The sequence below is a fragment of the Notothenia rossii genome (assembly GCF_949606895.1).
Source record: "Notothenia rossii genome assembly, chromosome: 11".
Classification (NCBI taxonomy): Eukaryota; Metazoa; Chordata; class Actinopteri; order Perciformes; family Nototheniidae; genus Notothenia; species Notothenia rossii.
Genome location: NC_136910.1, coordinates 27,900,193 through 28,136,814, shown reverse-complemented (window position 1 = coordinate 28,136,814; position 236,622 = coordinate 27,900,193). Strand labels below are relative to the sequence as shown.

General features: G+C 41.9%; 8 protein-coding genes and 2 long non-coding RNA genes across 13 annotated transcripts; 8 read left to right on the top strand and 2 right to left on the bottom strand.

The window, feature by feature from the left end:
- Positions 1-6,673: 6,673 nt before the first annotated feature.
- On the top strand, positions 6,674-7,679 carry LOC307025066. Its single transcript, XR_013804053.1, has 3 exons — positions 6,674-6,970; positions 7,072-7,146; positions 7,315-7,679. It is a non-coding gene; the product is annotated as an uncharacterized lncRNA (long non-coding RNA).
- Positions 7,680-8,483: 804 nt separating this feature from the next.
- Positions 8,484-9,519, top strand: LOC307025899. The gene is made up of 3 exons (XR_013804301.1): positions 8,484-8,596; positions 9,185-9,278; positions 9,360-9,519. It is a non-coding gene; the product is annotated as an uncharacterized lncRNA (long non-coding RNA).
- A 33-nt stretch (positions 9,520-9,552) lies between these two features.
- On the top strand, positions 9,553-12,839 carry LOC307025700 (uncharacterized protein). Of its 2 annotated transcripts, none has more exons than XM_079660534.1 (9): positions 9,553-9,595; positions 9,813-9,927; positions 10,329-10,446; positions 10,527-10,618; positions 11,049-11,166; positions 11,264-11,365; positions 11,464-11,637; positions 12,103-12,279; positions 12,507-12,839. In XM_079660534.1, the coding sequence occupies exons 1-9, from the start codon at positions 9,579-9,581 to the stop codon at positions 12,755-12,757; spliced, it is 1,164 nt and encodes a 387-aa protein (XP_079516660.1). In that variant the 5' UTR covers positions 9,553-9,578; the 3' UTR covers positions 12,758-12,839. The 2 variants fall into 2 exon arrangements, with proteins under 2 accessions (XP_079516660.1, XP_079516661.1); XM_079660535.1 differs by having other exon boundaries at positions 12,481-12,619.
- Positions 12,840-21,237: 8,398 nt separating this feature from the next.
- On the bottom strand, positions 21,238-67,784 carry LOC307023845 (uncharacterized protein). Of its 3 annotated transcripts, XM_079657452.1 has the most exons (10): positions 67,658-67,784; positions 66,880-66,991; positions 66,512-66,664; positions 64,745-64,926; positions 25,959-26,153; positions 24,435-24,597; positions 23,145-23,615; positions 22,816-22,883; positions 22,271-22,314; positions 21,238-21,483 (listed from the first exon to the last, which is right to left on the bottom strand). In XM_079657452.1, exons 4-7 carry the CDS (start codon positions 64,790-64,792, stop codon positions 23,551-23,553), a joined length of 471 nt encoding a protein of 156 aa, XP_079513578.1. In that variant the 5' UTR covers positions 64,793-64,926; positions 66,512-66,664; positions 66,880-66,991; positions 67,658-67,784; the 3' UTR covers positions 21,238-21,483; positions 22,271-22,314; positions 22,816-22,883; positions 23,145-23,550. The 3 variants fall into 3 exon arrangements, with proteins under 3 accessions (XP_079513578.1, XP_079513579.1, XP_079513580.1); XM_079657453.1 differs by lacking the exon at positions 67,658-67,784 and having other exon boundaries at positions 66,880-66,996; XM_079657454.1 differs by lacking the exons at positions 66,512-66,664; positions 66,880-66,991; positions 67,658-67,784 and having other exon boundaries at positions 64,745-66,216.
- Positions 54,274-57,003, top strand: LOC307025065 (uncharacterized protein). The gene is made up of 3 exons (XM_079659649.1): positions 54,274-54,626; positions 55,023-55,649; positions 55,762-57,003. Exons 1-3 carry the CDS (start codon positions 54,335-54,337, stop codon positions 55,845-55,847), a joined length of 1,005 nt encoding a protein of 334 aa, XP_079515775.1. The 5' UTR covers positions 54,274-54,334; the 3' UTR covers positions 55,848-57,003.
- Positions 67,785-72,115: 4,331 nt separating the features above from the next.
- On the top strand, positions 72,116-140,309 carry june (JunE proto-oncogene, AP-1 transcription factor subunit). The gene is given in 3 exon segments (XM_079657442.1): positions 72,116-73,625; positions 138,275-138,778; positions 138,780-140,309. Coding segments are annotated over 2 exon segments (993 nt in total). The 5' UTR covers positions 72,116-73,625; positions 138,275-138,383; the 3' UTR covers positions 139,378-140,309.
- Positions 76,300-85,547, top strand: LOC307023839 (E3 SUMO-protein ligase ZBED1-like). Its single transcript, XM_079657441.1, has 2 exons — positions 76,300-84,338; positions 84,532-85,547. Exons 1-2 carry the CDS (start codon positions 83,103-83,105, stop codon positions 85,060-85,062), a joined length of 1,767 nt encoding a protein of 588 aa, XP_079513567.1. The 5' UTR covers positions 76,300-83,102; the 3' UTR covers positions 85,063-85,547.
- Positions 96,290-103,236, top strand: LOC307023401 (E3 SUMO-protein ligase ZBED1-like). The gene is made up of 2 exons (XM_079656631.1): positions 96,290-101,095; positions 101,800-103,236. Exons 1-2 carry the CDS (start codon positions 100,201-100,203, stop codon positions 102,804-102,806), a joined length of 1,902 nt encoding a protein of 633 aa, XP_079512757.1. The 5' UTR covers positions 96,290-100,200; the 3' UTR covers positions 102,807-103,236.
- A 61,359-nt stretch (positions 140,310-201,668) lies between the features above and the next one.
- LOC307023736 (uncharacterized protein) lies at positions 201,669-205,910 on the top strand. Its single transcript, XM_079657235.1, has 6 exons — positions 201,669-202,085; positions 202,177-202,310; positions 203,781-203,928; positions 204,019-204,267; positions 204,368-204,638; positions 205,402-205,910. The coding sequence occupies exons 1-6, from the start codon at positions 201,691-201,693 to the stop codon at positions 205,600-205,602; spliced, it is 1,398 nt and encodes a 465-aa protein (XP_079513361.1). The 5' UTR covers positions 201,669-201,690; the 3' UTR covers positions 205,603-205,910.
- Positions 205,911-207,803: 1,893 nt separating this feature from the next.
- LOC307025285 (uncharacterized protein) lies at positions 207,804-214,028 on the bottom strand (the record flags this gene model as incomplete). Its single annotated transcript, XM_079659923.1, has 8 exons — positions 214,002-214,028; positions 213,719-213,891; positions 213,211-213,405; positions 212,173-212,259; positions 211,831-212,084; positions 211,628-211,753; positions 208,076-208,216; positions 207,804-207,920 (listed from the first exon to the last, which is right to left on the bottom strand). The coding sequence occupies exons 2-8, from the start codon at positions 213,882-213,884 to the stop codon at positions 207,804-207,806; spliced, it is 1,086 nt and encodes a 361-aa protein (XP_079516049.1). The 5' UTR covers positions 213,885-213,891; positions 214,002-214,028.
- Between the last annotated feature and the right edge of the window lie 22,594 nt (positions 214,029-236,622).

The following is a 236,622-nucleotide window of genomic DNA, read 5'->3' as shown; positions in this document are numbered from 1 at the left end:
CTGTCCACTTCGTTAACAAAGTGATGGGGAAAAGGACCAAATCGTGATTAAAGCATTTGCGGGACCCCAGCGAGCTCCAGACTAGTTTCATTGTGTCGGGGGACCCTGGAGAAATATAAAACCCATCATTTAAATACAAAAAACACCATTAAAAGTCACTTTTAGGGGCAAAAAACAGCCTCTGTCCACTTCGTTAACAAACTGATGGGGAAATGGACCAAATCGTGATTAAAGCATTTTGCGGGACCCCAGCGAGCTCCAGACTAGTTTCATTGTGTCGGGGACCCTGGAGAAATATAAAACCCATCATTTAAATGCCAAAAACACCATTAAAAGTCACTTTTAGGGGCAAAAAACAGCCTCTGTCCACTTCGTTAACAAAGTGATGGGGGAAAAGGACAAAATCGTGATTAAAGCATTTCCGGGACCCCAGCGAGCTCCAGACTATGTGCATTGTGTCGGGGACCCTGGATAATGATAAAACACATCATTTAAATGCCAAAAACACCATTAAAAGTCACTTTTAGGGGCAAAAAACAGCCTCTGTCCACTTCGTTAACAAAGTGATGGGGAAAAGGACAAAATCGTGATTAAAGCATTTTGCGGGACCCCAGCGAGCTCCAGACTAGTTTCATTGTGTCGGGGACCCTGGATAATGATAAGACCCATCATTTAAATGCCAAAAACACCATTAAAAGTCACTTTTAGGGGCAAAAAACAGCCTCTGTCCACTTCGTTAACAAAGTGATGGGGAAAAGGACAAAATCGTGATTAAAGCATTTTGCGGGACCCCAGCGAGCTCCAGACTAGTTTCATTGTGTCGGGGACCCTGGAGAAATATAAAACCCATCATTTAAATGCCAAAAACACCATTAAAAGTCACTTTTAGGGGCAAAAAACAGCCTCTGTCCACTTCGTTAACAAAGTGATGGGGAAAAGGACAAAATCGTGATTAAAGCATTTTGCGGGGACCCCAGCGAGCTCCAGACTAGTTTCATTGTGTCGGGGACCTGGATAATGATAAGACCCATCATTTAAATGCCAAAAACACCATTAAAAGTCACTTTTAGGGGCAAAAAACAGCCTCTGTCCACTTTGTTAACAAAGTGATGGGGAAAAGGACCAAATCGTGATTAAAGCATTTTGCGGGACCCCAGCGAGCTCCAGACTATGTGCATTGCGTCGGGGACCCTGGAGAAAGATAAAACACATCATTTAAATACAAAAAACACCATTAAAAGTCACTTTTAGGGGCAAAAAAACAGCCTCTGTCCACTTCGTTAACAAAGTGATGGGGAAAAGGACAAAATCGTGATTAAAGCATTTTGCGGGACCCCAGCGAGCTCCAGACTATGTGCATTGCGTCGGGGACCCTGGAGAAAGATAAAACACATCATTTAAATACAAAAAACACCATTAAAAGTCACTTTTAGGGGCAAAAAACAGCCTCTGTCCACTTCGTTAACAAAGTGATGGGGAAAAGGACAAAATCGTGATTAAAGCATTTTGCGGGACCCCAGCGAGCTCCAGACTATGTGCATTGCGTCGGGGACCCTGGAGAAAGATAAAACACATCATTTAAATACAAAAAACACCATTAAAAGTCACTTTTAGGGGCAAAAAACAGCCTCTGTCCACTTCGTTAACAAACTGATGGGGAAATGGACCAAATCGTGATTAAGCATTTCCGGGACCCCAGCGAGCTCCAGACTATGTGCATTGTGTCGGGGACCCTGGATAATGATAAAACACATCATTTAAATGCCAAAAACACCATTAAAAGTCACTTTTAGGGGCAAAAAACAGCCTCTGTCCACTTCGTTAACAAAGTGATGGGGAAAAGGACAAAATCGTGATTAAAGCATTTTGCGGGACCCCAGCGAGCTCCAGACTAGTTTCATTGTGTCGGGGACCCTGGATAATGATAAGACCCATCATTTAAATGCCAAAAACACCATTAAAAGTCACTTTTAGGGGCAAAAAACAGCCTCTGTCCACTTCGTTAACAAAGTGATGGGGAAAAGGACAAAATCGTGATTAAAGCCTTTTGCGGGACCCCAGCGAGCTCCAGACTATGTGCATTGCGTCGGGGACCCTGGAGAAAGATAAAACACATCATTTAAATACAAAAAACACCATTAAAAGTCACTTTTAGGGGCAAAAAACAGCCTCTGTCCACTTCGTTAACAAACTGATGGGGAAAAGGACAAAATCGTGATTAAAGCATTTTGCGGGACCCCAGCGAGCTCCAGACTAGTTTCATTGTGTCGGGGACCCTGGAGAAATATAAAACCCATCATTTAAATGCCAAAAACACCATTAAAAGTCACTTTTAGGGGCAAAAAACAGCCTCTGTCCACTTCGTTAACAAACTGATAGGCAAATGGACAGAAGGGGGAACACGGCCCAGCCGCTGCTCCGCTGCTCCAGACTATGTGCATTGTGTCGGGGAGCCAGGTCAAACCCCTCCATGCACACCGCCAGAACCAGAACCTCACGACCCTGGTGACCTTAAAGGTGTTTGTCTTTGTTTGTTTTTGTACTCCACATAGACAGGCAGGTGTTCAGCACCGCGGGCCCGCTGCTGCTGCTGCTGCTGCTGGAAGGTGGAACACTTTGAGTCTTTTTATTTTCTCTTTTCTCCCTGCTCCTGCACACACCTTTTGTTCCCCTCCTCTGCCTTACACATCCTCCCACGCTCGAGCACTCCTCACTCGGACTAAACCCCTCCATGCACACCGCCAGAACCAGAACCTCACGACCCTGGTGACCTTAAAGGTGTTTGTCTTTGTTTGTTTTTGTATTCCACATAGACAGGCTGGGGTTCAGCACCACGCACAGAGCCTACCCGCTACCTCCAGGGCGCATCACCACATTTTACAAGCCAGGAAAGGTGCATGGATCCTGGGTAAACATTGATTAAGTGTTTTTAAATGTGTGGAACAGTGTTTTGTCACTTTCAAAACTCTCCTGTCATTGACCGGAGAATTTGGGTCGATTTTGTATTCAATCTGGCCATTAATATTCCAGTGAGACGAAGTACGTACATTGACCGGAGTGATCCCATGTTAATGTTGTCCAAATACCGGAACATTCCCTAACCTATTTAATAGAGTTGTTTGGTGCGCTCTTTCATAAGAAAGAAACAACTATACAGAGTATACGTATGAGGACTGGGACAGCGGAATACAGTCAGTGCAAATCAAAATAATAATATAGTACAGTACAGTTCACAATGTGCAAAAGTCAGTGTGAGCCTCTCCGCTCACACAGGGTTCGAAGAGGGACGGAAAGAGCAGGGTTTAGGTTGAACGCAGGCGTTTATAAGCACCGAAACCAAGTACCGTAATTTTCGGACTCTAAGGCGCACCTGAATATAAGCCGCAGCAGCTGAATTGAATGATGTGTACATATATAAGCCACACTGGACTATAAGCCGCAGGTGTTTTAATGTTTAGATGGCTGTTTGAGGAAGCTCCCATTTATTAACATTTCAACAAACAAGTTGCATATTGGTATAACGTATTCAAGTGTTACCATTTAGTGCAATAGTAGCTACAGAACATGTACTGTGCTGTGTAAACTGTACTGTATCACATAGCGTTTCAGACACACAAACTTTTCAACTTTCAAACTTAAACGGTGCGCTCCCAGCGCACGTACCGGCAGTGATCTACAGCAGTGGTTTTCAACCAGTGGTACGGGGACAAACTGTCTCGCTCTCGTAATGTCTGTCTGTCTTGCTCTCGTTCTGTCTCTCATACCACTCTCGGTTCCACTTTTACTTTTGCGCGCTACCTGTCTCACTCTTTTCCGGCCTCCAGCTTTTCCTGCTGGAGCCCACCGCTTTAAGGTTGAGGGCGCGGACCGTCCATAGAGCCCATAGAGTTAAAGGTGGTGGGCTGTAACCTGTAAAATCCATAGATTTAGGAGGTCCCCTAGTGGCCGTTAGCTGTAAAAATCCATAGATTAGCCGCACCGTTATATAAGCCGCAGCGTCGAAAAAAGGGGAAAAAGGCGCGGCGTATAGTCCGAAAATTACGGTATACACGGGTCTCAAAACGTTGCCCTTTTGGGAACCTTCACAGGTCCTTTGGCGACCTTCCAGGATCCCGCCTACTGCAAGACAGACCAGAACCAGGTTACGACATGCTTTTAGTCAGTCACTGATTACCTGATTCCGATCAGCTGTCTGGCCTCCGGCAGAGCCCCTCCCTTCAATCCAACAGCCGGCGCCCTAACCACACCCCGCTGCCACATACCCCCACCACCTGACTCAGGCTGGTATCCCGCCGGCCGCAAGCTGACTTCCCCCCCCCCCCCCCCCCCCCCCTCCGCCGAGCGAGAGAGGAAACCAGCCACGGACATCCGGTTAACCGGCCTGTGGATCACCTTGAAGTTGAAAGGCTGTAACGCCAGATACCACCGAGTGATCCGAGCCTTGGTATCCTTCATGCGGTGGAGCCACTGGAGCGGGGCATGGTCCGACCAGAGGGTGAAAGGGCGCCCCAGATAGTACCGCAGGGCGCCGACCGCCCACTGTATGGGGAGGAATTCCTTTTCCACCGTACTGTAGTTCACCTCCCTCTGGGCGAACTTACGGCTAATGTACAGTACGGGGCGGTCAACCCCCTCTACTTGCTGGGACAAAACGGCCCCCACCCCACTGTTCGAGGCGTCGGTCTGCAACACAAAAGGGAGAGAGAAGTCAGGAGAATACAGAAGCGGTTTACCACAGAGGGCTTTTTTAACCCTCTCAAACGCCAGCTGACACCACTCCGTCCACTGGACCGGATCTGAAGCACCCTTTCGGGTCAGGTCGGTCAGGGGACTGGTCAGCTCCGGAAAGGACGGGATGAACGGCCTGTAGTAGCCGGCCAGCCCCATGAACCTCCTGACCTCTTTTCTCGTCTTGGGCAACAGGCTGAAATGGCGGTTGTTTTCTCTATCTGTGGCCGCACCTGCCCGCTGCCCAAGTGGTACCCCAGATACCGTACCTCCCTCCGTCCAACCGCACTTCTTCAGGTTGGCCGTGAGCCCCGCCTGCCTCAGGGACTCGAGCGCTGCCCCCACCTGCTGCATATGCTGCTCCCATGTCTCACTGTGAAAGATGACATCATCCAAGTAAGCAGCAGCATATGCAGAGTGGGGACGCAGCACCCGCTCCATGAGCCGCTGGAAGGTGGCTGGAGCTCCGAACAACCCGAAAGGAAGTGTGATAAATTCGTACAAACCATACGTAGTGGAGAAGGCCGTTTTTTTCTTAGACTCTGGAGAAAGGGGAATCTGCCAATAGCCCTTGGTTAAATCCAGCGTTGTGTAAAAGCGAGCAGTGCCTAGCCGATTCAGGAGTTCGTAGACCCGGGGCATTGGATAAGCATCGAATTTGGACACCTCGTTCACCCTGCGATAGTCCCAGCCTGTCCTCCTACAAAAAACGACCAAATAGGTCGATTGTTTAAGCAGTGTTGATCACGATATTACGACCCATAGCCAAGTAGCTTTCACCCTATTCATTTCTAGCAGCAGTTTATTACGACCTTTTGTCACGATCGTAATCCCGTGAACTTTAACCTTGCACATCAATAAAAGTGCGACGAGCCAAGAAGATGAAGAAGAAGAAGAAGAAGAAGAAGAATTGTTAAAGAGCGTCAGAGCTTTACAAGTGGTACATCTGATTTCTGTATTTCATTTGATTTGTTTACGCCTTTAATTAATCCTGTCGTTTTTCTACTAATCATGTTTAACCAGGATATTTCAGTTTTACGTTTTAGGGCTGCCCCGTGGCATAGGCAGTATAGGTGAATGCTTGTTGTTAGCAATAGCATGGCTGTAAAGGTTAGCGCTTAGCTTAGCGCTTAGCTTATATGCGCTAACGGATATGTATTGCAATATAAGAAGGTTCGTCTACAACAAGTTGTAGGGAGAGTTTTGTCCTTCGCACAAAAGGAGCTAAAATCTTGCCTAAAAACAAAACCCTTGGTAGCACGTGACATAACACATAACAATGGCAAAAGTATGTATATTCAGCTAACCAGACCAGGACATGATATGACCGTAAACAATGCGAAAGGAAATGGCATTTTAATAATAATAGTAATAATAGTTGACATTTACATGGCGCTTTTCATAATGCACACACTTTTTTTTTCTTCTAAATGTCACCTTACATGTTGCATTAATGATAGTTAGGGTAAGTTCAACACTTGAATATCATCAGGTCATAGTTGTTTTACTACTTTAAACATTCGCTAATTCAACTTAAGTTTTGTGAAAGCATCACATCTAGTTAAAAAGAGAAATATATTTCCCTGTAATTACTGATTTACCTGGGACTTGATTGATTTTGGTGCCTGTAGTTTTATTTTGGTAAATGCTTATTTATGAAGCAACAATTAAATTACATGGTAGCACAGCTAATCTGAGTTCATCTGTTTGGTTTTTTTCAGGTCATCTATCAATTCAATTATTTGAAGTAGCCTATTATCATAAAAAAATCAACAGTTCTTTTCAGAGCCATATTCCTCTTCCTACTCTCTTTCACCCCTCTCGTTTTCTTGTCTTTTGTTTTGTTTTTCTCCCTCCCTGTATGTCAGTTCATCCTTTGTTTGTTGTTGCCCTTTTTATCCTCACTTAAAAATGGCATCCAAGCAATTGAATGAATGGTTAGAGATAGGGAATGCCCTCGCAGATGAGTTGGCAAATAAGGCAAGTACAACATTATCCAAATATGTATTATAACATTTACTCAAATGATAAAAGACACACACATTACAAAGATGTGTGTGCAACAATTAAGGGAAATATATAATCTCTTTTATATATTTATATATTAAGATACCAAAGAAACCAAAGAAACCGAAGATACAGAAGATACCAAAGAAAATAACGCAAGGATCAAATGTTTCCTGGAGGAAGAGGGACCTGGATGGGAACATTATAGCCCAACATTGGAATAAGAATCGATCTGGTCTGTAAAATATAATCTAGTTCTAGTGTTTCATTAAGTTTTAATGTCGTTGGTCGGTCCTCAATAATGTTTCCCATATCATCGTACTTTGTTTTATGCAGTTAAACCTTCCAGCTCTCAGGACTCCCCAGAGGTCGAGGAGACACATGAGATTCCTCTACAGGTCCCAAGTCTTGGTATGCACAATGAATTCTTAAATTATCCTTCAACTTGAAATATAGGTAATTGTTTGTAGTATGCAATAGCTTTGTTCATGATACATTGTAAAGTGAAAAGCCATGTATGGAATATCTTTTTTTAATTAAACTAAATTCCATGATTTGTTTTATATTTTGTTATTTTAGACATCTTCAGACACTGAGAAACCTGTTGGGTTCTCTCACTGTCCCTGCATCATCAGAAGAAACACCCACTGCATCAACATGGACCCAAAGACAGTTGAAACGTGAACAAAAATTCAGAGCTGCAATGCCAGAGCTCCTTCATTTGAAATTGGCTGCAGAGATTGTCACTACACGTTCCTGTCTCCAATGCAAAACTGCTGATGCTGTGGTCTGGTGCTTGGACTGTGTTCCACCAGGAACTCCCTTTCTTTGTCCGGCATGTGACCCTATTATCCATGGTAAACATGTCTTCCATGACAGGGAAGCCATGTTTGATGGGTTTTACAGACCTATTCCTCCCACATCCTTAGTTGTTGTGGATGAAAGTGGCCAATATGGACTCTGTGAACAAGGTGGGTTCAAATAATGTATTACATATTCCCTTACCATGGTTTCCTAATGTGCACTACATATACACCGGCATCATTTTCACCATGTCGGAAGTTTGCTTTAACTGTTAAATGTCTCAATTTGTATTGTCTGCATGCCCTAACATGTCCTAACATGCATATGAATCTCTGAAATTGTCTCTGCTGCAGTGTGTCTGCTTCCAATTCCTCCACCATCCCAAATCTGCTTCTGTGGTCCAAGCCAAGATTTCAACATCATCCCAGGAAAGCAGACCGTGTTGGTGACTATCAATGGTTTGTTGCCACCAGAAGACGATCAAGCAGAAATACAGGATTACTATTATACTTTTGTCCTACATTGCATAGATAGCTGTCAAATTGCACATTTATATTTTTTCTCAGGTCCATACAACGTTCGTCTGCCTTCTGTGTGCTGTCCAATTTGTTCCGCCAAATGGTCCCCGAGCATAGGTGACTTGCTGGGATACAAATACTGGCCAGCAACCGACAGCTGCAAAATTATTTTTAACTTTGATGTGTTCACATCATTCGAGCAAATGAAATTAGCCAGCCCAGTATTATCCCAGCAAGTATTCATAAAAATGCTTGAACATCGATCGTTTTCCACAGGAAGGGTAAGAATAAAATGTGGTTTTCAAGATTTTTGAATACCAAACTTTTAATTAACCAAATGAATACCATTCTTGTTTCCAGACAGGCAGAATCTGTAGCGATACCTTCCACAGAGTCTTTCGGAAGTTTGCCTTCTGTAATTACAGACAAGAAGATCTGTGCCTGGTGGAGCCCTTTAAATGCCCAGCATGCACACCTGACATGCTGGCTATTGCTGTAGATGGCAATAGAAAGTATTATCGCTTCAAGAAGTCCAGAGGGTCAGTGAAATCATATTCTCATTTTAGTTGTTGTTTTATTGACTAAGCTGAATGTATTTGCTGAAATGTTTAACTTTCCCCAACTCTGCAATTTCTTTTTCCAAAGTTTGTAGACCATCAGAAAACAATAGTTGGTTTGAAATTACACATAATTATATAAATCCAATTCATAAACATTATTGTATATGACGCCTGTAAAGTTAACTCAACTTTAAAATGTTAAATGGTTGAAGTTAGTTGGATATGTTGGAGCTAAGAACCAGTTTTGGATATAATCGCTTCATGAAAAATGTATTAAATTGCCCAGGAACCTTTTTCTATGCCTTCCTCTGCCCTATTCCATGCTCATCCATATAAAGGATGAATTTTATTTTTACCTTTTTACAAGAAGTCAGTAAACTTTTCATTAATGTTAAATAATGGTGACAAAAGACTTTACACAGAATTACAGATCAAATTCACAAAGACCTTTTCCACATTTATGAAAATGTTATGGCAAAAGCAAATTGCCCACATTAAATAGAGGACACAATCAAACTTATGTATGTATGATAATGTTGCTTACAATTTCTTTCTCGAATTTCGCAGGACAGATGAACCGTCTCTATTTGATGGACTGTTCATTGCCCAGGACAGTAAAGTGTCTGCCTTTGTCGACAAAATCAGGAGCCAGATGACGATTGTAAGAATCTATTCAATCCCCTAACCCTTTATTTATTTTTCTTAGCACAGGGTTAAATGTAACAGATTGTGTCTATTTCAGAAAAGTGGTCGTGATGTTTGTGGACCGGCAACATTCACAGCTTGCAGAGAAACCTCACACAAGTCCAGGGCCAAGGTGGATGAGGAAGGCCTGCAAATAGCTGTGTGCAGACATGGCATCTTACTACAAGGCCTAAATCACTACCGTGGTGAAATATATGCCTACCCAATGTTCCTGCAGAAGAAGCTGGCTGAAGTTGCGAATGCAACATTCTTTTGTATGGATGTTGCCTGCAGGTAGTTATAACTATTGCAAAATTGGAAGTGTTTGTGGGAAACGTGTTATCTATTTAATTCTTGCACATCCAGTAGATGTAAAGCAAAAAAAGCATTCATTTGGATAAATGCTGATGTTGGTTACAAGGATTGTACTGGTAATTTTAAGGACCTGGTTTATCTTTTTACTATTATGCCATCATGCAACTGGAAAAGCTAATTAATTTTGTCATTACAGGTACTGGCCTTATTTGGAGAAGATGGCAGCAAAGTTGCCTGAGCTCCAACCACTTACAGAGATGAAACCTTTTCTCTCTGTAATGCACGCCAAGGCCCGCACAGGCAAATGCGAGGTACAGTATGCAAGTTAAACATTTGTGTCACTAGATTCAAATGTTTTAGAAATTGTAGTGCACATAAGAATATCATGTAGTATATTCTATTCAAGCCTGTGGAATAATTGTAAGAGTTACAAATGTTGACAAAATTGTTACAAAACAGACTGTCACAAGGATAGGCTTCCAAAACCCATTATGTTTATTTTAGTAAATATATCCGCACTGTAGAAATAATGAATGAACAGAGCTTCAAATAACTGCAGTTGTGACATTGTAGTTCAAAGCATAATTCCATCTCAGAACATTTTAACTTTCTGAAATTGCTCCTGACACTGATGTTAACTAAAGATGTACAGTACAAGAAATTATAATATTGAACTAAATAGCTAGATCTCATTGTTTATGATTCTGAGCAGGTGAAGTGGGGTGGCAGAAGCCAGGAAGGTGCTGGAAATACTGTCGGCGAGGAAGTGGAACAGGTTAACAGCTTCCTCTCAAGGGCAGCTCTGACAACAAAATACATGACCAAATCAGGTTGGTAGAGGAAAACAAATAGTTTTAAGTAGTGCCACATTGTAAAGCTCATATGAATTTTCATGTTTTTGTGTTTACAGCTAGAGCAGATATGATAACCGTGCTGGCTATGCAATGGAACCACAGGAAGGTGGAGAATCTCCACAAGACACTCTCAAAGAGATTTGTCAAAGTAAGACGTCCATGCTGCATTTCAAAATGTATATTAAGAATATCCGAGTTTCTTGTTGTAGTAATTTAACACCATCCTTCGCTACATGTTGTTGAATTGAATGTATTCTGCAATCATTTCATTATGATGGTGCTGCCATGGCACACTGTTCTGCCAAGAGAGTCTCTGTTCTGTTTGTTTTTAATAAAGCACTATAGGTTGATTCATCTGAATTTCTGGATAATAATAATAATAATAATAATGTTAATCCTGCTTGATCTTGAAAAAAAAGGGACACTAAGGTGATACTTGCCAACCTTGAAGAGAAGGTGTTTAGCATTTCATGTTGTTGTCTGGTCAGTTAATGTGCAAAAAGGAATTCAGTAAAAAAACAACCTTCTCAACCAACTGGAACGCATATTCACTTTTTCCTTTTAAACATTCTAAACAGACTACACAGAGAGCACAAACTGAAGTGGACAATCTTGAGAGTCTCAAGCAAGAGCTGAACATCTCCCTGGAGGACACGGAGCAGTGGGTGTTGGAGGTCAAGCAATGGGCAGCCACTGGTATGTTATATGATCACTGTGGTATAGATTTGGTTCCATATTTCCAAACATTTGGCTTCATGTTTTATGATTACACCTTGTTGTTTCTGTTTTCAAGAGAAACATGGAGCGCAGAGTAGCCAGGAGGAGCTCCAGAGAGAAATAGATGAAATTATTTATTCCCTCCGAAGAAAGAAACACGACCTATATCGACAAAATGGTATTTATTATTACGTTATCGAGAAACAATATTTGTTTCTTGTTGCTGTTGTTTGTATTATTAATATTAGTTTATTTGTATTTTGTTTTACTTTACAGACAGCAACCAAACAAGGCAACGCAAACGGAGAAGACTGACAGAGCTCAAGAAGAAACTCAGAGAGAGGATACTGCAGTACAACACCATTGATGCCTGTTCAGAGAAAATTGACACAGAAGCAGCATGCGGTCTGTCTGAGGATGTCATTCTGCCCTGGGAGGCACAAGGAGATGGTAAGAAACAACTTGTTTTTGTTTGCCCTAGATATTCCATAAATTCAGTTGAAGTACTCGAATACAATCACCAATGTAACACAGAGCTGTCAACATAGGTGTCACAAATCATCATGATCACAACAAATCATTTTGAAATAATGATATTGAAAGGTCTGTATGATGTTGCCCTATCAAGTCTTAATAGTCTAGTCTCACTGGGACAGGCACATCTATGGAAACAGTAAAACCCTTCCTGACCACCCTGAACTGCATACTAATGTTGAATCTCAAGACATACTGAATGTAATTCTGCCAACATAGACAGAATTGAAAAAGTTCAGCAAGCGGCGAGGTTGAATTTTTTTTTACCAGATTTTAAGGTTTTGGTCAATTTAAGTTAAAAAGATTGAATACAAACTGATATTATTTGTTTTATTAGCCTTACCATTGTGGTTGTTATATTTTGTGTTTTTTCCATTATAGTGGTGAACCTGCGCATAAAGAGGCGACTTTTTGACCAGGTTATGCTGGTCAGGCGTATGGAAGAGGAGAAAGTCATCATTGTGAAGGAGATGACCCAGCATTGTCAAAATCTGAGGCAGGCACTGGACAAACTGGACCACCTCCTTCATCAGACAAAAGACGACATCAGGAACCAAAGTATGTTCCACAAATACCGATTTATAACATTTGCCACTGCCCCCCTCCCAGTGTCAAATGTCTATCACTGAATAGCATCTGTAATGATTGCATTTTTTCTGAATCACAAATCTTTTTAGCTAATATACAGCCTCGGAGTTAAACATTAAAATAGCTTATATGGAACCAACATCAATACTAATTAAAAGTTGCCTTACATAGACTGTCATTTTGTCTTTTTATTTTAGTTTCTCCAAGCGATATAACAGAAGAGGGATACAGGGGACTGCACTGCTGTATTTTACACCATCAATATCTTCTGGAGCAGAAACTGAGCAGAGTCACCAGCACCTACAGCTGTATTGGCTCGGACTCGTCTTTTCTCATGATGGAGGAAGACATTGAAGACGGTAATGAGGACGACGAACAGGACGGTGATGAGGACGGTGATGAGGACAACGAACAAGACGGTGATGAGGACGGTGATGAGGACAACTAACAGGACGGTGATGAGGACAACAAACAGGACAACGAACAGGACTTAACAAGTCTATTGTGTTGTATGCATGTCAACGTATTAAAACGAGTATTACGATTGAATGGCTTGTTTATTGCCTTTTTTTTATATGATCCTGCTTTGCATTTACTATGTCTGGTATTCAACTAAATGCCATTAGCAGTTATCAGTCACCTTCAGATCCGAGTTACCTCGAGGGCCGGAGGTTCCCCACCCCTGGTATAAGGTTTTGGTGATCACCCTTATCATCATCATGTCATTTAATCATGATCTGTTTAATTAGCCAATGCTTACATCCAAAGAATGTGTCTAGACTTTACTCCTACAGACACACACTAACAATACAAATTGAGCTAAGTAATACACTCACGAGCCACTTAATTAGGTACACCTTGCTAGGATGGGTTGGACCCCCATCTGCTTTCAGAACTGCATTAAGTCTTCATGGAATAGATTAAACAAGGTACTGGAAGCATTCCTCAGAGATTTTGCTCAATATTGACCTGATCGCATCACGCAGTTGCTGCAGATTTGTCGGCTGCACATCCATGACGCAAATCTCTGGTTCACCACATCCCAATGGTGCACTGTAGGATTTGGATCTGATGACTGTGGACTGTGACATTTGAGTAAAATTCATTGTCATGTTCAAGAAACCAGTTGGAGAATATTTGAGCTTTGTGACACGGTGAGTTATCCTGCTAGAAGTAGCCATCAGAAGATTGGTACACTGTTGTCATAAAGGCATGGACATGGTCAGCACAACCCGGTATCACGGCAAGACGTGAACATGTTACGATTTACCATGATGGGAGACGTGAAGCTGTCACGATTTCGTCCCTTCAAACGTGACAATTACACAGTATTGTTAACGTGGCCCAACCAGTGGAGATATACGGAAATGCCAAGCAAATGCTACCCCGACGGTCGGTTGTTATTATTATCAATATTAATATAATAATGATTTAATTTGTAATAGTCACACTCAATTTCGCCAATTTTCTTGTTGCCCCAGCTGGTCGGCACCTCTTTTAGCAGATACAAAGGCTACATTCATTTATTAAATCGATGTGTGTGGATGTGGAATTAACGGACGTGACGTTGCACGATTGCGTTACCAGGCAACAGCTTCGGTTCATGTTAATTTATAAACTCTTCAACTCGAACCGTAATTATATTTTAAAACATTTTAGAAAGCCTCACGAAATACTTTAATGTACATTTTAATTTAAATGTGAATGAATGTGTGTAAAACAAAATACATCCGTCAAAAACAATACCGGAAACAGACGTAGGCAAGATCCTCGGTTATGGCTAGAAAGGATCCGCCTAGTGTAAATATGACGTCACGTTCTCGTTGTAACTCTCGTTGTAATCGGAGCGGCTCGGAAACACATCTACAGCAGTAACATGATGCAACATACACATTAATGCAGCAGCAATATTAATAGAGAAACATCAGACATAATAGTAAAACACTGCAAGGGAACATTTTATTGCACCAGGAGCTATCTTGGGACTTTTACTGCGACAACGTTGACTTGCCTGTGAATAAAAAATAAACCATAGTGTTGGTGATCTACAGTGTTGTCATTCTTCTTTGAACACCAGCAAGACCGCTTTTCAACAATCACACTCCCTGTCATTGACATAATTAATAGATAGTTTAGCTTCTCACCATCATTTGCTGTGACCAACTGATGTTAACGATCGTAACTGAAAGGCTGCCTGCCAAACGTAAACATTCAGCCACGTGACATTCAGCCGAACTCTCGCGAGAGTTTTACACAAGACGGATCCTTTCTTGCCATAACCAAGATCCTCAGCTCGGTGATTCATGGTTTAGCCGCAATGCACGTTGGGAAATGGTGTTTATGCGATGTGAAATCCGAAAACATTTAAAAAAAATATATATATACTTTATTCCGAGTTTGCTTGCTTTTCTCTTTGGAGCTAATCACATAACGGCATTGTAATACACGGTTCGGCTGCATTACATATTACATATCTGCCGTAGTTATCTATTTATAGAGCCCTGATGAGAAGAGTTCTATACAAACAGGAAGAACTGCCGCCAAAACTGAAAACGTGACGTGGATCACAAATATATCAGCCATTTAACAACATCTTAGATTTATTTTCACACAATATGTCTCCTTGCAATATCAACAGTAATTCGGCTGACTTTTATATTTGATCCAATTGGTAGATAGGCAGTATTTACACCATAACGGTGCACAGCTGATAGACGGGCACCTAGTGGTTAAAGCGCGTTATTGAATTTTATTATTATTATTAACTAACAGAATAAGAGACCTGACAGGTGATGGTCAGACGTTGACCTGGCTGCACAGTCACAGAGGCTGGCTGTATCAACTGTTCACACTTCACACCTGTACAAATACAAAAAAAAGTTATATGACGGATTATCCTGTTAAACGGCAGTATAATAAGTGTTGACTCACTTCCAGCTGCCAGCAGCAGCAGCAGAGAGAACATGATGATGATGACTCTCATTTCATTTAATTTCAAACCTTTATTTATACAGGTGTATCCCATTGAGATCATTGATCTCTTTTTCAAGGGAGACCTGCTCAAGTAGGTTCCACATGAAACATAAAAACATAAACAGAACAACAAAAGGACATCATACAGCATCATTTACATAACTATCCACATAAACAGGTACCAATAGCTTCCGATTGAGTAGCATCCAACCGAGCTTTAAAAACATTTAGTGGCACCAGATTGCTCAGTTTCCATTTAATTTGCAGACTATTCCAAGACAAAGGAGCTGCGCATCTAAAAGCTGTCTTCCCTAAGACAGTCCTAGCAGTTGGCACATTTAATAAAACCACAGCATTCGATCTCAGGCAGTAGCCACTTACAATTTTCCGTGAAATCAGGGAGCAGATATAAGATGGAAGTTTCCCTAACATGGTTTTGTATATAAAAATGTACCAGTGACTGAGCCTCCGTACAGTTAGTGAAAGCAAACCAGCCCTTGCATACAGGGTACAGTGATGGGTTAATGCTTTACAGTTTGTCACAAATCTCAGTGCACTGTGATACGCAGCATCTAACTTGACCAGGCAATTGGCAGGTGCATTCATATAAATCAAATCACCATAGTCCAGCACAGGTCAAAAGGTCACAGTGACTAGCCTTTTCATGGCCTCAAGCAGAGAAACAGGACTTGTTCCTGTAGAAGAAACCTAGCCTAACCCTCAGCTTTTTAAGCAGGTTATTGACATCAATCAATCAATCAATCAATCAATGTTTATTTATATAGCCCAATATCACAAATGTTACATTTGTCTCAGTGGACTTCACAGTTTGTACAGAATATCAGTATGACAATACGACACCCTCTGTCCTTAGACCCTCACATCGTACAAGGAAAAACTTCCAGAAGAAACCCCACAGTTTAAAGGGAAAAATGGGAGAAACCTCAGGGAGAGCAACAGAGGAGGGATCCCTCTCCCAGGACGGACAGACGTGCAATAGATGCCGTGTGTAAATTGAAAAGATAATACATTGGAGTTAAACATGGAGTTTAGAAATGTGAGACAATCATCCAGCCAGATACCAAGGACTCTGAGAAGACGTGAGCTCCTGATCCCCTTTAATCTCCACTGACAGTCTCTTGTGAAGGCCTTCTAACTGTATCACAATGGATATTACTGAGTTTGCATAGAACCAAACGTGTTCACGTGTGAATGTGAACATTAATAGAATATCACCTTGCATCTTCAGAGCAATCTGACTATTATAACATTAGCGTTAAGAAAGCTTAATTAAATATCTGCCACAACATAAGTAACTGGATCAAAGTAACAGTACAGTCCGCGGCATCACATCATGATGTGTCATATATTTCCTTATCTGAGTCAGCTGAGCCGTATCTGGCCGTGCAACACTGACAGTGTCACATACTGTATGCAGAAGTATTATTTTAAGCAACACATTACGAAACACTCGAGTCAAATGTAATTAAAGTCAGATCGTGTCTTAGACGGGGCATATCATAAACCTGTTAATGTACGCATTCAAACACTTTTTCTTGTACCAGCTGTATTCACCTTGCAGGTGCAGCTATGTGGCTTTTATCCTGGATAAAGTGTTTGAGTCATGGATGTTTAAAGTCTTCATATTTGTCTAATTATATAGTTGACTTTTCATTCAGGAAGTATGACGCGCTGCGCTGTCAGTATGCTTCTCCATGTTTGTGATTGGTTGAATGCTCCAAATACTACCCCTTTTATGTGAACGCGCACCTAACTAGATAGGACACGGTTGGCTTGAGCGATCCACTTGATAACCCGTGTCGTAGTGCCGTTTAGCGAGAGGGCGTATGTTTTGGATTAGGCCAACCGGCTAACTCAAACATATCCAGGTTAGGTTGAAACAGTTTCGTGGTATACCCCCCAGGTCTTGTCCTGACTGAGCACAGGCACCTGTAGCCTTGGCTGCTGTGCTCTCAGTGTTTTCTTCCTGTTCCTGCCTATTGGCGTCAGCTGATAGAGGTGTTGGTTTTATCATGTTATGCACAATATTGATTCTTCTCTCAGAACTAGCTAAATATGGGTCTGGGGTAGAGATCTTCAGAATTGGTTTGGCATATTTTGTGTCAATTCGTGGCACACAACATGTCTTGTGAATAAACCATCAGTTTGCCATCAAAGTTCCTGCTCTCCTCGTGTCTCTCTGACTCCTGTTTCCATTGCTTCAGAAGTTTCCATCGCATATGAAAGATTTTTACATGTTTGTAAATTATTTTGGTTTCAGTGTGTGTGTTTCACATGGGTGAACAGTATATTTATATGTTATGGAATGAAATACAATGTCAGATTAGGGGAAAGTTAGGGGAGTGCATTTTAATGTGTCTGGAGGTGGCGTGTTCCAAAAGTGTTTGGGTTTGTCTGCCGTGTGTGGGCTGCGTTCCATTTCAAATTGCCGCCTGTACAATGTATGCACCAGTCTGTGATATGCCGATGTGCAGGCCCGCCCCTCCATACACGCTGATCACACAGACTGCGCCTGCCTCTCGCCCTCATCTTGTGGAGGGAGCCTCATCTGATGCGCAAATGCGGCGCAATTGAGCGCGCCACAGTTTCTGCTGCAAGGCTCCACTAGCTGTAATCGGCTTGGTGTGTCCAGGGTTTACACACCACCCCCCCGTCGACGCTCGCGAGGGCCTCATCACATCACAGCCCTGCAGTGCTTGAATTGGGCCGGTACTCACCGGTACGCAGTACCGGCACTTCTGATTTTTACCCTTGTAGTACCGGCACTTCTTACTGAGTACCGGCACCTTGCCGGTACTCCGGTACTCAGTAAAATGCCGGCACTCAGCCGCCGGCAGCCGGCGGCACGTCATGACGCGTGTCAACAAATTTGCCGGCGACATCTCATGACGCATCTCTGACGCACCGCCGCGATAGACTAGAGCAGAAAATACATCACATAACGACGACGTTAGCATTTCAAAAATGTTAACGTGGCTTAATAGTGCGAAAAGACAGCGGTTGTCGCCGGACAAGGACCCGACTGCAAATACAGAAAATGCTGTGCCTGTGTCTGAAATTGTGCCTTCTCTCGTCGACCCTCCTGCTCCAAGTTCAGTAGCACTAACTCCAACAGAGCCTTCTCACCCGCTAACGTTAGCTGCTGCTGGCGTAACTACCACCAACAACACCGGGCAAAGCGATGCACCTGACTGCTGGACAAGGGACCAGGTGGACTATTTTTGCAAGATCAATGAATGGCTCATTGTTAAAGACAAAAAGCTGGGATGTCGGATATGTAAAGAGGTGAAATATTTGGGAAAACACACTGGACAAGGACTGAAACTCTCGATTGAATGGGGTGAGTGTGCAGTGTCTCATTTTGGTAGTGAGAAGTGCAAACAACAAGCTAGCCTGAGAAAAAAAAATCAAAGAACACAAAGAATCACAAGCCCATGTAAAAGCTGCTGACATACTTCAGTCTGCTTCACGTGAAGCAATTCAAAAGCAAGTGCAGTCTATGCATAGATCAGAATACGAGACCACTATCAGAGTTTTTCGAACGGCATATAAAATTGGAAAGCATAGCCGGCCATTCACGGACATGCCAATTGATTTGAACTTGCAGAAACTGAACGGGCTGAACGTGGGCAGGGTTTTGCACTCTAATAAAACCTGCGGTGAAATCATCGACCACATAGCAGATGAGCTGAAGACAAAAATGGCCAAAGACATTATAGAAAACAAAAGAAAACTCTGTGTTTTGGTCGATGAATCTGCCACTATTAGTGGTAAAACTGTGCTTGTTGTGTGTCTACGCTCAGCATTAGCTGATGCTGAGCCCGAAACGTTTTTTTGGGAGCTGATCGAGTTGGATGGAACAACTGCTGATGACATCACAAAGGCTTTAATGGAGTGTCTTGGAAGACATTTTAGCGAGGACTTTTTAGGTCAGTGTTTAGTTTCTTTTGCATGTGATGGGGCTTCAGTAATGCTAGGGAAGAGAACAGGCGTTGCTACCCAGTTGTGTAGTAAATTCCCAAGCCTGTTTGTGTGGCACTGCTCAAATCATCGACTAGAGCTGGCAGTTGGGGATGTGGTCAAGGAGGTCTCAGGGGTCAATCATTTTCAAATATTTTTTGATAAACTCTACTCTTTGTTTCATGCCTCCCCCAAAAATCAGAGGCAGTTAGCGCAGTGTGCACAAGCAGTCGGACAGCGTCTCCTGGTGATCGGGCGTGTTTTGTCCATCCGCTGGGTAGCTTCAAGTGAAAGGAGCGTCAGAGCAGTCTGGGAAAACTACAGAGTGCTTCATGATCACTTTTCAAATGCTGCAAACGACATGAGCAGGGATTCCAGAGACAGAGCAAAGTACAAGGGCCTTGATGATGTGCTCACATATGCACCGTTTGTCAGCAATCTGGGACTGATGTATGATGCGCTCACAGAGCTCAGCGACCTCTCTCGGCAACTCCAAAAAAGAGAGATGACACTGCCTACAGCAGATAGGCTCCTAACTCAAGAAATACGAGTTTTTTGAATCCAAGGTCTCCATGCCTGGCCCACATATGACTACAGTTCATAGAGCTCTAGCTGAGAAATATTTCAAGGGTGTTGCCCTGCATGAGAATGGCAGGCTTGTACAGATTCATGCAGGTCAGTTTTTCCGCAGTATGGTAGAGAATCTGAGACACAGAATGACTTCCACAACCTCCTCTCATGTCAGCACAAGAGAAAGCCCATTACATGGCCGGGAGGCCCGGGACAATCAGCTAATACATGACATAAAAGTTCTCCATCCTGGTAGTTGGCCTGAAGAGGAGTTAGACATACAGTATGGGGACGCAGAGGTGCTACGTTTGTGCGAACTGCTGAAAGTGGACAGAAGAGAGACTGTTCAGGGCTTTCGTGAATACAAGGAAATCAGGGCATCCCGTACGCCTGCTGCCATGGAGCCTCTACTAAAAGCAGTCCGAACCATCGCTGTCTCCACTAGTGAGTGTGAGCGGGCATTCAGCAGCATGAATGATATCCTTACTGCAAAAAGGAATGCTCTCTCTGTCAGCCGACTGTCCAGTCTGGTTTTTATCAAATGCAATGGACCACCGCTAGGACAGTTCAATCCAGAAAAGTATTTGAGGTCGTGGCTGGCAAAGGGAAGGAGAAGTGCTGATGAAAGAGCCTGTCCAGCTTCAGCCCCTGATACTGCTGTACCCAAGGCCTTCTGGAGCCTTTTTTAACAATGTGAGTATGAAACAATACATAATAATATTGAAATAGTAGATATAATGAACACATACAGTATATAATGTTTCTCTCTCTCTCTGTCTCTCTCTCTCTCTCTCTCTCTCTCTCAGTTCTCCATACAAAGTGCTACGTCTACATCCCATAGACCAACGTCTGGATTCCCCTGTGTCCTCCCTGGCAGCTCCATTGATTCCCTCTCTCCTTTCCTGCTGAAAGATGGTGAGTGTACTCAGGGACGAGGAGTCATTTAACCAGCCGCCAGTAGGAGTCAGGCTTTAGTTTATTTTATATCCATAAAGAAAAAGTTAATCTGCTTACAGTTGTGTTTCATATGGATGTTGAGAGCTATCCATATATCTCTTCATTTTGCTCTCAAAGTGCACCAGATTGATGCATCTAACCTCAATATTTAAAAGAAAATGTTATAAATGTTATAAAATGTTATAAAAATAGCAGTTCTTTTTTTGGCACCCTGAGTCATTTTGTTTAAGTACAGTGAGCCTTTCTAAAATATACAGTAAAGAGACAAACCCACCAGCATTATAGGATATACAATGATTTTGAGCCAAATACTTGTTTTTGGGCTGTATAAATAAATTGACTTGAAACAGTTGCTGATTTAGAGCACTGGCACCTTTTTTATTCCAATTCAAGCACTGCAGCCCTGCCGATGTGATATAATGTATAGGACCTTTTTCCTCATGGGTGTCATTCACAACAGACCAATCATGACAGTTTTAGAGAATGAGTTTGTATGGATACACTTAAAACATATATTTGTATTTGTCTTGGCTTCAGCTCACTGATAACATAAGAACACAAATAGGCACAACACTTACATAGATGTTTTTTTTATATGTATTTTATTACTCCAAAGTAGAAAAAAAGAAAGTCAGCCATATTTAACTGGGAAAGTTTTCCTTTGGCTCCCAGGAATTTCTCCACTTAGCCCCACTGTAAAACAGAAACACATCAAAAAGTAATACTTTTTTTCAACTGTTTGGAATATGCAGTTCTACAGTATGTTGACAATGCTATTTCAAATGAGAAGATACACTAAGTCACTCAAAAATATCATGATGAAAGTGCAGTATAATGTATATATTTATATATAACACGTACATCATATATAATACAAGGTACATTTTTTATTTCAAAGTCAATGTTTCATTTGACCAATTCTTTGAATTTGCTGTCTTATCAATGCCCAAACATACAGCACTAAACTTAGACAACTGCCTGCAAGACTGCACACAGAAATAATACTACTTACTACTACTAACTATACTTATAGTATAATTGTTAAGAACAAATGTAACAAGTCAGTAATTACAAAAGAGATCAAATACCATCCAGCCTCACATATCAATCATTTAACCTTTAGTGATATTGATCAAGGATAAACTCTATTGTATATTTTATTTTAATTTCTATTTCAATGTAAGCTACTTCCCTGCTTATGTGTTACAATCAGACAGCGTTTCTAGGGCGCGATGTCTGAATGACGAAGGGCAGAGAACTTGGATGTCTTACTTTATGGCGCTAACGTCTGATAGAGCCATTGATGACATGGCTCCCCACCCCCATGTGATCAACTAAATTCAATTTACTGCTGAGGAACCCAAAATATTTAAGTTAGTGATCTCAGGGTTGATGAAGTTGGTTGGTAAGACTACTTTGTGGCCCCTGTTCTGCCAGACCCATCAGCTACACTGAAGGAAACTTCAGATTAGATACATACCATCCAGAGCAAGACTGCCACTGCACCAACACCTCGGTATGGCCCTGAGTAAAGAAACACAGATTTTAGGTAAACTTCATTTTTTTTAAATGTCATACATGTAAATACAAAAAGTCCAGTGAAATCAAATGATAATTTGAAATAATAGTAGGTACGATTAACTCAAACATATGAAGGACTGTAACATAGTCAATAGCATTTTCCCCATCAGTTTAATATTTTGGAATACTATTATTACTTAAAAAAATATTTTTACTGCCAAGAATAGGAATTCACCTACAAAGGATTCCAAGAAAAAATGTAATATACAAATAAATGGCTGGACATGATGCATTAATGCGACATGAAGCATTACACAAGTACCTCAACCTTAAATTAATAATAAATTATTGTTACTGTAATTTCAATATTTACATTAGCAGTCATGCTTAAGACTGAAACACTCCTTTTAAACAAAGTATACGAAAATCCAATAAGATAAGACTTGGTTTCACGGAAACATTATTGTCATTGTTTATTTTTTTTAAAATATTTTCTAAACAAACCTCCCTGATTCGTTCCCTCAGTAGTTTTTTGTAGGGGAAAGTGTCTGACCCTTGATGAATGGGACATTCTGTAAGGGATTAAAAGATGGTAATAAGTTGAAGTTCAGCAATAACCTCCTAAACATTGCCTAACATCACATTGTGCTCAATTAAACTGTTCAAAATGGCACTGAGACTTTTGATACTGCAAAGTCTTAAACAAAACAAAAGGTGGTGTATTCTAATTGTACAGATGATTGTTTTCTCTCTCTTTAACTAATTCAATGTGCAAAATCAAACACAGTTTCAGTCTATTTAAATAAGATAATTACTAATTAACCCGCACATACCATTAATTGCCACTTTATTCCTCGTTGGTCTTCTTTTCTGTGAGGAAGACACTGAGGAGAGAGCAGGAGTCAGGCCGGAGGAGAGAGCAGGAGTCAGGCCGGAGGAGAGAGCAGGAGTGAGCCCAGAGGAGAGAGCGGGAGTCAGCCCGGAGGAGAGGGCAGGAGTCAGGCCGGAGGAGAGAGCAGGAGTCAGGCCGGAGGAGAGAGCAGGAGTCAGGCCGGAGGAGAGAGCAGGAGTCAGGCCGGAGGAGAGAGCAGGAGTCAGCCCAGAGGAGAGAGCAGGAGTCAGCCCGGAGGAGAGAGCAGGAGTCAGCCCGGAGGAGAGAGCAGGAGTCAGGCCGGAGGACACAGGAGTGAGGAAGAGAGTGAACTCAGTGTCAGTCTCGGTGGTAAGAGACAAATCTCATCATGGGTCTGCGGCCATTTCTGCCTGTGTGGTTGAAGGGCCCTCAGGTTCAACTGCCAAAGTCACTATTGCGAAGAAAAAAAAGTAGACGCATGGTGAATAAATGACCAAGTATAATCCGCCATATACATTTATAATCTGAGTAATTACAGCTAAAAATGAAACAGCGGAACATCAGTGATTATGTGTTACAATGGCGTTTGTTAGCAACCAGGAAATGACACCAGTAAAGACAAACAGATGAGAATGCTGCGTGGGGTCTGGGTGCCGTGTTGGCGGGACGTTGGGGGGCTCGCTGCTCCGCCCTTTGAGGCTCGAGGAGCAGACATTGTGAGCTGGATTACTAGTGTTGTTTCCTGGTTGCTGCGTGGGGTCTGCGAGACAGCGAGGAACTCAGCCTGAGCGCACACACACACACTCACAGCCAGGCTGTGAGTGTGAGTGCATGTGTGCGTGAGGAGATCCACGGAGCCTCGGCTGAGAAAAGATAAGGCTGAGTGAGTGTGTGTGTGTGAGCCGGTACGTCACTATGCCCGTTACGTCACTATACTCAGGAAGAAAAAAATTGAAAAAGAGCAGCATAGACAGGTATTTTCTGTGTTAGAGTTTTACTCGCTACAGGGTGTATTTTGAGGATTTGTGACTCTGCAGACCGTTTACATGCAGGAAAAGCTTCATAACACACAAGGGGACGGGTAATAACCAGAAAAGCATGACATGGGCCCTTTAACTGACAAAACAAGACATAACGACATATTTTTACTACTTGGTAAACAGTGATTCACATTTTTTTACATTTAAAACCAGATAACTGAGCAACTAATTTACAAAAAATGTTAACAGATAAATTGCTGAAATATAGCATGCAGATTTGTATACTTTACCATTAATAAGGCTTTCGTAAATCCTCTTTATGGTAACAAGTGCATTGTTACCATCTTCTGTCTCGATTTGCCATGGACAGATGCAATCGGCCGCAAAACCATTTGTGCCTCTCTTGGCAAGAAGGAGGATGGGACGCCGATCTAACATTTTCCATTTGTGGAGCTGGAACACAATGGACACAAAAAAACAAGAAATATTATGTACACAACAGCTCTAAACATCATCACACACCTAAAGCCATTATAACTCCATTATTTTGCATAAGTGAAAAATGTACTGATGTGATACGTGTTAACATTGAGGAAGGCACCCCACAATTAACCAGGTGTGATTTTAGACCCCTTTTAGGGGAGCCCCTAAAAAAGAACTGTAAAAAAAAAGAAGTTTATCGAGCTCGGGTTCACTTTGAGTTTTTTTTACATGGGCATAGTTATTTTTATATGGGTTAGGGATCCCAGCGATTATTCAATTTTTCGAATATTCGTTACAGTCTCCATAATCGAAAATTATTTTTAAAATTCGATTTTATTTATATATATTTTTATTATTATTTATGTTTTTCTTTTTCTTCCTCGCTTAGTTTCAATTCGGCGGCGAATAATCGATTAATATTCCCCAGGGCTGTCCGATTTTGATCATGGTCAGTTTCTGGCATCCCTAATATGGGTCCATTTAACTCTCACATTCAGATATCTGAATAAGCTACATTTAGCTTTGAAACATGTCAGCAACCTATAACCTATATCATTTCAGGTTCAACGTTCTGCATTAACAGCACTTCAGATGTAAAGCTGGTGTTACAGGGGAATTTTGAAATGACTGTTCGAACACGGCTCAAAGTCAGAAACTCTGGTAAGCTTAATGAAAGTGCTTTTAAGGGCCTCTTTATTAATACTAACTCTTTCCAGGTCTTGATTGTCTTTCAAGCACTATATTAATATGGGCTGGTTTTGATTCTGTGACATTCTTGGTTTTACCATTTATTCAAAAATGTATATGATATTTCATTTATTTTACTTTTGGAAACCATAGTCACATAATTATGTGTTTTCCATACCATGAAGTTCCAAAATAAAATATAAAACACCAAAATGCAGGTTTTTTTGTAAGATATAATTAGAAAAACATGTACATTGAAGCTCTGATTCTAGGAATTACCACTGGCCTGAACTATGTTACTTCTGGTTAAGAAATAATGTTTTACTAAAACTGGGCGCTTGCAAGTACAAACACTATCTAACATCAGTTCGAAAAAATGTGTTATGCCTTTACAGATTTAAATACGACGGTGACAACAATTTTGCTTAACACATTACATGAAGTGCAGTAATCGTGCACTAGTCTGTACTTCTCACATAAACTTAATTAAGAAATTAGGATTATTTTTAAAAAGTAAATGAGGGCGACTGTTGGAAAGTATAAATCAATTAAGTAATTTAACAATTTGTATAAAAAGATTAAGATCAGGGATTATTTACACACTTTTTTATGATAACTGACATCTGCAAGAGAAAAAAGCTTACCAGTAAATGTGTCGAGTCATACACTTTGTTGACACTGTGGTTTTTATTTTGCGTGGCCTTCCACTCCTGTGCAACCTTTTCTTTTTGCTTGGAGAGTTTATCTTTGTAGGGTTGGATGGCACCACATTGTTTGCATTTTTTACTTGCTACTCCTATGCTTTGCCTGCATGTCTTGCACACTTTTTGAGTAGGCATCTGTAACAGAAACACAGATAATGTCAGGGAATACCAAAAATAAGAATACTATACTACAAATGTTTACAGGATTCATGTATTTTATTATATCGTGAAAAATCTTGTTAAAACAATGAACTCGTGTTTTTTTATCTTTTAGATAGGATGAACAAAAATCACAAGAGTAAGGAAAACAATGTTATACAGAGTCAGTCACATGTTTAAAGTGACTGTTATGGACAACCCTAATCTGTCAATATCTGGTTGATCCAAAAGTTGATGCTCCATCATCACAGAAAATAATACTAAAATCATCATTACCAGGGGTGTATTGCTAATTCTATAAGTTCTGCACGTGTGCACGCGCAGTTGTGGCTCGTTTTGAAGCTTATGTAACTACTGTCAATTAACACTCCAGCCAGAATCAACAAAGAATGGTCATTTATTAAGTCTGCATTATTGAATAAATGTGTAATTCTTACAGTAAATGCTGCACACAGCTGCGTGATAGTTAAGTGATCAGTGAAGGACCTTTATAAACTAACTCCCTCCTGCTGAGGTACAAAGGTTACTAAATAAAAAGTGTGCACATTTATTTAGTATCCTATCCATGTGAATATGTTTTAAGTGGGGGTGGACCTCATGTCCTCTAGGGGGGTCCGGAGGCCCCCGGGAAGTTAAATGCATCAATCTTGTGCACTTTGAGGGCAAAATTAACTAAATCTATGGATACATCTGTCAACACCCATATGAAACTTAACTGTATACATTTCAATAATAAAAAAAAATGATAAGAATAATACTTTTTTTAAATGTATCTTTGTGCATATTTAACTATTTACTGTTTTGTTTTTTTATGCATTTGTTGTATGTCCAATAGTATGAATTGTAATGATTTCATCGATGTTTTAGATTCATTCGATTTTTTTTAGGGTGCTGTGTGACGTTGAACCTGCGACCTGCAACCTATGAACCTGTATTTGTATACTACCAAAGGAGCTATTGAACCTAAGAACTTGAATTTCCGACTCCTATTGTGGAACATTACAATAATATAAAAGTGTGCCTTGGAAATATGTGTTTCCATATATGGTGACCAAACTGTTTCAGACCCACTGAGATAACTTAGACTAAAGTTAACTGTGTAAACATTACATTAGGTACATTAGCCTCTTAGCCTATCCGTTATCATAGCTAGCTAGCACCAGATGCTAACAACCATCCCCGTTTTAGGTGCCGGAGCGGTGTTCCGGCAGTATTACACCCCTGGTCACTCTTCACTTAATAGATAAATAGTATTTAATATAGTTATAAAGAATGTGACGTGCGATAACATTTGGATCAACCGCATGAACCGATGGATCACATAACTTCCATGCTCACGTTAACGTTAGCTGATTCTACTTTTGGCTAATTTAGCTTTGCTATCATTATTCCTAGGTAAACATAGTAATCTTAGTCACTGTACTAGTCGACAAAATAAAACAACATAATACATATCCCAAAATGAATATACTTTTGATATCTGACTGCTCACGTTTATTAGCTTGTCTGGGAAATAAATGGATGTTGTCAGTGATGCAGTGACGAGTCCAAAACCCCGGTGAGTTAGCATTTTACCACTTCCAGTTCCCTCGCCTCAGAACCAATGAGATTTCTCCATAGGATTTGGGAAAATAGCTCGAAATAAGGTCTGTGGTCGACACAAATTTAAGAGACGGATCACGTTTTGTTCTACGACAGACAGCCGTGATTTTTGAACAGTGTGCGTGTCTGAAAAACGATGGTTGTTAACAGAAGTTGTCGAGGACGTTGTACGTCATTACGCCGCCTCCCGTTGATTTAAAATGCGCCCGTGGGTCGTAAAGGTATACAGGCTGACGCACCCGTTGATTGAAAACGCTGCTCTGGGTCGTATTAGTGGGTCGGAAAACAAGGAAAACAATCGACCTATTTGGTCGTATTAGTTGGAGGACTTGTTGGATAGTCCACACAGAACCGGATTGACCCTTCGGACTTACATACCAGCACGACGGGGCAACACCAGTCACTGGTGGACTCTTCTATCACTCCCATCTCTTGCATAGCCTGAAGCTCCGCCTGAACAATTTTCCTCTTGTGCTCAGGCAGCCGATAGGGCCGTGAAATAGCCACGCCCGGGGGCGTTTTTAAATATTTAAATATTAAGAGTATATACAAAATAGGAGGAAAGTAGAAGGTTAATTATATAAATATTATTCTGCCCTCGCAAGAATACTTTTCGGATTGCATGCTTGGCAGATAGCTTAACACGGAAATAAACACCCAGGAGACAGCAGCTCAGTTTTGGATGTTTACTGATTAAATTCCATTTTCATTTCCATTTTCATTTCCATTTTTGTAAAACTGAAATACAAACAAAACCCAAAATCATGAGACGTTGTCACATGAAACACTAAATAAACAAAGAAACAAGACTAAAACAAACATTCCAAACAACAGAGTACCTGTGAGCATAAATGCTACATTATATGTTTGCATATAATCAATTTAAATGTGCCACTAAGTATACACGGGCAATATATGGAATGGTACTTACAGACATAAAGACCCTAGGATTTGAGCAAGGATTTAGTTGACAGGAAACAACCCATGTGCTCCATAGACAGCCAGAAACAGGAAACTACGGTAAGCATTTATGGACACAGTGCAAAACCCAAAACCCTTTGCAGGCCCTCTTAAAGGGTCAGCACACTCCCCGCTTGGTATAATGTACCACTAAGTCCCTTGGAGAAGGAGAACAACTTCAGAGACTGGTCTTGAATACACCCTGGGAGAACCTTCTTTAATCACCCGTACTTCCACTTTACGGACCCTGTTGTCTTGACCAGGAAAGGTATTTACTATAAGTCCAGTAGGCCATTCGTTCCTTTTAACCTGTCCGTCCTTCAGAAGCACAACGTCTCCGATTTGCAAGTTAGGCTTATCTGCTTGCCATTTCCTTCTTGGTTGTAGTGTTGCAAGGTATTCTTGTCGCCAATGTTTCCAGAATGAATCAGCTCGACTTTGGACTTGCTTCCATTGACTCCGGTAAAGATCTTTAAGGCCAAGGTCTCCAGAAGGAGCTGAAAGTGAGTCTATTTTTTGTGTCAAAAGCATGGCAGGAGTGAGTACAGTGGGCATGTCTGGATCTGATGACACTGGAACTATTGGTCTTGCATTCATTATAGCAGTGACTTCTGCCATCAATGTGATGAGGACTTCATGCGAAAGTTTGGGAGAGTGCACCTTGAGCAACATAGCATCCAAAAAGCGACGAGCAACCCCTATCATCCTTTCCCACACTCCTCCCATATGTGAAGAATGTGGCACATTGAAGTCCCATGTACAACTCTGCTTTTTGAGGTAGGACTGGAGCTCAGCGTTTCCTTGTGTTATTCCAAGTTCTTTGCAAGTACCAACGAAGTTTGTCCCACGGTCCGAACGAAAAAGCTTTACTGGGCCCCTGATTGCAGTGAATCTTCTTAGCGCATTGATGAAGCTTGAGGTGGATAGAGACTCAACTACCTCAATGTGTACTGCCCTTGTGACTAGACAAGTAAACATGACAGCCCAGCGCTTGTTTTCTGAGAGAACTCCTCTGGTACGACCGAGCGCAGACGTTCCATGGTCCAAACACGTCTAGTCCAACATGGGTGAATGGAGGAGCTTGGGTAAAACGATCAGCAGGTAAATTGGATTTTTTTTGATTTTCCACACTTCCTCTTAACCTTTGACAGGTGACACACTTGTATATGATGCTTGATACCAGCTTCTTTCCTCCAAGGACCCACAGACCGGCTGACCTGACAGCCCCTTCAGTGATATGTCTTCCCTGGTGTGCTTGTCGTTCGTGGTAATATCTCACCAGTAATGTAGTGATGTGATGATCTTTTGGGATGATAATTGGGTGTTTCTCTTCCCAAGAGATTGCAGCAGCTGACAAACGACCACCAATCCTCACCACATCGTCTGTATCCAAGATGGGATCAAGAATTCTGAGGGGGCTGTTCTTTGAAACCATCTCTCCTTTAACCAGAGCCTGTATTTCTCCTTTGAAGGCTTCGTGCTGAATGCAGCGGTTGATTATTATTTTTGCCTGCATGAGCTCATCTGCTTTTGACTTATCCCCCTTTTTACCTCTGGAACAAGATCTGACTCTCCAGATAAGCTTGGCCACTGCTTGGGTGAGTAGCTCCCAGCTGGAAAAGCGCTCAAATCTGTGTGAACCTAGCTGCGTTTCAGAGGTTGTTGTAGCAAAGGTCGTAATTACCGGGCGCACCTCTGTGTCCAAGTCCGGTTCGACAAGCCCAAAGATCTTTTCCTGAGGACGTGCTCCTTCATGTTTTTTCAGAAAGGAAGGACCTGAAAACCAGTTTGTACCTCCTAAGAACATAGCTGGTACATACCGTGTACCATGATCTGCAGGATTGTGCTCTGTGCTGATGAAGTGCCACTGTTCAGGACTGGTTGACTTTCGTATGCGTGTACCTCTGTTGGCGACGTACACATAGAACCTCTGGTTGCTGTTGTGAATGTAGCCCAACACAACTTTACTGTCTGTGTAGAACTTCAGTGTGTCAATTTTGATATCCAGCTCTTCTACCAACAGCTCAGATAGTTCGAATGCCAGCACAGCTGCACAAAGTTCTAGACAAGGCACAGTATGAGTGTGACGTGGTGCTAGTTTAGATTTTCCCATGCAGAATCCAACGTGAACATGTCCCTTACTATCGATTGCTCTGAGGTAGGCCACTGCAGAGATGGCTGTAGTGGATGCATCTGCAAACACACAAAGTGCTTTGAACTGTGTGGATAGTAAAGAAACAGGTAAGTAAGTCCTGGGAATCTGAAGTAGCTCAAGTGCCATAAGTGAGTCTTTCCAAGACTTCCACTATGTCTCTTTTTCGGCAGGTAATAGTTCATCCCACTCACAGTTTTCTGTACAGAATTCTCTGAGTAGAGCCTTGCCTTGCACTGTTATTGGAGCCACAAAGCCCAAGGGATCAAACAGGCTGTTGACTGTTGAGAGCACTCCACGACGAGTAAAAGGCTTCTCTTCCCTGGACACAAGGAAGGTGAATGTATCAGTTTCAAGGTTCCAGCTGAGGCCTAAACTCCTCTGCAGAGGGAGAGGATCTATTCCTAGTTCAAGGTCCTTCAGATCTTTAGCACGTTCTTCAGGGGGAAAGGCTTCCATCACTTTCCTGTGGTTCGAAGCTACCTTGTGTAGTCTAATGTTTGAATCGGCTAATATTGCTCTTGATTTTTTAAGCACATGAATGGCCTCGTCGTCAGTAGGGAAAGAGGAGAGTCCATCGTCAACATAAAAGTTCCTCATGATGAACCGCTTTGCCTCCTTTCCCTGTTCCTCCTGGTCTTGACAGGCAGCTCTTCTTAAGCCGTATATAGCAACCGCTGGAGAGGGGCCAAACACGTGGGGTGTCATGCGATACTCTTTGACTCTTTTGGCAGGGTCATTGTCCTCAAACCATAGGAAACGTAAGAAGTTGCGGTGCTCCTCACAAACTTTGAAGCAGTAGAACATTTGCTCTATGTCTACAGCAACAGCAACAGGTTCCTTACGGAAGCGAGTGAGGACACCCAAGAGTGTATTGTTGAGATCTGGACCAGTCAACAGAACGTCATTAAGTGAGATGCCGTCTTGCTTGGCACTGGAGTCAAACACCGCTCGAATCTGACCTGGCTTGTGTGGATGATAGACTCCAAAGATTGGTAGATACCAACACTCTTGCTCTTCACTGAGAGGGAGCGCAGGTTCAGCATGACCAGACTCAAACATCTTCCTCATGAAAGTGATAAAATGTTCCTTCATGTCTGGCTTTTTTTTTAAACATGTGGCCTAACGTCAGGAGACGCTGGACAGCTTGTGCTCTGTTGTTGGGGAGTTTACGTCTTTGTTCTCTGAAAGGTAAAGGTGCTACCAAACTATTTGAGTCATCCATGAAGACTTCTCTGTCCATTATTTCCAGGAAGATTATATCTTCTACAGACATGGCAACCTTGTCATCATGTGGTGTCTGCTGGAAAACTCCTTTTCCAAGGTTGTCCGTTTTATCGAACAGATTGTTCATCTCTTTAGCTCTTGGAAAATGGTGGTGAAGAGTTGGACTATCCACTCTCTCTTTGATGTGCAGAGTGTTATTGCAAGGGTCAAAAAGAGACGTACGTCCATTTATCAGCACGTTGGTCCTGTAGACATTGATGCAGTCTAGTTTGTGGGCTTTTCCAAGACACACTTCTCCTATGATCACCCAACCTAGGTCGAGACCTTGAGCATACGGGGCGTTGTGGGGTCCATTGCACAGCTCCCGAACTTTATGTACCTGTGGTATATCTCGGCCAAGCAGTATGAGAATGTCTGCAGTAGAATCTAGTGCAGGGATCTTTTCCTCAACCCGGTTGAGATGTGTGTAGTGTTTTGCGATCTCAGGCGTGGGAATTTCAGACTTGTCATCTGGGAGCATATCACATTCGATTAGAGTGGGAAGTGATATACACGTTTTGCCGTCCAATGACTCCACGATGTAGTTGTTTGCTCGCCACCCTGAGGTTTCAAAGACTCCTGAACATGTCTTCAGGGTGTAGGATGTTGTGCCATCATTAACATTGAAGAGTTCAAAAAAGTCTGTTTTTGCCAAAGACTTATTGCTCTGCTCATCTAGGACAACATACATTTTGACAGCTCTCTCTCTCTGGCCTGCCGGATACGCTCTGACTAGACAAATCTTGGAGCATGACCTTGGCTTTACTTCAGTCCCACAGATGTCAGTGCATTTTGATGTGACAGGAGGAGATTCGCTTTGCTCCCCGCTTTGATATCTTGAGGTTACGGCGGCCCCTGTTGTCCATGGAGTCGGTCCTGGATGTAGTGCAGTAGGGTGGCGGTCACCGTTGCACTCTCTGCACTGAACCTTTTTGTCACAGTCTTTGGCTTGGTGGCTGGTTGATGCACAACACCCAAAGCAAATGTTTGAATCCTTAAGATATGATTATCTCTCATCCAGAGACAGTAAGGGGAATACTTACTTCCGGGCATAGGCGCATTTTGCGGGGAGGCAGGGGCATTGCCCCCCCTGGTGGCTGAAATATGTTATAGCATTACTAAGTCTAAAACTGTTCCAATACAAATATTTCGTATATATAAATATTATAATAGATGTAATAAAATGATTGTTACAATACAAATCTGAATAATATCATGTGTTGTTTGAAATAATTTCATTTTTGAGCAGTCGCATGTTGTGACGTGTGTGTGTGTGACGTGTGAGGTTAAGGACAAAAGTTCCCTCGCTTTTTTTTGTATCCAAGTGATTCAGCTATTGTATTAGCAGTAATAGATATTCTGCGATTTTTAAAAACGTCCAATTTCGTCTTCAGCTTCAACAACAGAAGAGCCACCGACTGAGCCTAACTTTACCAACCAGCAGCCGTCACAATGTCAAGTGGCAGACACGCAAACGAGCAGCTCTGGATTAGCTAACGTTAGCCCCACAGTGGAGAGCTCTGGATTAGCAGGACCAGCTAATATTAACCCGACAGCAGGGAGACCACCGGCACCGGGGCCGTCAGTGGGTCATGATGATCTTTGGGAAAAACACAGCTGTCCCAAGCAGCCTACTTTATCCGATTTCCCCTCAAAAATGTTTGGGAAAACGAAACGATCATTTTCCACGTACTATTACAAGAACTATCCCTGGCTGGAATATTCAGTACGAATTGATGCCGTCTTCTTTTTTTCATGCCGCCACTTCCAGACTGACAGCGGTGTGGAGGATTCCTTTAGAAAGGGCCTGAGTGACTGGAAAAAACTAAGGAGCAAACTGGAGAAACATGCACAATCCCAGGCCCATCTGAACTGCATGGTTAAATGGGATAACTATAAAGTGACTGCATCTTCTGGATCTATTGCAGCGAAACTTTCCCGAAGCCACGAAGATTCTGTTGAGAAGAACAGATCTTATTTGTGCAAAATTGTTGATATTGTGAGGCTGTTGTCCAAACTCGGATTGCCTTTTCGTGGGCATCGGGAGGGAAGCGAGTCAGAGTCGCGTGGGAATTTTCTTGAGGTTTGTGGCTTTTTCTCCAAGTATGATTCTGCTTTTAAAAACATGCAGTCCAACTATTTCAATGCTACTAGCCCGGATTTCCAGAACGAAGTCATTGACATATGCGCTAACTTAGTTTGTGCAGAAATTGTAGAGAAAGTGCAGGATACTGGATTTTTTTCTATAATTGCAGATGAGGCCAGGTGTTGCAAAACGGAACAATTATCAGTGTGTATCAGATATGCAGAGCAGCTTGAAATCAAGGAGCGTTTTTTGTGTGTTATTGATTGCTCAGCATCTCGCAACGCGGCTGGGATTGTGGAAGCAATAAACAAAGGACTTGAGATGTGTGGACTGAAACATATCCCAATTGTTGCCCAGAGTTACGATGGTGCCTCCGTCATGTCTGGTCACGTTTCTGGTGTGCAGCAGCGCATCAAAGAGACCCACCCATATGCAGTGTACGTGCACTGCATGGCCCACAAACTAAATCTGGTGCTTGTGGAGTGTTGTGCTGTCAACCGCAGCGTGAAAACATTCCTGAACGTCATTGACAAACTCTACTCTGTATTTGCAGAGCCGTCAAACCATCATCGATTCATTGAAATGCAGAAATCACTGAATCTGAAACAAACTGAAATAATACAGCCAAGTGAGGCAAGATGGGCGTACAAGTGGCAATCTGTGAATTCCGTTAAAACTCACTACTCTGCAATTACAGGGTGCCTGAGAGAAATGAGTGACGAGGGAGACAAGTGGTCTCTGTGGAGGCCAGTGGCCTTTATGCCCACATGACCAGAATGTCTTTCATTACATGTGTTATTGTATTTGAAGACATACTGCGTGTGATTCATGTTACGCACAAGGCCCTACAGTCCTCCAGCTGCACACTCTCCGAAGCTGCAGCGCTTACCGACAACCTGAAGGCGCACTTCAAATCTCAGAGACAAGCAGATACGTGGAGCAATATGTGGGGATCAGTGAAACAGATCTGCCGGGACAACAACGTGCCAGTACCTGGGGATGCAGATGTTGAGTGTCAGACTCCGGGTCCCCTTGCACCCAAAAGAAAACGGGTTACAAAACCCCCGACCTCCCTCGACCTGGTTACAACTACTTTGGGCCAAAGAGAAACTGATGAAAGTGGCGCACAAATGTCACAGAGTGATACAGCTGATTTTCAGCAGCACCTCTATCTCCCTGTGCTGGACACCCTTATCAACGAACTAGACAGACGATTCACGGGAGAGTCCATAGAGCTGGCACGAGCATGTGGAGCAGTGTTTAAATGTGAGAAAAAAGGAATTGAACCTCTCGTACAAAAATACGCACAGCTGCTCAAAATTCACCCTCTCCTTCTTGGAGCAGAGATGGACCTTGTTAAAGCCTCTGCTGTCGCACCTGTTGCACTTGAGCATCTCCGAAAGACTGTTAAAAAGGAGAGCTATCCAAATCTATACAAGATGCTCCAGTTGGCACTGACTCTGCCTATCGGATCTGCCACCTCTAAGAGAAGTTTTTCTGCAATGAGGAGAATTCGGAACTGGCTGCGGTCAACGATGGGAGGAACAACATTTTCCTCACTTGCGGTTCTTCACATTGAGGAAGACATAACCGCACAGCTGTCACCTGAGGGAATAGTGGACGCATATACGGAACGTAAAAAACGGCGTCTACTTCTGAACTAAGGTAGGACACCAAGGGATATAGTAGTTATCAAATAAGTATAAGATATGCACAGTTTTGATACATTTTTTACAGTTATGTAATGCACTGTTGTTGGGGGGAGAGAGCGCCCCTTCCATATGAGTGTGTGTGTACGGCGGGCATGAGGCGTGCATGAAGGGACGAGTTGTGTTCGTATGTGGAAAAGTCATACTCAGTGCGGTGAGCGCTGGCTTTATTGCTACTGTATCCGTAGCAACCCACGCAATAGTTGGGACTGTGTACTGAGTGACGTCAGTAAAAAAGGTTTTCCCCTCCAAGCGCCAATGTCAAACTCCGCCTATGCTTCCGGGTGTACAATTCTCCGTTATCCAATGGGAATGGACGCTCACATTGCCTTTAATGGCAGCCGAGACAAACAAATGCCGTGCTTCCATGAGCGTCAAATCCCGCCGCAGATGGGAATACATTGCAATCAGTTCAAAGCTATTTGCGTCCATTTATGAAGCTGAAGGAGCCTAGGAGCGTCACAACTGCACGCCCTGGGGACCCTGACCAAGCGTCGCTCCTGGACGTTTATGGAGTGAGAGTGTGTTGGCTCGAATGGGAGCTGCCTGAACGCTGCAACCATGTTGCGCGCACTATCCGTGCTGAGTGTGCTGACTTTTCGTACAATGTCCCACTGTCTGGCGGCCGAGGACAAAAATACATATGCGTTAATCGCGTTAAAATAATTTGTGGCATTATTTTTTTTTTTGCGTCAACGCGTTATTAACGCGTTATGAACGCGTTAACTTTACAGCCCTAATATATATATTTATTTATTTTCCTATTAAACAATGAAGTATACCTACATTATGAAGCAAATCATGTATAAATACAACGCCATATGCATACATAAAATGTAACTGACTGTAATCCCCCTACCCTTCATGTTATGTCCTGTCCTATTTGTGATGTGTGTGAGCCATGTCCTTGTCCGTGTGTTTTTGTCTTTTGAAAATGTTTAATAAAATATAAAAAAAAAAATTGAATAATGTATTCACTCAAATAAATACAAAATATCATAAAAATAAACATTAAGGTGCAGCATTTCGATGAACTGAAATAATCTGTATTTTAACTTTACTGTACTAGAGATGTTAAGATTCACCGATTCGCATCGGTGCACCGGCATAAACGTTCAAGATGCGAGTGCACCGGTTGAAAGAGTGCACATCGGCTACAGTTTGGGTTGAACCGGGTTGAACTCGCGATGCATCGATTGCGTAGCGTCTTTGCATCGGTAAAAAAACGATTCATTCATATAAAATCCCCTCATCTTGTCAACGCTCAGCAGAGACGATCTTTGATCTTTGCTTCGCCACTACGGAGAACGAGAGTCTCAGTTATCAACACACACAGAAGTTGAGGAGAAAGAGAAACACAGCGCACCGAAAAATACCTACAAATCAAACGTTTGGCAACACTTCGGATTGTTCAAGAAAGACGGTGTAATAGTCCTTTATGCTATACAGTTGAGCGCAGGTCATGGAGAGTAATAAGGTATCCGTAGACCTTTGTATGAGGTATATTTATTACTTAACAGGTCTACAGCCATGATACATAGATCCGTCCTAGATGCGGACTTGCATTCACACAGTATCACTCCGCAGCCGCACCCCATCAGTAACGTCCTGATGGTATATGTGCGCGGCACTATTACTACAGACGGTCAACTTGAAAAATCACTCGCAAATTGTCAACGATGCTGAGCCGCTTTAAAGTACACAAGTAGTTCGAGGAACTTAGCGACGCACATAAAGAGGAGACATGGGGTCTGCGGCTGAAAAGAGAAACCTGAAAGTGAGACATCACTCAGTGAGGTGTTCTGTCAGAGAGAGGTGTTTAGTTTACAGCAGCCTGTGACGGCCAATAATAATTTAAATGTCTTCCTTACTGTAAGCAGTTATGATAGAGCTGTTTGTGAAAGGTTATTTGTTTTTCTTTATTGTTCCTATAGAAACCACTGCTTTCTGCTCTCTGGTGAGTTAGCCTCTGAGTGTTAAGCACATCAGGCTGGCAGCTGTATGGGCATTGCTCTATGGTAGCTGTTATTTGCACATTGTTAATCATGAGCAATGGATCCTTACATTGTTTAACTGTGAGGTGTTATAACATTGTACTCTGGAGAGCTTTTAAAGGTAAAAAAATAAACGGCATGATGGGATGTGCAGTACCAAATATGTAAAGCACTTTTTTGTTAATGTATGATTTGCTGCCTATCAGGAATAAAACAAAAATCCTCTGTCGTACCATATTGAAGTATCATTATTTTTGCGTCGTGTGGAATCGCATCGTATCGCCACGTATCGCATAATGTTGAATCAAATCGTATCGAACTGTATCGCAACAGGGGTGAATCGTATCGTATCGTATCGCATCGCCTGGTGTTTCAAAGGTATCGTTAATGTATCGTATCGTGGCAACGTATCGAGATGCGCATCGCATCGGCCTCAGTGATGGAGATGCACATCCCTATACTGTACTAATACTCACAAAACATAATTTTTATTTTGGGTTTTTTATTATTATTAAACTGTGAATATTCACTCAAATAAATACAAAATATAATAAAATAAACAGTTGCAGCATTTCGATGAACTGAAATAATCTGTACTTGAACTGTACTGTACTAGTACTCACCTAAGCAGCCAGCTTGACATTAGGACTTGCTTGCTTGTCATTGTATTTTCATGTTTTGTTTGAAATTGTCTCGCTCGGGACAGAGGTAGCAGATACAGCCAGGTAGCACTTTGCTAACATGGCAACATAAGGATATTTGGCGTTTGTAATAGCTTTGGCTCGGTCTGAACTTTTTGCGAGTGATGGAGGTTTAAATGCTAGTGGGAGTTGGGTTTACACTTCTGTCTTTTTTCTTTTGGTACCGGTGATATTCACGTTTGGGTGATGCCTTTTCAAATGAGTGTGCAAGTTTGATGTATTGCCAGCCGTGTAAACAATTTTAGTTGAACAATGCCGACAAACAGCTTTGGTTCGGTCCATCTGTCTTTGTCCGTCATCCTTTGAAGGATTATTTGAATTATTTGAAGTATTAAAGTAACGGGGTATGACAGGAAAGTAAAATCTGGTATATTCATTTTGGTGTCACCTTATATATGTTCATGTGTGTTAAATTTGAAGGGACAAAGTATCCTTTCCTCCCCCAATATATTGAGGTAAATTCTGTGTGTTTAGAGAGAGATGGGAGCAGGGGACATCCTTATTTGGGAATAAGACCAAGGCTCTGGAATGCTTCCCCTCGTAAAAAAAAGGGGGTGCGTGACACAATCTTGTAGCAGATGTGTATGTGTTTTCATTGAAGTAAATATAAATGCTACATGATTACTGGTCAACTATACCTCTGTTCTTATTCTTTCATGTGTGGGTACTAAATGGCTACAAACATTGTGGAGAAATTAGCTTAAACATCTTTTATTACTCTATATGAAATGGAAGCAGTTTTTATGACAGGGACGAGAGAGGTGGGGGAGGAAGCCGCATTCCGAGGAGTTTCAGCATGTCAATTGTCAGGGGAATCGACTTGTTTTCAATAGAGGTGTGTGGTTGGTTATTTTGTATTAATAATAACAGTATGTGTAAAGGAAGCTGGAAATATACAATGTGAAACCTTTTATTTGAAGTAAAGATGTGAACAATAGCTCAAACAAATGGAGGGGCTATAGGACAAATGAGTGTGTTCTCCATAGGTAAGCCTGTGTGAAGTTTGACTATTTGAAAAGCATCTCTAATACTGCTTAAGAGCATAGGTAACGTGTTCCTCGTTCATATTGAGAGGAAAGTAATTAACATGTATTACGTATATTTAGCCAACTATAACAACTATATCTTAAAACATACTTTTAACTTGTGTGTGGTAACCTGAAGGGGGGGGGGAGATGGACCCAGGGACAAAGGGCCATAAACAGGGTGGGGGGCTGGCTACAAGATGTGAGCGGGGTTTCTTCTGCTGTGTCGCACTGATTGGGTACGACAGGCCATGTCTTGGTCTCTGCCAATAAGATGACCTCGGGGGGAAAGCCCGCTCACACCCCCTCCTGTGTTTTTAGTATGAAACACTGTGTTTTCTCGGGGTTCATTCTCTTTTTCTTCAGGCTGACCAGGAGGGTAGGACAGAGAAGGAGCAGGAAGTACTTCCTTTGTCTTTGTGTTTGTATGTGTATTTTGGGCTGTTACTGTATATCATTAAAGCAAGATTATTGTTTAACTTGTATTCTGGTGTTTCTTAATCCCTTCCTTTTTTACGAATTCACCCAGCTTAGCAAACGACACGCGGAGACGAGGTTGGTTTTCAACATCCTCCAAATCTCCAACAAGTGGTGACCCGACGTGTCTGAGTGGGGTGTTTTCGGGGAAGGGACCACCAGCAGCAAGCGGACGGAATAGTCCAGGGCTAAACATCTCGGCTTCTTCTGACAACTAACAACAGAGCTCTGACAATAACAGGTAAACAGATGCCAGTTTAATTCGAAATCTGTGATTTGACTATATTCCAAATTTTAGGGTTGTCAGACGAAGTTTACAGTGTTTTTATGGTAACAGTACAGATACATATTTTAGATAGGTAGGAAAGTTATATAACATAAAAGTGAATCAACGAGGTATGTAAGACGAAGGTGAAAGGCCCCGTACTTTTTTCAGAAAGGAGACGGCTGAAGACTCGTTGGGGGACGTCCAGTGACCGTTTTCAGACGGCATCCAGGAGACGAATCTGAATAACAATTCTTAGGTTCATAGGAATCGAAGTTGAGTTATAAGTAAAATCCAAAGGAGAGTAACGCAACCTTCAAAAAGCAATTTTGAAGTGACCGGACCTCATTAATCCTTTGTTCTGTGGGGTTGAATCTATAAGGCCAAACGTCACGATAAAGAGTTCTGCGAAGCCTGGGGACTCCTCCATGTCAGCGTCACATCGTTGAAAGACGGTGTTGAAGCGCGCTGAGAGGCTTGCTAAACTTGTTGAAATAAACATCGGACAATAAAGGCTGAATAGACTGTACGGGGAATTTTTCTGTGAATATTTACTGGTCAGATAAAGAGGCAAAGTTTGAGCCTGCTGCTTCCAAAATCATTTCTCCCCTCAGTGAGGTGGAGCTCATTCCTGGTCGGGTGCCGCCATCTGGTGGCAAACAGGGTGTGGCACAGAAAGGACAGACTAGCGGTTCGAGTATTGCTTAATAGTATAGTTTGTTGGCTCCATCTGCTGGACGTATTTTGTAGTATCTCTTGCAATATTGCGTTACACCTGGAAGACGCTTTAATCCAAAGCAACTCACAATAACTGCGTTTCACCAGGAACATACAATCAAAGAAGACAGGATCATTAAACTAATCAGGTTTTATAAGTGCCAAAACATTTCGAGTGCTACTCAACTGGCTTTCAATAAGCCAGTCCGCTGCTCCTATATAACTGCTTTACTGGTACTTTTCTGTTACTGCATTTATCACTCAAGGGGGAGTTCAAATACATGTGTTTATACACTCAAACTATTTACACGTCTAGACAAAGCCAGGGCAGTTAAATAAATACAATTACTACATTAGGAGTGACGACGAGCATTGTCCTGTATATCACAAATTACTAGTGAACACATATTAACCAAGTCAGATAAATACACGCGAAGTCAATATGGAAGGGCAGTTCAAAAAAAGTGATTTAGACGTCCCAATTCCCGGAAGTTTCCAAGAACAATGGGGACAGATTGAGGGATTGATTTTAAGTGGAACAAAACAGGGAGACAAGAAGAAGGCTTGTGCCGACCTTAGGTTCCTCCATGATAAAATGATAAAAGAAGATAGAGTGGGAGGGGATGACACTCTAGGTAATTTAGGCTCAGCTCTGAATCAGTATGAGCGACAGCTGGTAAAGAAACTGGGAAACCTAAACGAGCAGAAGCCCGGATTTTTTGCCCGTCAGAAACTAAAGGAAGAGAAAGAGGCGGTTGATAAATTAAGGAGGATTTGCCACAACGCAGCAATTGTCGGGAAGGGGATGATTGTGGTTCGCCCCCCAGTCAACAATCCCCCAGTCATGGTAGCAGCCCAAACACAGGGGGGGGGAGTTTCAACGCTCTAGTGACGTTGGCACTCTCCTGTTCCCCCAGGACAGTAGGGACGCATGTGTGCTGACACCACCACCCACAGATGACGACATACATCAATATGTTGCAGAACGTATCGCATTTTATAGGGATATGACTCAAAAGGACACCTCGGCCTCAGACAGGAGGAGACGAAATCTCAGCAGTGCTGTAAATAACGGGTGCACTGCAAGAACGGCTAGTTCAGGAGAGGGGTCTCAGACAGGAAATGTAGGGGATCAGGAGGTCTCAATTCAATCCCCCCTGATTTATCCGGATTTATCCAGTGTATCTACACAACCGCCTCCTTACTCTTCCCCTGTCCCGAACGCACCCCCCAGGGATAGTCTACAAATGACACTGACAAAAGTGGGCTCTGGGTCAGCCCAAGAACAAGCAGGTGTAAGGGGGGGTAACTTTAAAATAGTGGGTAATGTTTCGCTAACCCCTTTAAGGAAGATCTCCATTAAAAAGGGCGAGAGCAGCCCCACACCGGAAGAATTGATCGCCATTGTAGAAAAATATGAGGAGAGGGAAAGAGCTTATGGTGGTGCGGACCATCAGGATAGGGAGGGGGTCTATTGTCAGGAAGCGGAAGAATCATTGAGAAGAGAGAAGGAAGAAATAGAACAAGTACATCAGGACAGCATGAATAAAGAGCAGGGGGGCGGTAGCCAACAACAAGCAGGTGGGGAAGGGTACAGTGGAGGTTCTTCCGAGGGCGAGGGCAGTTTGAGGGACCTGCCGTTCCAAGAACGGCAGGCACAAACAGGCCATTACTACACCAGCAAGGGAGGGGCATCGGGGGATGAGAGTGGTGAGCGTTCCTCTGGAGCAAAACAGGGAGATGTCAACGGCAGGGTGTGCAAGGTTAAGTACATAAGTATGACAGGAACAATCTCTGAACTGACTGCTACACAGGTCCTTGCAATTCCCCGTATGACTTTGAGATCCCAACACACCTCAGAGGACAACACACCTCTTCCCTTTATGGTTCCAGTATTACAGGCTCCTTTGGTGGCGCTCCCCAATGGGAATACCGCTTACCACCCTTTCTCACTAGGAGATGTGCATGCAGTGGTTGACAAAATGCCGCTACCTACTGAGGGAGGGAGACATTGGATGAGAAAGTTTGCTGATATGTCAGTAGGACAAACAATCTGCCTTGGAGATTTCAGGAGGATATTAGCACAACAGACTTCCAGCCATGACGTAAAGAGAGTTGAGGAAAGATCAGGAACAGTAACAATGAACGATAACCAGCCTATCTCTTCCAACAACATACACAGCTTGCTGAGCTTGGCAATGAGAGCACATTTCCCACAGACGGGAGGAGGTTACGGCTCACTGTCTTTCACGTTCACACCTGGGGAGGCCGCAGCAACCATGTTGCTCAGGTCACGCCAACAATACATAGTAGCTACTGACTGTAGTCCAGAAAATAGTGACCAACATATGCAGATGTTCCATAAAGCAATATTGGCAGCAGTACCTGCCGAGATTAAAGCTCTTATGGAGGACAACCCAGAAGTTGATCTACTAAACACGCAGACATGGGAGCGTCATCTGGGCCATCATGTAGGAAAATTTAACAAACAACTTACAAAGAATAAAACTGAGGAAGAAGAGTTAAGAGTGCAACTACTCCGTGCTCAGCTAGAAATAGCCCGTAAAACAGTTCAAAATGAGAAGAAAAGTGCCAAACAGCTGATTGTTCATCCTGTGGGGCCGGCAGAGCAGGCACCGGGTCCGCAAAACCCAAAGGAGGGTTTTCCCAACCAAGGTCCATTCTATAACCAGCCCCAATACGGCTACAATAATGGTTTTCAGCAATGGAGGGGCGGGTTCAGAGGCACGGCTAAAGGTTTGGGAAGGGGTGGAACAGCTCCTGGAGTGATCCAATATCAGCAGAACGGGTGCTACATCTGTGGACAGGCCACCCACTGGTACAGGCGATGCCCACAAAGAGGGCGGGGACAGAGGGGGCAGGGACAAGGGAACAGAGCAGACATGCAGTATGTCCAGAAACCCCATGAGGCAGCCCCACAGGCCCAACACCAAGACCAGGGTCACGTTGCACCAAATATGATGGCTGCTCCCTATGGCCAGTTTGTCCAGTACGAACAAGACTGTTACCCACCACAATGAGGTCGCCCAGGGAACCCTGAATGTACGGGCCTGGCGGACCCTTACATGGACATGACTGTAGAACACGCGAAATTACCGTTCCTTGTTGATTCAGGAGCTCGATATTCAACTATCAACTCCCCCGTTTTTAACACATCCAAGTCCAGTAATACGGTCTCAGTCATAGGGTTTTCGGGAGGAATAGAGCAGGTGCCGCTCACTACGCCATTACCCACCAGAATAGCGGGCCAGCTATTTCTTCATCAGTACATTTTGGCACCCCAAAGTCCGGCTAACCTCATGGGGCGGGATGTTCTTATCAAAGCTAACGCCTCGATCCTCTGTTCCCCCGACGGACTAATAATATCATTCCCAAATGGCACTCGCCTCAATTGTTCACTGTCAACCATAAAGTCAGCTTCTCAAATGATGTTGGCCCAATCCACTGCAGCAGAAGCAACTCAGCAGGCCACTATATACTGGGGGTTGCTCGACCGGCCCCAAGACAACACACCAGGACTATTTTCCATTTTTCAACAATGGAAGCCGTGGATTAACCTCCTCAGGCCTTATGGTTCCCCTCCAGATCCTCCCCATCTGACGCTGAATTATGATAGAATGGACGACCAAAGTTATGCATATGCGTATGACGCAGAGGTGGCTATGTCCATTTGGGACGTAGCCACAACCAATTTATTTATGGGTCAAGCGGGGGTGGCTGCATCTGTTGAACTCACTGATGAGCAACTCTATTGGTACCGTATGTCAGCTGAGGCCACACCACACATTTCATTAGCTATCAGGAGGGGCTATGAAGCCAGGGAACTTGGTCCTATGGTAAAGACACTGCTAGAAGTCGAGGATTGGGAACCAACACAAATAGCAGCACTCACATACTCTCCCTCACACAAGGCTTATGCTCTAAAAATCTGCACACAAGAATGCATCTTCATGGAGAGACACGAAGTGGAGAGACATCACGGTAGAGAAAAGACTGACCATTCATTTACTGAAGACATGTTGCGTGACCTCCCACCTGACCTGTGGGCATCTGACTCTCATGACGTAGGTTTCTGCTCAAAGGCTGCACCAATAACATTTGAAGTGAGTAGCACTATGCCTGTATATCAACCACAGTACCCTGTTAAACCACAGGCCAAAGGGGGAATCAGCAAGGCAGTTGAGGGTCTGAAGAGAGCAGGGGTGTTGGAACCCTCACAAAGCGAGTGGAACACTCCAATACTCCCGGTATCAAAACCTAGCGGGGAGTACAGAATGGCTCATGATTTAAGGACCATTAATGCTATTACAACTACAGCTCTGGTACCAGTGCCTAACCCATACACGGCTATTTGTAATATCACACCTGAACATACCTGGTTCACCTGTATTGATCTGGCCAACGCTTTCTTCTGCATACCCCTGGCGGAGAAGATGAGGCCTATTTTTTCATTTACAATGGGAGGGGAGAAACTACAGTACACGAGACTGCCCCAAGGCTTCAGTCTGTCTCCAGGAATATTTAACAAAATACTCAGGGAACAGCTAGATGGCGTTTCATTACCAGAGGGGGTGGTGTTGATCCAGTATGTAGATGACCTTCTCATTGCAGCACCCTCCGCAGCCTCTTGTTTAGAGGCCACCAGGAACCTACTGGTTCGCCTCCATGCAACAGGGTTCAAGGTCTCCAAGAAAAAGCTACAATGCACCCGTAAAGAGGTGACATTTTTGGGCAGAGTTATCTCTCCAGCAGGTACGGGCATGTCAGCAACACATCAGGAGGTTATATTGCATCACCCAAAACCCAGGACAGTCAAAGACATGTTATCTTTTCTGGGTCTCACAGGCTACAGCAGACACTATATCCCAGAGTATAACCCAAGAACAGCTGTACTGAGGACACTGATCAATGAGAAAGGCATGCGCAATCTCACTGTCACACTGGACTGGACACAAGCTGCAGAAGCTGCGTTCATTTCTCTCAAACAATCCATGTCCCAGGTCACCTCTCTCGCCTCTGCATCCTATGCATTGCCATTTTTCCTTGATGTTTCTGAAAATGAGAACACAGTAAATGGTGTTCTATTTCAGAAAAAGGGGGGATGTAGGTCAATACTGATGTACATTAGTGTCACACTGGACAGAGTGGAGAACAGGGAACCTCCATGCACAAGACATGCGGCAGGTACAGCACGTATCTTAAACAAAATTTCACACATTGTGATGAGACACCCTTTGACAGTACTGACAACACATAGCATTGTCTCTTTTGTGAACTCAAGTGCATTCACAATGACTTCCACAAGACAGACCAGGTGAAAACTCTGACGCAACCACACATCACCTACACACATGAAGGAGTTAACAGCGCAGACACCATTGGCAGCGGAGAACCCCATAGGTGTGAGGAAAGAATCATCCAGGATGTGAAGCTAAGAATAGATCTCAGAGACGAGCCTATGCCACATGCAGAAAACCTGTTCACAGACGGCTGTTGTTTTAGACACCCCACCAAAGGGCTCCAAGCGGCCTACGCAGTCGTGAGTCAAAAAGCTGAGGGAGAGTTTGAAGAAAGATCAACAGGAGAAGTAACAGGGAAAGTCTCAGCACAGTTGGCAGAAGTAATGGGAGTCATTGCAGCATTAGAGCTATCAAAGGGAAAAGATGTAAACATCTATACAGATTCAGCATATGTTCATGGTGTCATACATGTGGAGATGCGCCAATGGATGCGAGCAGGATTTGTAACATCCACCAATACTCCCATCAAACACGAGAAACAGATCAAAAGGCTTGCAGAAGCAGTAATGTTACCCAACAAACTAGCTTTACTTAAATGTAAAGGTCACAGCACGGTGGACAACTATTTGGCTTGGGGTAACAATGCAGCAGACAAGGCAGCTAAAGCCAGAGCAGGGTATATACCCCAGTTTCAAATGCTGGTCTTAAAATCTGCTGACTTACTGCCCGCAGTAACAGATGATACTCTTAAAGAAGCTCAAGCAACAGGGTCTCCTCAAGACAAGACAGTATGGTTAGACAGAGGAGCTACCAACAAAGACGGGATATGGTACTCCCCAGATGGGAGACCAGTGATACCCCCAGGATGGATAAGATCAATGCTTAAAGAAGCACACGGCCCAACACATTGCGGCAAAACTCAAATGAACAGACACCTGACTCACTGGTGGCACCCCTACCTACCTGACATGATAGCTAATTACCTAGAGGAATGTGTAATTTGCTTAACCCATAACATCAGAGCCACTGTAAAACCGCACCAGGGAAAGTTTCCTTTACCTAAGATGGCAGGAGAAGAAATCATAATTGACTACACTGACATGATTGACAAAGTAAGAGGGTTCAGATACTTACTAGTTGTAGTCGATGCATACACAGGTTGGCCAGAAGCTATGCCATGCAGGAGAGAAGATGCAGACTCAGTGATCAAGTTCTTAGTCACTCATTACATTCCACTACATGGGTTTCCTAGGAAAGTGAGGTCAGACAATGGCAGCCATTTCAAGAACCACGACCTACGCACAGTAGAACAGTCTTTAGGACTAAGACACAGTTTTGGAGCTGTCTATCACCCCCAATCTCAGGGAAAGGTAGAAAGGATGAACCAGAACATCAAACAGAAACTCAGCAAAGCATGTGAGGAGACAGGCATGAAATGGTTAGAGGCCTTGCCTCTGGCTCTCATGTCAATTAGGAGCTCTATAAACAGAGGGACAGGCTTCTCCCCATTTGAGCTGACACATGGCCATCAGTTTCCTGGCCCAGGAGCCTTGAGTGTAGGAAAGGAAGTAGAGGTCCTGAGTCCGAAACCTTATTTCCAGCAGCTTAAGGGATTGGTGTCAGGATTTTCCACACAGGTTGCTGATGCCAAAGGGGGACCCGAAAAACACGAGGCCAACACAGCGGAGTTCGTCTGGCTGAAGGTCATCCGGCCCAAGTGGCTCAACCCCAGGTTCACCGGCCCCTACAGAGTGACCCAGCGGACATCCCATGCTGTCCGCCTAGAAGGAAAGGGGGACATCTGGTACCACTGGAGCCAGTGTGCAGCGGGGAAATCACCTGGAAGGACCCTCGACGACATCCGGACGGACCTGGCTATCATCAACGCGGACATCCCTACAGCAGACGACTTGGAAGCAGGCATCAGCGGACTGGAGGAGAAGGACCTCGCGGACATCCCTACAGCAGACGACTTGGAAGCAGGCATCAGCGGACTGGAGGAGAAGGACCTCGCGGACATCCCTACAGCAGACGACTTGGAAGCAGGCATCAGCGGACTGGAGGAGAAGGACAACAAGGACATCCCTACAGCAGACGACTTGGAAGCAGGCATCAGCGGACTGGAGGAGAAGGACAACAAGGACATCCCTACAACCGACAGCCCAGAAGTCGCCATCAGCGGGCCGGAGCACGAAGACACAGGACTTCACGGGAAGACAGAGGAACCTGCTCCCCTCTGATCAGGTTGCTATAAGCTACACATAGCACCTCATTTAATAACCCATTTTTTGAGGGAAGTGGTATCTTAACCCACAGTTTAAAGTTCTTTTAATAACCCATTTTTTGAGGGAAGTGGTATCTTAACCCACAGTGTAAAGTTATTTTAATAACCCATTTTTTGAGGGAAGTGGTATCTTAATCCACAGGTTAAAGTCATTTATTAACCTATAAGAAGACTCCATTTATAAACCCAAATTTAGGGAGTTGTTTTCTAAAAAAAAAAAAAAATCTATATTTAAGGGATTTGTCTTTCTTTTTACCTCATGTGATACTGACACAGGGACCAAAACCTCTCAGAGAACAATAGAAAATGTCTGAAGGAGCCCTGAATTTCCTGATAACCTGTTGGTCACTACTAGTGTTAGGAGTAATAATCTACTTGTTCGCCCTGCTGTATGTACATTGTAACCTTTAAAATCATGGTTGAGTGACCCAGTGGTTCACCGCATTTTTTAATAACTTGGGGGTTAGAATAGACGTATACTGACACTAGAAGGGTTGGAGCTCACAGTATAACTATGTATGGTTACTGGAAATGGTTGGCAGGATTAGCCCTGGTTTCTACTGTGATTGTTACCATTATTTTAATCTTATGTGATTCCATTGACCACCCAGACTCCACTCCTCCGCCAAATGAATCCGTAACTAGAGTCAAACGGGGCCATTATGAGACAGTGGTTACCCCAATGTCTCCTAGACAAACCTTCACTCTCCATGCAGGTAGTGATGGAATAATACAACTCGACTTGTGCAAAATTGCCCCCTGCAGAAGCCTCGACCGTACCTATTCCTACCTAGCCAAATATGTCTGCTTAGCCCCTGCGGTATGTAACAAAACCGTCACAGATACGGTTAAAGGTGCTCCTTACATTTACAGAGGCAGTACATACAGGACCAAAGGCGACCCTGCTGTGTCCGTCACATACACATACGGGTGCACCTGCGAGTCCTGGTCCGGTGTCCTAGCAAATTCGGGTCCTGATGACTGGGGATACATGCCACCTTACCGATCGGCGGAAATCGTTAGATCCCTCAAACATAGAATGAAAGTGATTAGGAGAAACCCAAACGTCCCATGCGTTGTCAGGTTTTGTAATCCCGTACGCATAACGCTAAAAAATGTAGTGCTCTCCGACGCTGGACTTTATGTCCTCGCGGTACATGCAGGGGGGGGTTCGCCACAAGGCCTCTTCGAAATTAAAGTTAAACCTAAGGTGGAACGAAACCTTCCTCGGGCAGCATCTAATATTAAATACCTGTCTAAAATTACATGTACGGATAAATGCACGGGGGATTATAGCCAACTTCAACCTCTAGACGTCATCCAAATGGCCACAGGATACACAGATGACAACCTATGGTTAAAATGGGTTGCCCAAACAGCCCAAGAACAAATGGCCGGGGATTGTCTAGCCTGTGCTACGGCCCGCCCGCAATTAGCCACTGACCCTGCGCCCCTGTTTCCCACAGATACCTGGGGGTACAACTGTATGTTACAACTGACTAGGATGGCCAGCCCTCCTAACTGTACCACCCTAGCCAAAGTTTTCCCTCCAATTGATAATGACACTAGGACAGGCCCATTTACGCCTGACAAAGGCGCCGGTGGGTACACATGTTTTTCCATGGTTCAGAAATCCCCACGTTTTGACCTAGGAAATGTCTCTCCGGATTGGTGTAACCTCACCCTGTCTAGCACTAATATAGGACATTGGGCCAGAGCTGGGCTCTACTATTATTGTGGGGGTCACCGCCTGTTCACCCGTATTCCCGAACTATCTGTAGGATTGTGTGCTATGGTGCGCCTCCAGGCACCCCTAATGTTATTAGGCAAAAAACTGGGGCTCACGGACCCTAAAGACACACTTAATACCAACCTAATCACTCGACGTAGGAGACACGCGCTGTCCAAACGCCACGCCCCGGGCTCCTTCGATTTGTCTGTCGACTCTCCCACCTACATCGATTCCATCGGAATCCCACGAGGGGTCCCTAACGACTACAAACTAGCTGATCAAATCGCTGCAGGGTTTGAAAGTTTGCCAATTATCTCTGCCTTCTTCCCTGTGACCCCTATCAAAAATGTAGAAAGGATCAACTATGTACATTACAACATACTCCGATTGGCCAATCTCACTAGGGACGCGGTAGAGGGCCTGGCTGAACAATTGGGTCCAACATCCCTTATGGCTGTGCAAAATAGGATGGCGTTGGATATGCTTCTTGCAGAGAAGGGTGGAGTTTGTGCAATGTTTGGGGAGATGTGCTGCACATTTATTCCCAATAACACGGCTCCAGACGGTTCCGTCACAAGGGCTTTGGAAGGCCTTCGCACCCTATCTAAAACTATGCATGAACAATCAGGGGTACAAAATTTCTTAGAGGAGTGGTTCGCTAACATGTTTGGTCAATGGAAAGGTTTAATAATGTCTCTCTTTGTTTCTGTAGCTACTTTTGTGGCCATTTTAATAACATGTGGTTGTTGTTGTGTGCCGTGCATCCGCTCCTTGTGTGTCAAACTTATCATTTCCACCATTGAAGGAAAAGCTGCTCCTCCCCCACTGTACCAAATGCCCTTGTTGGCATATGCGGAGGGAGAGGACGAGTATGATGATTCGGCAAACAAGGACACAATTTTTTAACATAGTTTGGTCTTTCTTAACTGTCATTGGAGGTTGTTTTCTGTTCCCAAAGGTTTAATGAAGGGGGACAGACACAGTATTAAAGAAGGACAGTAGTTTTGTTTCAAATGTCTTATGTGTGTTGGTCTCGTTAATGCGAGACCAAAAGGGGGAAATTGAAGGATTATTTGAATTATTTGAAGTATTAAAGTAACGGGGTATGACAGGAAAGTAAAATCTGGTATATTCATTTTGGTGTCACCTTATATATGTTCATGTGTGTTAAATTTGAAGGGACAAAGTATCCTTTCCTCCCCCAATATATTGAGGTAAATTCTGTGTGTTTAGAGAGAGATGGGAGCAGGGGACATCCTTATTTGGGAATAAGACCAAGGCTCTGGAATGCTTCCCCTCGTAAAAAAAGGGGGGTGCGTGACACAATCTTGTAGCAGATGTGTATGTGTTTTCATTGAAGTAAATATAAATGCTACATGATTACTGGTCAACTATACCTCTGTTCTTATTCTTTCATGTGTGGGTACTAAATGGCTACAAACATTGTGGAGAAATTAGCTTAAACATCTTTTATTACTCTATATGAAATGGAAGCAGTTTTTATGACAGGGACGAGAGAGGTGGGGGAGGAAGCCGCATTCCGAGGAGTTTCAGCATATCAATTGTCAGGGGAATCGACTTGTTTTCAATAGAGGTGTGTGGTTGGTTATTTTGTATTAATAATAACAGTATGTGTAAAGGAAGCTGGAAATATACAATGTGAAACCTTTTATTTGAAGTAAAGATGTGAACAATAGCTCAAACAAATGGAGGGGCTATAGGACAAATGAGTGTGTTCTCCATAGGTAAGCCTGTGTGAAGTTTGACTATTTGAAAAGCATCTCTAATACTGCTTAAGAGCATAGGTAACGTGTTCCTCGTTATTATTGAGAGGAAAGTAATTAACATGTATTACGTATATTTAGCCAACTATAACAACTATATCTTAAAACATACTTTTAACTTGTGTGTGGTAACCTGAAGGGGGGGGGGGAGATGGACCCAGGGACAAAGGGCCATAAACGGGGTGGGGGGCTGGCTACAAGATGTGAGCGGGGTTTCTTCTGCTGTGTCGCACTGATTGGGTACGACAGGCCATGTCTTGGTCTCTGCCAATAAGATGACCTCGGGGGGAAAGCCCGCTCACACCCCTTCCTGTGTTTTTAGTATGAAACACTGTGTTTTCTCGGGGTTCATTCTCTTTTTCTTCAGGCTGACCAGGAGGGTAGGACAGAGAAGGAGCAGGAAGTACTTCCTTTGTCTTTGTGTTTGTATGTGTATTTTGGGCTGTTACTGTATATCATTAAAGCAAGATTATTGTTTAACTTGTATTCTGGTGTTTCTTAATCCCTTCCTTTTTTACGAATTCACCCAGCTTAGCAAACGACACGCGGAGACGAGGTTGGTTTTCAACATCCTCCAAATCTCCAACACCTTGTACGTAACTGCGAAACCAAAATGTTCCCAAACCGGAGACTTCAATGATGCTGGAAGATTTTCGAGCTCAACTTTATCTGCGTTCGCCATTTCGACAGTTCCTCAAATTACTGACAAACTTTTAACGCATCCCTGTGGCCAGCTCTCATCGTATGCCTCTCGTCCAATGAAATGACTTAGTCGCTCTATGACGCATTGAACCCAATGTGAGCAAATTACTCTGAATGCTGCGACGCAGCACCTGAGATAACTTCCAAAAACGTGTTCATGTTCTCAATTTTTTACGTTTAACGTTATATTCGTTCGAATACGTATGCCGTTACACCCTTACTGTCTACCTTTCTCTTTTTTGAGCACGCCATTTGAAAGTATGACTGTTTCTCTCTTCTTGTCTCGTCTCTGTGTGTGTGTTTGAATCTATAGTGCTCACTGACTGCACCGATTTGATTGGCTGAGTAAAAACATTAAACAATAACTTTAACAATAACAATAACTTTTTTAAACCTTTTTATCTTTATGTTTTAAAACACTTTAAAAAAAATGTTTTTACATTTTCAACATCGTGGATAAGTCCTTATATGCTCCCGGCAACAGACTGCACGTCAACTTTACCTCCTTATTACACTAAGGACTCAGCCCTACTTTAGTGGGAACAATGAGTCTGCGTCTTTGATGCGCACAGGCGGATGATGCTGGGATGCAATGTAGACAGGAATAAACGCAGATCATCCTCTGGCTGCAGCCTTGACCGGTACTTGCTTTTGATCAAAGTCAATGCAGAAAACCTGCACTCACACAGGTAGGTGGAGGTGAAGGGAATGAGAACTTTTACAGCCTTTTTGGCGAGGTGGGGGAACTCTGTCTCCACAGACAGCCAAAAGTGACCCACATTTTCTACCAGACGCTGTCTCCTTTCTCACTTTAGGTAACTTCACAAAAAATCGATCCATGTTGCCGGTAGGGTGACCACCCGTCCCGCGTAGCGCGTGCACGCACAGCGTTTGAACCCCAATTCATGCGTCCCGCAAATTGAGACCATGTCACGCATAATCAATGCTTGCTCAAAAAAGAATTGCTCGCTCTAGCTTCTTGAGCTCTTGGCAGCCAAACTAGCATTACTTGAGACTAGTTCAGCACGCTACAGTTGCCACACCCACCCCCCAGTATAACTGCTGACTAGGTTGTCAAATTTTGCGTCGTCGTCATGACAGCAAACGGCCGCACGCGCGGCGACAGACGCTGTGCAAAAGACTTCCGGCGGAAATGAAGTGCATTTGTGTAGGGTTATGCCGCGCTACCCGTGGTTTTGTCGCGTGAACTTGTCTATAGAAAATGGCGTCTGAAGCACCAGTAAGTAAAAAGAGAAGGTGTGGGTACAGGAAAGAGTGGGAGAGGGAATATGTGTGGCTGAAGGCTGTTGAGGGGGATAGTGAGAGGGTTTTCTGTGACATTTGCAAAACGTCCTTCTCAATCGGACATACGATGTCAAACGACACAGACTGACTGACACACACAAGAAAAATGTCCAACAAAAAGAGACATCGAAATCTATGGATGCTTTCCTCCGACCCAAAAACGACTGTCTAGCTGACAAAGTCACTGCTGCAGAGGTGACGAGTGTGTATCACACTGTCCAACACGCTACATCATATCGAGCAGGAGATTGTGACATAAAGCTAGCCCCAACGATTTATCCGGACTCGGACATTGCCAAGAGGATGGCCTGTGGTCGGACGAAGGCAGAAGCTATTGTCACTGATGTGCTTGCCCCTGCCTCTGTCGAAGATTGTTTCAAAGTCCTCAAAAGACCACTACATGAGCAACGAGAGGCAACAACTAAAGGTACATTTAAAGTTATGTTCATGGATGTAATATTGTGTTAGCTATTTATCTGACGTTAGCTAACTGATGTCTAATCATATTGATATTCTTCTACTATGTTAAAAGTCAACGTTTCCTTCACTTCAATGAAATTAAATAGCATCAGTAGCCAACGCAAACATAAAGGCTAAAGGCTCTTCCGTGCCTTTGTGAAACCAGGCTCTGTGTACCTTATATGATTTCACAAAAAAAAGCAACTATGATTTTTGAAAAGATGTAGGCCTAAATAATTGTATAGATTATATTTATATAAAATCAATAATGATCAAAACAGTAAAGTAGTGTCTTGTATATTTGTAATAATCTGTTTTTAGAGAATCTCTCTCAAGTTCACCCCATCTGTGTGTGTCTCCACAGCCCACACGCCATTCTTCTCAGTGGCTTCAGATGCCTCCAATCATGGGACCACCAAGCTCTTCCCACTGTCAGTGCGTTACTGGACGCCAGACTTGGGAGTACAGACGAAGGTCATTGATTTCTATGATGACAGTGATGAAACATCTTACGCGATCCACAACCAGATAGTCACCAAGCTGGAGGAAAACGGACTGGGACTAGACATGATATCTGCGTATAGTGCTGACAATGCTAGTGTGAATTATGGGAGATACAACTCTGTCTTCCAGAAACTGAAAGAGAACAACAGTTCTATTTTGAAGGCAAACTGTGTGGCCCACATCGTTCACAACAGTGCAAAACACGCAGGAGATCGGCTAAATATCGACATAGAAAATGTTGTCAACAAGACCTTTAGCCACTTCTCCTCATCTGCCAAACGCGTTGAGGAACTTAAGTCAGTTCACACCTTTGTGGAGATAGAGTACCAGTCCCTGCTTAGACATGTGCCCACAAGATGGCTGAGCCTGTGGCCTGCAGTGAAGAGGCTTCATGACTGCTGGGCTCCTATCAAGGCCTATTTTCTCTCATTGGGAGAGGAACAGTGCCCAAAGTCACTATGGCGGCTGTTCAGGGATGACCAGGATGGTGAGGGCAACCCCCTTGAATTACAAGTAATTATTTTGAATTGCATTCAACAGGGATAAGAGAAATTATGATAATGCAAAGAGTGATCATTGACTCATCTTACTTCTTTTAGGTTTACCTGTCCTTCCTCAGCAATGCGCTGAAGATTTTCCACGACACTGTGCTGGTGCTGGAGCGAGAAGATGGGACTGTCTGTGAGCTCTACGATATGATGTTCACCCTAAAAACCAAGCTACAGCAACGACAGAGTGATGGTTTCTTTGGGGCCCAGACGGGTGTACTCTTCCAGGAGTTTCCAGACAGGCAGGCAGCTGTGCTCAGAGAGGATATGTGCAACTTCTACCAGTCCTCTCTCACTTACCTGGAGCAGCGCTATGACTTCTCAGACTCCAACTACCAGAAGAAAGTGGCTAGCCTGGCACTACAGAAGAGCCCATTCAACTTCACCCATCTCTGTGAAGCTGTAGAAGTCCTGCAGCTAAGCAAGCAATTGGACATGGATGCACTATATGATGAGTATTGTGTTGTTCTGCCACACCAACAGGCCATTGTGCAGTCAGAAGCTTCAGTCGTTGAGAAGTGGGCCACCTTACTCAAGCACACACACACACCAAACATGACAGCATTAGCTTCTTTCCTCTTGAGTGTACCAATCACCAATGCTTCAGTGGAGAGGGTCTTTTCACTGATGACAGGATGCTGGACAGACACAAGGAACAGATGTTCGGTAAACCTCATCAAGTCAGAAATCCAGGTGAAGAGCAACTTCACATTCAGTTGCAAGGACTTCTACTCTTATGTAGTGAAAGAGAAGGCTCTCCTCAATGCTGTACGCTCCAACAAGAAATACAAGTTCAAGAAGAAACCTGAAGAAAACTAGTTAATATCCCATTTCTCTAAGATGTAGTTTGATTGATTTTGAACATTGGTGGACTGTTTACAGGGTTGCAAATTTACCATTTTTAGGTTACAGTTGCCTTTTAGGTGAAAATGTCATTGTTCTGCATAGGATTTTATGTTGGCAACTTTTTGCATTGTTGTCACCTTGTGATGTTGATGGGTTCGCACTCCTGTGTCTATACTGAAAAAACATTTGGAACCTTCTCATGAATGTTGCTTGAAGTGAATAAATTGCTTAAGTTAAATAGCATTTGCCAATTCATTGTTCAAAATGTTATGAATCTTTATTTAGAAAGAAATACACATTGGTGGCCTATTGATGGACATACATCAGATATTACACATGTCTAGTGGAATAGGGCACTATTAATGTACTATGTAAGATGGTATGTGCTAGAAATAGGTAAACCACTTCCGCGCCGGGCAGTGTCCCACATTGTCCCTCAGAAACATACCCCTTGTTCCCCCTTGGGCTTCTTAGCAGGTGGTCACCCTAGTTGCCGGTCGCAAAAAGTTAGCTGAAGTTAACTAGTGTAGGGCCGATAAATGGGCGTCGGAGGCGGTGTGTTTAGTATGGAACTTAGGTTTACAGAGGAAATAATCATTTGCTACCTGCTACTGTCAAGCTAGAATGATAACAACAACAAGGTACACTCTCTAACAGGTCTGTGGTGCAACACACACTATATACCACGGTGAATTATGTCTCATAATGTTCCACCACACAAGCTACATTTCACTGTTTCTCGTTAATTGTTTCCCTCCCCTGAAGCTCTCTTGCGTCCCCCTGGGGAGGCGCGCCTCACACTTTGAAAACCGCTGGTTTAGACGATCTCCGTTTAATCACTGACAGACAGGGGCGGACTGGCCATTGGGAATACCGGGAGTTTTCCCAGTGGGCCGGTGCTGTGCGTGGGCCGGGTGGCCCAAAAAAATAAATAATAATAATTGTTTTGCCTAAATCCTACCGGCCTACATTTGTAAGTGTTCCGGCGACTCCCTTTTTTTTTTTTTTTTGCTTACCTAAATCCTACCGGCCCACATTTGTAAGTGTTCCGGCCACTAACTGGAGGGGTGTGGCCGGAACACTTACAGCTCCGTAGCAGCTGTCACTTTGCAGTGAACGATCAGGAGTGAGTGACTGAGAGATCTAGCTGGCAGTTGCTTACAGATGGATAAACAAGCTCCAAAACGTAAAGGCGTTTTTGTATAGTTTGTGTATACAGTATGCAGTATTGTAGCAAGCCCTGGGTTCAGAGGGAGAGGCTTGCATAGGGGAGGGAGGGGGACTGGCTGTACCTGTAGGATAGAAAAGGGGGAAGTGACGTCTGACTCAGAGATCGCGCGGCTGTGGAGAAGAACGCGTTGCCCACATTCTGTTACTGAGTTTAGACTAGTTAGCTAGCAGGTTTATTGTTTTGGGTGCAGTCACTTTTGCCTCCACTTGCTGTTCAAATAAATGTTGAAAGAAAAAGTCAATCTGTTTACAGTTCTGTTTCATATGGGTGTTGAGAGATTTAGTCCCTAATTTTGCTCTCAAAGTGCACCAGATTTACGCATTTAACTTTTGACAAGATTTTAATTCAACTTCAATCTTCCCGGGGGAGCATGCCCACGTACCCCCCTAGAGGAGGTGAGGTCCACCCACCTGCCCACACCCCCTGTTAAATTGTCTCACCCACATTGAGGATGCTTCCTACGCTCATGTTTTATTCCATGCGTCAAGTCAGGCAAATTGGGTCAATTGGGTTATTGCATCAATGATCTGTTAACATTCAAATCAATAAATATATGCTGTAACTATTTTTGCTTTAGGCAACTCAAGGGCTCAGGTAATGTGATTACTATATGAATAATGGTCCAAAATAACATTAAATGCATAGGGATATTTGTTAAGTAACATACTTTCATCGCCGGCCGGCCGATACATACTGCACATTAAGTGGGCCTGTCTGTCAATTAATCCCCGGGCCACTTTTTCCCCCCAGTCCTGCTGACAGATATAACAAATCAGTCTTGTATTCAGTTCCCCTCACAATGACTCTTCTCACGTGGAACCTTTACAGAAAGGGCCATAAAGCGTGAGGGACACAATATGAAGGGGGAAGTCACTATAAAAATAATACTCTGAGCACAGCGAGTACACTTCAGAGGCTCCGCCCACTGATCTCCGACCATGTCAGGTATTGAACATTCAATAAATGACGAACACAGAATTTGTGTGATTATACAAAATGATTTACAAATAAACACCACTGCATATTTACAACTGTTACAGAAGCCCATACTCACAGGTATGCGGGACAAGAAGTCTGTGTTGCTTTTTCCTGGGCGATATTTCAGAATTATGTTGAAATCAGATGTCCAGTTGCGTTCAGGTTAGCTATGCTCAGGACATAAGTGACAGGATTATTATCACTGTAACTGTAAAAGAAGGAGCATAAAACAAATAATCTCTAAATTTGTATTTATATCTCTCACAGGCTCCGCCCTCTACTGGACTCTATGGGTACTACTTTATCATGCAAGCATTCACCTACTGAGATTTCTATAGACGTAGCCGGCCCCGGGGCGGGCCTACCTGAATGCGTGCGCATCTCACCTTGGTATAAAAGGAGGCCCCGCCTCCTGACCATCCTCCTTTACTCTTCAGCGAGCGGAGGTGATAGCCTAGCACTGAGTCCGAGACTTATTTTTTGAGAGAAAGGAAGAAAGAGAAAGAAAGAAAACAAGTATTTTTTGAAATCGTACCCTGGCTTAAATAGCGGGCGCAGATCCCCCAGATGCCCCCGCCTCACCAGGTCAGAGCGATTATTGGGCTGCAAGGCCGAATAAGTAGCTTGGTCCACGGGCCTTGCCCCAGATCTGGTTCCCGTACAATGGTGTGATGACGTCGCATGGCATTTTTCCAAAGAGGACTGTGTTGATCTCCTGGGAGCCCCCTTCTTTACGGAAGGGCTCTATGGATTGATCTCCTTGCTCACGGGATAAGGAGTAATTGCAGCGTGGCTGATTCTTGCCCATCCCCAGCGGAAGGAACACTGTCCTACACTCCCCACCCCCGCTGTAATCCCCAGTATAGGGAGCAAGCAGGTGGGCGTGTGCACGTGAGTAGAATAAACCGTGTGCTGCATAGCCGCGGGAAGTAGGGGTGCTGGGGGTGCTGCAGCACCCCCTGTTGGCGAGTGGTGTACATATGAAAAATTGAGTGACCACCTAAATAAAAATGATTAAACTACATAAATTAGTTTTGAAATAATTAAAATAAAATGAGCTGTATACAGTAGCATATAATAGTCATAGCATATATTTGTATCAGTCGGGCGGCTTGAATTTATTTTCCAAATAAATAAAATCCGAGTCATCTAGGTCGTAGCTTGTGGGATAGTGACGTAATTGACGTGACACACACACTGTAAAGTGACAACTTTCTAGAATGGCGCAAAAAAGGATTTTGGATTTTTTTCTCCAACAAACAACCCAATAAAAAGAGTGAACCACCACTCCTCAGCCCACCACCTCTACAACTAGAGTAATATGACACAGAAGAGACTGACACATTTGACTTTGATGCATGTCCATAGTAACATTTTGGACAATGTGGATGTATCTGCTCTAATGAGGGTCTTCATTAGTGCCACCCCAGAGAGGAAGGCTACATTTAGAGTTTTGTGAAGCCCCAACATAAGGTAAGACGATATTTTCCTTTAATGCTGCTGCCGCTGTGCAGTGTTTTGCCTTGTCAATCAGTTAAAATTGAATTCATAGTTTTATTAATATTGTAAATAATATGTTCTGACTATTTGTAATGTTATATAGGTTTGCAAGACCCATAGTTAGCATGTGGGCATGTGCAGCTGTTGCTAAGTGATGTAGGTCTATAATGGTTTATTAAGCCTAACAGTTAAGGCGAGACACCCCAGGTGAATAGGGTAAAAAAATGTTACTTAAAGATATCAGCTAGAAATTTATCCAGTTAATTACCTACAATAAGGCAATTGTTTCTTGTCTTACAAGTTTTCTGAATATGCAAATGAGCCAATCATTCATTAAATATGCACATATTTTTAACACATTTCAGGAACCGAAATCTGAACTTTGGATAAAGCCAGTTTCAAAATTCTTGTTTCATTTCGTAGTCATATTAGCATCTAAGGCTTTTACAGAAGGGATTTTGGATATTTCTTTTTATCACTCAGAAACTGTCAACAGCCCTAAAATATCGATTTTCACCATGTTTTTAGGTATAAAATCTTATATAATTCAGGCTATGAATGACATATGAACAAACCTTCATAATATTGATATGAATATAACTGGAAAGTTTGGTGTATGTAAGTGCTACTAAAGTGGACATTTCGGACTCAGAGTAGGAGAAAAAACGAATTTTGAGAAAACTACCTTTAAAGATTGCAGTGTGGCGCTAGCGAAACCCTCCTGTTCTTTGAATGACAGCTCGACGCACTCCGTGAAGGACCGGTATTTCGTGTTCGGGGTCATTTGTTTCTTTTTATAATCTTGCTTCGTGCAAGTGACAATTGTTGTTTTATAAATAATAATAATAATAAAATAATAAAGTTCAATAACGTTCTTCAACCACCAGGTGTCCCTTTCTATCTGCTCTGCACCCTTATGGTGTAAATACAGCCTATCTACCAATTGGATCAAATATAAAAGCCAGCCGAGTTAGTGTTGATACTGCAAGGAGATGTATTTGGGCTGACAACCCAGGAGCATAGCGAAGGACCCGGAAGGGATCTCGGGCGGACAAGGCAGAGACCATGGAGGGGGCCTCGGGTGGACGGCCCGGGGGCAAGGCAGAGTCCACGGAGGGGCGAAGGCCACAGCGGGCGAACTCAGGGGGCCAAGCATGAGGGCGAAGGCCGCGGCACTCAGGGGGCCGGGCTCGAGGGCGAAGACCGCGGCTCTCAGGGGGCCGGGCTCGAGGGCGAAGCAGGCGGCGACAGAACAACTCCAGAGGACGGGCAGGAAGGCGCTGACGGGACATCTCTGGAGGCCGGGCAGGACCCGGTGTCAGCCAGAGAGGAACCAGAGCCGGTGGGACAGGCTTCGGCAGGATCCCCCACGGAAGAGGACCAGGAGTTGGCAGGACCCCCGGCGAGACAGGTGACGGCGGGACCTCCAATGGAACAAGACATGGGATTGGCAGGACTCACAGCGGGACCTCCAACGGCATGGGACATAGGGTTGGCAGGACCCCCGGCAGAAGAGTAGTCGGCGGGGCCTCCAACGGCACAGGACACAGGGTTGGCAGGACCCCCGGCAGAAGAGCAGTCGGCGGGACCCCCAACGGGACAGGACATGGAGCTGGCAGGACCCCCAGCGGAACCTCCAACGGCACAGGACATAGGGTTGGCAGGTCTTTTCAGCCTGTTATCAGTGGCGGCGCCAGAGTATTTTTGTTGGGTAGTCTATGGTAGGGCTAACCCATACAGTGGTGGGCCTCGAGTCAGTATTTGTAATGTAATTACATACACGCTATATCGCACCCCTTGACAGTGAAACGCCACGTGTGAGGGTTTTATTAGTCTCCTTTTATCCGCTAAATTACATCGAGACCAACAGGTGTGAGTTAAACAATACAATAGCCTATTCTGCTAATTCCACGTTGTTACAACATGCTACGCAGCGGCAGAAACAAGAAAAGTTGGCATATAGAATTGACACGGAGAGGGAGAGAGAGAGAGAGAGAGAGAGAGGGAGAGTTAGGGAGAAACAGACAGACAGACAGAGAGAGAGGGAGAGAGAGAGAGAGACACACAGACACACACAGGTAAACAGAGAGAGACAGGTACAGCACACAACAGGTGGCCTGTGTCTCTATTGTCATACAAAACACTTTTTCAAATGACCCATTATTACAAAATATATTCAAAACTCACTATTGACGTTCTCAAAACAGCGCGATCCGACGGTTGTTGTGGTTGGAAGCGAAAATGTCAATGACATGCTGGACATCCAGTGCCTTACTCCTCTGCTTATTGATAGCCAGCAGGCCCAGGTTGCTGTTCCGTGCATCACCACTGCTGTTTCTTAGATAATTCTTGATGCGACGGAGACAGGAGAAGCTGCGTTCGCAGCCAGCAGAAGTCACAGGCAGAGTCAGGAAAATGCATATGAGTCTGTGTAAATCCGTAAAGGCATCCTTGTAGGGTCGCATTAAAGCGCCTGTTCGACTTGTTGTACCTCAATGCGAGGGCGTTTAAGAACAAATCTATCCATCCGAAATATACAATTAATCCTAGAAGTTCTGCTGTCTGTCGCGCGAGTTTGGGGACTTTTCACTGTGAACGTGACATATCAGTAATGCATGACGCAGCAGACCCAACGTTTCGTTGCTCTGATTGGCTGTAGGTCTATTGAAATTGCATCCGGAGGCATTTCGATCTGACCACGGCCGTGCTGATATTATAACGCGAGAGAATTTCCACACCTTTAGTGTATAAAACTCCCCCACTACTTAGACTATTCCTTACACCCCTCTAGCATAAGCCCAAATGGTCTCAACCATATTGCGTCAGTAACGTGCACTTCAGGATCAGTTTGTGTGTTGTGGACACGACCGGTAGATTTTCGCAATCCGTGTTCTCAACATGCTTACTTTAGCATCATTTGTCATGGTCGGGCTAAGGTAGGGCTAAGCCATTTTTTGGTATGGCTATAGCCCAGAGTCCTGCACGGGTCTGATTTTCAAAACCCGCTCCCGCCCCGCACCCGCGACGTGCAATACCGAACCCGCCCCGCTACCCGCAGATATTGCCAATTAGTTCCGCAACCCGACCCGACCCGCCGGCACAAGATCCGCAACCCGACCCGAACCCGCATATATATGAGCAGTGAAAACGTGTAATTATTAACACATGCAGTTACATATTTGGCTCAAAAAGCGTGGGATGTTGGTTATTTTCTCCATCTAGGATGACACCAAAAGCCACCCAGACGTTGGATTTCGCTCTTGAGGAAGAGTTATTGAAAATGCTGTATTCTCCGCTAGAGAGCTTCACCTCAGCCATTCAGAATGTGGCGCGCTCAGCAGCAGATAGATGCGCTGCAGAGGTTATGATTATGCTCGGTCCCCCGGGGGAGAGGTCTGAGGATTTAAACATTAAACTAAATTATTATAATTTAAATATATTTATTATGCAACACCCGCAACCCGACCCGCATCATCTTTGTTTTACCCAGAACCGAACCCGGAAAAAAGCGTTTGAAAAAATACCACCCGCAAATCACATTTTTTGCGGGTCACCCGTCGGGTACCCGCGGATACCCGACCCGATGCAGGACTCTGCTATAGCCTACCCCAGCCATACCCTGGCGCCGCCACTGTCTGTTATCATTTTGATAATTAAAAATATATTTTCTTGTTTGTGGTTGTTTTGAGAGGTGTAACATTATTTTAATACCAAAACTATATTGAAATAGAGTCTAGCTTGAACAGCAACTAAGTAGCTGTAACATTACTGGGTTATTTGGTGATAACTACAAAGTAAAGTAACTGCAGACGTCACGTAGCTTAGCTACCATTTCAATGTTGATGAACTTCATATTGTTCATTCATAATCTGATTGTCTTTGTAGCTCACTTTTGAAATAAAAAAAAACATTACAATTACAAAATGATTATATCTGCAGCCCACAAACACACCGCTTTCATAAATAACACACTTGTTCTGCAATAATATGTTTTATGTTTCCTGTAATTTTTGTTAGGAAAGGACATGCCTGAAAGACATCTCCTCTTTCTCTGAGGGTCAAGAGGAATATCCAAGAGGAACATTAAAAGCTGATGTTATGAGATTTTAAGACCAGTACACTAAGAAACTACTTTTATTGTAAAAACAGTCAGCTGATCGAATGCACCTATTTTCACATCTACACTCCATCAGCTGATTATTTGTATTTGCCTCGCTTTATGAGCTTCACATCACTTGTGCCAAACCGCAGAGTTTGCAACATCACAAATAAATGGGGCCAATCTTCAGTCAGATGTGAATGTGTAATCTAACATTTTCAGTAAGAATAATGGACAAAAGGAGTGCAAATACAAATACAATGTATTGAAATGTGAACCCAAAGTTAATCAAATGTTTTAAATAAAACGCACATATGGACAGAAGGTGTAAACCTATTAAATGTATAAGTAAACACATGTAGTCAAATAAAGTGACAGACTAGTCCTGTGCAGTTGGTATCAGCTTTGCCCAGCATGGGCTCCTCCATCAGGCCTGGACCTCCTCACAGAGGAAAGACCCTCAGTCCTCTCCAAACCAACAGACAGGACGTCCATCACACGGAGGTTTCTCCGTGAAATTTCTGCAGCTTTCCGGACACCACGCTGTCTCAATCCGTCCACACTGAATATGAGAGGGGGAAAATGAAAATAATTAATGCTTTAGACCAGGGGTTTTCAAAGTGTGGGTAGGTGAGCCTCCCCTCAGAGAACATAAGAACAGCCGCGCCCCCCTCCCAATTATTATTGCTGTTGTTATTATTATTATTATTATTGTTGTTGTTGCTATAATGCAGGGGTATTCAATTGCATTTCAAAGAGGTCCAGTAAGAGAAAATGTAATTAAATGCTCTGTTTTCGCTTTCTACCTTCCGCCATTTGAAATTACTCCGACTGTTTCTGTCCTCTTGTCTCGTCTCTGTGTGTGTGTGTTTGAATCTATCGTGCTGACTGCACCGATTTGATTGGCTGAGTAGCGTCACCTCCTTAAAACATTAAACAATAACTTTTTTAAACCTTTTTATTTTTATGTTTTAAACATATTGTATAAAACTCCCCCACTACTTGGACTATTCCTTGCACCCCTCTAGAATAAGCTCGAATGGTCTCAACCATATTGCATCAGTAACATGCACTTGTTATTATAACAAGATCGCAAGGACACTGGTAAAACTGGGAAATTGAGTGTTGTTCAGTTTTTGTGTTGTGGAACATGCGTGTCCGTGCATGAAAATATACCACACACCCAATTACAATTTTATGTTCAATTCACTACCCTGGAAGTTAATACAGTTGTTAAAGTTGGAACAGCCTGTGGACAGCCGTTCTTCCTTGCATGTTAGTCGCCGACACCTTCTTACAGAGGACAGGCACATCTAGCTGCAGCACGACCCGTATATTTCCGCACGCCGTGTTCTCAAGTCATATTTTTTTTAACATGTTCAACATGGTGGATAAATCCTTATATGCTCCCGGCAACACACTGAACGTCAACTTTGCCTCCTCATTACACTCACCCCTACTTTAGTGGGAACAATGAGTCTGCGTCTTTGATGCACACAGGAATAAACGCAGATCATACTCTGGCTGCAGCCTTTACCGGCACTTGCTTTTGATCAAAGTCAATGCGGAAAACCTGCACTCACACAGGTAGGTGAAGGGAATGAGCACTTTTACAGACTTTTTGGCGAGGTGGGGGAACTCGGTCTCCACAGACAGCCACAAGTGGGCAAGTGTCACTTTATTCCTCTTTTTCTCTATCTTTTGTGTCTCCCGCTGCGCCTCCCCTGAAGCTCTCTCGCGCCTCCCAGGGGAGGCGCGCCTCACACTTTGAAAACCACTGCTTTAGACAATAAGAAACATAAAGTTGACTGTTGAGTTGCTGAGTCTTTTTAGATTGTCAATACTATTACTGTATAACTAATAGCTCAGGTTAAGAGGCACATTCAAATAAAGATTGGTCTTTAAATACATGTTGTCTTTTCAATTGTTTGTCTAAAGTCAAGGACCTAGAACTGGTACTTAGTTTTAATGATACAGTCTGGTTATTATGCTGTTTGGAGGAGGCCTCACAAGCAGCCCATGCACCATCACCCCCAGCTGATGGTGCATGGGCTGCTGGTGGCTGTGTCGGAGGGAGGGAGGTGTGATAGGCGAGACTTCTTTGCTGGCTGCGCTGATCGAGATGGCTGTGGTGGAGGCCTTTGTACCGAGGTGTATCTTAATCTTGTGGCAGGCACAGATGGAGATCGAGGCTGCTGTAGAGATGCTGGTCCCCTGGTCCTTGGTGGTGATGGCTCTGGTGAAGGCCCTTGAGCCACGGTAGATCTTGACCTGGGTGCAGGCACAGATGGAGGTTCTTGCTGAAAGAAATATAGGACAATAACTACTACTAAGTTCATTAAAATATAAAGTACAAGTGGAATGTTTCTCAAGCACAAACAACAATGCACAACTCAAAATAAAATGGGGAGGTGGGACAGGAGTCTCTCTCTCTTTCTTACAACCTATTTAACTATGTTACACCCACATCACTCTATTACAGTGCACTATTACTGTAATATTTACATTTACCTACCTTCAAATGGATCCTTGTTGTTGTTGCTGTATTCTCCACGTTCTGATGCTCCATCTCCACTGCTGCTAGTGTTACAAGTCCGCTGTGCAGAGCTGGTAATCAGTTAATAAGCCTGTTGAACAGGAGAAAAGAATGAAGCAGAGGGAAAGTTGCTGCCGTTTGTGTGGTTGTCCTAGCCAGAATTTATTAAACACATTAATAAATTCACTTACAAATTATATCCGTTTTCTCTATGTATCTAATCATTCTCTGGTTTGACGCCACATGTATCTCTGCGATGTGTTGTCAAATGAATATGGCTTCCTTCTTGCCAACCAGGTTTATTATCTGTGCAAACAGAATATAATGACAGCAGGAAATGGCTTCACCAGCTTTCTACCTCAATACTTCTCCTCAGTGAGGCCTGAAGCTAACTGAGAATGTAAAAATACATTTAGCCAATCAAAATAACTGTATGTCTGATATATTTCGTTTTCTAATCAAAAATGGACATAAATCCACATGCCATATTATGACTTTCATGAAGAATTAAAGCCTTTTTCATTTACAGTATAATACGGTGCAGTGACGTGCGGTGAGGTTCATGGCTGGTGAGGCACTGACTCTTTCAGAGTCAGATTTACAAATATTATATTTTGACCTTGATCGAAATATTCGGTTATTTTCAAAAGCTTTTTTAGTCTGATGCTTCGATTCATTTTAAACAGACCGTTCAACAAAAGGATATCCAAAATCTAAATATTGTAAGATCCCATTTTCATTACAATTGTGGTCTTACCTTGACTTGAAGATTAAGTCCATGCTCTCCTTCTGGACAACAATCTTTATTAGTTGTTTGTAAAAGTCCTCCTTATCTTCCTCTAGTTTCAAAAGTCTAGTTTGTTGTTTGTGTCTCCCGTCCCTGCGTATAATAACAGTAGCAACAAGAACATGTGGGCTCACGTGCGCCCCCTTCAGTGCGGCAGAGGTTATGGCTGCCTCTCCTGGTGCTTTTTTCCTTGCTGTTGTATGATGAGACCAGTGAGCCTAAATATCATATATACGTGAAATAAGTTATTTAGAGACTATGGATGGCGAGACTAAATGTAATAAAGGGATCTACAAACATTACATTGGTGACCTACAGTGAGATAGCAACACAGGCATGCGCTTAGTGCCCGCTTTCCAGCCAGTTTCTGTGGGGTGACACATTCTGAGGTGAGGCAGAGCTCATCGGTGCCTCACCTTACCCCGCAGTAACTGGCTTGAGCGCGCTCACAAAATAAGTGCCCGTGCTAAATTAGTGCCCGTGCTCCAGCAAGTTACTGTGGGCTTACGAGGGGCAGAGCTCGTCCCTGCCTCACTTCTCATCGCTACCCATAGTTGTAGTGGAGCTCGGCAAATTAGCTGATTTTGACTTTAAAAAGCGATTGGAATCATACATAAATCACACTTACATCATAGATCAGTGGAGACATTTTATTATTATTACTATTTAGTTTTTCTTTAGTTGTTTTTCCGTTACATTGGAGTATGACAGGGGAGGCTCTGCCTGTCGCTGATACAGTGATAACAGATAAAACACACAACCCAACTGTACTTACTTTAACATGGCTGTTGTACAGGCACAATATTAGCATAGCATTAGCGGTTTAGCATTTAAATAATATGAACAATTATGACCTCAAAAATATCCACATTATAAAAATGGTTTCATCATCACAGGTCAACTTCTTTGGTTTTCCCATTCTGGACTTACATCTCTCACAGTAGCCCCTTGGCCACTGCATCTGTGTTACCTGTTATAATTCAATCAATATTTAGAAACATGTCAACATTCATCAAACAGTATCCTATAGACATGGAGCAGGTTCATTCTAAAACTGTCAATCAATGGTCAGATTGAACATCCGAGTTGGGGCGGCAGGTTTCTTTCAGTCCCTAAATGAAAAATGTAGATTGTGAATTTTACAGCCATGTTGATACATTATACACACCCTCCCCCTTTGTACACATGAACTCATGTGTAACATAATCCTGTATGGGAAGAAAACCTTCAGGTAACCATTGATTATAAGAAAATACCAAACATTTTTCACAAATTTACATCCATTATTTTTCCACTGTAAACACTCCAGTGAAAATAAGTGTTTCTCTCCATCTTTCAGTCCTAAAAGAAACAGAATCTTCAGATTTTAGTTTGAGCTTCACATTTTGCAAACCGCCACTGCCTGTTGGAGTAACATATCATCAAGTAGATTAGAAACGGGTTACATGTGCGGTTTTCCAATTTTGTGGAATTTTAGGAAACCTCTCATTTCCCACAGAGCCACAGAATAATGTTTTAGTCCAAAAACATGTGTGACAGGAGGTTTTCTCCCTCCGTACCGCTGCACGGCACTGTGCCATGCACCTCCGCATTTGTCACTGCTGGGCGCGCCGGAAGTATAAATACAGGGGTGTGGCGTAGCTCGTGACTTCATTTCAGAAAGGCAGGTTACAAATCAAAGCCAAGTACCTGTGGAAATTAAAGAAGATGATAGCATTCTCGTGGTAAAGAAAGTCAACTTTATGACATTCATCTGCCATACCATTAATGTTGCAGCACAGATGAAGAAGAAAAGTGACAGAATCAAAACCATCGTGCAGGCAGCGGAGAAATTCCTTAACATTAGAGATATAAAAGCAGACCAGATACATGAATTACTAGCAACAAAAGATGTGGGAGAAACGGACAACCAGGATGAGGGTTAGCACGTTGTTATAGGTAATTCACATACTCCAGTGGAATGCTAGAAGCCTCATAGCTAATGGACAGGAGTTTAAAAAATATGTCTATGAGTTACAAACATTGCCAGATGTAATTTGTGTGCAAGAGTCTTGGTTAAAACCTCATCTAGACTTTATGATTCCAGGGTTCAGCTCTATCAGATATGATAGAGTTAGCAATCAAAATGGTGGAGGGTGTGTTACTTTCATAAAGGATGGGCTGGCCTATAGGGTAGTCCCATCCCCTGACGACAAGGAATGTGTCATAATAGAAATATGCAGCCCAAGGAAAGAAGGGAACATAAAGCTTATCAATTTCTATAACCCGTGTAAAAATCTGGACATTGAAACCTTACAGACAATAGCAGGGACGGCTCATAGAAGGGAAGTATGGTGTGGTGACTTTAATGCTCACAACAGCCTTTGGGGAAGCAGTCAAACAGACAGTAATGGGGATGTCGTAGAAGAAATGCTAGAGGAAAGATCACTGTTTTGCCTTAATGATGGACAAAAAACAAGAATAGACGTGAATAGGGGGACACAATCATGTTTGGACCTCACACTGGTGACGGATAGGTTAGTTAAATCATGTGAATGGTATGTTAAAAGTGATTCTACCATAGGAAGTGATCATTACCCAGTTTTCACAATCATCAATACAAAGGTATGTAGACAGGAAGGGAGTGTATTTACCAGGTGGTGCTTTGGTAAAGCTGACTGGGAAACATTTAGGCTTTACTGTAAGGAGTCAGCGCAATTGTTAACATTAGAAGGAAGTATAGAGGAGTGCTCAAATCAAGTCACAATGCACATTAAAGAAGCAGCAAATAAAACTATACCTAAAAGAACAACAGAGGGTAGGAAGAAAGTGGTTCCGTGGTGGAATGAGGAATGTAGCAGAGCTATTAAAGAACGAAACAAGGCATTTAGGTCTTTAAAGAAAAACTTGTCACAAGACAATATTTCAGATTATCAAAGGAAAAGGGCAGTAGCCCGTAAAACAGTAAAATACACAAAAAAGACGTCATGGAGAGAGTATTGTTCCACCATTGGAAGAGGAGTAAAGTTAGGGGATGTATGGTCGATGTTTAAACGGATGAATGGGAAAAGGAAGTCGGTTAAAATTCCCGCTTTGATTGATGGGGAGAAAGTGGCAGTGTCAAATGAAGAGAAGGCAGAATGTTTAGGTAGGGCATTTGCTGCGGTGCATAGTGGGGAACACCTTGATGACAAACATAGACAGCAAAAAGAGTGTGTATTAAGAGAAAATGAAAATGTGAGGGAAAAGAGACGGGATGATAATTCAGCTCTTGATGTAGACTTCTCAATAGCAGAACTTAAAATAGCTTTGCAAGGTACAGGATACTCAGCACCAGGACAAGACCAGCTATGCTATGCCATGTTCCGGCAGCTACCAGAGGAAACATTCAAATTAGTCCTGAGACTATTTAATCAAATCTGGAGAAACGGAGTCTTACCAATGAGTTGGAAAACGGCAGTTATATTGCCATTTAATAAGCCAGGGAAGGATCCTGCTAATCCCAATAATTACAGACCCATAGCATTAACATCACACTTATGTAAATGGATGGAGAAGATGATAGTGCATAGACTATCACACGTCTTAGAACAGAGAGGGTTAATAAGTCATTTTCAGAGTGGTTTTCGTAAAGGAAGATCCACAATAGATGCTTTGATTAGAGTAAGCAATGAGGTGGAAAAGACAGTGAAAATGAAAGAGGTTATGGCAATAGTATTTTTTGATATTGAAAAGGCTTATGATTCTATGTGGAGGGATGGGTTGCTCATCAAATTGAGTAGAATGGGTGTTGGAGGGAGAATGTATAACTGGATCATGGCTTTTTTATCAGACAGAACATTCAGAGTTAAAGTAGGGGCAGAGGTTTCAAAAGAGTGCAGTATAGAAAATGGTATTCCTCAAGGGAGTTCAATCAGCCCGATATTATTTAATGTTATGATAAATGACATTTTTAGTAATTTGGATGGATGCATAAAATCTGCACTATATGCAGATGACGGGGCCATATGGATACGGGGAAGAAATGTTCCATATGTGTTTGAAAAAATAGGGAAAGCTATAAAGAAAGTGGAGAAGTGGTCATACAACTGGGGTTTCAAGCTGTCAGCAAGCAAATCTTGCTTTATGAAATTTACGAATAAACGCAAGATGGAGACTGAGAAGCTTACATTATATGGAAAGCCGATGAGTGAGGTCAATGAATTTAAATATCTGGGGCTATGGTTAGATAGTAAATATACATGGAAAACTCATATTAAACATTTGGAAACAAAATCCAAAAAAGTGTTGAACCTATTAAGAGCAGTGGCTGGATGTGACTGGGGGGCAGACAAACAGGCATTAATCGACATCTATCGGGCAATTATGAGGACAACACTGGATTATGGGTGTTTAATATATGCAGCAGCAGCACAAACGTCATTACTAAAAATTGATAGGGAGGAAGTGGGGAAGGAAATATCACAAACAAAATACTACAGGAGTGCTGGGAATATTCTAAGTTTCAGGGGCGTGGGTTTGGATGGACAAATAAAGAAAAAATAAGGACATACGGCATGCATGAGTTAGAGTTTTCACCATCAAATCCATTCAGTAGTGTACCCCCATGGCTCTTTCCAATAGTAAATATAGATGTGAGTATTGTAGAAAAGAAAAGAGAGTGGCAAATAAATGAAGTAGGACTCAAAACAAGTTTGTACCTCAGGAATAATTATCACAATTACCTCAAAATATATACAGATGGTTCTAAAAACAAAGAAGAGTGTGTCGGAATTGGTATATATATCCCAGAATTTAAAGTGTCAATATCAAAAAGAGCATCAGACCATCTTTCAGTGTATACAGCAGAAATGCTGGCAGTAGTAATAGGATTACAGTGGGTGGAAGAGGTCAGACCAGACAGGGTGGTGATATGCACAGATTCATTATCCAGTTTACAAAGCATACAGTCAACAACAACTGCCAGAGAAGACATACTCATAGAAATCAATCACAGCCTGTTAAGACTTCACAGAAGCGGCATAGATCTGCATTTCTGCTGGGTGCCTGCGCATGAGGGGGTGAAAGGGAACGAGTGTGCTGATAGATTAGCAAAAAGTGCACTACAAAAGGAAATCACATTACCAGTTCAACTTGGAAAAGGAGAAGGAAAAGCAGTTATTAAGAAGAAAGGGATGGAGATCTGGCAGAAAAGGTGGGAGAAAGACCAGAAAGGCAAAGAATACCATCAAGTGCAAAAGACAATTACAATTAATATTTATAAAGAAAGAAACAGAAGGGAGGAAGTAATGATAGCTAAGCTCAGACTAAATCACACTGCATTAAATGGTACGCTGTATGTCATGGGGAAAAGTGACAGTGACAAGTGTGGGAACTGTGGAGTTAGGGAAAATGTGGAACATATTTTATTACATTGTGTCACCTATAGAGTTGAAAGAGGGAAATTAAGGGATACAGTTTTAGAGGCAAAGAGGGAGTGGAATGTAGCGGGTATTCTGGGAACAGAAGGAGAAGGAGTAAGAGCTATCAGAAAAGCACTGTTCACCTTTTTGAGGGAAACTGGGATAGGGAAAAGAATTTAACAGTAGACCATGGATGATTTGTTTTTTGTTTTGTTTTATTTATTTTATTTTATTTTATTTTATGGTTTTCTTTTTGATATGCTGGTTTATTAGAGGACTGACATGATGATACACACTCGTGTACAGTAGGTGGCGGTATGCAACCAAAAGCTGTTTGCGACCCGCCATTAAAAAAGAGAAGAAGAAGAAGAAGAAGCTCGTGACTTACCTGTCAACCCCTTCGCTGGTGGCTGGAGCAGGGCGTGGCCCGAATGAATTGTTTGTCGTGGCAGCCGTTTCGCAACACTCGCATCTGGACAGCGCATCTGACTGCCGGTGCAGTGGCGGAGAAATTGCTCCGCTGAGGCCTCCCCTGGGCGCAGTGTTGTTATCACCTGGTGAGTTGCCGTTGTCTGCCTCCCTTTATCATCTGACGCTTGGCTCCTGGCTTATTTTATATTATTTATTGCGGCAGCGGGATTTTGCCATGGCCTGTGCGCCTCTCTCCCCTGACTGCTCGGGTGCTATGCTGTGGCTGAATAGATTGTATGTATGGGAACTGTTAGAAATTAAAATCAATGTTTTGATGCTATAATGTAGCTTAAACATACCGTCAGTTTAAACGCTCTTTTATACTGAAAAACCAGAAATTCTTGTGCACAAAGCAGTTAAGCTTTTATTCTGAAAGTCCTTCATCTACGGTTAGCATTTAGCATGTGGCTAATATACGATTTCCTAAAGAGGTGAATTGAGAAGCGAAATGACTTGGAGTGGTGAAAACCGAAGCCTACTGATTTAACACTACAACGATAGATGTCGAGATACTACCATGTTGAATATTAAATGAAAGTACAGTTTATTTGAATACATTATTGTTTACAGACGAGAGTAGCATGTGACAACACCCGGAATGACCGGAAACCAAACGAGCCGAGAAGTATTGTTTAGAGTATTGATTACAGCGTTTAGAATGTGTTAAATGAAAAGTGATGAAAGAGAATATGAGGAGAAACGGCGTGTTAAGCATATATTGAATGTGAAAAGAACCTATCCTCTGTTTAAATGCAATAACGGACATTGGAGACGAGGTGAGCCGGCTGGCGGGGAGGAGCCAGCAGAGGATATATATAGCAGCGCCGGAGGAGAGATCCGCTGTCTTCTTCTTGCTCAGGAGAACCAGAGCACAGCTGTTTTCTGCCGGAACAATATTCTGTCTGTAACACTACCGCGCCTTTTTTAATTAAAGTATCCCATTTGAATCTTTTCAGAGACTCCATTTAGTCTCATTTTAAAGCTTCTCTCCTGGACGCGAGAATAAAGAACATATTTAACAATTGGAGAGCTAGCCAGGATCTCGCAAAACCGGGAGAGACTACAGCAGGCTGCTTGCTGGACCCGCTGGCATCCGTTCAGCACACAGAGAGCTCAAATCAACTAGGTATGGAGAAACCTGTTATATCGAATTCTTCAATAGTTAATGTAGGACAATGTTAGTTCTGTGTGTTTGACGGCGGCCAGCGGATCCTGAAAATAGCTGTGCAATTTAAGTTAAAACAAGCCTAAATTGATAAATATTTGTAGCATACCACGTGGCGTTGCTTTGTTACAGGCAGGGTGAGTTCAATTTCTTTTTTTCTATTTAACCCTGCATGCTATTCGTTTGTCTGTTAGTACATGTCGGCTAGAGGCCAATCACTATATTTGTCTTTTGTGGCGTTTTACGTTTTACGTGAATGGTTTTAGGCCATTAAGCAGTCGGGACTGCTTGAGGCAAAGACACAGCCAAAGTTTGAAGCTAAGGTTATTGGAGTGAGTGTTTTGTGTAACAACAGCGTGAGGCTGTTTTAAAAAAGTCCTATTTCAAGGAAAAGGCCTGAGTAGTTTGAAGCTCTCAGTGGTTACACCATTCTGTTTTTCAAGACATTGCGTTGTGGATTACGGCAGGAAGTGCGACATTCGTGCGTTAGATAGACGATATTCTTCTAATTGTGTTTGCTTAGCGTCCTATTTGTCCCATAAATAGCGTGTTTAAACAGAAGAGATGACCATACTGGCTCTTAAAGTCAAAACATTTACGTACATGGGTAGAGGGCTATGACGTAAGGGTATGAGGCCCATTTATCATTGTAAACTAAATGGAAATGTTATTTTAAACTACAGTGTTGTGTGTAGAATTTACTAGACAAAATATCACCTCACCAATTTCAACTCCAGGTGTTTTCTCAAATCCCTTTGTTCTTCAGGTCAAAGGTTGGAAAACCAGTTGCCATTTTGTCTTGACCTCATGTTCACGGTGAGCCACACGGCAGTCACCATTTCATGAAATGCTAATTGAAGTACTCTGTTTGCTTTAACACAATGAGGCTAGGCATTCCATCTTCTAAAGAACATCATACTTCTTGTTAGTTAGAACTATTGGAAGTACTTCTGCTGGTAAATGTGTATTGGCGGTTTTGTGAATATTCTTCTTTGCAAATGTGTTTTGGCGGTTGTGTGTTGTGTTGTTTAACCATAGTGTAAATTCCTATTTTAAAGATATTTTTGAGGAAACTAAGTTTCTCCTTTGTTAAAAACGAGTCAGTTTTGAAACAGCTATTCCCTAGTGGATTAAGCTGGAATTTAAAATAGCGCACTCTGGTGGTAGTACAGAATTATTACCCAAATAGCGGAAACACCATAACATTGTGAATATTCTTCTTTGCAAATGTGTTTTGGCGGTTATGTGTTGTGTTGTTTAACCATAGTGTAAATTCCTATTTTAAAGATATTTTTGAGGAAACTAAGTTTCTCCTTTGTTAAAAACGAGTCAGTTTTGAAACAGCTATTCCCTAGTGGATTAAGCTGGAATTTAAAATATCGCACTCTGGTGGTAGTACAGAATTATTACCCAAATAGCGGAAACACCATAACATTGTGATTTTGAACCAAATTCATATTTCAAAGTCAAAACCATACACGGTACAACTTTATTTTAACATTTCATATTTTAATTTTGCATATTTTTTATATATTAATTAACTTTATTAGTATTTTACCTTAAACTTAAAAAAAAAAAAAAAAAAAAAATCTATAAAAATAATAAAACTTTGAGCAAAAAAAAAAAAGAAAAAAAAATTAAAGTTCGGACGAACAGCAACGAAGGTGCTAGTCAGAAGATTAGTGCTTCATCTTTGATAAGTTCATAAATAATTAGAGAACATGTCACCAAAACAAACTAAGTTGAGACTAGACGCAGGGCCAGGCTCAACTGCAGATATCAAGGAAAGGGTAAAAATCAGATCCGATGCTTTAACAGTTTCAAGTAAAAGACAGAGGACATGGAACCAAATGGAGAAACTGTTAGAACAGTGGCAAACGAGAGGATTGATTCCAGCAGATGATCAACCTGGACCAACGGAAAAAGCTGTAGTTGAACATGAGAATGCTGAATATCTACAACAGGAAAACGCATGGATCAAAGCCGGACAACCCTCTTGGTATGGACCTGTAAACATTGCTATGAACAGAGCTGAAAAAAGAAAAGCTATGGTTGCAAGTCTGGTATTCCATCTGGAAGATGCCAGCCAAGGATTGACAAACAGCTTACATGTGGAAGAACTCGGCAGAATAATGAAAAAGGAACTCAACAGAGGAATGGAAGAGAGACGAAAGGCAGTTGAAGCCCATAATGACATTGTTGCAGATAGACAACAGAGAGAACAAGAAGAACGAAGAACCGGTGCATATACCTCCATGCCATTGATAGCGGCTGGAAGAGGAGGATTTCGATACAAATCATGGACTCACAGGGACATGGAAGCATTAGTGTCAAAGCTACCTCCACTCACGAAAGGAGGTCAGAAGTGGGCGAATGATCTGAAGAGATACACAGCCCAGGACCACCTGTGCTTGGGAGACATGAGGGCCCTGCTCGGACGGATTGAAAGACGACTTGAAGTGAGAGCAATAGATTCCGAGGCCAATTGCACAAATGACCCAGATGACACTCCATTCAACTACATCAGGTCGAATTATTGGGCTGCTATTCGTCACATCTACCCAACAACACGGAGTTTACATGCCCTCAACAGCCTGAGAAAAGAACCGGGGGAAGACATGTATGCCTTCCTGAAGAGATGTGAAGGAGTGTGGGAGGACTCCACTGGAGAACGAGTATTTGGAAATCCAGCTACATAGAGCCACATATGTCACCACAGGAGGGAGAGGTTGAATGTTATTTAAAAGATAGTGAGTAGAATATTGCATTTACACAGAGCATCCACAGATTAGAAGTAGCAGAGTAGAACATTTAGTAGACTATTTTTGTAAATATGAGAAGGAAAATACATTACGAGTGATGTTGTTCCCCCACACAGAAAACTATTGTGTCCACACAACTAGTGAGGCCAAGAAGACGGGCTTCCACCCAAAATATGCAAGGGGCGGCGATACACCTGACGTGAAGCTGTCCAGACCTGAAAACAGAAACTCGATTCTGCTGTGGTGAAGTCTGGCTACAAAGGGAGGTGTCCGATAGGGTCGCTTGTCTCAAACCAGTGAAGAAGTCAACAAGAACCCAGCTGAACTAGAGAGTGACTGTTAACGGGAGAACAGTGACGGAGCGACGGAGACTGGCCCAACATTTTCCACCCAGTACATAGATGGACCCCGTCAGAAGACCGGGGCTGTGTTTAAAGGGGAACTTCATTTATTGTTAGCCAGAAGTGCAGTTTTTAATCAAACAATTATTTGATTTATGGAGTCAGATTACATTTTTCTCATAAACACAATTTTATAATCGGTCTGAAGTGTCTGTTTTAAGGCATGAGCCGCAGATTAAATAACATAACACTGATTGAGAGCTTGGATGAAGAAGTTGTAGGGTTTTTACAACAGTTTCAAGAATCAGTCTTTATTTATTTATTCTTGAGTAACTTTACTGATTTGTGGTGTTGTGCGTAAGGCAATATCTCATTTGAGTGAGGGGCACCAGCCCTTCATGCAGGTCACTCTCTGAGAGAATAGTTCATATTTTCCCTCCAGTTTGGAGAAATATTATTTTATCATATGTTAGTTCAGCAGTGTCAACCAATCCTCTAATCCTAGAGTTATCGAGACGCATTAGCGACACCAGAGGTATTGTTTTTCGCAGCAACGATGACGCATAATACCATTACAAAAGCCATTATTGAAACAAGTAAACTATTAGAAGTGCTAATTGCTGATTTTTTTTTATAGTGAATATGCATTTATACCATCAGAAAACCATAAATCATACGATATTTTTGTACCCCTTGTGGGTACACGGAGAAGTTATATTTATTTAATGCAACGTTATGAGTTTTACATGTCCTGTACAGAATAGGGTAAACATTGCAATATTAATTGAGCATTTTATGCTCAAAGGAGGGAGTGTCATGATTATACAGATATGTTGATTTCAGAGACGTTGTAGTTAATAAATAATAACATGTAGTCAACAAGAGGTATGCCGAAGCTCGGGCCTTCTCCAAGGAGGGAGTGGTCCAGTTTGAGATATTAGACAAATAGAAGTGGATGAATATGTCAGAACTCTGAGTAATATTATGCAAGTTTTGTCTACACAGCAGGCTAGGAAAACTACAGAGATACCAGACGAGACACCAGAAGAGACTCCTGTTCGACCAGGTGATTGGGTGAGGGTGAAGGTTCACAAAAGACAGTGGGCTCATCCCCGGTGGACGGTAGCATGAAAGGTTGTAACAAACTTCACACGCGCTCCGGTTTAAAGGTAAAGAAAAAGGAGCAAATTGACACCACCTCACACATTGTCACCCTTCACTGGCAACTTCCAGAACATTATTGGGAGTTAGGACTGATTTGGCAGAGCTGGAACAAAACAATAAATAGAAATAAGATAAAGATAGAAACAGCTCAAAAGACAAATTGTCTATAGATTTTTATAGATTGTACATTAATGTGAATACCTATTTTTTGTTTTACATCTGTAAAAAGAGTCCAATTTGTTATGTTATTTTTGTACTCATTATTTAAATTCTGTAACGGACACAACCAGGTTTAAAATAGAGATGATGAGAACAAAGCCAAACCAATTGTGGGGTCCCCTAGGGATAAGAGTCAGAATAGCATTGTTGATTGTGCTCATTACACTTGGCACCTTTCTGGTTGGAAGGGGAGTACAATATTATGTAAGACATGGATCCATTAGTTCACTCATAGAATGCCCACATCACTAACAAGACTCCAGCTGTGTTTCAGAGACTTTCACTTATCCCCAGAGCCAAAAGATCAGCTGAGCAACAAGAGGAGGAGTTAGAAATACTCGGTCCCAAACAAGAGGCGGTTATAATCAAGATGATTCACCCCCTTATATGCAGTTCTTGTATCAAATGATGAGATGGGTTTAAGTGATTGGGATATGTAAGTGATGGGGATTTACAGATTAGGGGAATCTCTAAATACACTGGATCCATGTTTTAGTCTGTACCAGAAACACCCCCTGTTAAGCTATGAACAACCGATCGGTGATCTGAGCACAATTATTGAAAATGATTGTTAGACACAGGCTACTAACCCACAAGTACAGCTTTGTACGTACAAACTCTATGAACAAGATTCCCCAGCAGATAGTGGCGACATTGCAGATATGTCCAGTCACAAAAGTTACTACGGTTCTAAATAACAGTGAGATTTAAAGTGATGGAGAAAATATGGAGACGTTCTTTTATAGTGTGTGAAATATGTGGTGCTTGAAACATCTAGGTATTTAAATTTATAGAAGAAAATGGTTTCCTGAAAGAGTTAATTGGAATAAACATGTTACAGTGGGTGAAGGCAATGTTTAGGGATATGGTAAAATTATTAGTAGACATGAATTGTGTTTAGATGACATTTAACAACTAAGATGGATAGTAAGATTAGGAAAATAGAGTGGAAAAGGTTGGATTTATTTTACCTCAGTGTGTTAGAATTAACTATAGATAATGCGTCCCGAGATCTCTCTCTCTCTCCGCCTGTCAGAACGCTACGACCCCATCGTCCAAGCAGACAAAAGACCTCACCACGGAAGACTCCTCCTCCTCCATCGAACAGACAGAGAACCAGAGCTGAACCAACAACTCCAACGCTGCATCCAGAACTATCTCCACCTGAGGCACCAAGAACCAAAACCAGGTGACATAAAAAGGCACACTCTCATCGGTCCCCCACAGGACATGAAGTTCCAAGCTGAGCCACAAGATTTGGGCACAAGAGCAGAGTGTGGGACATGAGAGCAGAATACGCCCTCCATGCAACAAAGTAGAGACTGTAAAGGAGGAGATGAAATGCAAAGCAGATGGGACACTGAAAAGAGTTACAGCGGAAGGATCCAAGAGCAGATGGACTGAGGAGAAGGTGGACGGAGGAGAGGAAAGAACGGAGGAGTTGGCATGGTCCGGCAGAATGTGAGGGGGTCGTGGCTTGACAACCAGAGGGGGAGAGAAGGAAAACGGGAGTGAGTGAGTTTACACATAAACACACTTATTCACCAACGAGAAATACGTAAAGAAAAAGGTTTATTAGCCATGAATTAATCAATTGGTGAATTTATAAAGAAAAAAGAGGAAACTATTAAATAACCCTAAAAACACACTGAGGGTAGAACATATTATTCAATCTTTTCATCATATGAACAAATTATTCTTTAAGAGTTTTTTTATTCATGTGTGAATTTGGGGAAGATTGAACTTGTTACAGTATAGACCTACAGTTTAAAGGGATGGTTTTAGTAACCACTCTATAAAAGCAGACAAATCTTTATTTGTATGGAAAATGTTAAAGGTAGAGCTAGTACCAAGCCAAAGATGGTATTCCAATCTAGAGTATTGATTTCTCCATTGTAGCATGGTTATTACCTCAGGAGGGAAGATTAAGGTGGAAATAACATTTGTTTTTCGTCCAAGATGTAGAGTTTTAAAATGACACTGGGCAAAGAGCGAAAGCAAAGTTTAATAAAAAAAAAAAACTAATGTAGTTGGGAGTAATACATGCGGGGCCTTGGATCACTCACTGTGATGGTGCATATTTGTTACAACAAACATCGTTTAGGGAGAAGGGGTCGCTCAACCCACCCTGCAGATGTTTTAAATCTTACTTGCAGCTTCAGAGGGAGTGCACGGCACCAGAGTATGAGTTTTAAAAGACAAGCGCCACCAGCTCCTAAAGGTCATCCATTCACCAGATGACCTGACGTTTAGAGATGTTATTTAAAGGAGAAACATATCTGCCATAGGTGTAAATTCCTGAATTAAACTACAAACCATTAATGAAATGACTTCTGTTTTTAAAATCCTTGTTAAAGGAGGGAGTAATTATCACATGCTCGGGCACCCGAGGTTCCACACACTGTTAAAGGGGTTAGCATAGCTATTTAAGTAGACCATAATTGAAAATAAATTGGTATAATGAGTTATTGATATTCCACCGGTTTTCACACCATTTCAGGGACTCTATCACTGCATTAGAACAGACCACCCAAAGGTACTGAGTAGGAACTTTTAAGTGATGAAACTCTACAACTGTTGTAACTGACCAAAATCTTCTCCCAGAAATGACTGTCTAGAATGCCGTACCCCAGAGTAGAACGCACAACGGCCCCTTCTAGAGAACATATTACTTTCATACCTTAAATGGTATGAAAGGAGGGAGGGTAAATTTCTCAGGAGGAGACGGTTACAAATGCTAGCAGAACAAGACGACCCACCCCGTATACAGATGTGGATGACAATGATGAGTTAGTTTAAATGATATGGATGTTCGGAGATGAGATTGATCAATGAATGTCCAGCCGATGTGATTCTTTAAATTATGAAATCATGTGAAGAAGTGAGAAAAATTAAAATGGAGTGAATCCATTTCAATTTACTTCATACTATTCCAAGATAGTATATTTTTAATATTTTTATTATTCCAATTAATTTTACACTATTCTAAGATAGTCCATTTTATTTGACTTTATTATTTTATACTATTCTAATATGGTAGATTTCATGTTGTATAAATCATTGCTATTCTAAAATGGTTTGTTTCTTTTCACTTTGTAAAAACAAGTGCCTTAACACTGAGCGTGGTATGAGAACGGTTTCTGTGAAAGGAGGGAGGAAGAAATGTTCTGATACCAAGCCATTGCTGCTATTTTGAAGAATGATATTGAATGTAAACACTAGAAGTTATGCACAAGGGAAAACTTTTATGTTTGAACACAGACAAGAATTTATTTTGTATTTTTGTAAAGTTAAGCCTATTGAACCATTCCATTTAGATTGTATGTTTGTAATATGAGATATGTACTATGCGAAGTTCAGATGAAGAACTCATTGATTTCAGTATTATACACACCTTTTAGGTGTGTAAGGAGGGACTGTTAGAAATTAAAATCAATGTTTTGATGCTATAATGTAGCTTAAACATACCGTCAGTTTAAACGCTCTTTTATACTGAAAAACCAGAAATTCTTGTGCACAAAGCAGTTAAGCTTTTATTCTGAAAGTCCTTCTTCTACGGTTAGCATTTAGCATGTGGCTAATATACGATTTCCTAAAGAGGTGAATTGAGAAGCGAAATGACTTGGAGTGGTGAAAACCGAAGCCTACTGATTTAACACTACAACGATAGATGTCGAGATACTACCATGTTGAATATTAAATGAAAGTACAGTTTATTTGAATTAGGGATGTTAACGGTTAATCGACTATCGATTAATTGTCGAAAAGAATTTACTCGATTAAATTAAATTAATTGTGACTAATTGAACATTGTAATCTAAGACCGTTTCCCACAGGACGTACTTGAACGTGACCCGAGATTCTCGCGAGACCTGTCACAAACTTGAGGCGGCAAAAAAACTAAAACAAACAATGATGAGGCGGTCAAAACGGAGTGGAGTGTGGGAGCATTTTAGATTAATTAACGATGAAAAAGACGCACAATGCAAACTTTGCGGTGCTACATTTAAATACAACAGCTCTACAAGTTCGTTAAGATACCACCTGAACAACTTGCATGTAACGTTAGCCATTCCGTCGCCTTCACAACCTACAATTGCTGCTGTGCTGGGAAGGCGAGTATGCGACCAAAGAAAAGCAGACGGCATTACTCAGAGAATTTGCGGGATGATTGAAAGAGATATAATGCCAATTAGCACCACCGAGGCCGAGGGATTTCGGGAGCTGATACAATTCATGGAGCCAGGATATAACATCCCTTCGCGAGCGACCGTGACTTCCAACTTGGAAGCACGCTACGAAATTAAGAAGGCTAAGCTAAAAACATGTTTGTCCGCGGCTAATGTGGCTCTGACGACGGATTGTTGGACAGCACTGACTACAGAAAGCTACATCACGATTACTTGCCACTATATTGAAAACGACTGGCAGGTAAAGTCGGCAGTCCTTCTTACGGAGAGCTTATCCGAGAGACATACAGCTGATAATTTAGCTGCCAAACTGAACCAGGCTGTGGAGTCATGGGGACTCACCGGCCGTGTAGTAGCCTGTGTGCACGACAACGCTCGGAACATTGTTTCAGCAAACAACCCCGCACGAGTCAGTTGGAAATCAGTGTGTTGCTTTGCTCATACTTTAAATCTGGCCGTCAATGACGGATTCGCTGCTGCTGGTGTCAACCGAGTAATTGGAGCTGCTGGCAGGCTGGTCAAGCACTTCAATCACAGCACACCAGCAACGAAAGCGCTAGAAGCAAAACAAAGACAAATGCAGCTACCAGCTCATCGGCTCATTCAGTCCTGTAAGACCAGGTGGAACTCTGTACATGCGATGTTTGGCAGACTCGTAGAACAGCGATGGGCCGTGTGTGCTGTGCTAACAGACCGCTCAGAGACCAAGCTTTCAGATGCGAGGACGCTGGAATTGAGAGACGACTTCTGGCAGCTTATGGAGGACATAGCGCCAGCACTAGAGGCTCTCCAATGTGCAACTACTGTAATGTCAGCAGAGACGGAGGTATCCATATCCAACACGTACCCCATCACATTTAGTCTGATTAACACGCATCTGAAGATGGCAAATGGAGACAGCAACAGAGTGGCGGAATTCAAATCTAAAGTGCGCACTTCGTTGGGGGAACGGATGAAGGTAAGCTATGGCCATTAATTAATTAAACTCTTCGATCACATTTGAGCTATATAACAGATTATGGGGTGAATCACTTATCACCAACACATTGTCACAGTGTAAACTGCGTTTTTATGCAGTTGTACCCTTGTCATGTCAAACCTTATTAAATAAAACTCTAATGCTAGCTTTCTCCTTTATTTAATTTTAACAGGTTGAGTCTGAAGACCTCACATCAACAACACCAATGATAGCAACGATGCTGGACCCACGGCATAAGCACCTGGGATTTCTAAGCCCAGCAAGCAGGATCTCAGCTAATACCAAACTGCTTGAACTGGCTATGGAACATGTGGACTCCACATCAACAAATGAAGCCACCACTGGAGATGATGTGCCAGTCCAGGGAGCTACACTTCAGAGACACACTTCTGCTATGACTCTTCTACTGGGTGAAAACTATACCACCAGCAGCAACGATGACATTAAAGAGGAAGTGGACATGTTTCTGAAGGATGCCTCACCACTCCTTGATTCCAGTCCCACAGAATGGTGGAAAGTCAATGAAGGAAGATTTCCGAGGCTGGCAAATGTGGCACGACGATATCTGTGCATACCGGGCACGTCTGTCCCATCAGAACGTGTATTCTCAGCAGCTGGCCTGACTGTAAACAGGCTGCGCACACGACTTACTCCTGACCACGTTAATATGCTTATTTTCTTGAACAAAAATAGAGGGGTCTAGGTCAGGAGCCTATTCAAAACACATTGAGACAGGAATGTTTTTGTTTCAGGAGAGGTAGCCTATATCTTCATTTGAGTGTTCTAAGGGTCGCCCTCTAATGTTACTGTCACCTTCCTCAGGGATGATTTAAGTTGTGTTCAGAATATATTTGAAGTTTCCAGGGCTAGTTATCTTACTGTTACCTTTCTCAGACCAAAGGGGATTATAAATGCTGCTGCTAATGTTTCAAGTTTTACATATGTAGTTAACCAGATTATAATTTGTAGGCTTAATATTGTGTAGGCTAGGCCTACCCATATTGTTTAGATTTCTATTTAAAATTAATTTTATTTTGCTTAATGTTTCACATGCGACAGGTGAGCCAGTGCACAATTATTTTTTTATGTATTTGAATTTTCTGTGCTTAATTTATTTTGTTAAACTACATAAATGCCATTATCTGCACATTATCCTAACTGGTACAATAAAACATCAATTGTGCAATATAGCATGCATTTTTATTCAGTAAATAAGCAATATTTACATTACATTACATTACATTACATTGCATTTAGCTGACGCTTTTATCCAAAGCGACTTACAATAAGTGCATTCGACCAGGAAGATACAACCTTTAAGAAAACAGAATCATATAAGTCCATCAGGTTTCATAGAGCCAAACATTTCAAGTGCTACTCAACTGGCATTTAGAAAGCCAGCCCTTTATTAGTATATAAGTGCTTTGTTAGTAATTCTATCGCTATTTAGCTTTTTATGTTAAAGACACTATCGATACAGTGAGAAATTTACATTCTCAGGAAAAAAGCCGTTTATATCAGTTAATCGTTAATCGATCGATAAGGTCAATCAACTAATGATTAATGAATTAATCGATAATTTGCATCCCTAATTTGAATACATTATTGTTTACAGACGAGAGTAGCATGTGACAACATCAGGAATGACCGGAAACCAAACGAGCCGAGAAGTATTGTTTAGAGTATTGATTACAGCGTTTAGAATGTGTTAAATGAAAAGTGATGAAAGAGAATATGAGGAGAAACGGCGTGTTAAGCATATATTGAATGTGAAAAGAACCTATCCTCTGTTTAAATGCAATAACGGACATTGGAGACGAGGTGAGCCGGCTGGCGGGGAGGAGCCAGCAGAGGATATATATAGCAGCGCCGGAGGAGAGATCCGCTGTCTTCTTCTTTCTCAGGAGAACCAGAGCACAGCTGTTTTCTGCCAGAACAATATTCTGTCTGTAACACTACCGCGCCTTTTTTAATTAAAGTATCCCATTTGAATCTTTTCAGAGACTCCATTTAGTCTCATTTTAAAGCTTCTCTCCTGGACGCGAGAATAAAGAACATATTTAACAGAACCTGTAAGTATGGGAACCTCAATATCAGTTATTGATATCAATGTGTTTAATTGGCCTCAAAATAATATTATATGTACCTGTGCCCTTTTCAGGGGTGCTATTAATTGCTAGGCCCACCTTCGGACAACTGGTCCTGCTGTTTTGGCTCTTTGCAGTGACTCACTACTTGAATAACTTGCCGTTGCTTTGCAAACTCCGTGTCTGGTGACGTGCCAGGGACTCTGGAGCGGTTCGGGCTCTCAGGGAACTCGCCAACCAAGTCTCCCTGATACAACTCACTGTTTATTTTGAGAAACTGTTCTTTTTATTTTTTTATTTTCTTTTGTTAATTTAGTTTATATACTAGTGTTTTTTCCTTATTTTATATTGACCATTGTGCACCGACTTTACTTGGACACCTTCATTCATTTGGTTTTGTTTGTTTGGTTATTTATTTAGTTGTTTATTTGAGTGTAATACTGTGTCGAGGTTTTAACCGTCTTCCTCTTGTCAGACAGGTGCTGTGGGCCTGAGGCGGCAACCCCAGTCCCTGGTGGTGGTGGTCTTCACAAGTCCTATTGTTTGGTTTGCGGTGTCACGGGTGGTTTTGAGTTGGACCCTTCCCCCCTATTTATTTATTGCCGCCTGGTAAGCCCCAGCCCTGTCTTGTACACACTTTTAGTTGATTGTATTATGTGGATCGGGTGTTTTTAGAAGAGTTAATTGCTTGTTATAAAATAAAGTAATTGTGTTAACTAACTGAAACTGTCTCTGGCCCGTTATGTAAAACGAACCTGTGTTCCTTGTGTGGTAAATCTTTTATAATCAATAGTTAGTTCCTAGGGGTGAAACTCCCTTAGGTGGCGTTGTTGGCAACACAAACTCTTACATACACCACACCGTCACACATGCTTGTTAGTTATTGTTTTAAATCATGCAGTTACACTGATCACATGCAGACAGACATACATTCAAACTCACACTGTCAGGTTGTAAGGTCAAGTTTGGCCCAGAGTCAGTCATTGACAGTGCCTTTCCCAAGTAACACTGTCAGTCGGGCCATTTGGTCTCAGTCTTTTAGGTCATGTGTTGTGCTCTGCAGAGACTTTGATATTTCAGCATAGGCCAGTATCCTTTGTCTACAAAAATATGTCATATATGGAGCGCCATCCTTTATTAATTCACGATTACAACTATAATTTTCAAGATATCTCTAGCTTTTCTTTGTTACAGCTGTTTCCCACATGGGGTGTTTTACCCAGAAGCGAACCCAGAAAAAAGCGTTTGAAAAAATACCACCCGCAAATCACCTTTTTTGCGGGTCACCCGTCGGGTACCCGCGGATACCCGACCCGATGCAGGACTCTGCTATCTGGTCAGTAGGTTGCAAACTGTCTATTTGTTCCATCACCTGCCAGATCTCTCTGCAGCATACACATTCATCTGCAGTGGGCATGCTTTCACAGCATTGACATGTACACCTGAATATTGTACATAACATTAAAAAACAAAAAAATATCTGCCGGACGTGTGAGGAACAGATGACAAATTAAGATCGACATTTAGTGCAGGTCAAATTAAATAAAACAATTTACCATTCAGTATTGCCGACTCGAGTCTCGCCGGCTGCGGAATCCGCTTCTCTTTCACAAGTTTCTGCCTCGTTGTTCGATTGCTGGGCAGGAGGCTCGTACTTATAAGGCAAGATGCCTTGAAGTGAAAGGCTAGCTGGTTCACTCTCTACTTCTGTAACTGAAACCAGATAACCCACCGAATCTGAGCTTGAATGATCGCTGTCACTGTCGCTGTCTGAAGTTATCGCGTTGCTTGCCATTTGGACTGATTTGATCAAATGGCAATGTTTGCCACGTGTGACGTCACCGCTCGTTCGGGAGTGATCGGGGGCGTACTCGGCAAACTTCGGAACCAACATCGGTTTTTAACGTATATGTCATTTAATTATGACGAAACTTTAAACATTTTTATTTATTTTTATTCTGGTGATATCTAAACTACATGTTAAAAAACACCTGTGTTAGATGCATTACATGGCCTTTAAAGAAAAACGTTTAACCTCCCTAACAGTGCGTGGAACCTTGGGTGTATCAATATGTACCAATCACTCCCTCCTTTATCAAGGATTTCAAAACAGGAGTAATTTCATCAATGGTTTGTAGTTGAATTTAGGAATTATCACTTAAGGTAGGTATGTTTTTACTTTTTAACATCTATAAATGTCAGGTCATTACTAATTAAATGGATGGACATTAGGAGGTGTTGACGCTTGTCTTTTAAACTCATAATCTGGTGCTCCCTGTGAAACTGCAAGTAAGATTTAAAAACCACTGCAGGGTGGGTTGAGTGACCCCTTCTCCCTATTGGTTGCCAATAATATGCACCTTTAAAATGGGTGATTCAACACATTTGTTTACTCCCAATTATATTGCTTTTTCAAATTTAAATTACCTGTTTTTTTTTTGTTTTTTTTAACTCTACATTTTGGACGACAAACAACAGTTATTTCCCCATAAAAAGTTCTCGTGTAGTAATATATGCTACAATGGTGAAACCAATACCTCAAATTGATTTTTTATTTTTTATTTTGCTTAGAACTAGCTTTCCCTTCAACATGACCTATATAAATAAATATTTGTCTGATTTTATTGAGTGGTTACTAAAACTCTCCCTTTAAACTGTAGATTAATACTGTAACAAGTTAAATCTCTACCAAATTCACACATGAATAAAAACTCTAAAAGAATAATTTGTAAACATGATGAAATCATTGAAGAATCTGTTCTACTCTGTACTCTTGACTCCAAAACACCCACTGCTTACAGTGTAGTGAATATTTCCATCATGTCTCCCCCTTTATCCCACAGTACCTTCAGTGTGTTTAGGATTATGTCCTAATTTTACTTTAATAGTTTCCTCTTTACTGCTATTTTTAATTTATCAATTTATTAATTCATGGGTAATAAATCTTTTTATCTTTACTTATTTATCAAGTCAATTCAATTTCTTTAAATGTGGTTATTTTTATGTGCGTTTGTGAATAAGTGTGTTTATGTGCAAACTCACTCATTCCGGTTCCCTTCCCGTCTCCTCTGGATTATCTCGAGCCGTGACCCCGGCCTCCTCACATTCTGCTCGATCAATTCCTCTGATTCTGACTCCTCCCCCTTTGTCCATCAGCTCTTGAATCCATCCGCTGTAACTATTTAATGCAGCCATCTGCCCAGTTTCATCTGCAGCCCCCATCATGCCACTGTTCTTGTACTGCTTTGCATTTCATCTCCTCCTTTACAGTCTCTTTGCTGTTTTATGGAGCTTTGGTTCTGGCTGCCACAGGTGGAGATAGTTCTGGATGCAGTCTTGTTGTTGGTTCAGCTCTGGTTCTCTGTCTGTTCAATGGAGAAGCAGCAGTCTCCTGCTTGGGTTAGGTCTTTGTTTGCTCAGGCGGATCGGGGTCTTAGCCGTCTGACAGGCAGAGAGAGAGTGTCCAGGTCTCGGGACGCATTACCTATAGAAATTCTAGCACACTGAGGTTAAATAAATCCCACCCTTTCCACTCTGTCTTTTTCTAATCATACTATCTGTCTTGGTTGTTAAATGCCATATTAACAACAAAATAAATGTCTCCGAATGATATTACAGAACTCCTTTTAAAAAAAAATATTTCAACCATTTGTAACATATTTACTCAAAACAACTCTTTCAGTAAACCATTGTCTCCTATAAAATGAAATACTTACATATTTCAAGCTCCATATATTTCACACAAGAAGAAAATCCCCACTTATTTTAAATCCTACTGTTACTTAGAACAACAGTAAAACCCAGCAGAGAGCATACTAAGAGATCACAATAATGTACATTGACTCAAGAGTAGGCCTATGTTTTCTTTCTATTATAATTATTAATATTATCACTTTTAGTGAACACTTATTCGTATTATCTAAATGCCCTGTCCATAATCCAGAAATGCAAATTGTTTGAGTGTAAAAATGTGTTTTTCCCTATCTTTTTACACTCTAAAGACTCTTTAAATTATTATGGATTAATTACTAATCCCTTTTGTACTTCTGATCAAAATTATTTATGTGTAATGCTTTAAATATACAAATATGTGTTAAATGTAATAGTTCTACATTTGAACACAGTGGTTCTAGTTCTGACTAAAACTACCAGGAATGAGCTTCACTTCAGCCACAATACCTCAACTCCCTTTTTTTAAATTCTCACATAAGCTTTTTCCAAACTTTCTCATCTATTTTTCTGTTCACCAAAACAACGTAACAAGTCTTGGTAATTTAGCAATGTATTACATTACGTTTAACTTGTTAGCCACTTATATCCAAAGCGACTTACATACTCAATACTGTGCAACCCCACAGGAGCAATTTGGAGTGAAGTTTCTTGCCCAGAGACACAACGACATACTTTGAACCTGAACCCTGATCACAACACCAACGTTCAACCCACTGCACCACACGCCTCCCTGTAAAAAGTTTTTTTAGCAACCAAATGCTATATTTTCTGTTGAAATGCCCTTAGCTGTCCCTGCCATCATTTTAGGATAATATAGTAAGTTCATAGGAAGGAATGAGACAATTAAGCTGTCGTCACTCACCTAACGTAATCACCCTTTTAAACCTATGCCGTTTTGGCGGGCTCTCCGTAAAAAGTCTTCACTTACTATAAAATCTTACTTTAGATCCAATCGCTTGCCCTATTCTTCGTTTCCCCCAACCCACAGCCTCCACACGGCGGTGGAGCCTCACGGCGGAGGATTTAATCTCTTTTCTGATAAGGTCCCAGACTCTTATCTTTAATTAATCTATAAGGTCCCAGACTCTTATCTTTAATTCTATAAGGTCCCAGACTCTTAACTTGAATTCATCTATAAGGTCCCAGACTCTTATCTTTCATTCTTAGCATAGGTCTCAGACTCTTATGTTGATCACTAATTCTTAACACAGGTCCCAGACTCTTATGTTGAATTTTTTAACATAGGTACCAAACTCTTATGTTTATATTCAATTCTTAACATAGGTCCCAGACTCTTATGTTGATTTTCAATTCTTGTCATAGGTTCCGGACACCTAAATCATGTGCACACTTATCAGAAACATATCCCTTGCTCCCCCCACAACTCAGTTGTCTCATATGTTTTACATTACCTCCTCTGTTCATCCACCGACACTCACAGTTCTAAGAGTCCTATTCTACCTATGCAGAATTTTGGTAGTTATACATGAGGCTTCTGCTTACCTTTGATTTTGGCCCTGTGAGTATTGATAGGAATCCGGAGGAGGTCTCCGCAGTCCTTCAGTCCCTCGGGCTCGAAGACGGGAGTTCCCAATCGTCTTTCTGGAACCACGTCGTGGGTCACGATTTTGTTGGGTTCAGAATTCCAGAAAAGACAGACAACTTCTAAGTTTAACTATTTATTGTAAAGAGAGCAAAAGATATATATCACCTGGCCAAGGACTCATCACGGCTTTGGAAATCACAGGCAGCAAAGCTGTAATCTGTAACCACCAAATCCGTCAAGAGCCTGGAACCTCGTGCGTCAATACATTTTATTACACAGGGCGTTGCACGTACATTTATGATTGGTCAAGACTAGCTGAAGAGATACCATGGTTTAGACTTGGTTCTCTTTGGTTGGTGCGCAGACTCAGATAGAGTCTCTTGGCAACACGATCCTCCAATCAGCATTCGACCGGCCTATGGAAGTCCCTCCCTACTCTGGCACCATCATACTAATTTGTTTTCTCTAACTAATTCAGATATAGTGGGAAACCATAATGTTGCTTCCTAGCTTTGCGGGGGAGCGCGGCTCCCATACAAAGTGAAGGCCGGTGCGATGTGCTGTTCTGACTACCTCTTTGTGTTCTCTCAGTCTCTGCACTCCACCTTGCTACTTTCAATATTGCAAGCTAAACTTTCTTCTGACTATTCCCCTCGTTGGTATCTAACCCATCAGAACCTGGGATTAGTGATTGTGTCTATTTATTCTATAGTCATAGCAATCTCATCAGCACAATAAGCATATAATGTAATAATAAGAATCAGTCTTGTAATGTTATATAAAATAGACTCCACACGGATCAAGTTGTGTTCCCTGGATGAACTGAGCAGGCAGAGTTCCTTTAGCTAGATTCACAGAGCAGCTAGCAGAGAGACAAGAAGCTAGCAGCAGCAGTGATTGAACAGAGCTGTCACTCAATGTGACCAAGCCCTAAAATGTGCATAACTTTAAGGCTTAATATTAATTAAACAGATGAGTTGAGAAAAAATTCAGCCCCCCAATCCATATTCATGAAGGGGGGGGATCTACAGAGAATATGGTTTTTTGAACCACGATGTAAACATGTTTATTACTGCTTCAAAGTTGGGCATTTTAACATGGGGGTCTATGGAAATTGCTCCCTTCTGCAGACTGGTCCTACTGGCCACTTCCGTATTGGCGTCCTGGCTCTTCCACAGGGTTTGCCGCTTGATGGCAACCCAAGAGGGCATTTTACATGGCCAAATTCCGCAAAGAATATTAAAAAATAACAATCGACATTGAATGTATGTTAGTGGAACTGTGTCAGGAAAGTGAAGTGTTAATTAAGTAATGTTATTGAAGAACTGAAATGCATAAAATTGAAAGTTAATATGTATCATATCCCTCCGAAATGGTACCTGGTGTTTCCATAGCAACAACAACTTCCTGTCAACAGCGTAAACTCCCACAGACAGTACACACGTTCATCCCCTGAACGTGTGTACTGTCTGTTCAAAAAACTGCAGGAACCCAGTAGACAGACAAAAAAACATAACCCCCTTCACATCTCAACTATTGTAAATGTTACGGGTCCCCGATGTGACCACAGTAGCAGTGATGATAACTGTATTAAGCAGGTGAAACAGGAGCTGTTGACAGGAAGTTGTTGTTGCTATGGAAACAACATGACGGTATCTGATATCATAAAGACGGAGAAAGTAAAGAATAAAGTTTATGTTTAAATGTTAGCACCCCCCGAAGATGCACAAGCTCTTACGTTGAGTCTGGAGTTTCAATAAATTCTAAATCATCAGTAAAGTCTACGACCATATTTCGGAGGGATATGATAGCCTACATATTAACTTTCAATTTTATGCATTTCAGTTCTTCAATAACATTACTCAATTATCACTTGACTTTCCTGACACAGTTCCACTAGCATACATTCACTGTCGATTGTTGTTTGTTTATATTCTTTGCGGATTTGGCCGTGTAAAATGTCCTCTTGGGTTGCAGTGCAGCCAATGCGTGACGTCATTAGTAAGCGTAACGGATCATGTGCTAATCTGGTAGGCCGTGCAGATATGGTACCTACTGTACACCGGAACCAACAATAGTTTTTTACCGTAAATGAGTTTGGTTCAGAGGACAAAACACATACAACATTAATTAAACTCGATATTTGTTCACTTGAATTTCACTTTGAATTATTGGATATTCTCAATGGGTGAATACATTTTTTTATAATAATAATAAAAAAAATTTTTTTTAAATGACACCGAAGCTTTCTCAGGGTGGGCCAATGAGTAAACTGGGCTGGCCTGGCCCTATGGTGGCTATGCCACTGATCCCCACGCACGTTCAGTAAATGTGTGGCCACTGCACTTCAACCGCTGCGCGCCCACGGCATGAGAGGTTTTCTTTTACCTAGGCGACCTCATAGTCATGGCCTGGTCCAGGGAACAGGCAATGCTTTGCACAGCACAATTGATCACACACCTAACCAAATTAGGCTTTGCGATCAATTCAGAGGTTGCGCTAGACTTTTTCACTGCCCGTCATTTTGGGGGGAGAGAGCACGGTCGTGAACTGTCAACGGGGGGCAGGGCGCACGCTCGTGAACTGTTGGCGCCGTGTTATGCATGCCCACTGCATCTCTCGGGAGTGCGCACAGCGTAAAGCCAAAACTCAAAGACATTTCAATGATTTGGAGGGCAAAGTTGGGTTTGGAAACTGTATCATTTCCTTTTTGGCAAGCATGCTTAACACCGGAGCCTCGCTGCGGGGAAACTTTGGTGCTGTTCCGAGTTTGTTCTAATCCGTCAAAATGACGGACTGCTTTCAGAATTTTCCGTCATTGTTAAAAAAAATCCGTCATAGACGAAAGATATTCGGTTAACGCGACCTCTGGATCAATTGAAAACAGAGCACCCCCATACCTCACCAATAGGCGTTGTAGGTGGGAGTGGTGTTCGGTGCAGACGTGCTACGCACCACCCTGTCACGGAGCAGAAGTGCGTCCTTTCTCCGGGCGGTTCACAGGCTGCGACAGGGGGCGAAAGTGACAGCTTTAACTGTCATGCAGACTTTTAGTTTCATGACGGCTGCTCACATTGTGGTCCCGCAGGGGTTACTGCATATGCGCCGCCTGCAGAGGTGGTTCTCCAGCCTGCGTTTGGATCCCAAGAGGCACAAACGGCGGCTGGTGACCATCCCCCCCTCAGTGGAGGGCAACCTCCGGTTCTGAGGGTCTCCTGGCCACTGGGACAGGTAACCTCCTACATCACAGTGTTCACGGGAACAGGATGGGGAGGGAGCTGCCTGAAGAGTGCTATAGGTGGGCGCTGGTCTCTAACAGAAACACGACACAGCAACCTCCTAGAGCTACGGGCGGTAGTGTTAGTCCTCCAGCATTTCATGCCCCTAATTCATGGGAGACATGTATTGGTCAATGGTCAGGAGCGACAACAGCACCACAGTGGCTTATATCAACAGGCAAGGCGGAGCCCGCTCCGCCGCCTTGTTGGCCACAGCGGAGAGGCTGTGGTTATGGGCTTCAGAGGTGGTGTTATCTCTGAGAGCCCTCCATATCCCGGGACTGGAGAACAGGGGGGCCGACCTCATGTTGAGGAGCGCCGGATCGCGTCGGGGCTCCGTGGTGCTCAGAGATGACACAGATGAAGGTGGGCCAGCCCGGGGCGATTCCCCAGTTCTGGGGGGCGATGTCTCAGGAGGCAGGTGCAATCGGGGCGTTACCTACTCTAGGCCGTCCTCTCTAGGCTTGGCTTCTGAGAGGGACAGGCTGAGACAGGGTGGATTGTCTGACAGTGTTATTCTGTCTATCCAGGCAGCTAGAGCAGGATCCACCACAGCCTGTTACAGGCCGAAGTGGCTGGGATTCCAGCGATGGTGTGAGGAGCGGAAAATAGAGCCCTTATATTGTGAGTTGGGCTCTATTTTGTCCTTTTTACAGTTACTGGTGGACAGAGGGCTTGCTCATTCTACTGTAAAGTGTATGCAGCAGCCATCTCGTCCTGTCATGAGGGATTCAACGGCAGGTCAGCCTTTTCTCAGCCACTGATGTTGCAGTTTTTACAGGGGGTCAGGAGGCTGCGCCCAGTAGTGCGCGCCTCCACCCCGCAGTGGGACCTGCCGCTGGTGCTCGAGGATCTGGTCACAGAGCCATTTGAGACTCTAGAGCTCTCCTCCCTGAAAGCACTGTCGTGGAAGACAGCGTTGCTGCTTGCGTTAACGTCAGCCAAAAGAGTGTCCAAGTTAACCGCTCTGTCGGTGCACCCGAGCTGTTTACTGATTAGGGGTGACCGGAGCGGCGGGACACTCAGACCGAACCCCTCCTTTGTGCCCAAGAGCCTAAGGAGTGCGTTCAGGTCGAGGGCTATTCAGTTGGGGGGATTTAGTCTTCCACCCCATGGTGGGGCCAGGGAAGCTAAATTACACCTCCTCTGCCAGGTGCGCGCGTTAGCATGTTATGTAGAGCGCACAGCTACCCTGAGACGCACTGAACAGCTGTTTGTGTGCTTCAGGGGCGGGGTGACTGGAAAAGCTCTGTCCAAGAAACGCCTGGCAGGCTGGCTTTGCGGAGGCATTGCACACGCCTACGAGCAGGCAGGGAGAGCCTGTCCCGAGGGGGTCCGTGCGCACTCCACACAAGCTGTGGCTGCGTTGACAGCTTTATTCAACGGTGTGAGTGTGGAGGATATATGCACGTCGGCGTCTTGGTCAACGCCAGGTCCCTTCATAAAGTTTTATCTCTTGGATATGTCTGGCTCTTTCTCAGCGTCTGTGCTTGCTGGGGCAACACAGGACTGGTGAGGAGGCGGGGGCTGTGGGTCAGTGGGCATCTGACCCCCTCCTCGGGCGTAAATGCGCTTACGTTTCTCCGGACTCCTGGAACGCACGTAATGCGCTTTGGGCCCTTACATACCTTAGGTGGTGCGTGTCGCCATATTGACGACAAATGAAATACAACGGCCGCATGCGAGACGGACAGAAATAAATCCAGCCTAACCGTTTTCGCCAGGGCACGCTAAAAATTATCCAGGGTGATGCACATGGCTTTTGTACCCAGCAAAAGGTCTCTGAAAGGCGGGGAAGGTGTTACTGCAGCCCCCCCCTCCCTAGTCACTGCTGTTAGGGCCTCAGACTCACAGGCACACACACATGCAGAGATCCAGGGCGGTGCACATGGCTTTTTTACCCAGCAATAAGTCTCTGAAAGGCGGGGAAAAGTTGTGTGGATAGAGGCAGAGCGCAGCAGCAGGCAGGCAGAGAGGAGCAGGCTGCGACCCAGAGGACAGGCAGAGCGCACTTCACTTTGTAACCCAGGAAAGGAGCAGGAATCCTGGGTACGTGAGTGTTAAAAGTGCATTAAACTGTTTTAATCCGACAGCCGCTGATGTGCACGGAAGTCTGTCCGTTTCGTTAACATTTGAATGACGAAATGGACAAGCAGGTAAAAACAGCAGAGTCGCTGCGGTTAGGGCCTCGGAATCACAGACACACACACATGCAGAGATCCAGGGTGACGCACACGGCTTTCCTGCCCAGCAATAGGTCTCTGAATGGCGGGGAAAAGCGCTGAGAACAGAGGGGGTGAGAGCACGCAGCGGGGAGACCCCACGGATGGCGCACACCCAGAGCACAGCAGAGTCGCTGCGGTTAGGGCCTCAGAATCACAGGCACACACACATGCAGAGATCCAGGGTGACGCACACGGCTTTCCTGCCCAGCAATAGGTCTCTGAATGGCGGGGAAAGCACTGAGAACAGAGGGGGTGAGAGCGTGCAGCGGGGAGACCCCACGGATGGCGCACACCCAGAGCACAGCAGAGTCGCTGCGGTTAGGGCCTCAGAATCACAGGCACACACACATGCAGAGATCCGGGGTGACGCACACAGCTTTCCTGCCCAGCAATAGGTCTCTGAAATGCGGGGAAAAGCACTGAGAACAGAGGGGTTGAGAGGGTGCAGCGGGGAGACCCCACGGATGGTGCACACCCAGAGCACAGCAGAGTCACTGCGGTTAGGGCCTCAGAATCACAGGCACACACACATGCAGAGATCCAGGGTGACGCCCACGGCTTTCCTGCCCAGCAATAGGTCTCTGAAAGGCGGGGAAAAGCACTGAGAACAGAGGGGGTGGGAGGGTGCAGCGGGGAGACCCCACGGATGGTGCACACCCAGAGCACAGCAGAGTCACTGCGGTTAGGGCCTCAGAATCACAGGCACACACACATGCAGAGATCCAGGGTGACGCACACGGCTTTCCTGCCCAGAAATAGGTCTCTGAAAGGCGGGAAAAAGCGCTGAGAACAGAGGGGGTGAGAGCGCGCAGCAGGGAGACCCCACGGATGGCGCACACCCAGAGCACAGCAGAGTCGCTGCTATTAGGGCCTCAGAATCACATGCAGAGATCCAGGGTGACGCACACGGCTTTCCTGCCCAGCAATAGGTCTCTGAAAGGTGGGGAAAAGCGCTGAGAACAGAGGGGGTGAGAGCGCGCAGCACGAAACAGCAGCAGCGGGGAGACCCCACGGATGGCGCACACCCAGAGCAGAGGACAGGCTGCTTCATATGACACTATTACCCAGGAAATGAGCTGGAATCGTGGGTACACTGAGTGTTAAAAGTGCATTAAACTGGTTGTAATTCAACGGGACGGAAGTCTGTCCATTTCGTTAACTTTCGACTCACAAAACGGACGAGAAGGTAAACACAGCAGAGGCGCTGCTGTCAGGGCCTCAGACTCACAGGCACACACACATGCAGAGATCCAGGACGGTGCACATGGCTTTTTTACCCAGCAATAAGTATCTGAAAGGCGGGGAAAGTGTTCCTGCAGCCCCTCCATAACGGTAATAATGATTAGAAATGATTTCCAGGGCAGAAAGCGTTTTTTAAAAGTGGAAAAACTATTTTAAACCGTTTAAAAAGCACAAAGTGATTTGAGTGCAGTTCTCATGTGTCCCCACAGGAAGGCGCATCATCCCAGGGAGCACAGTGCATTAACAGTAAAAAATACAACAACAAAAAAGGCAAATCAATGGATTTAAAGTGCAGGGAAGCTTCGCACACACAGGTACATTCCTAAATCCCCACCATAGTGACAACGGTGATTTAAACTAGTTTCTGCGGGGAAAATAGCGCGAAAGCCACCTCTCTTTGGCCCCTCACAGAGCCCCGAAGGACGGACTAAGCAGCTCCAGCATGGCTTCCTAACACGGGCAAACAGGTTTTTTCCCACCTCCAGGACACAGACCGCGAAAGCCACCTCTCTTTGGCCCCTCACAAAGCCCCGAAGGACGGACTCAGCAGCTCCAGCATGACTTCCTAACGCGGGCAAACAGGGTTTTTCACACCTCCAGGACACAGACCGCGAAAGCCACCTCTCTTTGGCCCCTCACAGAGCACCGAAGGACGGACTCAGCAGATCCAGCATGGCTTCCTAACACAGGCAAACAGATTTTTCACACCTCCAGGACACAGACCGCGAAAGCCACCTCTCTTTGGCCCCTCACAGAGCCCCGAAGGACGGATTCAGCAGCTCCAGCATCTCTCCCTCACATGGAGCTCAGGTTAGTTCATACCTCCAGGAGAGGGACCGGGAAAACCACCTCTATGTAGCCCCTCACAGAGCCCCAAAGGACGGACTAATGACTTCCGGCAACAGTGGCACTTCCATAACCTCGCGCACCGTGAAACCCCGGGCCCCCACAGTTAAGCACTCCCCCACGGACTAAACCCAGAGGATCACACCCTCCAGAACCTCGTGACCCTGGTAACCCTTAAAGGGGGGAGGATTTTGTGGTGTTTTATCGTCCGCCCTCAAGCATCCTACAGCGGACATGTGACTACCAGAAAAGTAGACACACGTATAGGTGACCAGGGGTACGTTTGCATGCAAGTCATTCATTTCTGGTTTTTGTCAGAGGATGTGTGCTTAAGTTTGGATACCTGGGCCCTCACGGTGCGCATGGAGGTGCCAGCACTTTGACAGAGTCCCAGAGAGAAAAACAGAAGCTAGACAGCGCCTCAACGGTCACCAAATGCACCAGTGCTGATCGAAAGCATATATGCTGGTGCCCCTGGGAACCACAGAGTGGGCTAAAATAGAGTTTTTACCAAGAGCCTCCGCTCTGATAGTCCGGTGCTGACTTTGTGGGTGCATTTTGAAAAGAAGAAACAGTATTTAATTATAACAATATATTTATTTTCAATTGCACAAGAACATGTATACATGTATGCTAGGGCTGGGCGATATATCGAGTTTTGAATTTATATCGATATATTTTCATGCGCGATATAGGATTACATCATATCGTATATATCGATATATATTAAAACAAGCTGCAAGTTGCTGCAAACTCCGCTGCAAACTCTCTCTGCCCCGCGGCCCGCCTCTCTGTATCTCCAAGCAGCAGCAACGGCGCCCTGCCGCCTCCCCCTCACTACCCCCTCGCCCTCACCCCCACCTCCCGACATTTGCATGAAGAAGCATGGCAGCAGCAGCGAACAATCCGGAGATAGAGGAGGAGACAGAAAGGAGAGAAGGTGATACAGAAAACGAGGATGAACTGGTTGTTAAGAAGAAAACAAACGGCTCTCTCATTTGGAGATGGTTTGGTTTTCAAGCGGCAGACGTGGAGCAGAAAAATGCACTTTGTAGACAATGCCGGAAAAAAGTTGCAACGAAAGGGTCGAGCACAACAAATCTCTTCCACCACTTACAACAGAAGCACAAAGTGCAGTATGAGGAGTGTATTAAACTGCGTGCTGCAACCCAGACCGTGAAGACTTGTCAGCCTCCTGCCTCAAAGCAAATCACGCTACACAACTCACTCACACGTGGTGTGCCTTATGAAAAAAAAAGCGAAAAGTGGCGTGAAATAACGAAGGCAGTGGCATATCACTTAGCCAAAGACATGGTCCCCACGTCGACTGTGGAGCAGACCGGCTTTGTAAAGCTGCTAAAAGCTGTTGACCCCAGGTACGAGTTACCTGGTCGAAATTACTTTGCAAGAGAAGCCCTGCCCGAGATGTACACCGAAGTGAGAGAGCGTCTCCTCGCCCGGCTCGCTCTAGTGTCTCACTTCGCACTGACCACCGATATCTGGTCCAGCAGGACCTGCGAGCCGTACCTGAGTGTGACAATACATTTCCTAGATGGGTGGGAAATTAAAAGTGCCTGTCTCCAGACCAGCTACTTTCCCCAGGACCACACCGGGGAACACATAGCTGAAGCCCTGCAGGATGTCCTCGTAAACTGGAAGCTCAAACCAACGGGACTGGTCGCTATAACAACAGACAACGGGACTAATGTGGTTAAAGCAGCGCGACTTAACAAGTGGATGAGGATGCAGTGTTTTGGACACAGACTTCACCTGGCCATCGGTGAGTGCAATATTGAATTAACTAATATGAAATTAGAAAATAATGTTAATAAAATAAATAACTTAAACGGATAAACTATGTGCATGTGTTGTGTAATGTGTAAATTAAAGGCGTGTTGGTTAAAGCTATGTTGTAAAAACCAGCAACAAATGAATGCAACAGCTGTATAGTTTAAGACCTGTGCTATCTTTAAAAAAAAAGTATTTAAAATCCACTGTCTCCTCTCATCTGTTGCTCTCATCCACTGTCACAAACCTCACAGTCTGACTGTAAATGCACACAAAGAGTCTTAACTATTGACCACAAGATAAACTATTTAAACTGTGGATCATACAGTACCACTTCTGAAATTTAAAGTTGGCTCCATAAACTGTCAGACCTACTGGAGTTGATGGGGGTGTTTGTGTGCATTTACAGTCAGACTGTGAGGTTTGTGAAAGTCGATGAGGGCAACAAATGAGAGGAGATAGTGGATTTTAAATACATTTCTTATTAAAAATTGCACAGATCTGAAATTATACAGCTGTTGCATTCATTTGCTGGTAGTTTTTACCAAAATAATTTTAAATAACATGCCTGTAGTTTACACATTACACAACACATCCAGCATTAACACAAATAGTTGTGATTTTGCCTTTGAGTGAGCTGCCTCTTTACATGTAAAAAGAAAATTAAAAGGTGTTTTTCAATTTTGTGTGTTTCAGGACATGGTATGGATGACTCCCGCATCACCAGAGCTATTTCTCTCTGTAAGAGAAATGTCAGTAGTTTTTCCTACAGCTGGAAGAAAAGAAGAGAACTAGCTGAAGTGCAGGTCCAGCTGGGTCTGCCAGGTCACCAGCTTATCACAGAGTCAGCCACCCGCTGGGGATCAAGGCTGCAGATGATCAACAGGGTCCTAGAGCAGGAAAGAGCACTGGCTAAAGTCCTGTCTGCCGACAAGAAAACCAGACCCATCGTTCTTACCTGGCAAGACATCGAGGTCCTGGAGGCAGTTCAGAAAGCACTGAAGCCACTTCAGGACTTCACTGACGCCCTTTCAGGAGAGGACTACGTGACCCTCTCCTATGTCAGACCTGTGCTGCACCTGTTCAATACTAGTCTGCTGGCACCTGAAGAGGGGGATAGTGAGCTGTGTAACTCCATCAAGACCAAAATCGTTGATTACCTCAACGAAAAATATGCAGACCCCTCCACCAGTGAACTGATGGACATTGCCTCATTTGTCGATCCACGATTCAGGTCCACATACATCCCTACAGAGAGAATGGATGCACTGAAAGACAAAGTCATGGTGGAAACAGAGTCTCTGCTAGATGAGGATCAGGTGCCTGAGCCTGCAGACCAACGGGAGGCAGCAGTGGCAGTGCCACCCGCAACTAAAAAGAAGAAATCACTGGCAAGCTTTTTCAAGCACAGCACAACCACCAGCACCCAACTCACACAGAGGGAAGCAATAGACAACGAAATGTCTAGCTACCTGCAGTCCGCTTGTGTAGACGGTGATGCTGACCCACTGAAATGGTGGAAAGAGCATGAAGTTGCCTTTCCAAAACTGAGCTGCATAGCCAAGAAATTCCTCTGTGTGCCAGCTACCAGCTCCCCTTCAGAAAGGGTTTTTAGCTGCAGTGGAAACATTGTAACCTGCCACAGGGCTTCTCTGAAGCCTGACACTGTTGACAGGCTAGTTTTTCTGGCGCAGAATCTGTAAGATATACAGTAGTAGTTGGTCTGGCCTGTTATTTTTCATCTCTTATGTTCGTTATGCGAGATTTGCACCCAGATAAAAGATGCACTAAGTGATTGATTTATGTTCAAATCTGCTAACATGTTTAGTTTACAAAGAACTGTCTACCTCAGTTACTTTAATTTACAAAGAACTGTCTACCTCAGTTACTTAAAAGAACAAACCAGTCTTATTTTTGATCTGTATGTGCACATTTTGCACAAAGTTATTTATTTTAATTTATTTTATTTAAGTGGTAAGGCACTAAAGACGCAAGTAAGGTGTGGGTGAAAGAAGGAATTGAGGGAGTGATGGAGGAAGGAGGGAGGAAAGGAAGGTCAGAAGGAGTGAGGGGAAGAAGGAAGGGTTTAAGGAAGGAAAGAAGCAAGGAAGGAGGGGGAGAAAGAAAGAATTGAGGGAGTGAGGGAGGAATGAAGGACAGAAGGAGGGAGGGAGGAATGAAGGACAGAAGGAGGGAGGGAAAGAAGGATTTGAAGATTGAAGGAAGGATGGGGGAGAGAAGGAAGGAAGGCAGTAAAGAAGCAAGTAAGGCGGGGGAGAAAGCAGTAATTGAGGGAATGAGGGAGGATGCAAGAAAGAAGGAAGAATGGTATCTTTGTTTATTTATGCTGGTAGTTTTTGTTCCTGAATTATTTCATGCATGTTGATGTGCAGCTTCTAAACGTTAAATAAAGTGCCTGTGTGAGGTTTGGCTTCAAACTAGGACTGTCTGTTTTGTTTTTACTTTACGGAAAAAATATCGAGATATATATCGTATATCGCCATTCAGCTAAAAAATATCGAGATATGAATTTTGGCCCATATCGTGCAGCCCTAATGTATGCACATTTACACTAGTAGTAAGATTCATCCCGCTTTCGTCTCATTAGTATGCATACAAAAGTGACAGGTCACACCTCCCCCCATTATGCAAATGAGCTAAGTCCCGCCTCCCCTTTGATCGAGGTGTGAGATCTCAAGTAGGTGTGAGATCCGTCGATAGGAGGGGGTTGATGTGTATTCACAGGTGTGAAAAGCCCCCAATGTTGCGCCTTATGGTGTATCATAAAAAATGTTTCAATCACATTAGTATGCATAAAAAGTGACAGGTGGGCCCGCCCCCAAGTCTATTAAAACAAAATGCCGCTTCCATCACATTAGTATGCATAAAAGTGACAGAAGGGCCCGCCCCAATTATGTGATGTCAGAAGACCGAGGGGCTGGAGTGAAATAAAAAAAAAAGAACCCTGTGCAGATAAAAAGCCAGTCATTTCCAATCATCAAGTCATCTTTCCAAAAAGAAAAAATGGCCAAGAGACGCCTCGATATGGGTTTAATCAGCGAGACGCCTGTGACAACTTACCGCCATCCGTCCGGAGCGCTAATCAAGAAACGGATGCAGTATCTGTGCCGGGTTCAAACACCTCCGGTCGAAGATCTTGAAGAGAAATGGCTTCTGGAAAATGAACATGTTTGGGGATACGTATTCAACTATATGGCGAATGAACTGCATTTCTACAATCTGAAGAATGGAGAAATGTATGGACCCCACAGTGTTAAAGCGACGTTGACCTCAACAGATTGGGCTGTGTTAACTCTGGTGTCTTCCAGAGATCTCCACGCAACCATTGTATCGGAAGAAGTAGTGCATCAAGAAAATACTGTGAAACCAGCGGTGTACAAGATATTTGCAACAAAAAGCAAAGAAACGCAAACAAAAAGCGAGATCAGAGAAGAGTTTTCACCGTTACCCCCCAATGTGGAGGAAGAAGAAGGAAATATCTCCCCGCCGCCAGAAGTGAAAAGAGTCCTGACAAGCACCGTCTGGGAAACTAAAAGCGGACCATCTGGGCGATGGTATTACCGCGCAAGCCGTTTGCTGACGCAGGGGGGAGGGGTTCTCTCTAAAACACAGTGTCCTGCCATCTCTCTCTGTTTCTGCTGATGTGTAACATATACAAAATAACGTTTTATATACTTACTCTCTTGTTAAAAGGTGATGAAGTTTGTAGCGTAAGCCAGCCATCAGTATTCTAGTTTTAAGGATCGAAGGATCCAATGTATTTTTAAATGGAGCAGAAATAGAACTAGTCTCCCAGTGCAAGTATCTTGAACAGAGAGTGTCATATTGGACTTGCACTTGACTTTTTAAGAAACATATCCAGAAAGTAACCAATACCATTAAATTCAACTTGCAACATTTAAAACAAATTAGACCTTTTTCTTAACTGCCAATGCTGCAAAGTCATACCTCCACTGTATGATTCTATCCCACATTGAATACTGTTTTACAAACTGGTCGTTTGCTTGTGCCACACACCTGAAACCCATACAACAGCTGTTCAAGAGAGCTATCCAGGTGTTTGATAGAAAGCCACAGTCATACCGTCACTGTACCATCCTTGAATATGCTGCTCATGCTCTTTCTGCATATCGTGTATTTATTTTTGCTGTATGTATATATATAAATGTCATGTTCTTATATGCTGTATGTGACGGGACTATAGATGGAAATTAGCTCAGAGCTAAAATCCGGCTCATTTACACTTGTAAGCATTATTTTAGTTTTAAAGTGTTCATCAATGTGCACTACGGTAGCCCTGAAGAAAATTAAACATTAAAATATGTTATCGATGTCCCCATTCCCAGTTTGTTTTGGGAATAATTGCGATGTTTACTATGTTTTTGGTAGCTCTTACCAAAACAGAATTTTTGTAAAAGACTGCGACTCTAAAAGGCAAGTTTGTGATTTTAACACTGTTTCGAAGAAACAATACATTATACAATATTACGACTTTTTTGCCATATTTTTAACACAATATTTTTTTTGTGGTTGTAGGGCTTCAAGATATTTTGCATGTCATGCATAAACACGGTGTCATCTTTTCCTTGAAACTGACGTGCTGCCCGTTTTACAAAACAAGTTATTTTTCTGCTTCTTCATCCTCTGAATTGTCCTCCCCTGTCCCTCTTCCTTCAGCCAGCACAACAAGAATCAAGGTGGATCTGTGAAATCAAACACCTCTTCCCAAAGCGTGACTTCCCTATTGAGAGCATGCGTCTAGGGCAGTAGGGTCTAAACCAATTGGCCAAATATACTAACATGCAGAACGTATGGTATGTTTGAAGACTAACCATTTATCCAGTTCAAGCTGTCTTTAAGATGTGACAATGCGCTCTGACTATCCCCCGTAAAATCGTGACAAACTATTACTTATTCTTAAATTTGACCTCTTGCTGCTTGGTTGAAAATGATAGACGAAAAGATAACTTTAAAAAAAAAGACTCAAACAGCGAGGGACATTATACTGGTGAAAAAACTCTCAACGACGATGTTCAGTAAACGATCAATCAAAATCGAAGGATCCAATGTATTTTTAAATGGAGCAGAAATAGAACTAGTCTCCCAGTGCAAGTATCTTGAACAGGGAGTGTCATATTGAGACTCGCACTTGACTTTTTAAGAAACATATTCAGAAAATATCCAATACCATTAAATTCAACTTGCAACATTTTAAACAAATTAGACCTTTTCTTAACTGTCAATGCTGCAAAGTCATACCTCCACTGTATGATTCTATCCCACATTGAATACTGTTTTTACAAACTGGTCGTTTGCTTGTGCCACACACCTGAAACCCATAGAACAGCTGTTCAAGAGAGCTATCCAGGTGTTTGACAGAAAGCCACAGTCATACCACCACTGTACCATCCTTGAAAATCACAATTTCTTGAGTTTTTGACATTTTTATGTCTTTTAAAAGTATGTGTTTTTAAAAAAATAATATTTACATGGGTTGGCCCCCCTCCCCTTGGGGGAATTCATCCACAGAAAACACACTGGACGCAGCACTAGGTCAGAAACCAGAGGAGACTGTGAGGTCCACCACAGACGGACCACCTTTGACAAAATGTCCTCTCCATTAAAGGCAGCTCATTGTGGAATAGCCCCCCAACTGAGATACGGGATTGTCCCACTCTCAATAGTTTTAAAGGTCAACTTAAAGAATGGTTGAGCAACAAACAGACGTGTAATCACCGCTAAATAAATGCACTTTAACACAGGGGTATCTCCTCTTGCACTTTATGTATTGCTTTTATCTTATCTTGCACTTTATATATCATAGCTGCTACATTGTACTGCCATGTGGTCAATGCTTGTATGCTGCTCATGCTCTTTCTGCATATCATGTATTTTTATTTTTGCTGTATATATATATATAAATGTCATGTTCTTATATGCTGTATGTGACGGGACTACAGATGGAAATTAGCTCAAAGCTAAAATCCGGCTCACTTACACTTGTAAGCATTATTTTTGTTTTAAAGTGTTCATCAATGTGCACTACGGTAGCCCTGAAGAAAATTAAACATTAAAATATGTTATCGATGTCCCCATTCCCAGTTTGTTTTGGGAATAATTGCGATGTTTACTATGTTTTGGTAGCTCTTAACAAAACAGAATTTTTGTAAAAGACTGCGACTCTAAAAGGCAAGTTTGTGATTTTAACACTGTTTCGATGAAACAATACATTATACAATATTACGACTTTTTGCCATATTTTAACACAATATACTTGTACCTTTTTTTGTTTTTTGTGGTTGTAGGGCTTCAAGATATTTTGCATGTCATGCATAAACACGGTGTCATCTTTTCCTTGAAACTGACGTGCTGCCCGTTTTACAAAACAAGTTATTTTTCTGCTTCTTCATCCTCTGAATTTTCCTGCCCCGTCCCTCTTCCTTCAGCCAGCACAACAAGAATCAAGGTGGATCTGTGAAATGAGACACCTCTTCCCAAAGCGTGACTTCCCTATTGAGAGCATGCGTCTAGGGCAGTAGGGTCTAAATCAATTGGCCAGATATACTAACATGCAGAACGTACGGTATGTTTGAAGACTAACCATTTATCCAGTTCAAGCTGTCTTTAAGATGTGACATTGCGCTCTGACTATTTCCCGTAAAATGGTGACAAACTATTACTTATTCTTAAATTTGACCTCTTGCTGCTTGGTTGAAAATGATAGTTGAAAAATAACTTTAAAAAAAAAAAAAGACTCAAACAGCGAGGGACATTATACCGGTGAAAAAAACTCCCAATTCTACAGATGACTCCCCCTCCACTCAACGCAATAAGTCCCTCCCTCCACTCAGCAAAGCATCTAAAACTAAGGACCCCACTAAGACGACAGTTTGAAAACTAGCTATGGATCTGAGAAAAACCAAGTCTCCCCCCGTGAGTTGCAGCCAGGAACAAACTCCTGGACTACCATCATCACCACCATTCTGGACACCCGAATTTTGCAGTACTACTGCTGCTTATTTTGCTCCTTGGGCCAAGACGTGTCTGTTTATGGACACAGTGAAATCAGTGTTGGTTGATATTGTGGAGGGGGTGATACATCGGTACAGAGAAGAAATATGCAACGGATGCCGAGTCAGTCACCCCGGCCAGAGGCAACACGATTGTCTGAATGACATGCCCGATTTTTTCTTCAGAAACAATTACAACACGTTAATGAAAAGATTCTGGCTCACCGACTTCATTACTGAGATCGACCAGACTCTTATTGATAAAGAAATTTTCACGGATGATTGGAGGATCCAAGGCGCTTCGGAGGCTTTTCTGCACAATCTCAAAAATTGTAGACGCCTCAAGGAGAGACTTGAAAAGATCCATGCCGAGTTGGATGGAGAAGAAGAAGACTAATAACCTGCGGTTGGTTGAAGCCAGGGATTTTTTCTTTTTCGATACATTGACTTTTTCTTTAAAGTAAAATAAAAATGGGGAACTACTATGCAAAACGCTCCGTATATATTGATCAGAATGTAGTCAATACCCTTTTAATAAGTGTGGTGATGAGGACGATTGAAAACAGAGTGAATAGTGATCCCCGTGTAAACAGAATGGCTGAAGTTTGTAAACTAGAAGACATTTTGGATATCGTTCGTTCTGGCAGTACTATTCCTGGTCATTGGGAAACGATTGTAAACGAAACATTTAAAGTGGTCCTGGAATCTTCATTTTCCGAAACATTCTGTAACATTACCGAAGAAATTAAACAAACATCAAAAGTGTATCATGTGCTCTCATTGTATGCTCTGTTTGTAGATGTAATGCATCTTTGTGTCAAAAACAGCATACACATGAATATTTTGACTGAAGTGAAAAAACTCCATCATGATATTTCCAGTAATCTGGGGAATTCTAAGCTGGAGACGGTCCTGGGGATGTTACAATCAGTATAACTATTGATTTTGTGTGTGAAAATGTTTTAATGTAAATAGGACATTTTTTTTTTTTAAATAAATTTTAAAAACTGTTGTCTTCATTATAGCAAGGGGAGCGTGTCTGATACATGTGTATTACAGTCCTTCACATGCACTGTTGTCTTCATTATAACAAGGGGAGGGTAACAGTGAAGATGTATGATACATGTGTATTGAAACGTGCGTATTATACCCCCACAGAAACACAGAAACATGGAAACACAGAAACACAGAAACACTGAAAACACTGAAACCACTGAAATACTGAAAAAATACAGAAACACTGAAACACAGACACACAGAAACACCGAAACACAGAGACACAGAACTACAGAAACACAGAAACACAGAACCACAGAGACACAGAAACACAGAAACACAAAAACATGGAAACACAGAAACACAGAACCACAGAAACACAGAAACACAAAAACACAGAAACACAGAAACACAAAAACACAGACACAAAGTAAACACAGAAACACAGAAACACAAAAACACAGAAACACCGACACACAGAAACACAGAAAACACAGAAACACAGAACCACAGAAACACAGAAAACACAGAAAACACAGAAACACAAAAACACAAAAACACAAAAAATACAAAAACACTGAAACACCGACACACAGAAACACCGAAAACACTGAAAACACAAAAAACAGGCTTGTGTGCTTGTATGGTTTTTGAATAAACACATCAGTATTTTAAAAAGTCGATGGGAGGCTGATACTATTTGACTTTTTAAAATAATGATGTGTTTATTCAAAAACCATACTATACTATTTAAACATTTTCACACACAAAATCAATAGTTATACTGATTGTAACATCCCCAGGACCGTCTCCAGCTTAGAATTCCCCAGATTACTGGAAATATCATGATGGAGTTTTTTCACTTCAGTCAAAATATTCATGTGTATGCTGTTTTTGACACAAAGATGCATTACATCTAAACACAGAGCATACAATGAGAGCACATGATACACTTTTGATGTTTGTTTCATTTCTTCGGTAATGTTACAGAATGCTTCGGAAAATGAAGATTCCAGGACCACTTTAAATGTTTCGTTTACAATCGTTTCCCAATGACCAGGAATAGTACTGCCAGAACGAACGATATCCAAAATGTCTTCTAGTTTACAAACTTCAGCCATTCTGTTTACACGGGGATCACTATTCACTCTGTTTTCAATCGTCCTCATCACCACACTTATTAAAAGGGTATTGACTACATTCTGATCAATATATACGGAGCGTTTTGCATAGTAGTTCCCCATTTTTATTTTACTTTAAAGAAAAAGTCAATGTATCGAAAAAGAAAAAATCCCCGGCTTCAACCAACCGCAGGTTATTAGTCTTCTTCTTCTCCATCCAACTCGGCATGGATCTTTTCAAGTCTCTCCTTGAGGCGTCTACAATTTTTGAGATTGTGCAGAAAAGCCTCCGAAGCGCCTTGGATCCTCCAATCATCCGTGAAAATTTCTTTATCAATAAGAGTCTGGTCGATCTCAGTAATGAAGTCGGTGAGCCAGAGTCTTTTCATTAACGTGTTGTAATTGTTTCTGAAGAAAAAATCGGGCATGTCATTCAGACAATCGTGTTGCCTCTGGCCGGGGTGACTGACTCGGCATCCGTTGCATATTTCTTCTCTGTACCGATGTATCACCCCCTCCACAATATCAACCAACACTGATTTCACTGTCTCCATAAACAGAGACGTCTTGGCCCAAGGAGCAACATAAGCAGCAGTAGTACTGCAAGATTCGGGTGTCCAGAATGGTGGTGATGATGGTAGTCCAGGAGTTTGTTCCTGGCTGCAACTCGCGGGGGGAGACTTGGTTTTTCTCAGATCCATAGCTAGTTTTCAAACTGTCGTCTTAGTGGGGTCCTTAGTTTTAGATGCTTTGCTGAGTGGAGGGAGGGACTTATTGCGTTGAGTGGAGGGGGAGTCATCTGTAGAATTGAGAGTTTTTTTCACCAGTATAATGTCCCTCGCTGTTTGAGTCTTTTTTTTTTTTTAAAGTTATTTTTCAACTATCATTTTCAACCAAGCAGCAAGAGGTCAAATTTAAGAATAAGTAATAGTTTGTCACCATTTTACGGGAAATAGTCAGAGCGCAATGTCACATCTTAAAGACAGCTTGAACTGGATAAATGGGTAGTCTTCAAACATACCGTACGTTCTGCATGTTAGTATATCTGGCCAATTGATTTAGACCCTACTGCCCTAGACGCATGCTCTCAATAGGGAAGTCACGCTTTGGGAAGAGGTGTTTCATTTCACAGATCCACCTTGATTCTTGTTGTGCTGGCTGAAGGAAGAGGGATGGGGCAGGAAAATTCAGAGGATGAAGAAGCAGAAAAATAACTTGTTTTGTAAAACGGGCAGCACGTCAGTTTCAAGGAAAAGATGACACCGTGTTTATGCATGACATGCAAAATATCTTGAAGCCCTACAACCACAAAAAAAAAAAAAAAGGTACAAGTATATTGTGTTAAAAATATGGCAAAAATTCGTAATATTGTATAATGTATTGTTTCATCGAAACACTGTTAAAATCACAAACTTGCCTTTTAGAGTCGCAGTCTTTTACAAAAATTCTGTTTTGTTAAGAGCTACCAAAACATATTAAACATCGTAATTATTCCCAAAACAAACTGGGAATCGGGACATCGATAACATATTTTAATGTTTAATTTTCTTCAGGGCTACCGTAGTGCACATTGATGAACACTTTAAAACAAAAATAATACTTACAAGTGTAAATGAGCCGGATTTTAGCTTTGAGCTAATTTCCATCTGTAGTCCCGTCCCATACAGCATATAAGAACATGACATTTATATATATATATACAGCAAAAATAAAAATACATGATATGCAGAAAGAGCATGAGCAGCATACAAGCATTGACCACATGGCAGTACAATGTAGCAGCTATGATATATAAAGTGCAAGATAAGATAAAAGCGCTACATAAAGTGCAAGAGGAGATACCCCTGTGTTAAAGTGCATTTATTTAGCGGTGATTACACGTCTGTTTGTTGCTCAACCATTCTTTAAGTTGACCTTTAAAACTATTGAGAGTGGGACAATCCCGTATCTCAGTTGGGGGGCTATTCCACAATGAGCTGCCTTTAATGGAGAGGACATTTTGTCCAAAGGTGGTCCGTCTGTGGTGGACCTCACAGTCTCCTCTGGTTTCTGACCTAGTGCTGCGTCCAGTGTGTTTTCTGTGGATGAATTCCCCCAAGGGGAGGGGGGCCAGCCCATGTAAATATTATTTTTTTTAAAACACATACTTTTAAAAGACATAAAAATGTCAAAAACTCAAGAAATTGTGATTTTCAAGGATGGTACAGTGGTGATATGACTGTGGCTTTCTGTCAAACACCTGGATAGCTCTCTTGAACAGCTGTTCTATGGGTTTCAGGTGTGTGGCACAAGCAAACGACCAGTTTTTAAAAACAGTATTCAATGTGGGATAGAATCATACAGTGGAGGTACGACTTTGCAGCATTGACAGTTAAGAAAAGGTCTAATTTGTTTAAAATGTTGCAAGTTAAATTTAATGGTATTGGATATTTTCTGGATATGTTTCTTAAAAAGTCAAGTGCGAGTTCCAATACGACAATCCCTGTTCAAGATACTTGCACTGGGAGACTAGTTCTATTTCTGCTCCATTTAAAAATACATTGGATCCTTCGATTTTGATTGATCGTTTACTGAACATCGTCGTTGAGAGTTTTTTCACCAGTATAATGTCCCTCGCTGTTTGAGTCTTTTTTTTTAAAGTTATTTTTTCATCTATCATTTTCAACCAAGCAGCAAGAGGTCAAATTTAAGAATAAGTAATAGTTTGTCACGATTTTACGGGGGATAGTCAGAGCGCATTGTCACATCTTAAAGACAGCTTGAACTGGATAAATGGTTAGTCTTCAAACATACCATACGTTCTGCATGTTAGTATATCTGGCCAATTGGTTTAGACCCTACTGCCCTAGACGCATGCTCTCAATAGGGAAGTCACGCTTTGGGAAGAGGTGTTTGATTTCACAGATCCACCTTGATTGTTGTTGTGCTGGCTGAAGGAAGAGGGACGGGGGAGGAAAATTCAGAGGATGAAGAAGCAGAAAAATAACTTGTTTTGTAAAACGGGCAGCACGTCAGTTTCAAGGAAAAGATGACACCGTGTTTATGCATGACATGCAAAATATCTTGAAGCCCTACAACCACAAAAAAAATATTGTGTTAAAAATATGGCAAAAAAGTCGTAATATTGTATAATGTATTGTTTCTTCGAAACAGTGTTAAAATCACAAACTTGCCTTTTAGAGTCGCAGTCTTTTACAAAAATTCTGTTTTGGTAAGAGCTACCAAAAACATAGTAAACATCGCAATTATTCCCAAAACAAACTGGGAATGGGGACATCGATAACATATTTTAATGTTTAATTTTCTTCAGGGCTACCGTAGTGCACATTGATGAACACTTTAAAACAAATATAATGCTTACAAGTGTAAATGAGCCGGATTTTAGCTCTGAGCTCATTTCCATCTATAGTCCCGTCACATACAGCATATAAGAACAAGACATTTATATATATACATACAGCAAAAATAAATACACGATATGCAGAAAGAGCATGAGCAGCATATTCAAGGATGGTACAGTGGTGGTATGACTGTGGCTTTCTGTCAAACACCTGGATAGCTCTCTTGAACAGCTGTTCTATGGGTTTCAGGTGTGTGGCACAAGCAAACGACCAGTTTGTAAAACAGTATTCAATGTGGGATAGAATCATACAGTGGAGGTATGACTTTGCAGCATTGACAGTTAAGAAAAAGGTCTAATTTGTTTAAAATGTTGCAAGTTGAATTTAATGGTATTGGTTACTTTCTGGATATGTTTCTTAAAAAGTCAAGTGCGAGTCCAATATGACACTCTGTTCAAGATACTTGCACTGGGAGACTAGTTCTATTTCTGCTCCATTTAAAAATACATTGGATCCTTCGATCCTTAAAACTAGAATACTGATGGCTGGCTTACGCTACAAACTTCATCACCTTTTAACAAGAGAGTAAGTATATAAAACGTTATTTTGTATATTTTACACATCAGCAGAAACAGAGAGAGATGGCAGGACACTGTGTTTTAGAGAAAACCCCTCCCCCCTGCATCAGCAAACGGCTTGCGCGGTAATACCATCGCCCAGATGGTCCGCTTTTAGTTTCCCAGACGGTGCTTGTCAGGACTCTTTTCACTTCTGGCGGCGGGGAGATATTTCCTTCTTCTTCCTCCACATTGAGGGGTAACGGTGAAAACTCTTCTCTGATCTCGCTTTTTGTTTGCGTTTCTTTGCTTTTTGTTGCAAATATCTTGTACACCGCTGGTTTCACAGTATTTTCTTGATGCACTACTTCTTCCGATACAATGGTTGCGTGGAGATCTCTGGAAGACACCAGAGTTAACACAGCCCAATCTGTTGAGGTCAACGTCGCTTTAACACCAGTGCTTGAATTGGGCCGGTACTCACCGGTACGCAGTACCGGCACTTCTGATTTTTACCCATGTGGTACCGGCACTTCTTACTGAGTACCGGCAAGGTGCCGGTACTCAGTAAAATGCCGGTACTCAGCCGCCGGCAATATACGTATATATTGTAAACGCAACGCAGCGCAAATGTGGGTCTGACTCTGCCTCACAGAGGGTGACTGGCTGTCTACATGACGTGGCCTGCCGACATTGCCACTTTCATACAGATCATACTAATGCCCTCGATTGGTCTCTGTGTGTCATTCAAGCTCGGGAGGGTGTGTGTTGGTGTATGTGTGGCGCGAGCGAGCGAGAAAGCGCGCGCACCGGTTACGTGTATTGTTGTTAGCATCTGGTGCTAGCTAGCTGCGCTAACGGATATAAGGAGCTATTAAACAACAATGTGGAGGGAGAGTCCTTTGCTGTCAGACTGAGAGGCTGATAACTACAGCTCTGGTGAGGTAAATTACTCTCTTGAGTCTTTAGATAGTTAACTTAGTTTAAGTTATCTCAGTGGGTCTCAAACGGTTCGGTCACCATTTATGTAAACACATATTTCCATTTGAGGGGGTAGTGATTAGTAAAATATGCATGAATAATACAAACAAAATGTTAGCTAGGTGAAAAAAGGTAAGATAAACCTGTTGAGAGCTAAAACTAGTCTTTGCTGTCGCCTCAAAGAGGAGCAGGGGGGAGAGGAGGGAGACAGGAGAGGCCGATTCAGGAGCCCAGATACACTCACAACTATAAATGAACCAAAAACAAATAAATAAACAAGTTTAAATGTTTTTTCATATTGGATATTGTATGTTATTGGTTATGGCCATGTACTTATGATTTTATGATTATTTAAATGTATACATGTTTGTTTCATATGGGTGTAGTCTCTTTATTTCCCCCTCAAAATGCACCAGATTGATGCATTTAAGTCCAACATTTAAAACAAAATCTTACCGGGGGAGCATGCCCCCGGACCCCCCTATAGGATTTGAGGCCCGGCCCCACTGTTCCCAAATAGATTTGCATTTTTTTTAAAATAGTAACCCATCTCCATATGTTTCTTTTTGGCTAGTAGATTTAAACTAGAGGGCTATCACTTTGTGCAGCAACGCTATTGACAAATAAATCCAGCAAAATGGCACAAAAAACTGGTAGTGGCCTCAGGGACGAGGAGTCATTTAACCAGCCAGTAGGAGTCAAGCTTTACTTTCTTTTATATCCATAAAGAAAAAGTAAATCTGTTTACAGTTGTTTCATTATGGATGTTGAGAGGTATCCATATATCTCTTCATTTTGCTCTCAAAGTGCACCAGATTGATGCATCTAACTTCAATATTTAAAAAAAAAAAATCCCGGGGGAGCATGCCCCCGGACCCCCCTAGACTAGAGGGTGTCAGGTCCACTCCCCACTTATAAAAATAGCACTTTACCACTGCACCCCCTCTAATCTCAGATGCACCCTGAGTCATTTTGTTTAAGTACAGTGAGCCTTTCTAAAATATACAGTAAAGAGACAAACCCACCAGCATTATAGGATATACTATGACTTTGTGCCAAATACTTGTTGCTGATTTAGAGTACTGGTACCTTTTTTATTCCAATTCAAGCACTGTTTAACACTGTGGGGTCCATACATTTCTCCATTCTTCAGATTGTAGAAATGCAGTTCATTCGCCATATAGTTGAATACGTATCCCCAAACATGTTCATTTTCCAGAAGCCATTTCTCTTCAAGATCTTCGACCGGAAGTGTTTGAACCCGGCACAGATACTGCATCCGTTTCTTGATTGGCGCTCCGGACGGATGGCGGTAAGTTGTCACAGGCGTCTCACTGATTAAACCCATATTGAGGCGTCTCTTGGCCATTTTTTCTTTTTGGAAAGATGACTTGATGATTGGAAATGACTGGCTTTTTATCTGCACGGGGTTCTTTTTTTTTATCTCACTCCAGCCCCTCGGTCTTCTGACATCACATAATTGGGGCGGGCCCTTCTGTCACTTTTATGCATACTAATGTGATGGAAGCGGCATTTTGTTTTAATAGACTTGGGGGCGGGCCCACCTGTCACTTTTTATGCATACTAATGTGATTGAAACATTTTTTATGATACACCATAAGGCGCAACAGTGGGGGCTTTTCACACCTGTGAATACACATCAACCCCCTTCTATCGACGGATCTCACACCTACTTGAGATCTCACACCTCGATCAAAGGGGAGGCGGGACTTAGCTCATTTGCATAATGGGGGGAGGTGTGACCTGTCACTTTTTTATGCATACTAATGAGACGAAAGCGGGATGAATCTTGCTACTTACACTGAGTCTTTAGCGAATTTGCTTCTTGAGAGTCTTCGATAAGCAAGTAGACTCTAAGGCAGTGGTCACCAACCTTTTTAAGCCCAAGATCACCGACCTCGGCCTAGGTGAAAGGCGAGATCTACCTATTGCAGAATTGAGTGAAAAAGCATCTAATTGCATCTGAATTACTGTTACAATAAAGGCTCCATAATCAGCTCACGGCATATAGGGGGTAAAGTGCTATTGGGGGGCGGACCTCACCTCCTCTAGGGGGGTCCTCACCTCCTCTAGGGGGGTCCGGGGGGATGCTCCCGCGGGAAGATATTTTTTTAAATATTGAAGTTGAAAGCATCAATCTGGTGCACTTTGAGAGCAACATGAAGAGATCTATGGATACCTCTCAGAACCCATATGAAACAGAACTGTAAACAGATTTTCTTTTTCTTTATGGATATTTTACAAATCACTCCCCTGTTAAACTGTATTCTTGTTTTACTGTCATATAGTAGGCTATTTCATACCTGTTTTTCATTTATTGTCTTATTGTTTGTATAACTATAATGATCATATGAAGGTGTGCCGCGGAAATAATATTTTGAATAATTTTATGACAAAACCGTACTAAACACTCAGAGAGTCCTTTAGCTCACCTGAGCCCCTCAGTCTGACAGGAGAGGACTCTCCTCCAGCTTGTTGTGGAAACAGCTCCTTATGCCCGTTAGTGCAGCTAGCTAACCAGATGCTAACATCACGGTCCCCGCTAACACCGGTCCCTCTCTCTCCCTCCCTCTCTCCCTCTCTCTATCACACTAAATGCGCTATTGCCACACACACACAGAGCCAGCTTGAATGACACAAGCACACGTGTATTTCCATGCAACTCTCTGATTGGTCTGGTGTCTTGCCTCTGTTGCGTTCACTGAACACGGGAAATTACAGTCCTGCCGTTCACGTAAAGCATGGTTAATGTATTATTTTATTGAGGTGTCTCAAATATACGTCAATCAAGTGGCACCTGGTAACGGGGTGGTGGATGATAGGTTTACATCTAAAAACGTATTTTTCAAACATTATTATTTTTATTTTATTTTTCTTTCTTTTGTTACTTTCTTTTTTAATGGTCCGCGATCTACCCGCACCACACTCGACTGGTTGGCGACCACTGCTCTAAGGTATTGTCACTGTCATTGTCAGCAGAATCGAGGTTCTTTCTCCCGTTTAATCGTCCGCTCCAGCAGCCCAGCCCGGAACTATGCATCGGCTCCATCCTCCGAGGGATCACTGGTGGTATCTTGGTAAACCAGAGTTAATTCATCTTTGCTGCTGCTGAACTCGGGACAATAGGCTGGAGCTCGCCCTGCTCGAACGGAGGATGTCTTTCGCTTTGCCTTTCTGGCCCTGGGGCAGCGGAGGGACCTGCTGCTTCAGGCTCCATCCCGGCCTCGGCTTGTGCATCCATTGTCGCCTGTGCAAACGACTGCTGAAACATGTATCTGATCCCTAGGCCTCCTTAACACCGGGGTTGCTGGCGTAGTACCGGTTAGCAGTCCTTAAGTCGTGGCACATAAACCGTGACAGCACCTCACGATTGGATGGGTCCTGGTATCTCTTCACCTGGAAAGATACGGAATAATTAGTAAAACTAGAATTGGTAACAGTTAAATGTGCAGTCATTACCAAACTCACAGTGTCTAGCAGGGCAGTGCGGAGCAGGGTGTGGGAAATGGAACCCTGAAGCCCTACATCAGTCCATGCAAGGTTGAGAAACATGTGGAGGTTCTTTGAGTGGCTGTCCCCCGCTGTGTAGAGGAAGTAGCGATTATGTTGCCCAACCAACGTCTTTTTGATTTGCATCCATCGCCGGACCCAGCCAAATTCCTCCAAAGTACAGTGCAGCTGCGCTTCTCCATAGGTTTTGGCAGTCTTGTGTGCCTTCACATGGATGACATAACCGTGCTTGGTGCCCCTGTCTTCTGCATCATTCACCTCTGAATTAGTCATGTTTGCGTAGACTCCTGCACGGTGACCACAGAGCAGGGACCAATGGAGTGAGAAATAGCCGTATAAGAGGTAGCGGGCTTCTACAGAGGGGGAACGCTCCATTCGATCCAATAGTTCCGGGATGCGCTTGACAGAGGTAGAAAGACACTTTTCAAGATCACCATAGCCAGGCAGGCTGCCCAGCTTACGCCTCTTCACATGGAACTGGTGCACTGGGACATCCCTGTGCAGACGGTCCAGGCAACCTTGCAACTCCCGCTTTATGGTCTTCATGTCAGACACACTGGGCCTGTTTGTTTTCACATGCGAGTCCATCAAGTACCGGATAAACTGCATTATATTTTTTATATAAAACGCAACAGTCGTGACGGCAAGGTTGGAGTTTTTCTCTCAGGTCATGTGGCCAGGCACGGATCTTTGAAGTGTCCTTCAGGAACAGCCAGTCCGACAGACGGGGAGAGTCTCGCCCCATAAATAGCAGAAAGTTCTTGACCCGGCTCACCTTAGACCGCACATTTTCGGACAACTTTGTGTCTGGATCGACCCCCGCGTTGTAGTACCGGTACTCTGTCATAACCGCCTCCATGCTGGGTGGAAGTGTGATGTACCGCATTGTATTCGCACGCCCACTACCAGAGGGCCTGGAAGGTGTGGGTGACGCTTTCCCAGCCATAGGGACCACTGCCCGTCTAGCGCACCGAGCTTTGGTGTTCCTGAGCAATACGGGGGGACGGAACGATGGCAATGTCGTGCTGGTGACCCTGACCGTGTCACTGGAGTTGTGATGCCGGAGATAGTTGGGATGGTGGGTTGCTTTTGACCCATAAGGAGCTCCGTGACTTCAATTGCCATCTCCGGCTCATCCACGTCAGTCATAGCCCGATCATCAGAGTCCTCACAGTCCTCACAGTCCCCATGCAGCTCATCACGATGTCTGGTTCCCACACCACCACGACCCTCATCACGGCCCGTCTTAGAGCCATGCTCATGTGATGTATTTTTCTGCTTGTATTTGCACTTCACCCCAGAGGACCTCGGCATGGTTGCTCGCTGCCGAGACAAGTCTACTTGGTTCACACTGGGGGGGGGCAGACATCGGTCTCCTTAATCCTTCGCCCCTAGACTCCTCATCGCCAACGTATTTCGATTGAGGCCTGCCGCGTTCAACCAAGGGGGGGTATCTGCCGGAGGAAGCTGGCCTTGCTGGCTGCTGGATCGTAATGCTTTCAGCCGGTGGAGTCGCTGACGAGCTACGGAGGTCCCTCTTTGCACTGGAAGTCTTCAACTGCTTCGGCTTATTTCGTAGAAAACACACCTCCTTATTGAGGGCCTCTTTTTGAGCTTTCAGTGCGACGTTTTCCAGCCTTAACAGTCTGTGTGTTGTTCCCTCATCGGAGTTGAGGTCAATTTCCCCGGAAAAAGAGTCTGGGTGTTCATCATAAGCATCATATTCCACATCAAGTGTCGTTGTCATGTGTACTGGGGGGTCAATCCGCCGGAGCTCCCTCAGCATTTTAAGCCCCACCATGCGTTTCATTTGTCGCAGTACCAAGTCTGCTTCTTGTTGGCTGAGCTCCGGGTGCTCAGTTTCGAGATGCCGGTCCAGCCTTGTGCCATGGTATGCACAACCAACTACAGAGCAGGGCTTCAGGCGAATGTTTATTCTTCCATTGGCCATGCATAGGAGAATGCTGCGTTTAGTTTTGTTGCGGACTAGGTGCCGGAACACCAAGTGTCTTGGGAGAAAGCGGTATTTCAGGTGACACAGCAGGCATTCTGTCATCATTTTGGACTGCATCTTGGACCGCATCTTGGAAGTCATATTAGCCGAACCTTTGGATACACAAGCAGATTGAAATCGATTAAAATCGATTGAAAGGTACGCTATTTCGGAAGATGGGAGGCTCCATCTGCGTTCAACATTGCTGGGTAAATCATATTTACCCGGAGAAGGGGGGCTCAGACTCCAATATCAACACTGAGCTATAGAGTGCCCCGAAGTACCAGGCCGACACTCATATACGAGCCATCAATTCATGTTACTCACCCAGCAAATGAGTTACAAGCTGACCCGTAACCTGGCGTCAGTAGGGAGAACCGGGGGGGTTGGGGAAGAAGATTGAGTTGAGGAGAGTTGATACCGGGGGTAAAGCAAAGAAAGGGTCCGAAAATAGTGACTTGTAACCCGGGTAGAGAGTATGTCATCTATCGGTTCTATCCTCCAGACAGCATGGCAACGTGGGGACAACGGTACCTCCGGGCGCTCCATCCCGCTCCGGCCTTCGCCGCAGCGGGTGGAGGAGGCATTGAACCCCTCGCATCTGCCCCCGGAGGAGGCAGGGGAGTCAGGTACCCGGAGGTGCACGGCCAGGGCGACGCCGCCACACCGCACTGGAGTCAGGGTTCCGAGTTTTTCGAGCCAGGTCCCGGTGAAACGCAGCACGGAGCACCCGGCAGGAGCCTCCAGCAGACCCCCCCGCGCGGTTCCCTTGTCGAGGGGGACGAGGGAACGAGTTTCCTTCCTCGAGGGGAGCCCTTTGGCCCTGAAAGGGCTCCCCTCGCCTGCCTGGGGGCAGGAGGGGGAGAGCCCTCCATACTATAGTCCATACACACTCTGCACGGGGTCAGTGTCTGAGTGTAGGGACATAGGGGGCACGTGCGCTCTCCCCGTGCTCTTTAGGGACTCAGGAGAGAGGGTCTGCCTATAAGCGGACGCAGGGGAGCCCTCAGCACTGTTTTCGAGCACACTTTTTTGCGAGGCAAGCGCGTCAGGGTGTGCTCTATCGGCCGCAGCCTGGACTTCTCCGCGGTTTCAATCGAGGGAGAGGTGAGTGAGGCGCAGCGGCTGCTAAAGCCGGTCAGGGACAGTGAGGTGGAACGGTGTGCTGGACGACAGTGCGTGCATAAATCGTATGCAGTAGAGGGCGGAGCCTGTGAGAGATATAACGCCGGGTTACGTATTGTAACCCTCGTTATATTAGCACAGCGGAGCCCTCTACCCTGGGGCACTGTCTGTCCTATACCGCTCGCTGAAGAGTGGTGAAGGATGATGGTCAGGACGCGGGGCCTCCTTTTATACGGAAGTGAGATGCGCACACATTCAGGTAGGCCCGCCCCGGGGTCCGTTACGTCTATAGAAATCTCAGTAGGTGAATGCTTACATGATAAGGTAGTACCAATTGAGTCCAGTAGAGGGCTCCGCCTGTGCTAATATAACAAGGGTTACAATACGTAACCCGGCGTTACAGCCCACTTGACAAGCTGCCTCACACACATTGACATTTGAAATGGGCAGACCATGGGATAAGACTAGGTCTAATGTGTGCCCATGCTCTTGCGTGGGCCAGATACATGTTGTATGAAGTTAAAAGCATATAGAACATCAAGAAAGTCTTTAGCTAGTGGTTTAGAGATACAACAGACATGAACATTATTATTATTAATTAGGGCCCGAGCGCTAGGACCCAACGGCGTCCTAGCAAGAAGTGCGAGGAACCAATTGTTATTGGTGGTATTATTATTATTATTATTCCATATTGGAATGCTTATTTTCAGGCCTTTAGGATGCTTAAAAAGTTGTATAATTTTGCACGGACGCCAGGGCCGGTGAAAAATTTGATATTCTGGAGTCAATGGGTTAAATATTCCAACCTGCTCACTTGCGCCATTTATCAAAATCCCATTTCGGAATAAATGTATAAAGTCGCACCGTAACTCCGAATGACCTGACATTTTGCACACATATCCGGGTGGACCTGTTCTACAAATAATCCTCTTGAAACCCTATGCTCCGCCTATTTTTTTTTTAATTAGCATAATGTTCAAAACAGTTAAATATTCACTTAAATTTCAATGTTCTGTTTTTCAACACCAAACTTCGTATACATCATCGGTGGAGGGTCAGACACATTACCATAGAAATTAGCATGTTCAGACGATACATATTGCCGCCATTAATCAAAAATTACTCGCAAAAAGGCGGGGCTTAGAAATAAATGCTCATAACTCATCAACAATTTATCTAAACATCACAGATTTTGGTGGATAGGTTCAGTCTGTCTTGGGAAATACGCACACCAAAGAATTTCTATTTTGGACTATAGGGGGCGCCAAAAACACCACCAATTTATAACTCAAGAGCGGATGGACTAATTTTTTATTTATTTTTTTACATACTCTGGGGGTGACTACGAACTAAGATTTAAAGCGTTGCAACAAATGCAGAATGTGGGCGTGGCCTATACTTTTATTTTTTATTGCGATAGCATAAAATGAGCTTCGGACGCAAAACTTGGGACACACGTCAGAGCCCACGACCTTTTCGAGAATGTAAAAAAAAAACTTAATCTTTCAAAAGAACTGCTCACTAGCGCCCCCTATTGTGTGGTAGTCACATATAGTTTCTTAAAACATGGAATATAGTTTCGGCCATTTTCAAAAATGTTCGTTTTTCATGCATTTTAAGCACATTCTTGCCAACTCCTCCTAGGGGAATGATCGCAAACATTTCAATCCAGGACACCTTCAGCCCCTATCCAATATGATGCTAAATTGAAAAGAACATTTTTGATAGCTCAATCGTGGAGGTCGTAAGCCAACAGCGAATATACCATTTTTGACGATTTACATGTCGCAAATTACTCCAAACTGCTCGCATATACTTTTTCTGATATTCACGAAACGCTGTATACACATTGCTCTTATGATTGCGGACATATTTCAAATTGCTTTCCATTTTAAAAAATGTGCGTTTTTCATGCATGTTAAGGACATTTCTGCGGACTCCTCCTAGGGGAATGATCGGAAAAATTCCAATCCAGGAGAAGTTCAGCCCATTTCCAATGTGATGCTAAATTGCGAAGGAATAATTGATCGCTCAAACGATGAGTTCGTAAGCGAACGGAGAATGTTACATTTTTGACGACTTACATGTCACAAATTACTACAAACTACTCGCATATATTCACGAAACGCTGTATACACATTGCTATTATAATTGCACACATATTTCAAATTGCTTTTCCCCCTTTCTCTTTCACCCTGACTAGCCGGCGTCTGCGTCTCCGGGGCAACGAGGGCCCGCCTCGCAGTAGGTGTTGTTGAGGCAGAATCTCTGCTTCGCGCCGTTCCTCTATGAGTTTGCTTTAAAAGAAGGAAAAGTCAAAGCAGCCAGGATAAGGGTTAAACAATAATGTGCTTTAATGGCAAAAACATACAATACATCACCCAATCACCTAATCACCTAATCACGAAGCACTCTGCAGAGTACTCTGGGCTCAGGTTCTAACACCGTGTGAGACACGTCTCAGGAACGGCCAGTCAAAAACAAGAGCGCCGATCTTCAAAATGATCACAACATTTATACACAGGTGGGGAGGAGTTTTGTCGCTTGCTCTTCCCTAGCTATTTGTTATTGGCGAGTTCACTTCTGAGCGAGCTAGCCAGTGAGTTGGCAGTGTTCCATTGGTCGTTTTCACTTCTGGGCAGGACCCCAGGTAGTGAGTCAGCAGTTTGTTGATTCCATCTGTTGCTTCTGTGCGTGTGTGTGTGTGTGTGTGTGTGTGTGTGTGTTTGTCCCTCTGCCCTTAGGCAGATCCCCCAATCAATGATTTGGATTCATGACAGAGGACTCTTTGACAGGACACATACTCATTCCCCCTAAACATCTTCAACACACACAAACATCCTATCATGTATCTTTAACAGAAGTTTATTGTTCTTGTCGCTTAATGGCTTCTGTGAACTTCCTTTCACCTTGAAGTCAACTTACTAGGAATGAATACATTTTATTGATAAGCTCAAAAGGACCTTTATCTCGTTTACTGCTGGGTGACCCAAGTCTCAAGGCCTCTTTTGGGGTCTGTAAGAGATAGATCATTAATTCTACAAGACTTTAACTGCCTTTATATCTGAAAATGTATCCGGGAATTCCCCTGTTAATTGCAAGGACTATTGATAATTAACAGAGAGACCCTAACACTCTCCTGATATTCTGGGAACTGCAAAGCAGATGTCAAAGGTCATTTGTATTATTCTCAACCACAGATAGCCAAAAAAACACCCTTTTGATTACACATAAAAGTGGAAGAAAAGACTATTGCGCTATATATGTAAAAGAGGAAAAATGTACTTTGTCCCTTCAAATTTAACACACATGAATATATATAAGGTGACATTAAAATGAATATACCAGATTGAACTTTCCTGCCATAACACGTTACTTTAATCCTTCAAATAATTCAAATAATACTTCAGTGTGCAGGTACACCCCGATAGAAGGGGGGGAGGGGAGTTTGTGTGTCCACCCTGGCCAAACTTCACAAAAAAGCCCACATTTTCCTTGATCTTAAGCAGCTCGTGTCGGTTGTAGACTAACAGAGAGTCTATGGTCCTTGTCACTGAGCAAAACAGACACAGAACAAACACTAGTACTAAAACAGAGAGGCTTGGACGGCCTGCCAGACAACCCGGAGGCATCTTTTTTTCTCAAACACAGATGATGGTGGGCCAGCCCTGGACGGTTCCTCAGGTCTGGGGGGCATTGTCTCAGGAAGCAGGTGCAATAGGGGCGTTACCCACTCAGGGCCAACCTCTCCAGGCTTGGCTCCTGAGAGGGACAGGCTGAGACGGGGTGGACTGTCTGACAAGGTTATTCAGACTATCCAGGCAGCAAGAGCAGGATCCACCACAGCCTGTTACAAGCCAAAGTGGTTGGGATTCCAGCGGTGGTGTGAAGAAAGGAGTCTAGAGCCTCTATCCTGTACGTTGGGATCTATTCTGTCTTATTTCCAGATACTGGTGGACAGGGGGCTGGCTCATTCCACAATTAAAGTGTATGCAGCAGCCATCTCGTCCTGCCATGAGGGATTTGGCGGCAGGTCAGCCTTTAGTCAACCGCTTATGACGCGTTTTTTGCAGGGGGTCAGGAGACAGCGCCCAGTGGTGCATGTCTCCACCCCGCGATGGGATCTGCTGTTGGTGCTCGAGGCTTTGGTCACAGAACCATTTGAGCCTCTGGAGCTCTCCGCCCTGAAGGCACTATCATTGAAAACAGCTTTGCTGCTTGCCTTGACTTCGGCCAAGAGAGTATGCGAGCTGACCGCTCTGCCGGTGCACTCGAGTTGCCTTTTGATTCGGGGTGACCGTAGCGGGGCGACACCCATCCGAACCCCTCCTTTGTTCGACCTGAGGAGTTCGTTCAGGTCGAGGGCTATATAGTTAGACGGCTTTTGTCTTCTAGCCCATACTGGGGACAGGGAGGCAAAATTGCACTTCCTCTGCCCAGTTTGCACGCTGGCATGTTATGTAGGGCATACGGCTTCAATTAGGCCAGCGTTTCTCAAAGTGTTTCACTGGTGGGGCGCAGAGATGTAATAGGTGAGTCGCAAATGGCATGATGAATGGGATTTTTTTTTTTTAAATACATTTTTTGGACCTCAGGACGGAATCGAACCTGGGTCCTCGCGGGCGGTAGTGGACAGTTACAGCCGGAGACTCGCAACGGCGGTGGACTTTCACAGCGCCTCTGCGCCGGATCCGCCGGGTGCAGCGGCGCTGTGAAAGTCCACGGCCCACCAACGGCAGCGGCCCACCAGGAAAAATCCCTGTAAACAGCATTCGCACTAATAAAGAAACAGAAGTCAGGTTCATTATAACTTGATTTTAACTTTCGTGGGATTTTTGTGGGGATTTGCTAAACTTTACATTTTTGGAAAGGGTATTGTTTAAGGATTCAGAAAATCCACGTTTCCATTTGCCCAGATGTCTATATGGCGGCCATATTGGAATTTCCAAAATGGCCGCTGTAAAATGTAGGTTTTGTAATATCTTGGCTTCTAAATAAGCTGGAACATTGATTTTAACTCAAACATTTTTCAGGTTCAAGGAATCCAATGATGGTAGTTACAAAGGTACTATATTTTACAACATTAACCCTTCGATGCATGAGTCGGTCAAAAATGACCTGTGTAAAGTTTTTTTAAAGGGGACATATCATGCAAAATGCACTTTTGCAAGTCTTTTATACATGAATATGTGTCCCCAGTGTTCCAGAGAACTCACCAAGTGTTAGAAAACACAACCCTCTCTATTTTCCTCCATACCCAAATCTCTAAAAAAGGGTCTGCAACGGATCTGATAAAAACTGATCCAGATTTGAACACTGTCCTGACGTCAGGACGGTGGCGCTACGGCTATTGGGCCAACTCTCCACCTATCAGGGGAATGTGGGGTTGGGCCACGGCCGGCCATTGCCGCTCGAAAGCGCTGCAGACGCTGTAGTACATATGCCAGGCCTGTAAGTGGCGCTGTAGTCTGCCACAAAAGCAGCGAAGAAGACTTCCCGCGCATGGTTGCCATGGTTGCCCTTCTGTTTATTCTCCGCTTTGCCCCTTTTCTCCCTCCCAGAGGCAATCGTTTGCTCCCGCTGCTGTAATTCAATGCAATCCCTCCCCGTCGAGGCAAGCACTGTAATTCTCTCCGGTTAGTCCACCAGCAGATGACAAACACCCACCTCTCCGTCTTTTCCAAGGAACGAGGGGACCGTGCGGCAGAGTTTCAGTTAGGTTTTCTTTCGCCGGTCAACATGTCCGTTAAAGTTTAAATCTTCCGGACAAAATTTGAAAAGTGCCAGTCAAAGTTCTTCTTTGTTATTTATTGAGCTTTAAAACAAATTAATAATGCCTCTATATAATAATATAATAAAACACGGAGGACGGAGATCTATTTTTCTCCCCCTCTTCTGGCTTGATCAGAGCACGCTCCCCTCTCCTGCAGGGGGGCGTGGTCCGCTGCAGCTCACAGAATCAGCCCCCTGCAAAAACAGGGCTGGAGAACAGCAAATAGAGCGAAATGAGGCATGGCTAAAATGCATGATCTGTTTGGTATTTTGAAAACAGAAACGTATAAATATATCTTACATAGGTATGGCCCTACAATATATCATTTAAATACAAAAACAAATTGATTTGATTATTTTTCTTCAAATACTCTATAATAGACCATTATCTTATATAGATAAATATAAAATATCTATAAATTCATTCAAATTCAAATATTCCAGGCTGGGCAGCATACAACTCACTGTTGTCTGAAAGCCTTCCCTTGACACAGGAGCCTTGCCACTATTGCCAGAGGTGGCACACGAGTGCTCAACTCTGTTGACTGTGATCATGCAAGTAAATCAGCTGAGGAAGTTGGCAGTTGGGGAAGATCACCCCACAGTCATTGTTAGAGCCACAAGGAAGTCAAAGTTCTTATTTAGATTAATAATTTGATGAATGAATTAATGATGGAGAATGATTTTTATTGCCATGGTGAATATCTTTTGATGAAGTGATTGTTAATTTAAAATAATCGTAAATATGATCTGTTTCCTTGTACCTTCCGGTGTTTATTTAAGTGAGGTAATTGAGGATAGCCGCGGTGCTCTGAGACCCGATGAGACGGGGAGCGGAACAGTTTTTCAAACGCAAATTGTAAACAGAAATTTGTGTTGCAAATTGGACTGCAAAGTATAGCTTATATAAGAAAGTATATCGCCGAAATATTGATTTAGATTTGCTATTTTGAGACTATTTAAGTCAATACTTTTTTGTGAATGAATTACATTTTTTGACTGAAAACCTTCGGCTGCTTATTGCTTTGGATTGCGTGTCGTCAACCCCGCTCTATAGTGGCAAAAGGAAACCTTGGATGCCACTACAGTCATTACCTTTGACCCTCTATGAGAAGGTGGTGCAGCTCCTAGATGCCAGACCCGAACTGAAACAGATGGTTGTTCCCAGACTGGGTGAGCTGCATGTCGTCATGGCTGCCCTCAGAGCTCTTGGTGCCTCCATGGAGAACTCGGGTATAGATGATGCCTGGATGGAAGCAGATGTGTATGGTCCTGCCACAACAAGGCAAATCCTGAAATGCACACACTACAAGCAAGCTCTCCATGCCCACATCTACTCATATGTAGCACTCTATGAAATGGCTCTGGAGGAGTTCTTCAAGGACAACCCACAACTGAAATATGTGTGCCTGAAGGCAACAGAGGGAGTAGAAGCTGCCTGCTCGGAGGGTAAAGACATCAAGGCTGAATCTGTGAAGCAAGTCAACAGGACCCTCCTGCAAGCCACTGCTGAAGTCATCACAGCATTCCAAGAATGGGAGGAACAAAAATCCCAGCATGCGATGTTCAAGGCCATGATGAGCTACCTACATCGGGTGGAAACAATCCTGTTCTTCGTAGCAACTCGGAATGCTGACCTTGAACTCCATCTGCAGGCTGGAGAAGCACTGAGCAAGCTGTTCTTTGCCATGGATCGCATCAAGTACAAGAGACTCTGACCAAGATACATCGCAGACATGCATGACTTGAGGATCAATCACCCTCAGACCTGGGAGGAACTACACGCAGGTAATATATCTATATACAGGACTGTCTCAGAAAATTAGAATATTGTGATAAAGTTCTTTATTTTCTGTAATGCAATTTAAAAAAACAAAAATGTCATACATTCTGGATTCATTACAAATCAACTGAAATATTGCAAGCCTTTTATTATTTTAATATTGCTGATTATGGCATACAGCTTAAGAAAACTCAAATATCCTATCTCTAAATATTAGAATATCATGAAAAAGTATACTAGTAGGGTGTTCAACGAATCACTTGAATCGTCTAATTAACTCGAAACACCTGCAAGGGTTTCCTGAGCCTTGAAAAACACTCAGCTTGGTTCAGTAAACTAAATCACAAGTATGGGGAAGACTGCTGATCTGACTGCTGTCCAGAGGACCGTCATTGACACCCTCCATCAGGAGGGTAAGACACAAAAAGAAATTTCTCAAAGAGCAAGCTGTTCACAGAGTGCAGTTTCAAAGCACATCCACAAAAAGTCTGTTGGAAGGGGGAAATGTGGCAGGAAACGCTGCACAACCAAGAGAGATGACCGCAGCCTTAACAGCATTGTGAAGAAGAGTCGCTTCCAGAATTTGGGGGAGCTTCAAAGACAGTGGACTGAAGCTGGAGTCCAGGTATCAAAAGTCACTGTTCACAGACGTGTCCGGGAAATGGGCTACAATAGCCGTATTCCCATGGTCAAGCCACTTCTGAACTCAAGACAACGGAAGAGGCGTCTGACTTGGGCTAAAGAAAAGAAGCACTGGACAGTTGCACAGTGGTCCAAAGTCCTCTTTTCAGACGAAAGCAAGTTTTGTATTTCATTTGGAAGTCAAGGCGCCAGAGTCTGGAGAAAGGCTGGAGAGGAGCAAAATCCAAGTTGCTTGAAATCCAGTGTGAAGTTCCCACAGTCAGCGATGGTTTGGGGAGCCATGTCAGCTGCTGGTGTTGGTCCACTGTGTTTCATCAAGCCCAGAGTAAATGCAGCTGTGTACCAAGAGATTTTAGAGCACTACATGCTTCCGTCTGCTGAAAAGCTCTATGGAGATGAGGAATTCATTTTCCAGCATGATCTGGCACCTGCCCACAGTGCCAAAACCACCAGTAACTGGTGTACTGACCATGGCATTACTGTCCTCGATTGGCCTGCAAATTCCCCTGACCTGAACCCCATAGAGAATATGTGGGGTATTGTGAAGAAGAAGCTGAAAGACACCAGACCCAACAATGCTAATGAGCTAAAGGCCGCTATTGAAGCATCCTGGGCATCCATAACACCTCAGCAATGCCACAGGCTGATTGCCTCCATGCCACGCCGCATTGATGCAGTAATCCGTGCAAAAGGATTCCCAACCAAGTACTGAGTGCATTAATGGACATTTTCAAATGTTTGATTGTGTTTTGCTGTTATAAATCTTTTTTTTTTACTTGGTCTGAGGAACTATTCTAATTTTTTGAGATAGGATTTTTGAGTTTTCTTAAGCTGTATGCCATAATCAGCAATATTAAAATAATAAAAGGCTTGCAATATTTCAGTTGATTTGTAATGAATCCAGAATGTATGACATTTTTGTTTTTTTAATTGCATTACAGAAAATAAAGAACTTTATCACAATATTCTAATTTTCTGAGACAGTCCTGTATATGTAATTCCCTTTGTGTCTGTTGGGGCAGACCACGCATGCAAACATCTGAACAAGCTCATGAAGATTCGCTCTGGGATTATTGGCATCTCTAACAATGCCAATGCCAGACAGAGACGTTTCATGGTCACAGCAGAACTTTCCTGTCTGTCGAAAGAGTTCAAGAGTCAATTTGACATGGAAGCTGACAGAACCACAGAGGCTGAATCATCAAGGCTGAATCTTGAGCTTGGGCCATGTGCAGTCAAGAGGGCACATGGTACAATCGACAAGGTCAAGGCAGCCATACTCAGTCATGGAAACCCCTTTACCACTGAAGGTGACAAGCTGTACAATGTAATCAAACTTGCCTACATCCCAGATGAGTAGGTAACACAGATCTTGAATGCTGATGTCACTGGCCAGAAGTTGTATGAAGACTACGTGTCAGAGCGGATCAATGGAGATGTCAGCCTCTGGGCACCTCTGAAGAAAGGGACCAAAAATATGTTCCTGTCTGGGAACAAGAAGATTACAGTGAAACTCAGAGAAAATACTGTGGATCTGAATGAGACCAAGGACCTGTTTGCAAGGCTGATGGTACTTGCCAGGTCAAACCGAGACATCAACCAGAAAGAGGCCATAGGAAACTATGAATTTACTCTAACACCAAGGGCACTGTTCGGTTATAATTGAACAATCCTGCCGTGTCATGAGAAGTCCAAGTTAATCAATCTCCTTGAGAAGCTGACAAGAGAAGATGTGCCCCATGAAGACCATTGGCTGCCTCAAGCTGGAAGTACTACCCACCAAGATGCAATGGATACAGGATTCACAGACAACACATCTACTGATCAGCCAAGTCGATAGATAGCACTGGTGGACGGCATGGTGCTTGTGCAGAGGCTGAGCAAAAAACCAGCCACTGCAGTGACAGTCAAGGATCTGAGTGGCTGCTTCAATGACAGACTGATGTCACTAACAAGAGATTATGATGAAATCATCCTTATGTTCGACACATACAGGACAGATTCTCTGAAGAGTGCAACCAGAGATAAACGAAGACAAGGAAAAGCTATCCAGTACCAAGTCAGAGATGACACCGACATCAAACACATCCCACTGAGCAGGTTCCTCTCTCTTGACCAGACGAAGGCCGATCTAACTGACTATCTTGCAGCCAAAACTACAGAACTACAGTGTTCTATACAACGGACTACATGGATGTTTAATAAGAACGAGGGACTCATCTAGAGACTCTGCACCGTGCTCTGATGCTGTTGTTTTATGCTTTATGAACGTGGACAACAGAGAAACATATTCTTCATGACCAAAGTTGTAATTGAAATAAAAAAGGAAAGTGAAATTTATGCTCGTCACCCTCTCCCTCCGGTCCACATTAATACAAATGATCCCAATACGTATGATTGTATGAAAAGATCTTAAAATAAATACAAATGTATTTATTATAAACGTTACTCCTTAACACCTATCACTCTGTACATCATTCAAACATCTTTTAAAAGTTGAACAAACCCCACACAGCTCATTGAAATGTTGACTTTATTTGATAATTTCAGTAAAAACTAACGTTCATATTTCTCTTTTTGATTATAATACTGATGAACGTTCAAAACAAAGCACTTTGGCAACTTACCACATACGTTTTAAAATGCTTAATAAGCACCGTAACTTTCATGATATAATTTCTCCGTCATAATCGTTTGCTTCCGTGAATGGCCGACTGTTGTGTGACGCAAATGCTGCGGCTGCAAGGCATTGTGGGGCAGCATTTTCTCCTCTCCTTTCGGTAAGGGAGGTCCAGTGGTTCCTAAGCTAAAGGAGGTTATAAAGGAAGTTTGAAACCTCCTTTCCTTTCATTTGGAGAATTGGAACGGCACTTAACATGGCTGCCACTGACGTATTTCCGGGTCATTTCACTTGGTTAGGAAGGTACCTAAGCTAAATGGACTATTGGAACGCAACCCTGCTCTTTGAAAATAACCACGAAGAAGCAGACACGCTGCTGATCCACCAGGCTGTGCTGGCATCACACCGAAAACCATCTGATGCACAGTTGATGTTCTTCTCACCATATAGTGCCAGTCACAGCAAACTATGATCTCTTGCTGAAGAACACATCGATTTCGATGGCCTCTGGTGTTGTGCAGATTGAACCACTATGGAGAGCTCTAGGTAACGAAAGAGCAAAGGCATTGCCAGCTTTCCATGCATTCACTGGGGCCGACAACACAGGCAGGTTCTTCCGTATACGCAAGGCAACTTGGCTGCAGATCTATTTAAAAGCAGATGAAGATATTATCAATGCTCTGCAGATGCTTTTGGATGAAGGAAGGAATGCTGATGATGTTGATGATAGTGATGATGATGCATAGAAGTGTATACATTTAGATATCTAATGAAGAAGGTTGCTTCTTTTCTGTGGTCACAAAATGTGCATGTCATGATGATACTGAAGTTCACATTTTAAACTCAGTTTAATCAGTTCATGTCAATTATCTGTTAAGTCCTCAATAAAAGTGATGTTAACATGCAATGTAGTGAGTTCTACCTAATTATTGTTGGCACCATTGGATTCCTTGATCCTGAAAATGTGGGTTTAGCAGTTAAAATCAATGTTCTAGCTTATTTAGAAATCAAGATATTACAAAACCTACATTTTACGGTGGCCATTTTGGAAATGCCAATATGGCCACCATATAAACACCTGGGCAAATGGAAACGTGGATTTTTTTAATCGTTATACAATATATTTTCCAAAAATGTATAGTATTGCAAATCCCCGCAAAAATCCCACAAAAGTATATAGTGAACCTGACTGATAGTGGAATGCTGTAAACAGTATTCACACTAAGTGGCCGTGTCATACCTGACCTTTACCTCACCTGCCTCTATTTAGCTTACCATTGATAAAAAGATGCTAAATTGGCTGTGAATGGAAAGGACGTATGTTTCCTTCTTTGATGTTTCAGGCATATGAAACCAGTCATGTGAAACTAGATAGAACATTCTGAACTTTTGACCTATACACACACACATTTTAGATGGTGCAATAAAAGCGTAAAAGTTCCAGCTACCATTCTAGAAAGGCGCTTGTGGTTTTTGACACCTTGAGAGCGGTTACAGCGGGTATGAAGACAATGAGGCACAGGATGCAGGCTACCTACGCACAGATTCAAATCAACTTCCCGGGCCAGCGATTCGTGGAGACAAGCTGCCCATATCTGTCTCTGTTAATAAATGAAGTCTCTGTTAATGAATTAAAGTATAAAGTTTGCATATATTATATTGAAATGTTTAAAGAAAATAACTTGATTCTAAAACATGACATTGACAATGTGTTCTGCTTTCATGAACATTTTTCATATTCCCTTTCTTTAAAATTACATATCAGTATTATAAGTTTGTATTTGTTTAATTTTTAAACCTTACATTTTTTAATGTTCAATAATTAGAAGCTGAACAGTTGTGACCTCCTTCTGACTCAAAGAGAGAAAGGGGGATGACCTGATGAAGAGAGGGAGGAGGAAGAAGACTATAAAGAAGAGTGGAGAAGAAGAAACGAGAGAGCTTGAGGTCTTGGGAGGTCTTGGGAGGTCTTGAGAGCTTGGAGGCTTCTTGGAGATCTTGGGGGAAGTTTTCTGAGGCCCAGGGCCCGGGGCTTGGGCTCTTTTAGACGGCTGAAGGACTTGACTTGTGAACCTGTTGCTATTGTATTTTGACTTGGTGTCTTTATTATTTTTAAAGATTATTTTTAATCCTCAATTTTTGTTAAAACCTTAATAAATTTGGTTTGTACTTTGTACATTTCGACCCAAAACTCCTGGTCTCTCTCTCATGGTATCTGAAGTATCTGCTTGGTCTTAGAGTGAGGTAAGAATACCGTTCCTTGGAAAAGGCTGACATTAGTTGATAATTTGGATTTAAATTGTTTAAGGGGAATATGATATGCTCTGCTGATGTGGTAATGTCACTGCTGTGACATTGATGTTTGACTCTGGCTGTGTTTGATATTACATTTGCATTGTTTTGATAGATGTATTTGGGGATCAAGAGAGGGTGGGGTTAGGGACTGTGGGTTCTGAAGCTGCCCTAATTACCAGGGAGTCTCCCATTAACAGAGGGATTCTCCTCCAGGGGCAGTTTAGATACTGCTCTGGGGTTCTACCAGCCCACCAACACCTACTACACCATACACACTGTTTTGCTATCCTAAAGTGGTCGGACATCCGGGGCCAGAGTGCCTAAAATAGGGATACAACGGGCAGCGTGGTGTTAGAGGCCACGTTGTAAACTCCCCCCTAAGCAGATAACGTTGATCTTGCGTGTAGATTCTGGGGGGTTTTGAAGTCCTAAAAAGATTGGACGGCCGTTCACCGGAGCCTTATCAGCACCGGAGTTCGGTATCGGAGACGGCCTAGGTATTAACCATTTTGTTGTATGGAAGTTAGATTCCTTTTCAACACTAAAAAGAAGTGGAATGCTGTAAACAGCATTCGCACTATTGAGGAGAGAGAAAGAGAGAGAAAGAGAGAGGGAAAGAGAGTGAGGAGAGAGTGAAAGATAGAGATTAGCTGACTCACTCTCTCAGCTCTTGGATCGTTCAGCAGCTCTCTTCTTTTCTATGTGAGTATTAACCTCCATCCTAAAAGATTATTATTGCTGCTTTTAACAGCCAGCTGCCGTGTTGCATTGTTATAGCATAGTTAGCTGTTTAGGTTGTTAGACGGTTGTGTTAATCAGATTAGCTGCTGCCTCTGGCTCAAGTTAACTGCTGTACGGAACTTTACCGGCTGTACAGGAAAGAGAAAAGAGATAAATCCAACGTCTTTAACATTGAGAGGTTATCACAATGAGTATTACTGTTTTCATTGTGTGACTCCTACTGTCACTGAACTTCTGCAGGGAAGCTAATTATTCATTGTTGCTTGGAGCATTAATAATTTCATTCATATTTGTCTTTTTTTATAATTTATAAAATGTTTGTTCTGGCAGCGGTTCCTGTAGAATGTTGTTGGGGAGCATAACTCTGGGATTATTGGCAGGCAGAGAGCACGATGTTCCTCACTCAGTTCACATCATCCGCTCGTTGCAGCTTGTGATGATCAGAGATACTTCAGCATAGTGTTTATCATTTGCGTGAATCTTTCCGTCCTAAGTATGAGTGATGAGCCATTTATCTCTCCTGTTCGCTAAAAACTCAGGTGTTTCCCGTTCTGCTCAGGAAGCGGGTGTGAAAGAGCTCAGTCATGTCTTCATGCCTCTCTGCTCTTCATTTGATATATTTTTCTTATTTTTTCGAGTCACAATGCCGACAAGCTCTTATGTACATTGAAACGGTACGTATGGCATGTATTGTATTAAGACTGATACTATTCTGTAATTATATCAAATCAGATTTACACCTCTATAATAACATCTTTGTGATAACACCCCCTCCAACAGATCGGATTTATTATGTAGCCATGTGTGCTGCTGCTGTACACAATAGTGGAATAAATATAGTCCATTCATCAAAATATTGTTAATATTATGAAAGAAATAAAAATAAAATCCCATGAACAATAATAATAATAATAAATGTTATTTTGAGTCGCCTTTCTCAACGAAACCAGAGATCGTAAGGGCGTAAATTGGTGATTATTAGCAGGCCAGCTGAGGTTGAGTGGAGGGACGAAAAAGGGGGTGGACTCCTGATGACGTCTGCCAAATAGACGGGCCAGGTTATGGAGGGTTTTGTAGGTGAGAAGCAGGTTTTTGTATTGATGTGGGATTGAACAGGGAACCAATAGAAATAGGATGAGGATGGGTTTGGAGGCAGTGGAGAGCGAAGATTTGGTGGATTTGGAGCCAACAATCAGGGCTTCTGTTTTGCTGAGGAGTTCCTGCTCATCCAGCTCCTGATGGCAGGTGGAGAGATAGGTGGGAGGCAGGGCAGTGTTGGGTTTGTCGAATATGCAGACCTGTTTAATGAGCATACATAGCAGTGGAAGTGAACATTATGGTGACGGAGGATAGTGCAAGAGGAAGGAGGTATAAGATGAACAGGAGTGGAACCAGCACTGACCTGGTTGTGGCTGACTCTCATCATACTTCCCTGATGGCTCCCACAGGCTTGTTGATATCCTCGTGGATTCATCTTATTATTATAGACACATGTATTTCCAAACATGTTGTCTACCTATGCTGCAAAACGTATTATCTCTTCGATTTACACATGGCATCTATTGCACGTCTGTCCGTCCTGGGAGAGGGATCCCTCCTCTGTTGCTCTCCCTGAGGTTTCTCCCATGCTCCCCCCACTGTGGGTTTTCTCTGGAAGTTTTTCCTTGTACGATGTGAGGGTCTAAGGAAAGAGGGTATCGTATTGTCATACTGATATTCTGTACAAACTATGAAGTCCACTGAGACAAATGTAACATTTGTGATATTGGGCTATATACATAAACATTGATTGATTGATTGATTGATTGACCCGAGGGACACCCAAGAAAACAGTGGACAGTGGTTGTTGAGTTGTACATATTATTTGCTGTCTGTGAGATGGGATGAAAATCTAAATCCCATTTATATTTTGAACGGTACTTACCCGATGGATATGATTTAGCACACACCTCTTAATATTCATCAACAGTACATTATGAATTGTGCTCACAATTCAATAAACAGGTAATTTACTGGTAAATATACTGGCAATTGTACAACTAAAGGGCTAATTTCACTATTTAGTTAGTACTTTTACTTTTATACTAAAACTTAATTTTCTGAGTCGTACTTACATACTTTAGTGAGCATTCGAATGCAGGACATTAAATTGGGTCGCTAATAACATACATTTGTCGATTTTTTTTTTTATCTAAATGAAATACAAAGAGGAAAATTTGAATTTCGCTTATTTAAATCATGAGGTCCTAAAAGTTGTAAAATGGACGGATAGTTCAATTCAGATTCATTTTCGCATTCTCATTCAATTAAATGTGCAGAGATGTGATGCAACTTTCATTAGAATTAACCTGGTCCCACCCCTCCTCTCCCTATGCTCTTCTGTACTGTACTAGATCAAGTAATTATAACATCTTAATACCTCTTCCACCGCAGCAGTTGGTCAACACACGTGTCATGTATTAAACTGAGGTTTTGATTGGTGCTAATTTAATCATGAACATTATATGTTAAAATACTTAAAACCAGTTTTTGACTGCAATTTTTTTTTTTAAGGAACTCCATTCAAAAGATTACCCCCCAGATTACTCCGCAGTAATCTTTCAGTCTTCTTCCACTCACAAACCTGTTTGTTTCTCCTTCAGGCACTCGCCTCCTCTTCTTCTGCTGTTCATACTGAAGCCGCCGACGTCAGCAGAATGTTTCAATCCCCTCTGATATAGGTTAATCTGATTATGAAGATTTTCTTCATCAATGAAGGCCAACATGGAGGCTCCTTTTTACCACGACGACTCCCCTATTGTCCCTCTATTTAGCCACATTGCAGAACACAAGCGTTACTCTGGAAACAAGATACTGATCAGTAAGAAGGCCACATCAATGATGGGCAGTCATCAATTTCCCAGCAGTGAAGTAACAGGGGGTGGAAACCAACATAACCTGGGACTTGCCGGCAACAGCTCCCTGATGACAGCAGGGACGCCCTTGGTGGAAATCAACCTGCTGAAGATGGCGTCCTCTGACCTGGAGAATCTGATCATACATTCCAACCAGGCACTGGTCACTACCAGCCCAGTTTCGAACTCTACCAATCCCTTCATCTACCGTAACCAGGCCACCAACGAGCAAGAAGGATTTGCCGATGGCTTTCTCATCTTCCACTGTCTCCCTACAGGCGTCCCACCAGAGGAACCTGATGTCTGGCGGAGACCTCCCCGTCTACACCAACCTCAGCAGCTACAACCTGGGCCAGATGATATACCCTGGCGGACAGAGGGCGTACAACAGCTCAGGCCACAGTGGCAATGAAGTCCCTCAACTTCACGCCCAAGGCCTTGACGCACCTCAGATCGTGCCTGAGGTTTCTCATCCACCTGCCGACCCTGCTTCCTCACCCTCCCTCCCCCCAATCAACCTGGAGACAGAAGAGTGCATCAAAGTAGAACGCAAGAAGCTCTGCAATCGTATTGCCGCGTCAAAATGCAGCAAGTGGAAGCTGGAGTGGATAACGCGGCTTGAAGAAAAAGTGCGTGTTCTGAAAAAACAGAACTCGAACCTGGCCTCAACCGCTGCCATGCTGCGGGAGCAGGTTGCACAGCTTAAACAGAAAGTTATGAGTCATGTCACTAATGGCTACAAGATCGCTGTTGGCTCGACCCCCAGCAAGTCTGGAGTATGTGGGGGAGACCTTGGCATAAGGACCCCAGCTGCTAAGCAGATGGGAAACCAGGAGAAGGTGTCAAAATAATAATATTTTATGCAATTAGTTTTGCAGTGCTGGTCAAAGCAAGCAGAGGGCCAAGCCCGCAGGATGGATTGATTTAAATTAGGATTTATGTAGCCCTGTAAAAAAGTGTCAACCCTCCAGCCAAAGGGGAGGAGAACGAGGAGACAGGAGGGATGACTACCTTACGAGACTGTGTGCGAACAGATACTTTGTTCAGTGCCTTGCTCAAGGGCACCACGGCAGGGCCCAGGAGATGAACTGGGACATCTCTAAGTACCAGTCCACACTCCATATTTTAAGACTGTTCAAGGACTTGAACCGGCGACCCTACGACTCCCAGTCCAAGCCCCTACTGACTGAGCGACTGCCAAGCTGCAGTTTGCTCTGTAATTCGATCACTGTAATTGTTACGTCTGCTATCTCCCCGGGCCTGTTAATTCTGTTTTGAATGTGTTCTATGTAAATGAGCTGTGCGGTTGCCCTGCTGTCATTGGCTACCCATCTCCTGGTCCGCCCCCGAAGACTGTGATTGGAGCTGACGGGCCCGACGTGCTCCAATCCCAGCGCACACCTTCGACGACTACAAAGCCGGTCGACAATGATCATTCGGGAGGCTCTGCTGTGTGAACAGATGCCTCTCGCTAGTTGCTCTCGATTGTGTACAAATCTGTTAACCGTGGTTAACTCGTGTGGTCCGTGTTTATCAGTATTGTTGTGATTAGATGTGCCTGGATTAGTTCCTCTACCTTAGCTGTGTTTTCTTACGGTCTCCTTTTGTTAGTCTGTACCACTTTTACAGTGAGGGTTGTTTTGTTGCTATTTAGTTTTTTAGTACCTATTTCTTTGTATGTAAGTAGGCTCCGTTATTAGAGTCCTTCCTTTGTTGGTTGCCCGTTGAAACCCACGCCCTTTTGGCCCTTTTGTTTGTTCAGGCTGCGTGCCTTCCATTTTGTTCTACCTGTTATACATTAAAACTATTTATAATTATTACCAATTCCAACTGGTGTATGTTGCTTTCCTCTTCCCCTAGTTGGGACGTAAAGGTAATCTATGTATTTGTTCTACTACAATCCTGTTGTGTGTTAACACAGGTAAATGACCATGACTTTAAAATTAAAAATGTTTACACATTTATTTTTTACAGTAACTTGTCAAGGTTACCCTCATTGCTTTATGATCTGATAACTGGAATATCTTGCTCTGCTGTGGTTGGTAAAAGACAGTGACTGTTTTTTGATGTTTATGATTATGTTTCTTTGTTTTTAATCTGTTGTTGCTGGTTGTTAATAAGCTAAAAACTAGTTTTGATCAGGAAATATTTCAAAGTTTCATAGTTATTTCAGCTGACTAGCTCTTTGATTGTTTCCGTTGCTGGCTGGTGGAAACATTTGCTCACTTTCTCTGGATCCTTCAGGTATCAGACAATAGACAATGTTTAATTTAAGATCTGCTAGGAAAAAAACATCTATATGAGGAGTCTCTTTATTTAAAACATTATCTTTACTTTTCAACTAGTGTGAAAAATACCTGATGGGGGGAGCTAATTTCACTGTAAACTTAACAGCAGATTTAAGAAATAGTTAACCCATATGTTGTTTGCGTGTTGCCAAGAACAAAATGTGATTTTGACTTGGTTTGATGATGAGATTTAAAAGAGTGAAGATTTTACATGCTATCGCTTACTGTTTTGTGTCATTCTTAACATCACATTTGTTTTTCACCTGCTTTGCGGCCTACACTTCTATTATAATAATAATAATACATGCTATTGTTGTGCTTTTCCTGGTGCTCAAAGCATGAAAGAGTGAAAAGTTGAGTTTTGAGGGATTTTTTGGATACTGGAGAGTGTTGGCAGATCGGACGTGGCTGGGGAGGGAGGTCCAGACTTATGGATTTTTTTAATGGGGGGACGCTATTTTAATTAGGTAATCCCAAACAATGCCGCACACGTGCAGTGCACTCACAAAACGGGGTGTCGTAAAACTGTTGAAATATAAGACTATGAAAAATACGCAACTAGAAAAACTACAAATCCCAGAGTCGCGTAAGTGATGTCACAATTGTTTTCCTCCACTAAGAGATAGCTAAGATCAGCGCCATATAGATATAATCTATCTATATGGCGCTGGCTAAGATAAGATAACTTTAACAAGATGCCTGTGGGCTTAGTACCAGGTTGTTATCATACCAGCAATGGGTCTTGCTCGTTCTTTCGCTCCCCGTCTGATGAAAGGACCAAGAGTGGCTGGATCAAGTTAGCTACCTAGCTAGTAGCGAGCACGTTAGTTAGCATTACAGCCTTGTCATTTTTATTAGCCTTAATATGAAGTAACCCAAAATGTTAAACACGACGACTCCTTAACACCGCATTGCGTGGTTGAGTCATGCATTCTGCTACATTTACGTGTCGGCACCATGCAAAAAACCCCAATGTAAAGTGAATGAGGCTCTTTTGTCGTGGTGCACACACGCATTTCTACAACGTCCCGCAGTGAGCTTTTTTTCTATAAAACTTTTTTAAAATCTACTTTATAGTAACTCACGGGAGGCTTCTTTTATTTTATTTGTAGGCCCTATTCATAATAATTTGTATTATTAATTATTATTATTATTATTATTATTATTATTATTATTAATTTGTAATATTTGTATCACTGCCACTCCAACATCCAATCACAGAGCTTGAGGACTGATCACGGGGTTTCTCCGAATCGAAGGGGAAAAATACAAAAGCATTGTACACAATTCAAACCAATCAATGTTGTGTAATTAACAAGGAAGGATAATTTGGTGTTTTTCGAGTTGATGAGTAGTGCAGATATCACTGTAAAATCAATCGACAGTAAGGAGAATACTTACTTCCGGGTGTAAGATTCTCCGTTATCCAATGGGAATGGATGCTCGTAATACAATAAAGGGGACATGATCATTATCTTTTAAATAACGTTAACTAAAGGGAACAATCTATTTGACACAGCTGAAGCTCTGGCCTTCCTTAAAAACCAACTAATTTAATAAAAATCTCAGTTGTATTACACACAATGCAATGTTTTTTGAGAACAACAATTTGTAACTAATGTAATTTTTACATTCTGACAAAAAATAAAAATTATTATGAATACAAATAAAATAAAAGAAGCCTCCCGTGAGTTACTACAAGCTTTAACCTCTTAAGCCCTGAGCCTTTTTTTCAGGTTTCAGGCTCGAAAATGCCACTAACACAACAAAGACTATATCTTCACTTCTAAAAGGGGTAAATTAATAATCTTCTCTCTCAAAGCAAGGTTACATCTGTGAGTTGGATGTAGAAGTGTCAGAATCAATATAGATGTTTTTATTTTAAAGTAAATTCAGATGGAACATAGTAAAAACATGTAAATTCTAATGTCCGCCTAAAAGAAAAAACATTACTTATAGTGAAAACCACCCTTGAATGATGGGTTGGTAGACTAAAAGCTTTAGGAATACGAAACTATAACATATAATAAGTACCCTGTATCAAGATTGATACAAAACAAGTGAAATTTGACCTTTTTAGAGAGGTTTAGAAAAATGACTCACCTCTGGGTAATTTGGGAACCATCAGTTCCATTTGACCTTTTTCACTGTAAAAATCATATTATTACTTTGAATTATCACTATAGGTATTCATTCCATCCAAATACAACTGTTGTGAAAAAATAAAAATAAAAAATAATAAAAAACATACTCTGTTATCCTCTTAGGCCCCACGGACCGGTTCCGTGGCCGAAATCGCGTCATTTGCAAGAAACAACGTCTAAGGAACCTTAATATGTAATAAACTATGAATATTTTATATCCATATAACGGGAAAAAAGTCATTCAACTGATCTTTTTCATTAAAAAAAAAAAAAAAAAACACACAATGCTATCAGTGAGCCTCTGAATTAGCCCCGAGTGAAAAATGCTAACCTATTACTGCACCGAAAATCACTCATAGCTCCCTTATTACTTATCCTAGCTGCACATCCAACACATCGTTTATGATCGTAAAGAAACAGAATCTAACGGTGCCCACCTCAACACTGAAAGATACAAACTCGCAACGTTATCAACAAAAACGTACATCAAACCAAGTGGCGCTAGGTAGCCCACAAAGCTAACATGGCTTACCTTCGTCTTTGTCTGGTCTAAACTCGTCTTCAATGGCATTATAACGATAACAACGATGATGTAGTTAATCCATAGGTTAATATCCAATGTGGCCCCTTTGAAATGTTCTGATAATCTATAAGCAATAAAACTGCAATTCCGTTATCTGCTGTCCATCTGTGCTCCATGCGCTCTGGGTCCTGCAATTAGTGATGGCAGTTTGACACTGAAGCTTCGAACGGAGCTTCAACCCTGGACTTCCTATTCCATAGAAGCAGTGCTTCGAAGCTTGCTTCAAATCACGTGACATATGTTGGGGCAGAATCTCTGCTCCGCGCCGTTCCTATATGAGCGGGTTCTCAAAAGAAGGAAAAATTCAAAGCAGCCAGGATAAGGGTTAAACAATAATCTGCTTTAATGGTGGAAACATACAACACATCACCTAATCACGAAGCACTCTGCAGAGTACTCCGGGCTCAGGTTCTACCACAGGGTGAGACACGTCTCAGGAACGGCAAGTCAAAAACAAGAGCGCCGATCTTCAAAATGATCACAACATTTATACACAGAGTTCACTTCTGAGCGAGCTAGACAGTGAGTTGGCAGTGTTTCATTGGTCGGTTTCCCTTCTGGGCGGGATCCCAGGTAGTAAGTCAGTTTGTTGATTCCATCTGTTGCTTCACAGTGTATGTGTGTGTGTGTGTGTTTCTGTGTGTGTGTGTGTTTATCCCTCTGCCCTTAGGCAGATCCCCCAATCAATGATTTGGAGTCATGACAGAGGACTCTTTGACAAGACACATACTCATTCCCCCTAAACATCTTCAACACACGCAAACATCGTATCATGTATCTTATCACACAACAGTCACCTGTTTTTCTCTATGAAAGCCATATTTGTAAATATCCAAACGCCATCGTCCCATGACAGTCCCCGAATCAGTCAACCAACATAAGTTAATTGTTCTTGTGGCTTAATGGCTTCCCTGAACTTCCCTTAACCCCAAAGTCAGCTTCCTAGGGATGAATACATTTTATTGATAAGCTCAAAAGGACCTTTATCTCATTTACTGCTGGGTGATCCAAGTCTCAAGGCCTGCAGGATGTGTAGGAGATAAACATTAATTCTACAAGACTTTAACTGCCTTATATCTGCAAATGTATCCGGGAGTTCCACTGTTGATTACAAGGACTATTGATAATTAACATGACAATCCTATGTCTAGGGGCCTCTTCTTGGTAGCTGCTAGGCAGAAGTCACTCAATGCAGAAATCACAAGTTTAACACACATTCTATATATGAGGTGACATTAAAATGAATATACCAGATTGAACTTTCCTGCCATAAAACGTTACTTTAATACTTCAAATAATTCAAATAATACTTCACATATGACGTCCGAAGCAGCAACTGCTTCAAATCACGTGACATGTGACGTCCGAACCAGCAACTGCTTCATTTCCTGAATGAATCAACTTACTGGTTCGCGGTCCAATCACGCGATTCAATACACTGCCTCGTCTCGATTCTGACAGGTTGAAACAGGTTCAGATTTGAGCGCTTCAACACTTTATAACCGCTCTAAACAATGCGCAATGTGTGGGTTGTTGTCGTAGTTTGCGTTGTTGCTGTTGAGCTGTTGTTGGTATTGCATTTGAATTGGATCATTATAGAGCAAGCCAGGAAGAAAAATAGGTTGTTCTGGCTCATGAAAAACTACGAAATGTGGAGAAGTTGTGAACAAAAACACAATAAAAACACTTCAATTGTCTAAGGAATAGATAGTGCAGTGGATAGAGCCAGCGGCCGGGATGCGGCGATATCCACCGCGCAGCTGGTTCAATGCCCGGAATAGTTAATCTTTTAATCATTGCTTTTCAACTTTAATACTTTAATAACTGATAAAAGGCCCTCTCCGCCCAAAAAAATGTCCAGCACTCTCTAGTCTGCATAATTGCAAATAGAACATGATATTCAGTTTTAGTGTGTGTATGCATCGAATATTTTTCAAGGCCAAGATATGTTAAACCCACTACAGCCTTGCACTTCGCCAGGAGAGGTCGCTGTAACTGAAGCTTCAAGTAATGAACTTATTTCCGACACAATTGTCCAAGTGGTTCGATCATAGATTGTATATATAAATGGACGTAGGGTCCGTGACGTCACCCATAGGATTCTGCAGTTGCCGAGAAGCCCTTAGTAGGCGGAGTCGGACACTAACGGCTCAACACTGACGTCAGAGTTCAACTCCCGCCTGCTCCAAATAAGGGCAAAGAGGCGGAGCCGAGGCGGCACCTCCTGCCACCGAGCTGAAAGTTCCAGAGCTAGCTGAAGCTACCAAGCTAAGCTAACATGCTCCCCATCTGCACACTGCCGTGGCATTTTACGTTTCTAAGGTAAGCGGACATGAAACTATTCAGCAAAACTATAAATAATAATCTAAGTTATTGAGTTTTTAGCATAATACTTCAGAATCTTAAAATCCCTTAACGTTTGTATGCAATTGTGCTAAATTCAACACTGGAATCAAGCAAATATTAATGTTTACATGACATTAGTTATTTATATTTTGATATCACTTAATTATACGTTTAATACATTTAAGTCAAGTTAAGGTACATGTGATGGTAGCTAGTTAGTGCTCTTACCTGTGAGGCCTCCTCCAAACAGCATAGTAACCAGACTGTATCATTAAAACTAAGTACCAGTTCTAGATCCTTGACTTTAGACAAACAATTCAAAAGACAACATGTATTTAAAGACCAATCTTTATTTGAATGTGCCTCTTAACTTGATATATTAGTTATACAGTAATAGTATTGACAATCTAAATAAACTGAGCAACTCAACAGTCAACTTTATGTTTCTTATTGTCTAAACTAAGCATTTATTATTTTCATTTTCCCCCTCTCATATTCAGTGTGGACGGATTAAGACAGCGTGGTGTCCAGAAAGCTGCAGAGACTTCAGGGAGAAACCTCCGTGTGATGGACGTCCTGTCTGTTGGTTTGGCCCGGAGAGGACTGAGGGTCTTTCCTCTGCGAGGAGGACCAGGCCTGATGGAGGAGCCCATGCTGGGCAAAGCTGATACCAACTGCACAGGCCTAGTTTGTCACTTTATTTGACTAAATGTGCTTACTTATACATTTAATAGGTTTACACCTTCTGTCCATATGTGCTTTTTATTTAAAACATGTTTGATTAACTTCTGGTTCACATTTCAATAAATTGTATTTGCACTCCTTTTGTCCATTATTCTTACTGAAAATGTTAGATTACACATTCACATCTGACTGAAGATTGCCCCCATTTATTTGTGACATTGCAAAATCTGCGCTACAAGGCACAAGTGATGTGAAGCTCATAAAGCGAGGCAAATACAAATAATCAGCTGATGGAGTGTAGATGTGGAAATATGTGCATTCGATCAGCTGACTGTTTTTACAATAAAAATAGTTTCTTAGTGTACTGGTCTTAAAATCTTATAGCATCAGCTTTTAATTTTCGTCTTGGATGTTCTTCTTGACCCTCAGAGAAGGAGAACATGTTGTGTCTTTCAGGTATGTCCCTTCCTAACAAAAATTACAGGAAACATAAAACATATTATTGCAGAACAAGTGTATTATTTATGAAAGCAGTGTGCTTGTGTGTTTAGGGGTTGTAGATATAATTATTTTGTAATTGTAATGTTTTTTTTTTATTTCAACAGTGAGCTACAAAGACAATCAGATTATGAATGAACAGTATGAAGTTCATCAACATTGAAATGTATGTTATTATCAAAATAATATTTAACTGTTATCAAAATGTAGTGCAACTGTCGAAGCTTGCTCTGTTGTCTCACTGAAAGAATAACTTTTACCACGTTTTTTACAGACAATATTGAGAGATAAATAGTAGCAGTTCTCACTGTGTTAAATATCTTTGCCTTCAATAAATGAAATTAGAAAGCTGACAAAATCATATAGAGAACCGCAGTGACGCGTCCAAAAACCCGGAAGTAAGTTAGCATTTTTAGCACTTCCGGTTCCTTCCTCAAAATGCAATGCATTTTTTCCATAGGGTTTTGGAAAATAGCTCGAAATAAGGTCTGTGGTTGACACAAATTTAAGAGATAAATCACGTTTTGTTCTACGACATTAAATACATCAGCAGTGACCCCACTGGTGATTTTTGAAAAACGATGGTTGTTACCGAGATGCTGAATAGGACTACAGAAATTGTCGAGGCCGTTGTACGTCATTACGCCGAACACGTAAACACTCCCGCTAAGTTTGTTTTCCCCTGTGTTCTGCTTGAAAGCAAGTACATGCCTATCTTTAGTACCTGTATATCTATATCTGACCATTAGAATCTGTATTTTTGAAATTGTCGTTTTTAACAGCGTAGTTTTACAAATGATAGGAATAATTAATTACCAGTGTTTTCCAATTTTACTCGGCAGTTCGTTTCGTTAGCTAACGTTAGCTAAAGCTAGCGCTACTAGTTAGCTACGGTTTGTTGCTTTGCTCCGGGTTGCAGCCACAGGTCTTCGCATGAAACGTGCTTGTTCTATCGTTTCCCGGCCAATGTTTTCCAAAGGAGAGTCTGGATTCGTGTCATGAGGTAAGCTGACGTTACATTTTAGTCCATGTCATGGTGAAATGTAAATGATGGGTAGTGACTGTATCGCCGTTTTAGAGATGGCGCTGCTGGAAAGACCACAACATAAGTAAAGATAATGAATAAATCCTATTAAAACCTGTGTGGCTTATATGATAAGTCTAATTAGTACAAGCAGCATAACGTTTCACCATGTAACTAATGATTGTAGTCAGGGAAATCAGTTTGACATATTGAACTAATAACAAATCACCTCTGGCTGGCAGAGAACTCTCTGCTCCATAGCTTCTCTTGGACGTAAAATCCCATGTACATTTTACATTTATATTTTATTTAATATCCCATCCCTCACATACTTTTGTATATATAATAACTTATATTTTGTTTTTCTTGTTATGCTGCTGCAACACAAACATTTCCCAAATTGGGATCAATACAGTAATATCTTATCTTAATTAATTAAGAAATATAACTATTATAATTAGTGTAGCAGCTGACACCTATTTTCAATATGGATTAATCTACCATTTATTTCTTTAGTTCAATTTTGATCTATAAAAATTTCAAAATAGTGAAAATGTTCACAAGACTTATCAAAGTGCAAGGTTATATCTTTAGATGTTTTGTTTTAGCCTATGTACTAGTATGTCTTAATGCTCTTATATGTGACGGTGTGACTTCCATGAAACTAATATTTTATATCTTCCCAACAGACAAGCTGACAGGAAACCTAACACTCTAACAACCACAACATTGCAACATCCTCCACTGAATGCATACGTTTAGCTGCCTTTGGCTTCTTCCACTGACAGGGGGTGTCAGTGCAGCTGAAATTGTGGATGGCAAAGATGGCTCATACAGCCGCATGACTGCATTTCCATTCTCCACAAGGGCATTCACATTTTGTGGAGAGAATTCCCTCTTCTCCTGGAGATACCTTTGGTGGTGGGATTGTTTTATTATTTAAAATATATTTACATTTGTAATGCCTTCCCAATTATCCCTTTAATTGTTTATAGCGTACTGTATGTTTATTTCATGGATATTTCTGTGTTTTCTGGTGTGTAATATTTGTAATCTTGGGGCCTCTTCTCTTTAACGTCTACATGCTACGACTGGCTCAGATAATGAAGAACAACAAAATAAGTTAACATAGCTATGCGGATGACACACAAATTTACGTAACCATTTCACCAGGAGACTATGCTCCAATTCAAACACTGAGTAAGTGCATTGAACAAATCAATGACTGGATGTGTCAGAACTTTCTCCAATTAAACAAAGATAAAACTGTGGTAATGGTTTTTGGAGCCAAGGCAGGACGTTTAAAAGTTAGCGCTGAGCTTCAGTCTGCAATGTTCAAAACAACATAAAGCCAGAAATCTAGGTGTAGTCATGGACTCTGAGTTTCAACAGTCACATTAAAACAGTTACTAAATCAGCTTACTATCACCTAAAGAACATATCTAGGATTAAAAGACTAATGTCACAGAAGGATTTGGAAAAACTTTTCCATGCTTTTATCTTCAGTAGACTGGACTACTGCAATGGTGTCTTCACAGGTCTCACTAAAACATATATTAGAAAGCTGCAGCTGATTCAGAACGCTGCTGCGTGAGTCCTCACTAACACTAAGAAAGTGGATCACATCACTCCTGCTCTGAAACCTTTACACTGGCTTCCTGTGTGTCAAAGAATATATTTTAAAATACTGCTGCTGGTTTATAAAGCACTGAATGGTTTAGGCCCAAAATACATTTCTGACCTCCTGCTAAATTATGAACCATCCAGATCTCTCAGGTCTTCAGGGACTGGTCAGCTTTCTGTCCCCAGAGTCAGAACTAAACATGGAGAAGCAGCGTTCAGTTATTATGATCCAAATATCTGGAACAAACTCCCAGAAACCTGCAGGTCCGCTACAACTCTTACTACTTTTAAATCCAGGCTGAAGACTTGTCTTTTTGTCGCTGCTTTTAATTGAACTATTCATATCTTAAACTGCACTGTAACTTTTATCCATGTATTTTTTCTTTTAATGTTTATTTTATTAACTTTTCTTTTTAATGACTGATTTTAAATGCCATTTTCTTAATGTCTTTCATTTTTTGGAAAGCACTTTGAATTGCCTTGTGTTGAACAGTGCTATATAAATAAACTTGCCTTGCCTAATAAAGATTTCATGTGACACATAAAATGGATTTGTTGATGGGAATGTATGTGAATGAATTAACTCTAGGTTAACGGTACTCTTGCTATCACTACTCACCGACACTATAAACCTTGTCCCTCATGCTAGCCCTGTCAACACCGGTAAGCACACCTTCATCTAGGCAGCACTGTTTTACGTGTCCTGACTTGTAGTGGTTCTCTCCTCTATCTACACTCTTCTTGTCATCTTTGTAAAACGATATCAGACTGGTAATTGACACAGCCATGACTTCTAGTTAAATTCAGTGTGGCTAAAATGAAAAGCTTTGTTAAAATATTGTCATGTCCAAGAAACTTATTGTGAAAGTTTATTCTTTATGTTAGAGTTGTCATGTCCCTTTGTCTTGTGCTTTATGTCTATACCCTTAATTATTTCTTCCTCTCATTTCAGGCCTCCACGCTCCCCGCCCCTTTTCTGTCTCCTGCGTCCTTGATTATTTTCCCCGCCCTGATTGTTTCCAACTGTGTCCCCTTTACCTGTGTATATATTGTGTTAGCTCCCTCCTGTTAATTGTCAGTTCGTTGTCTCTCGAAGACCACGTATCGGCTTACCTCACGGATCTTTTCACGGACCTTTCACGGACCTATGCTATAGATCGCATTATAGTTTTCCTCGAAAGAGTGGTTTTGTTTTTCCTTGTTTTATTACTGTGCAAATTCCAGTAAAGTCTTTATTTTGAAACGCTATCTGAGTCTGAGTTTTGAGTCGTGCAATTGAGTTCATGCCTCAGTGTTCTCCCCTTGACAGTACGAACTGACCATCAAAATGAACTCAGCCGACTCAGATCAGATTAAGAACGCTATCCGTTCTCAGGGCCAACGTCTTGGGCAACAAGAGGAGCGTATGGCCACCATGCAGCAGGGAGTGCAGGATCTAACCAGCAGCCAGGGGGAACTACAAACATCGTTGACGACCCAAGTTAATCTACTGGCAGCAGAGGTTCAGCGTGTGCTCACTCACCTGCAGGCTGTTTCTCCTCCTACGACTCCTCCGGTTCCAGCGGTGACCGGATTCGATCCCAACCGGGTTACTGAGCCGCACAGTGCTTCCATGCGTCTGGCTCCACCCGAAAGGTACTCCGGGGACTCAGAAGGCTGCCGGCCGTTCATCGTGCAGTGTGAGTTACACTATCACCACCAACCGGCTGCTTTTCCCACGGACATTTCCAAAGTGGCTTTTATGATCTCTCATCTCTCCGGCCGAGCAGCAGCGTGGGCCACGGCAGAATGGTCCCGAGGCTCGCCTATCTGCGGGTCTCTGGAAAACTTCATAGACACTATGAGGAAGACCTTCGATCAAACCACGCCGGGCAGGGAAGCAGCTCGGGCTCTGATCAAGCTGCGACAACATCAGCGGAGTGTGGCTGACTACGCCATCGAGTTCCGGACTAAGGCAGCCGACAGCGGCTGGAACTCCGCTGCATTGTTTGACGCTTTCGTCAGCGGTCTCTCGGATTCTTTACAAGACCAGCTGGCGCCTCTCGATCTGCCCGCTGATTTGGACTCTGTCATATCCATGGCCTTACGTATAGACAATCGTTTGACGGAGAGGAGAAGGAATAAATCCAAGGATGCGGTTGATCCACCTCTCCAGAGGAGACGCTCGCCGCTGGATATTACTTCTTCTTGGAGGCCCCGTCACCCCTCACCACCTGCGTTCCGGACAACAGCGCCCCCTGGCTCCGTGGAGGAGCCAATGCAGTTGGGCCGCGCCAAGCTGTCGCTGGCAGAACGTCAGCGTCGATTCAAGGAAGGTCTGTGTTTCTACTGCGGGCAGCGCGGACACCCACAAGCGGCTTGTCCGGTAAAAGAGGAGGCTCACCAATGAAGAGGAGTACGTTGGTGAGCCGGATCTCTTCCTCTGACTTTCCTCCTCGCACCCTGACCCGGATCCAGGTAAAAATCAGAGACAATGTAGTTACTCATGGTGTTCTCATTGACTCAGGGGCGGACGAAAGTCTTATGGATTGGGGTTTAGTTAAGAAATGGGACATAAAAACTAAACCTCTACCCCAGCCTCTTGAAGCGAGTGCTCTCGATGGGCGGCTGTTGTTTAAAGTGACTCACCAAACGGAGCCTTTAGAAGTAAGATGTAATGATAACCACCATGAGACAATGTCTTTTCACTTATTTAACTCAGCCCAACATCCACTCATTTTGGGTTTTCCCTGGTTGAAACTTCATAACCCTCATATAGATTGGCAATCTGGGAGGGTGGAGGGGTGGGGAAAGAATTGCATTGATCTCTGTTTTAAGCAGGTAGCAGAGATTGACAGGGGATGTAACACTGGGAGTGTTAGGCAGGATACAGTCCCAAAAATATATCTTCCGGATGTACTTTCAGTTCCTTCCTGCTACCACGACCTTAGTGAAGTTTTTAGTAAGTCCAAAGCTCTGGCTCTTCCTCCTCACCGCTCCTATGACTGTGCTATTGACTTGATTGCCGGGTCTCCCATTCCTAAGGGTCGACTTTATGCAATTTCAGGACCTGAGAAAGAGGCCATGAAGGACTATATTGATGCTTCCCTCAAGACAGGGCTTATTCGTCATTCCTCATCCCCAGCAGGGGCAGGTTTTTTTTTCGTGGGCAAAAAGGATGGGTCCCCTAGGCCCTGTATCGACTACTCACCTCTCAATGACATTACGGTTAAAAACCGGTACCCCCTCCCTCTCATCTCGTCCGCTTTCGAGCAGCTTCAGGAAGCCAAGGTTTTCACCAAATTAGACCTGCGGAACGCCTATCATTTGGTCAGGATCAGGGAGGGCGATGAATGGAAGACGGGTTTTAACACCCCTTCAGGACATTATGAATACCTGGTCATGCCGTTTGGATTGTCAAACGCTCCTGCAGTCTTCCAGGCTATGATCAACGACGTGTTGAGGGAGTTTCTGAACCGTTTCGTTTTTGTTTATCTGGACGACATTCTGATCTACTCCCCTGACCTTCACACCCACAAACAACATGTCCGCCTGGTTCTACAGAAACTGCTCCAAAATAAGTTGTTTGTCAAAGCTGAAAAGTGTGAATTTCATGTGGAAACAGTCACTTTTTTGGGCTTCATCATTTCCCCAGGTCAGGTTATGATGGACCCAGAGAAGGTTAGCGCAGTAGCCTGTTGGCCTACCCCTGACTCTCGCAAAAAAGTGCAGCAGTTTTTAGGCTTTGCTAATTTTTACAGACGTTTTGTGCGGAGCTTCAGCGCTATTGCAGCCCCTCTTCATGTCCTCACGTCCCCTCAGGTGCCTTTTGTGTGGTCTCCTCAGGCTGAGGAGGCTTTTTCTCGGCTGAAAAAGATGTTCACCACTGCCCCCATACTTACCATGCCGGATCCCACTCGCCAGTTCGTGGTGGAAGTGGATGCCTCCAACGAGGGGGTGGGAGCGGTCCTCTCCCAGCAACAACAGAAGGACAACAAACTTCACCCCTGCGCCTTCCTGTCCAGGAAGCTCTCCCCGGCAGAGAGAAATTATGACGTGGGAAACCGTGAGTTGCTGGCCGTGAAGTTAGCGTTGGAAGAGTGGAGGCATTGGTTGGAGGGAGCCGAGCATCCTTTTGTGGTCTGGACCGATCACAAGAACCTGGAGTACATCAGAAAGGCCAAAAGACTGAACTCCCGCCAGGCTAGGTGGACCTTGTTTTTCAACCGTTTTGACTTTGTTCTTTCCTACAGGCCGGGGTCTCAGAATGTCAAGCCTGACGCTCTGTCCCGTCTGTTTGACCCTGTGCCTGCAGCCAAGGAGCCGGAACCCATCATCCCATTGAACCGGGTGGTAGGAGCGCTGACTTGGCCAGTAGAGAAGGAGGTAATACGTGCCAATGCTGGAGCTCCTGCACCAAGGGGTTGCCCGCCTAACCGGATTTTTGTTCAGGAGGCCGAGCGACCACAGGTGATCCACTGGGCTCACACTTCGCTGCTCACCTGTCACCCCGGAGTCAAGAGAACTATGTTCATTGTTAAACAACGTTTCTGGTGGACATCCATGGAGAAGGAGGTGAAGGAGTATGTGGAGGCGTGCCCTATCTGCGCTCGAAACAAGACCTCTTCCAGGTCGCGAATAGGGTTATTACAACCACTCCCTATTCCCAACAGGCCCTGGTCAGAGATCTCCATGGACTTCGTCACTGGCCTGCCCCTCTCTAGAGGTAAAACCACAGTTCTCACGGTAGTGGACAGATTTTCCAAAATGACACATTTCATTGCTCTGCCAAAGATGCCCTCAGCTAAGGAAACGGCGGAGGTCATGATGCAGAATGTGTTTCGGCTTCATGGTTTCCCTAAGGATATTGTCTCCGACCGGGGCCCCCAGTTTGTGTCACGCTTCTGGAAGGAGTTCTGCAGCCTCATCGGTGCCACGGTCAGTCTCTCGTCTGGATATCATCCGGAGTCTAACGGCCAGACAGAGCGCCTAAATCAAGAACTGGAGACCTGCCTGCGCTGCCTGGTGTCCCAGAATCCATCCTCCTGGAGCGAGCACCTCACCTGGGTTGAGTATGCACACAACATCCTCCCTACTTCTGCCACGGGCCTGTCCCCGTTTCACTGTGTTTATGGCTACCAGCCGCCACTGTTCCCAGCCACGGAGAGGGAGGTCACGGTCCCGTCTGCCCACGCTCTGGTCAGGCGTTGTCGGCGCGTGTGGGCTGCGGCTAGGAAGATACTCTGCAGGAATTCACAACTGGTTAAAAGAGCAGCAGACCGAAAACGCCGACCAGCCCCTGTATACCAGCCAGGCCAAAAAGTCTGGCTCTCTACACGAGACCTTCCCCTCCACGTACTCTCCCGAAAACTGGCTCCCCGGTTTGTGGGTCCTTTTCCCATCACCAAGGTCATAAACCCAGTCTCAGTGAGACTACGGCTTCCCAGGGCCATGAAGGTACATCCCACCTTCCATGTAGGGAAATTAAAACCATTGAAGGAGAGCGCTATGGTTCCCACCGTCAAACCCCCCCCGCCCCCCCGGATGATCGATGGAGGTCCGGTTTACACGGTCAAGTCACTATTGGCTAGTCGGAAAATGGGTAGAGGGCGGCAGTTACTGGTTGACTGGAAGGGTTATGGTCCTGAGGAGCGGCAATGGATTCCTTCCCGCTTCATCGTGGACAAAAGCCTCATTGAGGATTTTGACCGCCTCAACTCAGAGGAGCCTGGGCCGTCAGGAGCCGTCCCTAGAAGGGGGGGTACTGTCATGTCCAAGAAACTTATTGTGAAAGTTTATTCTTTATGTTAGAGTTGTCATGTCCCTTTGTCTTGTGCTTTATGTCTATACCCTTAATTATTTCTTCCTCTCATTTCAGGCCTCCACGCTCCCCGCCCCTTTTCTGTCTCCTGCGTCCTTGATTATTTTCCCCGCCCTGATTGTTTCCAACTGTGTCCCCTTTACCTGTGTATATATTGTGTTAGCTCCCTCCTGTTAATTGTCAGTTCGTTGTCTCTCGAAGACCACGTATCGGCTTACCTCACGGATCTTTTCACGGACCTTTCACGGACCTATGCTATAGATCGCATTATAGTTTTCCTCGAAAGAGTGGTTTTGTTTTTCCTTGTTTTATTACTGTGCAAATTCCAGTAAAGTCTTTATTTTGAAACGCTATCTGAGTCTGAGTTTTGAGTCGTGCAATTGAGTTCATGCCTCAGTGTTCTCCCCTTGACAAATATGCAAGCGCGCGAAAGTCAAAGTCAGCTTTATTGTCAAAACATGTGTTATGCATCCAGAAATATCTAAATAACGTTTCCCAAAGTGTGACATGTATACATAAAACAAAACAAAAAGGGCCTAGATAAACGTGGTATACATGAAACAAAACAAAAAGGGCCTAGATAACCGGGGTATACAGCTTAAAATGTTAATATATTTAAAGTGTTCAAAGTGCAGTTTCAGTGCAAGTCAGCTGAAACGATCTTAAGTTGGCGTGACGTTGAAGTCGTGCGACCCTGCTGCTGTACTGGCTTGTAGTTTGTCTATAGCATAGCGTTAGCATTTTGCTTCTGGCGACTAGATTTATGATTCAAAAATTATAAAAGTAGGGTTGACATGTGGAGATTATCCGGCTGAACAAAACGTGATCCCTCTCTTAAATGTGTGTCAACCACAGACCTTATTTCGAGCTATTTTCCAAAATCCTATGGAGAAATTGCATTGGTTTTTGACAAAGGAACCGGAAGAAGTTTACTTCCGGGTTTTATGACGCGTCACTGCGGTTCTCTATTGCTTGTTAACATCTAAATTTAACTTTTTGCATGGAAAAAACCCTCAATTTAACTGATGTGTAGGTGATCTAGTATTGTTTAATGCAGGGGTGCCCAACGTTTTTGAACCGAGAGCTACTTTTAAAGTTGCCAGTCTGCCGAGATCTACCAGTCCAAATAGAGAGACGTAGCCATTACTGACAGCCTACTACCAGGTAGGTCCCTTCTACTTGTATAAAACTGACCTTTGTACGATGAATATTTCATAAAATACTGCAGATCATGTATCTTACCTATTTCTAATCCACACACATACAAGTATTTAACTGAAGTTATACAACAGTGTTGTTGGTACAGAGTTGGAGTTTATTCACACGTCACATGTTTTCAAGAAACATTGAACAGTGCTGCCACATAGGCCTATGACACAGGAAAAAAAGAAAAGACTCTGAACCCTTTCTTTGCCATTATATATAAATAGTGTTGCTACAAAAGTATAAATTAGGCTTACTAATACGACAACTCAGATCTGAAGCTACACAGGAATCTGCTGCTACAGTGCAATAAAAAAGACAAAATTAATAGAATCAAACCCTTTTTTTGTTGCACTTTAGTAGAGTATAAAAATAAATGCCTTTAAAATAGGAAGCAAGCAAGTACTAGTTTTTTTTAACCTGAATTGATAATAGACTAATCAATTTAAGTTTGCATTCTTATACCATTTTCTACAATAATTATAATGAATAAGTTCAAACAAACTCAAACTTACAGTTGATTAATAACGGTATCTAACTTGAGTTTTTATTATATCAAAAACCTGTTGAAATTCTACTGTTATTTTTACTGTCCCCCAAAAGCGCGTCAGCAGCCTCGAGGAATGCTTCTTTCACAACTTCGCCGTCTTTGAAAGACTTCATGTGTTTCGCAAGAACGTGAATGACATGATAAGATGCTATGGTAGCAGCCTTGTTGTTGTGCCTGGTGAAAATGGACTGCTGTGCATTTAGCTGTCCTTTCTGGTCCCTCACCTTTTGGGATCGTAGGGCAGAATTAGGAGGGAATTCCGTCTCGTAGCGTTTGGGCACTGTTTTGAAATGCCGCTCCTAAATTACCCTTCTTCGATAAAGTCACGCTCGCATTGCAGATGAGACAGATGGACTTTGAATTGGAATAGATACAAAAATAATCATCCTCTCACTCGAAGTGAAAATTATATATTTTGGGCTTTTTTGCTTCTGCCATAATTGCGGTCTTGTGTGTGTGCGGACTAGTGATGTGTCGGTCGCGAACGAGCCGGTGTCGGTACCAGATGTGTTCGGGGTACCAGATGTGTTCGGGGGCCGTCTCTTACCAATGACGTCACGCATTGTACGCATTGTGATTGGCTGTACGGTAATTTACCCAGGGGTGCTCGGGGGGAAATCACATCTACAGATCATGACGAACCGAATTGAAGTATTCCTATACTCCTAGCGTGTGAAAATGTTTGAGAAAAACATGTTAAAAAAACATGAAAACGGAGCAATGGCTGTACGTCATTGGCTGTACGGCAACTCAAGAGGACCATCATACACGGTCAAATTCCGAACATTTAAACATAGCCTACACTTCATTCTTTAATTTGTCCGTTATTATATGTAGAAGATATTACTTTTTTCTCCGTGATGTTGTTTCCATAGAATCCTTTTCCGTTTTCACAGACAGTACTCCCATACTCCTAGCGTGTGAAAATGTTTGTGAATAACGTGTGCAAAGTCTCCGAAAACGGAGCAGTGGCTGCGATGCTAGCTTTGCGGCTAGCGGTTAGCATTTTCAATGGAAATATACATCGAAACATGTTTCAGTAAAAAAAAAGGCCCCACTGATCATCTACTCTCTGAGACGATTCGAGGAATGCCTGACTTGAGTTTCTAGCACCAGGGAAAGTGGACAAAAGTGCCCCAGATCAGCCTCTTAATTTACCCAGGGCCTAGTGCTTGGCTTTGGGCATGAACATTCAGGAAACTCCCCTGAGTATTTTATTAACCCTTTCAGGCCTGAATTATGAAAGCCTCAGTCAGGATTTTTTAACCAATTGTTATTATTGCTCTTGGGGCATGAAAAACAAGATTTGAACTTTTTTTTTTTTTAATCTAGTTTTTTCAAAGACATTTTTATATGTCCACTCAGGTGGACACTATGGGTTCAGGGTTTGAACTGAAGAGATGTACATTTTGAAAAAATGATAAAGATGTGCAAACTTAAAATTACATTATAATAACATAAGTATATTGATTTATGGCCCAAAAAGATATTGCAGATGATGTATTTTCAAGATTAACCAGGGCCAGGGGCCAATTTGAGGCCCCATGCACAGTTATTTGATGAGTACTAGTGGAGCCTCACAGCAGCGAAACCGTGCCGCTCCACCCTAATTGCGCCACATAAGCGCATAGGTGCGCCTCAGATGAGGCCCCCCTCCGCAAGGGGTCCTTTACTTCCAAACTTCTCTTTCTGTCCCTTGATGTATGCAAGATCTTTTAAAGGAATCCTTTTCCCTCTGCTGCAGGAAAAGTTAATGTGAGCTTGGATCACACAGCCATCACAGCCTCCCCCCTCACAACTGGTAATCCGACACTTGCAAGTGAACATTTCAAATAATTTGTCTAACTTGACACTGAACCTCTCCTTGGCATCAAGTTTGCCCTTCCCAAGGGAAAACTTCACTGCCTGATTCCAGACCTCCTTCAGGTCACCTTTTCATTAATAACAGGTGGCTTGAAAAGAGCATTCGCTTTGCTACACTGACCAATCAGACCAGGGAAAATGTCACCCACCAGCTGGTCCACTGGGTAGTTCCTCCTGCCATCTTTAGTTTGATCCCTCAAGTAGCTGCCATACCTCAGGATATCCCTCACAGTTGGCAGTTCAGACACCAACAGCTCTCGCCCAGGGTTAGGGTTAGGATTACCATGAGCTCAACATAATTATGTACAGTACAAGTCCACAGCCAAGAAAATGTTATTTGCATGTCATTTTATTTATGAGTATGGAATTATGGAATTATAACACTGGAGCTTGTTATTATTGAACTTGATCATTCTGCTTCAGTTTGTGGGCTACAGCCAGTTTATGGTAGCAGCACCCTAACAGCTTCATCCTCTGAACGTGCGTCTGTTCAAAAAACTGCAGGAACCCAGAACACAGACAAAAAACATAACCCCCTTCACATCTCAACTATTGTAACGGGTCCCCGATATGACCACGGTAGCAGTGATGATACCTGTATTAAGCACCTTGCAGATCGCTTTTCTGATTGTTTTATTGCACAACAAAATCATGTATATTAACTTTCTTTTCTATGCATTTCAGTTCATTAACATTCTTTAATTAACACTTCACTTTCCTGACACAGTTCCACAAACATACATTCACTGTCAGTTACCCTTTTCTGTGATAAACACATATTTCACTTGAATTTCAAATTCAGTAGACATTTATTGTACCTTAAATACATTTTAAGAATGAATTATCTAGTCTCCTACATGAGAGAAACAAGGCCTGGGCAAAGGCTAGGAAATCAGGCTCAGAGGTAGAATGGCTGCGTTTTAGGCAGCTAAGGAATAGCTTCACTTCACATCAAAAGTGCTAAATCTAAGTATTATCAGTCAGTTACCACAAACAACCTGAACAACCCTAGAAAATTCTGGAAAGCCATAAAATCGATATCAACCGGTGATAGCCGTAATGAGCTATACCTCCGTGCATTACCACAGCATCTGGCTCTATATCGGACAGGGCCACCATACTAAATTGTTTTAATGAGCATTTTGTGTCCTGTGGTTCTCTGTTTGATTCTGTTTCTAATTCTGCTTCTGTGAACACCACAGTCTGTGACTCTGAACAATGTGGTCTGGAAAACCCTTTCAGTTGTACTCCTTTTACTGTTGATGTTGTTCGTGAAGTCTTAACCAAGTTAGATCCTAAAAAGCCGGCTGGTCCGGACAATGTAGAACCTTTCTTTTTAAAGATAGCTGCAGATGTTATTGCTCCACCTCTCACTACTCTTTTTAACCTCTCTCTCAGCACGAACAAAATCCCAAATGTATGGAAGTTAGTTTATGTCCTGCCACTACTAAAAGGAGGGGAGGCCACCTTGTTAAACAATAATAGACCAATCTCTAAATTGTCAGTTCTGGCCAAGGTTCTTGAATGCCAGTGGTTAAGCATCACTAATGATTTTCTGACTTCTGACTGCTTTGGATATATAATTACACCACAATAAGGTTTTACTATCACAGTGCACTGAGATTTGTGACAAACAGTAAAGCACTTACGCATCACTGTACCCTGTAAGGAGGTTCTGCCATCACTTACTGTACTGAGGCTCAGTCACTGGTACATTTTCATTTATAAAGCCATGTTGGATAAAGTACCATCTTATATCTGCTCCCTGATCTCTCTGCAAATTGAAAGTACTTACTGCCTGAGATCTCATGCTGTGGTTTTATTAAATGTGCCAAGTGCTAGGACTGTCTTAGGGAAGAAAGCTTTTAGATGTGCAGCTCCACTAGCTTGGAACAGTCTGCAAAAAGAATGTAAAATGACCAAGCTAGTACCACTACATGTTTTTAAAGCTCGGTTGGATGCTCCACAGTCAGATGCTGTTGGTACCTGTAAATGTGGATATATATGTAAATTGTAATCCCTCTAATTTTTGCTGTATGATGTCCTTTTGTTGTTCTGTTGTTTATGTCTTCATGTGGAACCTACTGCTGCAGGTCTCCCTTGAAAAATAGATAATTGATCTCAATGGGATTTTACCTGGATAAATAAAGGTTTTGAATTGAATGTCGAGCATTAACTGCAAGTAACTCAAATGCATAAACTGGAGAATAATTATGTTACAAGTGTTACAGAAAACATATCCAAGTGTAACAAACATCAAGTATTAACCTTACTGTTTTTTACTAACAGTAACCAACTAATCATTTTCATAAAGTGCATATTTATTCCAAACTCACAATATATATATATATATATGTAATAAAACATAATGCACAATGGTACACAAACTCTTGAGGCACTGGTCAGAGGCATTCATGTAAAGCAGATCACCAGAATCCAATACTGGTAAAAACGTTGCAGAGATCAAATGTTTCCTTGTCTGAAAGGAGAAACCTAATTTTAAAACAACATTTTCAGTGTGTGACTTGAGAGATAAGTTCTGATCAATAATAAAACCTAGATATGTGTATGTAGTGACCCTTTCAATGTCAATGTCAGTCCCTTGAACAGTACAAATGTTGGGGAGAAAAGAAGTTAACTTTTTGCCATTTGAGAATATCATGAGTTTGGAGTTGTCTGCATTTAATACTAACTTGAGTTGAGATAAATGGGATGGAATAACATCAAAGGCAGACTGGAGGAAATCAAGACTTTGCTCTATAGAAGAGGATGAACAATAAATAACAGTATCATCTGCATAAAAATGGAAAGGAGCATTTGAAAAATTATTAGAGATTATTTACATATATGGTGAAATTATTGGTCCTAATATGGAACCTTGGCGCACACCCTTTCAAATCAAATCAATCAAATCAAGTTTTATTTATATAGCACATTTATAAACGATTTTTGGTGGAGCCAAAGTGCTGTACATATAATACAAATACCCTACAGTAAAGACATTTTACAGCTAATACAACAGCAGTTTGTTCAGAATATCAGTATGAGAAGAAAACGACACCCTCTGTCCTCAGACCCTCTGTCCTTAGACCCTCTGTCCTTAGACCCTCACATGGTACAAGGAAACACTTCCAGAGAAAACCCACAGTTTAAAGGGGAACATGGAGAAACCTCAGGGAGAGCAACAGAGGAGGGATCCCTCTCCCAGGACGGACAGACGTGCAATAGATGCCGTGTGTAAATCCAAGAGATAATACATTTTGCAGCATATAGACCGAATGAAATGCATGTGTCTATAATAATAAGAAGAATCCACGAGGATGTCAACAATCCTGTGGGAGCCTTCAGGGAGGCAGCACGACGAGACCCAGGCAGGACCGCAGAGACAGGTTCAGCCACGACCCGAAGTCCAAGACTTAATCCAGAACTCAGGATAGAGGATCCAAGACACACGACCACAGCAAGAGGATCAGCCTCGACTCCGGATCCCGGCGTCGATATAGACACAAAAGAAGAAAAATGTCATTCAATCATTCAAGCCAAATGCAATGATACTCTATCATCCCACGCAGGGGAAAACCTCCATATCCTCCGTGCCCCTGAAAACAAACATGAAAGGCTCCTTATTATCAAGGTCTTCTCTCTTGAGGTCCACCATCAAGGCCTCCTTCTTCATTAATTGCAGTGATAATTTAGTCTATTCTGACATTTGATTGTGTGAGTTAATCTTTACCTATGATATCTTGTTGGTTTGGGTTATGCGTGGATGTTATAGCTAAGCCAAATGGAATGATACTGTGTCATCACACGCACCTATGATATTTGGTTGCAGAAGGGACTGCAATAGCCCGGATGTTGGTCATCAGAGTAGATGCCCTGCAATTCTCCTCTTTTACCTTTCCCAACATATCCTATGAATAGAGAAAGAAAATATTGTAATTGAATCACACTAGGACCACAGCACACTAAATATGTAATGACACATAAACAATATTATCCAGAATAAGAAGTCTACCTGGTTTGCAGTTTTTATAAGGCTCCAAGCATCCACGGCAGACGTCAATGGTGTACATGACGTGGAAATCCTGCTTGTATGAAGCAGAGAACCAACTCCATGTAGCAACACCTGTGTAAAACAAACATTTCAATAGAGCCAGTAAAAATATGCATAGACACCACCGCTGTCGTATACTGCTGCACCTAAACTGAATCACTTACTCTCAAGCCAGCGAAAGTGGGCCCCTCTTCTGAAAGACACAGTGGACATTGTGTCTCTGAAGGTGGTACACACTAGAGCGAGTGTTGAGTACGCTTTGTCACCTTCCTGGAGAACCATTTCCATCAGAATGTCCGAAAGAAGACAGTTTGGCAGCTGTGAAGTATTGGTCAGACTAGATCAAACATATTTAACAACACATTGACTAGACTGTTGCCAGCACAATTGAAATACCAAGATTCTTTGGGCTTCAGGTAGCAAAAATACACATTTTTAATATTAATGTTGAATATATCACACACATTTTTCTTATGTTTTGTTATTCTTCTCCTTGAGGTAAAAAACAGCTATCAATAAAGTTTAAAAAAGCAGTGAGACATAATAGTTGGAAATTCTGCCGTGATCACAGGTCGTTTTTTAAACAAAAAACAGTTACTGCTTAGCTGAAAAGATATTACCTCCAATATGAAGCACATGTCGGACTTTTGAGACTGGACCTTTGAAGGAAAATATAAGGTGTGGGTCATGTAATTGTTTAATTACATGTGTATACAATTATCAATATTGATATGTATGCATGTGTTAAATAATCTGGATTGTTACATTTGTTTATCACAAACAGGAGTGTGCCTATCGGCCTCATGCTCACCTCATGTTCTGTCTTTCGTTTCTTTGGGACACTGTACACTGGCTCCAGTGCCCCTTTGAGCAGCTCTTCGGCCTCATTGGTCCAGTAAGAAAACCTCTGTCCGTGGCTTTAAAAATCACATAATATCAGGATGAAAATGTAAATCAGTGTCAAAGAAACTGTTGTCTATAAAGTAACATTTAAAAGGTATGATTTACCCTTCAATCTGGTACCGTTCCATCAGCATAATGCACCACCATTTCCGGATCTGTGCTATGTCCCGCTACAAGACAATGTAACAATAATAAAGTTGAAAATGAATGGAACCTCATCATTTGTCTACTCAATGTTAGCCCCCTCTTCCCCCTGAAATACTAACTCAGAGGATAAATACTGACCTCGGTAAACCAAAGTGGAGCATCTGTGCTGAGGTTGAGTGCATACTGTGAAAGGATAAAGATCTGTTAAGTTATGTGTTTCAAAAATTAACAAAACCCCTTAAAAGAAAAGTGTCAAGAGAGGAATTTACCATCAGTATGAAGACACCACAGTCATTGCCCGTGGTTTGGTGAGGCAAACCCTGTAAGAATTGGGAATATAACAGTGATGTGCATGGTCAAAGGGAAAGTAAAGACGTGAAAGCAGGTGTTTGAGATGGTGGAGAAATGTACCTCGACGTCGATGCCAAACTTTACTGTCCACTGACCTGGAGCAATGCGGTGCGCTAGGTCACTGTCAAAATAAATTATAAGACATGGGAATTGATTTGTTGAAGGAACGCTATACTCAATATAATTCCTGTTTTTGGAAAAGCCACTGAACGGGGCTAAAATAAAACAAACAAAAAGACGTTTACCAGCCTCTGAACAAAGCTGAACTTTAAAACAACCTTTGAACAAGGCTTATAACAAAATGAACATTATAATTCATAGCATCCTGTTGCAGACTTTTTTTTTTGGTTCCACTAAGGACACACCAGACTTTGTGGAAATGGAGATATATTGTAAATTAATTTGATCAGATTCAGACCCCTGGTCTACAAGATGGTTACTGCAGTATTAGAATACTATAAACTATTTAGAATTCCAATACAAGCCACAGAACGGGGCTGGGTAATCATGTTACAAAAACCTAAAGATGTCCTTGTAGGAACTGTCACCAAAGCCATCTGGCTTAAGAGGGTCGAGCAAATACAACTCTCTCTTTGCTGGCTTGATCACCTGTCAACCATTCACAAAACAGCTGAAATTAGACATAATCCAACACCACAAGAAAACCACACAGCACAACTTGTGTTCATTTTGTACCAGCTGGTGAGATCATTTGGAACAGACTCACGCAAAGTAAATAGTGATCTGCCTCTCCTTGCTGTCGACTCCAGGCAGGGATTAAAACCATGTCCTTGGTGGCCATTTTGTCAGCCTAGTATTATAAACAAGGGATTTTAAGTTGCTGTATATCAATGTCAAGCAACATAGAAGGTCTCAAGCAACAGGAACTTACTGGAAAACTGGCCAACGCGTCAGCTGTTTTGGACTTCCAGGTAGGAACCACATACATGTCCACGATGTGTATATGTTTGCCCTATATTGATAGTTTTCCAAAAAAAATGAAATCTTCATAGAAGTATGTTCAACAACAAGAGAAAAACCACACTTCACGAGATTGGAGTTTCACCACTAAACAGCTATTTAGAAAATATGTGTTATTCAAAAGAAAAAGCTGGCCAATGATGTCTGTTCAAAACCTTACATGTCTTTGGGTGGCTTCTTGTACCATCTTCAGGCACGTGTTTCCAATCTGAAACAGTAACAACAGTAAGTTACCTGTGCCATTTATTTGAGACAAGATAAAGTTGGCAGGAAAGCTCTAGTATACCTACATTTGACTCCATGCACTGAGGAAGACCCAGGCTCCAAAAGTCCTCTCTGGTCAGGCACACATCCCCTTCCTTCACAATGACCTCTGCTCCAGGCCTATCGTGGTCTAGCACATAGCTGAGCTGCAAATAACAGATTGCAAAACATACTTCAAGCCAATAGAAAACATAGAAAAATTAAAATCAAAACAATGTGCATGAAGTAAACATATATCTACCAGCTTGGATTGAATCGGATGTAGATCCTTTGCGTATTTCGCACCAGAGAGGGCATACTGGTGATCAGCAACTGAACCCTCCGAATCCAACTTCGGTTCAGCTGTTATTAGATAGATAGACAAAAAATAAACAGTATTATTCTAGTACCACACATGAAGTATACCTAAAATGTGTCCTTGTATTGATAATCAAAATACCTCTCAACGTAGGCTGGATAAAGGGCTTCAGCTGAGACACATTCACATCCTGTCTCAGCTGAGCTCCTGTTGAGCCCAACAGGGTTGCCACACCCTTGTTGGTGATTGAGGAAACCACATAAGGCCCAAACCAGTTGCACTCCAGTTTTCCACCTTTTCGGCCCTCCTTCCTCTTATTCGCTCTTAGGACCTCATCTCCAACATTAATCAGGAAAGATTTTACATTCTTTCGCTTGATTGTTTCATAACGGATTTTTTGTCTCTGTTGTGCAGTTTGAATGTTCTGGTAAATCTGAGAAAGATATGTAACAGTTATCATTTACAGTCTTTAACATACGCTTGCATTTTTTAGGAGTTATTATGTTTTAAATATTGCCATTTTATTCTCACCTTCGAGTGCAAATCTGCAACGGTTGCAGCCTTTGCCTCAAGCTGCTGTTCTGCCTCATCAGCAGGCACCAAAACAGAGGTATCATCCCCGTCATTGTGTGTTGCATTTATTGAACCCGGGACGCGAGGGTGCCTCCCAAACTGGGCAAAATAGGGCGTGCACTTGGTTGACCTCTGAAAACATAAAAATTCCTTTTAGTATCTCTGTTGAGCATTGTTTCCATCTGCATTTGTTACAACATTGTACCTGCTTTGAGGTGTTAATGCTGGCCACAATGCCCCTCAAGTGTTCATCCCAGTCATTCTGTTCCTCTCCGCAGTACTTGGAAAGTGCTTTTTTGATGGTTTGGTTGGTACGCTCATCTTGGCCATTGCACTGGGGATGGTAGGCTGAAGTGATGCAGTGTTTTACACCCAGTGCATCGAAAACACCACGGTTGACCTGCAGGTGGTTTAGTGTACACCAATTACCCTGATCGTATTACATTGTTACACATAACACATACACTGTATTAGATAGATTATTGTACCTCATTCACAAATTCCCGTCCTTGGTCGGTAATGATCTTCTCGACAAGCCCGAAATCGAGAAGAATGTTGATGATCTTTTTTGAGACCTCAGCAGCTGTTTTCTGGTAGAGAGTTTTTTCTACCACCCACTTGGTGAATAAATCGGTCGCTGTTAGAATGTATCTGCAATATGAAATGCAGAATGTTGTAAATACATACAGAATAACTGTCAATTATTTCCTTTCTTTTTAAACCAGAATCTTCACGTTTAGAACCTTTAAAGGAGGTTACACATACTTCAGCCCATCATGATAGTACCTTTTGCCCTTAGCAGTGGTGGGAAGTGGGCCAATGAGATCCACACCAAGGACAGTCCATGCCTCGGGAACATGAATCGGATGCAGTACGGGTGCAACCGTTTTAATGGCCTCGTGTTGCTGGCAGCGGGGACACTCATCAACCTTCGCAAATATCATACATTTTCAATCAGCAAAACAAAAAACTTTAGGTATAAAAATGATAGAACAGAGAAAACTTTCAGAGGAGACAGAATTAAACTGTTCAAGTTCTGAAATATGTTTTTAAACAGCTCTGATGTAGCTCAAACTGTCTCACTCTGTTTCAATGTACACATACAACACATTTCTATAGATCAATAATCAGTCAGTCAAAAACTCCCACCCATTTCTTCACGTCTTCCCGCATAGTGGACCAGTGGTACGTTGCCAAAACCTTCTCGGTGGTGCGCCTTCTCCCTGCATGACCTCCGGAACCCAGGTTATCATGGCACTCCTTCAGGACATCGATAATTTGGTCCTTGGTGCACACAACCATCCTCTCATTGTCCTTGTACGTGTAGTACAAATCTCCAGCTGGCACATCAGGAACAAAAAAACAATCATTTAGACATGGGTAGAGATGACATTATGACTAAAAGCTGTTCAAGAAATCCAGTGGCAAATGGGGTTTAGACGTAACAACTACAGTAATAGTGTGTATACTAATAAAAAGAAAAAGGAGAAACAAGCTGTGGAGTCCTTGCGATTTACTGAAACATTTTGGAATTGCAATATGATAAACCATTAGAGGTATGATCACTTTTGCACCAAAAAACACCATTAGATAAATAGATATATAGATATATACTTTATTGGTCCCTAAAAGTAAAGGGATGTGATGATGTCACATGTACAGGGGGTTTATACCTCATAATAAAAACGTATGTTCATGACTTAACCATGGCCTTATTCTGTTACTTACCTTTGATCAGGTATTGTTTGGATGCCCTCCGAATTAACGCCTTCCTTGTATCAGGCTTTTCAGCGGCGATGGTGAGATCGTGGTAACCACCATTGAGCACGTAGTGCTTTATCTCAATATAAAAGCTCTCCATTTCTGTCATGAAAGTTAAGAACAAAAGAAAATATTACATACTACCTATGGCGCAAAAATGTCGCGGTCATTATGGGGAAGCGGAGGGATCGAGATCGGCATGAAGGTGTTCTTTTCACCATAATGACCAAGTCGCTGCACATTATCCCGCTTATTACATGGACACATTCTCAACAAAGTAACGATATGACTCCCAATATTAATTGAAATGCTTTTGTGGATTTAAAAAATGATTTTATTGATTTAAAAATAGTTGTATGTATTGATTGAAATGTACATGCATCCGCTAAGAAAAATAGTCCGTTGTTACAGTTTGAACTAACGTACCAACGGCAACATAACAAAAGAACATATTACATATTACCTATGGCGCGAAAATGTTGTATACATATTTCATGGATTGTGATTGATGCGCATTATCCCTTACTTAATAAATACTTTTTTTGATAATCTATTATATAGAAAAGTATATCATATTGATATATAATATATAATTAATTGAAATGCTTTTGTGGATTTAGAAAATGATTTTATTGATTTAAAAATAGTTGTATGTATTGATTGAAATGTACATGCATCCGCTAAGAAAAATAGTCTGTTGTTACTGTTTGAACTAACGTACCAACGGCAACATAACAAAAGAACATATTACATATTACCTATGGCGCGAAAATGTTGTATATATAGCCTACATATTTCATGGATTGTGATTGATGCGCATTATCCCTTACTTAATAAATACTTTTTTTGATAATCTATTATATAGAAAAGTATATCATATTGATATATAATATATAATTTCTTGATAATATATAATATAATCAAATATAACAATCAAAACGAAATAAAAAAAATAGTCCGTTGTTACTGTTTGAACTAACGTACCAACGGCACTGAACATATTACATATTACCTACCATATTACGTTATATACTTATTACCTTCGATTTCTCATATTCTTCTCCTCATTCGTCTTTGTTTTTCTTCAAGTTTGTATTGTATTTCTTCAAGTTTTTATGTTGTTGGTCGAATGCACTTAATTATTCTAAAGGCAATGTAATGTAATGATAAAAAAAAACCCTCTATACTCTATACAGCGTGGGTAAATTACCGTACAGCCAATCACAATGCGTGACATCATTGACGTCATTACGTCGTACGTCGTGACGTCACTGGTAAGAGACGGACCCCGAACACATCTGGTACCCCGAACACATCTGGTACCGACACCGGCTCAAAAAGCAGGCTCTTTTAAGTGAACGACGGGAGCTGGTTCGCGCCCGCGAACGAGCCGGTTCTTTTCTTTTTTTGCAGAGGGATCTTGATCGGCACGAAGGCACATTATGCAATGTGCAATGTGCACATTATCCCGCTTATTACATGGCCACATTCTCAACAAAGTAACGACATGTTTCCCAATATTAATTTAAATGCTTTTATGGATTTAGAAAATTATTTTATTGATTTAAAAAATAGTTGTATTTATTTAAATTGACATGCATCCGCTAAAGAAAAATAGTCCGTTGTTACTGTTTGAACTGTAGCAACGGCAGGAACTGCTTCGATAGTGTTTTTGAGGAGCTTTTTGATTACAGATTTGAAAACATTGTTGCTTGCTTTAAAAATAGCACAATTCATTATGTCAAACCTTGGAAAGTATCTAGATATCCCTACCCTAATGCCAAAGTAAATATCAACTGAATATGTGTCGCCGTTTGATGTCTATGTCTGGACCGCTGCGTAAAAAGGAGGGTTTCTGCCCCGTTGCTTCTCTTCTTACTTCTATAAGAATAAAACACGGAGGAGGGAGATCTCTTTTTCTCCCCCTCTTCTGAGAGCCCAGCAGCTGATCTCAGAGCACGCTCCCCTCTCCTGCAGCTGGTCGTGGTCAGTTGCAGCTCACAGAATTGGCCTTTTCTTTAAAAATAATTTTAAAATGTCGATACAGTAGCCCCTTTTTAAAAATATTTTTTATAGGTGTTGCTATCTGTTTTGTGTAGCGTGGTAAAGCAAGTCAGTGCATTCATTGGGTGGTATCAGAGAGTTACAAGGGTCTGTAAATGCAATGAAAACATTTGGCCACAGCAAATCATTTATATTAAACATGTAATATTTACTTTTGAATACTTCAGTACAAAGGATGTATTGATTCATTTAAGTGATATATGTGTACACATAGGCCTATACACATCAAAACAGGGCTACATTTGATTTAATTAAAAGGTATAATATGTGGTCAGTGGCGGCTGGTGGAAAATATTTTTGGTGGGGCTGTTGATATAGTGAGTAAAAACCTTTTTTTGGGAGAAATTACCCCTTAAATTGGGACTTCTGGTGATGTAATGGCCCCATAAAATCGTGGTTCTAGGGCCAGGAACAACCAGGCTGAGTCGGGCTGAGTATGCTAAACTAACTGCGGTCAAGCCAGCCTCCACTCGGGAAAACCTAGTCAAGCCAGCCCTCACGTGATATTGCGGTGCGCGAATATCCTATACATTACGGTAGAGTCAAAAAAAATCATCCCCCTGTGTTTAGATGAGAATAAAACTAAAACTGTCCAGTATCAGAGACTCATTTCACTTCAGGGTGATAGCAGGACATCCCATCTAGTCACTCAGAAAAAATCAGGACATTCTGATGTAGAGTTTCAAAATAAAAGACCTTTGAAATCTCGAGTCTATTGTATGAGCTATCATCCCTGTTTTTAGATGAGAATAAAACCAAAACTATCCAGTATCATAGATCCATCTCACTCCAGGGTGATAGCAGGACACCCCATGTCGTCACTCAGAAAAAGTCAGGACATTCTGATGTAGAGTTTCAAAATAAAAGATGAAGTCTCATATATGAGCTATCATCCCTGTCCCCAAAGGTCTTTTATTTTTGAAACTGTACATCAGAATGTCCTGATTTTTTCTGAGTGACTACATGGGGTGTCCTGCTATCACCCTGGAGTGAGATGGATCTATGATACGGACAGTTTTTGTTTTATTCTCATCTAAAAACAGGGATGATAGCTCATATATGAGACTTCAAAGGTCTTTTATTTTGAAACTGTACATCAGAATGTCCTGATTTTTTCTGAGTGACTAGATGGGGTGTCCTGCTATCACCCTGGAGTGAGATGGATCTATGATACGGACAGTTTTTGTTTTATTCTCATCTAAAAACAGGGATGATAGCTCATATATGAGACTTCAAAGGTCTTTTATTTTGAAACTGTACATCAGAATGTCCTGATTTTTTCTGAGTGACTAGATGGGATGTCCTGCTATCACCCTGAAGTGAAATGAGTCTTTGATACGGGACAGTTTTTGTTTTATTCTCATCTAAACACAGAGGGAGGATTTTTTTGTACTCTACCGTAATGCATAGGATATTCGCGCACCGCAATATCACGTGAGGGCTGGCTTGACTAGGTTTTTCCGAGTGGAGGCTGGCTTGACCGCAGTCTAAACTAGAGAGAGAATCGCTGTCAAGGGGGCTACAACTACAACAAGATGAACATATTTGCCCGTGATTTAATTGTAATACACGTTTCAAAATGATGCCGAAGTAACAACATACTGATACCGGATAGTAAAAACCATGAATTAAGGCTTTGACAAGTCTGCAGACAGACGGCAGGCGAAAAACCTTTTAAAATGCGTGTTTTCTAATGGAGATTTGGCTAAGCTAACGTTGTAAATGCTCCGACCTTCCACACTCACAACAACGGCCTATACAGACATAAATAAACCAGCGACTGTATTCGCCATGACACAGACAGTATGTGGTTTGTACTTGTTTAACTTTTGTTTAGTTTCTGAACAGATATGAAGAGCTGTGAGCTCTGAGTGCTAAGAGCTAACAGCTGTGTTGTTTTTCTGGGGAGCTCATTGAAGATGACGTCACGGCTCCCCCTAAACTGCGTTACTATAGAGATACTACCCCAGTTCCTCACGAGTCTAAAAAACAACTCACGTCAACGCACGTAAGCAACGTGGGCGCCGAGTGAGCGCCCTCGTGACCAAAATATTTTACGGCGCTGATTGGCTGAAATTATGTTTCGGCGGCACAGTTTACTATTGAGACTTTTGCAACGTGCTGGTTGCTGCTGTTTGGCTCGGGGGCAGCGCCCCGTAATGATAAACTAATGCCAAGGGCAAGGCCAGGCAGGAAACATGTGACTTATCAGTAACTTTAGACATCGTAACACAATTTTAAACAAGATTTTATTGTAGATTATACATTTTACTGATACCAATTGTATGATATTTACCTTGTTCATTCAAAATAAAAAATATAAAATATATATATTTTGGAAATATTTTTTTTTGAAATATTTTGTTTTTAATTTAATATATTTTTTATATATTTTTTTGTATGTGGGAAGAGGTGGGGCGGCGCCCCTAGCGACCCTATGGGCCGGCCGCCACTGTGGTAAACTGAAGAGCCGTTTGGGAGCCGACAGAGCCGGCTCTTCTTGGTGAGCCGAGCCAAATGATCCGGCTCACCAAGAAGAGCCGGAATTCCCATCACTAGTGCGGACTAGTGCCCACTGCCCACCAGCCACGCCCCGACACATGGGGTCACACAGGCCAATCACAAAGCTTTGATGCGTTCAAGTGCATTATTCTGGCACAGGAAGATTATGTTATAGGACATTAACGATAAAACAGAATATTGTTGTTCTATTTTTAGACACATCTCCTGATCAACTGGGAATCTCCCCGCGATCGACCGCGATCGACTGGTTGGGCACCCCTGGTTTAATGGAATGTATATCAGTGTATTAAAGTCAATACTTCATTCATTTAAACCAATATATTTCTTGATTCTTTGTACAGTATGAAAAATAGAGTCTTTATACCTGAGCTCAAGTTCACTGCTGTGAGGAGTCCAGTTCTGTCTCTCACTCTCTGGTCCAGCCTGTCTGCATCACCTGGACACCTTAAACAAACAGATATATGTAAAGTACCATGTGTACAAACAATATAACTGATTCTCTTCTGTTGAACATGTTGGATTGTGTATTGTCCGAGTCAGGGTCCTTTTTATTTTACTGTAACTTTGGAAGTTGTGTTACCAATGCTTACTGTTTATTTGATACCCATTTGGTAATGCAATTAATAAAAACAACAAGGTTTGGGTTCTTTCTTCAGATGACTGTGACGTTAACGTGTAAGCTCAATAATGAACTCCAGATCAACCAACCATATTGTAATATCTAAGTAATCATCTTGAAATATGACATTAATAATTGTAATATACACACATCTTATTGTGAGGTTGATTTCACATACACTACTTCGACATTAGCTTGTCTACATACTTGAGCACAGCCAATCTAAATTAACCTTAGCGATGCATACAGTTTCTACCTACATAATAAAATATCTCTCTAATTTACAAGGATGACCTTATTTTATCAACCTCAAACAGAAGCCTTTTGTTGTACAGTATTATCCCACTTAACGCTTAACACTTGTCTATTTCGTTTTAACCTTTATATATAGTCTATGATTTTAACTTGGAGGATACTATTCGCATCGTTAGTACCGATGTAGCTACCACTCGCTTACACGCTAACCCAAGCCTTAACATTAATTACGTAGCTGATTAAAATAATTAACACATAAATAAAGTACTCGAATTTCACCTACCGCATTAATGCACCGTCTGTTTTAACCGCAGAGCGAGTCACAATAGTCCGATATATAAGCATGAAGAACAAACAACCACGGCCGGATGTTGAGTTCAGAATTCCAGAAAAGACGGACAACTTTATTATTATCTGCTGCTCAGATCATATTAGATTACTTTGTTATCCGTGGTGCGAAACCCCCATACAGAATGTGTGTGACTGTGTGAGCCTGTCCCTACCCCCTCCTCCCCCATTCATGCCATCTTGTCAGTAGATAGAGGGGAGATGGAGTTTAAAAACAGTCACCTTACACTTGTATTGTCATCTGTAAAACACAGTGTCTGTAAAGTTGGGGGAGACTGTGTGAAAACTTCAAAATTAGAAAATAAAATACTTTGCCTGAATACATTTTCTTTAAAGGCACTTATGATTTGAACGCTATTTCAGTGAAACAATCCAGTTTTGTTAACATCAATGCTTTTTTCTCTTTTCTTGTGTTACTAAGATACTTTTAGATACACTTTGATGTATGCAACACTTAACAACTGGTAGAATATGAAGGAATTTGTAAGGAATTCGGTTTCTTTTAATGGCCGTTTTTTTAAAACACTTGTTCAGTTAAACAATATAGGTTTTTTTCTGACCTTACATATTTTTTGTTTCATTCCTTGGGTAACTCGGACTTGGACTCGGACTCGACTACGACTCTACTCTCCCTTGGTGACTCAGACTTGGACTTGGACTCGAAGAGTGGTGACTCGAGAGTGACTTGGACTCGTGAATTGGTGACTTGACTACAACACTGGTTTGCTTCATTAAAGGGTGTTAATGAATAAGTGTTCTCCATTGCCTTTTGTACACTTTAAGGTATCATTAAGGTAGGGTTAATGTTGCTCTCAAAGTGCACCAGATTGATGCTTTTAACTTCAATATTTTAAAAAAAATCTTCCCGGGGGAGTATGCCCCAGGATCCCCCAGAGGAGGTGACGACCCCCCTAAAGGATGTTCGGTCCATCCCCCACTTGTCAATGTGGTGGGTTTAGATGAGTTCCTTATTATGCTAAGGAATGGCAGTGAGTGTGAATAACAAATTGTTACACTTTTATGTTAAGTTTGTGAGAAAAAAAAAAGATGTTCCTTGTTGTGGTTGCCGCCCACAGTATTCTGTAAAGCAACTGTTTACAGCTGATTGTTTTGTTGTTATTGCAGAGAAGAATTATGCTTAAAAACACTGATTAGTAAATAAATTTAACAAATGCAAACCCTGGTTGCACACATTGTCATTTTGAAAGGTACATATGTATTTTCAATGATCATAATCCTAAAATATACTCAATACGGAAGAAGTGATCCTTGCATTTTTACCCCATGGAGTAAAATTAATAATGCCTGTCAAGAAAATTAGCCTAACAGGTATAGTGAGGAATTGAAAATTCCATAATGTGCACGAAAAGATTGACCTGACGAAAGATTGTGGTCGTGATTTTTTGGGCATTAATTACCTCCATTTCTTGAAACAAACTTAATTGAAATAGTCTGTATCGATATTTGCCACTATTACACATTTGGGAAATGTGAACACAGAGTACTGTCAGCTTTGAGAGTGATAGTTGTTAAATGTTTAGCTATAAAATGCCCTGTCAGAAAAATTTGAATCACCAACTGTAGGAAGATATGGATTCACAACTCTGGACACCAAGCCCCCAGGACTTTGGCTGGATTCGAAATGACACACATATTCAGGGTTCTTACACCTTTTCCAAAGTCAAATTCAAGCACTTTTCAAGGTGCATTTTCAAGGTGCATTTTCAAGCATCTTACAGCTGTACATATTTATATACACATAATCATACTAAAATAATTATTTCCCTTCCTCACATTAAATCAGATGTTTTTTATGCTATAAACTATAAACAACCAATTTCATAATAGCATTCTACACAAGGATGACAAATTAAAGAAAAGAAAACTAAGTTTAATATTTCAAAATGAGTGACCTGAGTGATCTGTAAGTAGACTGGGAATCCCATATAACCTGGCTGAGCCAATATAAAACAATCAGCCAAATAACTTTTCAATACATTATTGATTACTATTGTTGAAGTACTTTTAGGTTGGCAGTAAACATAAGTCAGAGGTAAATGTTGTACTTTTCCTCCACTACATGTATTTAACACCTTTAGTTACTTTACAGATGTGAATGATGTGAAATATCCTCGAGTGTTAAATCAGACTTTAGTTCCACCTGTAGTAAATCCACAAGCTACCCTGCAGTATACAAAGTCATTCAAACTAGCTGCACCTTTACCAGCTTTGAGAACACTTTCATGATCAATCATTATAAAACATATCATATCTATTATTCTGAAATGGACCAATCTGCACAATGACTACTTTTACTGTCGCTACTTTCACTATATTTTGATGATAATACTTTTCTACTTTCACTTGAGGAACATTTTGAATGCAGGACTTTTACTGTAACAGAGTATTCCTACACTCTGGTACTTCTACTTTTACTGAAGTACAACATCTGAGTACTTCTACTTTCACTACAAGATCTGAGTACTTATACTTTTACTCAAGTACAATATCTGAGTACTTATTCCACATCTGGTAGCGTATTAGCGGGAATTGTAGCCGCAAAATCACGCAGAGCTGCATAGAAATAGACTCACACTGGTAACAAGTGGAAAATAATATTTACAAATATGTACAATGATTTGTAGGTAATGTTGACTACTCAAGACACCTGACTTATACATCTTCAAAGGAAGACTGTGTTTATTCTACAATTACATGGGATTAAAGCTAAATGTAGTTTTACTTGCATAATACTTCAAGATTTTATATAAAAGCCTGTTTCTAAAAGTATCAACCATAGCGACGCGGTCAAATCCTCAGTTTATAATTTATAACAACATACTAACAAGCACCTGAGGTGTACCCCCCTTGTGTATTAGTTTCCTGTTAACTACCTGTGCCTTCCCGGTCAACATTGAGCGTTCCCTTATAACTGATTGTAAATCCAGAATACATATATTATCACCTAATGTTGTGTTTCAGTGTTTTATCAACTCAAATTATTGTGAATAATACCAGTTTTTAACTTCCATTTGCTATTTATGGCCAGATATTGTCCCATCATGCCCACCCACCAACGCCACCTTGTATATTTATATATATATATATATATATATATATTAGATTATCTGTGCTATTTTCCGCGTATTCCAGCTTTTTCCCCCCAAAGTTAACGGCTAGTCGAAGTTTGAGTATTTATTTGATAGCACTAGTGTGTACATGCGATTTATACTCACATCAGCTTTAAGGGAGATGCCATCCTCCTTGAAGTGGGCAATTCGGCATAGATAATGCGGATGGCCTTGTAGTCAGCAGGGTCCCCCTCTGGCTGCTGCCCTCTGGCTGCTGCCCACTGGCAGAGGTGTTAACCGAGGCATAGATCACCACAGTATCATCCGTCTGAGAACATACTAAAGCTTTAGACAGTGGATAGCATGGGGATGACATAGTTGTGCTGTATACTCATACTGCAAAAGCTTCCCTTATATCAGCTTTTGGAGCAGTCTCATGTTGACTGAGTGGTTGATGGAGGCATAGGTGATGATGTCATCAGGTTCATCCTGCAGGTGTGGAAGGTAGGATTATAGAAACGTTAAAAACAGGTCCTCTGTAACGTTACTCTAATCAGTTGAAACTTGACATTTATTGATCTTGCCTACTCATGGAGGAATATTTCATGTTCTACTGGAGTTACTAATATGAAATGACTGATATTATTTGACTGATATGACTGGTACTTTTCTCTAACCTTGTCTGTGCTGGTTGGTGGGTTGGGCTGGTTCCCTGTGGTGTTGGTAACATTGCCTGCACTGTAAAAAAAAGACTCGTAAAACAACTGTCAAAGTACTGGCAGCGGCGGCTGCCAAACAAAACCCCTTAAATTAAAGTAAAATACTTTAACTGAAATAAAGTGAATAAGCCATTAATTTACGGGAATTGTCCTTAAAGATTTTACACACACACACACACACACACACACACACACACACACACACACACACACACACACACACACACACACACACACACACACACACACACACACACACACACACACACACACACACACACACACACACACACACACACACACACACACACACACACACACACACACACACACACACACACACACACACACACTCAAATGACACTGAATTGACTGGCAGGCTCCCAGGTGTCTTCCCATTTTCTCCAACTGAAAAACACAATGAATAAAAACAACCATAAGATCATTGCATGTGCCACAAGATAATTTCATATGCATGGGTTATCATAAAACAACAAATTACTGAGGGTCAGTTTTGTAGAAGCCTGATAGTAAACTAGTTATGAAGTAATACATTTATTTATAACGCACAGTCTAAAAAAAAGCTAACCAAAGAGCTGTGTTCTCACCTTGATGCGCAAGGCAGCCAGCAGACCATTACCTCCTCTCTTCCCTACAGACGGGCACACAAACAGACAAAAACAAGTGTTAGCCATATCAGCGACTACGGGTAAATGCATTGCTGCTTCATGCTCTGTCAGTTTCAACATCTTACCTTCTCTACCCTTCTGTCTTTTATTCCGTTGTAGTTGAATATCTGCTGCCTTGAGCATTTTCTGCAGCCTGAAATGGTGCAAATAAGAAGTTATAAACAAATGAAGAAAAGGTTTGGACATCCTCCAGACGAATATTTGATTAATGACTTTCATATAGGAAGAGAACATTAGCTAATCTGCAATGTGGCCTATTTGTGTCCAACTTCCTTTTTGTTTTATTTCATGAAACATCATTTCTAACCACCTTATAAAAAAAGACAAGTCATTGAGCAAACCTTTATGGTTTTTTATGGTTATTAGAAAGAGAGGGATTATGGAAACCTGGATCTGATATCTTGTGTGCAAAAGGACTTGCGCGTGAATGGGAGAATAGTATACAGCTATTTATTTGTTCAGTAGGATGTACCACAAAAACAAAACATACCCTTATTCTTCTTCTTCATCCCTTCACCTGTGGTACTGCTACACCCATTTGCTACAGAGGTAGCAAGTTGTCCTAGTGTTGGAGAGGAGGAGCGCTCTGTGGGCAAACCTGTGACAGATGTGAGAAAGTTAAATGAGTGACGGTAGAGACTGGGGCATAGATAGCATCACAACCTCTGTGGGCTATAGATTATTTTTGCCCTTCATGTTCCTGATCTACTGACTTCAAATATGGAGTATGTCAAAATGTATTATGTAACTTAAATAACTTTCATAATATTTGTTGTTAGCGTCCAGCTGTGACTTTATGACAAATCACACCCTATTTATGGAAAGACGGTTTCCCTAAGATATCTGTGAATTGTGTTGTATTTGTTTTTCTGTTGTATATGTAAAATGACCTTGGGTTCCTTGAAAGGTGCATTTAAATGACAAGTGCTATTATTATAAACCATGATGCCAGAGGGCAAATAACACTCAACACTCAACACTCATTCTTTAAAATGTAATGAATCACACAAACAAAACACTAACCCTTCTTCCTCTTCCCTGGCTGGGACGCAGCCGATGGTGTAAGGAGTGAATAGGTGCTTGCAGCTGGGACAGGGATGAGTGTCAGGGTGTACATCTCCTCGGATAGGTTTCCTACATAGAAGTAGAAAGAGTAGAATGGATGTACGCCACCTTCTTCAATGTACAGAACCTCCTATTTTACTGGAATTCGCGATTAACTATGCTGTGCTACTTACCAGAGGACTTGGTGGGGGTGTCTGCGGTGGCAATGGCGACTTCTGAAAAAGAAAAGGTTACAATTTGTAAAACATACAAATTACTGTTAAAAGTGACAATGACTTTGAAGCTTACAAAAATAACACAAGTTTATATTGCATCAAGTACAACCACTCAATGCACCATGCAAACATAATTTTACCACAGAAAAAGGACACATTGGTCTCTAACCCCACTGGATCTAGAGAAGGCCTTTCATGTTGTTATGGCAATGGATGGCCACTGTAGGTTTTTGTACACGCTTATAAAGGGAGAGGTACTCAGTTGGTTGCAATTTAGAAACCTCACTATTACACAGTGTACCTTTCAATTACATTGAATTAAATTCAGCGATGATTCGCTAAAGTTAAATAAACATAACTTATCCCTGTGTCTACAGTAGTTGTATTGAGAGGGAGCAGACACACTGATGAAAATGTCTATTTCAAATGTAAGTTGAATTGGATAAATGATTAAATAGTGCAAATGTATTTAGCTGTGTTCTGACACAGTGCTTTAAAACTTGAATGTACATATAGTCACATTTTTTGGGGGGGCACACAGTTCATGCAGGTCATGACATTTGCATAATGTGCACCAGATCAAAGCCCATTTCTACCTATGGCTTTGAGCAGCAGATTTGTATTACGTAATTATGATCAGATATGGTCAGATGTTACATTTCTGTATCAAATGTAAATATTTTTTCCAAATCCAGAATGAACAAGTACAGGGCTGTTATTAATTATGCATGCAGGCCAACAAAAAAAAAGTCCATCACATACCACCAATGCAGCTTGATCCCTCAGGTGGGATGAAGTTTTATTCTTTTTTTGTGCCTGGACCCAGGTGTTTGCTTTCGTATCAAACTTGTCCATTCGTTTGCGGGGCTGAACCGCCTTGCAGAATTTGCAAGTTTTGCATGCCACATTCAGTGACATGCAGCAGCTTGAGCAATGCCTCGAAGTGGAACCTGGCATTCTTTTGGAGATAAAGACAAATAAAAGACAAGGTCATTTAAAACTGGGTTTCAAATTCAGAATGCAATCAAATACAAATATTGACTAATTTTCCTTTGTCTAGTCTGTGACTGTAAGTCCCTCCCCAAGCTACAACAAAAACGGTATCCTGTTTAGAATAGAATAAAAACACTTGCATTTTTATTTAATTTGAGTAAATTAATTTAGTATCAATGCAATAATGGCCCCTTACTTAGTTTTAGTACAATTTCAAAGCAAAGCTAAAATTCAGTGGTAAAATATTATGTCATCGAAACGTAAGGTTACACAACTTCTACTATCTCACAAGCTTGACCATGACATTGCACTGTAAAAGCACTATCTTGAATTTGACGAAAATATATGATAATGTTAATCTGTTGAAATCCTATATATAAAATTGTTTTTATAATATAATCTAGAATTATAGCAGCACTACAGTATAATACACTGCAACGTCGTCTACTGTGTTACCAGCTCGAATAAGACCATTTTAAATGTCCCTGTAAGTTTTGCATAACAAAGAGATAAATATATGACACTGTTAGTCGATTGTAATGCTATATATAAATCGTGAAAAGTTTAAGTTCTTACCTGTGGGCACAACTACGTGTGTGTGTGTGTGTGTGTGTGTGTGTGTGTGTGTGTGTGTGTGTGTGTGTGTGTGTGTGTGTGTGTGTGTGTGTGTGTGTGTGTGTGTGTGTGTGTGTGTGTGTGTGTGTGTGTGTGTGTGTGTGTGTGTGTGTGTGTGTGTGTGTGTACAAACAAGAAAGTGGTAAAGAGACAGAGATGAAGATGGTGTAAAAATGGGGAGAAGACAGGAAGAAATGTAGGGAATATAGCTCTGAGGAGGGAGAAGAGAAGAAATTAAAAAAGGCTCTTAAAAGTGCTGTTTGATCTTGCTTTGGTTTGGTATCTGTTGAAAGAAAAAAATACAGTGAACACTTTAGAATGCATGACAATTTACAATCTCACATATCATCAACAAGCTTTAACATTGGGTGTAATTTACGAGTTAAAGCATTAATCAATCAGGGGCGGACTGGAACAAGGACAGCTCTGAACGTTTTGTCCTAAATAGGACCACAACAATCAGCGTGCAGTAACAGTCTGTAGATGGTTGTCATGACATTTCTTCACAATACTATTAGTTGCCACTGTATGCAAGTATGACAGCCACAATAGGCATTTTTCCAAGCTTTGTATATACAGTGCCAAAAGTATTTAACTCAACATTTTCTGACATTAACTTTGTTTCCAACACAGCATTTACATTTTTAGCAGTTATGTTTTGGTGTACTTCTAAAGGTAATTATTCTAAAGGTTCTTATTATACATCCATGGTCTGTAGTTCGTTTATAGCCTAACGTTAGCATTTTGCTTCTGGCCATTAGATTTATGATTCGAAAATTATAAAAGTAGGGTAGATATGTGGAGATTATCCGGCTGAACAAAAGGTGCATTTATCAAGCAGGTTCGTTTTCCACAGATCTTATTTCGAGCTATTTTCCAAAATCCTATGGAGAAATCCCATTGACTCTGAGACGAGGGAACCAATAGTTGTAAAACTGTCTTGTGAGCTCGTGGCAGAACCATGAAACCAAAAAAACAAAAATATACAAACTCATTTCCGGGTTGTCGGACTCACCACTGCACTATATCTCCGGTCAAGTAAAGCTAATATGTGTTTAGCTAGCTCGTGCTTTAAAAAGATATGTAACTACAACTGATTTACTTGCAATAAACATTAAAATATTGGAGGCGTGCGGTGCAGCACATTACCTGCTTTGCTTGGCGAAGTCAGACAGAGAGGAGGTTGTTGCCGATGTCCGGTGCGTTCATGGTCATCGGATAGTAATCGGTAGCATGGTGTTCACTTACTACGCGACCGCACAATGTAACGTACAGTAATTCCACAACCACATAAATGGATTAACATCGATTTAGCTGGGGCAACAAAAATAAATAAATGAATGAATCTACTGGTTTCATCATTTGAACCAAAAGTGGTGCATTTTGCACTATGTTTTATCTCTCTTTATTTATTTTCTTATTATGTCCAATTTATATTATGTTGCACTGTTGGAGGAGCTCGGGATCTAAGATTTAAAATGCCAAAATTACACTGTAGCTAGCATCTGATAACAAAAACCCTTGACCCTTGAACCCTAGTGGTGTTTATTTTTCACGGAGTTCAGTTGCTAAGCGATCACACAACGTCACGTCCGGTATTTCCACAACAACACAAATGGATTAACATTGTAGCCTTTGTTTCTGCTAAAAGAGGTGTCGACCAGCTAGGGCCACAAGAAAATCGGCGAAATCGAGTGTGACGATTAGTAGACCATTTGCTTGGCACTTCCGGGTATTTCTCCCTGTTAACAATACCGTGTAACTGTCACGCTTGAAGGGGATTAACATCGATGTAATACATGAATGTAGCCTTTGTTTCTGCTGAAAGAGGTGTCGACCAGCTAGGGCCACAAGAACATCGGCGAAATCGAGTGTGAGGATTAAAAAATAAATAAAAAACATCTAATTTTGACAATAAAAACCGACCAATAGGCGCGGTAGAGCCTTTGCTTGGCACTTCCGGGTATTTCTCCACTGGTTAACATGGGTTAACAATACCGTGTAACTGTCACGTTTTGAAGGGACAAAACCGTGACATATTCACGTCTCCCAGCATGGTAAATCGTCACATGTTCACCTCTTGCCGTGATACCGGGTTGGTTTTGACCCTTATTAAAAGAAAAACATACATTCTTGTTCTCAGGAGGGGACATTGACAGAGGAGTAGGCCTACTGGAAAAGTACACAGTAGGCCTAAGTACTTCATAGTACTTGTGGGGGTAGTTTCACTAGTACTGAGTCCAACAGGATCAATCCCACGAAGAACTAATGGCAACAAAAAAGAATTCCCTTATGAAACTTAGCAGAAGTGGCTTGATTTTGTTCTCAGCAGTGGACTTTGACAGAGGATTTCTCAAAAAATACACAGTAAAAGTACTTCAATGTATTGTAAGTAGTAGGCTAATACAAAGTCAAACAGTATCAATTTCATTAAGAAGTAATGGTAAAATTATATTTGTATCATTCATCAAAGATAGCAGAAAACATGCATTATGGAGGGGACTATGACAAGAGGATTACTCACAAAGTACACAGTAGAAGTACTTCATTTTATTTCTGGTAGAAGTCAAACTAGTCCAACAGTGTCAGTTTCCTTAAGAACGTGTGGTAACAAATATTTGTATCACTCGTCAAATATAGCAGGAATAATGAAGAGCAGCTGATTTGAAAAAGCAAACTCGAGAGACGGCTGAGTGACCCCCCCAAGGGTCGGACTCGGACCCTCTCTTGGAACTTCCGGGTATTTCTCCACTGGTTAACATGGGTTAACAATACCGTGTAACTGTCACGTTTTGAAGGTACAAAACCGTGACATATTCACGTCTCCCAGCATGGTAAAACGTCACATGTTCACCTCTTGCCGTGATACCGGGTTGCTTATCATCCCCTGTTGTGCCATATCCTTATCAGAGCTATATCTGGTTTACCATTGACCGATCATGACCAAGTAAGATATTAACAGGGACACATTAAAGGGCTTATCAGCCGCTATTGGGCAACATTTGCACAAACAAGTCATAAAAGATAAGGGGGGTTCAAAGGTGACCGAGTAAAATATTAACAGGGTCACATCAAAGGGGCTTATCTGCCGCTATAGGGCAATGTTCGCACAAACAAGTCATAAAAGATAAGGAAGTCAAAGGTCAGAATAGATAAGAGGGTCAAAGGTCTGATTTCAGAGTGACAGGTGACACGTCAAAGGGATTTTTGCCGGGGTTTGGGGGCGGGACTTCCGGTTTGGGAGGCGGGACTTCCGGTTTTAGGATCATAAATCATTCCTTATCAGGGTCATTAATCAAAATCGGACACAAACCTACGTCTTATAACTACTGATAGGGTTAGACGTTAGGAGCTGATTTTTGGATTATCCGACCGCAACCCTTGTCCTGGAAATAGTTTCTACCGTATAAATTGTGCAACAGTACAGTAGGCCCACACAAACTGCAGAATACCGGGGTTTTGGGAACACTCAAAATTACTTAAAATGATTTAATTCCCATTTAACCTGTTAAGGGGCTTTCCCCCACCGTTTTTTTTCTCACGAAACTGTGTCTCAGGGCTTCTTAAAATGTAATGAACTATTCATGCGTCCTACTCATTTAACGGGAAGAAACTCAGCTAACTCATGATATGAAACATGTTCACCGAAACAAAACACAAGTCTCACAAGAAGCGTCTAAATGAGCCCTGAGCGAAAAAATGCTAACGCACCCTATAAATCAATCGATATACTGGATATGCACAAACAAGCTTAGCTAACAAGCTGAGATTCCACAGATTCTAGAAATATAAATATCATCACTGAGCGATCAGAACTCGCGAAAGGGGAAGCAAATACAGACATCACACGACGTAGCTTTAGGTAGCAAAACACGGAGATATGCTCACCTTTTGCTGTTATTCTGATCAAAAACTAGAAAAACGCGATTGAAAGTTAATCCATAGGTTATTCCAATGTGTCTGTGACTTTGAAAAAAATATTGATAATCCATAATTCCATTTTTATGTCAAAAACGGAGTTTTCTGAGCTGCTAATGATAGCTTCAGAGTGTATGAAAGCTTCCTGTTTTGTCTCCTTGGATACGAGTCCAAACAACTCACAGACTGCATCGGGGGCTGACGTAGGCGTCCTGTGACCATCAGATTTGACTACGCTGATTGGCTGAAATTATGTTTTGGCGGGATAATTTAAAGATAGCAACAGTTGGCTTCTGCTGCACTTGCTGCACTCTCGCCCAGACGAGAGAGGGCAGGGGCGGACTGGGACTACAAATCATCCCGGGACTCTCGACCGGCCCACCGCGGTACCGCAAGTAAATACTGCTAGTAAATTGTCGATGGGGGGACGGGGGACGGGGGGGTGCTAGTGACTTACCGCAGAGGTATACATTAAGGGTGATATGCCACTGGCCCTCTGGGCCGGTGGACTTATATTATCACTGGCTCCACCATTGTAACCACTGGCCCGGAGCATTCGTCCAAAATAGAATCGACTAATAATGAAGAAAATTAACACATTTGTTGCAATAGTCATTTATGCAACTACATTACTACTTGTACTACATTTGAATCATCAGTTCTTCCTCATTTTCCTCAATTGTTCATATTTGGTTTATTAAAATAATGATATTGTGGTCATTGTTAAAAAATGTCTGCTATTATTATGAGTATTATTATTTGTATAATGCACTTTCTGCCTTCCTGTCATTAGGAGTTAGACATTTAATGGCTATGTAATTGATTTGATTAGAGTCTTCATTATCCTAAACTGTTGGGAAATTTCACCAATACCTTTATATTGTCTACACTTCACTTACTTGTCAGCATATAGGTCGGCATTGATGTACAGAGCCGACAGAAGACCTTGTTTATATTGGCATCATGTTGAGAGGTGCAGCCAGTGACGCATCCTAAAACCAGGAAGTAAGCTGCTGGTTCCCTTGACAAAAAGCAATGGGATTTCTCCACAGGGTTTTGGAAAATAGCTGGAAATAAGGTCTGTGGAAAACAAACCTGTTTGATAAATGCACGTTTTGTTCAGCCGGATAATCTCCACATGTCTACCCTAGTGATGGCAAAATGAAGCTTTGAATGAAGCGTCGAACCACTTGGACAATTTTGTCGGAAATAGGTTCATTTCTCGAAGCTTCAGTTACAGCGACCTGAGTAGTAAGATTCATCCCGCTTTCATCTCATTAGTATGCATAGAGGGTGACAGGTGCTGTGACAGGTCACACCTCTACCTACTTATGCTAATGAGCTAAGTCCCGCCTCCCTTTGTTCGAGGTGTGAGATCTCAAGTAGGTGTGATATCCTAAGTAGGTGTGAGATCCGTCGATAGGAGGGGGGTGATGTGTATTCACAGGTGTGAAAAGCCCCCACTGTTGCGCCTTATGGTGTATCATAAAAAATGTTTCAATCACATTAGTATGCATAAAAAGTGACAGGTGGGCCCGCCCCCAAGTCTATTAAAACAAAATGCCGCTTCCATCACATTAGTATGCATAAAAGTGACAGAAGGGCCCGCCCCAATTATGTGATGTCAGAAGACCGAGGGGGTGGAGTGAGATAAAAAAAAAAGAACCCCGTGCAGATAAAAAGCCAGTCATTTCCAATCATCAAGTCATCTTTCCAAAAAGAAAAAATGGCCAAGAGACGCCTCGATATGGGTTTAATCAGCGAGACGCCTGTGACAACTTACCGCCATCCGTCCGGAGCGCCAATCAAGAAACGGATGCAGTATCTGTGCCGGGTTCAAACACCTCCGGTCGAAGATCTTGAAGAGAAATGGCTTCTGGAAAATGAACATGTTTGGGGATACGTATTCAACTATATGGCGAATGAACTGCATTTCTACAATCTGAAGAATGGAGAAACGTATGGACCCCACAGTGTTAAAGCGACGTTGACCTCAACAGATTGGGCTGTGTTAACTCTGGTGTCTTCCAGAGATCTCCACGCAACCATTGTATCGGAAGAAGTAGTGCATCAAGAAAATACTGTGAAACCAGCGGTGTACAAGATATTTGCAACAAAAAGCAAAGAAACGCAAACAAAAAGCGAGATCAGAGAAGAGTTTTCACCGTTACCCCTCAATGTGGAGGAAGAAGAAGGAAAAGAGTCCTGACAAGCACCGTCTGGGAAACTAAAAGCGGACCATCTGGACGATGGTATTACCGCGCAAGCCATTTGCTGACGCAGGGGGGAGGGGTTCTCTCTAAAACACAGTGTCCTGCCATCTCTCTCTGTTTCTGCTGATGTGTAAAATATACAAAATAACGTTTTATATACTTACTCTCTTGTTAAAAGGTGATGAAGTTTGTAGCGTAAGCCAGCCATCAGTGTTCTAGTTTTAAGGATCGAAGGATCCAATGTATTTTTAAATGGAGCAGAAATAGAACTAGTCTCCCAGTGCAAGTATCTTGAACAGAGAGTGTCATATTGGACTCGCACTTGACTTTTTAAGAAACATATCCGGAAAGTATCCAATACCATGAAATTCAACTTGCAACATTTTAAAACAAATTAGACCTTTTTCTTAACTGTCAATGCTGCAAAGTCATACCTCCACTGTATGATTCTATCCCACATTGAATACTGTTTTACAAACTGGTCGTTTGCTTGTGCCACACACCTGAAACCCATAGAACAGCTGTTCAAGAGAGCTATCCAGGTGTTTGACAGAAAGCCACAGTCATACCAGCACTGTACCATCCTTGAATATGCTGCTCATGCTCTTTCTGCATATCGTGTATTTATTTTTGCTGTATGTATATATATAAATGTCATGTTCTTATATGCTGTATGTGACGGGACTATAGATGGAAATTAGCTCAAAGCTAAAATCAGGCTCATTTACACTTGTAAGCATTATATTTGTTTTAAAGTGTTCATCAATGTGCACTACGGTAGCCCTGAAGAAAATTAAACATTAAAATATGTTATCGATGTCCCCATTCCCAGTTTGTTTTGGGAATAATTGCGATGTTTACTATGTTTTGGTAGCTCTTAACAAAACAGAATTTTCGTAAAAGACTGCGACTCTAAAAGGCAAGTTTGTGATTTTAACACTGTTTCGATGAAACAATACATTATACAATATTACGACTTTTTGCCATATTTTTAACACAATCTTTTTTTTGTGGTTGTAGGGCTTCAATATATTTTGCATGTCATGCATAAACACGGTGTCATCTTTTCCTTGAAACTGACGTGCTGCCCGTTTTACAAAACAAGTTATTTTTCTGCTTCTTCATCCTCTGAATTTTCCTCCCCCCGTCCCTCTTCCTTCAGCCAGCACAACAAGAATCAAGGTGGATCTGTGAAATGAAACACCTCTTCCCAAAGCGTGACTTCCCTATTGAGAGCATGCGTCTAGGGCAGTAGGGTCTAAACCAATTGGCCAGATATACTAACATGCAGAACGTACGGTATGTTTGAAGACTAACCATTTATCCAGTTGAAGCTGTCTTTAAGATGTGACAATGCGCTCTGACTATCCCCCGTAAAATCGTGACAAAGTATTACTTATTCTTAAATTTGACCTCTTGCTGCTTGGTTGAAAATGATAGATGAAAAAATTACTTTAAAAAAAAAAGACTCAAACAGCGAGGGACATTATACTGGTGAAAAAACTCTCAACGACGATGTTCAGTAAACGATCAATCAAAACCGAAGGATCAGATGTATTTTTAAATGGAGCAGAAATATAACTAGTCTCCCAGTGCAAGTATCTTGAACAGAGAGTGTCATATTGGAACTCGCACTTGACTTTTTAAGAAACATATCCAGAAAGTATCCAATACCATTAAATTCAACTTGCAACATTTTAAACAAATTAGACCTTTTTCTTAACTGTCAATGCTGCAAAGTCATACCTCCACTGTATGATTCTATCCCACATTGAATACTGTTTTACAAACTGGTCGTTTGCTTGTGCCACACACCTGAAACCCATAGAACAGCTGTTCAAGAGAGCTATCCAGGTGTTTGACAGAAAGCCACAGTCATACCACCACTGTACCATCCTTGAAAATCACAATTTCTTGAGTTTTTGACATTTTTTATGTCTTTTAAAAGTATGTGTTTTTTAAAAATAATATTTACATGGGCTGGCCCCCCTCCCCTTGGGGGAATTCATCCACAGAAAACACACTGGACGCAGCACTAGGTCAGAAACCAGAGGAGACTGTGAAGTCCACCACAGACGGACCACCTTTGGACAAAATGTCCTCTCCATTAAAGGCAGCTCATTGTGGAATAGCCCCCCAACTGAGATACGGGATTGTCCCACTCTCAATAGTTTTAAAGGTCAACTTAAAGAATGGTTGAGCAACAAACAGACGTGTAATCACCGCTAAATAAATGCACTTTAACACAGGGGTATCTCCTCTTGCACTTTATGTAGCGCTTTTATCTTATCTTGCACTTTATATATCATAGCTGCTACATTGTACTGCCATGTGGTAAATGCTTGTATGCTGCTCATGCTCTTTCTGCATATCATGTATTTTATTTTTGCTGTCTATATATATGTATATATATATATATATATATATATATATATATATATATATATATATATATATATATATATATATATATATATATAAATGTCATGTTCTTATATGCTGTATGTGACGGGACTACAGATGGAAATTAGCTCAAAGCTAAAATCCGGCTCATTTACACTTGTAAGCATTATTTCTGTTTTAAAGTGTTCATCAATGTGCACTACGGTAGCCCTGAGGAAAATTAAACATTAAACTATGTTATCGATTTCCCCATTCCCAGTTTGTTTTGGGAATAATTGCGATGTTTACTATGTTTTGGTAGCTCTTAACAAAACAGAATTTTTGTAAAAGACTGCGACTCTAAAAGGCAAGTTTGTGATTTTAACACTGTTTCTATGAAACAATACATTATACAATATTACGACTTTTTGCCATATCTTTAACACAATATACTTGTACCTTTTTTTTTTTTGTGGTTGTAGGCCTTCTAGATATTTAGCATGTCATGCATAAACACGGTGTCATCTCTTCCTTGAAACTGACGTGCTTTACAAAACAAGTTATTTTTCTGCTTCTTCATCCTCTGAATTTTCCTCCCCCGTCCCTCTTCCCTCAGCCAGCACAACAAGAATCAAGGTGGATCTGTGAAATGAAACACCTCTTCCCAAAGCGTGACTTCCCTATTGAGAGCATGCGTCTAGGGCAGTAGGGTCTAAACCAATTGGCCAGATATACTAACATGCAGAACATACGGTATGTTTGAAGACTAACCATTTATCCAGTTCAAGCTGTGTTTAAGATGTGACATTGCGCTCTGACTATTTCTCGTAAAATGGTGACAAACTATTACTTATTCTTACATTTGACCTCTTGCTGCCTGGTTGAAATTGATAGAAGAAAAATAACTTTAAAAAAAAAAGACTCAAACAGTGAGGGACATTATACTGGTGAAAAAACTCTCAATTCTACAGATGACTCCCCCAATTCAACGCAATAAGTCCCTCCCTCCACTCAGCAAAGCATATAAAACTAAGGACCCCACTAAGACGACAGTTTGAAAACTAGCTATGGATCTGAGAAAAACCAAGTCTGATGTAGCCTACCCTTATTATCACCAGGATAACGTATATGGGCTTAATGAATGGAGGTTACAAAGTAGGGGAGAGGATGTTCCCGAAGAAGAGCTCTCCTCTATATCATATCCATGTAAGGTCTTTAGGACAAAAGAGGACTATGATAACATGACATATGAAGAATATCTTTCTTTAAAAGATAGTATTATAGATAACCTCTATAGAAACAATATATCTCATACCACTCACCAAGATCGCAAACGACATTTAGCAGATAAGAAAAGCAAAAGTAAAGAAAACCGAAGAAAAAGAAAAAGCAAAATGAAAAGGAGAAGAAAAATGAAAAGCAAACGCAGAATGCGAATGAAAAGAAAAGGGATCATAGGATGTAAAACGAAAAAGACAAAAAGAAGGAAGGTGAAAAGAAAAAGGAACAAAGTGCAGAAATGTCAACTAACTATAGAGGATGGTGTTGTAGACCCATTACCGAATCATAATAATCTTATAGATCAGCTACCGCTAACCGACTGTTGCGAATGTGTTGAACAAATACCAAAAGCAATGGCAGAGCTTTGCTTCAATATAATGAGAGAAAAAGCACGATACTACGGAATTGCCCAAATTGGCGACAGTGCCAGAGCATGTATTAAAAGACTGTTGGAGGATCTCTATTCTAGTGTCGGTTGCCATTACATCGAAGGATATGCCAAAACGTGTGACGACATAGACAAAGCTTTTGAAAACAATGATATGGTACCTGTCCTTACAGCTAAACAAATCCTAGGACAGGTATTCAACAGACCACAAGAAGCACAAGAAGCCCCAGAAAGGATTACATTCAGAGCTAATAATGGTGAAACCGAAGAACAAGCAAAGCAGATTATAATCGTTGCGGGTGAAAGGATAGAGAATTTGCAAGTGATGTTAATGCATTTATCTGATATAAAAAATGCATTTGTTTACTTCCAAGAGACCCCTAAACATCTACTTGGGCAATGTGAATTGAACGATAAACCGATCACTGTAAATGAAAGGCGGAGAGAAACAGCAGTGCAAATTGTTAAGTCTATTACCTTGTATGCACTACGACATTAACTTGGTAAAATGTAATATGTTTTTCTGAAAATGGGGTGAATGTTGTGTTTTCAATTAAACAACCAAAACAAATGAAAATGTGTTTTATTTTTGCTTTCATGTATAGTAATAGTATTGTAAACGAAACATTTAAAGTGGTCCTGGAATCTTCATTTTCCGAAACATTCTGTAACATTACCGAAGAAATGAAACAAACACCAAAAGTGTACCATGTGCTCTCATTGTATGCTCTGTTTGTAGATGTAATGCATCTTTGTGTCAAAAACAGCATACACATGAATATTTTGACTGAAGTGAAAAAACTCCATCATGATATTTCCATTAATCTGGGGAATTCTAGCTGGAGACGGTCCTGGGGATGTTACAATCAGTATAACTATTGAATTTGTGTGTGAAAAAATAAAAATGTAAATAGAAGATACAAAAAAAAAAAGTTTTTAGATTTTAAAAACTGTTGTCTTCATTATAGCAAGGGGAGGGTAACAGGGAAGATGTATGATACAAGTGTATTGAAACGTGTGTATTATACCCCCACAGAAACACAGAAACACAGAAACGCGGAAGCACAGAAGAACAAAAACACAGAAAAAACACTGAAACACTGAAACAACACAGAAACACTGAAAAAACAGAAACACCGAGACACAGAACCACAGAGACACCGAGACACAGAACCACAGAGACACAGAGACACAGAAAACACAGAAACACAAAAACACTGAAACACCGACACACAGAAACCCAGAAAACACAGAAACACAGAAACACAGAAAGACACAAACACAGGAAACACAGAAACACAAAATTGCAAAAACACAAAAACACAGAAAACACAGAAACACAAAAACACTGAAACACCGACACACAGAAACCCAGAAAACACAGAAACACAGAAAGACACAAACACAGGAAACACAGAAACACAAAATTGCAAAAACACAAAAACACAGAAAACACAGAAACACAAAAACACAGAAACACAAAAACACAAAAACACAAAAACACTGAAACACCGACACACAAACACCGAAAACATCTCGGTGTTTCTGTTTTTTCAGTGTTTCTGTGTTGTTTCAGTGTTTCAGTGTTTTTTCTGTGTTTTTGTGTTTCTGTGCTTCCGCGTTTCTGTGTTTCTGTGTTTCTGTGGGGGTATAATACACACGTTTCAATACACTTGTATCATACATCTTCCCTGTTACCCTCCCCTTGCTATAATGAAGACAACAGTTTTTAAAATGTAAAAACTTTTTTTTTTTGTATCTTCTATTTACATTTTTATTTTTTCACACACAAATTCAATAGTTATACTGATTGTAACATCCCCAGGACCGTCTCCAGCTAGAATTCCCCAGATTACTGGAAATATCATGATGGAGTTTTTTCACTTCAGTCAAAATATTCATGTGTATGCTGTTTTTGACACAAAGATGCATTACATCTACAAACAGAGCATACAATGAGAGCACATGGTACACTTTTGGTGTTTGTTTCATTTCTTCGGTAATGTTACAGAATGTTTCGGAAAATGAAGATTCCAGGACCACTTTAAATGTTTCGTTTACAATACTATTACTATACATGAAAGCAAAAATAAAACACATTTTCATTTGTTTTGGTTGTTTAATTGAAAACACAACATTCACCCCATTTTCAGAAAAACATATTACATTTTATCAAGTTAATGTCGTAGTGCATACAAGGTAATAGACTTAACAATTTGCACTGCTGTTTCTCTCCGCCTTTCATTTACAGTGATCGGTTTATCGTTCAATTCACATTGCCCAAGTAGATGTTTAGGGGTCTCTTGGAAGTAAACGAATGCATTTTTTATATCAGATAAATGCATTAACATCACTTGCAAATTCTCTATCCTTTCACCCGCAACGATTATAATCTGCTTTGCTTGTTCTTCGGTTTCACCATTATTAGCTCTGAATGTAATCCTTTCTGGGGCTTCTTGTGCTTCTTGTGGTCTGTTGAATACCTATCCTAGGATTTGTTTAGCTGTAAGGACAGGTACCATATCATTGTTTTCAAAAGCTTTGTCTATGTCGTCACACGTTTTGGCATATCCTTCGATGTAATGGCAACCGACACTAGAATAGAGATCCTCCAACAGTCTTTTAATACATGCTCTGGCACTGTCGCCAATTTGGGCAATTCCGTAGTATCGTGCTTTTTCTCTCATTATATTGAAGCAAAGCTCTGCCATTGCTTTTGGTATTTGTTCAACACATTCGCAACAGTCGGTTAGCGGTAGCTGATCTATAAGATTATTATGATTCGGTAATGGGTCTACAACACCATCCTCTATAGTTAGTTGACATTTCTGCACTTTGTTCCTTTTTCTTTTCACCTTCCTTCTTTTTGTCTTTTTCGTTTTACATCCTATGATCCCTTTTCTTTTCATTCGCATTCTGCGTTTGCTTTTCATTTTTCTTCTCCTTTTCATTTTGCTTTTTCTTTTTCTTCGGTTTTCTTTACTTTTGCTTTTCTTATCTGCTAAATGTCGTTTGCGATCTTGGTGAGTGGTATGAGATATATTGTTTCTATAGAGGTTATCTATAATACCATCTTTTAAAGAAAGATATTCTTCATATGTCATGTTATCATAGTCCTCTTTTGTCCTAAAGACCTTACATGGATATAATATAGAGGAGAGCTCTTCTTCGGGAACATCCTCTCCCCTACTTTGTAACATCCATTCATTAAGCCCATATACGTTATCCTGGTGATAATAAGGGTAGGCTACATCAGACTTGGTTTTTCTCAGATCCATAGCTAGTTTTCAAACTGTCGTCTTAGTGGGGTCCTTAGTTTTATATGCTTTGCTGAGTGGAGGGAGGGACTTATTGCGTTGAATTGGGGGAGTCATCTGTAGAATTGAGAGTTTTTTCAGCAGTATAATGTCCCTCACTGTTTGAGTCTTTTTTTTTTTAAAGTTATTTTTCATCTATCAATTTCAACCAGGCAGCAAGAGGTCAAATTTAAGAATAAGTAATAGTTTGTCACCATTTTACGAGAAATAGTCAGAGCGCAATGTCACATCTTAAACACAGCTTGAACTGGATAAATGGTTAGTCTTCAAACATACCATACGTTCTGCATGTTAGTATATCTGGCCAATTGGTTTAGACCCTACTGCCCTAGACGCATGCTCTCAATAGGGAAGTCACGCTTTGGGAAGAGGTGTTTCATTTCACAGATCCACCTTGATTCTTGTTGTGCTGGCTGAAGGAAGAGGGACGGGGGAGGAAAATTCAGAGGATGAAGAAGCAGAAAAATAACTTGTTTTGTAAAGCACGTCAGTTTCAAGGAAGAGATGACACCGTGTTTATGCATGACATGCTAAATATCTAGAAGCCCTACAACCACAAAAAAAAGGTACAAGTATATTGTGTTAAAAATATGGCAAAAAGTCGTAATATTGTATAATGTATTGTTTCATCGAAACAGTGTTAAAATCAAAAACTTGCCTTTTAGAGTCGCAGTCTTTTACAAAAATTCTGTTTTGTTAAGAGCTACCAAAACATAGTAAACATCGCAATTATTCCCAAAACAAACTGGGAATGGGGACATCGATAACATATTTTAATGTTTAATTTTCCTCAGGGCTACCGTAGTGCACATTGATGAACACTTTAAAACAGAAATAATGCTTACAAGTGTAAATTAGCCGGATTTTAGCTTTGAGCTAATTTCCATCTGTAGTCCCGTCACATACAGCATATAAGAACATGACATTTATATATATATATACAGCAAAAATAAAATACATGATATGCAGAAAGAGCATGAGCAGCATACAAGCATTTACCACATGGCAGTACAATGTAGCAGCTATGATATATAAAGTGCAAGATAAGATAAAAGCGCTACATAAAGTGCAAGAGGAGATACCCCTGTGTTAAAGTGCATTTATTTAACAGTGATTACACGTCTGTTTGTTGCTCAACCATTCTTTAAGTTGACCTTTAAAACTATTGAGAGTGGGACAATCCCGTATCTCAGTTGGGGGGCTATTCCACAATGAGCTGCCTTTAATGGAGAGGACATTTTGTCAAAGGTGGTCCGTCTGTGGTGGACCTCACAGTCTCCTCTGGTTTTTGACCTAGTGCTGCGTCCAGTGTGTTTTCTGTGGATGAATTCCCCCAAGGGGAGGGGGGCCAGCCCATGTAAATATAATTTTTTTAAAAACACATACTTTTAAAAGACATAAAATGTCAAAAACTCAAGAAATTGTGATTTTCCAAGGATGGTACAGTGGTGGTATGACTGTGGCTTTCTGTCAAACACCTGGATAGCTCTCTTGAACAGCTGTTCTATGGGTTTCAGGTGTGTGGCACAAGCAAACGACCAGTTTGTAAAACAGTATTCAATGTGGGATAGAATCATACAATGGAGGTATGACTTTGCAGCATTGACAGTTAAGAAAAAGGTCTAATTTGTTTAAAATGTTGCAAGTTGAATTTAATGGTATTGGATATTTTCTGGATATGTTTCTTAAAAAGTCAAGTGCGAGTCTCAATATGACACTCTCTGTTCAAGATACTTGCACTGGGAGACTAGTTCTATTTCTGCTCCATTTAAAAATACATTGGATCCTTCGATTTTGATTGATCGTTTACAGAACATCGTCGTTGAGAGTTTTTTCACCAGTATAATGTCCCAAGCTGTTTGAGTCTTTTTTTTTTTAAAGTTATTTTTTCATCTATCATTTTCAACCAAGCAGCAAGAGGTCAAATTTAAGAATAAGTCATAGTTTGTCACCATTTTACGGGAAATAGTCAGAGCGCAATGTCACATCTTAAAGACAGCTTGAACTAGATAAATGGTTAGTCTTCAAACATACCGTACGTTCTGCATGTTAGTTTATCTGGCCAATTGGTTTAGACCCTACTGCCCTAGACGCATGCTCTCAATAGGGAAGTCACGCTTTGGGAAGAGGTGTTTCATTTCACAGATCCACCTTGATTCTTGTTGTGCTGGCTGAAGGAAGAGGGACGGGGGAGGAAAATTCAGAGGATGAAGAAGCAGAAAAATAACTTGTTTTGTAAAACGGGCAGCACGTCAGTTTCAAGGAAAAAGATGACACCGTGTTTATGCATGACATGCTAAATATCTTGAAGCCCTACAACCAAAAAAAAAAAAGATTGTGTTAAAAATATGGCAAAAAGTCGTAATATTGTATAATGTATTGTTTCATCGAAACAGTGTTAAAATCACAAACTTGCCTTATAGAGTCGCAGTCTTTTACAAAAATTCTGTTTTGTTAAGAGCTACCAAAAACATAGTAAACATCGCAATTATTCCCAAAACAAACTGGGAATGGGGACATCGATAACATATTTTAATGTTTAATTTTCTTCAGGGCTACCGTAGTGCACATTGATGAACACTTTAAAACAAATATAATGCTTACAAGTGTAAAAGAGCCAGATTTTAGCTTTGAGCTAATTTCCATCTATAGTCCCGTCACATACAGCATATAAGAACATGACATTTATATATATACATACAGCAAAAATAAATACATGATATGCAGAAAGAGCATGAGCAGCATATTCAAGGATGGTACAGTGGTGGTATGACTGTGGCTTTCTGTCAAACACCTGGATAGCTCTCTTGAACAGCTGTTCTATGGGTTTCAGGTGTGTGGCACAAGCAAACGACCAGTTTGTAAAACAGTATTCAATGTGGGATAGAATCATACAGTGGAGGTATGACTTTGCAGCATTGACAGTTAAGAAAAAGGTCTAATTTGTTTTAAATGTTGCAAGTTGAATTTAATGGTATTTGATACTTTCTGGATATGTTTCTTAAAAAGTCAAGTGCGAGTCCAATATGACACTCTCTGTTCAAGATACTTGCACTGGGAGACTAGTTCTATTTCTGCTCCATTTAAAAAAATACATTGCATCCTTCGATCCTTAAAACTAGAACACTGATGGCTGGCTTACGCTACAAACTTCATCACCTTTTAACAAGAGAGTAAGTATATAAAACGTTATTTTGTATATTTTACACATCAGCAGAAACAGAGAGAGATGGCAGGACACTGTGTTTTAGAGAGAACCCCTCCCCCCTGCGTCAGCAAATGGCTTGCGCGGTAATACCATCGTCCAGATGGTCCGCTTTTAGTTTCCCAGACGGTGCTTGTCAGGACTCTTTTCATTTTGGCGGCGGGGGGATATTTCCTTCTTCTTCCTTCACATTGAGGGGTAACGGTGAAAACTCTTCTCTGATCTCGCTTTTTGTTTGCGTTTCTTTGCTTTTTGTTGCAAATATCTTGTACACCGCTGGTTCCACAGTGTTTTCTTGATGCACTACTTCTTCCGATAAAATGGTTGCGTGGAGATCTCTGGAAGACACCAGAGTTAACACAGCCCAATCTGTTGAGGGCAACGTCGCTTTAATACTGTGGGGTCCATACGTTTCTCCATTCTTCAGATTGTAGAAATGCAGTTCATTCGCCATATAGTTGAATACGTATCCCCAAACATGTTCATTTTCCAGAAGCCATTTCTCTTCAAGATCTTCGACCGGAGGTGTTTGAACCCGGCACAGATACTGCATCCGTTTCTTGATTGGCGCTCCGGACGGATGGCGGTAAGTTGTCACAGGCGTCTCGCTGATTAAACCCATATCGAGGCGTCTCTTGGCCATTTTTTCTTTTTGGAAAGATGACTTGATGATTGGAAATGCCTGGCTTTTTATCTGCACGGGGTTCTTTTTTTTTTATCTCACTCCAGCCCCTCGGTCTTCTGACATCACATAATTGGGGCGGGCCCTTCTGTCACTTTTATGCATACTAATGTGATGGAAGCGGCATTTTGTTTTAATAGACTTGGGGGCGGGCCCACCTGTCACTTTCTATGCATACTAATGTGATTGAAACATTTTTTATGATACACCATAAGGCGCAACAGTGGGGGCTTTTCACACCTGTGAATACACATCAACCCCCTCCTATCGACGGATCTCACACCTACTTAGGATATCACACCTACTTGAGATCTCACACCTCGATCAAAGGGGAGGCGGGACTTAGCTCATTAGCATAAGTAGGGGAAGGTGTGACCTGTCACAGCACCTGTCACCCTCTATGCATACTAATGAGATGAAAGCGGGATGAATCTTACTACTGACCTGTCCTGGCGAAGTGCAAGGCTGCAGTGGGTTTAACGTATCTTGGCCTTGAAAAATATTCGATACACACACACACAATAAGACTGAATATCATGTTCTATTTGCAATTAAAGATTGATAATAGTATGTATTTGGTTATTGAGAAGAGACTAGAGAGTGCTTGACATTTTTTTGGGCGGAGAGGGCCTTTTATCAGTTATTAAAGTATTAAAGAAGAAAAGCAATGATTAAAAGTTTAACTATTCAGAGCTTTGAACCAGGAGGATATCGCCGCATCCTGGCCGCCGGCTCTATCCACTGGGCTATCAATTCCTTAAACCATCAAAGTGTTTTTATATTACTCATTGTCTTTTTGTTCACAACTTCTCCACATTTCGAAGTGTTTCACGAGCCAGAACGACCTATTTTTCTTCCTGGCTTGCTCTATAATGATCCAATTCAAATGCAATGCCAACAACAACTCAACGGCAACAATGCAAACTACGACACACATTGTGCATTGTTTAGAGCGGTTATAAAGTGTTGAAGCGCTCAAATTTGAAACTGTTTCAACCTGTCACCTGTCAGAATCGAGACGAGGCAGTGCATTGAATCACCTGATTGGACGGCGAACCAGTGAGTTGATTCATTCAGGAAATGAAGCAGTTGCTGGTTCGGACGTCACATGTCACGTGATTTGAAGCAGTTGCTGCTTCGGACGTCACATGTCACGTGATTTGAAGCAAGCTTCGAAGCAATGCTTCTATGGAATAGGAAGTCCAGGGTTGAAGTTCCGTTCGAAGCTTCAGTGTCAAACTGCCGTCACTAGTCTACCCTACTTTTATAATTTTCGAATCATAAATCTAATCGATAGATTATAAAAGGGTTTTAGGACGCGTCACTGCACCACTAGAAGCCAACTCCATCGATCAAGCTAGCTGAAACTTTCTCTCCCTCTTCTTCTCATGCTCCCTGTCACTCTCCTTTAACTCCTCCGGTGACTTTCTTTTATTTGAAGATTGTTTTTTGCCCGGCGCTTTGCCGGTTACCGCTGGTATTAAAAACATTTTGGCGAATGGTTAGATGGCACGATAGTCTGTAGTCAAGGAGCGCGCTCCCGCTCACGGGAGCCTGCTCGCGCTGCACTCCGCAGCAAACAGCTGTTTGCTTTTCACCCAACAACGACAACCGACTCACGGAACGCTATGTTGTAACGTTGTTAAACTAAACAATTTAACTAAATTGCTTGTCAAAAATACCTATACCACAAGACAATTTTTTTAAAGCAATATTTTTTGTGGCCCGAGTGGGCAAGTGGAAAGTACGTTATGCTGGCCCGGGGTGTCTAAATAGTGTTTCCGGGCCAGCGGGCCATTTAATGTCGAGCCCTGCCGGTTACCGGCCGGCCCACATCGTCCGACCGGCCCACTTCAGTACCGGCCCATCGGGATTCGTCCCGAACGTCCCGATGGCCAGTCCGCCCCTGAGAGAGGGTAATGATCAAGCCCCCAGGAAGCGTGCCGGACTCAGGTGAAAATATTCGTGGTGGCCAAACGGCGATATTACACTTCCGTTTAGTTGCCAGGCCCGGAAACACTTTTTCCCATTGACTTACATGGGGAAAGAGTGGTCTGTAAATCGTTGGATAATTTTTTTAACTAAATAAACTACCCAGTATGAACACTTGTATAGCCCTTATTAAACACATTCGTTGCTCAAGTTGTAAAAATCTGCTAATAACGTTATTCTGAGAGTTATTTCCCTCTGCATTATGAACGTGCAACCGGCACGTTCATGTTACGTGTTCAGCATGGTCCCGACCAATCAGAGCACACTGTGCTCACAGGGAGGGTGGGGGCTGGAGCTACAACGAGCCGTTAAAGGCAGAGAGTTAAATTCAGTGAATACAATACACGTAGTTTACTATGGAGGATGGATTGTGACACAATTAAATAAATAAATACATCATTAAATAATTAATTAAATGTGTCATTAATGAATTAAAATTGGAATTAAATACATAAATATGTGATTAAATGTGTCATTAATTCATTCAAATACGTATTCATTCAATGTAAAAACCACATATAATTATTTCACTATTTAATTAATTATTTCATGGACCTGTGTTGCAGCGCTTCATGAATTTATTTTATCTGTCAAACTCACCCATCAAAGTCAGGGGGCGGGGCTAACGCAAATCTAGTCTATCAATTGCTTTCGTCTAAAGCCTTTCCAAGCATGGCGGCTACGGAGGACATTCTTCAACTTTCTCAGGAGTTGGTGAGAGATATTTTAAACCTTGCTGAAGATGTGGAAGCAGGACCTGCTGACCCAGAGCAGGTAGCGTGTAAAGCAGAGGAGTTTATTGAAATTGTTGGAGTTATTTCCGCCCTTTCCGATCAAGATATTGATCGTAGAGTGACTGCAAATTTAGAGGAAGTACTCCACCGCTTCTCTGGTACCAGGGCGCAACAGATACAACACACACAGGGACCAGGACGTTTGGCGTTTGACATACCGAGTGCAGTCTTGGAACACCAAGTTCTTTCTGGAACACCAGTTTGTCAAATTGCAGCATTGTTCGGAGTCTCAAAGAGGACCATCAGAAGGCGTATGAAACAAAATGGTCTAAGGTATTTACACTACATTCACGAGTTTTCAGTTTATGAATGGCCGGTGTTGTGTAACAAACTCGATACTAATATGTTTTTTTTGTTTGTGCAGAAAGACCGACCTCTATTCAGCAGTGAATGATGAGGAGTTGGACCATATTGTAACAGAACTCCACAGAAGACATCCAAACACCGGCTACAAGCTAATGCGAGGTCATCTGAATGCAAGAGGTGTGCGTGTTACAAGTAAGTATAATAATATATGACCTGATGTAAGGGATAATATAGAATGAGACGGTCATTTCTCCTATGTTTTGCTAACTCTATTCTGGGTCGTGAGAAAACGCAAAGCCGTTTAGAAATCAATGCATGGAGGGATTACATACGCGTGTATATCAGATGTGGGTAGTAATGAGTTACATTTACTTGAGTAACTTTTTGGATAAATTGCACTTTTAAGAGTAGTTTTAATGAAAAATATTTTATATTTTTAATTGAGTAATATTGTTCTAAAATAACAATACTATTGAGTACAATTGTTGGCTTCTCTACCCACCTGAGTATTAAATATATGTACATATAATATTTGTGCCTTGATTTATGTTACTTTTGTAAAGATTTAATATATGTGTGCTGTAGTTAAGAAGTATTGTTTAAAATACATGAATTTGAAGTTTATTCATTTATAATATCGTAGACAATCCCAATTAATTGACTGTAACCATAACAGCAGAAAGGGCAGCTTTAGCCAACAGAGATATTATCAGCTGTAGTCCCTGGCCAGATGAAAATAGACAGCCCCCCCAAAAAAGAGATTATTATTGATTACATTCATGTTCTTATTTGACAAATCAGATGTTACTCAACAGTTACTCAGGACTTGAGTGTTTTTTTCTTCCACCAAATACTTTTTTACTCTTACTCAAGTAGTTATTTGGATGACTACTTTTTACTTTTACTAGAGTAATATTGTTCTAACGTAACAATGCTGACTTGAGTACAATTTTTGGCTACTATACCCACCTCTGGTGTATGTTTTATATGTGTGTATTTATGTAGTGTTGTCAGACTCTGATCTTGCATGGTTGTTTTCCACGCCTTCACTCTCCCTGTAACAAGTTATGAGTAATTTTTCTAACCATCACCATTAGTCCGAAGCTGATTTTAAATAAGGCAAATATCCTACATAGTTCCTCTTGAACCTCTTTTCCTTTATGCTCCTCTAATTGTAGCGGTGTCCCTAACAACTGCGTGTTATACATAGCAGTGGTGAGAACAGACTGTAGAATGCAACGATTGACCAATCAATTTAACAGAATTGGTAATGATTACATTTATTTATACTGTATCTATTATTTGAAAATGAACTATACAGTAGTGAGCCTAGCTAATTTTAAGATAATGTTCATGTAGCCTATGTTTCTATTTGCAATGCATCCAGTCATTTTATTTGCAGTTAACTTGAAGCCAGTAGCCATGTATTAAAATATCCTATCACTAAGTTTGGTGTAACAACTTTTTTCTCTTTCAGAAAATTTAGTTAACTTTGGTTATTTTGACATGGTTCTGCACTGTAATAGTTGTACACACCTCACTATGTTATGACACTGTTTCCTCAAATTAAGTGACTCCACAAGTATTTTTGTTCCAGCACTAGTCAAGTAGATTGAACAGGTGTGAGTGTGTGGTTTTTTTATTTCATTCTTCTATCCTCAGTCTCAAGACTGCAAGACTCATTACGCAGAGTCGATGCAGAGGGAGTCCACATGAGACGTCTAAGGCTGCGTGTGTTAAGACGACGCCAGTATTCTGTTCCTGGCCCGAACTCTTTATGGCATGTAGATGGCCACCATAAGCTCATCAGGTCAGTGATATTGGCAGATAAAGAATGCATCTGTCAGTAGAATTGTTTTACAGTAAAGTTGTTTTTTGTGTGTTTACAATTGCCTTACAGGTGGAGATTTGTTGTCCATGGTGGGGTGGATGGATTCAGTCGTTTGGTGGTCTACCTGACTGTGGCTGGCAATAATAGAGCTAGAACTGTCTTGCAGAGCTTTATCGCTGCTGTTGAGCAGTATGGGCTGCCATCAAGAGTACGGTCTGATAAAGGAGGAGAGAATGCAGATGTAGCAGAATTCATGATCAGGAGCAGAGGTGCCAACAGGAATTCGCACATCACAGGAAGAAGTGTCCACAATCAGCGGTAAAAAATTGTTTGGCAACTAGGCTCACACAACAAACATTACCAGTTGAATATGTCACTCACAAATTAACACCAATTGTCAATTTGATCCTAAAAACAGAATAGAGAGGATGTGGAGAGATGTGTATGAACATGCCCTGGACCTCTTTCATCAGATCTTCACTTCACTGGAAGATCAGGGAACACTGAATCCAGACAATGAAGTCCATCTTTTCGCACTGCACCGGATCTTCCTTCCTCTGATTCAGCAAAGCCTAGATTCTTTCAGAGATGGATGGAACTTTCATGGTCTTAGAACTGAAAGGAATCAGTCACCACAGCAACTCTGGAGAAGATACAGAGAGCAAGGCCCAATGGAGGACCCTACTGAGGTTAAAGAAAGATCACATTTTAACACTTTTTAAATAGTCTGTTTCCCTAATGGAATTATATGAGAAATTATATGCTATAAAGGTACTTTAAATGAATCATACATCTTATCAAGGTCTCCTGAGCTTTTAAAGAACAACCTGAGTTATAGTTATAGTATTCATGGCTGTATTATTTTACAAAACTATATAGGCGACCAAAAACCAACAGGGTCCATAGTGCTCAGTAATTTTTTTCATAAGAAGGCTGTTTGCTGATATGTGGGTTGTATCCCATTTTGAATTATGTACTGACTAGTTTTAACCATTTCATCATTAAGTGGCCATCCTAAAGGCTTTTTATAGTTTTTTCACTAGTGCCTTGGATTTTTTCTTCGGTTATTTGTAATATGTATAATTTCTCAACTGACTTAGTGACCAAAAATAACAAACTTAACCCTTGTGCACTGTTAGAAACCACTACCGACTCGTTATTGTTCATTTTAGTGGCTTTTTTCCCCCAGCCACGACTTTGATGCAGGTAGAGAATTTGCCCAGTGTATTATTGACCTAGTGACATTTTTAAAATTATATTTACAAAATTCATTTCAAATTAATGTGTCACCAAAAATCATTCCATTTTCTGTAACACAGCAACATTTATGGCCACATTTAAGAGTGAAAACATCCAACAGTGCATGAGGGTTTAATACTTTGAGTAATGAAACTAGTTTGATGTATTAAGTACAAGATTGATGCTGATGATTGATGCTTGTCCTCCATTCAGGTTTATGAAGACTATGGGATCGACTGGAATGGACCTCACAGTCTTCATGGAGGCACTGTGTCAGTCCCTGAGATTCAGCTGGCCCATGAACTCTCCGATGAAGAGGCTGCCATTTTGCGAGCTCCAGGAGTTTCTGTAACTGATGCACTTAGATCATATATAGAGACTGTGCAAGTTTTATCAAGAATCATAGCAGACTAATGTCCAACCAATGCTTTTATTTGGCATCTTAGAACAAGCAATCATATTTGTAAAACGCTTCATTCCTTAAAATCAGTTTAGCCTTAAAGCTCTTCCATCACTGTTATGAACTTGTAAATGGACTTTATGCACAGCTCCATTACTTCCTAAACTTAAAACACACTCCTTTTACTTGCTGTCTCATTATTGACCACTGAATGAATAACATGAATACTGCTCTCTTAACACTGAAAGCTGATGATGCAGAATGGTTGGGTGTAAGTAAATGGAAAAAACTATTTTGAATAAAACAATTGTCAACTACTGGACACAGTATGTTCACTGTTTGTTTTCAAAGACACTGAACTTGTGTCAATTGACCTGACCAACTGCACAGTGCACATCTGTCCGAAAAACACTTAAACAAGTCCAAATCCAGTCTGAACACTATTTATGGCAGAGACGAGTGCTTTCTCAAAGTCCATGAATGTTTTGAAATGGGCTGGCAGCTTTAGTGTTTCAAAGCATGTGGAGGATGTAGGAAGGGTTCCACCAGAAATCTCCACTTTCAGTTCAGGAGGAAGCTTCTCCCAGCCAACCCAGAACGTCAGCAGCTGGACCAGTGTAGCCGATGAAGCTAAAAGTCAAAGTGGATTCAAGACTATATTTAGTTCAACTTAATTCATATCAATGAGACATAGAAGAGTTGCTAAAGAGAATAAATTAGCCAAATACAGGTGAAACTTGGAAAATGAGAATATCTTTCAAAAGTGCATTCGTTTCAGTAATTCCAAAGGTGAAACAAATCTCATAACATGCAAAGTGAAATATTTCAAGCCTCAGTTATAATTTTGATGATTTGGCTTACAGCTATGAAAACCAAAAATAAAAGAATCAAATTAGAATATTTTATGAAATCAATAAATGTAATCATCAAAATTATTAAAAAAAATGCTTGAAATATATTGCTTTGCATGTAATGTGTATATCAGTTTCACCTTTTAAGTTGAATTACTGAAATAAATGAACTTTTGCACGATATTCTAATTTTCCGAGTTTCACCTGTAATGCAGAGCTGCCAACATACACGATTTTGGCGTAGCAGATACGATTTCCAGGCCCTAATTACGCCGCTACGCTTGACTTGAATATCCTACGCATTACCTAACAAATCGAAAAATGAATCGGTGAGCTGGCAGCCTCGTGCATGTGTTGACATCCAACCAGCACTAAAGCTCACATATAAGCCGTTTTATGATTCGTCCCTTGCGTTGGCAAAGAGCCAATAGGATCGGCTGTACTTCTTTTTTGTAATGCCCTCACTACTGTTACCAGGATGCTATGCTGTTTTGGCTCCCGCTGTTGATGAAGAATTCTATTCATGTAGACCAGTGCCGTGCGGTGAGGTTCGTAGCTGGCTTTCAGAGTCAGATAGGCCTATGTGAAAAATATGTGAAGTCAATAGAGTATATTAAAACATACCCGTACTTTTCGGACTATAAGCCGCGCCTTTTTTCCCATTTTTCGACGCTGCGGCTTATATAACGGTGCGGCTAATCTATGGATTTTTAAAGCTAACGGCCACCGCCTTTAACTCTATGGGCTCTATGGCCGGTCCGCGGACCCCCACCTTTAAGCGGCGGGTTCCAGCAGGAAAAGCTGGAGGTCGGAAAAGAGTGAGACAGGTAGCGCGCAAAAGTAAAAGTGGAACCGAGAGTGGTACGAGAGACAGAACGAGAGCAAGACAGACAGACATTACGAGAGCGAGACAGTTTGTCCCCGTACCACTGGTTGAAAACCGCTGCTCTAGATCACTGCCGGTACGTGCTCTGGGAGCGCACCGTTTAAGTTTGAAAGTTGAAAAGTTTGTGTGTCTGAAACACTATGTGATACAGTACAGTTTACACAGCACAGTACATGTTCTGTAGCTACTATTGCAATAAATGCTAACACTTTTATTAATCCTGTGAGGGAATTGCACATGTTATAGCAGCAGGGTGATAGGAAAAGGAATAGGGAACTATATATACACATACAATTTACAGTAAAATAGAAATAGTTGAATACAAAAGATAAATAGAAATAAGTAAAGTAAAAATGAAATAAGGGGGCATTCTGGGGGCTTCGGCGGACCTCGGACCCCCCGCCGGAAAAAAAATTGCCTTCCTCCGCTCGGCATGCTACTACTTTCTATAACACAATGTTGGCAGCTCTGTGTAATGTTAATTACCTGTTTCAATGAACATCCTTAGAAATCCAGTGATGCGGCACGTAGACTCTATGTCAAAGTCTTCATCATCACTGTCCTCAAGTGGCCATGTGATTTTGTCTAGAACAATCTTACAGAACAAAGTAATTATTTTAAAAAGAACTTATTTTAGTGAAGGAATAGGCAGAATACATTCTTGGTAAAGGAAAAGAGAACCAGCTCAGTCATTGAAGATGTGTGTACATTCATCAAGTGAAGTCAAATCTAACTAAATTACTGATTTACCTGTGGTGTGAACTGCATTTCAGTCATTTTGGGGAGAAGAAGAGGGACAACATCTGGCCTAGATGTCAACAGGGGCCATACCATCACATCTTTCAGTCCTTTTCTCAACTGTTTGATTTGGCGCATGGTCCTCCCAATAACCTAAGAGGCAGAAAAATCCATATTACAGATGAAATCCTCAACCCAAATTTGCCAATAGTAGGGAAAATGTTCATAAAAAGCAAATTACTTGATTTATAAAATCCATCCTCACTCTACTACACAATATAGCAACCCTTTATAACAGCGGTCCCCAACCTTTTTTGCGCCACGGACCGGCTTAATGTCAGACAAATTTTCACGGACCGGCCTTTAAGGTGTGGCGGATAAATACAACAAAATAAAATGACAAGACCATGGTATTTTGTAAATATAATAATAAAAAGCCTGAATCCACTGTGTACTTGTATGTAACTTTATTAGCAGCGTCCTCCTGACATTTTTTTTTTTTTTGCGTCCTCCTGACATCCACCAACAACAATAATAATAACATAATAATAACAATAACAACCTCTCTGCCTCGCGCTCTCTGGTCGCTTTGGTAACACTTAAACATACCTTCAAAATACAACATAAAACATATGAAGTTCATGAAAAATACAACTCACCATAACGCTAAATTAATGAGAGCCCTGAGCTTGTTTCTCTGCAATGAGACGGTCCCATCTCGGGGTGATGGGAGACAAAGACACCCGGAGTGTGTTGCTTATGTCCAGTCTATTTCGTGATTTTGTTTTGGTTGCTGTGACTGCAGAAAACCCCGCTTCACACAGATATGATGTCGGAAATGGCAACAGGGTTTTCAGAGCTGCTGTGGCAATCTCGGGGTATTCTGCCATGACTTTTATCCAGAATACCGGCAGAGTTGATGTCTCGAACATCCTTTTCAGGCCGCCGTCATTTGCGATCTCCAGCAGCTGATCTTCTTCTTGCGCGGACATGCTGGATTCGCCCGGTTTGTTGACAAATGGGTCGCGGATCCATTCCTTTTCAGTTCGTGGGTCTTTTGCGGTTGGGAAGTAGCGCTCGAACTCTTTTGAAAGCGAAGACAGGTGATCGTGCACCAGCTGGGAGAATGACTGCTCCGGCTGAGTCTCCTCCAAAATCCCCGCCAATGTTTGAAACATGTCAAATATGCCTCTGTTCACACGTCGTCTCCACAAATCCAGTTTGGCTTTAAATGCAGCTACTTTATCTGCCAACTTGAAGACTGTTGTCATTTTCCCCTGAAGAGACAGATTGAGTTCATTGAGCTGGCTAAATATGTCGCACAAGTAAGCCAGTTTTGCGACCCACTCCTCATCACTGAAATGTGCTGCCAGCGGTGACTTTTTTTCTAAGAGAAATCTTTGCAGCGGCTCTCGTAATTCATACACTCTGGCCAGCGATCTCCCTCGGGATAACCATCTTATTTCTGTGTATAACAGAAGGCGTCTGTGCTCCGCGTTCATCTCCTCACAAAGTTGCTCGAATAGGCGTGAGTTAAGTGCGTGTGCTTTGATGTGGTTGATAACTTTAACAACATCATTCAATACGCTGTGAAGTTCCGGTGGCATTTTTCGGCTCGCCAGCATCTCTCTGTGTATGACACAATGTGTAGATTCACATTCAGGTGCAACCTCCTTAATCCGAGTAGTTAAACCAGACAGCCGTCCGGTCATGGCAGCAGCTCCGTCTGTGCATATGCCGACACAAAAAGACCATTTAAGTTTTCCTGATACGTAATTATCCAGCGTCTTAAATAGTTCTGCGGCTGTGGTTTTGGTTGTCAACGATAGTGCACACAACACATCCTCATGCACATCCTCCTGATAAAGGTATCGCACATAAACAAGCAGTATTGCCCTGTTGTCAATATCTGTTGACTCGTCAACCTGCAGTGCGTACCACGGTGATGTATTAATCCTCTCCAACAACTGTGTCTCAATGTCCTCTGCTATTTCCTCGATGCGCCGCGTGACGGTGCTAGCTGACAGAGGGACCTGTGCTATCTTTTTAACCGCAGCCTCCCCCAAAAGTTCACCGCAAATGTCTTTAGTAGCCGGAAGAATCAATTCTTCACCAATCGTGAATGGTTTTTTAGCCTTAGCTATTCGATTAGCCACCAAGTAGGATGCTCTCAGTGCACTTGCATTTGTTGTTGCAGAGGCCCTCAGTAATTGCTTCTGTCCTTCTTGTTCCTGCTTTTTTCTTTCAAAGTACTCCAAAGGCTTGTTTTTTAAAGCAGGGTGCTTAGTCTCTAAGTGGCGAAGCAGTTTTGAAGGCTTCATTGCCTCATTGGAGAGCCGGTCACCACATATTATGCACAGCGGGCTTGGTGCGTGGGAATCACCTGTAGCGATAAATCCATATTTTAAGTAGGTCTCCTGGTACTGTCTGTTAAATGCAGCTTTCTTTTTCTTGGTGGGTATAGGCTCTTCTTCTGTCTCCTCACTGGCCCTTTTCCCCTTTGCAAAGAAACTTTCCAAAGACGTCTGTTTTTTACTCATCTTTCTAGCTTGTGAGTTTCTAGCTTGTGAGTTAGCGCGACCGTTAATATTTAATATTAGCGCTAACCGTTAATGTATCACGTGACCACAATATTGACATGTGTCAATCGCATAGGTCAAGCGGTGTCAAGAGTGGGTCACGTGAGTCATAGACGGATGTAACGGGGAGAATTCGGAGAATTTTTCAAAATAAAAGATTGTTCAGACTCGAATAATAAATAAAACGGAAATAATGAAAGTTATTTATTCTTTCTGTGCGGCCCGGTACTTAACGACCCACGGACCGGTACCGGTCCGGGGCCCGGGGGTTGGGGACCACTGCTTTATAAGACATTTTCAAGTTCTAGAATAATGTACGTACGCCGCTAATCAAATGTGTTTTCCTGGAATGTCCCTTTATTTTTCAACAAAAAAAATTCTACCTGGGTTACAAGTTAAAGAGAATGCTAGTTCTCCTGCCTACAGTCCCAAAATGCCTGTGAGAGAATAAGTGGTGCTTCATGCAAACCTGACATAACTGTTCTGCTTAAGACAATGATGGATGATGGGGAAATGCCACTTTCTAAGTTTCAGCACCTGGTGTCTAGTGCTCAAATACGGTACTAAGAGAAGTTAACAGTGGTGAACACCTAACTATCACCTTTTTAGAGTAGATTATCAAAAGGGAAATTCACACAACCAGATGAGTGTTTTTGAGCTGCTTTGATGTACTGTAGTGTGATTTTCTTTTATGAAGGATTGCATTTTGTTTATGATGATTTTTCCTACTGGGTCAACTTTTGTGAAATTGGGGTTTCTTAAATATACCATTGTTCTAATAACACTTGCAGGAATGAGAAACATTGTAGTAGTTAAACTGTATGTATTTAATGCTGGTTTTGAATAACTAACATTACTATGGGCCAAGACCAAATATGTTTAATGTTTCCATCTCTTCCTGTTTTGACATAAGAACCCAGGGTTCACAACACTTTATAATTTCAACAACTACAGCAATGAATTCCGTCAATAAATAGGGACTCACTGCATGGAGTAGAAGTTTGTTATGTAGCCATCTCCGATTTGTTTTGGTGACTGTTGGGAGATCCCAGGACATTGAAAGATCTGAAACGGCGTCCTTCTGTTCCGGTGTAAGTTCTTCATGTTCAAGCTAAAATCCAAATCATACAAGTGATTACATTTGCCCAAACAATAATTCTGCAAGGCAATTTTTTTGACATTACATACCAGTTTTATGATGCTCCTGATGTGCAGATCAGGACAGTCTTCTGTAACAACAGTTGCTGTTTCAGGGTCCCCATTGAACAGTACATGAATTACAGCAGGACTTAATCCTGTGACATGGGGGCCGTCATGCAGAAAGCTGTGGGCCAACATCCTTCCTGCAACCCGGAAGAGGTCACTTTCAATAAGCACCTCTGATGCAGCTGGAACAAGATGATCAGGTTCACCCTCAAATAGCAGTGTTCGGCCCATTCCTCCTGTAAAGTATCCAGAGATCTAGAGATTAAATCAAAAACAATTAACCACTGAAATACATTTTCATCTTTACAATAGGAAGAGACTTACCAAGATCTAGACTGAATCCAAACTGAAGTTTGGATATTATTGTTGTCATAAAGTACCGCATCACTCCCTCCCCAACAGCAACGTCACCTGAAATAAAATTGATGAATTAATTATAATTAATAAATAACAGTGGCAAAACAATGGCTGACTGATCCAGGTAACAGGATTAGGTAACATTTAACAAGCAAGGAAAAAGTAGTCAATATTGTATGTGTGTATTATGCAAGATCTTTTTTCATCAGTGATCTTCAATTATATGATTTATGGATCCCATTTAACAATTTCATATAAAAACCTGAGTGTTATAAACTTTACTGATACATTTATATTAAAAACTTTGGTAATACTTTACTTGAATGGGTATGCATAAGACTGACATGATAATGTCATAATCATGACATGACACCTGTCATGACACTTTATGAATGCTTATGACAGTCGTCATCAAGTGTCATTCGATAAATGATGTCACTTTTAATGCCAAGTTGACTTTGTTTGAGATGTCTTTGTTATGACAACTTGACATAGACCAAAACAACGTAACCTGTCATAAACATGACATATAAGACCTGATTATCAAACTTTGAAAATATATTTAGCTTTATGTCTTAACGTAACATTAAACTGTCATATATTGATAGCTTTCACATTGTAGTGTGGAATCTACAGAATTGACGAGGCATTTTGTTGGTTCTTTTTACTGCTTTATTTACGTTTTTACATTACCTTTTTTGTTGGAAATAGGTTGAGAGATAACTGGCACAGAGGACACCAGATTAGACATGCAAAAACGTTCAAAAAGTTTGATAATAAGGTGTTCTGTGTCATGTTTATGACAGGTTATGTTATTTTGGTCTATGTCAACAACAATGTCAACTTGGCATTAAAAGTGACGTCATTTACCGAATGTCACTTAATGAATGCTTATGACAGTCATAAAGTGTCATGACAGGCATCATGTCATGATTAAGACAGCATCCTGTCCGTCTTATGCACACCCATTCAAGTAAAGTGTAACCCAAACTTTATATTACTTACCAACAAGAATACAATGAAGTGGACATGCCCATTCTTGCTGCTGTTTATAGAATGACAGAAGTTCCCGTTCCCTGTCTTCTTCGGAGTCCCTTACATCCATCTTCATTCTCAGTGCTTTTCCAGGTGCATGTTCCCTTAAAAGATGCTCTTTGAAAACGTTTGCAGCTTCAGCTGGTTCCTTAATAAGCTTCCAATCTAGAAAAAAACAACAATAAAGTGATCAATTCCAGACAGACATGTTGTTAGTTGGGATGTTACCCGCAGATTAAGATATCCTCTCAGTCTACAGAAAAGGAGAACATTTACAGAATATTTTACAAAGCTGAGTTGATATAAAAACCGCTTTCTGTAAAAAAACCAAAATATTTTAACAATATATAACCCTATTGCCCATTGTTTTGTGTAATTGTATTAGCTTATCCAATTATATCTTACAGGTGTTATTTTTCTATTGACACAGTTTAAATTACACACAATCTTATAGCAACTGTATTGTGATGACACAGACCGTTGTTTGTTTCTTTGGGACCAAAATCCTCATCAATCGCTGCTGGGGCAACTGAACCCTCAGCTGATGTTGATGGCCTCACTGGAAGACTGTCAGTGACTGGAGCTGTCCCGCTATCATTTTCTTCACTTTCACCTCCCTCTTGTTCTCTTTCTAATGCCTGCATGGGTGCCCTTCAAGTTAACAAAATTGAGATTATATTCACACTCCCTTGTTTGTGTGCACAACACTTCCCAAAGAAAAAAGAATACACCATCCTTCAATTTCTATAGGAAGTACATACCCATTGCAGCTCAATCTGTGCAGCTTCATCTCTCATTTCATTTCATTTCATTTCAAACCTTTATTTAGACAGATTAGTCCCTTGAGATCATCGATCTCATTTACAAGGGAGACCTGCATCATTTAGTTCCACATGAAACATAAAAACAACATACAAACAACAGAGGATATCATATTTACATATTCAACATTTACAACTACCCAGAGTGTCAGAAAGCATTTCATTTAGACATGCCTTAAATACATTCAAAGAAATAAAAATGCTCAATTTCAATTATTTTGCCTGTAGACTGTTCCAAGCAAGTGGAGCTGCGCACATAAAAGCTGTCTTACCTAAGACAGTCCTTACTCTTGGCACATCTAACAAGACTATATCCTGTGATCGCAGACAATAGCTGCTTGCAACTTTCTGCTTTATCAATGAACAGATATAATACGGGAGTTTGCCCAACATAGCTTTATAGATAAAAGTGTACCAGTGACTGAGCCTCCGTACAGTGAGTGATGGTAAACCTGCCTTGGTATACAGTGTACAGTGATGAGTAAGTGCTTTACAGTTAGTGACAAATCTCAGAGCACTATGATACGCAGCATCTAGTTTGCTTAGGTAGTTGGCAGGTGCATTCATATACAGCAGATCACCATAGTCCAGCACAGGTAAAAAGGTCACAGTGACTAGCCTTTTCCTGGCCTCAAGCGAGAAACAGGACTTATTCCTGAAAAAGAAACCTAGCCTAACCCTCAGTTTTTTAAGCAGGTTATTGACATGAAGTTTAAAAGAGAGACAGTCATCAAGCAAGATACCAAGGTATTTGTAACAGGCAACAACTTCAAGTTTTGTTCCTTGCGTTGATACAATATCTAAAACAGGCTCTGGTGACTTTTTAGCTTTTGAAAAGAGCATTATCTTGGTTTTATCCACATTTAAAAGAAGCTTTAGTTCAGAGAGCTGAGTCTGAATAATGTTAAAAACAGCCTGTAAATTAACAACCGCCTCCTGAATGGAGGGACCTGCACAATACATCACGGTATCGTCCGCATAAAAATGTAAAGTAGCTTCATCCACATTTTCACCTAAACTGTTGATATATATGGAGAATAAAAGTGGACCTAAAACAGAACCTTGAGGAACACCATTAGCAATGTTTAACCACTCAGAAGACAGCCCATCAAAGTGAACACATTGGGACCTTTCAGAGAGGTAGTTCACAAACCACCCCACTGCATGGCTGGATATGCCAGTACTGAGTAGCCTCTGTTTTAAGACACGATGATCAACGGTGTCAAACGCTTTGGAAAGGTCAATAAACAGAGCTGCACAACTCTGTTTATTATCTAGCATACTAGTAATATCATTTACCACTTTCATTGTTGCAGTGATGGTGCTATGTTTCTTCCTGAAGCCTGACTGATGTTTAGACAGGATATCATTTATACATAAAAACTCCTTTACTTGTTCACTCACAAGTCGTTCGAGCACCTTAGCCAAAACTGACAATTTAGAGATTGGCCTATAGTTATTTAAAATAGTTGCCTCCCCTCCTTTCAGTAGAGGCAGGACATAAGCAGACTTCCATACTTTAGGAATTGTATTTGTGCTGAGGGAGAGGTTAAAAAGAGAAGTAAGAGGTGGAGCAATAAAATCTGCAGCTATCTTTAAAAAGAAAGGTTCTACGTTGTCCGGGCCAGCCGGTTTCTTAGGATCTAACTTGGATAAAGCTTCATGGACAATACCAACAGTTAAAGGAGTAAAACTGAAAGGGTTTTCCAGACCACATTGTTCAGAGTCAAGGACTGGAGCGTTCACAGAAGCAGAAGCACAGTCAGTGACAGAATCAAACAGAGAGCCACAAGAGACAAAATGCTTATTAAAGCAATTTAGCATGGTGGCCCTGTCTGATATAATGCCAGATGCTGTGGTGAGGTACGGAGGTAGCTCATTTGGGATATCACCAGTGGAAATCGATTTTATGGCTTTCCAAAATTTACTAGGATTATTCAGGTTTTCTGTGGTAACTGACAAATAGTACTTTGACTTAGCACTTTTGACATTTGAAGTAAAGCTATTCCTTAGCTGCCTAAAGCGTAGCCATTCTACCTCTGAGCCTGATTTCCTAGCCTTTGCCCAGGCATTGTTTCTCTCATGAAGGAGACTGGACATTTCAGCAGAAAACCAGGGATTGTTTCGTCCCTTCACTCTAAATTTACGCAGAGGTGCATGTTTATCTATAATTTTTATAAAACCAAGATAAAAATAAGACCATGCAGTTTCTACATCAGCACACAGATCGATTTTTCCCCAATCAAAATCAAACAGATCATGTAAAAAACCCTGCTCCACTAAGTGTTTTTTATCTCTCTTTGTGATGATGCGTGGTTTAACTTTTTGGACCTTAGTGTCCCTAATTGTGGCTACAACACAGTGGTCACTCACATCATTAGCAAATACTCCCACAGATGAGTATTTATATGGAACATTTGTTAAAATTAGATCAATTAAGGAGGATTTATTTGGGGACTTAATATTTGGGCGAGTAGGACTGTCTATAATCTGAGTAATGTTCAAAGAGGTACACAGGTTTTTAAAATCCTCTGACACAGAAGTTAACCAATCCCAATTAAAATCACCAAGCAGCACTATTTCCTTGTAGGAAAGTTGAGATAACAGTTTTGCCAATGAAGATAAGGAGTCCTTGACAGCCGAGGGGGCCCTGTAGCAACCCACCACCATGACCTGTTGACCCTTTGTTACTTCGACATTCACAGCTAAAAATTCTAGTTGTTTACTAACAGATTTGGAAACCATTTTTGTTACACAAAACTTATTTTTCACATAAATGGCAACGCCACCACCTTTTTTAGGACGGTCAGTGCGATATACATTGTAACCATTTATGTAAATGTCAGAGGCCAAGATCGATTTGTCTAGCCACGTTTCTGATAAGACAATGACATCAGCATCAGTTGAACTCGCCCAAATACGGACAAAATCTAATTTAGGTAACAGACTGCGCACATTTAAATGAATTAAACCTAACCCCGATCTAGAACTAAAATCAGCAGGAGTAGCTATTTGACTAAAACTACCAGGTGGACCCGGATTTGGCTGTACATTTCCTGATAGTAACAACAATAAAAATACCAAGCACCTTTTCCTCTTAATCAACACACATACATTTTCAGCTGTTCTAGAGTCACCAGCAAACTTCGCAAAAGTGAGATTAGAGTTCAAAAAACAATTCTGAAGGACCATTGTGGCAGGCATGTGAGAAAGACAGACATTTGACGAAATGAATGTCCGCGACAGTGCAACTAGCAATTGTTTGTGCAACCCATCCGAACCTGTACAGGGGATGTCCACTGCGGGCGGCAGAACGGACCCGCATCCAGCAGAATTGTCAGGATGACTAGCGAACTTCTCCTTGTCCAGCACAGTCAAAAAAAGGCACAGCAGAAACACGACATTTGCCATTTTCCCAGACCAGCTCAACAGCATCCACGATGTTCCCGAAGCAAAACCACGTCAGGACAGCAGCAAGGAAATAGGCAATCAGCAGTGTGGCAACACTCCGGTTTCTCCGCGGTATCTCCAGACCAGGCCTCCCCCGCACAGTAGCACCCAACAGGTGGGAGTAGGCCTCTAACAGCAGGTGGATAGCGGCCTTCAGCCGTGGGAACCACCACCAGCAGAAGCAGAAATGGGTGGACGGCAGGCCCTCAAACCGCGGCAGATCCTCCACAGATCAATGGCGTTAAAGATGGAACATAGATGGACATAGATGGAGCCTAAGCCGGAGAGCTAGATCTATGCTAACAGATGCCAGATGCTAACAGGTAGTGGGAGCCTGTAAAAATTGCGACTGCCTCACGCGAGGCTGGAAGGAAGGAATGAAAAGGGAACTTCATTCTGGCAAGTGATGCAGGGGATTACTGGACCAGAGACATGACCTGAGCTCTCCTAGCAACAACAACAAAATACTTTTAATTAATGATTAAATGTCACCAGTGAGCTTTGTTTTAATTATGCATTAAACTGAGTGTGTGAAATTATGTACACTACACAATCTAAGGTTAGATCCTGTTGAAGTGGACGTATGTAGATTGTGGACTGTCCAATCATCGTTGATGGATCTTTCAGAAAGGCAAGTGTGTATCCAGAGCTGGGACACGGAAGTAGTGCCAGATTTCGACTACGAGTAGATCCTGCAATTTTAAGAAATTCAAAGCCTCCGCCTTTTTGGAGCTTCGGGAACACTTCCATAAGTTTGTTTGATATGACCATTGGATCGCTGTCATTCCCTGTGGAATAAAAGCACATCATATTGACTCACCAAAAACTAAGCAAATAAGCCTGTTATAACGTATTCACAACATGATAAATCAACCTAAGTTTGAGTCTAATATGAACATATGGAAATACTTGTCTATAAAAAGAAATGCCGAGCATAACTGCACAATTTCAACTTTCCACAGACAGTACAGTACTTTCTTTATGGTTTTGCTAAAGTCTTAGTTTCTTACTCACCTAAAAATGTCACTTTTTGCTCTCCAAGTCCTGAAGAAAGAAGTTCCTGTTTATGCTGTACGCTTGGAACTTTCTCCACCTTGTGGTCTGCCAAACAACAGACCGTGTGTGTGTAGCTTCTTCGAATGACTTGTGCTGGTCGTCTCATAGTCCTTCTGGCGCCACCGGTATACGGCGCGAAAAGCCTTGCTACCTCGGCTGCAACACAGAACAATGACAACTCAATCGGTCACCAGTCAGCTAAAACAGTTAGCCTCACCGTCTATTTAAATTTAGTGGTTGCTGCGAGCTAACACTATTTTGCCGATTAGCGTTGTATGCCCGCACCATTGAACACACACAAAGCATACCGCGCACACCTACCGCATACAAACACTTTTCAATCCATCTCCAAATTGTTCGCTAATTTAACCTACACCTGTGTCCAAAGTCATTGATTACTAACACACTTGGCTGATATTAAATGACTGAAGGATTATTTGAATTATTTGAAGTATTAAAGTAACGTGGTATGACAGGAAAGTTAAATCTGGTATATTCCTTTTAATGCCACCTTATTTATATTCATGTGTGTTAAATTAGAAAAGGACAAAGTATCTTTTCCCTCCCCCAATATATTGAGGTGAAGTCCTTGTGTATGGAGAGAGAGGTGAGAAGGGGACACCATATTTGGGAATAGTGCCAGACGCTGGAATGTTCCCCTCGTAAAAGAAGGGGGTGCTTACACAGGCTTGAAGCAGATGTGTGTGTGTGTGTTTTCATTGCAGTAAATAGATCTGCTACATGATTACTGGTCAACTATACCTCTGTTCTTATTCTTTCATGTGTGGGTACTAAATGGCTACAAACATTGTGGAGAAATTAGCTTAAACATCTTTTATTACTCTATATGAAATGGAAGCAGTTTTTATGACAGGGACGAGAGAGGTGGGGGAGGGACACATTCCGAAGAGGTTCAGCAGGTCAATTGTCAGGGGAATCGACTTGTTTTCAATAGAGGTGTGTGGTTAGTTACTTTGTGTTAATAATAGCAGTATGTGTAAAGGAAGCTGGAAATATACAATGTGAAACCTTTTATTTGAAGTAAAGATGTGAACAATAGCTCAAACAAATGGAGGGGCTATATGAGGCCTGTGTGAAGTTTGACTATTTGAAAAGCATCTCTAATACTGCTTAAGAGCATAGGTAATGTGTTCCTCGTTGTTATTGATATGAAAGTAATTAACATGTATTACGTATATTTAGCCAACTATAACAACTATATCTTAAAACATACTTTTAACTTGTGTGTGGTAACCTGAGGGGGGGAGATGGACTCAGGGACCAAGGGCCATAAAGGGGATGTGTGTGTGCTGGCTGCAAGATGTGAAATAAGATAAGGAAACTTGTTGTTGAGAGCAAGTTCGTACCAGACACCAAAAGGTGTCTGGTCTTCGTCAAACTGAATGAGACTTTTTGTTTCCGGGTTTCTTCTGCTGTGTCGCACTGATTGGGTGCGACAGGCCATGTGTTGGTCTCTGCCAATAAGATGACCTCTGGGGGAAAGCACGTACACCTCCTCCTCCTGTGTTTTAGTATGAAAGACTGTGTTTTCCTTTGGTTCGCGCTCTTGTTTTTCACCGGCCGTTCCTGAGACCTGTCTCACACGTGGTAGAACCTGAGCCCGGAGTACTCTGCAGAGTGCTTCGTGATTTCTTTGTATTTGTATTTTGTATCGTTACTGTATATCATTAAAGCCGGATTATTGTTTAACTTGTATTCTGGTGTTTCTTAATCCTTCCCTTTTCCCGAATTCACCTAGCTTGTCAAACGACACGCGGAGACGAGGTTGGTTTGCAACATCCTCCAAATCTCCAACAAGTGGTGACCCGACGTGTCTGAGTGGGGTGTTTTCGGGGAAGAGACCACCGGCGGCAAGCGGACGAATGGTCCGGAGAAGAGGCCTAGAATAATCTCTGACAACTAAAACGAGGATCCTTCAATTGAAAGGTGAGCAGACAAGCCTGTTTCTATCGAAGGTCTGTAATTGGCTAAACTAAATGTTAGAGTTGTCAGAGACATATTCCGGTGTCATAGTTGTTGCGGTGGAATATACAAATACATAGTTTAGATAGGTAGGAAAGTTATATAACATAAAAGTGAATCAACGAGGTATGTAAGACGAAGGTGAAAGGCCCCGTACTTTTTTCAGAAAGGAGACGGCTGAAGACTCGTTGGGGGACGTCCAGTGACCGTTTTCAGACGGCATCCAGGAGACGAATCTGAATAACAATTCTTAGGTTCATAGGAATCGAAGTTGAGTTATAAGTAAAATCCAAAGGAGAGTAACGCAACCTTCAAAAAGCAATTTTGAAGTGACCGGACCTCATTAATCCTTTGTTCTGTGGGGGTTGAGTCTGTGAATATTTACTGGTAACAAGGACAGTAAGTCAGATCAATAGATATGAAGTCTGTGAATATTTACTGGTAACAAGGACAGTAAGTCAGATCAATAGATATGAAGTCTGTGAATATTGACTGGTAACAGAAACAGCCTAAGTCAGATGAATAGATACGAAGTCATAATGAAGGGAACATTTTAATGAGAGGAGCGTGAGTTAAGAGCTTACGGGGACAGTGGGTTCAAGCAAAAAAAAATTGAATAAAAGGATAGCAGAAGTGTTAATTGTTGAAAGAAGCCCCCCCTTTTCCAAAGGAGAGGCTGAGAGCTACAGCGGGGGAGAGAGAAGGGGGTGTCAGTATTTGTCTGTGAGAGTTCCCCCCACCCTTTTTCCTCTCGAGAGCAGCGGCAGCAGCCCGGAGTGTGTCTGCTTGCTTTTTTCTCTAGTGATCTGAAGTTGGAGTGAAATACATAGAAAATTAACAGATCAAGGTGTGATTTGAAGTGGAAGATATATTGAAATAAATAAGAAACAATGATTTGCTGCTATTTAAATATAGTCTTTGAGAACTGATTGATACCGTTGCATTGCGTTGTGAATTTCATGGTATTTGTCATTAACTAAGGATTGTACTTAATTATATTCCAAGGGGAAAATTATATTAAATACAGGAACAAAAGAGTAGAGAGTAAAGAGAAGGTTTTTGTAAGTTTGTCAGAGGGAATCTGTTAATGTTTAAGCATGACAGAGGTCCTGCACGAGGTTTTACTCCAGCCATCTCACACGGTTACACAAAGGGGTGATTTATGAGAAACTTGTGGTCAGGAGAAATGAGATGTTTTGGAGAGTAGACAGAGAGAGAGAGAAAAGTAAGGTTGTTGCTAAAATATAGAGAGTAAAAGTTATATAAAGTTAACTACTATTCGGGAGAATGTCATATTGTTGGATGAGTAACCTAAAATAAGTGAAGATGGTGAAATAGTTTGATTAAGGATACAACCGGTAACAACTGATTAAATACACAGTGATGGTGTACATGAACATTGAGAGTAGATTAAGTTGTTTTGTTCTTCATGCGTTTCACCAGAAGTCATTTGAATTGTTATTATTTTTAAGTAGTGTTGTTTTGGGTTATATTTCTAGACTATAATGTACCCACATGCATGTGGTTTCTTTGTCCCAGTTCATTTTAAAGTCAGCCGCCTCATGGCTAAATCTATTTGACCCCAGGAGGTCAAGAGTCATTCTGTTAGACCACCATCTTGTGAAAGACAAATCATTGTTCTTTTGTCACATTTTGAATTAGAAAAGAGTTCATTTTGCTAGATCAATTTATCTATAAATGTTGTAGTGGGAGTTTTGTGTTTGCTAACATTTTTAGGAACGACAACACCAGGAGATGAGTAAACTCAAGAATCCGTGGAGTGTAAATACATTGAGAAAAACACATTTTTATGCTCTAACTTTTTGCACATCATAGACAAGGAATTTAGACAGTATAAATAAATATTCACCAAAAGTAATAAGTGAAATGGAAAGTAGACATGGGCCTACACTTGAGTCGAATTATATTACTGTGATCTGATCAGTGTGCTCTGCAGGTTTACTATTGTTCTAAGTAACAGTGGGATTTAAAATATTGGAGAAAGTATGGAGATGTTCTTTCGTAGTGTGTGAAATATGTGATGCTTGAAACAGGTATTTCAATTTATGGAAGAAAATGGTTTCCTGAAAGAGTCAGGTTGGGTAGATATGTAACAATGGATGAAACAATTTATAGAGGGAGTTTTTGTAATATCATTAGTAGACATTAATGGTGTTGTTTAGATGGCGTTTAGCAACTAAGACAGATAGTATGATTAGAAAGAGACAGAATGGAAAGGGTTGGATTGATTCAATCTCAGTGTGCTAGATTTCTTATGGATAATGCGTCCCGGGACCTGGACTCCCCCTCTGAGTTAGAAAGGCTACGACCCCGTCCCTCCAAGCAGACAAAAGACCCAACCCAAAAGGAGGCTCCTCCTTCTCCATCAAACAGACAGAGAACCGGAGCTGAACCGTCTCCACCTGAGGCATCCAGAACCAAACCGCTTGCTGACATACAGAAATACTCTCATCAGTCCCTCAGACAGGGCATGAAGCTGAGCCACGAGATTTGGCACAGGAGCAGAGTGGGGGACATGAGAGCAGAATCCGCCCTCCATGAAGCAGCGGAGAGACTGTAAAGGGGAGATGAAATGCAAAGCAGTGCAAGGAACAGTGGCATGATGTGGGCTGCCGATGTGACTGGGCCAAAGGCTGCCTAAAACAGTTACAGCGGATGGATTCAAGAGCTGATGGACTGAAGAGAAGACAGAATCAGAGGAGTTGGCATAGTCGATTTGAAGTGAGGAGGTCGGGGTCACGGCTTGAGACAACCAGGGGAGGAGAAAAGGAAAACGGGAATGAGTGAGTTTACACATAAACACACTTATTCACAAAACGCGCATAGAAGACACCACATTTAAAGAACTTGAATTGACTTGATAAATAAGTAAAGATAAAAAGAGGTATTAACCATGAATTAATCGATTGGTAAATTCAAAATAGCAGTAAAGAGGAAACTATTAATGTAAAATGAGAAAATCATCCTAAAAACAGACTGAGGGTTAAAGGGGGAGACATGAGGGAAATATGCACTACACTTTAAGCAGGGGGTGTTTTGGAGTAGCACAGTGTAGAACCATATTCTTCAATCTTTCCATCATATTAATAAATTATTCTTCAAGAGATTTTTATTCATGTGTGAATAAAGTAGTGATCTCATTTGTTACAATATTGATTTCACCATTGTGGCATAGTTATTACCATAGGAGGGCTTTAGGATGGAAACTGTTTTTAATCCTTGATAGAGTAAAGGGTGATGGTTGCATGTTCGGACACCCAAGGTTCCACACACTGCTAAAGAGTTTAACATTGTTTTTAAGTAGACCAGAATTGAAGATAAATGAGTATAATGAGCTATGAAATGCAGAGCTACACAGATCCTAGTAATGTTTTGACTTAAGATAATAGTTATGTACACAAGTTTCTGAATTAGATTTCTTAGACATTTTAATACTACTTAGTTGTAAATAAATTGCAGTAGTAGTAGTACTATTATGAAGTGAGTTTTGTACCAAGTTGCAGGAAATGTGGGAAGCAGCCGTCCCGATGACAAGTTAGAGATATCTGACTTAAGGTGGTAATCGTGAATTGATAAATGATGGCGCTCCATATGTGACTGATTTTTGTAGACAAAGGATACTGGCCTATGCTGAAATATCAAAGTCTCTGCAGAGCACGACACATGGCCAATGAAACTGAGACCGAATGACCGTTGACCCTGACTGACAGTGTGACTTGAGAAAAGCACTATCAATGACTGACTCTGGGGCTGACCAAACTTGACTTTACAACCTGACAGAGTGAGTGTGGAGGAATTTCTGCATGTGATCAGTGTAACTGCATGATTCTAAAACAATAACTAACCGAGCATGTCTTTAGACTAATACATTATTTTGGAGCTCCATGGGAAACACAGGTTTCCTACAATTTCACACATTTGGAAAAACGCACATGTGACCCGTTTCTAATTCCCACAGGAGTTGGCGGTTTGCAAATGTAAAACTCAAACTAAAATCTAAAGATTCTGTTTCTTTTAGGACTGCCAGCTGGAAATGAACACTTATTTTCCCTGGAGTGTTTACTGTGAAAAATGATGGATGTACTTTTGTGAATGATGTTTGGTATTTTCTTATAACCACTGGTTAACTGAAGGTTTTCTTCCCATACAGGATTTTATTACACATGTTTACATGTGTAAAAAGGGGGAGTGTGGGATATTTTCATTTAGGGACTGGAAGAAACCTGCCGCCCCAACTCAGATGTTCAATCTGACCATTGATTGACAGTTTTAGATTTAACCTGCTCCATATCTGGGGATAAGATACTGTTTGATTAATGTTGACATGTTTCTAATATTGATTGAGTTATAACAGGTAACACAGATGCAGAATCAGTGGCCAAGGGGCTACTGAGAGAGATGTCATTCCAGAATGAGAATGAGAAGGTGAACTGTGATAATGAAAACAATTTTGTAATATTTCAACAGGTATTAAAGTAACTGAGGTTTGAAATGTAGAAAGAACATATTACAGCTAAGTTAAAACATAGTAATGTAATGAGATAGAATTTAATTTAGACAACATCTTGTAACTAGCCTGGTAAAGAAGTAAAAGCCATAGACTGTTTAGATCATTATGGGAATGTACATTTAATTTAAAGTCATAATAGAAAGACATTTGATGACAGTATGTTGGATTTCTGTATTCATTTTTCAGCTTGATAATATCCAGGCAGGGACAGGTAGAAGCAGTCTCGCCTGGAAATTATTCACTTTGTCAGTATCATGATTTTAGTTGTTTTTAATCCATAATATTAGTGTGTTCCATTACCAGAGACGTTAGCAGTTCATATTATATTTAGATTTTAAATGGGATCTCAAAGATTTCATTTATAATAACACAGATGCTTGTCAGGAATTCAGAGCTATTGAGATATGTTATTTAGTTCACCTGAAGATGTTGGGGTTTATTTTGTTGACACAGGCCAAGTATTAGAATTCTGAAGCGGCCTACCAGTGGTGGGTCAAACACCTGAGGGCCCAGAAGCCCTGAGCGTAGACTTGAGGGGTGGGTATCAGATTTCTCCACACAGGTTGCTGACGCCAAAAGGGGGACCCGAGGAGCAGGAGGCCGACACAGCGGAGTTCGTCGGGCTGAAGGTCGTCAGGCCTACGTGACTCAACCCCAGGTTCTCCGGCCTCTACAGAGTGACCCAGAGGACATCTCATGCCGTCCGCCGAGGAGCAAAGGGGGACATCTGGTACTACTGGAGCCAGTGTGCGGCGAGGAACACTCCGGCTAGGACCTTGGAGGACATCAGGATGGACCTGGCTATCGTCAACGCGGACATCCCTACAGCAGACGACTTGGAAGCAGGCATCAGCGGACTGGAGGAGAAGGACCTCGCGGACATCCCTACAGCAGACGACTTGGAAGGAGGCGTCAGCGGGCTGGGGGACTTCTCGAGGCAGCAGAGGAGTCTACTTCTCTCTGATCAGATTAATCAGTTCCACCTTTGAAGGAAAGGCCGCATCTCCCCCTCCCTATCAGCTGCCCTTGTTGGCGTATTCCGCTGAGGGGGGGGGGGGGGCCCTGATGATTCAACAACACGCAAGGATGCTGCTGTCTGGCACTCAGGCTCTCACTCTGATAGTTTCTTCATTGTCATTGGAGGTTGTTTTCTGTTCTCAAGGGTTTAATGAAGGGGGACAGACACCGTATTAAAGAAGGACAGTAGTTTTGTTTCAAATGTCTTATGTGTGTTGGTCTCGTTAATGCGAGACCAAAAAGGGGGAATTGAAGGATTATTTGAATTATTTGAAGTATTAAAGTAACGTGGTATGACAGGAAAGTTAAATCTGGTATATTCCTTTTAATGCCACCTTATTTATATTCATGTGTGTTAAATTAGAAAGGACAAAGTATCTTTTCCCTCCCCCAATATATTGAGGTGAAGTCCTTTGTATGGAGAGAGAGGTGAGAAGGGGACACCATATTTGGGAATAGTGCCAGACGCTGGAATGTTCCCCTCGTAAAAGAAGGGGGTGCTTACACAGGCTTGAAGCAGATGTGTGTGTGTGTGTTTTCATTGCAGTAAATAGATCTGCTACATGATTACTGGTCAACTATACCTCTGTTCTTATTCTTTCATGTGTGGGTACTAAATGGCTACAAACATTGTGGAGAAATTAGCTTAAACATCTTTTATTACTCTATATGAAATGGAAGCAGTTTTTATGACAGGGACGGGAGAGGTGGGGGAGGGACACATTCCGAAGAGGTTCAGCAGGTCAATTGTCAGGGGAATCGACTTGTTTTCAATAGAGGTGTGTGGTTAGTTACTTTGTGTTAATAATAGCAGTATGTGTAAAGGAAGCTGGAAATATACAATGTGAAACCTTTTATTTGAAGTAAAGATGTGAACAATAGCTCAAACAAATGGAGGGGCTATAGGTAAGCCTGTGAGAAGTTTGACTATTTGAAAAGCATCTCTAATACTGCTTAAGAGCATAGGTAATGTGTTCCTCGTTGTTATTGATATGAAAGTAATTAACATGTATTACGTATATTTAGCCAACTATAACAACTATATCTTAAAACATACTTTTAACTTGTGTGTGGTAACCTGAGGGGGGGAGATGGACTCAGGGACCAAGGGCCATAAAGGGGATGTGTGTGTGCTGGCTGCAAGATGTGAAATAAGATAAGGAAACTTGTTGTTGAGAGCAAGTTCGTACCAGACACCAAAAGGTGTCTGGTCTTCGTCAAACTGAATGAGACTTTTTGTTTCCGGGTTTCTTCTGCTGTGTCGCACTGATTGGGTGCGACAGGCCATGTGTTGGTCTCTGCCAATAAGATGACCTCTGGGGGAAAGCACGTACACCTCCTCCTCCTGTGTTTTAGTATGAAAGACTGTGTTTTCCTTTGGTTCGCGCTCTTGTTTTTCACCGGCCGTTCCTGAGACCTGTCTCACACGTGGTAGAACCTGAGCCCGGAGTACTCTGCAGAGTGCTTCGTGATTTCTTTGTATTTGTATTTTGTATCGTTACTGTATATCATTAAAGCCGGATTATTGTTTAACTTGTATTCTGGTGTTTCTTAATCCCTCCCTTTTCCCGAATTCACCTAGCTTGTCAAACGACACGCGGAGACGAGGTTGGTTTGCAACATCCTCCAAATCTCCAACATGACTTAGCTAAACTAAGTTAGCTTACCTTGGACAGGTGTTCGCAGTGGAGCGGCAGGTAGTGGAGCCGCCGATGTCGCCGGAGCCCCCGCCGCCGCTGAGGTCGCCGTCGGGGCCGGAGGAGTTCTGCTGAGAGCTTCCTCGATTAAAGTCGCTGCTTCTCTCAGCAGCTCCGGGCAACTCTTCGACATGTTGTACTGCACGCATGAAATTCGTCGATGTAGGTGCAGGCATGGGTGCAGGACGGAGTCTTCAACTTGACCCAACGTACTGTAGCCTATAGGTGAATAGCGCCATCCAGTGTATCGGGGTATTTTCACTATCAATCCATTATCTGGAATCCATCTGTCTTGACTTGATGCGCTGGGTAACCAATCAGGTGTTAGAACCCGCCCCCTGACTTTGATGGTGAGTTTGACAGATAAAATAAATTCATGAAGCGCTGCAACACAGGTCCATGAAATAATTAATTAAATAGTGAAATAATTATATGTGGTTTTTACATTGAATGAATACGTATTTGAATGAATTAATGACACATTTAATCACATATTTATGTATTTAATTCCAATTTTAATTAATTAATGACACATTTAATAAATTATTTAATGATGTATTTATTTATTTAATTGTGTCACAATCCATCCTCCATAGTATGTTTACAGAGGTGCTGTATGAGAAAACAATGTGAGTTGCGACCCATATCGTCTTAGAGGCCATCCCACGGAGCTGTAATAATGGATATATTGCACATGTTTGCTGTAATTCATTATTATACTATGGGCTGTATGATTAAATATTGTACCGTAAATGTTGTATTAAATAAAGTTAATATTACTGTGGAAGCTATTCACATTTATTTCGTGTATTTATTTGTTTTGTAGAGCTAGCTAATTTGCAGCCATGTAATTTATGTTAAGTTGTGTTCCAGTTGGGATGTTTTTATTTTGAAGGTGATGGGTCAATTTGGGCACGCAGCTGGGTGTATTTAGAACAACCGGGGCACAGCAGCAGCGAGTGAGCACCGGGAAGGTGTATGTTTTTTTTTACCAGCATCAGAGCAGTATCAAGGCTGAGTCTAGCAAATATTCAACACCTTTTGCTGTATTGTTCTTACCGAGGTGAAGACAATAAACACCACAAAACGTTGATGCCTTGACTGGACAATGGACTCATTTACTCACTCATGATCTGCGTAAGATCCGCCGTACCTGGTGCCTCAGTGGCCTTTTGAAGTTTTATTGTTGTTGACAAATGGCCACTACAATTACCGACGTTAGATTGACGTCCCTGTAGCTTCTTATTGCACTAACAAGCTTATGCACTGTGTGTATATATATATACTGTATATATACAGTGCAATAATTATTTAATGCTAAATGAAGCTCTGTTGCTTGGATATCACTAGATCCAGCGTAATATAAGTACATAACGATTGATGTGTACATTAGCATAATTACTAGCTAGCTGCTAACTGCCGCCTCGTTAATATCAAATCCATCATAATAACAAATCATTACCATGCTGTCATGAACGTGTGGTGCTGTTACGTGTATGCAAATTGACGTCCTTGATGTGAACGAGCATTTTGGTTAAAGTTTCGCATGCGCTATGAGCGTACATACGGGTACTTCTCAGGCATGCCGAGTAATCTGTGACTTTTCGCTCTCTCAAAGGTTGGGCCATTTTATCATCATGCGCCAATAGAGAGGCGAAGTCACGCCCATCTACTTCCGGTCCATGGTGTAGATCAGAGGTGCCCAGTACGTCGACCGCGGTCGACCGGCAATGCTGGTAGATCGCGAGTCATTCATAAATTAAAAAAAATCCAGCTCCGTTAAAATAGACAAAACAGGTTTTGATCCCTCCTCCTTTGGCCTCCCTGCCACTTAATTCAGGAGTTGACTTGATTGACAGAAAAAGCGACCTATTGCTTTCCAGTCTGTTAACACAGAATGCAAAGAGATACAAAATCAGTCAAGTGCCGGGAGAGACAAACAACAAAATGAGTGCGGGAACGAGCAAAAAGCTAAAGACATACCACTTCCACACAGAATGGGAGGGAGAATCTTTTTTTGTGATGTCACATTCAAAGGTTATTTGCCTTATTTGTAAAGCAAGCGTCGCTCTGCCAAAGAAAGGTAACGTGGAGAGGCATTATCGGAGTGTTCACAAGGCATATGACAGCGACTTCTCTCCGAGTAGCGAGTTGAGAAAGAGAAAGGTCATGTATTATTGCTACACAAACATTATCTCTTAGTCTTAGTGTCGCCAACTCGTTTCTAACATGCAAAAAGACAAACAAATGCGTCTATGGTCGGTGTATTTTCTATCTTTCCAATCGAGACGAGATCTCTCTCTCCCCCGTCTGTTTGCAAGGGGGCGGGGCAGTTTACACACACGCATCTGCTACATGCAGCAACACACGGAGGAGATGGTGGAGAGAAGCGCTCCAAGGTGTGGTTACATGTTACCCGTCTTGAGGTTGACAATGCTCGTCACCAAAAGTGTTTAGCATGTAAGGGCGGTAACACGAGCAATTTGTCTAAACATTTAGCAAAAGTGCACCACATTCAGACGGAGGAATGCACCGGGTTCGACTGTCTTTCTAGTAGCTCTGTAGCCCCATCCACCAGTAACGTTTCCACGTCAGGTGTTATGTATGCTAGCAGCAACACACGGAGTTAACTACATTATACAAACATGGGTTAATGATTAGAGGTAACTGAGTTATTTAGTTTGTTAAAGTTTCAGCTATTCTGTTTCCAGTTCTGTCATCAGATTATTTAATACGATTTGTTAAAACATTGTTGTTTCTTTTGATGTGAAATATTATTTATTTAATTCAAATAAAAAGCAATGTTAATTTTGTTCACAATTTGTTTAGTTAATTTAATAATATATGTATTTTTGAATCAAGTATTCATCTTTATTGTCTTCATTGTTAGTTTCCACATGCCTAAAACAACCTCAAACTAAATCCAAAAGTTGATGGCTAAATAAGAGCGTTTGAGAAATTGTGCAAGGCACACAGTAGTATTCCGAATAGTCGATTAATCGTTTCATTAATCTATAGATTAATCGATAATCAAATTAGTCGTTTGTTGCAGCCCTATTGTAGTTATCCCATGTAAAAATAAAACGTGTTATTCAGCAACCCTTGCAATTTGGGTTTTTATTTTTGGTTGGTAGACCTCGGTTAGCTGGTCATTTCAAAAGTAGCTCACCAGCCAAAAAAGTGTGGGCACCCCTGGTGTAGATCATTCTCATATGATTAAGTTTGTCCTTTGCAGGCCACCGTAGATGGTGCGCCACCCGGTGACGTGTTAAGATAATAGGCATTCAGTTGTTAGTCGGCATGCAACGTACATGTTCACTGTTCATGCTGTGGTCATAAATAAAGCCACCACTTGCCTATGCATTGTGTATTCCTTGTACATACACACATGCATGTATTAAGAAGTATCGACAACTTCTACATGGTGTCAGAAGAGGGCACAAGCCTCTCCTCGTCTGGAGAATTTCTTTTCCACGGACCGTGCTAACGCTAACTAGCTGGCTGAAGCTAGCCCCAGCTACAATGGCGGATGGATTTCGCCGTCCGGACCCTGTTATGTTTGAAGGAAACGTCGCGGAGAGCTGGCGGATCTTTGAGAGGGAATATGAAATCTTCATCGCCGCAGCGCACCCAGACAAGGCTGCCAGGACTAAGGCTTACATCCTCCTCAATCTTGCTGGACCAGAAGCCATTGAACGTGAACGATCCTTTATGTATGCAGCTGAAGTGCGCGCGCCAGGCCCCGACGCTGCAGTGATCTCCCCAGCTGAATCAAGGGAGGACCCGGACTGTTTGATACGGAAATTCAGAGAAATATGCAACCCTCAACATAACAAAATAATGGAAAGGCACAGGTTTCATTCAAGAAATCAGAAGCAAGGTGAGAGCATTGAGTCATTCATCAGTGATCTGAAGATAAAAGCTAAAAGTTGCCATTTTGGAGACTTAGCTGAGGAACTAATCTGTGACAGAATAGTATGTGGCATAATCAATGACTCTTTAAAAAAAACTCTGTTGAGAGACAGTGAACTGACACTTGCTAAAGCTGTTTCAGTCTGCCGTATACACGAAATGACAGAGGAAAGCAGCAGGACGTTAGCCGTTCAAGCTACCAGTGTTGATGCAGTGAGACCTGTTTCTAGCAGAAGATATCAGCCAAAGCCACAGTCACTCGCTCACTCCCAGAGCATCTCTAACTGTAATAATTGCTGAGGCAGCCATGCAGCTATGCGAGAAAAATTTCCAGCTTTCGGGCAAAAGTGCCACAACTGTGAAAAAGTGAATCACTACAAAAAATGCTGCAAGTCTAAACCACGCAGCTACAGTCATTCAAATAGAAATAATTTTAACCAGTCTGTACATGAAGTAACAGTGGAAGAGCCCACAACACACAGAGAAGACACGTTCTACGTGGATGGCGTAGATATCGAAAGACATGTTGATAGTGTTAATCCTCAAGCTGAAGACAAAGAAGAAGGATTTGTTACAATTCACATTAATGGCATACCAACTGAAATGAAAGTTGACACAGGAGCTAAATGCAATGTGTTGTCTCAAGAAACGTTCACACAAGTGACCAATGGCGAGCAACTTGTGAAGCAAGAGACTGCTATAAACGTTGTTGCTTATGGAGGAAGCAGGATTGAGACCAAAGGCCTGGCCACACTGCCTTGCTGCTTAAAGGAGCAGCACCATTCGTTGCCTTTCTTCATAGTGAACAAAGATGTGCAGCCACTACTGGGATTTCGGGCATGTGTGAACATGGGAATTGTCACATTGAGCAAAGATGTCCACCAGATCACTACGGAAAGCAACACGGATTTCACCACACAGACACTCATGCAGTACAAAGACCTGTTTGATGATGAACTTGGAGAACTACCAATCACTTACTCCATGACAGTTGATCCTAGTGTACAACCTGTGGTTAGACCTGCCCACCGCATTCCTATTGCAATGCAAGACAGAGTTAAAGCTGAACTTAACCGCATGCAAAACATAGGTGTCATTATACCAGTTACTGAGCCCACAGACTGGGTCTCATCTATGGTGGCAGCACACAAAAAAGACAAGCAGGAAATAAGACTGTGTATCAATCCACAAGACCTCAACACAGCGCTGAAAAGACCACATCACCCTATGAGAACAGTAGAAGAAGTTGCAGCAAAGATGTCAGGAGCAAAAGTGTTTTCTGTGCTAGATGCTAAAAGCTCCTTCTGGCAGATACGTCTCAACAAGAAATCCTCCATGTTGACAACCTTCAGTACTCCATTTGGGCGGTACAGATTCCTAAGGATGCCCTTCGGCATTAGCTCTGCTAGTGAGGTATTTCAACGCTCGATGGAACAGCTATTTGCAGGTTACCCATGTTCTGTCATTGTTGACGACATCATCATTGGTGGCCGCGGAGTTGCTGAGCATGATGCCAACCTCAAGAAGGTGCTGGAACGAGTGAGAGAAGTCAACCTAAAGCTGAATCCAGCCAAGTGCAAGTTTCGCCTGGATCATGTAGGATATGTAGGTCCCATTTTCACAAGTGAAGGCCTAAAGGCAGACCCTTCTAAGACAGATGCAATCACTAACATGCCAGTCCCCACAGACGTTGTCTCACTACAGCGTTTCCTCGGTATGGTTAACTACCTCGGCAAGTTCATCCCGAACTTCAGCGACATCGCAGCACCACTGAGAAAACTCATCCACAAGGACACTGCATGGTGTTGGTTCCAGCAGCATCAGGATGCATTTGACCTTCTTAGATCATGCTTATCAAGTCCACCTGTCCTGTCATACTATGATGTCAGAAGACCAATCACGCTCACCTGTGATGCGTCATGCTACGGACTTGGAGCAGCGTGCATGCAAGATGGCAGGCCAGTAGCGTTTGCATCACGCACCCTCACTGACACAGAGACAAGGTATGCACAAATTGAAAAAGAACTGCTAGCTGTCGTGTTTGCCTGTACAAAATTCAAAGACTATGTGTATGGAAAGCCTGTAGTGGTGGAGACTGACCACCAACCTTTAGTGACTATCTTAAAGAAGCCCATCCACACAGCCCCTGCCCGTCTGCAGAGAATGTTGCTCCGGCTGCAGAGCTACGACATCAGTTTGGTGTACAAAAAGGGCAAGTATATGTATGTAGCAGACACACTTTCACGTGCCCCAACCACACAAACATCTCAAAGCCCTGCTGAAAATGATGCTTATGAAGTTATGTCTGTGAGCTACATCTCCACAGCCCGCTTGGAAGAACTCAGAAAGCACACAGCAGAGGACGAAGATCTGCAAGCCCTCAGTGCAGTCATTAATAGAGGATGGCCCATCCGACAGAATCAGCTCCAACCTTCTGTCCGTCTCTTCTTTCCCTACAGAGATGAAATGACAGTAGAAGAGGGAATTGTCATGAAAGGCCACAAAACTGTCATTCCTCAATCCCTGCACAGAGAGTACATCAAAATAGTGCACAGAGGGCACCCCGGCATTGAAGCAACCAAACGCAGAGCAAGAAGCATCATCTTTTGGCCAGAAATGTCTAGAGACATCACTGAGGAGTTGCTTTCATGTGCGGTGTGCAACAGCACCAGATCCCATCAGCAAAAGGAGCCCCTCCAGCTTCATCCTGTGCCAGATCTCCCATGGTCCACAGTGGCAACAGACATCTTTGAGTGGCATGGAAAACGGTATCAGGTGCTGGTTGACTCATACTCTGGCTGGTTTGAAATCGACCTTCTCCGGGATGTGACCTCATCAACTGTGATAACTAAATTAAAGAGACATTTCTCTGTTTTCGGCAAACCACACACACTCATCTCTGATAATGCTGGACAGTACGCCAGTCAGCATTTCAAGGACTTTGCAAAACAGTGGGACTTTGTTCACATCACCAGCAGTCCTGAATACCCACAGTCAAACGGACTAGCAGAGAGAGCAGTTCGCAGTGCAAAGCAGCTGATGGAACGTTCACATAGAGATGGCACAGATGTCTTCCTCAACCTGGTAAATCTCAGAAACATTCCCCGTGATCTGACGTTAGGCTCTCCTGCTGAACGCCTGATGTCGCGACAAACACGTGCAGCCATCCCTGTGAGCACCAAACTGTTACAGCCAAACCCAAAAGATGCACAACTAATCAGAACACAACTCCTCAACAAGCGGCTCATCTTAAAGCGCCACTATGACATCTCAAGTTCTCCTCTAAAACCCCTGGCAGAGGGACAAGTGATCAGGATGCAGACCCCAAAAGGATACGATCGGCTTGGCGTTCTCAAGGACGTGAGCGAGAAACCACGCTCTTACATAATCCAAGCCAACGGGACTTCATACAGACGGAATCGTCGTCACATCATTCCTGTTCTCGAGCCGTTGCTCCAGCAACAGCAGCCTCAAGATTTCGACCCTCAAAACACTGACCCCTCTATGATGGACTGTGTACCCCACACACCACAAACACCTGAGAGAAACAGCAGGCTGACACAGAACAGTTCCCCTTCACTACCAAGACACACATCACATTTCCCTTGCAACAACAGTGACACACCATACATAACATGATCAGGTCGCACATGCAAACCAAACACTAAATATGTGCAGTAACACTGTTGGACAATCTTGTTAAAGTGATATGTTTAGTCATTTCCTTTTCCTGTTACCTGGTAAGGTATTTAGTAATGGTTTATTGTTTGTGTCACCAAATGCTAAAGGAATGTTCAATATCCTCTGCCTTAAATGTTATTTACTTTCAGATAGAAACATCAGCTAAAGAGAAGGGATGTAGATCATTCTCATATGATTAAGTTTGTCCTTTGCAGGCCACCGTAGATGGTGCGCCACCCGGTGACGTGTTAAGATAATAGGCATTCAGTTGTTAGTCGGCATGCAACGTACATGTTCACTGTTCATGCTGTGGTCATAAATAAAGCCACCACTTGCCTATGCATTGTGTATTCCTTGTACATACACACATGCATGTATTAAGAAGTATCGACAACTTCTACACATGGGACCCCGGAAGCGAAAAATTATACATTGAATTCAATGGAGAGAGAAAACGTATCTTTTGATCCCGTTTGAATTGTGCCACGAACTACACATATGATGTTTGTCAATCTTAAACAATCATTTCCATGTCAAAAAAGTCACATTTTGTCGTAAAACTGTTGAAATATAAGACTATGAAAAATACGCGACTACAAAGACTACAAATCCCAAATCCCATTCTGGGTCGCGCATGTGATGTCACAGGCGACAATGCTCCAAGTGGTTGCGACTCGTAATTAAAGCGAAGAAGAAGATTTCATAACTGATTTATTCCCTCCAATTAATATAAGAGATTGCTCCAATAAATTCACTTTTACAAGATGCCTGTGTGCTTTGTACCATGTTGTAATCACAAAAGTGATCATACCACTTGCTCGTTCTATCGCTTCCCCTCTTATGAAAGGACCAGGAGTCGCTGGATCAGACATATCAGGTAATATCATAGGTAATATACATGTTGTGCATGGAACATAGTCAAGTTAGCTACCTAGTTAGTAGCGACGAGTAGCGAGCACGTTAGTTAGCATTACATTACTTAGCCTTGTCATTTTTAGTAGCCTTACCATTAAGTTATTATTTTATTACATGAAGTACACCAAAATGTTAAACAGTAAGAGTAGTCATCATGGTAAGTATTTCGTGAAACATTTGAAGAGTGGCCTACTGCGCCCTCCACCGGGTGCTAAGGAAGCAGTTCAGGGAGAGTCGAAGGAAGGCAGGCAGGCAGGGAGCTTTGCATGACATTCTTCTGGACATGTGTCATTGTGATGACAGTGAGGGTGAGTCAATC

What these genes read in the sequence shown, in the direction of transcription:
- LOC307025065 (XM_079659649.1), top strand. Translation starts at nt 54,335, where the DNA reads ATGGATGCTTTCCTCCGACCCAAAAACGACTGTCTAGCTGACAAAGTC. An exon ending in ACGAGAGGCAACAACTAAAG is followed by an intron (nt 54,627 to 55,022) that starts GTACATTTAAAG and finishes GTGTCTCCACAG; the next exon opens with CCCACACGCCATTCTTCTCA. An exon ending in GTTCAGGGATGACCAGGATG is followed by an intron (nt 55,650 to 55,761) that starts GTGAGGGCAACC and finishes TACTTCTTTTAG; the next exon opens with GTTTACCTGTCCTTCCTCAG.
- LOC307025700 (XM_079660534.1), top strand. An exon ending in TCTCAAAGAGATTTGTCAAA is followed by an intron (nt 10,619 to 11,048) that starts GTAAGACGTCCA and finishes CATTCTAAACAG; the next exon opens with ACTACACAGAGAGCACAAAC. An exon ending in CAAGCAATGGGCAGCCACTG is followed by an intron (nt 11,167 to 11,263) that starts GTATGTTATATG and finishes TCTGTTTTCAAG; the next exon opens with AGAAACATGGAGCGCAGAGT.
- LOC307023839 (XM_079657441.1), top strand. Translation starts at nt 83,103, where the DNA reads ATGATGAGGCGGTCAAAACGGAGTGGAGTGTGGGAGCATTTTAGATTA. An exon ending in CGTTGGGGGAACGGATGAAG is followed by an intron (nt 84,339 to 84,531) that starts GTAAGCTATGGC and finishes TAATTTTAACAG; the next exon opens with GTTGAGTCTGAAGACCTCAC.
- LOC307023401 (XM_079656631.1), top strand. Translation starts at nt 100,201, where the DNA reads ATGGCAGCAGCAGCGAACAATCCGGAGATAGAGGAGGAGACAGAAAGG. An exon ending in CAGACTTCACCTGGCCATCG is followed by an intron (nt 101,096 to 101,799) that starts GTGAGTGCAATA and finishes TGTGTGTTTCAG; the next exon opens with GACATGGTATGGATGACTCC.
- LOC307023736 (XM_079657235.1), top strand. Translation starts at nt 201,691, where the DNA reads ATGGCGGCTACGGAGGACATTCTTCAACTTTCTCAGGAGTTGGTGAGA. An exon ending in ATGAAACAAAATGGTCTAAG is followed by an intron (nt 202,086 to 202,176) that starts GTATTTACACTA and finishes TTGTTTGTGCAG; the next exon opens with AAAGACCGACCTCTATTCAG. An exon ending in GGCCACCATAAGCTCATCAG is followed by an intron (nt 203,929 to 204,018) that starts GTCAGTGATATT and finishes ATTGCCTTACAG; the next exon opens with GTGGAGATTTGTTGTCCATG.
- LOC307023845 (XM_079657452.1), bottom strand. Translation starts at nt 64,792, where the DNA reads ATGGAGGAGCCCATGCTGGGCAAAGCTGATACCAACTGCACAGGACTA. An exon ending in ATACCAACTGCACAGGACTA is followed by an intron (nt 26,154 to 64,744) that starts GTCTGTCACTTT and finishes TTTCTGTTACAG; the next exon opens with ATGCCTACTCAAAAAGTGTG. An exon ending in ATGACTCGACACATTTACTG is followed by an intron (nt 24,598 to 25,958) that starts GTAAGCTTTTTT and finishes ATTGTGTTCCAG; the next exon opens with CTCCACAAATGGAAAATGTT.